We start from the raw sequence: 222,356 nt of genomic DNA, 5'->3' as shown, positions 1-222,356 counted from the left end.
CTCGGTGCCTTGTTCATCATTTCATAGTTCTCTCTGCCAATTCCTTTCTTTTTCTGCAGTTCTGCTTCACAGTTTCTTTTCTGACACTGAGTTTTGTATTTGTCAGTGCATAAATAGAACCAGGATTGTAAAAATATTCTGTTTGGCAGCCAGGCTTGGCAGTTCCAATCAATTAGGGCTGGAAGTCATGATGGGATGGAGAAGGAAGCCCAGGCCCAGCATGTATAAATGTTCTCATGGCTCAAAAATTCTCTTGGCAACCCCAGCCTCAAGCGATTCAGTCTGCTTAAATTACTGTGTTTTCCAGTGTGCCTGTGCTGGTCTACTTTGTTTGCCTCCTACTTATCAGGTTAGTGGTACCTCAAGGATTGTTTCTGTGGTGCTGACAAAGCATTTGCTCACCTTGAGGCCTGAGGGTGAGCAGCAGGGAGAAGAGAGGTGGTTGACAGATCTCTGTTGAGCAATCCCTGTGGATCTGTATGGGTGTCCTGAGGCAGAAGTTAGGAGAGGAGCTGCAGAAGTGCACAGCTTTCTGTGGTTATGGCCAGCCTTCACAAAAATTGAGAAGGTGGCACTTCTAGCTCGGCTCCAATTGCAATCTCTTCAGTTTCTACAGTGAAGCATGGTGCAGCCAGACAAGCCATGGAGAAAAGCCCCATAGGATTTACATTAAAAGAAAGAAACAATGGTGGTAGTGAGTGGTGGTGGTGCAGACAGCAACTCACTCTTTCCCTCTGACTATTCACTGAACAATTCCTAGCACGGATTTTAGCGACATGTAGTGCAAAACAGGGCACACTAATATTAGTCATTCCTCAGAACTGTGCTGGTATCTACTAAAGAAGTGTCTTACAATCAAGATAATTTAACTATATGTTTACTTACATGCCTCCTACAGGTTCAGCCACAGAGATAGACAGTGTTCCCAGCAGCTACCTGTCTGTCCACAGCTGGGTGCATGCATTGCAACACTGTTCTGTTAGTTCATCTCAGCCGTCAGGCAGAGCAACAGGGAGAAGCCAGGACCAAAACCAACTCCATTACCACTGGACCTGTGGATTCCTTTGTTTCACTTGGCAAGTATAGGTCCAATTTCTCCCATGGGGGCTGACTTACCTGATACCAGCTCTTGCTGGGTAAAGCAGAGCACAGTAGTGATTAAGTGATTAAGAACAGAAGAACTCAAATTCATCAATTGGCTCAACAAAGAGTTTAGTTTTGAATTTAACACGTTCTATGGCCAATAAGAAAAAGAAAGCATTCATTGTCAAAGCTCTGTCTGTCCTATAGTCAGTGGGTACCTATGTGCAGCACTGACTGTATGCTGTACAAACATAGAGGTGTGTGTTACATACTCATGGTAACAACTGCTTCTTTCTATCAGATCCCAAAATGTTAGTTCTGGAACACCATTCTGCTGGAAAAGGTGCTCTAGTTGCAGAAGCAATCTTGCTTTATTGAAATGGTGGTTCAGACACTGTTCTTGTGGGCAGATTAGTCTCAAATTATGGGAATGGCTGGACATGACTGCGTCCTGATCTTCAGCACCCTTTCTCAATCTGGTAATTTAGGCAGGCCTTCTTGTTCTCAGCACAGTTCCTAGAGTTTCCACCTCCAAACAAAATCAAGACCAAAATCAAAATCACAGGATCCGGGCAACAGATTCAGATAATCTCTCAGATTAACTTCAATGGGAGTTCATCCTCTTGGTTGCTGATTGCTGACTGCAGGTTACATTATGGCCATCTCCTGTTAAAATTCATAACAGACTTGATCAATGGAGTGAAGTATTTTTCCAGTTTAGTTTAGCTTCTTTCCCTCAGAAAACATGTTTGAAATAACTTCATTTTCTCTTTTTTTTTTTTTTTAACTCTGGCACTGTTTATGTTCAACACAGTGGATTTTAACACCGGCCTTTTTGGCCTACTCTTAACTTCTTCTCTCCTGTAAAGGAAGTCCACTTTGTGTCCTTGCACTATGAGCATTCAAGTTCTCTCTTAGGCATTCTTAAGCTTTGTTAAACCCTGTATTGCTTACTTGCCCAACAAATATACAGGCCTCATTTACTTTTTACAGTAACCAAAACTGAAATTATTGATTACCTGTTTCCTTCAGGACACGGTGTTAAACTGCTTCACTTCTAAACCAGAGAAATTGCACACAGCAGAAAATCCCCCAGAAAATGTAAAAAGGTCAGTGGTGCATTTGATGACATGAGTGCTTATGAAGCCACATAATTCATCATTTGTTACTACAGAACTTGTTCCTAGGGGGATTAACATTTGCCAATAAATATACCATATGCTGGATTCTGTATGGAGATTTTTTTAAGCTACTTTACTAAGTCATTAAGGATCTCCCATGACAACTATGACTAAAATGGGCCAAACCCATCAGGGTTCCCTAGACCAGTGAAGCATGTAGGTTAAAGGATGAAGTCATGTCTCATTCGTGTACCAATTCTTCAGTGAGACGTTTACAATTAAATAGTTTGGTTGTGACTTGTCTTTTGGGCAGAACTATTACTCCTCTGTTAGGATGTGGGCTTAACCCTTCCTTCTCCCCAGAACAAGAATGGAGAAAGAACAAAGACAGAAGTAAAGTACAATTTGAGCAGATATTAGTGTCTGGTGAGGTTTAGATTCCCACAAGAATCTTGGATATTGAAGAAAGGTTATTAGTACTTTCCTATTACAATTGAATTCTAACTTATTTTCGAAGTCAAAGAACCAAATAAAAAGAATAAAACTAATTTTTGAAAGTTAGTCTCTCACAGGAAGCTCTTATATGTTCCACTTTCATGCAGTCATGGTCCTTCCTTAGCAAAATTGCCTGAAACTGCAGAGAGAGAAAATGGTCTTTCCAGCAACTGCAGCAGGAAGCTCGATGAGACAGACACAGGCATGAGCTCACTCACGGTCTGTGGCTGCCTGTACCAACCAGCTGAGAAAAATCCTTTTGCAGATGGTGAAAAAGCATCAAATTGCTTCTTTGGATCTCAGCTATCTTCCTGACTCTTGTGCCAAAATAGTTAATATTTCCGTTGCCTCCCGTCAGCCTCTCCTGTGTTACGCTCTGCCAGTAAATGAAACAATCGCTCTTTAAAACACACAACCTGCTTTTGTGTGTGTGCAGACTCAAGCATTCACACAAAACGTGTTTACTTTTGATATAAAAACGCTATATATACACACACCCAACACTGCATGTGCTGAACTAAAACCTAAATCACATCACTGGATGCAAATTCTTTGAAGAATTAAGTATGACTGGGGGCAGGTCCACAGCATGTGAGAAACTCTGAAGATCTCTGGAGATGAAAGACATTACTTAATTTTAAACACTGGGAAAAATTCCCAGTATAGCTGGAAATTAATGACAATATTCCCAAGGAGCTTCATTAGAAGGAATATTTGGCTCATGTGACATAGTACAGATGGTTAAATTTTATCATGATGGATACTGTGTAAATGACTAAATAAAGGAGGAAAAGACATGATGAAATAAAAACAATAGTAGTATGTGTTTTCTAAAGCAATCTTAAAATGTGTGCTCAAAATAGATGTAATTCTAGGCTTTGGCTTTCTTGAAACAGCCTTTTCCTGTTTTAAATTTCTGTTTGCACTAACAGAGAGATTTCCTAAAGCAAACCATGCACTAGCAGAGTAAATTCCAGCTCAGGTAACACCCATGTGTGTTCATATCCTATCTGTAGAAATATATATGGCTTCTTTTCTCTGGCCAGTCTATAGGATTCACTCTGCTAGTGAGAACCAGCACAAACTTGACATATCTGAGAGGAAATAGAACAAGAGAACTGTATGTATCTGCTTATCTATTTAGCTTATTTTTAAATGTGAAAAACTTTCAGTAGAGCCAAACCCAAACAATTAACAACCAGCTAATCTTGTTGGCCTGTCTGATCAAGAAACAGCATTATTTCAGTGCTACAAAATAAATGGTTCATAGAACTGGCATGTGGGACACTTTTTCCACACTAAATTTAAAACTCCTGCAATAGCCAAACTTAGCCAAACCATATACGAAGGTGCTATTTTGAACAGAAAAAAATGAGCTATCTGATTTTAAAAAACACTTTTTGCCTTGCTGTGCTTTGGAAGCTTCAGTGTCTTTCCTTCTTCTCCCCTATACTTTAAATAACTTTTCATACCACTGTGTTTGAACAGATAAAAGCTGTTTTACCTGGTAACTCATTCCTCCTACAATCATGGGTGGTACACAGAAGAAATGACAGATTTTCTGTGTGTGTTTTGGAATACAGAATACTTGAGAGTCCACATTATCCTGACCATTACAGAATGGTTTTGCTCCAACACATGTCAGGGAAATGACACTGAATGGGCTTTCAGGGAAAAACTGTCTGACAGCCCAACTACTTGAAAATCATTAAGTTGCCAGTTTTTTCCTTTCCTATCAATAAAGTAAGATAGAAAGCAGAACGAAGTAATTTAGCTACATAGGCAGTTAGCAAATGCAAGTTCTTGAGAGCAGAGGATGTTGATTAGCTATGGGACCTGTGAGAAGCCATCTCATCCAGGTAATTATGAGGCCTCTGAGACCTACTGGTCTATTGCCTGGAGCAGTACCATGATTTTTGGCTGCTAGATTTTTTCCAACAGTCACTACAGCCACTCTAGACTTCTAAATCATTATTTTGGCTGATGAAACAGTAAAGGCTTGAGTTCGTCATCCACAGGATGATCTCACTGCTCTGCAGGTGTCAGGCAGAGATTATCTCTGCTGTCTTTTCAGCCTTCTTGTAACACAGGTTAATTACAAGAGCTGTGGCTGTAAAACAGAATGTACTTGTCAGTGTTCTCACCACCAAAATTTACATCATATTAAGAAGTTTTAAAATAATTAAATATGATTGTAATCAGGTCCTTTTGAACAACAAAAGGTTCCCTCTGGTATGAAGATGAGGTTTCAAACACCCCTTTCATTCTCTCTCAACAAGGCAGCACCCCAAAAAGCACATATGCTTCTGCACTGATTTTGTCAAACCATTTGTGTTTACATATGTATTTCATTTACTTAGAATAAAACAAAATGATTACTAGTAAGTCTGCCTATATTCAGAAATATTTTGTCCTGTGCTCGTATGAAGTCGCTCGTCTGTCTCCTGTCATATGCACGTCCACCCAAAAGACAACAGAGCAGAGCAATGAAATCTCATTAAATTTCGTATCTGTCACTGTTTTGGATACTCGCATATTCTTATGCTACCTTTACCTTGAGCGCTGCTCGCCACTTGCAGCTAAGTTAAGATGTTACACGCTCTGTCTCCCTCTGGTGATCAGCGAGGCCACAGGGCAGCAGCAGCATCCCCACTGTGGGCTCCTGCCACTTGTGGTGCACACTGTTCCACTGCTCATTTGCCACTCAAAATACAAACGACTGCACGCAAATAATATCTGCATTCTTACCCACATACCTTACTGATATTTTAACAGCTTAGTCCCTGCCTTTTGTCAACAGTTTGCTGAAAAATGTTCCTGTATTTAGTGCTTGAAAGCTAGAGAAAATGTTAGAAACTTACACTTTAAAACCTAGAGCATGCTGCACTCAGTGTTGCATAAAAAGGCACCTGGAATACAGAAAATAATACTCTGAGGATAATTATTAATCGGATAATCATATTACTGACATATGATTTTGCAGTTACTGAGTTTCAAATAGGATTCAAACAAACGGTTTGAACTTGTCTTCTGAAAAGTTTGTATGTAAAATCTTTCCAAGCTATGTTGAATCGAGTTCTAAATATACAATCAGGAGAATTGGGGCTCCTAAAGAGACTTCTATGTGAAATATTTCTTAAATAGCTCCCTGTTGCCTTGCACAACATACTTTCAGTGCTTTGAAGTTCCTGCTATTCTGAATAGGCAGGGTTTGACTGACATACGTTCTGCTCCACAAATCTAGATGAAGAACATAAAATGCCAGAGAAAACCTGTTAGTGTAACAGTAGCTGCCAAGTTATATTTTGTGTTATACATGCATGGCATCTTAAATTCTTCTGGTGTGTATCTATACATTTACATATAAGTATACATGTAAAAGAGTGTATATCTATCTACATCCATCCACATACTTAGAGAATAAGGGTAGAAATGAAAAATCAATCTCTGTAGAAGTGTATTTCTCCTGTTTCTGGATTTCTGTACTCTCTTTAGTTTCAGAACAAATTCATTCTCTTCCCCTACCTGACTTACTAGTCCAAGGAGGGTGGCTTCCAATGGCTTCAAAAGGTGCAGTAACAGGAGAAGCATGAGGGGGCCTCTTGACTGCCAAGCACTTATCTAAGAGACAGCAATGGAAATCTCCACGTGGCTTAGCTGCTTTGGTTTTAATCAACACCAAACTCTCTTTTCCTTAGTCTCTGCTGGATATGGTCCAGTCTTTGTTTTAAAGGCTGTTCAGAACAGATAGCAGACATGTTAAACACACAGACTCTGGTCTCAAAAATTTCATGTGGAAGTGCAAGTCTCTCCTGTCTTTCAGGAGAAACACTGAAATAGGCATTGAAACAGCTCCCTATAGATGCCTACTATTTGTTATGTGGCAAATTCCTTTGCCTGACAAAACCAGAAATTCCAAAGGAGCAAGTTCACTACTTTTCCAGTAGAGGACTTTCACAAACACAACGTCAAATTAAATTGAAACATACATATGCATCTTATGTCCAGATGAATGTTTTGTCTATTTAACACTGCCTATTTAATGTTTTCTTTAAAAGTACAATAAAACGCAAACTAGGAGAATGCCTGGAGTTTTTAATTGCTACAGCGTAGAAAGGATTTTCTCCCTGTTTCTTTTACTGTGTCCTGTTTCAGCATATGTTAGCCTGTTCATACGAAGACAGCAAAGGCTTTGAATGTGAATATCTACAATAGGATTTCTTTGTAGTAATCGTTGCTCTTAATTTCTTTTCATGTTTTGAAGTATGCTTTAAAGCACTTACCTTCAGTACCATAAGGTTTATGAAGCCATACTGCTATTCTACTAGAAACTGGCAAAAATTATCCTCAGTGCTGACACTGGATGTCACTGGATGTCAATTTTCTACCACAGAATTAGAGTTGATCATGAATATGTTCGACTGTTTTCTACTCCATGCAGTAGAGGGAAAACGGCTTCAGAAACTTAGGATATTATGCCCAGGAGCATATCAGGCAAACACCTTCAAGATACTGAGACTTCCAAGTGACTTTTAGGTGAGACCAGTCAGCACTTCGCCCACAGTGCTGTTGGTACTATTTTAAAAGCAATGCATGTAAAATTACTTCTTGCAAATGCATTTCCATGGATCCAGAAATTATAGTCTTTAGATTTTGAGGAAATGTCTTTCTTTTGTTAAGATTTTAGGAAATCCAAGGGCAATTGTGATCTATAACATCTGTAAGAGGCACACAAGGGATTTTCTCATTATCAAGTGTCTCAGAAAGTAGTTCACACAAATGCAGCTGCCTCAGACATGTTTTTGGGATGTAAATCTTCATGGTAAGAGGAAGTTTATTGTCTCCTCTAGGTGAACTGTCAGATGTCATGCTCCAGGAAATAAAAGAATTGGCTGATTTATTTACTTTTGTAGTTGGTAAATAAAGGACCTGGAATAACACAGATCTAATCAGCATCCTATTGTGTATTGTCAAGTGAGTTCTTCTTGAGCAACATCAGTGAATCATCCCCTGACACCAGCAGGAAACAGTGAGCACTGCAGCATGTGAGTGCACTGCAGAGTGAGGTACCCATGAGAGCTAGTAGTACCTGTGGCCAATTCACCCAGTGGCATATTACAAACAATTCCCCCTGAAAAACAGGAAAAAACTGCTAGTAGCCTGTTTTACACATGTGCTTTTACGATGCAGCTCTTTTCTGCACAGGCCTTGCTCTCATTCCTAGTAAAGCAGGCAGTTTGTAGGGCACCAGTCCTCCTGCCACTTTGCAGGTGTTAGGGCAGTGCAAATCATAGTGACTATTGCTCCTCACTGAGAGTACTTTGTGAAGCAGCTAATGCTGATGATGCAACTCTTCTGTACTCTTTTCCTCCCAGAAATGCCATTATCAGCAGCAACTCTGGTTGTTTTTTGTTTGGGTTTTTTCTGATATATCTAAGATGATTTTTTATACATATGTCCAGCAAGAGAATGACAGAATCCATGTTTGAACAACAGGGAAGGGAACCAAGAGTGCCAAGTACAGGACAGGATCAGTGTCAGAATCTCCATTCTCTCATTCCACACTTGCTCTACTAACTCACTTGGGCAGTGGCAACTTCCCTTCACCAAAATGTGTACCTTTAGTTGCTGCTCAAGATTCTCCCCTTTAACTAAAGCTGGACTGCTCAATTACCCTCACAGAATCAGACAATGTTTAGGTCTGGAAGGTATCACTAAAGGTCAGCTAGTCCAAGCTCCCTGCTCAAGCAGGGGTCTCTGAAGCACATTACTCAGGACTGTGCTCAGACACGTTTTTTAATATCTCCAGAGAGGAGACTCCACAACCTCTCTGAGCAGCCTGTTCCAGTGCTCAGTCATCCTCACAGTAAAGCTTTCCATTGTTCAGGTGGAACTTCCTCTGCTCCAGTTCCTGCCCAGTGTCCCTTATCCTATTGCTTGGCACCACTGAGAAGAGCCTGGTCCATCCTCTAGACATCCTCCCTCCAGATACTCATAGACACTGATAAGAACCCCTCTCTCTCAGAGTGTCTTCTCCTGGCTAAACAGCTCCCTCAGCCTTTCCTCGTATGAGAGGAGCTTCAGTTCCCTTCTGAAGCTCTCTGCTGGACCCACTCCAGAAGCTCCATGTCTCTCTTGTGCTGAGCCCAGAACTGGACACAGCACTCTAGCTGAGGCTTCACCAGGACCAAACAAAGGGGCAGGATTGCCTCCCTTGACCTGCTGGCAGTGCTCCTCTGATTCCACTGGCCTTCTTCTCTCCATTGGCTCTATTTTTTCCTGTGCCATTAATGCATACACAGTGAAACCTGAGAATCCTGTAAACAAACCTTTGCTTATAGCTCCTGGTACCCAGTGAAAACTGGGCATTGCACTGAAAAGACCAGAAGAATATTTTAGAAGCTGTCACATTTGGGTAGGCATTTTCAAGGAAACTGAAAGTTTAGTCACTTATTTGATTCCTTAGCAAACCTGTAGGTGAATCTTATCTGACCAGTGCTCTCAGAAAATAAATGCCATATCATGGACCACTGGCAGAATTGTTGGTTATCTTGACAGTGCTATGAAAGTCACAAGGTGTGAAGAAGTTGATTCTGTTACAGTAGAATCAGACCCATTAAAGCAAAACTGCTTGGAAGGGATCTCAGGAGGTCATCCAAGTCCAGCTGCCTGCCTCATGGCATTTCTGATGGCTGTTACTGGCATGTCATTTCTGACAGTTGCTTTTCCCACCTGTTCTTAAAATCCTCTAATTACGACTCTCTCCCATCTTCCCCTTGGCTATTGTTTCCAACGCTATCATTACTTGTAGAAAGTTTTGCTAACACATGACCTCCATATCCTTTGCTACAGTTCTATATTTACTGCTTCTCGTTCTGCCCCTAGTAGAAAAAGTGCAGACCAACAAGCAGGGGCATTATTTCCATCCTCTTTTTAGCTGTGTACTGGAAGACAGAGGTCTTAACATTTGCATGTATATGCAAACACATAGGTATATGGCCAGGCTACAGCTTTTTGAACTGCAAAGTCCCTGAATTTACCCCTAAGCTGCAGTTTTTCCATATCCTATCTAAACATAAGGTTATGTTCATGTCTGAGCAGGAAAGAGGGCAAACTCCTTCGGGGCCTTTTTCCTTCACTTCCAGACCCATATGATTTTCTTTTCTTGGAGCAGTACTGCCTTCTGAAAACAAAGATAAAAAGCTAGCTCTGTGTTCTAACAGCATCAGGATTTCTTATCAGTTTCCCAAATATACCCTGAATAATTATTTTCCTTCTTCCTGCACACTGCTTGCCAGTAAGCACACTGGCAAAACACCTAACTGTTAGAGTGGGAAAGGAAGTGACTCTGCAGCTGTCAAAGAAATGTTCTCCAGGAAACAGATGGCTAGAGCTATTATTTACAGCTGACCATGTATGTTAGACAAAAGCCATCCACACTACAAAATCTGGAGTATCTGGAAAAGTGGTGATGCATTACTAAATATGTGCAAAGAGGTGCTTGGTGCTGTGTACATAGCACCCTTCTTTACTTGGAAGAGGTTGGGTGGCATATTAAGAACGTACTGATTTCTCCTATTTAAAGTCTCTGATATTAAAGTTACATATTGAGTGGCCATCATAATGAAGAAAAGATGGGTACAAACAGTGAGTAGTACGTCTGTGTAGGCAAGAAGGTGATAGGGCAATGATATTCTACACAGGCAGAGGATGAACTGCAGGTAATCCCTTGCCTGGGCTTTTACTTGGGCATACAGCGCTCACCATAGTTCTGTGTCTGAAAGATATTTTGGTTGCAGGGCATGTGCTGTACTTCTCCTGCACAACTGTTTGCTTAGTTCCAACCTCAAAATGCACAGAAAAAAAGTTACACAAAGGCTAACTAAGTAACAGCCCATATTTGGGCACAGCTGACGTACAGTTGGAAAGACATTTCAGAACTTATGATAGGAAATGAAACATATTTTGAGAAATTATTCCTACTACGTCATTGAAAAAATATTTCATGTCAGACAATTAAGCCTTGCAGTTTGATGCTACAAATGCAGGGACTACATCTTAAACAAATCTTTCTGTTGCTTCTTCATCAAGTAAGTTTTTAAAAGTCTAAGAAATATTTCAAGTGTAGGAGGAAATGAATCTTAGTCTACATGCAATGTTGTCTCACCTTGAGATCCGCTCACTAGTCCATTAAATTCTACCTGGTATATGATGTGCTGAAAATTTTACTTTAGTTTTGACTGTGTTGCATGATCATATTCTGACATTTCTTGTGATGGTAGGTGAAGAAACATGGAACAAATCAGCTCTCAGAGAGCATATTTCTGAGACAGTTCCCCATTTTTATTATAAATAAGTGGATGTTGGAGTAATTTTTTTTACTGCTATGCTGTCAGTCATATTTTGTTATGCCATTGATCTTATGCCATCTTGATGTTACAAAAAGGTTTCTGAATGACAGAATGAAATTAATATTAAAGCTAAACTAACTAGTCTCTTCCATCCACTTCATACAGCTGTGCTGACTATAGTTATTTTATTTATTAATAACTTACTAAACCAATGTATTTGACCACTAACTTGGACACAGAAAGGCAAATAAATGGAATATTATGAAAATGCTGTCCTACTAATGCAGGACAAAGTCCACCACTCAGCTGATGAAATTAAAGCACTATCCTTGCAGCTTGATGCTGCATGTGTAGCATATACTGCTTGTCTCAAATACGAGAAACAAATGTATCAGTCAACCCTGAAAAAATCACAAGGCTCTTAGCAAATGATTTTCATTTTTCAAAAAAGGAATTAGAGATTTCCTAAAACTGGGAATTCATTACTGCTCTGTGGCACCCTGTTTATCACCTTTAGTACAGAACTACAGGATAAACACTGAGAGGCTTATTCTGGCATCTTCTGAGTGACAGATCATGAAAAGTTATTTTTTGTATCTGGTGTCCACAGGTAGTTTTACTAGGACACACATTGGTTCATTAGCAAATCACTGTCTTCTTTGATCAAAAATTTCTGAGTGGATGGAGTTGGATCTTTTATGCAAGAGCTGTAATCATAGGGCGTTTATGTTCCTGCTAAAAGCTTTGGGTAAATAGTATTTTCTGAAGATGTTTGGTAGAAATTCCTGATCTCTTCTGCCTCTGGGAAATGCTTACGCTTTGCTGACAGGTGCCTGACTTACAGTCATGCCAGAATGGATATGTTTGGAGGATTATAAACTAAACAAGAGGAGTAAAGGCACCTGGATTTCATAGCTACTAAGGATACAAATATGCAAAGCACACAGGCATCAGTCAGCTGAAGATCACAGAATCAGCATTTCTATAATAGGTGTATAAGATCACAGTGTACCATGTGCAGGGTTTGGGGCCCTGGGTAGGAAAGAGACTACAAATTAGGAACAATAAAATCAACAGTTTATACAACATGAGTTCACCTTAAGCCTTTCAGACACTGCTTTTCATACTTACATCAAGCTGGCCTCTCTTCTGCACCAGTTTGCCCCAAAATATCTTTCTGTTGCAATGTGCTCAAGAGCCATGGATATCTTTAAGCACAGACCCCAAACATCTGGTATCATATCATCTCATGTAGTAATCTGCACTGCCCTAGGATACTTGCTTAATTTGATTCTCCACATGCAGTATAAGAATATACTTTGGAAATTGCTATATTGCAGACAGCAGATAACTTTTAAATCCTCAGTCTCTAGAGTAGGCAGTTTCTTACTTCCAGAATTTGACAGTATTTACATCTTGGTCTGCTTCAAATCCTTTCACTGAAATTCAGTTCTGTCCCCTGCTTCAGCTAGATACTACAGACTATGGCAGACTTGACACATCTCCAGTCAGTCAGGACCACTCAGAAGGATTGCTGCTTCTGCCATTCACATGAACACACTCAACTCTCTTCATATTCTCAAAAATGCAAATTGCCAGTTTGTTTTAAGCTCCTCTACCAGACACAGAATCTCCCCTTTTAGCTCTCTTTCACTGCTCTGGGCATTGCAGCACGTCTCTTCTCATTTTGCTTTCAGATTTTTCATAAGCACACAGATGACAGGAGGCCCAGTTAGAGGTACTGCTGTTCCTGGCTCAGATATTTTTGGAGGTTTGGTTGTTTCTTTAAACAGGTCAGCTAGAGTGCTAGGTTTATCACTTTAGCTAAAAAATCAGAGTGCTGCCAAGTGGCAGATAAAAACTGTGGAAAGAATTTCTGAATATCATTTCTGCAAGTACAGGCTTTTAATGTTGTGTGGGCTTTGGGGTGGGTTTGTTGTGTGTATATATGTGTTGGTCTTTTGTGTGTTTGTTTTTGTTTGTGGTTGTTTGTGTGTTTATTTGTTTTTCTGACGTCTCAGTTGGCCCTGTATTATCCAGCAGCACAAACAGGGGGTCTGGGGCATTTAACCATCTTGGTCCATGCAAGCTGTGTGGCCAAATGTGACATCACTCTGAAGACTGACACAAAGAAAGACATTTATCACACCTAATTAGAGGCATTCAAATAGTAAGTCACTATTCCAATACCTTTACTATCTCAGCTCCTCTGTAGTAAGTAGGAAGGGACTAACTGCTTCTCTGGGCAAATAAGACATATCTAATAGGTAGAATGAATCATATTCAGGAAGTTTCTCTTTCCTCACTGACCATAAATGAAGCCCAACAGTCAATATAAACACCAAAAAAAAGGCAAGAGAAACTGCACAGAAAGCAACTCCATTGTACTTAATCAAAATCCCCATATGCCCACATTATTTTAGTTACTAGTTCTGCATTTGCTAGAATTTAATTATCAAAAGATCATAATTTTTATGTCCTTGCCCACTACTGGGTGGTTGGAACTCAATGAACTCTCCAACCCAAACCACTTCATGATTCTATGAATGTCTTTGTGACAAATAAAAAATTTCCTTGGCAAACTTTCTTTGACTTCCCTGTGTTCTATTAAAACAGTCAGCAAAATAAATCCTCATGAACTTGGATCTTTCTTAGCAAACTATAGCAGTTTTCAAATGGAAATAAATCAACATAATCAAAATAAAGCAAATATATACACACATATTTGCTATAAATAAATGTGACAAGATTGTCTAGTAGCCTGCTTTTGGAAGTTGTGCTGTAGGACACATCTGAAGAATGTGCTCATAGTTTACCAGAAACAAAGTGAATTTATTCATTTTCTCTGAAAAGTTAAAGAACATTCAATAAAGGGATCATGACAGCTTTGAGAGAATGTGGATTAGAGTTTTAGCAGATTATGCAGTAACTTCAACAAAGCTGAGCACACTGCCAGTGTTTGGCAAGTAGCAGTAATTGGTAACTTAAAACTGCATGTACACTTTTTATTTCTACATGTTTTAAAGCTGATAAAGGAGTACTAAACATTAAAGCAACCCTTGACACAACTAATTGACTGAAATCCGGAAACTGAAGATTTTTTTATATAAAAAGAAAAATAAAAAATCATAACGTCCAAAGAGGAAATGAATTATAGGAAATGTCGGCACTCAGTGTGTCCTATTAACATCGTCTTTATTTCCTTTTTACAAAAAATAGAAATAACAACAGACAAAACATACTAAAAAAAAAATCAACGCTTTTGCCTTGATCTCACTGAGGAGCTGCACAGGCAGAGTCCTGGATGAAACTTTGACAGTATATGCTGTTGACAAAGGAAATAAAGATATATGACAATATATCCATGCAAGACACAAAGTACAAAACGTGTTCTGTGGCCTAACAAACATTTTGGAGGTTGCAAGTGTCATAACAATTTTCAAATTGTTACTTCTGCTCACCCATGCCTTTACACAGCACAGCTTACAAACAAGTTACATATACACATATATCATAAAAAAGATTTGTATATGGTCTAACTGATACAAATTAAGGCATCCTAACAGCTGCTGTTTTGCTGGTGAGGGGTATGTCTCATATTAGTGTTTCAAAAGGCTATATTTCAGGTATTTCAAACTAAGTGAGACATCATGACATGGTTTAGAGGAAGAATTCCTGCAGCTCTGGGTCTTCAGTACTCTTTTGACTGTCAGATTTCTGGATTTTCCAGTTGATGTCATCATGCCTGGAGAAAAAAAGGAGAAAATTACTCAGTGGTAACACTAAAAATATAAAGGGGTTGGCAATGTGTTTATCTACCCTGTTTTGTTCCATTTGTATGTACTGAAATCTGAATCCATCTTTCTCTCTGGGCTTATTTTTCTAGGCATGTGCTACACAAAATACTTTTTAATACTGTGGATTTTTTCTGAATTATAACTTCCATTCTGAAATCAAACCTGAAAATCAATGGGATGATGAGGAGCTTTTTAAGTTACAGCATTAATTAGTGTGCTGTTGTCATGTTCTGGTAATAATGTAGAATATAAAAAATTCCTCATACTTTAGAGAAAAGTATCACAGTGACAGAAAGATCCACTACACATAACCTATTGATTTCTGACTCTGCCTGGAATAGAATTATTTTATCCCCATTAATAATCATCAGAGAGAAATGAACCTATCTACCTATTGTGCAGGAGATTTGAATGACAGCTTGCCAATTAGAGTGTAAAAATTAAGCAAAACGTATTTGTAGCACTCATTTTCTTCACTTCCTTTCACATGCTCTTGCTCTGAATTCCCAGTATGTTCCCCTTCTCTTCAATTGACCTTCCAACTGATTGCTGACTAAGCATCCAATCCACAGCAATTTTCAAACCCCCTCACTTTTAGTTATTACAACTGAAGAGTAAAACTCCTACAATACAATCATGACTAGCTGGTTTGCTGCTGCAAAGGACAGACACTAGAGAGAGAGCAAGAGTGTGTATGAAGAAGTTTGCCTTTAACTCACTGAGTATTGGTGAGTCGGACTCCTGTAAGCCAGAACAGCTTTATTTCAGTCTACAACCATCACAAGGAACCAAATATTCCCAACACATTTACACTTAGGATGGTTAGATAACCTGGTGATTTCTTCAGGGTTTAACAGAAGCTGACCTCATGGACCACAGTTTTGGGTTCTAGTAAGAAGTGCATGACTGATCACTCTATCTTAACCTTCCTTTTATTAATCGAAATTACAGTTTGTCACATACCCAAAGCAAGAGCAGAAGGCACAGAATTGAGCCAGTTGAGACAGAACTGAATCTGAGGAGGTAAAACAGGAGCTTAACTCTTTGCCATGCCTACATTTTACATGCACTGCTGTTATCACAGCATTAACCACAGCAGTAGCCAACTAAAGGATGCTTTCTAAGGCTAAGATATACCTGCTGCATTGGTTTAGGCTTGCAGTGTTGAAAAAACCTGTAGGTGAGTTCCCCATGTAGAAACTCACTAGGCACACCAAAGACCCCTTTGGCAGCTCTACAGTTGCAAATGTGACGTCAAAGAGGAAAACTTTAAGCTAATGCAGATTCTCTAGGTGATGATACTGAACAGACATGCCCTTTACAACTGTGCCTCCTGACCCGGAGAAAATGTATTACAAATATTGCTAATTAGTAACCAAATTTTTAATTAAATTTCTAACACTTTCTAGTGCCTGTATCACCACCAATACATCCTCTCATGCAACAAGCAGTGATGCATGATTGCAACAGTTCACAAGAGAACAAATGTAAATCTTCCGCAACAAAGGCACATTCACATTCATTTTATACTCCACTGGTAGGAATGGCTACTATTTTGTTAGACATACAGATAAGCATTCTTTTTCTGGAGGGTATATTTGAAGCTGTAATTTATCAGGTAAGATCCACTTGCTGTTTTTAAAGCATGCCCATTTTACTACCTTACAGACATCTGATGATGGATTCTGCTGAGTGCCCCCACGTAGGAAGCAATTTTTGCTGATGATAGCTGCACCTAATACAGTGTTTTATATGATGAGTTACTGCTTTTTTAACATAATGCAGATCTCAGATGATTTAAAGTGTGGAAAAGAACTGTTCACTGGCATACATCTGACATGCAAAAAATACTACAAGTATTTGCTTGGAGTTGTAATATGCAAAACCTGGCTAATTCTTCCAAAAGAGGAAAAAATATTCCAAACCATCTTGCACATCCAAAATTTCCTTCAAGACTTTAAGGAAAATAGTGTGTATCAATTTTAAAAAGGTCACAAAAAAAATTAGCACAGTCCTCTACTATTAAGCTGTGAGCAACTTGAAAAAGTAAGCTACAAAGCCTTAATGTACTTTGAGGTATTTTAAATGAAAACAAAAAAACAAATTAAAACAACAGAAGCTGAAGAAAAAGGTGCTGGAAACTAATTGTCAGGAATGTCATCTCACTGGAAGCAGATTTTGTATAATGACTTCAGACTTCAGAAAATGCTAAAGAAATCCCATGTTATAAGGGTGTAGTGTCAAAATGGGCTTGGGAGACTGTTCAGAAATATAACTGCCCAATATAAAAACTTGTAAAGGTTTTAACCACCGAAGACCATCCTGTTTTCCAAATTTTTTTTTTAAATGGTTCTGAAATGGTAATTATGCAGTCTCCTCAGACTATCCATGGAAAATTCAAACAGTGTCCAGGAGCTTGTAGTGCACACAATGGTGATGTTCTTTTAAGATTTAAATGTCACAACTACTGGGCATCGTAGTTGACAAATGACAGGCGCCCATTTGGCTATTCAAAAATCACAACATATGCTAAAGGTCATTACAAAGGCTAGCTTAGAAGCTCTGAGAACCTTCAGGTCTGTGTCCTGATTTCTGAAAAGCAATATACAGCTTCCATTCTTACGTGATATTTGGAAATCTTGTGCCACAGACTTTGGCACATAGTTTGCCCACTTCCTAATTTGTGGGTACTGTAACAGCTTCCTCCAGCTGTGCCCTTCATGCACTCTGCTCCTTGTTTCCTGCTCTCTGGCTCTCCATGTGTCCACGGTAATGGGGGCAGATTTAGGACATGGTGCCTGGACCAGCAGTGCCTGGAGGGATAGCAGGAGTTCATACCCAACCATCACCCTCACACAGTTGACTCCACAACCCTGCAGTGGCAGCCAGACTTTCCCTGTCTCTCACTTCTGGGAAAATGCCACATTGCCAGGGATTTCTCACACAAGAGCAGTTATACAAGGCAAGTGACAAATTACAACTGCCTACATCTGGGAGAGGGCTCCAACATAAGGATGAGATCAACCATTTTGTGTTACTCTATGATCTGGACAGGCAGCTGGATGGTTTGACTGGAAGCTGCCCACTGATGCTCCCTCAAACTGCTGCTATCCAGTTTTCTGCACAGAAGTTTCCTTTTTTGTTTTCAGGAGAGAATGAAAACCTCTTGGAAATCTTCCAGTTTCTGGTTTCACATACACTGTGCCAATAGCTTCTGAACAAGACTCACATTTCCATTACAGAAATTGAGTTTTTAAGTATGGGAAGGTCCTGACAATAAAAAACTAGTGAATGGACACCCCCTTCCTCCATATATGAGATACTTAGAAAACACTAACTTGAAAGTGACTTAGGGTCTTGAACTGCAGAATAAGTAATACCAAACTAACTTTATATCTCAGTGAACAGAAAAAGAAAAAAGGAATTTGTGAGTGTTAAGAGTTAAGCGAAAATGACAGGTCATTTTTAGAGAGCATTTGCTTATAAAATAAGTATTTTATCCAGTGTTGTTTTGTCAACATATCTTTATGGAATTGAAGGACTGGTCTCTATCTGCCTGAATAGTCCTGATGGAACAGGACTAAATTAAAGAGTTTGAATACAGTCAGAATTAATCAGACTTTTAAAAATGTATTTAACTTCAAAGTCTAAAGGAGACTAAGAAAAATGTGTGAAAATAGAAGACTGCTTAGACTTAATGTACAGCATTCTGCTTCATGTTCTCTGTATTCTGTATTTAGAGATGAACTGTGGTCTTTTTGCTCTTCTCATGAGAGGAAATTTAATTTCCACTCTCATCTGGTACTTGACTTTTATTCAGAGGCAGAATGCTCAGCCAAAGTCTGCTATACACCCTGGTGGATTTATGAGCATGAATACTTTCTGTACTTGCTTGGAACTAAAATCCTGTAGCCAGTTCAATGGTGACATCAGCAGAAATCCATCATAAATTTCTGCTTTTCTAGGAATTTATATGCTCATCTACTTCCCCTGCTGTGAACCGATTCCAGTGTTTTAGTTACAATGTTAAGAAACACTTACAATTTGAGAAAAGAAGGCAACAGAGATGCTAAACATTACCATGCACATACCAAGCATAGTTACACAGCTCTTCATTCAACGTGCTAGAAGAAAGACTGGTGTAGCTGAAGTAAGGATCCTAAGGAAGTACAACATCATATCAATTAAGAGCATGCACAGAGCTTCCCACATGCATAACACGGAAATCTACTAAAACATGCAGTCAGATAGCCACAATCACATTTTAACAGATTTCTTTTTGTGCCTGAATCTGTCACTTCTTTGAGATACGTGCTGTGGTCCTGGGTTGGTGTGAAAATTTATTCTTTCCACAGTTGTGATACTGGCAGTAATGACATGCAAGCATGGCCTTTTCATAGAACAAGAATTTTACATTGCAAGCATCAATACTGCTAGAATTACCTCATACAATCCTTCAAATTTCTTAGGTAATTACAAAAACTGCTCATGGCCTTGCAACCTATCAGAACATCTTTGAAGACAGACTGTCTTCTCCCCTATCACTATGAAATCTGAACCACCCATTAAAAAAAAAAAAGCCACTGTTTTATAAAAATACTTCTTGGTTAAACTGGCTGTTCAACTAGATGGTGCATGTCTTTAAAGACTCAAATCAGTAGTTGATATGGTGATTCTGAGTAATTTTTAAGAAATGCAGTCCCACTTCAATTTAGCCCTTTAAGTCTCCTTTGAATTTTTCATTTAATTTCATTTAATTTCATTTTAGTCTGCTATAGCATTACTGGTCTAACAACACCCACTAATATGGACTACTCACTATTTCCCCTTCTCTCTTTCCACTCTTTCTTTTGCCTCCTCTTTGCCTAAGATTTTCCTTTATTCTTCACCCATTACCTTGTCAAACTTTTTACAGTATATAACTCATTACTGCTGCTCCTCCTCCTACTGGCCTGCTTTATGTTTTCTTTTCTTTTTGAAATTATTCTTTCACCTCATGTCTTTCCATCTACTGCTTCCCTCTCTCCCTGTCTTCCACAGAGGATTAAATCAACTACCATTCCCTCTCATTCACCTCTATTATATCTCCAGATGCTCACACTTCACAAACATACTGCACCCGCAGTATTTCCTACATCTGTCTCTCTATTCAGTACAAAATCACAGAATCACAGAATTAACTAGGCCGGAAAAGACCTTTGAGATCAACAAGTCCAACCCATGACCTAAAACCTTGGAAGATGCATTTGTTCCAAGTATTTTCTCTTTTCTTTTAAACAAGAGGACCAGCCTTTTGACTCCACACATTCCTCTTTCCCTTGGGTTCCCAGAAAAGGCACTCTGTTCACTGTGGAGAGCAGATCTGAATTTAGTATATTTTGTGACAGGCCAACCATATGCTCTGATACAAGAAGATTCTGTGATATGAGGAAAAGGTGGCCAAAGACTTGCTGCTGACAGCTTCAATGCCTAGGGTTGGCTGTAACGCCCACAGAAGCAGGAAAGACTGTTTCTGCAATTTTTCCTTGTTATTTTTCTTATTCTGTTGGCCTCATCAGTCCTTCTAGGACAGGACAGGGCTAGACCTTCAGTTTTTTACTCCTCCAAAAACCCAGGGTTTCAAGACTGGCATTCTCATTGTATATTTTGTCACTCACTGCAACACCAAACATCATTTCCACATGAATCACATCTCTGTGGAAAGCTTTCAACAGAGAATATATGAGTCATGTGCCCTAAGAGCACAGACTCTATACATAAGCAATACCGCCCACTCCTTGGAAAATTCTTCCAAAACTGAAAAATGGATAGGCTTTCTCTAGGTCAAATACAATAAAATATTTGTGTGTATCATTTTGCAATAGAAAAGCAGAAGGAAGAAGCTGTCAAACTTATGCCTTACTTATTGAGACCAGAAAAAATAGGCCCCTCCTTCTTTCAGTGTACTCACTGGCTTGTTTCTTCCTTTTGAGACAACTGCTGGATTTCCCTTGCTTTCTGTTGTCTTCCTTCCTAGTGAGGTAAAAGGCAGCGTTGAGGAGGTTTTGATGAGGTTTGCTGTTTGACAGTTGTTGTTGTTATTTTGGTTGCCACTCAGTGTCTCCATAATGGACCGAAAGGCTCCGAAAGGCCTTTTCAGCTGATCCCCTGCATGCTCCCCAGAGCTGGCTGGAGCCCGTGCCAGTCCTCTGCTCCGGTCTTTATCCTTTTCCTCATTTAGTTCCGACTCTGCTAGTTCCACCTGCACCACAGGCTCCTCGAAGGTTACTCGAAGTTTCAAATTTTGAGAGGTTCTGCGCTTTGAAGACGGAGACTTGAGAGCGCTCTTAGGGCTGGTGGCAACCTTCTGTGCAGTGGCACTGTCCGTGCTGGATGGAGAGTTGTCTCCACAAAACTGGCTCTGAGGTACTGTACCAGACTGATACGGGGCTTCATTATCCGGATCACTGCTCTCCGAAGTCGGGGAAGGACTGTGGCCATCCACAGACTTGGAGACCCTGATACCAAAAGGGAAGCGCCGTCCTGCTGTGGAAGTGTGCTTCTTAAGCATCATGTTCAAACTCTCTGTGCTCTCAACACTCTCCACTATAGGCTGAGGTCTTGGTTTGTCAGTTCTTTTCACAGGGGTGTTCTTGTGGTCCTCAGAATTAGCTGAATCTGTATCAGACTCGCTGAGGGACCGCTGCATCAGTTGCCTCAGTCGGGCTAACTTCAACTCCCTTTTCTCTGGCAAAATCTTCTTCACGTTCTTGGAGGATGCATGAGCATCCTGAAATTCCAACGTCAGCTTTTCCTGCATGCACACATTTTCAGAGATTTCCTTCCCCAACAGCTGGCGCAAGATTTTATCTGAGTCCTCATCTTTTATCTTAGCTCGAGCACGACTAGATGTGCTCATTCCCAAGCTGCCAAGAATCTGAATCCCGTCTTGGGTGTTCAGTTTACTTTTTGGTGGAGACAATTCATCTGCTTCAGATGGTTTCCACTGAGGCTTGCCAGAAGTAGGAGATGATGGCAAGCTTAAAGAAAAAAAGAGGAAATGTCACAGCAAAATTAAGGCATATCTGAAATGTGAAACTGGCATTTCCAATGTATGTGTCTGTTTCACTTTATTGTTACTTATCCTTTTCATCACCACTCACATGGAATTCATTACTGTGATGCCACAGCAAAGATTACATAGAGAAGGATGTAATACTGTTCCCAATCCTATGTAGAGTTTGAATATCTTCACTTTTGCTTACAAAAAAAGCCCCTCATTAAAATAAAAACTTAGAATGGTTATTCAAACACTAAATATGACTTTATGAGGAAAACTCTAGAGAAACTACTCCTATTTGTTTGACATTTGTGACATGCAAAAAAACCCCACAAGGCCAAATGCCTACTATCCAACTCACATCATAATACAAAAGTAGCTTATTCTAAGTCCTGTGAATGTATCACCTCTCTGCATAGCAATGATTTCATAAATCTAAACTGCATCTGGTATTAATAGTAACAACCATATAAGACCTCATAAAAAGTCAGGGCAATTTGCACTCAAAACCTTTTCAGACATGAAATACTGAAAAGCAAGAGAAAGGTGACATGAATGCATTTCAATACTAATAGGATAATAAATTAAACTTAGAACCCCAACTGTTTTACAGAAGGAAACAGCAATTTCAACAATGCCTGATTTGTGAAGAATGTAGATTGCAGAGACCTTTTCTCTTCCTGTGACATATGCTAGAGCTCATAACACTTCACATTCTTACCTTAAACCACTTTTCCTCTAAGCAAGGACAAGGTGAAATATTTATGTTCTTGTGAGGCTGGCAAGCACCTTCTGCTCTGCTGAGTCCATGGTTCTCATAATGTAAAAAATTCAGATACCTATACTAAACACCTCATTTTCAATTAATTTTATGCCTTTTTTTTTCCTATGGCAAACCTAAACACTGAAGAACATGCATTCATCTACAGCGCACATTCCTAACAAAAGGGCTGTGTTCTCTTAGATCTGCTACTGCCTCCTTGGATGATGAAAATATCTACAAGTGAGTTCCAACTAGATGGAAAAATAGCAGCCAACTATGAAGTAAAATAAACAAGAGTGTGATTTTCAGACTTGCTCACTTAACTAAAATGATGTTGAAGCCTACCCTTTCACAGGAATAATGAATTATAGGGATCTGCTTTCACCTGATCTTATCTGATACTGAAAGTAAAACAGTCCTGGTCCACACCAGAACTTGAATGAGAGACCACTTGGAAAGATCAGGCAGTAAAAATCACAGAGACCAAATGAGCTGGAAAACAGCTTATGGTCCCATTGTCCCTGTTGAGCTGGCACACAGGGAAGACAAAGATTCCTTAAAAAAGGCAAAAACCCCTTGTTCCAGTGCGGTTTTCTACTTCAGCAAGAATTTGGAGTTTACAGCCCTCTCCTAGCCGAAGTCTCTTTACAAAAATGCATCTCCAATCCTAATGTCTTTGTTACCTACAACTGCAACTGTTTGCACTTGTCGCTTGTTTGCACAGCAACACCAGAAATTCAGGGGCATGGAGCACTTGTACAGAAAAATGCTCAGGATTCTGTGAGAATTGGAAAAAAGCAGTCACTGACCCTACAAGTTCATACTCGAAGACCCAAAGCTCTGATCGTCAATGGCTATAGAAACTTTTATGCTGGTTTTTACAGTTTCACATGTATTTAGCTCCCTAACAACTCTGGAACAAGAAGCATTGTATATGGCTTCCAGAGAGGAAAATAGATTAAAAATAAGGATAAAATGAGTTCTATTTGCATGTGAGTTACTTTATTTCTTCCAAAATCATCTTCAGATTGCTGTGAGAGTGAAGTCATGCTTACTTCATCTGCTTCCATGCAGATCTCTCACTGTCAGATAGATCCAGTCCTCTGTCTTCCACTTTAATGTCTGAAACTTGTGTTTCTTTCTGTGACTTCTGACAGGGTATGTAAACAATTCATAGTTTCCAGAGTTTTGACTTTTTATACAAGATACAGCAGGTAAAAGATTTAATGAATGTAAGGAGCCTTATTAATATGAAAGCAGATTTTTTGGTAACTTTTTATAACTTACTGCTAAAAGTAATGTATGATAGAACAACAAAATATCAAACTTTACATCCTTCCTAGGGTTTCTAGGATTTTATGATGTTCATCGAATTCAAAATATACCACATTCCCCTGTAAAATTGGCTTTTACTCTATTGGGAAGCAGGGATATTTATTTAATTTATTTATTATTATTTAATTTATTTAATATTCAGAAATTTCCAATATTTGTCAGCATTACTCACTTGAAGTTCAGCTTTGAGTCCACGAGGTATCCCCACATTATCTTTACAGAACACATCTGCTATTTAGCCAGATCCCGGCTTCTCCTGATAACTGATACATTATGAAAATGTGCAAATACAGGCTGCAGTACAGTTCCAGTCACCTTACCTTGGGGATGTGGGCAGTGACTTGCCCTCCGACCTCTGGGCTTCTAAAAGCTGCTGGAGCTGGTTCTGTAATGTCACACGTTCCACAGTCTGCCTGCAAGAAAATGTAAGACAGTTTACCTCAAATTGCAAAACTGACTGCATAAGTAAGTTACAGGAAAACTGATGCCACTCTTTCAACTTTGTATTAAAGAAAGAAGCCCTCTTCACCTGTGCTTTACGTACTGAATAGAGAACTTAAAAATAAGAACATAGAGAGTTTGTACTTCTGTCTGAATCTGTGCTGACATTTTCTGATCACTGTACAAGAACAACTGAGAAAAACTTACTTGTCAGATTATATATTATACTTCATATAAGGACAAGTATGTGATCATAAGAAACAGTGAATTGAAAATGAGTGACTCACAGACACAAAAACATGGTAAGCTTGGGGTCATTTGTTTCTTACTTGTTTATGGAAAAGAATGGAAAGCACACAGATTAAGCAGTCACTTCCTACGTTCAGTGGCTGGCCCTCATAATCTGAGCAACAGCTCAGGCAACTGGTTCCTCCCCTTCTCTTTGAAAATTAACTCAGAGAAAAGTTTCTGCCCACTGGAAAGGACTGGTCCAAACTACAGCTGCAGGATGGAGTAAGGTATTTGATGTCTGTACCACATCTGCTTCTGGCACAACCTTTACAAAGGTCCTACCCAGGCTCTGCATCCACCTTATCCCTGTGCTATATCCACCCAAGTTTATCACTTTCAGTGTGGTGTTGTGATCTAGACTGCTTTTCAAATAACTTTAGAGACCAGCACTTAAAATATTGCAACAGTACCTAAAATTTGTTAGTAAAATGAGAGTGATATCCACAGTATATACTCCATTTTCCATTTATCAACTCTAATCACATCTGTTGTCCTGCAACATATCTATTTGCCTAGGAAGGTTTCAGCTGAGCATTATAACCTGCAAATCCTCAAGCAGTTTTACAAAAATGGCAGATCAATTTGCCACAAAAAGGTCTTCTTTTCCCTGCTTCCACACAATTCAGATAATCCATTCTTATATAAAAATACTCGTTTTTGTTGACCACCACAAAAAACATCTGTTTAATGATCTGTAATTTCCAGATTTAAATTGCATCTAAACACTGCACAGACAGAATTATTAGAAAAATTAGAGATTTAGAGGTTTTTATTCCCTAGTCCTAACCAAATGACCATGGGAAAAATTACTTTTTAAATGCTTCCCCCAGGCTCTGCTTCTGTTAGTATCTAAGCAATACGTTTTCAGTACTTTTATTCTTGTTGGATATGCAGAACTAAGGCAGTTCTCCACCAGTGAGCTGGACACTTTCCTAGCTCACATGCCATCAGCAGAAGATTTAGCTGTGTTCCAAATGAAGTCCTTACAACTGGCAATGTCAAAGACAGAAAGAATCCAGATCACTCTTTAGACCAGAGGTTGTACTTGCAGGGCTGGCAGAAAACAAATCTTTTACTTTTAATATATCAAAGTGAGTTTGAAAAGTGCAATAGAAATAAAGGTATGATCTCAACATACTGCCTTGCATTTTACAACACAGCCATGCTTTATGTAGAGCCTTTCTTCCTTTTATTTTCCATCTTCCTTCCTCTGGCCTACACACTTCCTTAGAGTATTTTAAAATTACTCCCACCATCTGTCAACATTAGCTTATATTGCAGCTCCCCAGATACTCTCCTATAAAAGCCAGTGAAATTCTTTTTAGTTTGTGATGCAATTCATCTGTTTTCCTTTTATCCTTCCTTCAATTTCTTTTTCTAAATAATGTAGCTAACAGTTTTTTATGTTTTTTAACTTCAGTGGAAATCTCTGACATGTCTTCTCCTTGAGGTAATGTTCTCATTCCACTTAAAGAATTTATTGTGCTCAAAGAGTTGAAGTTTACTCCACTTTCACAGTTTAACTAGTTAGTGCATAAGTCACAGACACCCACACATCTTGCCTGCACTAAAGATAAATAACATGCACATATATATTCCAAGATAACATTGGAAACAGAGGATCACAACTTCTTGGAATAGCAATCCTGCAAAGTATTAAAGCTAGACGGATTTAGGAGACAAGATCACTGTAGCTTCAGGGATAAGAGGATATACTTTTTTTACTATAATTGATGGCCAAATCCTGGGGATCTTAGCTTAGCCAATGCTCCCAGTGAGTAATATGTAAGGACCCTTCAGTGTCTAATTAGAAATCTGGGGACCCCAAATACCTCCTTATGGAATCAGGTGGATCAGTAACTGAAGAGGGAATAGGGTGAGGCACTAGGCTCTGCAGGAGTACCTCTCATAGCATGTTTTCTTATTTCTCCTTTTTTTTTTTTCAAGTAACACGAGAATGACTACACTACAAAGTAGAACATAAAATGGCTTAACTAAGTAACAAAGAGATGAACATTGCAAAGTTTATATTGGGTTTCTTACTATATGTCTATATAACATGCTCTACCCCCAAAATAACTCCATCCAACCAGAAACCCCAGCAACTTGCACACAAACTTTACTATGCCACTACAGAGATTTTTTATCAGTTATTTTTACAGCTAATCCTAAGATGTTCCAGAAAAATCATGGATTTCTTTCACACAACACAGAAAATACCTACAACAGAAAATATTACATTATCTTCTCAACTTCATCTTTTGACTCATGGCTTGTTTTGATCTTTGCCTTGACAGAGATTTTGGCTTGATAGCATATCAAAGGAATCAGTAGGTGTCTCAGTTGTTAATTGATTTGCCATCCAGGTTCATAAATGTAGGACAGTACAATCTGGAAGTGCGGGTCCATTGTCAGGCAGCATTGGAAAAGAAATCAACGGAAGCACTCACTTTATGTCATTAATTCTGACATGGTTTCTTCAGACCAGGAAAGCCCAAATAATATAAGTTATACTGCATGTAGGAATTTTCTACACTGGCAACTACAGATTTTTTTTGGCAGGTGAAATTAGTGAGAGAAAAACTAAAACTGCTAAGACTCCTGAAGACCTCAGAAAGTAAAACGAAAGCAGGTTATTTTATATAGTTTCTATGGGAAAATTTTGTGACTGTCATAAGTATTTTGTTTAGCTCAGAAACTCATACGGCATTGAAAAAACTTCTGTAACTGGCAAGAGGTTTAAAGCAAAGCTTGCCTTTTGAAGCCAGTAACAGTAGGTCTTTGTAGGCCAATTTCTACCTATGGAAAGAATTCCTCGGTTTTTTTCCCTTTTGGGGGAAACCCTCAGTTAATCCTCTTGTGAAGATTTGATTTGTAATTTCCACTAATTTCCTTCTTCCAAATATAAAGGCTTTTGCCTCTGAATGGAGACTTAGCTCTGAACATTTTTCTATACTCCTCTGTATTTGTCAACTGAGCTGCTTTGGTTCAAAGAGCTGAAAGATGTGAAAACTGGAAAAATGTGACGTTATTGTTTTAATTTTGTGCCTTCTGTTAAGGAATGGCTCCAAACAGTATGATGGCTTGGAATAACTTCTCTCTAAAACTCCTCTGTGTTGCTTGATGACTGGAAGAACTCATAAAAAGAGAATGGAAGATGATACATCCTTCTTTGGGTTAAAAACTTTGACCATAAAGGTCTTGGTAAGTGCTTGTCTAAAAGAGCTTCTGCACTGCTTTTCTTCTTGCAGTCTTCCTGTGGCTGGGGAAATAGTGCTACCAGATGAGGCTCCTTTGTTTCATCAGTAAGGCACTCAAAATAAAGAGGATTGCATGATCAGCTCATGCTATGGAAGCTGAGGGAAGGCTGGGAAGCACATAAAAGCCCTCAGTGTTGATACTGACTGTTCACGTAATCCACCATGATACAATCATAGCCCTTCTGTCTCTAAAACAGTGTTCATTAACCCTGGGAGAAGTAGCTGGTCAAAATCCAAGAAAGCCAGCTCAACTGCCCAGGTTGCAGTTATTCCTGCATAACAGTTACATTACGAACATTTGAAAGAATTAGATAGCAAACTTGACTTCCATCTGTTGCCATTTAAAGTCTTCAGGATCTTCAGAACTGCTTTCAGGATTTTCAGAGGTATTGCAGCCAGCAACTTTTCCTACTGTGATAAAGGTCCCCTTGACAAGCTGCTGCACGGAGCTACTTTGTACCATCCTTGGATTTTTCAGAAGCATGAGGACTGCAAAACAGGGCAAGAGTCTTCCTCCATCATCCCTTCTGGCTCCTGAGCTTCTGAACATGGTCCATTGCATCTATCAAAATCACTCGTGGCCTGAGGCCTGCAGCCCAAATAGCCATGCAGAAGCTGCTCTTTCAAGCAGAAAATAGATTATTTCACTGCCTCAGTAAACTTCAATAGGGCTGCACAAGAGACATATCTTTGTAGAAGAGGGAGAAAAGGCTGCTGCTGTACTTTTACTGAAACTAATCTGGAGCCTGAAAAAAACACTGCTGAAGGGAAGCAGATTTAATTCTAGCTGAAACAAGTAAAGAAACTCATCAGGAGCCAGATAAGAATAATTTCAATTACTTCCTATGGATGCAGTCTGTGAGACAAGAAGGATACTTGGAAAAATGTTAATAATGCTTTTGTCATGAAAGTCACAACTAGACTATTTCTGCAGGAGTAACCAGCCTGTTGACTCACATAACAACTCATTTTTTTTCCATATGAGAGGTAAAATTTTTATCAAGTACTGAGTGAGAATAGAAATGAACTGAAACATGGGTATTTTGTGGCTGCCACCTCTACTTCCTGATGTGTGTGTGTGGTTTTTCTTTTGTTTTTTTTCTGCTGAGTTATGGGGAAAATATATTTCATTATATAATGATATGAGTCAGATGTTAATGCTGTCTTCTAGGGAAATGTTTACTTTTTTCCTTTGTGTCAGATGATTGTATTTTTCAGCAAATGGACCAAGTACAACCAGGTATGTTGACATAACCAGGGAACATTTTCAGGATGTAAAATTATGAAAATGGTAAATGTTATAATGATCCTCAGTTCAGTGTATGTATTTTTGACAGTATAAATGTAAAAGCATGAAGATATTGCAAAGAGAAAATGTAAAGGTAAACACAGAGAGATCACTTCCCAGTTACTGTCATGGACAAAAGAGATTCAACATGGAAAACTTAACGTAATTCATGGTAAATGAGCATAAGTTTCATTATTGGTTCGAGTATTGGGAAACAAAGAAGGAGAGACATTTAAAATATCTATCCTCCCTTTTTCCAAGCTCAGCTTCTCTCCCACATTCATCTGCATGCCTAGCTCCTCTTCACCTTTCTCAGGCTTCACTCCAGACACCTCTCTTGCCTTCTTGTCATTGCTGCAGGTTACCCCCAGGCTTTTCAGCAAGCCAACATGCAGCACAAGTCAGGGCTCATGTGTAGTAGTTTCTCTCTATTGCTCCTTTTTTCCCACCCTTTTCTGTTCCCTAGTGTGGGTCTTTGACAGGCTGCATTCCAATCAGGAAATTGCTGTCTCTGGGACTGCCCACGGGCTGCAGTCCTTTCGAGGGATGTACCTTGGTACATGTACCATGGATATTCCAGGGACCATTTGAGGGTGTGCCTTCTACTCCCTGGTGCCCCTCCAGATCCTCTGGCCTTGTTCTTCCCTCTAATTGCCACTCTTCTGCTTTCTTCACCTCTCTGGCATCTTCTGCTCTTTTTCAGGTATGTTTTCACAGAGGTGCTACAAGAATGACCGGTGGGGCTTAGCTGTGTCCTGCAGTGGGTCTATTGAAGAGAGTTCTATCTAGCAAAGGTAACCCCTCACTTGTTCTCACTGAGGCCACTCTGCAGCTACCCTGCCAGCAGAATATTGTAATTTATACCCAATACAATTAGCTACACCTTTATCACCATAAAATGATATTGGTCTCCTTGAAACATGGTGTTATCAGAAGTAATTTTCATGGACTGTGATAGCTAACATCTTGATTACACATCTATGCTGGAACAATGTCAGGTCAGTGCTGATGTTTTCTAAGAGTCTCATGAGGATAGTGATATGTCAAGCCACAGGAACTGCATTTACAGTTAAAGCAAGCAATTAGAATCATTTGTTTCAACATAATAGGCTCTTTACAGAATGTTTAATAAAAACCATACTAAAATATTAAAACCAGTTCACAAAATAGAAGATATTTCTGAGTAGCCGTTTTAAGTTTTGGTGACTTTACAAGACCAAAAAAAAATCCTTTCAACTACTATTTCTCCCAACATCAACACCCAGCACTGCAACCTGTATACAAATAAATTAATAGAAATTATGATCTGTAATGATGCGATTGCAAGATATGCAAAGGGAAAAGGGACTGGATTTCTTCATACACCCTTTTCAGCTGCCACTCCCTCCATGTAAATTCACAGGAAACTGCCACAAAAAGAACACCTGAAAAACTGAGCTGCTAAAGGTGAAGGGACAAATACTTGAAAGCAGGAAAGACTGGAGAAATAAGGTAGAAACATGATTTTAAAATGTCATATACAAGAAGAAGAAAATAGATATGGCTAATAAACTGAAGATGAATTAGAGTATTGTTTTAAGATCAAGCCCTCTTGCTAACAATGAAACACTTACTCCTTCAGCTGCTTAGTCAGTTTGACAACCTGAGAGGCCAGTGACATACATGTCTCCACAACTACCAAGTAGCGGGAACACATGGTGTGCCCATGTCGCTCAGCACTTTGTGAGGGTTTCTCTCCCACGTGGTTTTGCATGGTGACATTTGCTCCATATTCAACCAATGTCTGTAAAAACATAAAAGGAAACAGTGACATCGGTAAGTGCAGATCTCTGCTGTGACTTCTGATCAGAGTAAGCATGGGTGGACAAAAAAGCAGTCCTGAATAAAATGCTTGAAAAATGTTAGTCTAAGCCAGTCATCTTTAGAATCCAATCACTGACAAATCTGTTTGCATTTTGAGTTCAAAACACACACCGATAGCATCTACCACTCTCGTGCAACAGTAACATAGAAGAGGAGCTGCAGTTCAGAAGAGCTACAAAGAGACTATATTTTATATATTACTTCTTCCTCTCCCCTTGAATTCTACTAAATTCGTTTGTTTTCTGTTCATTCGTTTGTAAAGCATAGCATCACTTGTAGAATTCATACAGTGAGTGGGACTACCAAATGAAGACAGAGGACTTTTGTTTGGCCACCTATTGATTCTCCCCTGCACTACAGTAATAAACTTTTGCAGATGCACCTATCAATGCATTACAGAACATTGTGACAATTTTACACAAGCAGATTTAGCAAAGAAGACATGGGACACCTGTTCTAGATTACATCTGGGTCCAGAGCAGCATGAACACATTGCTAGCCAGTTTATAGCAGGTGGTGATGAGCTGTAATGGCATACCAGGTCTGCTCTTGGGATCTCCACACCGCAAGGTATTGCAACACACTCTTAGAATCTTGTTTTAGTAATGTCTTTGCTACAGTATTTCCTGACTCCTTTTGTTGTTTAGCTCTCAATTTTCTACCACACTGGAATCCCTGTGTTTAAAACACTCAATAGGGAAGTCTCAGTATCTGACTCCTTAACTAACTAAGGCTTCGATACGAAAGATATGGCAGATACTGTGGGTCAGATAGTCACATATTTCTTATTGCAGATAAAGAACTACAATGACTTTATCAATCTAGTTGGAATTTTGGGGGAGTTAGGTCCCCGTGGCTTCTTAATGCTGAGAGAAGACTCGTTGCTTTGCACTTGCTTGGTTAGTCACCATTTTCTTTTGAAGACGTACTGAAATATGTGTCAGCTTTTACTTTCAAGAAAAATAATATCTTATACTCTGAGGTATATTCCTCTGTTACTCATAGTACCATCAGAGAACCCTAGCTTGCTGCTGGGGAACCATTCAGGATGTAAGCATGACATTCTGAGACTAGAATAGTGTTCTGTGTGCAAAAGTTCTGTCCAGCTGACCTTACAACATCCCATAACTGAAGCAAGATTTGAGGCCAAGCCTTCCCTCCTTACGATCTGTTTGTGATAATCAGAGTTATGAGCTATTTGCATTACTGGAGTAGGTAAAATAGCACCTAAATATTCTGAGCAATGCTTTGATACACATCGATACCAGCCCCTAGGAAAACTTGTGATCTTGTACAGCCAGAAACTACAGTGTCATTAACTTCATGCATACACACACAGAAAAGGAGTTGCATGGTTGAGCTCTTGGTTGACTTATCCAAGCAGAGCTGGTAAACCACTAAGGGTTGGAGTGACTTGGCTGACCACAAACAGCAGAGATGGAGACCTCTGCATCTGCTGATAGAGAAGTGGAATGGGTGGTCTGTCTGATCTGCTAAAACCATACAGAAAGGAAAGTTATGAACTCTTGCACTGCATCTCATATCAATAGATTGGGTTTAATTTGTCAAGAATGAAAACAAAGGAGAGTTATGACCTTGCAGAAAGTAATCACACAGTTTGAAACATGACAGGAGCATCATATGCTCATAAACACAGTGAGTAAGCGGACCAGGGCATCACTGATAGCCTATGATTCTTCACTTTTTATGCTGCTGCCTATGGTTTGCCTGTTTCCTTCATCACTTCTTTCTTCTTACCAGATTATTCACTCTACAGTATTTTAAATTAGACTGTAAGCTTACTGAGTACAGGGCTTATTTTGTTTCACATCACAAAATATCAACTACACTTAAGACTGTGAGGTGTTAGTGAAGTGATATTACTGACATTGTGTATTTTTATCACCACTAGATATTTTCACGACTTATTTCTCATGGCCTCACTTCAACAAAAAACACTTGTTGAATTGCATATTCATCTAAAATAAAATAATGTTTGGAATTCTAAGCCATTTATTAAGGTTTGTTCTTCCCAGGGAAAGCAGGGCTAGTCTCTTCTTTATTTAGTTTTATCCATGAAAACAGCCTGCAGATGTCACCACTCTGTTCAAAATAATCTACACCCATTTCTCCTCCAAATGCATTGCACATCTTGATGAGGCACTGTTGAGATAGCAACCCTAAGCACACCCTCTACCACACAACAGTGCCCTCCACTAAGATAATCATAAACATTTCTTCTATCCATTTTTTTCCCACATATCAGAGCAATTGTCTACAATACAATAATAAACCCACTAGATTCAGCACGGATGTGAGGGTTTGTTTATTTCATTCTCGTATGAGTTTCTACAGGATTCGTTTCTCACATCTTTAAGAAAAAAGACATGTTCCCTCAGTAAGAAAATGCAGAAATGGTCATGTTCTCCAAATCTCTTTGACTTCAAGTCTATTCATTCAGCTCAACCTGTTTTTTTATTATGCAATACTCTCAAACTGGCTTTTACAGAGTTATGTCTTTTTGGTAACCGAATATATAAATAGGCAATAATAATAATAATAATAATAATAATAATAATAATAATAATAATAATAGTAATAATAATAGCTCTACAGATGTAGATCCAACATAACAGTGTGCACAGACACACTTAGCTCTCTGAAAGGTTAGCTAATGAAAATTCACTCTCTGCATTTCTTTTAGGGTTGGACTAATACAAATGTTCCGTATTTTCAGTGGCCTGAAGGGTGATGTGGATTGGTTCATGTGTGGTAACAGGAATAACATGTTTACTGATACATATCTGAGTCCTTTGAGAATTAATGCTCCTTCTTAGACATGTTTTCTTCCCTAACTTGACTTAATCACTTTAATTTTTATTTCTTGCCTTTCTGCCAAGAGGCTATTTTTTCTTTTATCTGTTCTCCAATGACTAGTTTGTTTATCAAATACCTCTCTGCAATTTCCTGGAATAATTTTATTATTTCTTCTCCAAACAGCTTTTGCTCAAAGTGCCGACAACATAAACACTGAAATGTACTCCTGTGACTAATGGTTCCAGCAAATTTGATGGACAGAGGGTACATCTGCAATTAACACAAAGTTTGCTTCACCGTCAGTAATTTACAAGAAGCACTGATCAACCAGGGAGGTACCAGTGACTGGAAGCTGCCAAACTTGGCATCCATGTGTAACAAGGATTTGAAGAAGGATCCAGGGAAGAACAGGCTTCCTAGTCTGATTGCAGTGCCAGGCAAGTTCACAGAGCAGATCATCTTAACTATCCTCTAAGTACAACAGCTATACTTGTACTTGCAGCAAGTACAGGACAACTGGGGGATCTCTGCAGCATGGGTTTATGAAAGGCAGGTTCGGCTTGACCAACCTGATCTCATTTTTGGACCTGCCAAGTGCATGAGGAAAAGGCTGTGGGTGTGTTTACCTAGATTTTAGTAAAGCCTTTGATACGGTTTCCCACAGTATTCTCCTGGAGAATCTGGCTGCCTATGGTGTGGATTTACTGTTCACAGAGTGAAAATCTGGCTGGATGGCAGAGCTCTGAGAGTGGTGGTGAGTGTATTTACATCTAGATTGTGGGTGGTCAGTAGTGGTGTTCCCCAGCGCTCAGGGCTGGGGCCAATTCTGTTTGATGTAATCAACAACATGGACAAGGGGATCAAGTTCATTGTCAGTAAATTCACAGATATGAGAAGTAGGGCAGGAGTGATGATCTGCTGGAGGGCAGGAAAGCTCTGCAGAGGGATCTGCACAGACTGGATCAGAGGGCTGAGGCCAACTAGATGAGATTCAGCTGCACTTGGACCACCCCAAGCACCACAACAGGCTTGGAGCAGAGTGGCTGGAAAGCTGCCTGGCAGAAAAGGACCTAGAGGTGCTGGTTGACAGCAGCTGAAAATGAGCCAGCTGTGCCCAATTGGCCAAGGGCATCCTGGCCTATGTCCACAATAGTGTGGCCAGCAGGACCAGGGCAGTGACCATCCCCCTCCCTGTACTGGGCACTGGGGAGGGCACACCTTGAGTCTTGTGTTCAGTTCTGGGCCCCTCACAACAAGAAAGACATTGAGGGGCTGGAGCACGTCCAGAGAAGGGCAGCAGAGCTGGGGAAGGGTCTGGAGCAAAAGCCTTGGGAGGTTGACGGAGCTGGGGCTGTTTAGCATGGAGAAAAGGGGGGATATTGCTCTCTACAATTGCCAGTAAGAGGTTGTAGCCTCTGGGATTGGCCTCTTCTCCCAGGTAACAAGTTAACAGGATGAGAGGAAGTGGCCTCAAGTTGTGCCAGGTGAGGTTTAGATCAGATATTAGATAAAAAAAATTCACAGAAAGGGTTGTTAAGCATTGGAACAGACTGACCATTGAAGTGGTAGAGTCATTTGTCCATTTGGCAGTGGACAGAAAGAAACAGTGTGGATGTGGCATCCGAAGACATGCTTTAATGGTGAACATGGTGGTGGTGCTAGTTTGGTCAGACGTGATGATCTTTGAGGTCTTTTCCAACCTTAATCGTTCTTTAGCTGTATGGCCAGCCATCCAGTTCAACTCCACGACTTTTTTGGTATGTCTGCATTGAATACAGGTACTAGACAGAGGTATCCAAACTGATTTATTCTGGCTCCCATAAGTACTGTAGATGTGTGAGCCTTCTCAGCTGGACAAATTATCATTTTGAGCACCTCTATAAACAGAACTATATTCTTTTCAGTGGCCAAGATGACTCACTGAAAATTAGAAATCGGCATCACTCCAAAAAGGATGTTTTACCGAAGGTGTAAATTATTCAACAAAGCTATCTTTTATGCTTCCCCTCACCTGGAGAGCTACAACTACTCAATGGAAAAAGAAACAGAAGGAAAATATCAGAGTAATAAGAAAAGTATGTATATCTGCACTGGCTGCCCTTTTGTAACACAAAAACATACATAGCTGCTTATATATAAACAATATAATAATGTTTTCATCTTGCAATACAAGCTAGTTCAGGCTCACAACCATACTTGAGAATAGAACCAACAACCCAGAGCTTTTCAGTATTTCAGTCTGACTCATACAGGTTTAAAGTTCTTCCTTCTAATATATTTTAATGTATCAATAATTATTCCCACTTAGATTTCCCATAATATTTTTTTTGTCATTAAGGCTTGAAGTTTAGAGGTTTCTGCTACAGCTATCACTCTACCTGTATGCATCCTAGATAGCCATGTTGAGCAGCTATGTGAACAGCAGTATTTCCATCCTGGTCCACTTCATCCAGTGAAATCCCTTGTTCTTGCATAAACTGAAGAAGCCACAGAAGGATTTTCTCCTAAGGGCAAAGAAATGTCACAAAAGATGAGAAATAATGAAAAGCTAAATATACTAGAGCAATACTGGTGCTCTCATTTATTACTAATTCTATCAAATAATTCCGTGGTTTCATTCTCTCTTAACTTTGTAGGCTCAGTGCATCAAGGTACTCTGGTTTGTCTTTTTGGTGGTTTTGGGTTTCTTTTTTACTCCCAAGGAAAAAAGCTGAAAGACTTAATTTTATTAGAAGACAAAATAGGAAAAATACGAGTACTGTAACACATTCTGAGAAATTGTACATAAAGACTGTGGGTGCCTCTGCGCTGGTGATGAAACCTGAAGAAGAATAACCCATAAATCAAACGAAAATCTGGACAGACTTCACAAGCCTATCTGGGAAACCAAAACAGGAAAATGCTCAGATCACAGAACTGAGCAGATTAGATTCTTCAAATCTACAATCATTCCCCATTTCTGTGTGTCTGTGCTAAAGAAGAGGCAACACAACTAAAACCAGAAAATAAAGTCACCCTAAGAACTCAATGTATTGACTCATGGACCGTTTGTATGTCTGGCATGTTGGGAGCAATGGGGAGACTTGGACTGCAAAAACTTGTCACTGAAAGTCTGGAAGCCAAAACTGAGGTAGAAACTTTTTTTTTTTTAACACCACCTTTTGTGTGTTTATGTAGATGAAATACACATTTATTTGGGTATTCTTTTCTAACAATGGAGAGTTATAAATGTGCACTAAGCTTTTTTGATTTCTTATTTTCTCCAGGAAGTTTATTTGGAAAAAAAGTTTTTCTCTCTAGGAACTTCCCATGCCACTCCAGATTAAATTCCCATAATGAATATGATACATATTGAAAATCTAGAATAAATCTGTAGATTACATAGAAAAGTGGGGTCCATTAAAGCTGACTATAGCTGCTTTCCCAGTTTTTCTACCTAAAAAGGTGAAAAGATTAAATTACTACCCAGCATTAAACTTTTTTATTTAAACATGTATTTTTAAATATCCTGCATTGATATCTATCATGTTATACTGGCTCAGAGCTCCAGTTCAGAGGGGCTTTATAGATTCTAGTGTTGCTGAGGCAAACGCTGATCCACAGACTTAATCTGCAGCACCTCAGTAGCTTCCGTGCCACATAAGTACATAATCATCCAAAATTATAAACGTGGAAAAACTAAAGGAGACCTAAATAAAAGAGTACTGAAAGCACATAAAGGACTCTGAGCAGTCATTAAGTAGAAAAGAGAAAGAATGAAAATGGAGAAAGAAAATTCTAAAATGGTTGGAAACCTGCATTTTTTGTGTAAAAGTACCACAGAAATTTTAATCTCAAAGAAAAGGAGAGGAATTGTCAGACCCTTGTAGAGCTACTCCATGATGATTCTGCCCATTCAAGCTTCTGGGTCTCTGCTTACTCCTTCAGAGGGCTACTCTGTCAGATACTTATCTTCTTCATATCTTCACTTCAGCAGCAATTTTGTTCTTATTACAGGGTGAAGGCATAGCTATTTTGACTTCTCCTTGGCTGAATGCCCAACACATCTGACAGCCAGAGATGTCTACAGATCACATATCCCTTTAAAAATACTTCTGAGCAATTTCTCAATACGCCAGTGGTGTTGGCCAGCAAGGAAGAAGGATTATACTACTCCTATGAATTGCCCTTATGTTTTAAAAATGAAAAGAAAAATACTTTAGCAAAACTTATCTGCAGAACTGGAAGACAACTATAGCTTTGAAATTATATACTTCTTTGGAACATTTTAAGGACCAGAATGTTAAGCCATTTTATGATCACAATTGGCATGGAGCAAATGATGCTTCCTAGTCATTTATCTTATCCACAAGGAAATCAAGTGGCTGGGTGGCTCTATTCAATCATCTAGGACTACCTGTGCACCAAGTGACCACAGGCACAAGGTCATAGTTCTACTGAAACAGTTTGTGTTCCAACAAACTTATCTTTGACCAAAAAAACCCTAAGAAAACAAATACGTTTTTCACTTAAAACTAGGGAAAACAAAACATCAAATATCAAAACATGCCACATTTCACTTTATTAACACTCATATTACGTATCTGAAGATGAAGACAATGAAAAATAATGAACTGATAAATACTGATAAATTATTCAGTATATCTGTTACTTTTAAGACCTACAATCCTTATGCTTTAGCAGTTATTAACACCCCTCTGGTATATTCTAGACCTACAATAATTCAAATCTCTCTACAAAAAGATTTCAGGAAAATTTGGGACAGGCTGCTGACTTTGGTTCAACCAGATGACTTTTAGAGAAGAAAGTACAACTAACATGGACCATTTATATCATTACATGGGCTACAAAAGGAAGGGTTAGAATGCTGAAGAGTACTGACTCTACAGCTAATCCTAGCCCCATCACTTGATATTAATTAAATCAACTGGTCTTCCCAGTATCCCCTCACAGCAGAGGAGTAGGAGTGAGTGAAAACAACACATTGCCTTTGTAAAAACGACAATAGACAGGAAGGCAAATATCCTGAGGTGTAAAACAAAGATGCTTTGTTAGGTATCTGCATATCTGAATGCCATATACTCCTTCCCACTGTGCTCTCCAGAACTCTACCACCGTCAAGGCATGCACAGCATCCCGTCTCAATCCTCAGCCATGCTTTAGGCTGGTTGCCCAAATTCTCCCTAGATTCTCTGGAGTTCACAAACCACAAACCCTCGGCATTCCCCACCCTCCACCACTTACCTGTGCAGTCCACACTACCACAACATCCCTGATGGAAAGACTTTCCAGCCCCATGAAGCTCTAAGTCAGGCCTAGGACGATGTGCACCTCAGACTGCACCATCACATTCCTGTGACACGGAAACTGAGCCAGGCACAGCTGGCATGCCCTGCACTCATGACTTATGCCCAGCATGAAAAGGCCTGCCAACCATCATGGTTTCTCTTGCATAATCCCAAGAAACCCTTGCTAGGAGCTATGATGACCAGCCAACAGGTTGACTTTGAGCTTAAATTTTTCTCTTCCATCAGATTAACTTATGCGGTCCCCTCTCCTGCTGGTAAAATTAAATGTTGCTGACACGTCCTTGGAGGCAGGGCATGACTGTAGTTTGAGGACCTTTAACATAGGAACTTTGCTATGAACTCCCTTCTGCTGCCCATTCTAAATTATAATTCTTGAAGAAAAATATGGCATGCATGTCTAATGCCTGGGGAAACAATGGATGGACTGACTCTCTTGGAAAATGATTCAATAACAGGTCTTCCTTGTAAAAATATTACTCTTGTAATTCTGCCAACACCAGTGTTTACATGGATTATCTCTCATGTAAGTAATGGTAAAATAAATTAAAGCTTCCAGGACAGTGCCAAGTAAGCATTTAAATTTTTCAAAGTTTTTTTTTTTCTTAACACAGTTGGGTAAGATAGTCTGGCATTCCTTCAGCCTCAATATTCCCTCATGTTTGAAGGTTGTTTATGGATTATTTTAAAGAAAGGTAATTGGTATTACACATGAACTTTCTTTGGTATTCAGATAACTAAGAAAATTTGGCAGCAATTTATATAACACCTTTTGAAATTTCATGGGTGGCTGATTGTAGCTGGTGTTTCTTAAGTGGTAGAGCTTCCGTTCTGCTTTGAAAAGAATCTAGATAAAGTGTGCCAGATCTATTTCTGGCAGTAGATAGCATAACTCACTGAAAAAAAAACCAACCTAAAACTTCATTGGCTTTAGTTTGTATAAATATCTTCAGAGATGAGGACAAAATTAGGTTAATCAAATGAAGATATGAATTCAAGTTCACATGCAACTTTCTCTTCCAAACTTTTTCTTCCCAGTAGCAAGCACTCTTTTCTCTAATCCAGTTCTGATCTGGCTCACATATTCTGCATCCTCAGTGCTGGGTTTACAGCAAACTTACTAACACCAGCAATCTGTATATCCAGCAGGGTCCTACCTTGCACCAGTAATGTCTGCATAAAAAAGGAAAGTGCAGAAAAAGGAGGTCTCTGCACAGCATGTAAACAAGGGTATCTGTGTGCCTATGGAAACAGCAAAAGAAAAGGCAGACCCCCAGCTCCACAGCCTTCTCAACCTGCCTCCTCTCCTTCCCTATCCCTACAGTAAATTCATGCTTGAACACAGGCTGTTAGCAGCAGAAATATGCAATATTTCATACAATAATTATATGGTACTAAAGGAGACAACCACACCAGCAAAGAATAATTTTCTTAGTGGTTATATTTTGTTTGTTCTCTCTTAAGAAGAGTAAAAAGTATTAGCACAAAATCAGTGAGGTCTAGTGTCCCTGCCAATGTCTCGGGGGTTGGAACTAGATGATCTTTAAGGTCCCTTCCAACTCAAACCAGTCTATGATTCTGTGATTCCATGATTTATCTTTAATGTCTGTCGAAGAAACTGTGGAATAAAATGGTCCATCTGCCAAAGAGATTAGAGAAGAATAACTGATGACTATTCCTTTCACAGTAGATCCTGGAGAAGATCCCTTGAAGAGGGATTATTGCAAGATCTACTTAGGAAAAAACAGATACTGTGGGAAGAGAATGTAGTATAATTAAGTGGAATATACGTTCCTCCAGATATTACCAAAGCACTAGAATGCAATACTTCAGTGGTGTCTCATTGTTATAGCAATAGACAAGTTAGGTGTGAAACAGGATTGATTTACAATTATCTTAGCTGGCTAGAGCATGGTACTAATAACACCAACGTTGTGGGAATCAAGCCCCATACAGGCCATTTATTTAAGAGTTGAACTATATGATTCTTGTGGGTCCTTTCCAAATCAGAATATTCTGTCAATCTACAGCTTATTTTTCCATGTAGTTTTCAATGAAAGTGGCTAAAGCTAGACAGATGATGCTCAAGTTCGACCACACTTTGCTGCCAATACAATGAATTCTTAAATTGCAAAATTCTGTTGCTCTTTTGATGTGTCCTGTGAGTCCTCTAGATGACAGCTGATCTCTATAGAGATTCTTGGGAATTACTGGTTGGCCTAATATGCCAATACGGCCAATATGGCCTAATCTTCTCCTTGCCATTATTCAAACCTTATAAAACAAAACCCAACCAACCAAAAAACAAACAAGTTTAGAGGGAAAATGCTGAAAAAATTATACAGATTAAGCTGGGAAAGATTTTGCTATACTTCAACTAATTCAGAACACCTGTAATTACAGCCACAAAATGACACACATACTTTAATCTAAATTCTTGTATAAGCTTCTAAGTAATCTATTTGAAAAAGTAAGAGAAAGTCATACCTGGCCATAGCAGCCTGCATAATGAATAAGGCTTGGGTGGTCTTTTGAGCAACTGAGTTCTGCAATGGCTTCTGTTTCACTCACCATCCACCGAACACATTCCAGCTGACCATTCTAAATAAGCAAAAAACAAGTCTAAATTCCAGCTGTTTCCATTCTAAACACACTTACTGGAGAGCAAAAAGCTTATCAGAGTCATTAAAAATTTCCAGCTTGATTAGGAATTTAAAGAATAAGCCAATAGCACCTTTTGTCTTTTTTCTTTTTCTGCAGAAAGGCTGACTTATTTAACAATTAGCTCCTTTACTTCCAATACTTGAGCATACTTTGTCATTCACAGAAGAGAGTGTAAATGTGCTGGAGTTCTTCCTGTAAGTGAGAGTGTCCCAGCACAAGTATTTTTAATGATGACTTACATGACTGGATTTGTCCTGGGTCATTGTAAAGTTCTGTGAAAGCCCTTAAGTGATCTGGCTTAACTAAATCTTGTGGCTCTTGAGCCTTACTTCCAGAGTGGTTTTCAACACTGATATAATGATATTTATTTTTCTTGTTCTTCTTTTCTATCACTGTAACTCCCACAATGTTGTACTATGAGGGATGTGCACCTATTTTCCACAAAACGGTACGTATCAGATTTTATTGGCTTACAAACCATTATATACCTACGTTGAATAAACAAGAAAGAAAAATTGCTAAAATTTTGCAAGAATTTAAACTAGCAGACTGTAACGATACAGTTTGACACGGCACAAGAATTCAGAGCATTTCATTAGTACAACTAGGTATTAGTTCAATTTTCTAATCATATGGCTTGGCCCAGAAAAATAGAAGAACCCAACCCTGCCACCTGCACTAGGGCCCCAGGTCATTGAAATGATGCCTCAAATACGGAAAACTGCTGGTTGGAATCTACCAGTCTTCTCAGTTTCTAAACTTTATCCAGGAAGCAAGTAACAATAAACCACCCCAAAAGAAACAGAAACTCTGGCATTATGTTTCACCCCTTTCCTTCTTTATCCTTAATGTATTTGGAAGATAAAAGGTGTGACTTTCAACCATTCACTCTCAGTAAAGAACCAGAACCACTATGATTAAATCATCAGCCTTCCTGCACTATCTTTTATTTTAGTGTAGCAACACCCTGAATTTCCATATTTTCCTACATAATAAGTTCTCCTGTAAACTTGGACATTTTTTCAGATTTTCACAGGTTGTTCTGCAACATGTAAATTTAAATTTTGATGCTACTGCTTAAGACAACTGGGAATTTTCACTTCGAGGTGCTTTTATGCTTTGTAAACTTGTTCTCACACTTGTCTTAAACATTATACCAGTATTTGTAAAAAAGAAAGAAACTGTTATGCTCCCTAAAGAAACAACTGAATCCAAGTTAAGCAAAAGCTGCTTGAAATATAACAAATACTCTTTCGATTCAGTAGACTGATTTAAAAATTATGCATATGCATTGACAACAATGTAAAAATTGTCATTGTTACACACTGGATATTACATCTTGTATAGTAATCCATTTTACTTTTTTATGGAGTACCAGTCAACAGGTTTTGCTTTTTTTTTCTCACTTATAAAGCTTGAAAAATAACATCCTGCTGGATGCATTTCTTACTGGCATCACAGGAGGAAACTAAATGACCTTTAATTCAGGTTACAGCAGAGAAAGGGCCCATTACCTTTATTGCTAATCCAGCTGGAGTAAGCTGCTCAATGTTTCGTTCATTCAAACAGTCTTCACCCATCAAAGAAGTGAGATGCTGCAGGCATTCTGCATGTCCCTTTGATGCTGCTACATGCAACAGATTGTTGTCACATTCATCGTGGATCTTATCCAGATTATCTGCTGCTAAATGTGGCTGTTAAAAAAAGCGTATGTTAGTTACAACTAAGGATAAGAAGATACATTTATCCTCACAGCCCCAGACACAAGCCAAACACAAGGAGGTTTCCCAACAGGCATGCTCTTTTACAAGTCAAAATCCAGAGCTTTTCACTTCACTGTATAGAATCTGGGTACTATTAGCATAAGGACAGAAGTGGGATGTTCACTGGCTTGATTCATTTTCAAGTTTCTCTCCTTATGCAATTGTCATGCAACAGTGCAATCTCTTAAGTGCCTTCAAGTCTTTGCACTAGTTTGATCAACAAGGTAGCTGGTAAAAATACCCACATTTTAATAATTTGTCTGTTTCAAGTTTTCTCTCTTTTTTTTTTTCTTTTGGCATTATATTGATGAATAATTGAAGAGAAAACATTCATGACTTATCAGAGACATCCCCGATTAATTTTGTGCATCAGAAAAGTAGCAGTTTATGCAAAGCATCATTTAAAATGACAGAAGACTTCCATGTGATAGTTGTTTACATGAAAAAACCTGTTGGGATATTTACTCGAAGTTCTACACTACCATGATGTAATACATTATTTCTGCCCAATTCTAATTTAAAGACAAAACAACTGGATTGAGAAACTCCAAAAGAAAAACAGAATAGCGAAGGCAGAGTCAAGGAGTAGCAATAACAAAGTTCCTAGAGTTATGCAGTCTTGCCAGAGTATTGTTCCATTAGTGTACTTCATTAAGAGGCTTCAACCAGTTTGGAAAAAATACCTATTTTCTTACCTATGATGTCCTCTTTTCCCCCCCTAATTTCTATTTCAGGATGAACTTGTTTTTATTACTTAATGAGTAATCTAATACTCTCTTCTGCTTCTGTCTAGTTTTGAATATCTTCCTTTGTTCTTGCTTCTATGTTAACGGCGTGCCTTTGTGCTTGAGCTAGGCTGCTAAACAGAGAAGCTAAACAAAAATCTAACAAAAACAGTTTTTATACATACACTGTGCCTTCACCAGCTGTTCTATGTGGAGATCACATGCTCTGCATCATTGTTCTGTTAACTTGCAGACAGTTACTTTGGAAACCATCACTGACAGTGCCTGATCACAGTGCTAGAATTTACTAAAAAAACCTTCATATGGGTCAGAGGCCAACGAGGCTTTACAGAAAGCTCCTGCCTGAGAATGCTGCTGCAACAAGACAGCATAAACACTCCTGAATAATAATCAGAATACAACAGAAGCCTCTCTGTTCCCATCATCAACCTCTACATAACAACAGTAGTAAACCAGCAATAATTGGGCAAAGTGACCTACAAATGTGAAAGGCAAAACTCAGTTAGGATTTAAATTCAATATTTAAGTGATCCTATTAGTTAAAATGTCTGCCTTTACAATTTCACTGTACTGCATAAAACAGCAATTTTGGCCGTGCATACATAAAACTAGTGTCTTGGTTTTGCCACATACTTTTTAAAATATTAATACTTTCCATTTCGAAGTCCATACGCCCAGTTTCTAAGGAGTCCACAAGATTAAAAGGGCAGTGGTTCAAAATATGAACTTCATCAGCTTACCTGGCTTAATAAACCAAATCATAGATCACTTTTATTCTATGTTCCTTCCAAAAAAGATGATACTTACCAATAAAGATATTTGGCCTTCCTTTACAATGTTTAAGATGCTCTTAATTTTTTTCACCTCTTCACTCCTCTCTTCCGGGCCCCCTGCACTGCTCCAGCTCATCCCCAGCTCCTCCAGCTGCTTGCTCTCTGCCACTGCCGTCTGCAGGTGGAAAGTCCTCCGGTGGCAGTTCGGCATAGTCTTCTCAGCTTTGTGAGCCTGGGGATCAGCAAGCGTCCTGCTGAGGAAGCCCTTGCCTTGGGCTTCAGATTCATGGGCTGAGCTACACTTAACTAAAGGCTGGGAGAGCTCTAATTCTTCTGCTGAATGCTTGTGCTGATCCAGGACAATGGGCTGCGTTTTTCTCAGCTGAGCGCCTTTCACAGGAGACAGCACACAGAACTGTGTCCCGCCAGCAGGCGAGCTCTCCGTGCTCCCTGCAGGACAGCTCTTGACACTTAGACCATTCACTGCTGAACACACATTTAGAAGTCTTTTCTCAGGAGCTACCTTTGTGAAAGGAACAGGTTGTTGACTTGATTTAATATAAGGCACATCCAAAATTTCATCCATATCCAGGTCATAGTGCTCCAGTTCCCCAAGCAGAACAGCAGGCTCGGAGCTTTTGCTTTTAAGGCTCTCTCCTTCTCCTGGACTCTGGTCATCATTTGGAGGTGCAGACTGAGAATCACTGTCTTTCTGGTATTCTCCCTTCTGGTTCTTTTGGTCATCACTTTCATTGTTCTCAGAGCTTTCTGGCTGGTGCTTTAATGGGGAAACCCTCTTCACTGGTCTGAATTTATTGCACACATCTGCAATTCCTGTTGGTTTCTGTGCATTTCCAAGAAGAGTTGAGACCCCACAGTTCCAGCTGCTACTGGAAACTAGAGAAATAGAGGAATTTGATTTAGCAGTGAGTGCTACCTGACGTGTGACATGATAGCATGCTTTAAAGATATACCCAGCCAAACACCGGAAATGAGAATTATATTATAACATGCTGGATTCAAACATCTAAACAGATTTAATGGCATCTCCATCAAGAGAAGAATTTTACATTCCTAAAAGAAACTTTCTTCAAGGACGTATAATGTAATAATTACAAATAATTAGTTCTCATCAAGTTCTAACCAAGCACACAAGTTGTCAATGAGCCAACACTGTGTGCCTGTGCCCAAGAAGGCCAGTGGTATTCTGGGGTGCCAGCAATGATCTAGAGATGATCCTCACCCTCTACCTGGTCCAGATGAGGTCACATCTGGAATGCTGTGTCCAGGTCTGGGCTCCTCAGTACAAGAGAGACATGGAGCTCCTGGAGTGAGCCCAGCAGAGGGCTGATACTATTAAGGGACAGGAGCATCTCTCTTACCAGGAAAGGCTGAGGGAGCTGGGCCTCCTCAGTCTTGAGAAGAGACAACTGAGGCAGGACCTCATCAATGTCTATGAGTATCTGAAGGGAGAGTGTCATGAGGACGGACCAGGCTCTGCTCAGCAGTGCCCAGCAACAGGAGGAGAGGCAACGGGCAGAAACTGATGCACAGGAAGATGCACAGGAAGTTCCACGGGAACACAAGGATCGAGTCCTTTCCTGTGCAGGTGACTGAGCACTGGTACACACTGCCCAAAGAGGCTGTGGAGTCTCCCTCACTGGAGATAATCAAGAACTACCTGGACACACAATCCTGTGCCAGGTGCTCTGGGACGGCCCTGCCTGAGCAGGGAGGTTGGACCACATAACCTGATGTGGTCCCTTCCAACCTGACCCATTCTGAGAATAATAGCCTAGTGGCATTTACAGGGGTCTTGTCCAATGATGTTAGTTTGTACTCTGCTCTGCACTGAGAGGCATTATAAGAGTATGATAATTTTCTGGGAGGGCAACAAAAGAGTTAGTCAAAACTTTTTCGTGAATTTGTTTGAGCACTGATAACAACAACTCAATTTTTAAGGCATGTTTCCTCTGGAAGACGTATTTTTCTTACAATAACTAGAAATTCATGAGTATCAACTGAGAGCTGGAACTGTTCAGCTTGGAGTAAGAAAGGGTCAGGAGGAACGTCACCATTAAGAAGAGGTGCAACAAGGTTCTTCTCTATGACAAGACGAGAGGCAACCAGTACAAAAAGATTATATCTGAACACAACAAAACACTTTTTAAATTGTGTGGCTGGTCAAACACTGGCATAGTTGCCCAGAGACTTTTTGAAATCTCCATTGTTAGAGATACTCAATTCAACTGGACACAGACCTAGCTTAACCTGCTCTAGCTGTCCCTGCTTAAGCACAGTCATTGGACTAGATGATCTTAAGCGGACACTCCCAACCTAAACAATTTTGTGATTCTCTGATCTAAAAATTGACCCTGCTTATTGAGGTGGGAAGTTCCTTCTGGACTTCTCTCTATGTTGGGCTTCTCTGTCAAACTTTCTATCCCTTTTATGTATACCCTGTGTACACCCACACCCACATACACACCTATAGCTCTGGACCTTCCAGACAAGTATTTCACTGCACAGCAGGATAGTTTGACCAGTGAATCTGACTTGAAAGAAGGGAGCTTAAGTCAATCGAACTCTTAATCCTACTGAACTTGAACTTAATCCCACTGAATTTGCACTCTTTCATAGTCCCAGCTGGTGATATTGATCATCTTCATAATAAGCGGAAATCTGGCAAAGAATTTTCTTTCTTTTGTTATTTTCAGTTGAGGGATAGCACTAAAACCACAAAAGCATTTAGGCAGTTACTATGTCCCTTTCAATGTACACTAAGAGTTAATGTACTCTAAAAGTCAAGAATACTGTTTAAACAAAGCAGATTTATAACATGTGCTAACTGCCTATCAGTGGGATCTAATTTGTGGTCAAAACACACAATTTGCCATGAACACCTTCCTAAGGAAACAGATATATACACTTTCAGTGCAACATTAATATCTGAAGCAAAAGATTAGTTTGGTTTAGTAGTTACGGATGTCTGAAAATTACATTAATACTTTTGGAAGTGCTTAAGAAAACATTTCTGAAGAAGAAATAAAAATAATAATAATCAAAAAGCATGTAATTTAGTGGGCCAATACAAAGAACGCACTGTACTGACTTATTTATGTATTGTATAAGATTCTAGGTTCAAAGGCCTACACTTTTATGTTGGTTTTATTTACATGTGAAATTTTTTCCAAGTGATACAGGGAAATGGATACCATATGTTTCCCAGCTGTTTTGTTCTGACAGGAACTATTAAGCACTCAGTATGGAAATGAATTCTGTCTGAGTTTTATGAAAACACTGCTTTCAACACAGGGGTCTAGGCAGAGGAAAAGGCATCAACATTTTGTTTGTCATCACTTTATTTAAGCTTACATTTATTTTGTTGCTTCACTTTCTCCACTTTTTAACTTTAATAACATGCATTTACATAAACCACTGGTGACCAAACTGTAAAATCAGGCACTGAGAAGAAGCAATGATGTTTGTTGAAAATCTGCCTCAGATAATTGTGAAGTCATGTATTTCTCCTTTCTTTCATTAAAGTTAAGAGTTGAGTAAGGTACTTCCATTTTTCATTTTTTCATTGTTTTTTCATTTTTCATTCATTTGTTTTCTTTGCAAACACTGTTTTTCCAAGGGAAAAAAAAACAAACTGGAACACCAAAACCAGTTAGCAATATTTTTTACTGACTTAAAAACACCCTCTTCACTTAACTGAGATGATGAATTTCCACTGCTTTTAATAAAGGATTGGAACATAGCATTTAACCATATAGCTGAAGGGACAAAAGCAAGTCAGACTAGTAGATACAGTATTTCTTTGTGCCATTTGCTCCTTGGGAGCTGCATCAGTCCTTAGGCAGTTACAGCAGGGTTTCCCTCTACACAACACTGAAACCATAGCCTGGAGTGGACCAGGACACGGCTAGAATCTCTGTCATTCTGCTTTCAGATGCTTGTTTCCCAAAGAAGCAAAAGCAAGTGTTGCCTACAGCCTCCAAAGCACCAGCACAGCAGGAGTTACATCGAGTAGTCTTAAACAGCTGCTCCAGAGGAAAAGCCTCTTGCTCATCTCTCCATACTTATGAACTCAGACAGGGGCCATTAAAAGTCTGGGTCAAATAAATACTGTTTGATTATTTTATAAACAACAGTAAAAGATGGCCTAAGTTTAAGGCAGAGGGCTAGAATGTGGAGCAGCTAGTCTGATTCCAGAATCTGACAAATAATTCTGGTATACTCTTAAAAGGTGACGAAAATTTTTTTCCCCCAACTATGTGTCACAATTATTTATTCACTTTTATTCCTTAATATAAGAGACTTGGATAATCCTACTACTGTATTACTGAGGCAAGAAGAGTGAGGAACACAAACACTGCAAACCTCATTCACATTGGTAAAGAAGTGTTAGCTGCCCAACAGACCTGAGGTGTCGAAGTATTTCTTTGGCACAAAAAACCCTTTATCTGACAAAATCCTGCAAGGGTCAAATTTGCAAATGCAGCTCTTCACCATATATTGTGCTCTATGTTTTTTTTTTGAGGAAGACAAAATGCAAATGAGTCCAGAGGCCTGCAGGCTTATTTACAGGTTTTCTTATCTATTTATTTACTTACAGATGTCCTAGAACTACTGGGGGCAAATAAGCAGAATAGGGGGCAACCAGGAAGCAACTTCTCTTTCAATTTAATCCCCATCTGATTCCATTTTCAGAAATGAAAATTGATTCCTATAACCTGTTTCCAGTTGGAAGTATCTTTTGACTTCCAAGTATTTTTCCACCATCTCTATCTCTAGAGCATGGTGAGAGGTGGAGTTTTACCAGGCATACAAGCATCTATAGAACTACAGGGGAACTGAGTTTTCTCCAGTCATCAAAACAACCTTATGCACAGACGAAATTTTACACTTGTGACAGGCAGTTTCTGTGATACTTCCAGTCTAATGCCAAACATCAAAATGCCTCTAAATTGTCCTGAGTACAATGAAAACACCATATTTTACTTTAAGAAAGCCTATGAATAGCATTGACGACTGCCCATATTTTTTTAAATGCAGTATTTCAACACATTGCTCATGTATTATTGGGAGGGGGCCTGCAGCAAGTTTACACAAAGTTTCATATTTGGCGTTCTACTGTCATCTGAAAGAAATACCTGGGCTTCTTCCTTGTGATATGCCTTCAGCAGAGACTTGAATCAATTAAGACACACATTAATTCCAGGTCCATTTAAGGCACTGTGATTCTCACTTTGTATACAGGTGCTGAGATGCTGACTACACCAGGGAAACTTTCCAAGAACTCATGGTTGATATCACCAATGTATTTCCAACACTTACAGAAGTATGTGGGCTCCATATGATAGAGGAAGGGGTGTCTCTTACAAACCAATGGATAATCAGAACCAGATCTGAATATCCATTTACTCCTTTATTAATATCACAAAATTCATATTTAACTGAATTCATTTTGACTGAAGGTGGCACTGTTTTACAGTTTTAACATATCAATAACTTGTACCAGGAATACATATTAGAATTCTTTAACATGCTCTTAACAAGCTCTATAGCATGAGAGCCTGAATTAAAGAACAACCCCGCACAGATAAGAATGGAGAGAGTTTGCTCCCATTTAAGTGGAATTTCAAGTCACTATAAAGAAGAAAGAACGAGTATACAGGGTAAATAATAATTAATGCTCTTAAACAGAAGTGCACCTTTTCCAGGTAATTCAAACATTATGTGTTTCAGTGAATGAATATGTTTTTCTTATCTTGACTTGAGGAAGAATAATACAAAAGCTGTCATTCTCAAGCAGAGAATATAGGAAAGGCAAAGAAAATTTTGAAATTAATAAATTTGGTTTACTCTTGTACAGACAGATCTATGGATGTAAAAGGAAGGTAGCAAGCAAAGTTCTAATGAGAAATCAGAAGAGGTCATTCTGGCACAAAATGTGTGAAAAAGGAAGACAGAGAATGCAAAAATTAGGTAGGAAAATGTAATATGAAAGTTGGTTTTTTACTAAGTAAACTCTTCAGTATTCTACCAAGGAATGATGCAATCAGTACTGTATTGTTCCACACATATTTACCTGTGAGATATTTGGAGAACAGGTCTGTGAAATTGATACCTTTTAGCACTGCTTCCAAATAAAATTTTACTTTATTTTCTCATACAACAAAAAACTACCAAGAGCTTGAGATGGAAATTTTCTGTAACTTTATGTTCATTGATTTATTTCTTTTTCTCAATTAGGAAAGTCATATTTTGAATAATTTTTCAAATGGCAGTTTCTTTAGGAATGAATAAAGCAAAGCAGAAGGATAACTGCTGGACATCAAAAGTGAATTTGTTTTTACCAATCTGTGAATAAAGACCTAGAGTAGTATATTGCCTTCATTTGAAACTTTCATTTAATGACAAGCGAAAGCTGTCACAGATGACAGAATACACTTCAATAATGACATGGTTCAGTGAAGCTTGCTGAACACAGTTGTCTTGAACCATTCGTTCAAGTGTCCTTAGAAAATCTGCCCAGAAAGGATGCAACAAATTTCATGCTTAATAATGAAAGCATAAAGGACTGATTTATGTTTCAGTTCATCAATCTATATTAAACAATGCTGGAAACCAGCAGAAACTCTGGCTAACACTTCATTTCAGGAAAAATGTGCTAGCTAGGTCCGTTTCTAAACTACACTCTTTAATTTTCTATTTTTGAAGATAAAAAAAAATTACAGAATCACGGAATATATTCTGAGTTGGAAGGGATCCACATGGATCATTGAGTCCAGCTCTTAAGTGAATGGCTTGTACAGGGCTTAAACCCACAGTTTTAGAGTTAATTAGCACCTTGCTCTAAAGAACTGAGATAATGTCCACCTTAGTGGTTATTGTGCTACCTAAAAGATCATTATCTTGATGCATGACTGTAGAAAAAACAATTTCCCTTAATCACGCTTTACTGTGGATAAACCACAATTTTCACTGCAATTTTTTGCCAATACCATGCATCTTTCCCCTGGTAATCTGGGGGTACTGGCACATACACTTTGGCTCCAAGGATCTCTTACAATTTTCCTGAGTCAGAATTCCCTAAATCTAACAAGGACTCAGAGAAGTCATAAGGGACTTGGATGCAGAACTTGAAGGAATATGAATAACACTGCAGATGATAGAAAATTAGGAGGAGCTGGTTACTCCACCTGAAGACAGAGGCCCTACAGAGAGACCTCAACAAATTAGAGGCTTGGGCAGTCACCAACTGTACGAAGCTTAAGGAGGGAAAGTGATGCATTCTGCTCCTCGGATGGGGCAACCCTGGATGTACTGGAGAGCAGAGCCACGGAGAGGGACCTGGGGGTCCTGGTTGATGGCAAGTTGAAAATGAGCCCACAGTGCCCTGGCAGCCAGGAGGGCCAAGAGTGTCCTGGGGGGCATCAGGCACAGCATCACAGCCGGGCAAGGGAGGGGATTGTCCTGCTCTGCTCTGCTCTGGGACAGCCTCAGCTCCAGTGCTGGGGGCAGGTCTGGGTGCCACAACACAGAAAAGACATTGAGCTGTTGGAGAGTGTCCAAAGGAGGGCCATGAGGATGGGGAAGGGTTTGGAGGGGAAGCCAAAGGTGTGAGGAGTGGCTGAGGGCACTTGGTCTGTTCAGCCTGGAGAAGGGGCACCTGAGGGGAGCCCTCACTGCAGTTACAGCTTCCTTGGGAGGGGAAGAGGAGGGGCAGGCACTGATCCCTGCTCTGTGCTGACAGTGACAGGACCTGGGGGAATGGCCTGAAATTCCATCAGGGGAGGTTTAGGTTTGGTATCAGGAAAATGTTTTTCACCCAGAACTGAACAGGCTCCCAGGGAAGTGGTCACAGCACCAGCCTGACAGAGCTCCAGAGGTGTTTGGACAATGCTCTTGGGCACATGGTGTGAGTTTGGGGGTTATCCTGTGTAGGGCCAGGAGCTGGACTGTGACGATCCTTGTAGGTACCTTCCAACTCAGCTCATTCTGTGATTCTTTGATTGACTGCCATGCACATCTTGCAAAAGAGTGAGGCAGGAACAGGACTCTCCCAACCATACACACCACCAGCCAGTGCTGTCCAAAAAACGAAGGCAATAGTGGCATTTCAAGGAGGAAGAACTGCACATTGGGCAAACGTTTGTCAGACTTTCTAATATCTCCCTTTCCAAAAGAACAAGTAATTTGTGCAAAACTTACATGCAGTCAGAAACAGTTAAAAACCCCATAAACTCTGCTGAAGGAATTATGTGAAATGCTGGAGAAGACTCACCGACTTCTAAACATCAGTATATGCCTAGGATTAAAAGTGCTTGGAGTAATTTGAAAACAATGTAACCAAATACCTTCATATGATACTAACTTATTATTCAATGTTTACATGAAAGGGGGAAAGAAAATCGGAATGACAGGGCTACTCACCAAATTTATCTGCAAACAATAAATAGTAACACTTCCACATTATTAGCCATATAGTTAAGAAATGTAATTCCCTAATGAGGAACTGGTTTGGTTTACATCTGTCCTAACAATCCTGTTGGTGAAAATAGTTGTGTATTTGTATATATGTATGTATATGATTAATTTTTCAAGTGTGAAGTTGAATCTTACTTTCTTCATAATTTTGTCTTAACCGTCTTAGTGAATTAAGAATTTTCCTGAGACAAAGATGACAGATAATTGCTTTTTAGACTATGACATGTCTTATCTACGGTCAACATTTGCTTAACTTTTAGTTCTAAAAAAATAATTCTTGGATAGTTCTACTTTCATAGTCCTCTCAGTTTTAAAGGAGAAATGCAACCTCTAACTAAGCAGGAGGCAGTATGAGGTAGAAAGTTGGATCAGTTCTTTGTAAAACCTCTGAGTTTTTAAATTTGTAACTACTTGAATTAACAGTGGAATGCAGATATAAAATAGTATGAATGCTTTATGCTATAGTAGGAAAGATTTAAAGTATAATCTCTTTTCATAAAAATAGCACACATCAATACTTTGGCAACATTATTTCAACGATCTAATTTTTTAAATAATCTGTGTGATAGGGAAGGCAAAAGATTTTGTCAAAAGCAACTATGAAAATTTATCAAATTGGGCCTTATGCCATGTTGACGAATCCAGCTCTGCTGATATTTCAAGACTGGAGATACTGAAGTCTGTACAGACATGTAAAGTGACACACTCCTGTTCAACTCTACATTATTACTCAGTGATTAAACAGAGTAATACTAAAAAGATTTCAGTACCATCTCCTATTCACCAAAATAAGTGGTAAGTAGCAAGAAAACTCAGCTTTTAGGACTGTTTCCACCTTGCCAATACTACTATCAGTGCAAAAGAGCTCCGTTTTACTCAGGACTTTTAACCAATCTGCAGTTAACTTCCACTGGCAGACTCCCCAGAGTTACTACTGTCTTCCAGCAATCCCTGCATTTGCTTCTGTCAACCCCTTTTCAAGAGAATAGATAAGTACTGATGTAATTAAAATCATAATCAAAAAATGTCCATCTGTAGAGGCAACCATGGAACAAAAGAGATACACAGCAATTTGTCAGCATCCTACAATACAAAGGAAGAGCTCATAACCAGTATTTCATCCTTACTATTTTAAATGGAGAAAGAAGAATGGGAGGAGGAATATGAGAGAGAACGGTGGAAGCATGTGGGGATCAATGAGGGATTAAATGCTACGGAGAATGGCAGGGAAGAAGGAGGAGCAGGAGGAGGAGGAAGTGGGTGAAAAAGAGGAAAGGAGGAGAGAAGGAGGCAGGAGGAATGAGAGAAGACTGGGAGAAGAATACTGTGGAATGGTGTGGCAATAGGAAAACAAAGAGAGAAGGGAGAGTGGGATTAAGAATGGGAAAGAAGGGAAGGAGACAGGAAGAAAGAGAGGAGGAAATGGAACAAAGGGGGTTAGATAGCAGGATGCAAGGGATGAGGAAGGAGGGAAGAACCAGCAAGAAGGGAGGAAGAAGAGAGAACCAAAGGGATAGGGATGGGACGGGAAGGATGGAAGGGTGCTATAGGGTAGGATGGGAAGAAAGAGGGGAATATGGAGGGGAGGATGGAGGGGAGGATGGGGGGACACTATGGTAGGAGATAGGGCAATTTGAGAGCAGTGGATCAGGAGTCTTCACCTTTTACACTTCTTCCCTGCTCTTGTTTGTAACAAGTAATACTGTGTGTGCAATCACTGCTGTGCCCTGTGTGGGCAGTAATCTGCAAGCATTACAAGGAGAGCTTTGCTTCTCTTTATTGCCAAGGACAGTGGCACGTGGTGACCTGGCCTTTAATAACTCTGTTGGAAGAAGCAGCAATCAGAAAGTTTCCACTTAAGTGAAAGACGACAGAAATTTTTAAAAGTCTGAAAGGAAATACAGAAATAAAAGTTGCTGAAGTATAGCATGGTTCTTGTCCTTGTATCATCCCATGAATTCCAGATCTCCTGTTTCTGTTATAAAATTACTTGATGAAACAACATTAACAAAAGTTCAATTAAAGGATCAAAAAGCACAATAAACTTTTCATAGCTCAACAAAAATGCTTCTCTTACCAATTCATTTCTTCTCCATCAGGAAGAGAAAAATAAAAGAGGATTAATCTGATTTACAGAGTGAAAAACAACACTGAATGCAGTTTTTGTCAGGGGGCAGGGGGAAGGTCTCCAGCTGGTTCTCATCTATATGCCATGATTCTTCATTTAGTTTACACTATTAAACTAAAAAACTCGGCTTTAATCTTAACTACTACAGTATGCCTTAGAGCAGATTCTATCATGTAGCATCCTTGATACAGTTTCAGACTCTGGCAAAACATCATCCCTCAGACTGGTCGTGGCCATATGGGTAGTAAATGTATCCAACATTTTTTCATTGGCGCCTACATTATTACGTCTTGTCACCAATGGTTTCTCGGGTTTTCAAGTAAATTGTTGCACATACTGTGGTTTGGAGCTGCTGAGATGAAGCCCTACATTTATCTGTATACAGCCAAATCCTTTTTTGGAACTTTCTTTCTTTCTAATGAACTAACATCTGTTGAAAAAAAAGAAACTCATGTTTCCAGAACACTGTACATAAATGAGAAAAAACAAAACAACAGGACACTGCCAAGAAGCTATTGTTGCCAAATTGTACATGATTTCAAAAAAAAAAGCAGAGACTATAATGGGTGGACAGAAATGGGCATCATACCTGATCTGTCTTCATTTTGTGAATCACACCTTCTACATAATTCTGGGATGGTCTTGAGAGAAGTTACAGAATACTGCAAAAAAGGAGAAAAAATATATAGAGGTAATATTTAAAAAAGATAAAAAGTAAGATTTTCAAGGGGTTCAAGTGTCATGGACACTATCAAAATCTACAAACCAAGGCTGCAAAGCAGACGGCACCTGCTTTTGTTTCCCACCTTGAGACATACGAAACAGGCTTTCAAAACTAGAGTAAAGCACCTCCTCACCTCAGATTTCTCCTTCCTGCAGGTCACTATTATTCAAGGCACAAATATAATGCAATACAATGAAAGATACATTGGAGGTCAGACCACATTCAAGCTTCATCATAAACTTCAAGGGTCTCACTTTGTCCACCTGTGCACCTATTATGGTGTTGCACTTCAACAATTATCATGCTTAAAAATTAGAATTCAAGCTGTCACAAACTAGTCTGTAAAAGGAATGCAGAGTATCTGTGCTGTAGAGGTCTAGTTTCAGAGAGGGGTGTATGTACCCACACATATCAGACGACTGGCTCATTTCTCCAATCGGCCTTCATTAAAGCAAATTTGTATTATAATTTTCATATGACAAAACACATCTGATATGAATCAGCACGTTGTTCACTGCATTAACCATTCAAAAATGGAAAAAAACCCCAAACCCAGAGGTGCCATAGGCATTTTAACAAACAGAATTTTTTAGTTTATATACTTGTGGAACATCTTTGGAAAGACAGTGTTATAAAACCATACATTCTGATATGCAGTTGCTTTATAGCAAGTCTTCCTTAATTAAATGTTTAAATGTTACAGGAATCTCCACTTAAACAAATGAAAATCATTATGTCTGTGAAAGAAATACCAATTACGAAAAAGACCCTATTAAAACCAGTATTTTGGAAATTTAAATAGAAAAAAAGCATTTAGGATTAGCACAACTGAAATTTTTCTAAGAATACATAAACACCATATGTTTTCAAAGAAAGAGATATTTTTAGTTGGTGTGCTGTTGACCAATGAAGCAAAACAACTACATATAAAACCGTATGAACTTTCCACACAAAAAAGAAATGGTGATACATTGTCTTGGGTTTTGCTGACAGTTTGTCATTCAGTGTTTGACATGTTTCTAAAGCACAGCTGGCAATCTCCTTCAAAATAATCTAAATTCAAGCTCATGTGCCCAATTGTAGAGTAACATATTTTTCTGGTGCAAGCTTAAGACTTCTACTCAAATGACAGTAGTTACTTCATTAAGCCTAGAAAACTCCCAGGTCTTACTTTTTCCCTCGCCAACCTAATTCAGGAATGTATTGAGAAACCTAAACCACAAGAAGAAACCCTCGTAAGTATTCCCAGGATCAACACTGAACTTATTAATTAAAATGTGTAGCAGCACTCCAGAACTACCAGTGATTCCAGCCCCCATTAAACAAGGGGTTGTCTATAAGGCTGTGACTGCTTCAGAATGTGACAGCCTAAAGCAAGAAAGAACAGAGCAGAGACAGGGACTAAAGACAAATTAATACAAGTTAAACACAGACATGGACAAACACCATGTGCTGGGCTTCACTTTAGTTATTGTTTAATAAAGCCTGAGCTGTTAAGCTATACATCTTGCTATTTCAGCACAAAGACTTAGAATGCAATGTTGGACTGGTCTAGTAAGAATCTTAAAAGAATCCAAGGAGCATGTCTCCAAGGAATATGGTAGCTTCATAAGACCAGCTGTTGCAGTTTAAACTATTACACAGTTTGTAATTCAATTAGAAAGAGGCCTTTTGTGTTCTATTGCTATGTGTTTTGTCAGACAACTTCAAAAACAGAAAGCCATCTTTCTTTTTGTCTTTTTCCTGTTCTTGGAAAAACAGACTTTTTTCTGTTTCAACATTGTTCTAAAATGTATTCAGTTAGTAGTCTCACCACCAAAAATCGACTCAATGTTTATAAATTTGTTACACATTTTAATAATGGTTTGATTTCATCAACAGATTTCCTCCCACTTACCTCTGTCCTCAAAATTTCTGCAAATTTACATTTCTGCCTTTTGTATTTCGGGGTTAAAATGTAAAGAACTGACTTTTGGTCCAAGAAGCAACTAAAATTACTTTTTCAAGTGGACCTTTCCCAACCATAAAAACAATCCATTCCCAGCTCTTCCCACTAGAACTGATTTCTCACATATCTAGCTCCAGTTCTAATCACCAGTAATGTTTTCTAGCTTTTCTTCAACTACAAATTTCAAGGTTACACAGGACGTCAAAAGAAGTTGAGATTGCAACCCTCCCTTGGAACAGAATTTAAAACTCGATGCTTATTCAACAGCACTTAAAATGAATTACTTCCAACTCTTCATTCAATAATTTCAAATATTTTTTTGCATACAAAATTAAACACCACTTCTCACATTTCACCACTGGAGTAACCACTCCAATGCCAGGGCTGAGGGCCATGCCCAAGGACATAACTGACAATGTAAGAGCTCAGCACATCATGTTACTTTGTTAGTCAATGCTTACTGTGATCCCTGGTATTTAATTAAAGTCTGTTGTGGTTGATGGTGACATTCAGTAACAAACGACATTCTGTAAGACAACACATGTAATGGAATTTTTGATTACTATTTGAGGTCTGGGTTCCTTTTCTGCATTTAAGGCCTGCCTACGTCCAACCTGAAATTGTGAATTCTAATAAACCCCTAAAGAAATTTGTAACATGGAAGAGCAGTCTCAACAGCAAATGAGAGAAGAGGCAATAGCAAGTATTCCACACAAATGCAAGATATTCCCAGCTTTTTCCAACAGACATTGCTAATTCAGGGAAAAATGGGACTTCCCTTATAATACAATACATTTGCTCATTATGTAACATTGTGCAACAGAATCTGAATTAATGCCAATGTTACCCTTTTAAATTTCACATGGTTTTCAAATTTTAATGCAATGAATTTTAACAAAGTACATTAGGAAAAATATCTTTAATAGATATTAAAGATATCTGTTCTGCTCTGTGCCACTTGTCCACCACTTGCCGATGCACTTGTGTTCTGGAAGTATCAGAAAGAAGAAGCAACTCATCATGAGTAGTAGCAGACAATATTATACAAAATAGTAAAAAAACCAAGTAAATTAAGAAACAAAAGTTACTTTTCCACATTCTGTTGTATCCTAAATGGAGTCAAAGTACAAAGCTGTATGCATAGTGAGAATCTCAGAGCATGTTATCATAACCATGAAACCCGTAAAAGCACGAAGGACCACGTCCAACTGTTTGCAGTATTAGAACTCAAATCATTTACCACCACCAATGATCTTGACTGGATAAAGACACCAATGACTCTGTCCTGATCCTAAATGCAGTTCTTTGTTTTCATTTTGATACTGAAAACAAGCACCTTTCTCCATTACAGCTAATTTTTTTCCAAGTGTTTCCAAGTAAACAGTCTCATTTCCGTTTATTTGTGATAGTGGAAAACAAAACACTTTATTGCTATTAAAAGCCTATTAAATTAACTTTACAATGCATTTTCTTAATAATTTATTAACTGTGCAATGCCATCATATTTCCGAGACATTTATTTGGGAATAGCAAGTTATACTGAGAAAAAATAAAGGAACAATACTTGGCCTGATGTTGCAGGAAGGTTTTTCCCAATAGTAGTGTTCAATTTAAGCAGCTTCAAAACAAAAAAACAGAGAAGGAAAGAGATTAGACTGGTATGGTGCATGTGGGAAATATCACCTCCCCAAACTAAATGTTCTTACAGCTGTGATGAGCATCTTTGGAGCACTGGTTAGGTTATTTGTGCTATGTGCTGTCCACCTCATACATTTGATATGTTATTCTTCCCTTTAGCTTCAAAGGGGACCTATATAGACACCACTAACATTGTTAGGGGTACAAAGTGTCTGTCTGTAATTAACACTTCCTATGAAAAACTTAGTGGACATCTGCATTTTGCTTCATTCTGAAATGGGAGACAGGAAGAAAAGAGAGAGATGTAAGAGAGATGGATGGTAAATAAATCAATCTGCTGCAGCTAACGATTGTGCCTGCACAGTGATGTAGGACCTGCATGCTGAGCCCAGCAGGACTGGTGGCTGGGTAGGCAAAGTCTGGCTGTGTGTGAGTCTGAGGGGTGACCCAGCTCTTCCTGTGGCCAAGGAAGGCTGCAGCAGCCTCAGGAGGGGCCCTGTGTTGAATAAAAGCAGCTTGGGCGTACTCCTGACCATGCATAGTCTACGTCTTCCCTGCCAGGCGAGCATTCACAAGACTTTTTAAAGTTGTTCCAAAATACCTAGACATTGAACAACTGTTTACTTAGACCTGAACTCAATTACTGCACTTGCATTGCACAAACCTTTAAATTAGGTGCAGTCTTACACTGGCACCACTGAGCCTGGCTTTCATTCATACAGAGCCAAGGGGATGATCTGCGAAATGATCTATACACTCAATCTCTAACAATTTACAAGTATTTTAGCATGAAGAACTCTGATTTTGATGAGATTATCTTGTATTATTTCTGTAGACCAAAAAATAAAATGGTTTCAATTTTCTCAAATTGCCAGTGCAATGAAAGGAAACCTTCAGGTAACCATACCAACAGCATAAAACTTCAGAGCAGGAATAAATTTAGAGTCAAAATCAGGAGAAACAGGAAAAAAGTGAATGCATAAAACATACCTTTGATAATGTAGCTATCATTTAATGCAACCTAAAGGGTTTTTCCCCCCCTTCCTTTCTGTGAGCAGTTATTAATGAAGAAATAAATTAAAATATTCAGCTGGGTTGCTTAATGTCACTGCAGACAGAATATTAATTTTGTTTAATGCAAACAAAAACCTATTCTGTTGTCTGAACTACAGTCAAATATAATATACCATTTAGATCAGGAATGGAACCATCTTAGTTTATAAAATAAGCACCATATTTGCATTCCAGAGCACTGATGGAGTTGGTAGACGTAGCTGCTAAGGCACTCTCAATAATATTTTAACAGTCATAGCAGTCAGTCTCCAGTGACCGGACAAAAGTGAGTATCACATTCTCTTTGATCACAGATGAAAAGAAGAGCTTCAGGAACTCCTAGCAGGTCAGCCATGCCTCAGTGCCCAGTAAGTGCATGGAAGAGATCCTCCTGGAAGTTATACCAATACATATGGATGGCAGAGAGGTGATCAGAGATAGCCAGCATGGCTTCACAAAGGGAAAATTGTGCTAAGATAGTGGCCTCCTACAACTGAGCAAGAGAGATACAGATGTCCTCTGCCTCAGCTTCTGTAATGCCTTTGGCACACTGTATCCAAGTACAACCTCCTTGCCTCTCATTTGGAGATTTGGGTTTGATGGATAGATGGACAAGGAACTGGCCATGTCCAATGAGTTACAATCAATAGCTCAATCTCCAAGTGAAACTCAATGAGTGGTGTCCCTCAAGGAGGCCTACTGCAACAAATAGTATTTAATACCTTTGTCAAGGCCACAGATGATGGGATTGGGGGCACCCTTAGCAAGTTTTCACACAAGACCAAGCTGAGTGATTGATTTGCTGAATGGATGGAATGCCACCCAGAAGGACCTTGAGACAGGTTGTGGTGTGGGCCCATGTGAACATCATTAAGTTCAAGAAGTCAAGATCCTGTGTCCATGTGTCCCAGGTGTCAGAGCAATGCCCAGTATCCATATACAGAGTCAGATTTTGAGAGAAACCCTGCAGACTTGGCATACTGGTGGATGAACAATTTGACAAAAACTCTCATTGCTCACTTGTCATATCCTGGGCTGCACAAAAAGTCTGGCCAACAGAGTAAGGGAGGTGATCCCCCTGCAGAATTTATTCTTGGGAGAATCCACCTGAGTACTGCCTACAGCTCAGGGGTTGCTGGGACAAAAAAGACATAGACTTGATCAGTAGATCCAGAAGAAGATCATGAAAATAGCCAGGGGGCTGGACCACCTCTTCTGTGAAGTGAGGCTGAGAGAGCTTGGATTCTTCATCCTGGAGAACAGGAGGCTGCAGGGAGACTTTCTTATATTGTTCCAATATATAAAGGCTTGTAAGGCTTTAAGAAAAATACAGAAAGACTGTTTTCCAGGGCCTGTAGTGACAGGACAATAGGCAAATGAAAGAACATCAATTTAGATTGAATACAAGCACATTTTTTACAATGAACATAATGAGACACTGTAACAGGTTGCCCAGAGAAGTTGTGGATGCCCAGCACACATGATTGTATTTGGTTTATGTAGAAAACTAAGAGTGGAGGCTGCCTCCATGTAGGACCAGCTGCTGGCAAAGGCTGAGCCCATCAGAGATGTTGGTAGTGCCTCTGAGATAACAGATTTAAGAAAGGGTAAAAACCACTGCTTAAGAGCAGCTGGGAGAGAGGAACAATGAAATGTGAGACACCAAGGTCAGTGAAGAAGTAGGGGAAGGCAGTGTCCCAGGTGCTGCATCCCCTGCAGTCACAGGAGAAAACCATGGTAGAGCAGGTATCCAGCCTTCAGCCCATAGAAGCGCTCACACTGGAGCATGTGGATGTGCCCTGAAGAAACCTGCAGCCTGTGGAAAGACAATGCTGGAGCAGGCTCCTAGCAGAAACTAATCCTTGTGGAGAGGAGACCACATAGGAGCAGGTTTCCTGGCAGGAACTGTGACCCTGTGTGAGAGCTATGCTGAAGCAGTCTGTTCCTGAAGGATTGTATCTCATGGAAAGCACGCATGTTGGTGAAGTCCATGAAGAACTGTGGTCCTTGGGAAGGACTCTGGAGAAGTCCACAGAGGGACTCCATGCTGGTGCAGGCATGAAGAGGATGAGGAGGGAACAGAAGAGACACTGTGATAACCTCTCTTAGGTTACAATGTAAGATGTACCCAAAAGTATGTATTCTATCACCATCTTCATAAGCTGTTAAAACCAGGTAGGGCAGTGTTTATTATCTCCTTCATGACTCATTCTTGATAACTCCAGGGGGTACCTTCTGTCAATGGGCCATTGAGTCCCACTGCATGACTGATAAAATTACATCATCCCATTGTGAGATGTTCCATCCAGGGGGAGGAGCCAAATATTCTCACCTGGATATAATCTGAGGTTTTGGAATACAACAGGTAGCCTTATCCACTGAATTTACAGAGGACAAGAGCTCCATAACCACCACTGGATCTTCAGAGGAAGATGAAGCCCTTCTACTGCTTCAACACAACCCGATCTGTCACTCCAGGAGGACTGCAGCCACCATTAAATTGGATTGCTACCAACACCTGTACAGACAGGGTGTCAGGTTGTATTCTGACTCTGTTGGTGTTTCTGTATTACTGCATTTATTTTAATTTTCCCATTAAATTGTATTTCTGACTTGGGATCTCCCACTGGTTTGCTTTCAAACTAGTACTTAACCTGAATGCAAACCCCATCCTCCCCCATCCCCCTGTGCTTATTGAGGCAGCGAGGCAAACTACTCAGGAGTGAAGCTGGGACTGCAAAGAAGGAGGGGTGGGGAAAAGGTGCTTCTAGATTCGTCCTTGTTTGTCATCATCCTCTGTTGTTTGATTGGCAATAAATTAATTTTGGCAAGAGGAGTCTTTTTTTTCCTATGATGCTAATTGCCGAGTGGTGTCCTTCTCCTTAAAGCACAAGCTTTTTGATGGAGTAGGAGTGACAGAGTGGCTTGGTGGGCACCTGGTCAATGTCAATGTCAACCCATCACAAGGAGCCTTGGAGCAACCTGATCTAGTGGAAAGTAGCCCTACCTATCACAGGGAGATTGGAATCAACTGATCTTTGAAGATCCCTTCCAACCAAAACCATTCTAGGATTCCATGATATTGGAGAAATGTAGTTTCCTTTTCTCGTGTACAAATGTAACATTGAAAAAAAAACAAACAACAAACCAAAAAAACCCCAAAAAAAGTAAAATAAAATACATATATATTTTCTTTTAAAAAGAAGTTCCTGCCTTTCTCTCTATATTTTTGATTATTACACTTTGATCAGTAAGGCTCTGGACTACAAATCGTGGCTTTCTAAATGAGGTACATTTTTAAGTGCATCATTTTAACAGCCTTCTTGCTGCCATTATTATTAGTCACTTTTCTGCACTGGATTAGAACCAGAAGGCTAACATGAATAATATAATTTACTAATACAGATGCTATGCAGCTGCTTTTACCAGAGCAGGCTAAGGAGAAAATATGAAGGTCAGGTATTTCTAAACTGTGCATGATGAGATGTGAGCAGAGAACTAGAGTAACCATGAATTCTCTCTAGGTTCTGGCAATAAATCCTTTGTCCTCTTACCTGCTAAAGTAGGGAGTAAAACTGCTACCTTAATCATTTGTGATGACTTTTTATTTAATGTTCAGCATCCTCTGAAAGAACAGCCTGTTAAAGCAGGCAGCCTGAGCTGTTCAGCAGAGAAGTGAGTAACCTAACCCACCAGTACGCAGCAACAGCCACAATGGGAGGGACATGGAAAGGTTACATCTATTATGTTTTACAGTTTTATTAAACTGAGTATAGAAACAGATACCAGGACATAATCTGGCATAAAACAGTAATATAAAGAAAGTTGCCCATAATAAGGTATTCACTCAAGATTGCCTCATTGTCTTGTAATATTTCGGGCATTTGCTATATTCTGCTTTAATAAAAATTCAACAATACAACAGGTAGAAAAAAAAAATCTCTTTAAAAGGAATTTGCCAGTGAAAAAAGCATCTGGAATGTTTTAAAATGAATCAAGAGTCCCAAATGCTAACGGGAAAACCAGGCCCTTTGTAAAAAAAACACCAGAAAAACACCTATAAAACTATGAAACATGTGGAAGGAGATGGTGGCATACTTTAATCTGAAAACTGAATTAATAAATTCACTTATAGGAGATTTAATTTACGTATTCAAGTCTATTTTTTATCAAACATTGAACATATCAACAACTCTATTGCACGAAAAGCAGGAACACTGGCAGTAGAAGTAGTATTATGAGTAATAGAGAAATACACAGTACCAGTGCCTCCTATAAAAACACTAAAAACGTAGAAAGTAACACAATAACACAGCATTTTTGCTTGCAATTAGGGCTGTTTTATTTGTGACACTAAGGATAACTGCTGCCTATGAATCCCTTGAAGTCTATCTCTTTCTGTACACTATCATATCACACCTATTGATAAAATTGAGGTGTACTAGGAAATGGCTACTGGTGAAAATGGCAAAGGTGAGAGAAATGTTTTTTACAACTGAAATGCATTAGATTAAAAAAAGTAAACTTAAAATTTTTGTGTCTAAGGCTAGCACTACAGCACAAATAGCTCATTCAGGACAGTACAGGAGAGAAGCAACCCAGAAATGAAACTAATTTATTTTGTCTACAAGTAATTTTTACTATCTGAAGGAATCAAATTTTCATTTCAAGCTTTTTAGAGAGATTTCCTTTACATAATATCCGATTTTTATTCTAGATTCAACCTATATAAACATTCACATATGAAGTAAAAAGAAGTGTGGCTTCTAACAACAGTGTTGCTTTTTACATCAGGACTGAGATATCTAAGGTTGTCTCAACTTGAACAATTTATTTAATAAATAAAATAAGAGTTGTACTTACCGATATATCATCGCTAAAATCTATTTCGTCCAAATCAAGGTATTCAGGGGCTTCCATTATTCTCTTATGAACATTCTGGGTGAGTCAGCACATTAATAAAGACCTAATTAAGAAAAGAGAAATGTGTTTAGAGACCCAAAATCACATAGAAGAGTTTTCATATAGTTGCTGCATTACTGAAACATTTAACTTGAAGAATAAAGTGTTTCATAACTTAATCTTAGAAGATAAATACAATTTGCCACCTCTACTCTGCATATTGTGAAGCAGACGTTTCAAATCTTTGGGAGAGCAGCTAAGTGCTCCTTGAAGTAGAGGTAGAAAATGGTTCAGCATCACTCAGATGCTCAGGAAGTTCAATACAGGTACAAAGACCTAAGCTGTTGAACACCCTCATGACCTTGCAAGGACCACTGTGTTGATGATGTGCCTTCTCATAAGGATGAGACATTTACTCACAGCAACTCCTGTCACCATTGTTTTCCTCTGCCCAAGATGGCAGGAAAGAACTGAGAATCCTGCTGTGCACAGACAATCACACCTTATCTCTGCATATTAGCAGACTAACACACAATGCAGCCCTTGCTTTACAGATTAATGGTTTACCATCCCTCAGGCTCTAAGTGCACATTCCCCAGAACAGCAACGAATTCAATACCAGAATTATATCACATGCACTAATTATCAGGAGCATTAACCATTTTCTTACAACAAGAGGAAAAGAAGAGCAAATTCTCTTGCAAAGCAAGAAATATGGCTGGAAAAGTCAATATTAGATCTCAATAAATTGAAGCTTCAACAATCAGAAGATCAAAGATAATAAACCCCTCCTTGTCAATCCTAACTACAATGAAGGTGTGCCATCACTACAGACAAGTGCAACAGAAATAAAAGGAAGAAGGGAAGGTATTTTAAAGGAAGCTGAAAAACAAAAACACAACGTATTTTTAAATAATGTGAGTCACTAGATAAGGATTAAGTGTTATTATAGAAGAAAATTAAATCCTCCAGTACTTGTACATAGCAAAGGAAACACCTTAAGGAAAAATGACACAAACTCAATTTATTCATATAACAACTACCAAGAAATATATTTATGAATAATGAAATCAGCTGTGTAAGCCTAAATAAAATCATCACTTGAAACCTTCACATGCATTTAAAAATGTCCTAGGATACGGGGTCTGAAAACAACGCTTTTCTGTAAGTGTCAGACGAAATAAATCCTCCGTCATTAATCTCCCTAATAATACACTATCCAAGCACAAAGGTGACCTTAATACACCTGTTCTTGCTATTAGAGAGAACTATTATTAGAGCTATAAAAGAGAATTAGTAGGCAAAACTCCAGTATTATGCTGAAATAGAATGGAAAAGCTAATTTTTGTTTCTCACCAAGTTACTGAAACACAAGCATCATTTTCTCATTAAATGAATGTTCCAGTTTTGGCTGGGGTGGAGTTAGTTTTCTTTACAGTAGATAGTATGGGGCTAGGATTGGGATTTGCGCTGGAACAGAGTTGATAATTCAGGGATGCTTTCATTACTGCTGAGCAGGGCTTACACAGAGACAAAGACTTTTCTGCTCCTTACCCCTCCCCATCTGTGAGCAGGTTAGGGGTGCAAAAGGAGTTGGGATGGCCAGGACAGATGATCCCAACTAACTCAGTGAGATATTCCACAGCAGATGACATAATGATCTGCACAGAAAGCTGGAGGAAAGGAAAGGGAGGATGTTTGAAGTGATGGGAGTTTGTGTCGTCCCAGGTCAGGGTTATGCATGATAGGGCCCTGCACTCCTGGAGATTGCCAAACACTTGCCTGCTCACGTGAAATGGTGAATTAATTCCTTGTTTTGCTTTGCTTGCATGCACAGCTTTTGCATTCCCTACTAAACTGTCCTGATCTCAACCCAAGGGATTTCTCACTTCTACTCTCCAAGCAATTGTGTGGTAACACCGTGGAAGACAGCAGCATGTAAGAACAACCTCAGCTACCTACAATTTTCTCTCATTGTTAGTGTTACACTTGACTGAAGCAGTGGGAAAAGAGAAGGCTACAGAAAGGTAAAAACAGAAGTTTATTGTGAATTCATCAGAAGATTTTAATTTTGCACATTCCCAAATGCTAAGTTTATTCTCAGCAGGACCACTAAAATCAGACAAGCCTGACAATGAAAGGAAATAGCTATTGTGGAAAGGCAAGACACATTCAAGTCTAGAAATTTCTGCATTGTAGATTTTCCTTAAGATAAACATAAAATGGCAGTCTATTTTCTAAAGATTTATGTATTCGGTAGGCATTACAGCTTAATTGTGGCGAAGTGCACTGGTAATGTATTGCAGTGATTGGCAAGGCAAGGTTTTGGTAGAGGGAGAGTTACAAGGTTGGCTTCTGAGAGAAGATGCTAGAAATTTCTGCTGTGTCTGATGGAGCCAGTTCCATAGAGAGCACTCTGATCAGAGCTGAGCCCCTCAGTGATGGTGGTGGCACACCTGGGATAACAAATTTAGGAAAGGGAAAATGTTACTGCGCAACAGCAGCCAGGACAGAGGAGTGAGAACACGAGAGCAACACTCGTGCAGACACCAAGGTCAGTGAAGAAGTGGGACAAGGTGGCCCAGGTGCCAGAGCTGGAACCCCCCTGCAGCCCATGGTGAAGGCCATGTTAGGGCAGCTGTGCCCCTGCAGCCTTTGGAGGAGCCTGTGGAGGAGCTCAAGTCAGCGCAGCTGGAAGCCCAGAGGAGGCTGTGATCCCATGGAAAGTCCATGCTGTCCAAAGAGCAGGGTCTTTGCAGGACTGTGAGCATGTGGAGAATGGAGACCATGCACAAACAGTTTTGCAGGCAGGACTTGTGACCTCCCTCCAGAGAAGCAGAGACTAGCTGTCAGTCAATCACTGTGACTACTGACACCAGCTCAAACCAAATTATTATCAGTTTCTGAAATAAGACAAAGGCTGAATGCCAAATGTATTTGACAAATTCTGACTGTATATGCCGGCTACCAGAGGGTGGTTGGGCACTAGAACAGGTTTCCCAGGGAAGTGGTCACAGCACCAAGCCTGAGAGAGATCAAGGTTTATTTGGACAATGTGCTCAGATACATGGTGTGACTCTTAAGAGCTTTCTGTGTAGAAAGCTGGATTCTATGATACCTGTGGTCCCCTTCCAACTCAATATTTTTGTATGATTGTATGATTCTGTATGTACTGTCCTACACAAATTAAAGGACTGTGTTACCACATAAGATGATAAATGGATGAAGTAGGAATGAGCATTAAAATATAAGTTTAAAGGTTAAAAACATATATGAAACATATAACATAGAAATAGCCTGACAACAAACCAAAGCTTCAATGAGTTTCAGTTTTTCACTGAAATTAAATGGATGAAAAGCTGCCCACGCACTATATTTAAAAGTCAGCAGAAGAGATAAATAAAACTACTTTAAACATGTCATATAAAGAAGAATCAAGAAGTGACCTAGAGATTTTATTTTCAACTAAAAACTGAATTTATTCAGTTAAAATTAAATTATATTTTTAAAATAAAACTTTGAAATAATTTTTAAAAGTAAAATTAAATTAGTCACTTAAGAAATAATTCCGTTCATACAAACTCCCGTAAAAAAACTCCACAACTTTAGTAAAATAACTGTAATTCCTGGTTACCACGTATCTCAAGATTTAGAACAGAAAGATCTCAACCACTCAAACTTATTTTTTCACTCCAAATTGGAAGAAGCCATTAAAGCAAAAGAAATTTGCTCTACCCATGCACAGCTGACAAAAGGACTTCATTCCACTTAGTGATGTACAAAATCCACCAAGTCAGTCCACAGTCCTGCATCATTACTTTCCCAAATGTTATCTTCTGTCTTTTCAAAACCTAAAGACTATGAAACACACAAAGGCTGAGGAGGAAGTCAATACCCAAAACAAAGACATTTTCTCTATGGAAAGCTTTCTGAAAATAGTGTTCAGTTATATAAAAAGAAAGGGCAAGAGATTAATGTATTCGCTTCACTACAAGATTTTAATTTCTTTTCTTAACAAAGTAAAATTGAACAATTCAATTATTATAACCAAATAAGATTTCCCATTACTATACTTGGAGTTTTACGCAAAAGGTGTACGTTTTGGATACAATTTAACACAGCAGAACTCCACCATGCATAATCCAAACCATATGGTAAGGATGGTACTCAGAGCTGTGACTATTTTGAGAGCTTTGTGATTTTTTTACTGAATCCAGTACACCACCAGAAGCAGAAACTATCTGAATAGGATTCACAGGAGGATCATAAGCACAACTGGTCAAATTCAAGGTAGAAATAATTGCAACCAAAATTGCAACTGCCAGCAGCGGCTGACATGAGATGAATAATGTGTTTCCAGAACCAACATCAAAGCAACATAGATGACTCTCTCTAGCTTGTCAGCAGAAATGCCTGACATTTAACCTATAAATGTTCCTAACAGTATTTTGGAAGCTAGTAATTTAATATTCCACAAAATTTTAACCCCAAAAAGAGCATTTCCTGGCTGGCAATTTGACTTGCAGAGTGACATATGCACACATATGTATGTTTTATACAGGTTAAAGAAATCTGGTCAGCTCTCAGAATTCACAACTAGAAGAAGAAAACTACATAAACATCACGCATAGGTATTCAGGGAAAAAAGTGGCTTTTTACAATTTTGTGAATCAGTTCACCAGGAGAAATCCAGCTAAAAATTACTACACAGAAATGGGGTAATACTAGGATTATTCGTATTAATAACATATTGCATATGTTGCATTGCAACAAATAGTAGTATTTGCAACCAAACTCATCCTTGTCCTCTTCAAATACACAGCCATTGTTTTTACAAAACAGATTTCCTCTGTTGTTTTCTTTCTCAGCTAAAACTAGACACCTGAGCTCAAATCCTGTTGCTAACATTCAATAGAATCAGATGAGTTAGGGAAAAAAGGGACAAAAAGAGCCATTTCCAGAATAATACTAATATTTCTAATAATAGTAGCAATGATGTATTAGATGCAGGGAGCAAATCCATCAACTTCTGCAAACACTAAAAACCCACTCTCTGGACTGATGGCACATATTACCAACAGATGTAAGGCTTACAATTGTTCACAGATTTAGTTTCTAAGGTAGATCAAGCTTTGGATTTTTCTCTCCATACAGTCTCAAACAAACAGGCACACCATCAGCAATCCCTAGGGGCCAGTGTGCCTTTTGAGGATGAAGTAGACTCGATGCAGGAATTGCAGAAATGCTTTAAAAGTCAGATCAGCTCTATCACATAACCCCTACTAGCGCCCATAGGCAAGAACAAGGCCCTACAGGTGAGCATGTCCTGTCAGGCAATTAACTGAGTGAATGAGGAGACTGATATAGGAGGCAGGATATGTGCAAACACCAGGTTCAGGTTCTTGTTCTGACTGCTCAATGCAAAAGTGTGGAACAAAACAGTGTAACAGATTTGTAGTGATGCCTTTGCCACAAGGCTGTAGTGAATTCAGTAGCTTCAAAAGCAAACTGATCCAGTATTTCAGACAAAAACAGTCTCAGTGTAGCATGTGAAAGGCTAAATCCAAGAGGGAGCACAGGGAAAATGTCCTTTATTGAGCCAAAATAAAACAAGTAATTGAAAATGCACAATTTTAATTATTTACGGATACATAAAACACAAGAACAAATAACAATAAAAGATCTGCTGTCAATTAAATCTTTATTTCAGTTGTAACTCAAAGAAATCCTGCTAAATGCCACATGGGATTTTATTTTCCACATGTCAGAACTACTTTAACAAAATATTTGGGGATTTACTTAAAGTTTCAATCAAATATAAAGTGAATCAGTAAAAAACTTCTAAGTTTTCTTTTGCACAGTTAATATTAAAGATTTAGGCTTTAAATGCCCGAATGCCATGACAGTTGCTTTTTAATTAGGGGATTAGGTTACGTTTTTCAATTATAGGTCTAAGATAACAAAATAAACATATGGTCCTTTCCTAAGCAACAGGAGCTATAGTAGCTCAAGATGAACAAGATCTGTGGGCAGAAATGAAAGACTTTACATCTTTAATTTAGGCACACAGTATGTGTTTCAACTAATGCTTGAAATCTGGTAAGCATCTTTTTTTCTTCTACTCCCTACCATTAAGAAATACCAAGATCATAACCCCAAATTTCTTCACTTTCAAACAAACAGAACAGTGTAACATTACATTATGTTAGATCTATTCAGCATGCAATGAAAAGCCCAGCAAGCAGTTAAAATCTGCTATTGAGGAAGGGATGTCAGAGTTGGAAATTCCTAAAACTGAATTCAGTTCCTCCATTCGTATATTCTACTGTAACACCTAAGTTCTACCAAAAAACAATTTGGCCTTCCACCTCTATTTAATGTGCAGAAAGCAGTAGAGTATGTCCACGAGCACTGCCGAAACTTGGGGATGTGAGAACTGGACTGCTGAATGAAGGCAAGAAATCTCAGCTGCTGGGTCCCAGCAGAGCTACTGTGGGCTAAGACTACCACCTCTCGAGCTATCCCATCACTTCTTATGCTCCCTGGTACCTGGCTGTGTGTTGTCTCCTATAAAAGACTACATGTTCTTTAAGACAGGGATTGTGTGGTCATCCACAGCTGTCTAACTTCTCCTACAGCTGTGTCCTTGTCTATTAACAGAGCTTCACGGTGCAAGAGTAATCCAATTAAATATAAACATAATGCAAACACACTAGAGTGGGCCCTGGAAGAGGACATACTGTCAGCTTTGTAGAAGATCCCAAAACAATATCTTTGTTTACTATATATAAGATGGTGCCTTTGCAGGTGATAAATGCAGAAGTCAAGGAGAAAGCATCAAAGACATAGACAGCATCAAAGACATGGGAAGCATACAGCTTCATTAGAATAGAAGAGAATAGCTGAGTTGGAAGGGATGGACCTACCATGATCATCTACGTATGAGTAACTGTTTAAATTTAACACCATACGTATATTCACTATTAGAAGACCCCAGCTTCTAACTCGTATTTCTATTATCTTCATCATCTCTAAAGGGGAGATTACTTGGATATAATCAATAAATTTTTAAGCAACATGATTTCAGGTACATAAAGAGTGACAATGAAGCTCAAATGGAGGTTGATTTCCTTTGCAAACATACTACTTTAACTTTGTGCACTTAAATAAGATGGCAACACAATACATGGACAGACTGTGTTGGTATTTTTAAGTCATATAAGCGTTTGTGATAATATAATGTACTCTGAGCTGCACTGTGCAACCAAATTTTGTTACCCTCTAGATCTCCCAAAGTATTTTTTCTAATTATGCAATGTAGCATTTTTTCTAAAATTTGTCATTGAAATTACCTATCAAGACAGTTCTTAAACATAAAAATATAAAGGGAAAGGCTCAATAGGAGTGGTAGGAGATATTAAAGAGTTAAGATGAATTTTACATAACAATTTATTGGAGGAAAAAAAAAGAATTTACAGTGAAGCTGAAAAACGATGTGATTTATTTTAGTGAAGGAATGTATTCTGCAACCAGGATTACCTAATCCCTTATCGCATTTATTCAGGAATACTCCTGAGTTTAAAAGTTCACAACAGCAATTCATAATAATATGATATTTCTAAGGCAAGTAAAAATAAAAGCACTGTTTTTAATCACTACTCAAGTACTATCAGTGCACAAGCTAAACTGATAGGACAGGAAGACAGAACTCAGCAAAGAGCAATTTTCCAAGACCAAAAGATGCTGTTTGTAAAATTTTACACCAGAAAAACTGCATTCCAGACATACGGAAATAAACCACCGACAGCCCTGAATAGTCCCAAATACTGAGCCCAGTTCTGTTCCTAATGAAGCCAATGTAGATAGAGGACTGGTTTAAGATAAGAACGAATGTCTTTATTCCTGGCTAAACCAATTCTCCTGGTTGTATACGCAGACCTTGAGAACACTGGTGCATAGAAAGGGAGGCACTGTCCCGCTCTGCTCTGCACTGGGGCGACCTCACCTTGAAACCAGTGTACAGTTTTGGACACCACAGTGTAAGAAGGATCGAAAGCTATCAGAAAGTGTCCAAAGGAGAGGTATGAAGATGGTGAAGGGCCTTGAGAGCAAGCCATAGGAGGTGTGGCTGAGGTTGCCTGGTCTGTTCACCCTGGAGAGGGGAGACCGAGGAAAGATCTCACTGCAGTTCTGCAGTGGAGGGGCAGGCACTGATCTCTCCTCTGCTGTAACGGTGACAGGATTCAGGAGAATGGCATGAAACTGTCAGGGAAGGTTCAGGTTAGATATCAGGAAAATGTTCTTCATCTAGAGAGTGTTTGGGCACCGGAATAGGCTCCCCAGGGAAGCTGTCACAGCACCAAGCCTGAGAAAGTTCAAGAGGTGTTTGGACAATGCTTTCAGATACGTGTTGTGATTCCTGGGGCTGTCCTGTGCAGGGCCTGGAGCTGGAGTTTGATGATTCTTGTGCTTATCTACTGACTTGGGATTTTCTACACTTCTATGATTCTATTATTCAGTCCCATGGAGTCTTAAGAGAGATGTGCAATGCACGCAATTTCTGCAGCCCAGAAAGCCAAACCAAAAGCAGCAGGACTACCAGGTCCAGAAAAAGTATTCTGCTCCTCTACTCTGGTCTCATGAGATTTCAGTTCAGCTAGTGTGATGAGTTCTGGGTCCTCAGCACAGGAAAGGACCTGCTGGAGTGGGTCTACAGGAGGGCCATGAAAATAACTAGAGGGAGGGAATAACTTTCTTACAAGGAGACCTTACTGCAGCTTTTCAGTACTTCAGAGGGGGCTTACAAGAAAGATGGGGATGGGAAAACTTTTAGTAGGGACTGTAGTGATAGAACAAATCATAATAGTTAGTTAGTTTAAACTAGACATTTAAAAAAAATAATTTTTTTTGTAATGTAGATGGTGAAATGTTGGCTGCTAGGTGGTCCATGGAGATCCGATGCTCCAGACCCGGGAAGCCACCAACCTTCCCAGAGAGAGTCCCTCAAGAGCTTGCCTTCTAGGGCTCTTCTGGCAGGTCCCCTGGCCACCAGATCAGCCTCAGCAAGCGGTGGCCGTGGCCACAGGTGATCAGCTCTCAGTGAGATCAGCTCAGTGATTTCAGCTCTGCTTGCGAGGCTGTCCCAGGCCGACTCAGGGACAGAGAGACAGGAGTGCCATGTGGAGATTCCACAGAGATTCCTTTATTATCCAGCAGCTCTGTGAAGGGAGCCAGGGACGACAGCTCCCCAAAGAACTGGGGGGAAACCTGGGGTTTTTAGGGCGGAAAGCAAGGGTGGTACCAAGGGGGAAAGACCAATGGGTTACAAAGGATTAATATGGGTACTAGGGCATGGTAGGATCACTTAACCCTTTGGGGATCGCTCACCATGATAAGAAAAGGTGTGCCAACCTAAGGAGCATCCTTCCAGGAGGGTTGAGCTAAGCTAATCACAGCCCATTCAAGGGACATCCCATTCAAGGGACATCCCTCCAGGGCAAGGCTGCAGGTGGAGCCATGGCAGGCCCATGGGCCTGCACAGTGAAACACTGGAACAAGTTGATAACTTGTCATTTGCCAACTATACCTGCCAACATTCAAGGTCAGGTTGGACTGGGCTCTCAGCAACCTGATCTAGTTGAAGATGTCCCTTCTCATTGCAAGGGATTTAGACAAGATGACCTTTTAAAATCCCTATGATTCTATGATTTTGAAAAAAGTCAAAAGTAGGAAGTAGGTAATAGTATATGGTTCACCTACTCTTTTACTTCCATGAAATGAATGGAAAATTCATCACAACCTCAGGCATTTTAATATCAAATATATTTAACTTCTACAAAGACTGACTGATGTCAGCATACACAGAGTTAAGATAAAGCATGCTTTAATAAGACACAGTTCCTCAGTTTGTTGGGCTTTTTAAAGCATGCTGAATAACACTTCAGATAACTTCCTGCAAGTGTTACCCTAAGAATGACAAATGAGCTGTAGTAACATACAAGCAAGCTTTGCCACTGCTATCTGTGTGACTAAGATGAGACCCACCTTAGTACAAGAAGTGTCTATTTGGCTGTTGGAAGCACTTCCTTCTTGCTTTTTAAAATTCTGGTCCATTTAGCTGTCTCATGAACAACCATTACATTTCATGTTAAAAGAGAGTGATTCTACTCCTTCATTTCCAAAACAACACAGCAACCTAACGAGAAGAAACTAATATTCAGGCTACTGGGCGATCTGACTCACTAAAGAGTTGTTTTTATTGTAGCACAACCGGAAAGGCATCTGCTTACTGCAAACCACCTCAGATTTCTTACAAAAAAAACCATTTTTTTCCACCCAATAGTTTTATATTCCTTCAATATTCAAGCATAAAGAAATGTGGACTCCAAGCATTCAGCCAGAAATATGCACTTGAGTATTTTGGACTGAGGCCTAGAAAAAGAAAGTTGTTTGTTTCAATTAGCCTTGAAAGAGAAACCTTAGGAGTTGGAAATTAAGAGCTGTTATTTCAAAACTGCCACAGTATACGATTCAAGTACTGTAAAAAAACTAATACACTGTATGCCTAACTTTGATGACAGGATCAAAACAAGTAAGAGGTCAACTGATCTGTTCAAGAATATTTAATTGGCTGTATTTGATTAATTCATGGTTTTATTCCCTTTGAAGTACTACATGGTTATTTGCTCTTAATACGAAATATCCCACAGTCATGCAAAATTAATATGCTTATCTCATTGCAATCTTGCTTATACAGCAACTGTTTCAGTTACTTCAGACCAGCTAACTCCTTCTATATGCTTTAGGACTTATCAACATGCAGATCAATATCAGATCAAACAACATCTCTTTGTAAATAATGTATGTAAATATATGTGTAAAAGCAGGGAAAGATTAGGCAAAAACCTCACTAGAAAACAGAGCAAGAATAAATACTACTCCATTATCAGAACTTGTTTCTACAATACCACTGTTGGTAGTGATCTGCTGACAAGAGAGGCCAGAGTGGGTTGGTGGCCACACTGGACACTGTGTTTGGAGTGAAACACACAGCTGCTGCCTCACATGTAGTCCCAGACAAACTGTAAGAAAAGCAGGTGGTGGGATTTACTTCAACTCCTAACGTTTTAAATTTTTGCACTAGAAGCGGAATCACGTCTGGCTTTGCCACCTATCAGTTATCAGCTGATGCCAGTAAGAAAAGCACTGCTTTATCCAGGTACCACACACTGGTACCTGGTACACTTCTGCTGAGAGCTCCTCTTCACTGTGACATGCTTTTAAATTTGCACACAGGGACCACAGAGTAACTTTAGCCATTAATGTCTGTAAGTTCGTTCTTTATTTAGTAATTTTCCATATTAAAAATAAAGGCTCTACCTGAGAGGGGAGACTAAATGAAACAACGCACTATTAATTCTTAGCCATTTTTTGTTAATGGCCATTAAACTAGGCAAGCATTGAAAATATCCTGTAGTTCTACTTATTTCTACTACTGCTGTCATGACACTTACCTAAGTTATGGAGTACTACTTCCTGCCAGCACTGACCCTACTTGAGCATGAGGGCTGCTCCCTTCACTTGTTTAAAATGGTCTTTAAATGGTAATGAACTTCTGCTTCTTCCTTTATACTGCTCTGTAAATATGTATTTATTGTCATGTTATCTTCAGTTACTATTTGTTCTCAGAATGGACGTTCAGTCTTCCCATTAAACATTTTTGTGACAGCATGACCCTAAAAAAGTGTTTCTGCTTAGTGCAAAGAATAATAATTCTCAAATCTCTATTACATGAGAAATAATAATGTCCATTTGAAATCACATGTGAAAACTTCAAAACCTGTCAACCAGAGGCATAAGAAATAATCGCAAATAATGCAGTCAACTTAAAGTGTGAAATTCTTGTCATTCATGTATGAAATGGCCACTTCCCACAAAAAAGACCAGCATCATCTCCATGAAATATAATTTATTTTCTCAAATGAAATGTTCCTATGGTTTCAAAAGGACATTTGAGGTAAACACTGCATTTATAAGAAGAAACTGAAACAGCAAAAACTCAGTTAAAAATTTATTTTCCATCAACAAAAATAAATGTTTAGAAAAAAGAAAATTCATTTTCTCAAATAAAAAAATGTAGAAGTGAGCAAAGACATTTTTAATTGGTTTATATATCCTCAAAAATAACTACCATATAGATCATCACCCAAAACAGAAGCATGAAGTGGGTGAAATTAAAGCACAAAATGTCGTAGGCTGAAAGGGTTTGCCTGAGTTCATTTAGTTCAACCCCTCTCCTCACACAAGGTCAGGTAGAGCAGTTTAAATCCAGGACTGCACCCAGCTGGTTTCTGATTATCTCTAAGAATGGAAACTCAGAAATGTCCCTAGGCAACCTGGGCCAGTGTTTGAGCAGTCTCACAGCAAAAAAAGTATTTCCTTGTGTTAGATGGAATTTTATGTGTTTCACTTTGTGCCAATGGCCTCTTGCTCTGTCAGCATGCACTGGAGAAATCTTCATGGAGAAGAGCCTCACTCTTCTTCACTCTATCTCAGCCTGGAACAGAAAGGGATTAGGGATTACCTTATTGTGGCCTTCTAGTTCCTGAAGGGAGCCTACAAGAATGATGGAGAGGAACTATTAATAAGTTAGTGACAGGAGAAGAGCAATGATTATAAACTGAAAGAGGGTAGGCTTACATTGGACATTAGGAAGAAATTCTTCAATGTGAGGCTGGGGAGGCACTAGAACAGGTTGTGAGAAGAGCTGGTGGATGCCCCATGCCTGGAATGTTCAAGGCCTAGTTGGATGGGAGGAACCTGAGGGAGTGAAAGTTGTCCCTCCCCATCACTGGGGACATAGAACCACCAAAGTGGCAAGAGACTTTTAATATCATTAAGTACAACCATCAACCCAACACTGCCACTGTAATTCCTAAACCACATGATCCAGTGCCTGATGCAAATCCCCCTTAAACACTTCCCAAGGTGGCGAGTCTACCACCTCCTTGGGCAACTTATCCCAATGCCTGACCATGCTAACAGGGAAACAAATTTCTAGTATCTAAGCTAGATCTCCTGTCAGTTTAAGGCCATTTCCTCTAATCCTCTCACTGCAGGCATGGCAGAAGGGACCAGCCCCACCTCACAACAACCTCCTACCAGAAGTGTTGAGACCCATGAGGTTCCCCTCTGTCCTCCTCTTCTTGAGAGTAAACAAACCCATATTCCTCAAGAATTGCTCATAAGACACGTTTTCTAGACCTTCTAAGATCCCTGTTGCCTGTCACTGGATGTGCTCTAGCACCTCCAAGCCCTTTTTAAAGTGAGGGGCCCAGAAGTGAGTTCCAGGTGTGGCCCCACCACTGCTGAGTACAGGGGACAAGCACACACTGGCTCATACTGAGCCACCTTTAACCAGCACACAAGGCCCCTTTCTGATGAGCAGCTTTCAAGCTCCTCTGCCCCAGACTGTGGTTCTGCAGGGGATTACTGCAATCCCAGGGTAGGATCTGACACTGGAGTTGCAGCTGAACATCCAGCAGTATCCTCAGCCCACTGACTAAGTCTGTTCAGTCTCTCTGCAAAGCCTCCAGCAGATCAACACGCACACACAACCTGGTGCCATCTGCAAATTCCCTGAGGCTACCCTCAATCCCCACGTCCGGATCATCAATAAAGATGTTGAACAGGACTGGTCCCAAAACAGAGCCCTGGGGAACAGTGCTAGGGACCAACTGACAGCTGGGTTTGCTCCATTCACCACCAGCTCTCTGGGCCCAGACATCCAGCCTGGTTTTTACCCATTGAAGAATAAACCCATCTAAGCCACGAGCAGCCAGTTTTTCTACAAGAATACTGTGGAAGATGGCTACAAACACTTTCATGAAGTTTAGATAGATGACCTCCATAGCTTTCCCTTCACCTACTAAGCTGGTCACTTTGTCATAGAAGGTGAATCAGGCTGGCCCAGCAGGAGCTTTGTTTCCCTGGTTGTCCTGTATGTGCCATGAAATGGCACTTAGGATGATCTATTCCATAACCTGTCCTAGGACCAAGGTTAGGATGTGGAGCAGGATGCTCTGCCCTGGAATGTGGTTCAGCCACTGGACGTATCCTATTTGCAAGGCTATCAGTAGTAGATTGAGAGGGGGAGTCATGTACTGCTTTTGGTGTTGAATTACGCTAAAACCCGAATTAACATCCTGATTACTGAGTCAACTGGAGACATGTGACTAGCAATCAATCACTTTATACTATAAAAGTCCAGTCTACTCTCATGTGGTTAGGTTCTTCTAACATATTCCTTCTTGTTGTGTGTATGAAGTTTCCTCCCCTAAAGTAGGAATGCCCCTTCAAGGATACTCCTTGACGCTGAGAGAAAGAGATCTGTCCACAAACATTGCTATGGTGATTTACATCAATCTCTACTTAATAACTGTTTCTTTTTGCTAGCTTTAATATAATTCCTTTGATGTAGTGCACTATCCTACCTTATACTATATGCTACTAGTATAGTTTTTATACTATGTATTAAGTGATTCTGATTAAGATATTTTGTCTGATCACTGGTCATCATAAATAATACACTTTATATATATATATATATATATATATATATATATATATATATATATATGCATCTATATGCCACCTTTAATTCTGTGAGACAAAGTTATTTAAACTGTTGACAAAAATCTGGGGCTGACCGGATTCAGCTGCACCCAGGCTCCTCTTATGAGGAGTTTAGAAAGCAAGGAGGTCCTTTCTGCATTTCATGACTTAATGGGACAGCTTCTCTAATAAACTTTGTCTGAAGCTCTCACTCCCACCCAACAGGCTGCCAGGCCTACAGTTCTCTGCATTATCCTTCCAACCCTTCTTGTAAATGGGCACTATATTTGCTAATTTCCAGTCAGCTGGAACTTCTCCACTAAAACAGGACTGCTGTTAAATGACTGAGAGTGGTTTGGCAAATTCTTTTGCCAGTTGCCTCATTATTCTGGGGTGTATCCCACCATGGCTCATGATCCTTAAGGTTCCTCCCAACCCAGACCTTTCTACAAGTCTATGATCAACAAGTGCATTCCAACTCTTCTTTCCAGGACTCTACCCACAGGATTCTTTCAAGCAGGTCACTGAAGTTATGTATGGACCAGTATTGGTGGCTTTTATACTAACAATGGCTTTTTCCTCTAAGCATTTATTTCCTATTATTTTGCTAGTTTGTAAATGTGTGTGAAACTCAGTAATAGGAAACTTATATTTCAAACACGGGATATCATAATGCTAGTAATATAAAATATCCAACACTGAGAACTGAATCCAAGGCAGAGATGAGGACTAATTTTACATTTTTCCAGGTTGGCAGGGTTTCAATGCTTTTTCATTCCAGTGTCCTTTTTATATATTGAAGTGTTTAGCAGAGATAAGAACAAAAAAGAGCTAATGCTGTTTAAAGGCTTTTTAGCATATACAGAAACAGAAATACCTATCAAAATAATTGTTTGCATAATCATGGCATAAATAAACTGCAATTAGACTGTACTTATCATTTCATTATGCTGCTCATTATGACCAAGATATCCTGTTTGTTCTGCCTGTTCAAACAGAAATAACCCAACCCTTCATGAAAGCAATTCTTTAATAGTGTTTCAGAAGGAAGCTGTAGCTGGTAAACACATGTTCTTATGGGAAATTGCCATAATCCTGACTATATCCCAGCAGGCTCTGAAAATATTTCTCACAAAGTCTCTTACATAAAATCTACAACATATGTACAGCAGACTGTGCTTCACATCCTTTTAAGGAACTTGCAAGATTAATGAAGAGGACATTACTCTTGCTTTTCCTTCCAAGTGTCTGCCTCTTGCAACAGGTATTCTGCAATACTTGTTTTCTCTCCTATTTGCATGGTTTCTGCACTACCATGAATCTGTAAAAGTTTACAACTAGACCCCCTATTGACAGCATCTTACTGCAGGCTTCTAATGCAGCCTATCCAACACACAGTCTATTGATAAATGAATTTCATTACGTTTGTACCACTAAGCTCCTACCATTCTTCCAGGGCAATTATCAGAGAAATCAATACAGTTGTAATTTTGTATGTGGTTGCTAAGAGGTTTTGAAAATCAATACAGTAGTTATTTTTTATATGGTTGCTAAGAGGTTTTGAAATTGATCTCACTTTTTTCTTTTTTCTTTTTTTTATTACTATTGACTGATATGTCAAAAACAACACAAACAGATCAACACAAGCTCCCTTACTAATTGTCATTCAGCTAAATATCTATAAGCCATTAGGGACATATAAATGTCACAAATTTCTGGATGGGGAACACTAACATTGATGAAAATTTTAAAAAACTTCACCATTTGAAAAATGTAGATCACTCTTCACAACCTAAACTGGACAGAATGGTTTCCTCAACTATTTTTTCTTCAGTACTTCTTAACAGAGTTTTTGCCCTCTTGCCCAAGGCAATTCAGTTAAAGAAAATGAGACCACATTATAGACATGGAAAAATTCTCAATGCAACCACACAAAAATTCAAGAAGTATCTTGAGCTTTTTTTTTTTTTAAATATAGTTTCTTTGATATTCCAAATCAGAAACCTAGCAATTAGTCTCTCTGAAAAGCTCTGTGATCCAGTATCACCTACTGTAATTATCTATTTTTATCAAAACCAGAATCAGTAGCAATGAGAAGTCTGCCAGGACTACTGTGCATGTTGTCTCACACCCCATCTTCTTTCTCAACTGTTGTTTTTTCCAGAATTGTTTACCAGACAGATGAACAGCCATGCCTCATTGTCTTCTACTTAATGGGACAAAACTGACCTTTACAATTTGCGCAACTTGAAATTGTGTTTAAAAGACAGCATAGGTAAGAAAGGGGGTCGTACACTTCTGACCTGTGTAATTCACTAAATTGGTAAAAAGTGGATTTCGAACTCCTCTATTCCTCTATGAGCATTATGCTCATACTTATGCTGCATTTGTGAAAATAGCTGCAGAAAATGCAGGAGGGAAAGAAAACGTCAGCCCTTTAATGAACATAAAGAAACTTATAACCAATGTCTTCCACGTTGAAATATCACAGATGGTAAGATTAATTTTTAAACAACTGTACTTTCCTTTACTACATGCAAAAATATTGCAATAGTATTTTTAACTTTCTGGATGTCAGTTGGCCACTATGACTTGCTACCATACTTAGAAACCAGACCACAAATGTTCTACCACTAAAGTTTAAATGTATCTCTTGGTTTTGATTCCACACTGTAAATTACTAAAATAAACAGGAAAACTTTTCATTTGCACTTCTGCTACTTTCCATCCAGGACTCTACTCTCCAGAAACTATTGAGACTTCCCTTCTCTGTGTTACATGCTACTCTTTTAAAGCCCAAAGTTTTAAGTGCTCTGCCTAAAGTACTCTACTTACTTCTGTGGGTGTCACTGTTAATCAAGGACACATGGAAAGGAAATGAAGGAGCCAAAAAGCAGCCTTGTTGTCTGGAAAAACCTCAGAATACATCGACATGGGTGACAACGGTAGGAAATATCAGAGCTGGATAACAGGAAATGTTTGCAGCTTACTGAAACAGTTTAATTAGAGCCTCCTTTTAAAGCATATGAAGCTACATGAACAAAATTCAGCCTCAAAATATTGGAAAATTGGGGCAATGACCTCAAAGATTCAAAGGTATGCCAAACTGCTCAAGATATTGTAAGGATGAGCCATTCACAACTGTTAAAACAAATTTTACTTTTGAAAATTAAAATATATTTTATTTTCTTTTATATGTCCTACTCAAACTTCATTAAACCTGTAGTAATTTGCACATCTACCAAACCACGTAGTCATCTCGACAGAGTGAATTAGGATGTTTAATAGCTGAAGATGATCAGATAGGCCCTGGAAGTAAACCAGTAGGGAGCAACAAAGACACACTTACTTATTGACTGATTAGAAATTAAGCTTTTTACTCTATGGTAGCCTCATTTTTGCTCCACATCAAATCCATTTCTGCTCACAGCAACAAAAAAAGCATGCCAAAAGCATGCCTTAAACAGATGATTTCCATCTCTGGTTACTATTAACCAGTACCTAACCAATACCCATTCTGGTTTCTAGCTGCCAGCCTTCACAAGAGAAACAATACATACATGTATCCTTAGGATGACCTCGGAGAACTGCAATTTAAAATACTTAACTGGTATGCCCAAACTGCTTATCATACAAAGAGAAGAACTGATCTTTCACTACTGAGCTATCATCTTCATTTCCAGACCCCCTCAACTCCTCCACCTCCTGATCAGGGATGTCCCGAACTACACTCACAAACTCTTCTTTTCTTGGGCCCACCAAGAACAGCTGTTACATTTAGCACGATTTATTGACAGGGATTTGAAAGAATATATGGCCGAATACCACACTCTCTTTGTTTTTTCACTCAAAAATTATGCCAACCTACATTTCTACTCCTAGTTCTAGGAGGATGCAAAAGAATAAAATTAAAAACTGGAAACAGAGGAAAAAAAAATACCCCAAACTGACAATATTTGGCAAACAGCAGCTTAGCATGACAAGTAAGCATTTAGTTGTCTGCAACTGAGAAGTAAGCAGAAACACTGGCTAGACTTGGTTCAAAAATCTACGCAAGCAACTTAAAATCTATGTTAGAATGTTTGGTTTTCCAGTAAACAATATTGTCATAGGAAAGCTTGAGCTTGTGGATAGTAGCACTATAATTTGTAGTTTTATTAACATAATTTTCAGCATCTATCAAACAAATCATCAGTCTTGGCATATGACTAAGGTACAAGTGTAGTTGCTTCACCATGAATAAATGCAGTTGGCTAGGCAATGTTGTAAGAGTGTTACTCCATTTTTTCCAACAAAGGAGTACTTCTTTTACAGTCTCTTTTTCACACACGTGCAACTGAAGCAAGCCACCAGCAGGATCTCTCCCAGTTTCAGGAAGGGAAGACAGCTTTAATACTACTTAGAGCAAATCAGCACCAGTTGCAACTGTTTAAAAGATTATTCCTTTTAAACAAGCTCCAATCTTTTCCATTCACTTGTTGCAAGGTAAAGGGGCATTATATCTGGTGAGAAAGAGGAACAGGGATTTCCTGCTTTGTGTATCCTACTACACAGAAGCGTTGCAAATCCCAGAAATTGAATTTTGGAATACTGACAAAGTTATGAACCTTATGTGGTCCAGGATGCTCATATGGTGTTTCAGTTACGCAGATGATTCACTGATATTTATCACAGTCACACAGTCTGAAAAGGAACTTTGGATTGCTATGCCAGTTAAGCAGTGAGCTGCTACTGATGAATATGAACTTAGGTTGCCTGTTATCTAGCAAATCTGTCTTTGAAAAACTATAGTCTTGCTATTCAAAAGTCAGTTGTTACTCTCACAAATACTCTTAGGAGATAAGAGCCAATGTCTTACAATTCCAGCAGAACTATGCTGGACAAAGAAAAGAGTGTAATGTCTGCAGCTGTCAGAGTCCAATCTGTCTGAAATCCTGGATCCAACTGTTTCCAGCCCTCAGAGACAAGTTCTCAAAATTCGGACCATTAATGAAGATTTTCACCCTCTTGGGCTGTTCAAACACTCAGATCCAGCACCATCACAAGTGCAGACCAGCAAAATTCGGGTTTTGTAGCAGTACTGTTCTTTCAGGATTTGAAGAAGCATGCAGGGCCATAAAGTGCTGGAGAGTCACACAAAGAAACTACTAAGCAGCTTATGAAAGAGCTTCCACAAGAGACGGGGCACATCTGTAGAACTGTAAGTGATAAAGACACCAAACCCTCTCTTAACTGATAGATCCAAAGAGCCCATCACCAAAATACTGACGAAGCTACATTCTTCCCTGCAAGATCACAGAAACTTTCCTTTTGCCTGTAAGTTAATGCTTGTACAAATTCTTTAAAGCCCTAGAAGGACCTTTTAAGCATGGAATGCATAATCCTTTAATGCTGAGGAGAGTGTCTCTTTCCTTAACGAAAGCCAGGTCTAAGTAACATCTTTCAGAATCAGCTGGCAGTCTCACTAGGACACAAAACACACTGTTGTATACTTGTCTACATAGAGAAACTAGGACTGAATATAATGAGCAATTCTACAAAATATCCTACTCCTACCTAATCTACCACCTAGAACCTAAAATTCGGATTTGCACTGAAGAAGGCAGGATTTGCTCTTAATGTAAAAGATTCACCCACCCACCTGAAATCCAGAGTTGCTCCATCAGCCAGTCTCCAAAAATGAATTCAAGTCAAGTTGTAGCACACATGTACTTTTAAACGCAGATATTTGAGAAGCTCCCTCTGAATCTAGAAAAGAGCAAGCTTTCCACTTTCCACCTTAACCAGTGAATGATGGAGAAGGTCTAGAAGCAGCTGTGCTGACTCCAAACCACCACCACTTCCATTACCCAGGACAGGGCACCTTAAAGTACACCCCAGGTTTGGAGTGAGGGACGCAAAACTATTATTACTATCTATCTCTTTTTAAATGTACACTGAATTCAGTTTACAAAGCAAGAAAGACAATGACTTCGTTCACTCTGCAGAACTACAGTGATATATACCAGCATTGGAGATTTTTTCACTTTTTCAATTTTATGGAAGCCATCTCCCTCAAAGTAGTTTATTTATTATGTTGCCATTCTGCAGGCCCATGTCTAGAAAAATTGTAATCTGTAAATATTTAAAAAATATTTTCCAAGTGCTGCAATTTTTCAAGCATCACAATTGGTTTAAACCACTCCATTTATGGGAAAAGCATATTTATTTCTCTTGGTCTTGGTGAAACTGGTATTTTCCATGTTGCAGTTGGAGATCTAAAATATATTTAGGGAACATTATATTACCCTATACCTGTAATTAAAATATGGGTTTTGCTTTCTTCCCCATCATCGCGGAGAGCCTTAACATGTTTTGAAATATTAATAAAGCAGAAAATAAATGCCTCCTTTATAAAAAAAATGGATTTCAAACTGTTTCAAGATGCAAAATTACAGCAATAAATTGACAGTGCAATATTTTCTTATGGAGGGTCTAGTAAGATTGAATTTATGACTTATCACACTGTACTACCCCATAATCACCACAACCTCTGAAACTGCAAGATCTCAGCAACATGTAAAAGGCAGTTCTGTCAAGGTCTATGAAAGGGCTTTTTTCTTTGCTTTTGAATGGTGAAAAAACATAAAGGATATCATATCAATGAGTGGACTAAACCAAAAGAAAAGCAACTGAACCGAAGGGAAAAAAATTACATATCCTATCAAGCCATGAATAACATTAAATTAGACCAAAAGCAGAATCTGAAACAACTAGTAATAAAACAGAACATGCACAACAGTGGGAAACCTGCCATTGATGTATCTTGTAGCACTGAATGCACAAAGGCTCAAGTTTAAATTGTGCAGCTAGTAACTAGTTCATTGTACTTCCTCAGAGCTTTAAAAATATTTTCTTAAGCAGAACTAGCCAAAGAGTCTTCAAATACATTTGTTTTTAGTACTGGTAATTCAATGCTAACACCAAACCCAGGTTAAAAAAATACATTCACATATAGATCTGGAGATTGTGTATGACATAATTTTCCGTGGAAAACTAGAATTGAGCAGAACATCAGAAATTTAACAAATCTGTTCTTCGGTCATTTTAGCAGTGTGAAATCTAACCAGAAAAGCTTTCTTTACAAACTAATCTTAAACGACACTCATCTTTTTTCACTATTTCCTGTGAAATTTCAGGAAAAAAAATTCCACTGTTATTCCAAAGTGTGACTCCCTAGAGAAAATGTACATACAATATTTGCAATTACTAGGAGAAGTCCACTGCAAATTTAATTTATTACTTTACTAGTGGAAATTCAGCAGCTGAACTAACAAAATCAGGTTGAGTGTTGATTCTTTTTAATAACTGCCTCTTATATCAGTAAATTCTATGGCAAAAATAAATTTTATTTCATGTTACCTAACTGTTCTACCAATGCCAATGCAGGAAGTTCATAAATGTGAATCCTCAGGAGGCTTACATGCATCACTGAGAACAGTAAAATGAATGGTTACACATCTGCAGCCTGAACTTTGAGATGAATACAAGCAAATTGTGAATGCGCATTTTTCAAATGATTGCACCCATTATTTTCCACTGACTCATGACTGTTGGCAGAAATGAATAATACATTTTAATATGTAGAGGTTCAACAATCACAAGTCCAGAGAGTATGAATGTGTATATATTCATGGTCTCTGCATACATAATACTAAAGCTATAGGTTTTCATCTGGTTTTTATACTTAAACATCAAATAATTCATAATGCAGAACTGTAAAATAAACATAGAACACTGCATCAATCACACAGAAGTACAAGTGCTGTTCAGCATTTCTGTAAATCCTCCATTAAACCAAGATTTCATACCAAACCAAACACTTACATGGATCAAGTCATGGTCACTTGGAACACTGAGAGACATAAAATGCTTTATTATTTCACATCAAGATTATTTGCAGCTCCCTTCATTATTTCGAAGAATATTAGTGACAAATACAGTGCATTCCACAATAAAGCCAGTGCTTATGCCCTTAAATTCAGGAAGCAACTGCTAAACAAGAACTGGGTAATCAGCTGACACGAGTCCTGAGGTATTTTACACAAGTACACTGCTAACATACATGCAGAAAATACAGATTTGTAACTAACTTTCAGTAAATCGTCAAATAAGAAGGAATTAACTATCTGAATACTGATAATGTCTTCCTTTGCATGTCTACATGTTTACATTCCACATCAGGCTTTTTAATATACCATAAGCCACTTCTCAAGACATCAACCATTATATATTCTGTATGGAAATACATAGAAAAAATGAAAATTCAACCACTATATCCTAAATGGTGTCTGAAAGTGTAAAGTCCATGTATCACCTAGAACCACTTCAAAGCAGCACAAAACTTTACTAAAGTAGAGAAACAGCACAGAAGAAAATGTATGTGTACACTGCCATCATATTTACTTGAGCAAGACTTTACAAATATGCATTTTAAGAGAATTAAGCAGAACTTTCAAGAAATTAATGGTTTGATATGGTTCCCAATAAACTTGAGAAGGAACTGATACATAAAAATATGCATGATATTTTGATTTACCAACTTTTTACTCCAGGTACAATTTGAAAAGTACTATGCTGTCAAAGCACTCACAAGTTCTAGTCTTTTGGCAAAAGTAATGAATAATGAACATCTGCAGGGCTGTTGTGAGTTCATGAACTACAAAAATAAAAAATATGCCTTCTTTTGGTAGCCTCATTCTTATGTAAAAATCCAAAAATAATACACCCTAGTAACCACATCCACAAGGAACCAGAGACTTGGCCCCAAAGTAAGACAGAGCAACACAGGGCTTATGGCAACTACCACTGCTAATGTAGACTCCAGCACTTATGTTAGGATGAAATCAAGCATAGCAGAGCTCAGCCTTTCCAAATCATGCACTGGTTTGGGGGGAGGTGGAGGATTCTGTGTCAATGTCTTTAATAAAGCAGATGTGACTCATTGCACTCTTGTTTCAAATCACAAACTGAGGTTTCTCTTCTTTCTCTGAATTAGTGGCAGCAGCACTGGGGTAGCAATGCTTCAAAAGCTTTTGCTCAGTACAATAACTTCAATTAAATTATATTATTTGATACTGCAGTTTTGTTACATAAATCCTGACTTTAGTTTCTCTCCTTAATCCCTTGCATCCTTACTTACCTTTATTATATATACATATATTTATTATATTTACCTTTATCCTTATTTATCTTCTGCAGGTACTGATTATAGAAAAATATGGAAGCAATTTAATCAGTATATCATCCCTATAAATCTTCCTAACCTGCATTTTCTTTTTACTGAACACATTTCATTTGTAAGTGTTGTTTCAATAAAAGCAAGTAATCTAAAATATCTTTGGTTAACGTAATTTTAATGTTGAAAGCATCTGTTAGGTTATGTTAGGGTTTGAGGTTTTTTTTAATTATTGTTATTTTTACATGGATGAGTAAAAGGAATTTTACAAACACTTCCCTGCATCTTTCCTTTTCCCATTTAAATTACTCAAATTCAATAACAGTCCAGTATAATTTCAGCACCTTGTAGCCCCATAGTGGCCTGCTCAATTATTTCTAGAAATATCCTGGAAAAGAATTAATGTCAAACAGTGCCCTTAAGTTTGCGACATTCTAATGTTGTATTTGAAGTCAGAAATTTAGAACTTGCCTTATTTACATTTTCCTGCCAAAATCCTGCATTCAGTCCCATGATGATTTTTTGCTTCCTGTGAGCTTTAATTACAAATTCAAGAGAAAACTCCAATGTAAGTAGATTCTCTGCTTCAAGGATCACAATATGCCAAGTGTATCCATCATTTGTGTGAAGTTATGCACTGTCCTGCTCTCTTGTGGGAGGCCTGCAATAAGGTTAAAACCACTTTCCTATTCTATCTTCCAACAACACCCTTTTTTATTCTCTCCTTTTAAATTTCTGGGCTGTCAATTCTTCTGCCCTATGCTTTGAGCCCTGAAACTAACTAGAATATCCAAGAGGTACACTCTAGCAAATTCTGATACTCCAAATTTCAAAGTCAAAATTGGCACAAGGTGAATTCCACTAACAATCAGGATCGGGGGAGGGAGAAGCAGTGGGTAACCAGAACTATCCTCAGTTTGGGATGTGAGCCAGCCTCACACAGAGCACATCACACAGAGCATGTATCTGTGCACATGGTACCCATGGACCAAAAGAACCAAACCTCAAACTCAAAAAATTTTTCATTTCTACAGCAAACATTAAATTTTCTCTGACTTGGCAATGACACTTGACCACTAACATCTATGCAAGTATTTTCATTTTGATAAAATTAAAAATAAGACAGCAGAGAAACTCTACAATTTTTCATACTTTATTCTGTAGACATAGACTATGATGTTGTTTGCAAAAAATTTTAAAAGTTAAACAGTGTAAACTACTGTAAATTTAACCACTGTCAAAAAAGAACCTTTTATTTCAGCTGCAGTTCGGTGGAAACTGGAATATTCAGTGAAAAACAGCTGAATTACTCCTGATAGACATCTATTCCCCTGAAATCAGAATGCTGTCTTCTGAAATTGTCATTATTTTCTCATCTGAGAAACAGACTGCAACTGCACCTCTGCTACTATCCTAAATAGAGCACTGCTATCCAACATTATTTGTTTAAAACATTATGGGCAGCAGATGCAACCAGCATTAGTGTTCAGTTGTGCAGCTATTAGTGCTGTAATAAAGCGTGGGATGAAGTGGAAGAAATGCCAATTACAGAAGTACTATTATTTTAAGCTGAAATTTTGTGCTGTCTTTAGAGATTCCTGAAACCCTTCACAAAAAAAAAAAATATGTTAAAGAAATGAACCTCACTACCTCACTACATCAAAAACAATGATGTTACAAAATTTACACAAACACATTTCTTTGAATGCACTGATTCTGATGCAGGGACTAACTGAAGGATGCCACTTCAGTGCCTTGCAAAAGGTGATGTGTCTTACAGACAGCACACCAAAACTACTCATTAATATCAAGTGTGCATTTTCATTTCTTGTGTTCCCCCATCCAGCATTTAACTAATCTACATTTATTTAAAATTTTAGACTGCCAAAGCCCTATAGCAAGTGGAAGACATCCTTCAAGCTTTTTTCATGGATGCTCATCAGTAATGTCCAAGTGTCTCACAAATATTCCTCAACTCATTCACAGCCTTACAGGATTACAGGATGAGAATGCATTATTATCCCCATCCAGAAGCTGGAAACAAAGGCGCTTACAGGAAGCCACAGAAAAACACAGCAGAAGGGCCAGAACAAGAAGCACTGGAGCTCACAGGTGTTTCTGTGTATCTGTCCACATCTCCAGACTGCACTGATCGCTGCCAGAAGTGGGAGGTGGCTCTCACTGCAGTTCAATTACCACATAAATCCGACACCAAGAGGCTCCATGAAGACAACCTAAACACGAGAGCACACATATTTCATGGCTACAGTCATGCTAGGTTTTGGGCTGTGCTTAGCAGCATGCAAGGCTACCATCACAGAGCCAGGGACACAGGCTATTCCCTGTAGCCTTGGGTGTATGAATTATAACAGTGTTTTTTCTTTTCAGTGTTCACAGAATCACAAAACAGCTGAGGTTCGAAATGAGCTCTGGAGATCATCAAGTCCAACTCTTCACCCACGCCTCAGCCAGAGCCTGTTGCCCAGGACTGTTGCATCCACCTGGCCTTTGAGTACCTCCAAGGATGGAAAGATGCTCCGCCACCTCTGAGAAACTTGTGCCAGTTCTTGGGCACCATGATAAACTGTTTCCTCAGCAAGGCTGCTGATGACATGAAGCTGATAGCGCAGCTGGCACTCCTGAAGGGTGGGATGCCATCCAAAGGGACCTGGACAGGCTCAAGATGAGGGCACGTGGATTCAAGATGAGATTCAACAAGGCCAAGTGCAAGGTGCTGCACCCGGCTTGGGACAGCCCCTGTTATCAGTCCAGGCTGGGCCATGAAGGCACTGAGAGCAGCCCTGCTGGAAGGACTCAGGGGTGCTGGTGGGTGAGAGGCTGGACATGACCCAGCCATGAGCACTCACAGCCCAGAAAGCCAAACGTGTCCTGGGCTGCATCCAAAGCAGTGTGGGCAGCAGGGCAGGGAGGGGATTCTGACCCTCTGCTCTGCTGAGAGCCCATCTGGAACCCTGCATCCAGCTCTGGGGTCCCAGCACAGGAAAGACAAGGACCTGCTGTATCAAGCCCAGAAGGGGGCCACAAAGATGCTAAAAGGGATAGAATTGTCTCCTAAGAGAATTGGGATTGTTCAGCTTGGAGAAAGCTCTGAGGAGACCTCATTGTGGCCTTTGGTACCTGAAGAAGGCCTACAATAAAATTGGAGAGGCATTTTATACCATGACTTGTGGAACCAAACCAGGGCAACAGTTTCTAACTAAAACCCAGCCAGTTTAGTTTGGGTATTAGGAACAAATCCTAATTTGTGGGACTGGTAAGGCACTGGAACAGGATGCCCACAGGAGTGGTGGATGTCCCACTCTCTGTCCCACACTCTCACAGTTTGAAGGTGCTGGAGCTGTTCAACATAAAGAATGAATCCTTTTTCTAACAAAAATATTAGGCACTGTTTGATTGCCACATTACAAAAAGATGTCGCTACTGTCAATTTGCAGTTCTCTACTATATTTTCTTCTCATTTTAAAAGTGAAAAGAATTAGATAATTTATTCAAGACCACATGTGGCTGAAACCAGGCTTAGCTTGCATTCTTGTGTAGCATCCAGTGAACTAAGGCTGTTCTTTTTCTTCAGAAAGGTGTCAAGGACAGACTAAGAAACACTTCTTTTAAAGAACTGTTTGATGAAAGATGAGAGAATGTTTTATTTATTTCAGTTTAACCATTTATCTAGAAACAAAATATTTTCTTGGCAGACAAGTAAGATATAGCATTCCATCAGGCTGAAAAGCTCAGCTTCACCTCTCTACAGCATATCTCATGTCACAGTAACACACGCTTTGTTACAGTCTATTTTGTATTCCTCTTTGTCTGGCAGTACTGCTTGTATGTGAAACATTTCTGTGGCATGAAAAAAAATTACACTAATTAATCCTTTTATGTTCTAACTTTTAAGCCATGTTTTCTCCCTTATCTTTGTTAAATAGCAGGGAAATTGCACAGTAAAAGAATTAGATATTTGACAGATGTTTTCAGACTATATCCTTAGATACAGATCAGTTTTAATGTTTTCTGCAGGTTTTTGGGGATTTTTTTTTTGCTTGGTTGGTTGGTTGATTGGTTTTAAATGAGGAAATAAAAATCAATTTCTGTGTTAAAAAAAATACTAAAATCTGATGTGCGAGTATACCTGGTGTCAAACTTCACTCATACAATATAGTACTTAATAAGAAGGTCCACTGACTTAATTTTGAAGAATATGGAGTAACTTAAAAACTAATCTGACAAACCAAAAATAACCCTTATTACATAAATTTAAAAAAAAAATCCCCAACCAACAAAAAAACTCCCACAAACCAAACTCAAACAAGAAACTCTTAGCAGTGCAAGGATCTTCCTTGAAATGTTAAAAAAATACACATTCCTTCTCTTAAAAACAATTTCAATTCCTTTTAACAGAGTTGGATTGTGTTTTATATATTATAGTGACCTTACTGCTATTGCTGATATTTCTTATCATTCATATAATTTCACCTTTCCCCCCCCCCATAATTGTACTCTAGATTCAATGTTTTGACACAGAACATTTTAAAATGCTCACTTTCTAACATTGTTCTTTTAACCTGGTCTCTCATCTGGATTTTAACACTTGCAAAAATGTACGGCCAGGATATGATGGTTCTTTAAGGCTGAACTTAACAATCAAATTTGGAACACGGACTATAAAAATTAATTTCTGGAGTGGAAATTTGCCTGAAGTCTCTCTGATAGTCCACTGCCCTTTCTAGAATTCCTTACAAAGGAGAATTAAATAGTGAACAGTCAGTTAAACTTCATGGAAAAGCAGACTATCTCAGTACAAAGAATAAGGGATGTGCACTCAAATGCAGAACATCCACCAACAATGCTGCAGGAGGCATGAAGTAGGCATGCAGTCGTGAATTTATGTCAGCACATGTAGGCGTATCCATGACAGTGCAAATCTAGAGAGGACAGATAAAAATAGCAGTAGAGACAGATGAAAGCAGACTTCAGCATGGTTTAATAATCTGTCCAGAAGGTTTGGAAAGCCCTCTCTTAAGTCTAGGCTGGCATGTCTTCACATCACATACAGATCAAAGCAATTACAGAGCTGTCTGCATGTCCTGCAATCACACTACTCGATTGCAGTGTAGACACATCCAGAAATAGTGCTACTGTAGATATGTTCATCTAAAAACTGCATTTGCAAAAAGCAAAGCCTGGAAGCATACTGTAAAGCATATGGGTCCTGATGAGAAACATATGCTGGAGAGAGTGTCCATTTTGCTCAATTCCATTAGCTGGAATTGTGCTAATTCTTCCCTCTACACAACCTGCTTCCTGTGTACTCCTGGAGGGTTCCCTTTATATTCCTGTACCATGTGTTGGTTGGCCTTCTTGTGGGGATTCACAGTCAGGCCAGATTAACCCGAACCTTCAAGGACAGCAATTTCATCCAGCTTTACTGTCTGATGATAAAGAGGCACTGTACACTCTACAGGCAGCTGGGGGCAATGACATGTGAAGAGCCCTCACTCCTCTCCATTCCAATGCAGCACCAACTCCGGGCTCTGAACCCCTGACCCAAGCAGGCATATTAGTTACCCACTGATTCAAGGCCAGTAATTTCAGGAGAACACCAAGACACCAATGCCTTTATCTGCTAGTGCTGCTAACAGGGGCAGAACTTACTGTGATGCAGAAACCCAGAGCTGACAAAATCCTTCAAATTCAGGACCTCCTCTCCTCCAACAGCAGTTCACTGCATGGCAGCAACACTGCAACTACTCTGCTGGCTCTGGGCTCTACTGACTACAAACCACGACACACACTGCATCCCCTCAAGGATGCCTTACTACCATTTGTCCAGCAAGTGACCAAAGGGACCCACGCATGATCTTAAACTGACTGCACAGTGAATGATTCGCTCTGAGGAGATTTTGTGTGCATTTTGCTAAATCGCTACCAGAAGACAAGTTAAGAAGGAATGCAGTTATTCACCGTACTTTGATGCCCTACCAGGAGAGTATACAGACACACAAGAACTAATGTTGACTCAGACAATTAAAGATCTGGTAGGAATTGGATCACAGCAGCAGGGGTTACATACAGACCAATTTACCATAGGAAGAAGCAAGCTAGTGAAAACATGAAGTTTTGGGTGCAGGGAGAAACATTCTGTCCTGATGCCTGTCTCTTTGTGGAAACCCTGCACACATGCACAGTTGTGCTCCAATCAGTTGTCTGGACCTGAGCATCTCAGTACTCAAACACAGCAAAATCACAGCAAATCACAGCACCATTCCAGCAAATTCCACTAAACTGGGAGGAGCTGCTGACTCCATTGAAGAGATGCCCTGCCTTGACAAATTGTAAGGCTGGGCAATTACCAACCATATGAAGCTTAACACGGGAAGAGCCATATTCTGCACCTGGGACAGGGCAATCCTGGCTGTAAGAACAGACTGAGAGGCTGGAGAAGGAATGAAAGGTCCCACGAAATAGGATGTGATGGTTCTGATCACGAGTAAGTTGACTATGGGACAACAGTATGCCTGGCAGTCAAAAGGCCCAACTGTATCCTGGGGTACATCCAGCACATGGAAGAATTCCTCTAACTTATGTCAATTTGGTACCTACACAAGCATACTCTCAGCTCTTGTCAACAAAAGAACAATACCCTACATCCTGGGGGGCATCAGGCACAGCATCACAGCCGGGCAAGGGAGGGGATTGTCCTGCTCTGCTCTGGGGCAGCCTCACCTCCAGTGCTGGGGGCAGGTCTGGGTGCCACAACACAGAAAAGACATTGAGCTGTTGGAGAGTGTCCAAAGGAGGGCCATGAGGATGGGGAAGGGTTTGGAGGGGAAGCCAAAGGTGTGAGGAGTGGCTGAGGGCACTTGGTCTGTTCAGCCTGGAGAAGGGGCACCTGAGGGGAGACCTCACTGCAGTTACAGCTTCCTTGGGAGGGGAAGAGGAGGGACAGGCACTGATCCCTGCTCTGTGCTGACAGTGACAGGACCTGGGGGAATGGCCTGAAATTGCATCAGGGGAAGTATAGACTGGATATGGAAAAGGCTCTTCACACAGAGAGGGAAGGTTCCTGCCCCAGGGAAGTGGTCACAGCACCAAGCTTGTCAGAGTTTCAGTGTTAACGAGAAGCAAATAATTAATGATGTAAGTATAACTCATTTTACTGATGACTCCATTTTGTAACTCAAGATAAGTTTTTGGCCATGTCCTAGTAACAAGCACAAATACTGTGCTTTATCCTGAGCTCAGCATATGAGTTTGCAAAATGGTAATATCCTAGACATTAACACAATTCGGACACATACCCTAAGACTTTGCATGCAACAAGAGAAGAAATGAGTACACTTACACTTAGCACAGGAGAATGGGTCAGGGAATATGACACAGCTTATTTACCTTACTAGCACTCTTCTGCTTCTGTGCATATTGTGTATATTATGTGTATATTTCCCAGATATGTTTTCATCCATTTTGTTTGGCGCCTTTTTTTGTTTTCTTTTAAAAGCATTGTGGAGACAGCTTTTACAAATATTCAAATAAGCGTCTCAACAGGCTGACAACTTCAATATTTAAAATATTGAGCCCATTCAAAAGCAGCTCATGGGATCTTCATAAATTTACTGTGACTCAACAGGAACTGACAGCACAGCATACAAAAAGCAGAATATTTACATCCAAATTTTAGTAAAAAAGAACTTGAGGTATGTACATACACAAAAAAGCAGTTAAAGATATTTCCTAATTCTAAAAAAAAAAAGGCCAGTCAGTATGGTGAGATCCTGCAAAAGAACTACATGGACTACCAACCCACAGAGAAATGTAGCTCCAAATCACAATCACATGGATGCCCCTGTCATGCACTTCACAGATTCACAGAATGGCTGGGGTTGGAAGGGACTTCTGGAGATCACTGAATCCAATCCCCCTGATAAAGCAGGCCCACCCAGAGCAGGCTACTATGCAGGATCATGTCCAGGCTGGTCCAGAAAGGAGACTTCACGACCTCTCTGGCACAGCCTGTTTCAAGAAGGCTATGCAGCATAGCCTGACTTTGTCACAGATGTAAACAAGTTGGTTAAAATGGGGGGGGTTGAAGGGAAGTGCTAAGTTCCTGATTAGAATTTTATTTTAAATGGAAAGCTCCAGATTGATTCAGTAACAATAAAACAGAATGGGGGAGAAGGGGGAGGATTTATATATAAGAAGCAGTCATGTAGTACACTGTATTGAGTTTAAAAGGTAAGTAAGACAATGCTTTTTCATCTGGTATAAACAAAAATAATGCCAGCAGTTTGACTGCAAACAAGAACTGAGGAGGAAATTGAACTGAAAAGGAAATGCTTACAGCAAATCTCACAAACCTAATGCTATGTTTTAACCAGAAAAAATATACTTTCAAGTGCTGCTTTGTAATTCTTTATGAAGTGCAAATCAACCATATTCATATTCAAAATAAGCTCTTGTAAACACTCCTTAACATACAAGAAAACATACCTAATGAAGGATTGCCCCAACTGCCAAACTGTGATGGCTGAATTGTGCTTTTCTTTGATAACTCTAAGACGTTCAGACCTCCAGACCTCTGAATCACTCGGAGCATTATTGTAGAAGATGAAATCACAGTTACACTTCTGACAGGTAAATAACAGACAATATTTCTACCACAAAAATTAATTAATTATTTTCCCTCCTCAGTTTAAAACTCTCTTAGGGACTTAAATCAATAAAGTATCTGATGCATATGTTCTATCTTCTTGTTTCCAATGGTTCCACTGTGCATATAAATCTACTGTAGAACCACATTTGCATTTAAAGAGAAATTCCCTTGTGTTTACTATGCACCTGCTCCATGTAAGCCTATCTTCTCTACCTCCTTCGAGAAACAACAGATCTGCCAGAAAAAGAGGGAGTGCAGACACAATGCTACTCCAAGTCCTCTTGCCAATTATCTAAGCACAATTTCCTTCAGTTTAGTTTAGTTATGGTCCTATTTGGAAAAGAGTTGAAAAGAATTACTATCAGCCCTTCCAAAATCCAATGTTTCTCAACTTTTTCTAACATATTTTTCATTTTGACAATGAACATATATACTTCAACTGTAAAGAAACCCACTTTATTTGCTAAGCAACACACAGTGAGGCACTGGCAAATAGATTACTTACAGATTTGCACATGAAAAATATAAACTTTTCCTTATTTTACTTGGCATTAGTTTTAATTATCACGGCTGAATAAGGAAGGATCAGAATATTCTCTTGACACCTACCTGAAAAGAAATGCAGGTTGATTCTAGTAAAATTGAAATTTTAAAAAAAATTGTTCCCTGCCTCCTTGGTTATGACTCATGGGTTGCCTCTGGAATTTCATGCACACCATCAGAGACAGACAAGGGTGCAGATAAAGCTCTGCTACACACCTCATCTAGTCAGCTGAAACGTTTAAACACCAGACTAGGGAGATAACTTGCTGCATCCCACAAAGGCTGCTGAACTACTGGCCTTTGTGCTCATGAGGTACAGCATCACATGACACAAAACGGTGTCACATCATCCCTGCACCACTGCCAACAGGACTTCTGAGCTGCTGTCTGTGACAGCCACGGGGCTGGCTCTGGCTGTCTGCTCCCCCTTCCGTGCTGGCATCTCCTCGCACATGGAGGCAGTGCTACTTGCATGTCTCTATTTCAGAGGACAGAAGCTATAGCAGCTGCAGCAGGGCTGTCATGCTTTCCCCTTCCGGCTTCTAATCAGACAAGAGTCCAAGGACAGCTGCTGTGGAAGTAGGTATAGGTCTGAGACATCCTGGAAAAGGACTGTGAGAAAGAGAGCTGTGCCAATGCAGGTGGTATTCCACTTCAGGTGTGTTTGGGATGAAGACTTCTTGCACCTATGGAGTCCACATGGGAACAGATTTCAGCTGCTAGGAAAACTGGACAAGAGAGACACTTCATAGTTTTTCAAGCTCTGCTGGTGCCCAGTCAAGAAGCAGTTACAAAATATTTATAATTATGTAATTAATGTAATATCTGGGATCACAGTTTTGAAATTACAAAAAAAATTACTTGTCTCTTATTCACAGTACTCTGTGAAGGGACTGAATCTTCAAGAGTACCTTCAGTCACCTTGTCCAAGCAGTTTAATTTCACACGCAGCTCTTTGTAAACTTGGAAGGTGGCTCCAAAGAACTCATTAGAGACTTACTTTGTTGCTGTCATTAGAGAAAAAAGTATTAAGACAAGCAGCTTCTACCTAATGTAAGCTACCATCTTCTACAGAACTTCCTTACCTGAAAGACTGCCCATCTCCTTATGCCAAAATGACACTTTGACACTTAAAAGCATTTTGAGTAGCCTGCACTGGACTGCTAGCTCAAAAAAATGAGGATTTTTTTTAACAGGCTGCTTGAATTTGGAGGTAACTTTACACTGGGCCAGTACTCTGATGTAGTTCCATTGTACTGACTTTTTCAACAAGCTACAAGTCACACACATGCTTTCTGCAGCACACTGAATCAATGACACAGACCAGAAATCACAAACACCTGAAAAATAAGTGAATTGCCAGTTTAAGACAAGGGTGAGTGACTGTATTAAGCAGAATGGTCAGTCTGCATAAGTCGGTCTTTGACACATAAAATATCTAGAAATTAAGCATACGACACCTTACAAGGGGAGCCTTTTCACCAGAGGCCTTTTCACACGTGGGCTAACTGTGCTAACTTGATGGCATACTTGAACAAAGAGTTAAAATTTTTGTATACTGCAGCTACAGCGATGAGGCAAGTGTCTCTTTGAAAACTGAACAGGTCAAACTCTAACTGTCTTATTCAAAGATGAAAAGTACTTCTCACTGTGTTTAAACTATCTCTGGAACGACTCCTCAATGCTGCTTTTGAAACCAGTTTTTCAGCTTACCTGCTAAATCTTCAAAATATGGCTCCAGTATTGCATGAGCCATATTTGCAGGCTTAGCAGTATGAAGATAGAAGTGGCTTACCAAGTTCACCGACCGTGAGCTCACACATGAGCTAGCTGCAGAGGATTTTAGGGTGAGGAAAGTCATGTTTATGGGTGGCAGTAAGGCAACAGGTCATGCTTTTTATGGCTTGCTGGAAGCATATAACTCCTAAATTCAGTGAGGGCAGGGCACCATTAAAAGTCTGCTACAGCATGCTGCACAAGGCTAAATGCATGCACATCATTCAACATAATTTTTGGCTGGAGGATCAGTGCTATTTGCACAAAACATAAAATTATTTTGATTTCCCAATGCTATGATTGTATGAATGTATGATTCTTTAGCCATTTAAACAACAGAAGAGGGTCTAACAGTCAAGTGATTTGCTTCAGAATAATTTTTTAAAAACTTTTTTCAGTTACCTTTTGCTATTGGAATGCTGAAGTATAAAATGAGGCTTAGATGCTAAGATTTTCCATGGAAAACACAGGCACTAGCAGTTTTTTGGTGGGTTTTGGGGTAAGGGGACTTTCTGAAAAACAGTTGTGATTGATTAATATCTCTGTAAGAGATGTGGCTTTAAGCCAGCCATTGAAAGTGCTCTGAGGTGATAACACTGACAATGAAGACTGAGACTGTTTAGGTGCTGGTTTGTATCCGGTACCATCAGAACCTGATCCTCGAGCTCTTCTTTATACAAATTGCATGTGCTCACATAAAACACTCATTGATGCGGGTATGAAGAAGGCTTAATCCCTGCTGCTGCAAAAACACGATTTTGGATTGACCCAAGTATAAGCCTTGGAGCATGTTTCTACCAGACAACTTAGCATTTGTTTCCCCACAGTTACAAGCATGCAACTCCTACTTGATTTTCTTCCAGATTTCGGCGTGCCCGGCGGACAGGAGGCTGCAGCCGGCTGGGTGTCCGCCCGGACGCCGGGCTCGGAGCAGAGCAGCGGCAGATCCGCGAGTGTCAGCGGCTCGCACAGCGCGACGAGGGCTTCGCGGCGGCACTCGGCGCGGCTGACATCACGGATGTGCTCAGCGCCAGCGAAACCCCCCGCGTTCAGCCCTGATTTCATGCGGAAAGCACTTCCCCGGGGCGGGCTGGGGGAGCCGGGGCTCGCCCCCCGCCGCTGCTCCCGCTCCCGCCGCTGCTCCCGCTCCCGCCGGCAGCCCCGCTCCTGGCGGAGGGGGAAGCGGCTCCAGCGCCACCCGCACCCCCCGCGCTCCGCAGGGCACCCCGGGCTCGGCGCCGCGTCCCCTCTCCCGCCGCCCCGAGGACAGAGCTGCTGGCGGCAACAAAGCCCCCGCTCCGCTCTCCTCACCTCACCCCTGCGCTCCGCTCGGCCGCGGCCGCTCCACGGCAGCCGCGAATGATGGAGAAGAGGAAAGGACCCAGGTGCCGCCTCTCGGCTGCCGCCCCCCGCCACTCCCCGCGGGTGCAGGCAGCGCTCCGACAGCGGCCCGGCTCCCGCCGCCCCGCCCTCCGCCCCTGCCCTGCCACCGGGCAGCGGCCGGCAGGAGCGGGAGGAGGAGGAGAGCGAAGGAGGGGAGGAGGAAAGAAGGGGAGGGGAGGGGGCGGCCCCGCCCGGCCCGGCTGCGTCACAATGCGGGGGGCGCTGCCACGTGACCGGCGGCGCGGGGCGGGGGCTGCGCGGGATCCGCGCTGGGGCGGGAAAGGGATGGGGACAGGGAGGGGGTCAGGGACCGGGACGGAGACCAGGACAGGGACGGGAACGGGGACAGGGACGGGAGCTGCCGCCACTCTATGGCCACCGCCGAAGCTCCGCGCCCCGCGGGTCCTGCGCGCGTGGAGGGATTGCCCGCGGATTGCTCTGGAAGCGCTGCTCCGGCGTGTCCAACGAGAAGCGCGTGGCACCCCGCTGCGCTAAGGATAATGGAAATGCAGGGCTCGAACCTGAAAATGCCGAGTTCAATCTGCTCACATCTGTTTAAAATAAAACTCGGTGGGTTTGGGGGTAGATTTTTTTTTTTTCTACTTTGGTCTGATATAAAACCTGGAAAGCCTCGTTGCTTCACTCTGGTTCGTAGGTTCACGGGGACCTATGGACGGTGGAATCCTTACACACCTTCCCATCGAGTTGGTCCAACCTGCCTTGGCAAGAAACCAGCGTTTTCTCCCACAGTGCTGCTGAAGGTATTTCTGCACCCCGCGGCTGCAGGCGCTGGATGAGCCGGGCAGAAACGCGCGGCTGTCCCTCCGACACTGCAGGGGTGCACAAAGAAAGGAGTCCTCCCAACAGGCTAGCCCGGGTAACGCCCTGCCACCCAGGCATCTGATGGTAGCAGGAGGAGAGCAGGAAAGTGAACCTTTGGCTGAGTTCTCCTCTTTGTGATTGAGCCTGTTTTGTCTCCTTACTTTTCATAGGCACATTTTCCATCCTGGGTCTTGAAGTGTATCCCTTTATATACCTTTCCACCTTCCACTGTTTCTGTGTGCTTTTACCTTTCAAACACTGAACATCTTAAATTTCATTTACTCTGATGAGTGAGAACTGCTAAAGCCTGAGAGATGAATATAGGAAATTTAAGTGAATGTATGCTAGTTTGGCATTTTGGAAAAGTACTGCCCACAGATCACACAGAGCACACTCAGCAGCACCACAGGCATGCCCACACCAGACAGCACGTAGCACTGCTCTGGACGAGTGTCTCTGGAAATAGGGAAAACACTTTTGTCTCCAGCTAAGTAGGTCTCTGTTCTTCCTGTAAGGATTTCTAGTGAAAGTGCCTAAACACCCATACTCCCCCCATTTTAATTCTGCTTAATCCTGAGACACAGTCATCAGACAGTAACAACCTTGAGAAGATTGTCATCTGAATCCAGCAACTTGGACGTGAAAGGAGCTATCTAGGAGCTGCAGCATCATGCATTTTCAATTTATTTAATATACTTACCCAGAAGTGGAAAGTTGTTGTATTTCTTCTTAAATTACATTTTTAAGATGTGTAGAAAACAAACTTGAATATGAATTATAGTGATGAATTGTAATGTTTATATGCAAGGCCAATTATGTGGTGCAATATTATCTTAACCACCTGTGTATACTGAATGTGGAGAAAGGAGTACTTTGGACAGGTATTCTGCTTTTATGTAATTTGCTTTTAAGAAAAGGATATTTGGATACTACACATTTCACACTGGTACATATTTGGAGATTAGTAACCATTTGGGGTATTTGTAATGCACTTGATTAGGTGGTTTTATCCAGGAATGTTGGTCAGCTGTGTGTGATTAAATGGTTTGAAAAGAATGCAGGTCAGCTCCAGAATACAGTGTCATACAGGAGTATGGTCTGACAAACAGTGTTGATGAAAAAAACCAAACAAACCCCCCCCAACAACAACAAAAACAACCAAAAAAACCGCAAACAAATATTTTAATTTAGAGTCTCTAAATACCATTCATATGCAAATACAGTTTGTAAGTGAAAAGCTTGCCAAGTGTCTTTATATGTGTTATATATAATAATATCTCAATTAGTACTGATAACCCTGTTTGTTTATGTACTTCTGAAATCATTGCTGAAAATATTGTTTAAATAAGAAGTGCTGATTAGGCTGTATGACTATGAAAAAAACCTTTATGATGCACAACTTCAGTTCTTATAAGAACTTCAGGATGGATTTTTACTGCCAGTCATATGACCCCATGCTATATTTTTGTCTAAAATAAAATCACAGAATATTCACTCTCTTCTTGCTTTGAGTGCAGATACAAACATTTGCTGGAATAGTAAAAAGCTTGTCATTGATAATCCTATTCCCAATAGAGTAAAGTGATTAGAAAATGTGTTGCCCATTGTTTTTCTAGTATGTCTGTCCAGGATCATTTAGTGGCTTGTTGAACCTCGGTATTCCTACATGGTGAAGCCAAGGCCAATATTTGTGTCAGCTGCAGAGTATGGCTGGTTGCACAGGAGAACAGACTGATCTGTGGCCACATCAAAGGCCCGTGGCAGTCAGCAGCAATCACAGCATCCGTCAGTGATCACATACATTGAATCTAACGAACACAAGACAAAACACTCCATTACTTTTGAAATTCTTCTAGGATCTGAGTTTGAGACCGATTTAAAAGTGTGGTGCTTGATGACACCACTCATAAAGACATGAGCACATTATTTTAAGGCACAAAGCCCATGGAGATACTTCCTGCAGGAAATTTTCTATTCCCGTGCAGGACCAAGGCTGGTGCCTCTGTATTTGTTCCTGGATATGTGCAGCTGTCTTACGAAACAAAAGGTAGACGGGAACAGAAAGGAGGCAGCAGAAGCCTGGAAGAGATGAGCCCAGCAACATACACTACCTTGCCATTTTTTTTCCAAAGCGTTAGGGCTGGGAATCAGTGTTGAACAGGTAACTGTAACAGCTGGTTACCTTAGGTGATGTGGCCCACCTGTGACACCCACTTGCCCCTCTGGCCCGCCCGGCTAGCGCCTGCAGGCAGGTACCGCCGCCAAGAGTGGGCTGTTCTCACAACACAGCTGTCCCGGAGATACAGCTAGGGCTGCGAGGCCCTTCTGGTAGCTTCCACGTCTGGGAGAGGCAAAGGACGAGAGGGAGTCCTTATGTGGGTCCAGAGAACGGATTTATTGCAGGGTCCAGGAGAGCAGGATACAACCAAGAGAAAAGATCCAATAAAAGGCAAAGATCACTGATGTGCAGCAACTTAAATACAGGGGAGGATCTAAGGGTGGGTGCAACACAGTAACCAATCAGAGCATTTCGGGGGAGGAACATAAGGCAGGGATGAATACATAATCAACCAAGGAGGGAAAACATGGGCGGGGAGCAACATGTAACAACAAATCATGTCTCAAAGGAAAGGTAACTGACATAGAAACTTCTAGAAGGTTGAGAGGAGTTGGGAGGATTGACAATACCATGGGAGGGGATTTGGGAGACTGATGGGGAACAATCTGGAAAATGGAATGGGAAAAGGGCAGATTGATAGGGAGAAGGCAGGAACTTGGACAACTGATATTACAACAACTGGGGGGTGCAACATTTGAACAAACCATTTAAAAGGGGAAAACAACAATAAAATAATACACCACAACACTTAGGGTCTTTATTTAATTAATACATACAGGCAGCCTGTGAACCCTCCAGATGGTAATCCACGGCTGCTGATGTATAATGTTTCCACGGAGGAACATTACCAACAGTATCACATTAAGCAAAACCTAGCAATTAAAATATAAGCGTATCTCCTGAAGTAACAAAGAACAACTTTTAGCTCGGTCAAATGATGAACCATGATGACTCACAGTCATTGAAGGCAGTTATTGGGGCATTTAGATGGTCTCTTAAATAAAAAAAAAAGAAAAGAAGAATTAAAAACACATTTAGCTTTGAGAACCACTAAGAGCAACTACCATTTTTAGAGCATGACAGAATTTACGCACTGATTTCAAATGAGTCCAAATCAGGTGAATCATTCTTATCTTCACCTTCACATTCTGAGTGGAAGCAAACAGGACACAGATCAAGTCAACCATGCATCTAACTTTCAAAAAGCATTATTCCTAATTTTTCCCACCTTCAGTCTACCCTGCAATAAATATATAAAATATTTTGCTCAATTTGGAAAAAACCATTTCAATTCTTAGAAGCACGTAAGACTATAGCAAATAATGGTGTAGGCACAATTCTGTTAGGTTGAGAAAATGACAATATTGCACAGACTGCTAGAAGTAATGACTTACTGTTTCACCTTGATTATGACAAATGGCACCTCACATATGCTGATGAGTAAGTCGACCCCCTTAGATTTATGGAACTGCTACATCTGAAGGAAAATTTAGACTACATAGCTAGGACTGCAATAAAACAACTGTTTTTCTGCTGTGTTTTTGCATTGCTTTCAGTGCTTGTAATGCCTGAACCTGATCTGTTAGCCCACAGTGGGCCAATCTGACATCAGCAGAATTCAGAAAGGAGGAGTTTGCCTTGGAAAGAATGCAGATCAGTTCCTCATCCATAAGAAAAGAGAGGCATACAAAACCACAGATAATTAGTTCAAAACCATCTTTTAGTGCATATAGCTCTGTTTCTGGGATTGGGCAAAAAGTATTTTCTGCAATGAGGCCATTTAGTTGGCAGCATCATGGGTGGAGAAGTGACTCAAGCCTGGGCTTTATTAAATGCTTATTTATTTGATCTATTCTGCTGGATAAATCACACAGAGAATTTCACAATGTGACATCCAAGGTTCTGCTCACACATTTGGCACAGCTGTGCAGAAGAACTGAACATAGTATGTATGATTGGAAAGCTAGTACATGGCATTACTGCATCAAAAGGTCAGGGACAATTATCATAATCAGCCACTCGGATTTCTGGCATAAAGCCCCACAATTCCTGGTTGAACTAGAGAATGTTCTTCAGAAAGTGATCTAATTTTGATTACTACACTCCTAACAACGTTGTTGTAATAGATCATTAGCTTCCCTGTTAAATTATGTATGCTTTGTCCATTTTCTCATTCAGCTTGTTTGAGTTCTGAGATTGTTACTTTGCCCAATGTAAACAGAAAGCTGTCCATTCTCATAGGTTTTCCTATCATCTTTGTATTTTCAAGCCCCTTTCCAAAAGTTTTTTGGATCGATGATAAAGGATTTCTTTAAACTTTCCTGATATTTTGACAGTAAAACAAGCCCACAACTTTGAACTTGTGAATCTTTGACATCAAAGATTTTTATTCTGAAAATGAATTTTGGCAAATTAGAAAGCTTCTAAGTGTGATCCTCACAGATTGTAATAAATCTTTCTCTTTTTTTAATTCTATCCATTACTCCTCTGCTTTATATACCAAGAGCATCTTTGAATACGGCCACATTAGCAAGCTGCCACAAGGCAAGACAGACTTTGGAGCAATGGATTTCATGTCTGCTCTGTAACTGTCCTGGTGTAGCTCCTTCTCTCTCCCATGCTGAAGCCAGATCACTTGCTAGGGGAATGCTCCTGTTTAAGGGACAAGGGAATTTGCACTCTTCAGAGGGTAAGAGCATACACAGAAGCACAAAGCAGCTGAACCTGACCGGTTTCTGCATTATCTTACAGCACTAGAACTTTGTGAGATTACTTGGCTACTGTTTTATACTGGGAATACATGTGGTTGGCTGTCCAGAGCTATACTCCACTTTTCTCCCATCCTGTATATATGATATGCATTCTCTGATGTGACCTCATTAGGTAAGAAAAACAAGGAAGAAGATTTGTTTTTTTTAATGTGATTTGAATATAAAGATGTTGCATGGTGCAAATTCAGAGATAAGATAAAAAGTCAAAAGCCTTGGAGTTTAGGTTCAATGTCAATTTACACATATCCTTTTCAATTCATTAGGGGTATGAATGAGTCATTAGAGGAAATCCTGACTGGGGAACACATTAACTTGGATTAAGACCAAATATTATGTTTCACTTGAGCCTGAAGCAAAATCTGTACTGCCATCAACTGATTGTAAGACCCAGAAGTGAATTCCGGTTAGAGCAACCCTGTGAATTAATAAAAACCTTTATAGCTTTAACCAGTACACCACTACTGATTTGACTGTTTTGAAGATGCCCCAATTAATAACACTGAGAAAGTTTAAATCCGTGCTTATTGTCAATCCCTTGGCAGCAGACTCTATTTCCTGAATTAGATCAAAGCAAGACATTTCAAAGAGTCTTTAAGTAATTGCTAAAATAATGATTTTAAAAACACTCTAGAGAAAACACTCTGTAAACCAGCTGACTCTAATAAAGGCCTAAAAGGAAGGCATATTCCCATTAAAAAGTTAGGGCAGAAAAGCTTCAGCTTTGGGAGTTGACCAGTGTATTGGGGCCTGTTACCTCTCTGCTGAATTGAAGAGTTCCACAATAACTCTCTGTGGAAGGAACTCGGGGGACACAGAGGAAAAAAAATGTGTTTCTAAGCAGATAGGTAGGTGGTTGCTTCCTATTTTCTTGTCTCACTGAATCTCAGGCAAGACAGACACATACATCTATCTCCATATCTACTATCTGAAAAGAACTTGACACAATGTCTACTAAAACTGGCCCTGAAATCATTCCTTGGAAAGTAAACATCAGCTCTTTATCCCTCTTAGTTCACTTAGAAGAGAGGGTTCATTTGCTCGGTTAGCCACACTACTCCCATTACAGATCACTCTCATTCTGATGCCCTCTTAAACAACCTCTCAGAAAAACTTCTGTCATGATCAAAGGCACTATTTTGGGTAAAAAAATCATAACAGAGTTTTAATATATGGAGTGAGATGACAGTAAATAAATGTGGCATTTACACAAAAGGTTGAGTACAGGCATTTTGTGTGTGAGCATCAATACAAGGCTACAGCTAACTTTAGTAAAGGTGCTTTGTCCTGGAAGAAAGCCAGTTCACCTGTAGCATCTGATCATTGCTGTGAAGAGGTAATGAAAGTTTCTACCTTCTCAGCTGACACTGCCTGCCTTTTCCCACTCACGCTTCGCCCGCCCAGCTGGCTCACAAGGCAGGGTCACGCCAAGAGTGGCCCACTTCCCAGATCTACGAGAACCCAGAAAGTGGGTAAGGCTCAAAGCCTTAGTGGCGGCTGCCAGCATCTGAAGAGGAATAAAGAGTCCAAGAGGGTTCTTTTGCAGTTCCAGATAAGGGTTTATTAGGAAGGCAGGAGGGGGCAACTGGGATCAGGAAGAGGGAACCACAAAAGGCGAGGAGAATGACTGTACATAACTTAAATAGGGGACCTCCCCCATGGGAGGGTACAAGACACAAACCAATCAGGGGAATTCAGGGGAGTGACATAGGGCGGGGAAACCAATACGTCAGGCCAATGGGGGGAAACATAGGCGGGTGTCTTGGTTTGAAAGACAGGTATTTGCTAAGGAAAGGTGAAAACCCCTTTCCTGAGATGCAGAGTGCAACCTCTTCCCTTTTAATTATTATAGGTTTATATCAGAGGCTTTCAGGCAGAAGATATGGGGATAGGAATAACAGTTTTTTACTGATATCTAACAAGGTAAAACAGCAGAAACAACAACAGCTATAAAAATTGACAACAAAACAGAACAGTATAACTCAGTTCCAGTCCCTTTTGGCCACAGGCCCTCTCTCCCTGTGCTCAGTTACCGGTGCTGTGGGCAGGGCAGGGCCCACACAGCTGAAGGGGGCTGGGTTGACGTGACAGCCTTGACCACCCAAACCCTGGCAAGCCCAGCTAGCTCCACTGACTGCCGGCGTCACAAATGGGCTACCTCCCAGGTTCCCAGAACCAGGAGTGTAGCTAGGGCTCCAAGCCCCCTTTGGCCACTTCCATCATCCGGGGAGAAGCAAAGGATCAAGAGGGAGACCTTTTCAAGTTCCAGGGTAGGGTTTATTGGGAAGGCGAGAGGAGAACTGGACACGAGGGAAGGGAACCCAAAAAGGCACAGGCGTGCAGCAACTTAAATAGGGGACCTCCCACAGGGGAGGGTACAATACAGCAACCAATCGCTACAGTTCAGGGGTGTAACGTAAGGCGGGACTGAGTATACATACAACCAATAGGGGCAAACATAGGCGGGGACTTATACATGGCATCAAATCATATACTTAAGATGGAATAACTGACACGGAAGGTGCTAGAACAATAGGAGGGGCCAAGAGGGATTGACAAGGGCTTGGGAGGGGATTAGGAAACTGGCAGGGAAAGCTCTAGAAGAATGGGTGGGGCTTAGGGTGATGGACGGGGTACTGGCGGGAAAGGGCAAAACCATTGTACATTGAACCTGGGGTAGCAGCCAAGGGAAAAACTATTACGAACAAGGGGTACAACAACTTATATAACACAAATTAAAACCTGAACCGCAACACTGGGTGATGGCGGCGGCAGCCCAGGTGTGAGAGGGTTGGAGGAGCAACTCCCCCTCACGGTGTTGGTCGTGGTGCTCAGCAGAGTGTCCAGAGGTAGTAGGATGAAGTAGGAGAGCAGTAGAGTGGTGTTCGACAGCAGGGAATGTGGCTCTCAGCGCTGGGATGGCAGGGAAGATGCTAGATCGGAGCACTGGCCATCCTCCTTCCACTCCACAAGCGAAGCGAGAGAGTGAGAGCGAGAGCCCAGACCCCTATACCCCCTTTCCTTTTCCAGTCTCCCCCTATCCCCCACCCTCCTGCGAGAGAAAACTATTGCTACTAAGGTGTAGCTACAAATACTTAGCATAACAATGGGAAAAATTCCACAGAAAGAAAAGAGAGCAATTCAACTCCCAACAGCGGGACATGTTACGAACTAGCGAACCAGATAACAAGAAAGGGGTAACTGACAAGGAACTTTCTGGAACAAAGGGAGTGGCCAGGGAAGACTGGCAACTTGGTGGGATGGAATTAGGGGGACAGACAGGGAAGGATCTGGAAGAGTGGGAGGGGCCTAGGGACAACTGACAGGACAATGGCGGGAATAAGGGTAACTCAGAATATACCGGGGCGGTACAACCTAGGGATAAACCATTATAATATAGGGGAAACAAAGGTACAACAAGAAGACATAGCACACCACAACATCTCCCCTTTTTTTATGAGGATGGTGAGGACATGCTGGATTCATATTTTGAAGGTAGGTCCTCGCTCACCCACCAGTCTGGATTGGGTGGCTCATTGACTTGATTGACCTGGGCAGAGGGGGAGATGCTTTGGGAAACCATTATTTTAAAAACAGAAGGGGCAACGGAGATACAACTAAGATAAGTAAAACCAACAGAACGGTCTTGATGATAGAGGCCAGCCATCCTCTGAGTCCCCAGTCCTTGAACAGGTTGTCCAGCCAGTCTTCAGATTCTTTTTTGATGTTGGTCACGAGCTGTTGTAACTGCTTTATTTTGGAGTGGATGCTGTCACTTCTAGATGATAAATTGAAGCAATAGAGTCTCTTGAACTCCTCGCACCCACAGCCGTGTGCCAGAAGAAGAAAGTCGATGGCAGCTCAATTTTGCAAGGTCGCCTTCCTGGTTATGTCCTCATCTTCGAGGAGGTCGCTAAAGGCGGTTGAAGTAAGATTGGCTTGTTTTGCCACCCAACACTCTAGGTGGCCCAATTCACCTAGAACTTTGGCTGCAGATACCCAGGGTAAAAAAACGGATACCGCAACCTGTTTTGTCTTGGCCCAATGGAAAATTTCAGAATCACAATTTTCATCCAGGTTTCTGAAATCTCTTTTTTGGACAACCAATGTGTTATTTTTCTTCTTCCAACTGGCAATTTGGGTTTTGTTGGGCAAAAACAGTGTCAGCCGCCCGATTGTGCACGGCTCTCCGAGAAGGCGAGAGGGGATACCCGCCGATGCCCAACTGCCACAAATTAAGAATGCACCCTTCTCCAATCTTAAGGGGCCTTTGGTGGGAGCTGCCTTTACCTGGGATGTCACTTTGCACCATTTGGCAGCTTGACAACCTATTGTATATTGGGTGACGCGGGACTATCTCTCAGGGTAATAAGGGGGTTCATAGGCAAACTGAACACAAAAAGGAGCAGGGGAAGAACTTAGGAGCTCGAATTCTTGGGGTTCTTCTCTTGCTTTAGGAAGAACCTTGGTTCATTCCTGCCACAAGAAGAGGGGGTTCACAACGGGGAAATTAATCAATTTGGGGTAGTTTCGGGCATTAATGTTGTTTTGTACTGCAAGCAGTTGTTCGGGGAACTCTTTGGGCTTAAACAGGATCCCCACCAGGAAGGTCGACGTGGGATTATCTGCCACTGCCATCGACAAGCACATGTGATCTTGTTTTACAGCTTGTGCGAGGGTCACTCAGATGTACTTCTGGGGTTGAGGGATGATCCATTCCACTGAAGATTGGCTGACAGTCAACAAGATAAGTAGCTGTGACATCATGTTGGGGATCCGGGACGCTAACCATCTAAAATAAATAGAACATAACACAAGCTGCTCAAAGATTTCAATTAACTGGGGGGAAAGGAATGGGTATGGATATGGGTCTAGGGTAAAGATGTCTGATCCACCAGGGTGATGCGGTCAGCCTTGACCACTCAAATCCAGGCAAGCCCAGCTAGCTCCACTGGCTGCTGATGTCATGAGTGGGCCACCTCCCAGGTTCCCAGAACCAGGAGTGTGGCTAGGGCTCCAAGCCCTCTTTGGCTGCTCACTACGTCTGAAGGAAGGTAAAGGATGAGAGGGAGACGTTTCTAGGTTCCAGGATAGGGTTTATTGGAAGGGCGGGGAGGAGAACTGGAAGCAAGGGAAGGGAACCCAAAAAGGCAAGGAGAATGGGTTTGCAGCAACTTAAATAAGGGCCCTCCCCTGAGGAAGGGTACAATACACCAACCAATTAGGAGCAACAGGGGGTGTAACACAAGGCATGGTTACATATTTACTCAAACAGTAAGGGGTAACATAGGTGGGGACTTCAACATAGTAACAAATTGTAAACCGAGAAGGGGATGAATGATACAGATTTCTCTAGAACAAAGAGAGGGGCCAGGAGGGATTGACAACTGTAGGGGCAGGGATTAAGGTGAAAGACATGGAAGGTTCTGGATAAAGGGGCGGGGTTTAGGGTGACAGACAAGGGTAGGCATGGGAAGATGAGAAACCATCTTGCAACAACATAGGGGTACAACCAGGAGAAACCACTTTAATAGGAAAATATCACAACCAAACAACCTTCAAACAAAACATAGACCACAACACCAGGGGACACCTGATGTTCATCTGGGGGGCACCGATGATGATGCAGTGCAGCATCGGTGATTTCCTTTGGGGTTGGTTCCAACTGAGGCATACATTTGACAAGGTATGGTTGAACCCACCTCTGAGGGACAACCCATCTCTGAGGGACCCACTTCAATCTGTGGGGTGTGGACACACAAGCGTAACCACATCCCCAGGTGACCAGCTCATGTGGACCCTCCGTACTGCCTGTCTCCGGATTCTTCACCATCACAGGAAGGTGTTTTCTCAACCGTAATGGTGAAGAGTTCACAAAGTGTCTCACAATGAGAGGACTTAGACACTCGAAGGAGCAGTTCAAGAAATTGATCGTAAAAAGGGCTTTGTATAATTTGGTGTGCAGGTTATCCAATTGAGTATCGCCCTGTTGCTGCTCCAGGACTCACTTGAGTGTTTGATGTGCACACTCAACCATGCCCTGACCTGTGGGGGAATAAGGGATGCCTGTCTTGTGCTTTATTCCCCATTTCTGCAGGAACCCCTTAAAGGCCGTGGAAGCATAGGCTGGACCCTTGTCCAACTTAATTTTCTTAGGGATCCCCAACATGGAGAAGGCCTGCACCAAGTGTTTTTGTGCATCTTTGGCCTTCTCCCCTGTGTCGGCAGAGGCGAAGACTGCCCCAGAAAAGGTATCTATGCTGACGTGAACATATTTCAACCTACTGAACTGCAATATATGCGTAACATCCACTTGCCAGAGCTCACAACTCTTCAGGCTTCTAGGGTGGACTCCTGAGCTCAAGGTCGGGACCCCAAGTTTCTGACACTGGGGACATGGGGCCACTACGCCACAGGCCTGGTCACGACTGAGTTGGAACTGCTGGACCTGACCGGGTGCATTTGGTGGAAACGCTGATGACTCAGCTTGGCTTGTTGGTAAATGTCAGGAAGCCGAGCCATTTTGGCTGGTGCAGCCAGGGCATCCGTTCTTTGATTTCCTTCAGCGAGGAAACGTGGCAGGTCTGTGTGAGACCTCACGTGCATGACATAGTATGGGTGCTCTCAGTGGGAGATGGCATAGATCAGCTTCGAGAGCAACCTTAAGACTGCATTCTCCGCTCCAGATACTACACCTACCACATATGCTGGATCTGTAACCAAATTAAACAGCTTGGAAAACCTTTCAAAGGCTCTGACAATGGCATCCAACTCAGCAATCTGATGGGAACCCTCAATGACTTTAACGTCTGCCTCCCACTGCTGAGTTTGGGGGTTCTTCCAAGTCATTACTGACTTGTGAGAAGCCCCGGACACGTCAGTAAAAACAGTCAGAGCCTTGAGTGGTGTCTGGCTCAATTTTTCTTTAGGGACCAAATTAAAGTTTGAGTTAAATAGCTTGTGGCTAGACTGGTGTAAAGAAATCTGTCCAGTGTAGCTATCTAGAGTGAATTGGAGGACCTCACTCTCATGGAGCAAATGATCCAGAACCTCATTGTTCAACTAACCTGATATCAGACTAAGGGGTACGTGGATGCATGTGAAGTCACAGCCCGCCAGTTCCCGCATACAGGCCCTGGCCTTCCTGATGAGCTGAGCCATCAGCTCCTGTGGCCTGGTGATACTTTTGGACTGCTGGTGACTGAGGAACACCCACTCTATAAGGGGGTCCCTCTGGTCCTGGTCCCACTGAAAGATGAGGCCATGGAGGTGTGGCAGCTTTCCTAGAATGATGTAATTAAATGGCAAGTTCGGCAGGTAACGATCAGCCTGTCTCGACCCTATCGCTCTCTCAACCTTTTCCAAAGCAGTTCTCACCTCTGCAGTCAGTGCCCTTGGAGAACAGAGCTCATCTCCCCCTTTCAATTAATTGAAAAGGGGGGCTAGGTCCTCAATTGTCAACCCTAGCCAGGGCCTGACCCAATTCAAAGACTCACACAGCAGTGGAGAACTGCTAAGGTCTTTGGGTTGTTGCTAATAGCCAGTTTCTGTGGAACAATGATCCTGTTGGTGATCTGGAGCCTGAGATACTTCCACGGGGGAATCTGTTGGACCTTGTCCTTTTGGAGTTCAAACCCTGAAGAAATCAGAATGCTGATAACTAGGTCAGGGACATGCTGCAAGATGTCATCTGTGGGGGCACAAATCAACACGTCATCTATGTAATGGAGGATGATGGCCTCACCTGCTTTCGCGTGCCCTGGGGACAGCAGTGAGGCCACATACCACTGACAGATACTGGGGCTGTTCTTCATGCCCTGAGGAAGTACCTGCCAATGGAAGTGCCTCATTGGGGCTTTTTGGTTGGTGGTGGGAACCGAGAAAGCAAACTGTGGGGCGTCTTCAGGGTCAATGGGAATTTGAAAAAAAATATATTTTATGTCAATGACAGCCAAATTTTGGGGGAGCATCAAGGGCCATGGCATGCCTGGTTGTAGGAACCCCATGTCTACAATCTTTTTGTTGATTTCACAGGGGTTGTGAAGGAGGCGCCACTGCCCTTCCCTGGCTTCTTGATGACAAATACTGGAGAATTCCAAAGCCTGGTGGTTGGTACAATGTTACCTTTGGCCAACTGCTCTTCCACGAGCTCACTGAGCACCTTTAATTTTTGTTTGTTAAGCGGCCACTGATATATCCAAACTGGTTCATCAGTAAGTCAATTCAGTTTCTGGACAGGGTGCTCCACAGTGGCCGCTAAGAAAAATTCTGCAGGGATTTCAGGATTTCAGTCTTAACACCCCACTGAGACATGGTATTCCTACCCCACAGGGGGGCATTGTAGTCGCTCACAAACGGGCACACATTTGCCACATGTCCATTGGACCCTTCAATCTTAATGATGCTCTTAGATTGTCGAGCCAGTTTGGCCCCTCCAACTCCCGCTATTTTGCCAGCCACAGGTTGCAACTCCCAATGTGACGGCCATCTGTTGGTGGGGATGATCATTACATCTGCCCCGTGATGAAGAGTCCATCGAGGTGAAGATAGTCCTCACCCCAATGGAGTCCACATCCAATTATAGGTTTATCTTCACCAATGACTTCCACCCAATAGACGCAGAGATCTGACGGTTTGGCCATGATGTTATTTGGCACTGGGACCGCCTGCTCTATCAGTTGCCCTTTTGGCAGGAAGTATGGCTGTCGGACGCAGCACGTGAGGAGAAAGAAACCATCTGGACACACAAGCTGGGTCTGTGGTACGATTTCGATCTCCGGGGGAATATGATTTGTGTCCCCAAGCACGACATATGTGCAGTTGAGTCTGGCGTACAAACCTGGAGACAAGGGACTCACTAACACACCCCGCCAATCCTGGGTGTCAAAAAGTACGTTTTTGGTCAAAGCCAAGTCGAAGAGTGGATGTGGTTCCCACCCTGGCACTGCCTGTCGTGTCTGGTAAAAGTTGTCTGAATCCAAGCTTTTATTGTTGTATTCATGATACCCCCCCTGAGTCCCCCTGGCGGCTTGCCTCATTTTTAGTTTCATGCGAGGCAGGACCGCGCTCTCCCCCTAGTTTTTTTTTGCTATGCTGGTGTTCTGGGCTCCCCCATGTGCTGTGTCTCTCCTGGGCCTGTCAGGGCAGACCTGCGCAATGTGCTCTATTTTGTTGCATATGAAACAACGCAGAGGCCCTGGATGTTGTTGCAGCTGAGAAGTGGTTGCTGCAATGCGGGGTGGTCTTCTCGCTGATGTTGCTGGTGGTGCTGGAACCACCGCTCACTGTGCACAAGTTTCTATTACAAGATTGAGGGTAGGCTTTGAGTAGAGAGGTAAAGAACAGATAACTCTTTTACAGGCCTCATTAGCATTCATTTGCACCATTTCCTTTATTATCTCCTGTTGCGACTGTTTACTTTCTACTTGTTTTTCCACCGCTGTCTTCAGGTGTTCCACAAAATCCTTGAATGGCTCCACTGGGCCCTGCTTGATGGTAGTATAATTAAACCTACGCTCTGTGCCGGGCATCATTGTGAATGCCCTCTCAGAAGCGGCTTGGACCTTTAAAATTACAGGCTTTTTTCTGCCTGTACTTCCACCTGTGACCAGTCGCCTTTGCTGCACAAATGCTCCATAGTTATTGTGTTATTATCTGTGTCAACGGCGCACTCAGAAATTTGCAAAAGCTCAGGAAGGAGGTCCCCGAGCAACGTTTTCCATGTTGCTTCCCACAACCCGTACTCAGTTGGGTGAAGCAAACAGGAAAAGAAATCTTTCAAGTCACTGGGGACCAGCACATTTGAGGAGAAAGTGGCATGCAAGAGGGCTTTGAAGTATTCACTCTTTCTCCCAAACTCTTTCTGTGCCTTGAAAATTTCCTTTTTGTGGGAGTATTCAAATGGATGCCAATTAGGAATACTCCTTTGTCTCGAATATATAACAGGTGCAGCTGTCAGGGTGGTCCCCTGTTCCCGGTTCTGGCCCCCTTGCTTGTCACATCCAGTTTCCAGATCGTGGGAACCGGAAGGAGGAGCATGGGAACCGGAAGTCAGGAGAGGGTAGTAGGTCCCATCTGCTGAGAGGGAGGGGTCGGTGGGATGGCCGCACCCACAATGGGCAGAGCCCGCAGTTGGTGATGTCACTACTTGAGGGTGTGGAGCAAAATAGGTGATGTCAGACAAGGGGGTAGAGTAAGGGGCAGGGCAAGGGGTAGAGGTAGGGAACAGGAAAGGGTTGGGACAAGGAACTAGGGGGGGAGCTGGGAGAGGAGGAAGCGGCGGGTCAACGTAAAAGGGATTGTGGGGAGAAGAAGCACAAGGGGACAGCCACACCATGTGGCCGACGCCATCTTGTGCTTCAGAGACAAGGGAGCCATCTTGGGGTTCAGGATCTGGAATTGTGGAAGAACAAGGGGATTGAAATCTCACTGATTTTGGGACAGCTTTGGGGGTAGAATCTGGGGTAGGAGCAGGGGAAGGTTTTAGGGTAGGCTTTCGGGATTTGAGGGTGGACTTGGGGGTCGCCACAGGGGTAGAAATTGGGGTATAAACTGGGGAAAGAGGTTTTAGGGTAGAGGGATTTGGGGAAGGGTCCCTGACAGCAGGTACCTTGCTGCCAGGGTTAGGGTACCCTGAGGACTGTGGGGGGCCAGGCAGACAATGGTTGCTTTCTGCGACCAGGCTAGCCTGCAGTCACCGTTGGGCTGCCCCGCACAGATCCCCTGGTGTAGGGGAAGGGAGACAGGAACGAGGGGAAGGAGAGGCAGGGGAAACTGGGGAGGTTTGCTGTGGCTTACTTCCACACTTTTTCCTTTAACACGGATCTTATTAACAGGAATAGCCCAAGAAACTTATCTACAGAGGTGTCACCCTAGGCTCTTAAACTCTTTAGCTTCTGGCCCACAGCATCCCAGAAAGAGACGGATGCAGGTTGCTGGGGCGACACTCTGGGGAAGTGAAAAGTAAGCCAGCAGACAAGCTGCTTCAAACTTCCTTTAGAGAACTTCCCCCCTCCCACCAAGGTACCCACAAGTTGGATGTAAACCTCTCCTTGCTGAGCAATCTTGCACCCATTTTCCTCAGCTGATCTTAAGGGTCTGCTCAGCACAACTCACACACCCCCCCCCCCCCCGCAGCAAAGGAGAACTAAAAGGAACTAAAGAAAAAAGGGCGTGGGGACCAGTGAAAAGGACAAGGGAGCTTTCTGCAGCTGACTAGACGCCTTTTGGGTTGGGGTTCCACCCTCCGGGACAATGCTCCCTGCCCTGCCCTGTGGTGAGCCCCCCCTCTCTCCCTTAGGGGAATACCCACCTAACCATCGGTCCACTTGGACTAGGTGCTGCAAAAAGGGTCTCCTCCTCTGAAGGCAATCCTCTGAGTGCTGAAGGTTGTTGTCTTCACCCCTGGGAGTGCTGCCAAAATGGCCTGCTGCTATCAGGGAAGTTGACGGCCAACACCTCCGAGTCCACAGATCCCCAGGAGGCATGTCACCGCCTTGGATGGCCCCACGTTGGGCGCCAGCTGACGCTGCCCTCCTTTTCCCACTCACGCTTCACCCGCCCAGCTAGCTCACAAGGCAGGGTCACGCCAAGAGTGGCCCACTTCCCAGATCTACGAGAACCCAGAAAGTGGGTAAGGCTCAAAGCCTTAGTGGCGGCTGCCAGCATCTGAAGAGGAATAAAGAGTCCAAGAGGGTTCTTTTGCAGTTCCAGATAAGGGTTTATTAGGAAGGCAGGAGGGGGCAACTGGGATCAGGAAGAGGGAACCACAAAAGATGAGGAGAACGATTGTATGTAACTTAAATAGGGGACCTCCCCCATGGGAGGGTACAAGACACAAACCAATCAGGGGAACTCAGGGGAGTGACATAGGGTGGGGAAACCAATACGTCAGGCCAATGGGGGGAAACATAGGCAGGACATGTTATGAACTAGCGAACCAGATAACAAGAAGGGGGTAACTGACAAGAAACCTTCTGGAACAAAGGTAGTGGCCAGGGAAGATTGGCAACTTGGTAGGATGGAATTAGGGGGACAGACAGGGAAGGATCTGGAGGAGTGGGAGGGGCCTAGGGACAACTGACAGGACAGTAGCGGGAATAAAGGTAACTTGGAATATACCAATGGGGGGGGTACAACACAGGGATAAGCCATTATAATATAGGGGAAACAAAGGTACAACAAGAAGATATAGCACATCACAACACTCAGCTGCTGACAAAATGCTTCTGAACATTAATGTTTACATAAGGAATAAAAATTCCCATTCACATGACTTCTTATTCAGCAAATCTATGTTTACCAGAGTTTACTAAAACCACCTGTCTGCCTGAGCTTCCATCTGTAAGACTGTTCACAGAAATAGTTCTGTGAACAAAGAAAAACATGGGAGAATTCTGCTTTCCTTTATCATAATTAACATTTAGAATTAAAGATTTTTACATATTACTATATATTCCTACTGGGAAAAGGGGAAATGCCTTGTGAATCTTCAAGCTGACTTAACCTTACTGCTTTAAAGTTAAGAAATCAGGTTTTGGGCTGATTTCTGTGCAATCCAGAATCACAGAATGGACTGGGTTTGAAGTGACCTCAGAGATTCTCTAGTTTCTGCCATGGGCAGGGACACGTCCCACTAGACCATGATGCTCAGGGCCATCCAGCCTGATCTTGAGCATTTCCAGGGACAGGGCATCCACAGCTGCTTTGAGCAACTTGAACCAATGCCTCACCACCCTCACAGCAAAGAGTTTCTTTCTAATACCTAAACTAAATCTGCAGTCTTTCAATCTGAAATAATTCCCCTTTCTCCTGTCAGTATGTACTGTTGTTAAACATTCCCTCCTTCAGGCCTCTCTTTAGGTAAGGGAAGGCTGCATTTAGGTCTGAACCCTTCTGTCCTTCAGGCTGAACAAACAGAATTCTCTCAGCTTTTCCATGTGGGAGAGGGGCTGCATCCCTTTGATCACCTGCAATCATCCCTCAAATGGCCTTGCTCTGGACTCACTCCAACAGGTCAAAGTGCTCAGGACTCCAGAGCAGAATGCAGCATGCCAGGGGGTCTCACCAGAGCAGAGTAAAGCAGAACCACAGGAAAACCTGCTTTTCTTACTTTCTACAGAGGCAGTTACAAACAGGCCGATTTCAGACAGCATTTTCCTGTAGCTCTCCTGTGTTCTATTCTGCTGTTGTCTTCCTCTGCTGTTGTAATTATTTACCTCTTTGCCATCTTTGATATCTAACAGATCCCTATTTAAAGTATCGGAAACTAAAGAAGAAGAAACAATTTATGTTGTTTTTTTCTGTATTGCTCTGCCATTGCTACTAAGTAGTATTTGTCTGCAACAAATAATTAATAAAAGAATCACAATTATGCACAAGCTGAACTTAAGTCTAAACTAAATCCCTCCGAACTCAGGATACCCTCTGAACCTGAAATACCAGTTCTCCCCACATGGTCAATGACACAGAATCAACTTTTCCCTCTCCCAACACTCACACGTGCAATTATGAACAATAACACAATTTGGTAATTATCATTTGAAGTCATCATTTAGTTGTTCTGATACCAAATACGGTTTCTGCCAAAGAAAACTTTGTTAGTTATTCAAATGGCATTGTATTAAGCATTCAAAAGACTTTGGAAACTCAAAACAGCAGTCATGTCCCATGGGATTCACAGTTCATACTGCCAATCCATCGTCTGTCCTGTGATCACTGCTGTGATTTACAAAAATAAGACCAGAAAAACGTTGAAAAACAATATGGGCCAAATAACAGCTGTTCTAAATTGTCATAACTTTTTCAATCAAAGAAGAATGATGTTGATTTAAGCCCGTGAAGATTCCAACTCTGATCTTTTATTTTCTTCCTTCCAGTATGTCATAATAGTAGCCAATGATAACACATCTTGCATGGTATTCCTATTCTCTTTGTATTTATTCTACTGGTATTGTGTACTACACCAGAGTTATTTTCTCTTTTCTCCAGCTGTTTCTGTTTCTCCTCCTCTTTCTTTTTTGTTTTTTCCCTTGATATATTATTGTTATTTGAAACGGCAAAGAAACAGGTTCCAATTTTTTTTTCTCCGAAAGAAGAGAGATTTATTTTAGTCTCTTTTGGCAGCATGTTTCTCACTCACAGGCCACCATGCAAGTACCAGCCTCTGCACTTTGTGGCAACTCCATTGTTCTAGATGCTGGTTGTTATTGTGGTGTGCCTGCATAATGAGAAAAAATCCAGAATACTTAGCCTCTTGAGAACTTGGAAAATGAAGATGTGAAATTACATCATCTCCTTCTTTTACACTCTTAGCAATAAGAGAGGATCACCAAGATCTGAAAGTTTCAGAACAGAATTTCCTAATTTCCAAGGAAGCCTAATATCAGCATCTAGGTGGTTCCTTACATACAATTTGTCTTCCCAGTCCAAGAACTGGAAGCTGGCATGACTGCACTGGGATATGCAAACCTGGCAGATGTTTCCTCCAGCTGGTATAGTTTAGAAACCCTTTTGGACACTTGAAATGGTTTGGGAGCTGGCCTTGGATCAACATGAGGACCAAGCTATTCAGCCTTCCTTCCCTCACACCCCTTTGTGAGACTGACAAGCCCAAACTGAACATCTCAGGCAATTTGCGCCAAAAATTAGAGTTTAAGCCAGAAAGCTGCTCAGTCAGACGCTCTATCTGCACTATCAACGTTTGTACAGCAATGGGCTATCACATCCCTCAGTCTTTGGGAGATTATCTTGGGCCAGGTATGGCACATTGCAGTTATGAAGCCTGAAGGCTCACAGGATCATGGGTCATCCTCCATTAGCCAAAACCGGCTGTCTCCTGGCCAGCAAAAAATCCCAAGGGTTTTGGTTTTTTTCCCAGCTATTGCTTTTTGAATGTCTGTTTTAGATAGTAAAGCATGAAAACATAAAGTTTAGAACCTGACCTAAGGATCTGAGTTAAGTTCTTCCACTTAAGGATGATATCAGCAAAAATAAAATGTAAGTGGAAGTTCCAGCACTGGAGATCATGGAGGTAGCTGTGACCTAGCTAAAAAGGATTTGTGAACTTCAAGGATAAAACAGACAAAACAAGAGTATTTGTGATCTGATATTGATGTGTCCCAAAATCCTGCATCTCCATTTGAAGCCACACAATTTAAGAAAAGCTGTGGAATTTGCAGTCTCAGAATCTGTCAAGATTACAGACTGACTTCACAAATTTTTTCCAAACACAGGTGAAAACAAGAAAGTGGAAGGATACCTGAAATCAGGAAAAGGAAGGCACAATTAGAAAAATACAAAACATTCAGAAAAGGATTTTGCTGGGTCCAGTGTGAGTGGGTGAGAATTTGATTATGGCATGTAAGAGGGTTGGGAACACAGTCAGCAGATTCAGAGAGAAAATAGGTCAGAGCAGAGCAACTGCAACAGAAATCCCTTCCAGGAGTTTCAAGCCAGGTGGAGTAATTATAAAATGTATCCACAGAATTATAGAATATCCTGAGTTGAAAGGAATCTATAAGGATCATCAAGTCCAGCTGCTAGGCCGGCACAGGATAATCCCAAACTCACACCATGTGCCCGAGAGCATTGTCCAGACACCTCTGGAGCTCTGTCAGGCTGGTGCTGTGACCACTTCCCTGGGAGCCTCTTCAGTGCCCAGCCACTCTCTGGGTGAAAAACATTTTCCTGATATCAAACGTAAACCTCCCCTGATAGAGTTTCATGCCATTCTCTTGAGTCCTGTCACTGTCAGCACAGAGCAGGGATCAGTGCCTGCCCCTCCTCTTCCCCTCCCAAGGAAGCTGTAACTGCAGTGAGGTCTCCCCTCAGGTGCCCCTTCTCCAGGCTGAACAGACCAAGTGCCCTCAGCCACTCCTCACACCTTTGGCTTCCCCTCCAAACCCTTCCCCATCCTCATGGCCCTCCTTTGGACACTCTCCAACAGCTCAATGACTTTTTTTGTGTTGTGGCACCCAGACCTGCCCCCAGCACTGGAGCTGAGGCTGCCCCAGAGCAGAGCAGATCAGGACAATCCCCTCCCTCTCCCGGCTGTCATGCTGTGCCTGATGCCCCCCAGGTCATGGAATATCCTTTTGCTGGCAATAACTGGGAGCAGTATCCATGAAGGCAACAAACTGACATTTATAAAGTAGAAGTCTTCCACATATTTCTTTGGTTATTTCTCTACATGAAAATCCAACTCTTGCCAGTGTCAGGTTGTTGTCAATCGTCTCCTGTGACATTGCATCAAAATAGCAGATGTCCCTGCATTGCTGGATGATTTTTCAATGCCTTGTGGACTTAAAGGAAATGGTAAAACATTTCATGCAGTTGAATATGAAGTAATCCTGACCCTGCAGTGAGATGCCTATTTCTGGTATTGTTCTTCTCCTTGCCAAATGTCAGCCAGCTGCTTGTCTCAGCCAGCTGCTGTTTTAGATTTAATATCATTGACTTGACATATCCCTTCTGTTTGCAATATTTGCTGCTGCCTTTTTTTTTCCCCTAGTTTACACCATTCTCCTATATGAAATAAATAATTAATTTTTAAAAAATCCTTAGTACAAATATTATCAAGAAAAAGCTAATGAGCAAAATAACCTTCTCTGACCTAACACAACTACACAGATAGTTGCTGTTGAAATGAAACAGAAATTTATTTGCCACACCTCATTTCCCTAATATACATGATCTATTTATCACTCATCTTGTATCTCCTTCTCCTACTTTAGCTCCTTTCATTTTGATGTATAATTTATGGACTCCTGCCTTGCCATATTTTCACTCCATATTTGTCCTGCATCTTCCCTCACGGTCAGAGTCACAACACTATGGCAAGAAATGAAAACTTAGATAAGCTACTGAGTTTCTGCATCATTCTGACTGCACAATAGCTTAGGCTAAATGTGGTTAAGGAAGCATAGAGTGTTTGGTGAGCAACCTGCAGAAAATTAATTTAATTTCTAACCTACTTCAATTTATCCATCATCTACTCCATCAGCAACAGACAAGACAAATTTATCATGTGCTTAGATATTCATGTTCATTTAGAAAGCACTACATATCAGAGTTAGAGTCACTCTAGATTTCCAACATAAGTAGTCAGAAGCACAGAAGGTATTATATATGTTGTAAACATTATGATACACAGACAAACTATCCCACTAGCTAAGTGGATGAAGGTTTATGGTCAAAGGTGTGGTTGGCTACAGAGACCCCACTATTTTTAAGATTTCAAGGAAAATGTTATACAGAAATAATAGGTTATCTTCTTTGAGTTTTCTTCATCTGCTATCTACCAGTTGGAGAATTTTAGTTGACCCTGTTGGAATATCTTTTGCTTTAAGATAATGGAATAATGGGTTTGTTGTTGTTTTTGTTGTTTTTTTTTAATGGGTGAAACATACCGTAACAGCTCCAACTGCTACACTGGATAGTACCAATTCAATGTCTCAAGAACTACCCACCAGTAATTTTATGTTGCTGATTCTTGTTTTGTTGGTCTGACTTTGCTCTTCAGAGTAAACTGCACACTGTCAGTAAATCCATGGTTAAGAGAAGTGGCTTAACTAAATTAAAGCAATCCTTTTCAGCATGCTTCTCACTCTCGTATAATATATTTTAAGATGATGTACAGGATTCTGAGTAGTTTGTTGAAGTGTTGAAAGATCCCACAGAGAATGTAATTCTGGCTCTGGTGAGAAGACAAAACCCAAAATTTCCACTGGCTTCACTGGGGTCAGGATTTTGAAAGATGCAGTATTTCCATATTGCAAAAATTAACTCATTTGGCCCTTAACCTGTGCTTACTTTTTTGCATATCCTGTGAAACAGACCCATAAAGTTCGGCTCTTTTTGAGGGATTCAGAGTGTGCAAAACCTGCAAAGATAAAAAAAAAAACAACCCAGTTTTATTTCATACAGTTCTATACTTCTGAAATTAAGCTGTTGTCACTCTTTAAAGTTGTTGCGGTGCGTAGTTTTCTGTTATTACAGTCTTGTAATCTCCTCTGTTAAAATGGTTCATTCCCATGTTGTACTCCCCTAGTTCTATGCATTATGGTTTGTCCCTTTCCCACCTCAACCCCTGTCCATTACCCTAAGCCCCTCCCATACTTCTGGAGCCTTCCCTGTCTGTAACCCTAGACCCGTCCTACCAAGTTGTCAATCCCCTTTTACTCCTCCCTTTGTTCCAGAGAGTTCTGTTCCTTGTAATATGATTTGCAGTTCTGTGTGTTTCCCCGCTATGTTTCCCCCTATTGGTTAACGATGTGAGAAGCTCTTCCTGATGTCACGCCCTCTGTTTAAGCTGATTGGTTAACTGGATGTACCCTCCTATGCGGGAGGCCCCCTATTTATGTTTGTGTCAGGCAGCTCTCCCTGTCTGTTGTGGGTCCTCTTCCCCGAGCTCAGGTGGACACTCTAACCCTTTCCAATGAACCTTTCCCTTGGACCCGTGAAAGGACTCTCCTGCTCTGTTTGTTCTCCTCCAGATGCATCACTGAAGCAGTGGCTGGGAGCTACACTTCTACTTTGGGTTCTCCCGGATCCTGAAGAGAAGCCACTCTTGGCGTGGGCTTGCCCAGAGCTAGCTGGGTGCCCTGTTGGATTGGGTGAGCGGCGAGCTGTGTCATAAAGTAAGATACATTCAGGTGTGTAGTAATGGGGTTAGATTTCAGGTTACTCCTGTAATATCAGGTGTCCCTGTTCTGCTATCCAGATAGTCTTTATAACAATTTTATTTCAGAGTGGAATAAACCTAGGCTCATTTATTTTCTCTGAGATTTATGGAGGAAATTATGTGGAAAGACATGTGAAAAAAAGCATGCAGTTGATAGGAATAGACACTTACTTACTCCACCAATGTGTCATTATTAAAAACCAAGGAAACACTACTGCTTTTTTGGTTTTTTTGTGATGGTTTTTTGGTTGGTTTGGTTTTGGTTTTATTTTTTTTTTATATTTTTGATATTATGGCATAATTTCAATCCACATAAAGCAGCATACAATCTCACACAACTAGACGTATAAATACCTATGGGTCCTGTTTAGTCAAAGCAAATTATTTAAAACACATATCCTTAGGAAATTTAAGAGGCATAAAAGAATAGGTGGGTGCTGCTCAACAGGATGAGTGTTGGAGAAATGCTGACCAATTTTTATCTACAGAAGTATTAGGGACCCATGCCATGATAATAGTATAAGCTGTACAAATAGAGGATTAAGCTGGATAAGCCTTTCTCCTTATGCATGAAAGAATATCTTTATAAGTCAGTGTTTTTCTCAGTTATAATCCTTGAAGTCTAATTCATGAAAAGTTTATCATGTAAGAGTGTCAGTCAAGGAGACTAACAGTCTAAAAAGTAGGGCAAGAGTTAGATCTATTAGCTCATGTTTGAACATGCAAGTACATTCATTTACTTTAAAAAGGAATTTTTGTGGCAAATAAAGGACAGTACATCAGAGCAATCTCTACAGCAATGATTTTTGCTTTTACATAAGAAAAGCAAATGAAAGCTCTTTTTCTCTGTACTCAATGATGAACTGAAATATTTGAAGGCCCTAGTGGTTGGGTGCATTGCATGTGTTGGTCTCGGAGGTGACTAGAAACAGCAAAAGGAACAAATTTACTCACTCCCCCAGCTTCCCTCCTGAAACATTGATAGGCCTCAGTGTATTAAGGGATTCCAAGCACAGAATTTTCATACTTTCTGGTCAGCTGCAACTATCACAGCAAACTGGTATGCCTCTGGAAAACAAAACCAGAATGAAAATACCATGGAAAGTTCACTTGTCCTTTGCGTTCAGCTTTTCTGAAAGTGTAAATATCCAGCAACATTATCCAAAAAGTCACTCATTGTATCTTTCACTGTATTCTTGGTGAAATTTGATTCAAAGTGAGAAATCCATGAAGGATGCAGTAACAACTAGGTTATTATTGATTAGGGAAGAAGGACTCTCTGTGCACAGGATGGTAAGAGAAGACTGAAGGGCTAACCAGTCAAAGTAAGCAGGACACAGGCAAAATGGGTAGCAAAAGGAAGGAAAAGATACCAAATTAGAAATGCCTTACAGAAGAACTCAAACCAAGGTTGGACAGTATGAAGAAAAAGATATCCACGCTGCTGTTTGTGTGCTGCCCTTTGGCATGGGGAATAAGACTTAACAGAGGCATGGAGATTTATTCTCTTTTTCTGTCACCTAGCTTTGCTTCATGAACAAGTAAAGCTCTTCCATATATGAGAACCAAAATATTTTGTCTTCTAGGAGTCTTTGACAGCAAGTTGTCTTTGCAAGTCCCTTCTGTTACTTCCCCATTTATAACTGCAAATTTATTGTACTTTTTTTTTTTTCCTGTAGAGATTGTCATGCTCCTTTATATCCTTGAAGAAAAGATGATGAAGTTTGTCTTCTGCTTGTTCTGGATACTCTCCATTATTCATTTATAACAAATAACCATCAAAATGAACTCTTCTTTTGTTGCTGTTAATTTGCCATTAAAAGCCATACATAGGAAAATCTGTCATGGAATTAGTTGCAATTTCTTAAATATATCAAAAGAATGGCAAAATTAGAACTCAGTTCCTGAGTTTGACTGTGAGAGCATGCCTGTGTGAGAGGCTGCTATGGGCTGGCTGAAGCTACAATGCCTTGGCATTGCAGCGGGCCTGATGTAGCACATTTGCCCTTCAGCAAAACTCTCAGCAGGCCCTACTCATTTCCCAGTTTCACTCTTTAAGCTGCATTTTAAGGGCTAATTCTCTGGTCTTAGGTGATGGGTACTTTTCAGTCTTATATGAGTGACAAGTATATCAAATTTATTGTAAAGACAAAGGTCTCAGTTTTCTGCTGATTGGCCTCTGCCAAAGTTTTTCACTTGGCACAGGGAAAGCAATGAGTACCACCACTTGCAAAGGTGGCAAGGCTTTCTACAGTAGGGTTTGTACAACAATGTGGTGTCTATAAGCTATTTCCAATCACTATAAAGTCTCCTTGTTGACCTGTTGCTTTATCTGCAGAGACCACTGTTACAAAGTGCATAACCCCTGTTACTAAGAGTACCATGTAAGAAACAACTGACCAGCTTCAGCTTGAGTTACACAGAGCCATGGATGCTTTGGTGCCATGGATTCTGAAGGAAAGAAAACATTCAGACCCAGACTACAGCCAGAAATAACATGCTTTGTTTGAGTTCCTCAGGGAAGGGGAGGTGGGGGGAAACCATGACCTCCTGCTTTGCCTGCTTTTGTACTACCTAAATTCAATCTATAAGAAGGAATGAAGCAGTCAGCATTTCAGAAGCTTACCAAATAAATTACTAGTGCCATGTCTATTTGTAATTATAGGTCAGTTCTTAATACTGCTGTAAACCACACATTCCAGGGCTTTGCAGGCACTTAAGAGCATATTTTAATCTCTTTGGATAAAAGAAGCTGCCATTGGCAACAATAAAAAAAATGCAGACTAAGTCCCTTGGTTCTTACTACAAAATTATGCTTTTCACTACTCTAAACAACTCCCCCAGCACACAAGCTGCATGCCCTCACATACCACCCATGCTAAGCTATTTCTTGTGACAGTTTTAGCTACATTATGGATAAACTCCATGTCATACTGTATCAGAGCACCACACTGACAGTGCTCTCATTATATAATATCTAGAGAGTATGATAAAAGTACCAGAGGCAATGCCTCATAAAAAGCACTAACTGCTAATGGCTCCACAGATGTGTCAGATCCAAATGTATCAGATCTAAAGAAGCTGCAGGCAAGTGTCAATGGCAGAGGCTTTGCTTCCTATGGATATAATTGATCCTTTTGGATTTTGGAAATTGTACAAGGAGAATAAGAGTTGTCTTTTTCTACTATATGTGCAGTGTTCAAAATTAAGGAAAAACTACATCAATTATCCTTTGTTTCAGGTGGTATGGGAAGCATGCAACAACAGCAACAAATTCCTGCTGGAACACGGAGACATTCCTTTGAGACATAACCTCCTAAAACCAGGTACAGGAGGCCAGAAGAAAGACTTGTTCTGGCTGCTCTGGCTCTGTCAGATGCAGCTGTTACTGGCAAGGGAGAGAAGGGTGGAAGGTGCTCCCTGGGCCCACCGGCTTAATGAAGGCTCAGGATCCTCAGAGCAGCTCTTTCTGATGCTCTGGGTCCTCCCTTGCCCAGAAGCTCTCTGCTGTGCTCTGTGTCTGTCACTAGGGCTTCCAGCTGTCCCACTAATTAATCATGGTTCGATTCAGCCTCCCAAATGGGCATGGCTAGTAGGCAAGGCTTAATCAAGACCCTAAATATTTTCCTTTGTGTTGAGAGAAAGAAGTGCTAAGCTGATGCTCTGACTCCTCTGTTAGCTCTATTGAAGCACTGGACTCAGGAAATGAGGGACAAGATGGACATTTTAGACATTCACTTTGTCTAGTCAGTGTATATTTAATAACAAGAATTTAAAAGGAAAACCATACATTTTCAACTATGTCTGAGTTAATGCAAAATCGGAAGGAAAAAAAAAGCAAAGTATTTTTCTACCTTTTGTTCACTCCTCATTCCTAAGGTTTGCTGTCCTGCTGATGAATATCCAGCATCCTACTGATTTTAATAACTAGTAGGCCAAATTTTGAAGATTTCATCAGTGGTTGCAGTGTCACAGTCTAAATGGTGTGTCATTAAGTGAGCAGTACCATCCTTTCCCATCAAATATGATAGAGCTCATCTTGAAATTATTGACAAGTTCAGCTTGACACTATTCAGGCTGCAAATAGATTTGAATTTTGGGTCACTTCAGAAAGGATTAGACAAACAAGAAAGCTCCTCTGCTTCTAAGAGAGATTATTCATGTTGTGTGAAATGCTATTTTCTGCAAAGAAGGATGCAGATCCTCTTTGCATTGATGAATGCCTTTGACATTCTCTCGAGAGTAAACCCTTGTGTCTTCCAGTAACTATTTTGTGCATTATACAAAGTGGAAGACTTTAAAATAAAACAGTTCACAAGCCCATTTCCAGATTTCCTAGGTACTGGATTGCATGGTGGCTGGAATACACTAAAAGGAACTATTTACATCCCCAAAGACAGACAATGTGACTGAATCTGGAACTGGCAAGTCTTGGTGTATTTTCTCATAACTGAATTGCCATGAGAAAGGGTTGCTGTCAGCCTGCCCAGCCTGTCATATCTTTTCCTGTTTTATTATTTTTTAAAAGTACTCCAAAATGAAAGTACATTGTTTCTGACAAATATGAGTGTTGGCATGCTTTGGTTTGGTTTTAAACATGAAACAGGCTCTGAAAAATTAAATGCGAAGTATGAAGGTGATTTTGTTTGTTTGTTATACTGCAGGGAAACTCAATATACATTTGCCCTCTTTTTAGTTGTATTTATTTTAGGTTCATACGGGCTGTGATGACATCGAATCTTGACTATTATTTTGACCTGCTAGAATTTGGGTTTCTGTCATAAGCTATAGCAGAGCTATATAGCTATAGCTATAGAGGTATTTTGTGTCAGTATTTTGATACACAGAAGCTGCAGGACAGGTTTTACTGTTGTATACAGTAAGCCTGATTCTGTTCACACAAGATGGCATTGCCACTCAAGGAGAAGCCAGTAGCTGGGGTAAAGGTAGCTGCTTATGTTTTGTAGCTTAAATGAGGGTCACAGCAGTAATCTCATTCAGTAAATTCTCATCTAGCAGTATTGAAACTGGTTTCAAAGTGCAGGTGAAAAAACAATTTATTTCTGTGAATTATTTTCTGTATCGTTACTGAAAGTTTTCAACATGCAGCTATTAGTTGCAATACAAAACCTTTTATTCATACACTGTAAATTGTTTCAAATGTGACAGATTAATGTAGGTGAACAATACTGCATACGGAGAAAAAGGATGTTACGACTTCTTCTGTGGTGATGTTTGCTGGTGGGTTGGTGCCTGAACACATGCAGAGCACTGCAGAACTGAGGTCTCAGTGGGCATACATTCAAATTAGAAGGAACATTTAATCAGGAGGACTGAACACTGAAATCAGGTACTTTCCACATAATTTTTTTATTTTTATTTTCGTTGAGGCCACTTCCTTGAAAATTATGTTATTTAGTTTGCCCACTTCACCGAGGGAAGAGCCCAGTGCCATTATCCTTTGGAAACAAGTATGCTTTGGAGAAACATTCCAAGACAGCGTAAACACTGTATAAGCATAAAAAGAAAACAAGACGGAACGTCTTTTCTGTCCCATGCCTTTAATGAAAGCAGTACTGGCAAATTAGGAATATAAAAAAGCCCAATAAAAAGGACGAAATCAGAGCTCCATTTTAAAGGCTGGCATGAGTTATGCAGGGCACTGGTGCATTAGGAGAATAATGAGATTATCTTTCGCCACCTCTTGTTTTGCTTTTTAAAAATGTTCTTTTTGAAGTGTCTTATTGTGCCACAAAACAATTTTTCTACAGATCAGTATTTTACATTTTTTTCACACAGCAGTGACTTTTGTGTTTTATTACAACACGCTTAAATGATTATAACTGTGAAACATCACCACTTGCTTTATTCCTCTGCCATGAAGGAGAGAAAACTAAGGTACATGAAATACGTTAGGCAACAAAGAGAAGAAATGAAGAATGATCAAAGGTACTGAAAAACCTCTTGCATAAAAGGCCAGAGAACAGTTAGTGGAACTCATAATTTTCTAATAAAGAAAAAAACATGAAATTTGATTTGAAAAGTATAGGTGAATTTATGCTGTTAAAATTTGAAACCATGGCTCAAAGGAATGAATTATTCACTTATTACTATCCACTTAAAATTTAAAAAATTACAGCAAGCCACCCATCAATCTAAATAAATGGTCTTTTAGAGAAAACTACAGCAGTTTTTAAAAGACAGGTTAAAAAGATACGAGAAATTTGAATCTACAGGAAAAAGCAGAATTTTCAAAAACACACAGATTATGAGTATTGTTTTGAAAATCTAGAGTTGCTTCACTAAAGCATTTATTGCTAACACATCATAACTTTTTTTTGGTGTGTGTAATGAACCAAGACTGTTTTGCAATTCCATGCCACAGAAGAAAAAAATGGCTACTTCCCTGATAAAAAGACTGAAAATTCTACCATTCAGAGCGTAATCAATTAATATAGTTCAACTCGTTTAAAGAACTATGTTAGATAAATATCCCAGAGTATTTTGCCTGCACCAAAATCAATGGCAATTTTTTTTTGCCTTCCAGGGCCAGGATTTTAGCTTTAGGGGCTTTTTGCTACAAAGACTTTACATGAATTTACACAAAGGCACAAAGAGAAAATTCAAGGCTCTAAAGAAAAGGTCATTTCAGTGGCACACGAAAGCAGTTAGTCTTTAGTTTGTTATGCTTTGTGACTAACAACAGCAGAACTGTAAACTTAACTTCTGCAATCCCCTCACTGAAGTGCATGCCTGTGACAGAAAAATAACATCACTGGGAAAGCTAAGTAGCAGTAACCCACTTAGAAACTGAAGCACTCCATGGCTGTGCATGGCACACTAGTGATAGAGTTGAGATCAGACCCTCTGGAGTCTGATCAACATCAGACATCAACAAATAGTCTTTTGCTTCTTGTCACAAGACTTTGTCCTTGTTTTTAAAGCAGTGTCTCCTTCCAGCAATAACATATAGCTTGTGTTCCAACAGAGCAAAATTAAAATGGAGCTGGTATTGTAAAAATGAAACCACAAGGGAATGATAATCTTTTGGCTACTGATACCTTTCAACTTGCCAGGTTTGCCCAGCCTGTTTTTTTTTATAAAATCCATCCCTGTGGTGTTTCCTGGTACTATATATCAATTTTCAAACAATGACACATTGTGTTGCAGCCAGTATTGTGAACACATTTCATACTTCTGAAAATGTAGTAAATGAACTATACAACAAACATCCTTGGAAATGCTGAAACAACAACAAAAATAAGCCTTCCATACGTATTTCATCTCCTTAGATCACTTCTGAAGTAGTCTTTGGTTCTTCCTGCTCTTTGCCTATTTTTTTCCCACAAACACACAGAGGCACACTACTGTTGTATACTGGCTTGTTTGCAGGGGTATAACTATAAAGTCTGGAAGTTGGATTATTTTCTTTTCAAATATTTACTGGCTTTTAGTAACTACTACAAACAAATATTTACAAAACTTTTGTGTAACTGCAAATTTAAGATATTTTTCAGGCATGCAATAGAGAACAGAAAATAATACTTTTGTGAATTTTTAAGTATTTAATGTAATTTTTTCCATGTATCTGGCAGGCATGAATTACATTAGTGATGCACAGTACCAAAACTTTTTTATTATTGTTCCCAGAACAATACTGGAACATTATTCCAATTTAGAATAATGAAAGATTGGAATTCAGAGCTTGTGATATGAACAAAGATAAAAAACAAGTGTTTGGCAAAAGCTAACCCATAATTATGTATTCTTAATATCCAGTCTCCCTCTCCGTTGATCCTTTGTAAAATATTTAACTAGTTACCACTTGTAGAACTCTGACATTACCCATTGTATTTGCAGCTATATTCTTCAGGAAATCTTCTGATAAGTCCAGTTAGAAGTATTCCTCTCCACATTAGAGGACAAGTCGTGTTCTCAAATGTGTTTTCTACTGATTAGATCATGTATAGTTAATTCTTGTGGAGGAAAAGGATGCATTTTTTGGAATCACTTTCAGATTTTATAGTCCTTTCTTCTGTCTCCACCTCACAACCTGACCTGCAGGCTCTGTTCCTGTGGGCCATCACAAGAACACATGGAGTGACAGCTGGAGACAGAGCCTGACTGATGTGGGTGATGAGGGAAGAAACCTGGCTGAAACGGTGGTTGATGCAGCAATCAAGAAGGGTGCTAGTTCTTCAGACACCTGGTGAGCAAGGGAAATATCATCCCCCTAAGAGAGACTCTGTAATGGAGACAGAGGCTGGCTGTTCTTGCTATTGAAAACTGGGATGGATCTCAGAAGTGGTGTTGGTTAACATGTCCACCTTCAAGAGCTGCAGCTGCTCCTCCCAGCATCATGAGGTACTGCAGAGGAAGGGAATACAGGAGGGTTGTTGGGAATCAACATACCATCTAGAAGTTATTTCTTCAGTGTAGATAATCATCCAGAAATCTAGCATGTTCTTCACAACCAGGTTCAGGGCTCTCTTGGTACACGCTCAACATTTCAATAAATCGGTGTCTATAATCTTGGAAGTGGCATCTGTGATGACCTTCACTGTGTTCTAATACATAGCAACCAGATCTTCCATTCCTCTCTTCACTAAGGAAATGGGGTGGAAATTAGAAAGGCTGTCTTTTACTTTTAAATGTAGCTCTTCACCACCCTTTAAAATAATACTCAGCTTGAGGTTTTGTGTAGGTAGTGAGGTGAGTTGTATTACCAGGATTAAAGTCTGTTCTCCTCTGTATAATGCAAGCCTCTTCTCTTTGTCATTACTGCACAAAATATGCTGTGTTTCCAATAGTAACTGAGATCTTGTAGAAGCAGATATCTGGTGCATGTAAGAAACAGCGGAAATTGGGTCATATTTCATTCCACCGAATTGCTATAAGAGGAGATGCTTCTTTAAATGCAATTTTGTACTGGCTTGCATCAAACTGCAGTATGTCACATCTGATATTTACAGTAGTTTATGTACTGAAAACGGATGAGGTGAATTCAGGGTCAGGAGGATTCTGTAAATGCTATTCCTGCTGTTCTCTGTAATCCTCCATGCATGTGTGGGGAATAGTCCGATTTCTTTTTACACATGTGTGTACTCACACCGGGCCCTACCTAAGTTGGTGCTGAGCACCTGCAGGCATAGGCAGATGCCAAACATCTTCCCCCAATCCATCTCTTCTCTATAATAAGTAGATGAGCTGAAATCTTATAACCTTCTGGCCCAGCTCTCAAAATGATCCAGTCTAGATTTGACTTCTGTGGCTCATTACTGATTTTGACCATTAATTTCTTCCTTGTTACAGAACACTTCATAAAGACTAGGAAGTCTGCAGATCTAGTAAGTTAGATACTTAGGGAGAATAAATACATGATATAACAATGCACCACCTGCACCGGAAAGACAGCCTGGTGGTTGTAATTAATCAATATCCCAAAGGTGATTGTGGTCTTCTGCCTTTGACAAAATACATGGATTCAGCCAAAGTCTGATCTCAATTACATGCACAGAAATAAAAAAAACATTTCTTCCTTAAGTTGCATCCACTCCTGAAACTGCCTTGTTTGGCATTCCCTGCCTCTTGTTCCAGTCCCTTCCCTGTCCATCACTGTCACCCCGCCCCTTGTTCCAGTCCCTTCCCTGTCAGTCCCTCCCCGAGCCAATCCCTTGCTGCTCCGCCCCTTTGGAAATCCCCTGATACTCAATGCCCCATTGGCCCATGTGACCCTTTCTCCTTCCCCTGCTTCCCTCATTAGTTCATACTTTGTAAGGCCCTACCCTTCACTCCTCCCCTGAGAATCCCTTTTTGTTGATTGTTTGTACCCACCCTCAGTAATGCCTCTGTGTTTAATCCTGGGCATAGCAGCACTCAGGGCTTTTTGCCCCTGAAGCCTCCAAGCCTAATAAACCCTGTTGGAACCTCGGCAGCTGAGAGCCTCTCTCTCCTCCTTTGCCTGACCTCGGGCACTGACCCCATTACTGAGCAAGCGGCTCAAGAGGTTCTGCCTGCTGTAAAACTACACTGAGGCAGTTCCCCACACCTGGTGTAGTGCCGGTATGTCCCCTATGCACAAGCCTCGGCTCCAGTGGCATGTCACATAGACAAAAAATGAAAATAGGAGGGAGGAAAAAAAAGAGATGAAAGAGAAGGGCCTGAATGAAATAAAACGCTAGAATGCAAAAGGCTCACTTTTTCATCTTCATGACTATTATGCCTTTTATTTTCAACTCTCAGGTTTTTAAACAAATGTAGCTTGGGCAGCAAGAGGTCTGAGCCTTCCTGATACTACATTGATGAGCATGATCTCATGAGAGTATTCCCTCTTCTTAGGAAAAGTAACCTAAGAACCATTATAATTAATTCCTCTCAATGTATTTCAAAACTTGGGAATCCAAATCTCTTAGAGATGTCCATCCAATTCTTTGTGACTGGTCACTGTGAATCTCCCATGTGTGCCAGGTCTGCAGCAGGCTGCGGACATCTGGCAGGCTGTCAGGGAGACCAGCACACAATGGAAATCACTTCTGTCACTATGTGCATTACTCAATAATGGGGGCAGCCAAGTGGTGACACAGTGGTGGCAATTCTGGGCATGGGATGCTGCCACTAAGCCAATAAGCTGCTCTGAGCAGCCTGTGGGTGGTACACAGCAGGGAGGAGTGATGTGGGAAAGGGCTGGAAGCTGCTGACAATTTCTGTGTTCCCAGGAAGTGCTCCTTCTCCTAAGTACCTTCCACATCTCTTTCCCCAGGTCAAAGCACGTTGACCAAGATGCATCCTCCCAGGCACAGAGCTTCTGCCTGCAAGCTGAGGGTCCATGTAATGCTGAAAAACTAGGGAGAGGGTGGTGCTGGTGCCCAGTGCTTAATGGGTGGCCTCGCCTCTGAGTTGTTTTCATCAAACCCAGATGGTGGTGGTGTGCCAGAGTCCTGGTGCTTTTCTTCCACATGGGTCTGTGCTGAAGGCTGGGCCCCGAGGCTAGGGAGTCACAGACCACGAGTAGCACTGTGTCACAGTGCTGAGACTTGCTCGTCAGACTGTGATCTCTTCTCATGAGAGTCTGTCAGACAGTCTGACTCAGAAAGGAAACAGTCTTCATCTCTCTCACTAAGAGCACCTCAGCTTTTGTCACAGCCAGCAGAAGCAACCTACTAAGGTTCCTGGTGTTGCCTGTGGGAACAAATCTTAACTTGAAAATCATGAGGCCTCTACAGGTACAGCCTGGTCAGAAGGCAGGCAGTGACCACTTCTGAAACCCATGTGGGACTAGGACTGGGACTGGGCCTAAGAGAGCACACTTTGTGGGGTTTGTATCTTTCTTTTTCCTTTTCAAATTTTTGTAAGCTATTTAATATTTTTTGAAAACAAAAGAGAAAAATAGAAAACAAAACCAAAACCATAATTACAGCCTAAAGAGCAAATACTATACCAGAAAGCTAAGTATCTAAATGTTAAGAAAATACTGTGCAGCATGTCAGATGAGCATGTTTATAGCATCCTCTGAATTGTTCTCATATAGCATATGGTTCCTGCCACATGGTGCTTTGAGAAATTATTAAAGGATTCCTTCTTGAGCAGGGGCCTTTGGGAATCAGGAGGAATGCTGGGAGTGTCTTCTCCTTCATACACTGCTGGTCTGTGGTGTGTGCATCTTTTCACTCCAGACATGTGACAGGAATGTGCATAGCAGGTATTAGATAAATATTACCGAGAAATAAAAAAACCTGGCATTTAGCAGGTTGCTCAACAGATTTCTCAAGCATCAGTACTACTATGAGTAGAAGCAACCAGTTCTGTTCTCCATAATCTCTGTTTGGGAATGCATTTGCAAAGACCTGTTTCTCATCAGCACTACAGAAAATGCCAAAGATTTTATATAGTCATTTTGGTCTATCTACATCTGACGTATTCTAGAACTAGTTTGCAACATTAAATATTAATGTTAACTTTAACATTATCTGTTATTGTTCAGAAGATCAGGTTTCTGGCAAACTTCAAGTTCCTAGCAAACCACAGAGTCAGGGTCCATTTCTGGGAGGTTAGAGTGGACAGAGGAAAACAGGACTGATCTGTAATGTTGCAGTACAGTAATCAGTTTCACCAGCATTAGAGCAATGGTAATGAGCCTTTCCTGACAAAGGCTGTAAGCCTGAACTAATGGCTGGTTTTAAAGTACTTAGAGAGCCCTGAAGAGAAGGTGCAGTGCCAGTGCAAAGTTATTACTCTTACTAGAGTCTGTCAGATGCCTCAGTAGTCTGTGTGGAGTTCCTAGTGGCTCTCCAGCACTTTTGGTTCTTAGTTTCAGCCTGGTGAATTCTCCAGTTACTTCAGGACCCAGAAGCCTGGAAGAAAACATGTTCATGTCTACTACAACTCACTTGCACTCCTGCTTGCAGGACAATGAAACATTTCATTTTAACAGAATAAAAATACCTAAATCTCCTAAAACATGTGACATCCAAACCTTGCCTAAGCTGCTCAATAAAATCTCCTAGGGAACCATATTAAGCAATGGTCCCTGTTGGGGGTATAACTCTTTAAGGACAACAGAGAACGCAACTACTCTCATTCAAAAGGAAAATTAGAATAAATAGGAATAAGTAGTTTCCCTTTTTCTCTTTCAAGTATTTCCCTTTCCTTTATCCTCTGTTTATCAGAGAAACATTTGCATGGAGCTAAAGGGTCCTTCTGAAGAAAAGTGATTTTAAATTTGATGGCAAGCCAATCTTCCCTGGAGTGCCAAGCATCAAGATGCATCCACACCCTTTCATACAGCATATGCTTAGCAATTTACCTGTTCTGATAGAGCTGGTGCACCTCTGCTTGTTCCTTGATGGGCCTTAGATGGATCACCACGTGCTGAGCCAGTTCCAGACCTTGGTAGCCTTGCACCTCTGCTACCTCCTTTGCAACACCTTTCATGTACTGGGAGACGGTCAGGAAAAAAGGTTCGGCCACAGCTTCTACATGGCACAAGCTGGGCATGAGCACGATAATAAACTGCTTCATTTTCATATGTGTTCATTGATTTGAAGAAGTAGAATCTTAGAAAACAGAACCCACAGCATTAACATAAAATTGGCAAAAAGAAATTGTTTTGGTAACTGTGATATTCCCAACTCAATAAATTATAACACTTTGTACTATTTTTTTTCCACTGTGTTTATATTACACTGTCTCACAATGAAAGTTTCTCAGACTTGCAAATAAAAAGGGATCAACAACATCTACAGGCTGTTGACTGTAGAAGAGGAATCTGGCTGAAGTATCTACACCTATGTTGCCTGAGGATATTTTATTTTAATGATTCTGTGTCATGTCTGCACGTTATTCTTGGTTGGTTTTGCTCGTTTTAAGACATGCCTGTCTACAGTGTCAAAGGAAGTAAAAAAATAGTGATGTAGCTGTGAAACAGGCTGCTAATCTATTTGTGTTTTGATTCAAGACACATTGGTACATACGGGGGCATGTCCTAGCAGGCGTGTTCCACAGATAATGGCTACTTTTGCTTCTATGGATGCTTTGAAGGAAAGCTTAAAACAAGGTCTTGTAAGTAAACTCACAAAGAGAATAAAGTACTTGCAAACTGTTTACCTATTGCTTTAAAATACCTTTTTTTTTAATTCTTCCAATTTTTTGCTCATCTCTCTTAATTTGATCTGTAGCTTACCTTGCACGGTTCTGACTTCAGGCTTTTTGGGTTCTGGCCTTCTCAGGTGCTTGGGGAGGTTGTCATTCTCCTGGTGCCATTTTTTTAGGCATTGTGGCTCATGTATACTAATAGATTTTGTTCCATACTTACGGCCACATATGTAGCAAATCACTGTTGGTGGCCGTCTTGCCACTTTTGCCTGTAATTAACAATGGTGAAGAAGAAAAAATATTGTTTGCAATATTAATTTTGAATCAAAATTACTTTATATGAAAACAATCATGTCGATAAGGAACTTGATATCTGTGAAATCTGTGTAACTGTTTCTTTGAATCTGGTTTTGTTTGGAATCAGTCCTGAGGCTTGTAGGAGATATTGCCTCACTAACTGGGTAGCTGGAACAGGTAGATTTCTTCTGCAGATGCTGGGCTGAAAATTCATGTGTGTGACTAATCAATACTTGGGTGTGTTAAGTTTCATCTCCTTTACTTTCATACCTTCAAGTTCTTCACATGCAGAAACAATACTTCTGCTTCATCAAGTTGAAATGCAGCATCCATCTTAAATGGTTGAAGCCATTTGTTTGGAATCTGTCCTGAGGCTTGTAAGAGATACTGCTTATTATCTACTTACTATCTACTTACTATCTGCTAACACACTAACTGAGCAGCTGGAATAGGCAGGTTTCTACTGCAGATGCTGGGCTGAAAATTCATGTGTGTGACTAATCAATACTATGAAAGACTAAATCATAATGCTATTGGATTACAAGAGTTCAACTATTTCAAATTACGAGAAGTGGCTTATATTGCCACCTACTGGACTTCGTGGCTTCACAAGCACAAAAGACAGCTCAGCAAGCTCACTGTTTTTCAAGTGCCTATTGCCGATATGGGGTTGCTAATAATTTAAAATTGAACAGAGAGAACCACAGAAAAAAAAGAAACGAAACTATCAGTGTTAATGTGCTTGTGGTTCCAACAGACTACTTTTCATTAATCCCCAAACCCCTCATAAGAGAACTAACTATACAAAACTGTTTTTTGTTAAAATGCAAATAAATACATTTTTTAAGGTCCATGTTTCATCACTCTTACAACATGTGAAAGTAAGTGCCTGTTTACAAGATAGGACAAAAATATATTTGACATACTGAATAGGGAGGCTGTTTTCCTACATTGCTGGATCTAATACTACAAAGAGAGGGTAACAATAAGTATGTGAACCCTTTTAAATAGAATAATTTACATCTCTTCTATGCTGAATGTTTCAGTCACTTCTGTTGTTGTACAAATACTGTAGAGTGCTGTGCCTGCTACTGTGAGACTGTATCAGTTTCCAGCTCTAATCAACTGTGTTAATGCAGCCGCAATTTAGTTCTGTTTTTTGCAACGTAATCTATAAGATGATGAAGCATAATTGGTGTACATTGAGCAATGGCGAACAAATTGGTGACATGTTTGAAGCATGCAAAGTACTTCCTGAACACTTCTTCTATCTTTAGATTCAGAAAAATCATGATAATGAAAACTAGTAGAAAACTGCTGCATATTGTAAAGGTTCTTACGCTAACCAGAGAGTCTTTTAAAGAGAAAAAGCAAAATATTCAAAGAAGTAATTTTCTGTATTTGGCTTCACATTTTAGCAGCAATTGCTGATTTTTACTCTGGAGACTTTTGGAGCACATGATATCATTACACAGTACAGTTTTGGTGACCATGTTGAAAGGTATGGGTGCATCTCTGTGTATTCATGTATACACACACACACACTTTATTTAGCTTAAAATAAATGTGTGTGTGTCTGCCTGTGTATGTGTGAGCAGACATGCATTTGTATGTATGTGTGTTACATCCACTTCATTTTGCATGTTTTGGTTTACAGGACCTCTGGACGATCAGTCTGTCTGGAAGAAAAGTACGCCCACAAATATCACATGGAACTAGCTGGGCTTGGGCGCTGGTCCAGGCAGCCTCATTTAAAGCATCAAGATCATAGAAACCTTTGGCTGGAAAATCAGAGAGAGAAAGTATCAGCTTTCATTCTGGAGACCCACATTCAACTCTTTATGGAAAATATTTTCAGGAAATACCTGTTGACTGAGCCTTTTAGTTTAACTGAACCATATTGCTTTTGCAAATGAAAAAGAAAGAAGCAAAAGAGTAAAAAAAATATTAAAAAGACTGGTTTTTTGTCCTGGGGTTGAATTAAATTAACTTCAAACGGAATAATTTTGTTCAGTTTTTTTCTATTTATTTGCTATCTTTGAATTCCTGAATACCTAACACAGAGATACCACTAGTTATTTATAATATTTTTCTTAGACCTCTGCAAACTGTTTTCTTTCCTGAAAAATATGTCAATTATTATAGTTCATTATAATCTGGAAGAATTTTAGAGTCCAGTGTTCTACAGGCTATTCTGTAATACAAGGTTGGCCTAAATTTATTTATATTAGACTTGCATCTATGCTTAATTTAATGTTTTAAATTTTGTTTGTAAAAATCCTGCCACGGACAATCTGCTGAAAATCTCAGTAAACTGTTTTAAAGTTCTGGGTTTCTTACTTCTGAGTTTCACTAGCAACAAATTCCTGCTTGGAAATTGTTCGGTTGTTTTCTTCTGGAAAGAAGTCTCTTTAATCTGGGTATGTACACGCTATCAGGGAAGCACGTAATGTTTTTTTGAGAAGCTGAACAATTTGGCCTCCTGGAGTTTTACTTGTCAGGTACATTTTCCTGCTCTGTTGTCAACTCTCTCTTCTCAACTCTATGAAGACTATGAAATCTTTTCTTCAACTGAAAACAACAGAAGTTTTTAAAAGATATATATGTTTAAGATATGTTTAAGAGGAGTATCTAGTATGCTCCAGAGTAAACAATACTCTGTGTAAATCAGTTGTGATATTGACCAAAGAATAAACAGTAACCGCATGCAAGAATTTAGACAGTCCCTCAGGCAACTTCTTGGAGGGCTTTCTAGGCTTGCAGGTTTTGTTTCTTCGTGGACTTCAGGCCCCTGTTGAATCCTACTTTTGCACAACCCTACTGTGTTGCTAGGGGTTGTCTGTCTCCAGATCCGGCACTCATTTGTACCCACCTAGGTTGACCCAGCTCAGAAATACAAAATTCAGAAGCCTTATCCCCACTTAAAGTGAAGCAAAACTAAGCACAGGACGCTGAAAAAAACCCCACTAATTAAGACAAAAGACTACCTAGAATTCTTTCTCCATGGACCAACTCTGTAAACTGGGTAATAAAACCAAAATTCTCAACTATGAAATTCTACTGTTAAGCAATCATAGGCTTTGAAAGTTTGTGTGCCATCATAAAAAACTGCACTAATTTGATTAAGACATATACAAGTGTCAGCATCTGATCATCCCGTACTCATTTATTACTGTATGATGTGGCTACTGGAGCCGAGGCTTGTGCATAGGGGACATACCGGCACTACACCAGGTGTGGGGAACTGCCTCAGTGTAGTTTTACAGCAGGCAGAACCTCTTGAGCCGCTTGCTCAGTAATGGGGTCAGTGCCCGAGGTCAGGCAAAGGAGGAGAGAGAGGCTCTCAGCTGCCGAGGTTCCAACAGGGTTTATTAGGCTTGGAGGCTTCAGGGGCAAAGAGCCCTGAGTGCTGCTATGCCCAGGATTAAACACAGAGGCATTACTGAGGGTGGGTACAAACAATCAACAAAAAGGGATTCTCAGGGGAGGAGTGAAGGGTAGGGCCTTACAAAGTATGAACTAATGAGGGAAGCAGGGGAAGGAGAAAGGGTCACATGGGCCAATGGGGCATTGAGTATCAGGGGATTTCCAAAGGGGCGGAGCAGCAAGGGATTGGCTCGGGGAGGGACTGACAGGGAAGGGACTGGAACAAGGGGCGGGGTGACAGTGATGGACAGGGAAGGGACTGGAACAAGGGGCAGGATTTACAATGATAGATCGGGGGTGGGGAATGCCAAACAAGGTAGTTTCAGGAATGGATACAACTTGGGTATAAACCAACTGAGGAAAAACATAGGAGTACGTAAGAACAAACCATTATAACAACCTTAACAATGAATTGAATAAAATAAACACGCGCTGCAACAACTGTAGGATTTGTTTCAGTGAATACAGAATCAAAAATCACGTTTACAAATCCTGGACTAAAGCTTAAGCATTCAAATTGTCAGTAGTCAATACTGAAAACATCATTTCTGCATGGTGCTGCTATGTGGTCTCTGTGGCCTGCAAAGGGAATTCACAGATCTATATAAGTGCTCACTATCTTTAATTAGAAACTGACACTGCATTTACAAATGTTTTTGTTCCTCGAGTTGCTGTCTGTTCATTCCTCATAGTCTTTAAGAAAAATGATCCATGAAACTTGTTCAGGCCTATTAGAGATTTTTAACTGCTGCCCTTAAAGATGAAGGACCTTTTGAAGTGTGTATGGTAACTGTGATAGTCCCAACTCAATAAATTATAACATTTTACATATAATACTTAAGTGCAGTTACGGATTCTTTAATTAATGCTCGATTTTTCAAGTCTGCAGTTAAACTCTTCTGGTTTGACTATGATCTTCTGATTTGCTTTTATAAAATGCCTCATTTTTTTATTTGAAATTGGTAGGTTCAAATGGCTGAATTAAAATTTAAGTAATGGCTTTTATTTATGATTGGAAAGTGCATGTTCATTTGTTTAATGTGATTGAACTTTGCTTGCCAATCCATGTCCTGACTTTCTGTATATTTTGTCTAGGAATAGTTTTAGCTGCTATCAGCACAACCGTGGGAAACTAGATGAAATGTCACTGGTTTTTAAGCACCAGAAGATATTTTTCAGCCTTTAAATGTGCTGCAGCAGAAGGAAACATGGGATTCAGCTGGAAATAACATTGAGACAACAGTGGATGAGATAAAGTTAAATGACAAATCACTGAAGTATAGAAACGAAGCAAAGTAGCTCAGTTTCTCATTTCCTCTTCCTCTTCTGCAAAAAAGTCAAAATGATACATGCCAAGCAATGAGAAATGCTCGTAAGATCTCATTTTAACTCTGTTGAGAGCAAACCATGAAGGCACTCTCAGTGCTTCTCCCAGTAAACAAAGCTTGCTTTGATATCATTATCATCATTGGCATGCACACCAGAGCTGCTGAGCTCAGCAGCAGAAAAACTTGTGATAGAGTAACTTTGGGATGTGAGTCTGAAACAGAACAATATACACTCCTATGTCAGTGATTTTTATATTTCTACATATTTTGGAAATCATTGTTCCCATGAAGTTGTGGAGGGAAGGGAATACTACAACCATCAAGATCTTTCTGAGGGCTGTTGGCTCTAGCTGAGCTTCTGCATGCTCTGGTATCACCATCAGCACTCACAGCCCAATGCTGACTTGACTTCATGAGTGGTAAGGTGCACCATTTCTCAAATCCCACGTTAAATTCAGAACTCAACAGCAATCACCTACTAGCAGAGACAGCTCTTAATTTGCCAGATCCTCACTGCCCTTTTTAAAAGATGATGTGGAAAACATATCTAGGCTTATGGCTTCAGGAGTTCCCCTCCGGTGATATTTCTGCGTAAGACACAATGTACACTTAATATTGGTACTTTTTATTGTTCAACATTCAGCTCATCGGACAGACTTTACTGCTTTTTGGGAAAAAATTCCAGAAACCAAAAAATATACAAGTGTAGTGAAACACAGAAAAAGTGTTCTAGGTGAAATCTCTAACAGATTTAAAATTATCAAGACACTAAGTACCACTTTCAGAACAACACAGGGACTCCAATATGTGAATCCCACCAAGAGGCAGAGCTGAATTTTTAATGCCAAATACTGCAGTGACTGAATTTCTTTAATATGGTTTTGCTCTTGAATTGGATATAGTGAATCTTGATGACCCACTGAGGCAGATGTAGCAAAAAAATGTTTATCATGTCCAAGAAAAGAGAGTATTCCAAGAAGAAGAGGGGACACACAGGTGAGATTGTACGACATCCATAATCCTCCAATTACCAAATCACTTGTCAGTGGGCCAGCACTTGGTGTGACTTAGAACAGCCTCAGGGGCTCACAGTATATGTTGCCAGCCAGCAGCTCCTAGGAGCCAGTCTACCCATCACAAACTAGTGCCCCTGTTCTCCTGTCCTCAGGCCACATGCTTTCTCCCAGTCAAAAGGAAGAGGGGTGGCACTGGGGGTTTAGTAGTAATTGCACCCAGTTTTTTAGAGGAGGAGCAGGGGATGATGCTTTTCAGCCTTTCCTTTCCTTCTTCTTTGAATCTGTTAAGTCATTTTTTAACAGTGTTCAGTTTTCCATGAATGTCAAAGATATCACCTTCCTGGTATTTAATTTGGTAAGCTTTCTCTATACAGTCTGCAGCCTCTCTAAAGTGAGGACTGAGATGGCCAGAGGAGCTGATGAGACCCCTGACCCAGGAGTAGGCCCAGGTGTGGAAAATTCTGAGTGGTGTGGGGAATGGGAGAGAATGGGCCAAACCACAAAGGAGTTTTCTGATCCCCCAGCTTGGGAATTTTCATGTGAACAAATTCAGAACCCAGGCGAGGTGGGGAAATATCTGGAAGAGAAATGCCATGATGATTCTAATGAGAAAAAGCTCATTGCAGTAAGCTGGGCCCTGGAATATGCTTATCGCACACTGCTAGGTACTATAGGGCAGCAAACAGAGGCCAGGGGGCAGGGAGATAAATCAGCCAACACCCCAGTTACTCAGGTTGTAGTTAAACTAGATGGTGAGCCTAAGCCAACAGCTAAACCAGAGAGTGAGTCTAAGCCACTGGCAGTCGCTGCATGAAAGAAGCACGCCAGAAAAACTGATTGGCCAGTGGACAATGATGATCCGGGGGAAGGATCCTCAAAGCGAGCTCCTGATACGAAATCAGAAGTCAGAGCAACTGACACAAGATCAGAAGCCAATATTGAGTTCTTATCCCTGAAAGACCTTTGTGGCCTAAGAAAAGATTACACCCGGCGACCTGATGAGTCTACAATTAGTTGGCTAGTCTGTCTTTGGGATGCTGCAGGCGAGGCTACAATTCTGGATGGTACTGAAGCCAGGCATTTGGGATCCCTGTCACATGATCCTGTTATTGATAAAAGAATGATGAGGAGGGCTAACCCTCATAGTCTCTGGGCATGGGTCCTGGGAAGTATGGCACAAAGATATCTGTGTGCAGACGATCTCTATATGCAGCTAACCCAATGGAAGACCATAGAACGAAAGATTCAACGCTTGAGAGAAATGGCAGTGGCAGAGATTGTCTTCTCAGATGACATAACAACTAAGAATCCAAACCTGGTACCATGTACAGTTGTGATGTTGTGAAAACTTGTACGACTTGGGCCACGAGAATACGCTTCTGCTTTAGCAATAATGAAGCGGGATGAGAGGGAGGAGATCGTGCTCGATATGGCAAAGAAGCTCTGAGCATATGCAGGTGCCGTGCATGGCCCAAAACATGCCAGGATAGCAGCAGTGGAAACACGTCTGCAGAAATTAGAAGACAAGATAGAGGAGAATCATGAAAAACTGAGGGAGGAGATCAAAGAGGATCTTCTCCAAATCTCGACAGTACAGATCAAAAATTCTGGCCCCCAACGTAAATATCCCCCACATGAGGAGAGAAGATACATCCTCCAAGATGAGCTGTGGTTTTTCCTACTTGATTGAAGGGAAAACATAAAGAGGTGGAATGGAAAATCTATTCGCTCTAGCAAAATGAGTGCTTAAATTGCAGAACAGCGAGATGCAGAGAGAAAGTTCCACCAAAAAGGAAGCAGTTCCAGTTGCCCATAGCCAAACTCCCAGGTATGATGATGATGACATGTCCAATCCCCTTGAAGGAACCTCCAAGACACATGCGCAGGGAAAGATGAATAACCAAGCTTAGAGGGGCCCTGCCTCTAGCCAAGCAGAGGCTGGGGAAAACTATGTTTTTTGGACTGTGTGGATTTGTTGGCCTGGCACATCTGAAGCAAAACAATATGAGGCCTTGGTTGATATTGGTTCACAGTGCACACTAATCCCATCAAGACATGTGGGGACAGAAGCTGTTTCTGTTACTGGCATGACAGGGGGATCACAGGACTTTACTTTAGCAAAAGCTGAGGTGAGCTTGACTAGAAATAAGTAGAAGAAACACCCTATTGTGACTGACCCAAAGGCCCCACATATTTTGGGCATGGACTTCCTCTGAAATAGGTATTTCAAAGACCCAAAGAGACTCACGTGAGCTTTTGGAAAAACTGCTGTAGAGGCAGATAACATTAAGCAGTTTAACACCTTGCCTGAACTATCAGAAAACCCATCTGCAGTGAGAGTCCTGAAGGTGAAAGAGCAACAAGTACCAATTGCCACCTCAACAGTGCACTGCTGGCAGTAATGGACGAATCGAGATGCCATGATCCCCATCCACAAGATGATCCATGAGCTGGAGAGCCAAGGGGTGGTCAGGAAAACCCACTCACCCTTCAACAGCCCCATCTGGCCTGTGTGTAAATCTGAAGGAAAATGGAGATTGACTGTGGACTATCGTGCATTGAATGAAGTGACTCCACCACTCAGCACTGCTGTGCCGGACATGCTGGAACTGCAGTACGAGCTGGAGTCCAAGGCAGCAAAGTGGCACGCCACCATTGACATCGCCAATGCATTTTTCTCCATTTCTCTGGCAGCAGAGTGCTGGCCTCAGTTCGCCTTTACATGGAGGGGTGTGCAGTACACCTGGAACCAAATGCCCCAGAGGTGGAAACACAGTCCCACCATCTGTCATGGACTGATCCAGGCTGCACTGGAAAAGGGTGAGGCTCCAGAACATTTGCAGTACATCGATTATGTCATTCTGTGGGGAAACACAGCAGCTGAAGTATTTGAGAAGGGAGAAAAAAATAATCCAAATTTTCCTGAAAGCTGGTTTTGCTATCAAGAAAAGCAAAGTCAAAGGACCTGCCTGAGAGATCCAGTTCCTGGGAATAAATTGGCAAAACAGATAGCGCCAGATCCCCACTGAGGCCATCAATATCACCACAATGTCTCCACCAACAAGGAAGAAGGCAACACCAGCTTTCCTAGGTGCATAGGTTTTTAGAGGATGCACATTCCTGAGTACAGCCAGATTGTGAGCCCCCTCTATCTGGTTACCCACAAGAAGAACGATTTTCACTGGGGCTCTGAACAGCAGCAAGCCTTCTCCCAGATCAAGCAGGAAATCACTCACGTAATGCCCTTGGCCCAGTCAGGACAAGATTAGATGTAACAAATGTGCTCTACCACTGGGAGCCATGGTCTGTCCTGGAGCCTTTGGCAGAAGGTACCTGGTGAGACTCACAAGTTGGCCACTGGGATTTTACAGTCAAAGTTACAGAGGATCTGAAGCCAACTATATTCCAAAAGAGAATGAAATCTTGGCCACCTATGAAGGAGTTTAAGCTGCCTCAAAGGTGCTTGGAATGGAAGCACAACTCCTCCTGACGCCCCGACTACTGGTGCTGGGGTAAATGGTCAAAGCAAAGGTTCCTTCTACCCACCATGCCACTGATGCCACATGGAGCAAATGGATTGCCCTCATCACACAGTGCACCCGTATTAGAAAACTGAATCTCCCTGAGATTTTAGAAATAATTACAAATTGGCCCAAAGGTGAAAACTTTAGTCTCACCGATGAAAAGGAACAAGAACAAGTAGCATGTGCTACGACCAACTGCCAGCAAATGAAACATGCTATGCACTTTTTACTGATGGCTCTTGCTGCATTGTAGGGATGAACCAGAAGGGGAAAGCAACTGTATGGAGCCCCACACGACAGGTTGCACAAGCTACCGAATGAAGGAGAAGGTGGATCAAGTCAACTTGCAGAACTTGAAGCTGTTCAGCTGGCCCTGGACATTGCTGAAAGAGAAAAGTGGTGTCCTGGCTTAGGACAAATTTGGGGGAAAACCTCCGGAAGGAGCCTCCAGAAAGCAAACCCCCATGACTCCTCCCCCCACCACTGGGTTCGGGAAGAATTTCCTCAGAGAGGAGTGGAAAAAAACCTGTTTATTTAACAAACGAAACCACTCCCCAGCACAAAAAAACAACACCAGATGACAAAAAACTCTTTCACCGCTCTGAATGGATGACAAACTCAGAAAGTCTCTCCTGCCAGTGGTTGCCCAGTTATCAGTCTCTGGCGCTGGGGATAACTGCTACAGATCACAAAATGCAGACTCCCAGTGTTTCTTGGTGTTTCCCAGGTCCCTGTCCGGAACAGGTTCAGATGGTATTCAGAAAAGGGAGAGAAAAAAAACCCCACAGTCCAGGGAAAAAAATTGGACTGCCTAGCTGAACTAACTAATAAGTAAAAGCAAGGGCAAAAGCAAAAAAAAGTGGGAACGAAAGCAAGGAAGCAAGCAAGCAAGCAAGCAAGCAAGCAAGCGAGCAAGCGAGCCTCTCCTAAACACACACCGTGGGGGAGGTGAGCCAGCTGATAACGAGACAAAACAAACCTTCACTTTCAGATTCAGTCCTGAAAGCACAGAACATAATACCAAGCACAAACAGAACACACAATTGGGGATACAAGCACCATAACATCACCCTAAGACAAGTGGTCAAAGCTCTACCTCTATACTGATTCATGGACAACCCAATGCTCTGTAGGGTTAACTAGAAAAGTGAAAAAAGGCTAACTGGCAGCACAGAGGAAAATCAATCCGGGCTGCTGATGAGTGGAAAGACATTGCCACTCAGGCAGAGAAGCTGCCTGTGAAAGTCCATCATGTAAATGCCCATGTTCCCAAGAGCCGGGCTAATAAGGAACACAGACACAATGAGCAGGTAGATCAGGCAGCACAGATAGAGGTGTCAAAGATAGATTTAGATTGGGAACACAAGGGAGAGTTGTTCCTGGCTCGATGGGCCCATGATGCCTCAGGTCACCAGGGCAGAGACGCCACCTATAAGTGGGCATGAGACCAAGGGGTGGGTCTAACCATGGACAGTATTTCTCAAGTTATCCATGACTGTGAGACATGTGCTCCCATATCAAGCAGGCCAAGAGGGTGAAGCCCCTCTGGTATGGGGGGCAATGGTCCAACTATAAGTATGGGGAGGCCTGGCAGATTGATTACATCACACTGCCTCAAACCCACCAAGGCAAGCACTACATGCTGACCACGGTGGAAACCACCACTGGATGGTTGAAGACCTACCCTGTGCCCCATGCCACTGCTCAGAACACCATCTATAATGCAGAAAGATAAAACAGCACAATGTGTACCTCAGGGAAATCTACTTGTTGAGAAAGAACTATATGTAAATACTACTGTTGAATATCACTGTCATTGCCTGTATATAGCTGTATACTGTGTATGTATATATATATATATGTATGTATGTATAAGGTATGCGTTTATAGAATTGGAATATATATATTAAATATGGTAGTAAGCTGACAATATGTGGATAAGGGGTAGAATGTCTTGGGGTGACTGTATGATGCCTATATCCCCAAATTGTCTGTTCTTTTGGTGTTGAATATTGAGTTCTGCAGCTTTAAGACTGGTTCCAGGAGTGAAGGGGGAGAGAAGAGGTGCAGAGCTTGTTATCAGAGACTACACTTGCTCCCCTGCATCCTTCACACAGACTGTGCTGTCTGCAGTGGACAGCAGGAGAGAGCTCTCCTTTGCTTTTGGTTAGTTTTGGCTACCTGAGGCACAGAAGTTGTCTGGACTGTGGGGTTTTTTTTCTTTTTCTTGGAATTGTTTGAACCTGCTCTGGACTGAAAACCCAGAGGAGCACTGGGAGCTCACACCTGTGGCCCACCAGGCCTGGCCTGGGCCATGGCGTCTCCCAGCACTGGAGGGACTGAGAACAGACTGAGTGAGCCAGGCTGCAACTCGCGGAAGGGACTCCTCTGAATTTGTCATCTCTTCGGAAGGGTGAGAGGTTTTGCTGTTTAGTATTGTTCATTTTTGTGCTGGGAAGTGCTTTGCCTGTTAAATAAACAGGCTTTTTTTCCCACTTCTCTCCAATAAATATTTCCCCAAACCAATCAGAAGAACTGCTTAAATTTGTTTCCTAAAGGGACCCCATTCAGAGGTTTTCTCCCAAATTTGACCTAAACTGCAACAGCTCCAAACAAAAAACCCCCCAAAAATGAACAAACTTAAAGGAACTATTAGGTTTCTCTGATGAGTCAAGTTCAGCTAAAGGTCCTTACACTAACCAGAGTCTTTCAAAGAGAAGAACTAAAATTTTCAAAGAATTAATTTTCTGTATTTGACTTCACATTTTAGCAGCAACTGATTTTTACTCTGGAGACTTTTGGAGCACATGATATCATTACACAGTACAGTTTTGGTGACCATGTCTCTCCAGATGAATTTTATTTCTCTCATGGTGTGTCTGAAAGGTATGGGTGCATCTGTGTGTATTCATGTACACACACACACACACACACACACACACACACTTTATTTAGCTTAAGATAAATGTGTATGTGTCTGCCTGTGTATGTGTGAGCAGACATGCATTTGTATGTATGTGCATTACATCCATTTCATTTTGCAGGTTTCGGTTTACAGGACCTCTGGTGGACGATCAGTCTGTCTGGAAGAAAAGTACGCCCACAAATATCACATGGAACTAGCTGGGCTTGGGCGCTGGTCCAGGCAGCCTCATTTAAAGCATCAAGATCATAGAAACCTTTGGCTGGAAAATTAGAGAGAGAAAGTATCAGCTTTCATTCTGGAGACCCACATTCAACTCTTTATGGAAAATATTTTCAGGAAATACCTGTTGACTGAGCCTTTTAGTTTAACTGAACCATATTGCTTTTGCAAATGAAAAAGAAAAGAAAGAAGCAAAAGAGTAAAATATTAAAAAGACTGTTTTGTTGTCCTGGGGTTGAATTAAATTAACTTCAAACTGAATGATTTTGTATTGTATGAGAGTACAGAGAAAACATTATGCTGTGTGTTATGATCTGCATTCTCAGCTAATTATTAACATCTTTGCATACTATTATCAGCAAATTCACTTTTTGGCTTTGCTTCAAGCTCTGTTTAACAAGCATGTGTTATCTGACCATGGCTATGGGTTGGACCATATTGTACTTGAGAATATGCTCTTTGTACTGCTCTGGACAAGGGGCCCAATTTTCTTCCTGTTGAAGTCTATGTGAGTTATACTAAAAAGTGGGGTAAATCTTAGATAAGCCTAAAGCCTTACAGAACAAAACCTACAGTACTTTTAAGCTACAGCTTCCTGTGGGGTCATTGATGCATCTATTGTAATCTAAACACTAATCCAGCCTTTCCCTCAGTTATTTTCCACTGTGGGAAGAATGACTGCTCTGAAAACTCAGGAGCATTCTTCAAACACTAAGATGTGTTTTCAGATTTAATTTGGGTTTAAAAAAATTGTTTACTTCTATCTTGAATTTGACTTTCCTTCTGAAATGGATTTTCACATAGTGTTGTTTCAAACTGATTTGCAAAAAGGACAGGCAGGTTGCTTAATACCTGGATTTAGATCTTAAGGATTTTCATTTGAAGTGCATGCAGAAAAAATCCACATGGCTCAAACTGAAGACATATTTGCTTCACCCTTCTTGCTTGGTATGACAATATAGAAAATATTTTAAAATCTGGTTTGGTTTTTTTTAACTGTTAGCAGTGGACAATTTTTAAAAGGATTTGTGCATTTAAGAATATTCCATGGTTTCTGTCATTGGCACATGATAGAGCTCTTCATTAAAGGCCCATACAATTTTAATATGATTCATATCCAATGGTTCACATAACCACAATAAGCCTTAGATCTCTTAATATGCCTGTTCCTAATGTTCTTTTTGTTAGAAGAGCAACCAAGTAGTGTTTCTTTTCTTGGCTGAGACACATATCCCCTTTGCTTGCAGGAAATGAATGTGTATTTTCTGTACTTTGGAAAGTATTAAAAAAAAAAAAAAAAAAAAGAAGAGGGAGAAAGAAAGATTACTTTCTCCTCCTTGCAGGCATGTGTTAGGCATTCCACAAACAAAACACTGTGTAATGAGGGCAGTGGTTGTCTTCCTGTGACACTTGAGTTTTCAGAAAAAGATTTATGTAAGTTATAAAAAGTTTTATGTAAGCAGTTAATATTTCTGAGCTTTTTTGGAACATTGTCTATTTCATTCAACAACAGGGGTAATCCCTCCCCCCTGAGCTGAGAAACTGTGAGACATGCATTACATGCATGTGGTCTGAAGGTCAGTTACAACATTTACCACATGATCAAGAATAAGTCTTATGGTAAAAGAACAACACCGAGATTATTTTCTCAAGGCCAGGAGTAGGAGGCAGCTGCAGGGGGAACAACAATTTTAGCTCAAGCTACAGAACTGATCAGGCTTGCATCAGCAGGCATTTAGGGACAGATGTTGGAAGCAGGTCAGTATCCCCAGAGGAACCATGGGCACACAACCCCTCACAGAAGATGCGAGGCGCCTGATATGACTCATTGAGTAAATGAGACAACTTTCTGATTCATATCTGGGAGCTTTCTGCTAGATTGTTTTCTCAAAGGGTGGTTGTCTTTCTTCTTCCACTCCTTCAAAATAAGAAGAGTGTATTTCAAAATAACCTGATTTGCCTTTTGCATCCTCCTCTCGCATGGAATTCTCATTTACTCCATCTGTTTTACCACACAATGTGTAATAATTAAAAAGTGCTTAACATCTAAAAAAGCAAATACAATGAAGATGTCTTTTGAACACATCTTTTACTGCAGATTCAACTATGCCACTTGGCATCTGTTAACCAAGTTCCGGTTTTATATTATTTGAACTTTGATTATTATTTTGAACATCTGGTTAGTGTTCTTAGTGATCCTGCTCTCTTCTGCATGTCTTCTGAGGACATATTTCTTTGTACTGCTGTAAACTGATCTAGTGTATGACTCTTTCACAAGTGAGTTGCAGGAGACTGTCTACTTTTCCAGACATTATGGGAAGCTGAGGGAAATTGTGGGGAATACAAAAAAAAAGTGTGTGTGAATTAAATGCCTGTGAGGAAGTGGTCCAAACTTGGCCCAGTGTAGCTCAGACCAGCTGGCAGGGCCAGGGAAAGCATCCAGCAGAAAAGGTGAAATAACTTTATGTGGGAATAGGGAAGTCCTGGGAACAGCTTCCAGGCAAAACATGGATAGGAATTTGTGAACATACGACCCTGGAATACATATGACAGCCCATCTCTGTGGGTGCTGGGGATCATCAGTATTCATTGATTTGAAGAAGTGGAATCTTAGAAAACAGAACCCACAGCATTAACATAAAATTGGCAAAAAGAAATTGTTTACTTTGTACTACATATATTTTTTTTTCCACTGTGTTTATATTACACTGTCTCACAATGAAAGTTTCTCAGACTTGCAAATAAAAAGGGATCAACAACATCTACAGGCTGTTGACTGTAGAAGAGGAATCTGGCTGAAGTATCTACACCTATGTTGCCTGAGGGTATTTTATTTTAATGATTCTGTGTCATGTCTGCACGTTATTCTTGGTTGGTTTTGCTCGTTTTAAGACATGCCTGTCTACAGTGTCAAAGGAAGTCAAAAAATAGTGATGTAGCTGTGAAACAGGCTGCTAATCTATTTGTGTTTTGATTCAAGACACATTGGCACATACAGGGGCATGTCCTAGCAGGCGTGTTCCACAGATAATGGCTACTTTTGCTTCTATGGATGCTTTGAAGGAAAGCTTAAAACAAGGTCTTATAAGTAAACTCACAAAGAGAATAAAGTACTTGCAAACTGTTCACCTATTGCTTTAAAATACCTTTTTTTCACTTCTTCCCATTTTTTGCTCATCTCTCTTAATTTGATCTGTAGCTTACCTTGCACGGTTCTGACTTCAGGCTTTTTGGGTTCTGGCCTTCTCAGGTGCTTGGGGAGGTTGTCATTCTCCTGGTGCCATTTTTTTAGGCATTGTGGCTCATGTATACTAATAGATTTTGTTCCATACTCACGGCCACATATGTAGCAAATCACTGTTGGTGGCCGTCTTGCCACTTTTGCCTGTAATTAACAATGGTGAAGAAGAAAAAATATTGTTTGCAATATTAATTTTGAATCAAAATTACTTTGTATGAAAACAATCATGTCGATAAGGAACTTGATATCTGTGAAATCTGTGTAACTGTTTCTTTGGTTTATTTGGAATCAGTCCTGAGGCTTGTAGGAGATATTGCCTCACTAACTGGGTAGCTGGAACAGGTAGATTTCTTCTGCAGATGCTGGGCTGAAAATTCATGTGTGTGACTAATCAATACTTGGGTGTGTTAAGGTTCATCTCCTTTACTTTCATACCTTCAAGTTCTTCACATGCAGAAACAATACTTCTGCTTCATCAAGTTCAAATGCAGCATCCATCTTAAATGGTTGAAGCCATTTTTTACTTACCAAGCAGAAGTAAATTGGAGAGCAGCAACAAAAGCTTCATCAGCTGAACTCTTGATGTCTAGTACAGTAAGCGAAAGACTCCATCTTCCACCAGAACACAGCTCAAAGCACTGTGGTAAGCCTTAGTATCGCGCTTAAGCTAAACAGGGAGGGCATCTCTCCCAAGAGGTAACTGTGGTTCTTTACCCCACTTTTGCCACAGATTAGTTACCTGGTGGAATTCTTGGCCTTCAAAGATTAAAACCAATCCAGGATATTTCAGGATGAGGGGCAGAATAGAAAGTGATGTTTGTTTATCCCAAAGGTCTTGGTGTGAACTTCGCCAGCGACTGCAGGAAGGGCAGAACTGGACTCTAAGCAAGTCATTGTTTCCACATTGAAGATCTGCTTTTGTTCTCAGAGAAAAACAGCTCAACAGCAGAAGAAAAAAATTCCTCTACCCCAAACCTCCCAAATACATAATCTAAGGCTGAAGAATGTATAATTACTGTGGTATTGCAGATTATGGACTCAGCTGTGTCCTTAGGCGCGTCTTGGGCTAGGCGTGGTGTCAGTACCAGCCGTGCTACAGGAAGTAGGATAAAAACATGCTGTAGAGAAGAACTTTGAGGCACACAGATGGGCCTCACAACTGCCAGCACGTCCTACATTTCTGACTGCAGAATACCAGTAAGAGATGAGCTATTCTCTGCCCTCCTCAGAGCCAGCCATGCCAGACCAAATACAGGAAACCTTTCTCACTCAAACAAGAATGGTGGGGGTTTCATTTTTTCCTCTGCTGCTCTGTAAGACAAAGCATAACCTGTTCCCGTATTTATGACTCTTTCTGTCAGCCCATCAATGTGTTCATGAAATTCTGGGCAGCTCTTCTTGTATTTATGTTACAGTCTGAAAATGTCATTAGTGAACAATCTGCATAAGATTGCCTTCCTGAATCACACATGTAATCTCACTTACATGAAAGTAATACTACTCTATAAAGTGTTTTTTTCTGGGAAATGTTGGACTTCATCTGGAAAGTTCTCACAGTGTCTTGAAATGTAACATCCAAAGATGGGCTCTCCAAGGACATTTTCATCCTCTTGACTTTCAAATGGAATTTCCTTGCTATCTTTGATAACACAGTACTTTATATAAGCATATTTTCTAATATATATAAAAATACAGCCTTCTATTTTTAGATGAATACAGCAACAGCTGTTTTAAAAACATCTTGTAACTTTCCATTATCAAATTTCATCTACTTCTTTACTTCCAGTTGTGAGCTACAACTTGTCTGACTTTGAAGTAAGACTTTGGGTTGAGATACAAAGTCTTCTGAAGACACTATACATTTATTTGTAGGCTCTGGAGAGCTTTAGATAAGGATACTACAATCTAAACTCCTGAAATCAGAGAACTCTTTTTAGTGTGCATGCCTGCTGTGGGTACAGTTATAATATTTTTAAAATGTTTTCTTAAAAAATGCTAGGTGTAAAATCACTGGGAACACACTTTCCCCAGGAGTTCTCATTAGCTGGGTTCCTGCCATTCATTTAAATGGTCACTCATTGGCTGTGAACTAGGAAAGAGCAATTTTATTTATATTCAATTTGTAGGGACTCTTCATATACTAAAAGAATAGGAAAAAGAAATCCTAGTACAAATGCAGAAATCTTTTCAAGTAGAAATGTCTGGTTTTTGCAATTTCCATAATTAAAAACGGTACAGAAACAATAGAAGAAAGCAGAATTAATTAAAAGGAATCAGGTCCTCTTAGGATAGAATTATTTTTATTCCAGAAAAATACTGAAATTGACCCATTACCACACATACAAATATACAAAATTCTTCCCTGCACACATGTTTAAAACCTGAAAGAGATTAGCCTAAAAATTGGTAGTAACAGATTTTTCTTTTTTTAACTGTGGAATCCAAGATATGATAAGCTTTACTTGGACTCTCTACAGCTGATGATATTTAGCCTTAATTTCTTTTTATTTTCAGTGTGCCTATCCCAAATGTCACATCTGGAGGCCTGCAGTTTGAAATTAAACTATTTTTGGAAACACCACAATTTTCCAACCCAAACTACTCACAGGCCAGTGGCTAGGCTGTCTGTTCACTGCTTTGTTTTTAACTTTCAAAAACAGTTGTAGGGAAGGTCTGTTCCTGAGGATATGTGTTATTATAAAAATACCTACAAATACCTAACAGTGTAGTTAGGCTTTCCTCTGGTGTCTCACTATTTTCTTTTTTACTCCAAGACTGCTAAGTATGTCTGCGTGACTATGAATGAAGTTATTTAGCTCCAAGGGCTATGCAACTATGTATTTTCAATAGACCTGACATTACTTAAGGTTAGCCCCAGGCTGGTGTTATGGTGTTACATGAGGTCAAATCCTTCCATACTGCACAAAGCTTTTTATTTCTTCTTAAGTACACACAATAAGACTGGATCCCAAACTCCTCTACATAAATATTTATCATCCACGACTGCACACACCTCTGCCCTTCTTATTTGTTTAATTATCCATGTATTTTAATGGGAGAAGGGGGGCATCCTGCTCTAGGATGGAGCTCTTGTCATAGACTTTAATTGCCCAAGGATTAAAGGCTCAGGAAAAGATTGGTACAAGCACTTAGCAGCAGTATTCTATTGTATGAAAGCAGCCCTTTCCTCACATTCCTCTCTGCCAAGTAAAAGGCATTTTGCATGTGGATCATGGACAAGGTATAGTATGGTTGTCATGACTGTCCAAAGCAGCACTTCACAGCCTACTGAATCTTTGAAACAGACACAAGAGCACTCATGTTAGGATCATATGCCTGTGTAGGAAAGTTCCTTGAACAGCAAGGTAATTCTGCAAGATGACGCACAGAATTAAAAATACTACTCCACTGGAAGCATGAAGTATCCCATTTTGCTCCTGATGTGCTTTCTTTTTAAAGTAAGTCAATATGATGAATATGGCATTCATGTACAAGCAAAGGAAGGAAGCTCAGTCATTCCCAATGATAATACTCAGTAAGTTTCATTCTAAGTATCCATTCACCATCCATTCTCATCTAAATTTCTATATTTGCAAATTTATTTGTCAGTGTTCTCCTAGGAAGGTGCTCAAAACCACTGCAGTAAGACAAAAAAAGCACATAATTGACTTTCCACCTTCATTAGAATTATACTGCACCTCAACAAGTCTTCCCTTTACCAAGATGCTACATGGCTTTATGCTAGAGCAAAATACAACATCAAAGTTCTTGCTACACAAGTTTTCAAGACTTACACTGTGTTCAAATGCATTACAATTCAGAAAAGGAAGATAAGTGAAATCTTTTTAGGTAGTTAACCAGATAAGAAGAAAACAGCAGATGGCAGCACCATCTAATAGGCTTTTAAGATCAGCATTATCTATTGTCAAAAACCCCATAACTCATATACAAACAGCAAGTTATTGATGCTCACTTACAAGTATCACATATTTTTGTCTATGAAATGAAAGAACACAGACTCTGTTTTTAGTGCAAGTCTGAGTTTCAGTAGCTGCAGACCACTTCCATTGTTTGGGGTATCACAGCAGAATCCAAAGCAGATTTTCTGATGTGACCCTTGAGAGTCCCTAAGCATAGGCTGTTGGTTTAAACAGCCACACATGATTAACTCAAACGTGTTCATTGATTCCGAGAGCAAGGACAGGTACTGAAAGAGATAGCTTACACAGGCTATTCAGTCTCTACCTCTAAAGATGTTTAATGCAGAACTGAGAATTTGTCAGTAATGACACTGGCCTAATTGATGCCACACTTGCTAAAGAGCATACAGGCAGAGGCATACAGGGAGAAGTGCTGCACTTTACACGGTGTACCACTAAACCAGTCAGAACTTTATTTTGAAAATGAGGAAAATCTAGCTTTTATATTTAGGACATCTTTCATTGCATAAATTTATTTGACAACAGCACTACATCTCTGAAATACACTTATATAAGGGCTGTGTGGTTTTGTTCAGTTATTGCTTTCCTCTGATGTTCTGCTGAACCAGGACTTAAGCAAGTACTTAAATAATTCACTGTCACAGTGAGTAAGTCTGTTAGATGAGACAGGGACTGCCTCAAATGCTTTCCAGCCAGGATCAAAACAGTAGCCATTTCACTCCAACACTAGTGAAGCGCTATCTTTTTTATAAGAATTAATAAGCAGCTGAGTAGCTGGTAAGGTGAGCAGAATTAAAACCATATGCTGGAAAAAGAGGAAGACTTCAGTGGAGACAGAGACCTTGTCCCTGTTCATAACTAATCTGAAGTTATTCCATAAGCTTATTGCTTTTCCACACCCTTCAATGTGTGGACCTCTCAAAATATTCAGCTGGAAATTAAGATCCTCTCACAGAGAATTTAAACCTACAGGAAAGTGGCTTCCTTTGACAACTTCTTATAAGTTGTCTGCGAGTCCTGAAGAACCCCTTGGATCACAGGATATTTCTTTCAATCTTCCCATCCCACCTCTGCCTTTAACATATTACTCTGCACCAAAGAACTTTAGTACTCTGTACTAAAGAATAGACCTCAGAGAAGTAAAATCCATCATCCCTTCCTGAAAGTCATTGTTAATGATAAAGTCCCTCAAAGCCAATTACAAACTGCAAGCTGTACAGCCTCATTAGTTCTGCTGCAACTGATGAACTGAAACTGCTTAGAAGTAAATGAGGAAACCTGTTGTTCACACAGAAGGAAGAACATATTTGAACAGATTTAACTTTGGCTCTCCAGAGCTCACAGAAGTAAGAAGTGGTAATAATGTTGTTGTTCAACAAGTCAGCAGATGTGAGTGAATCCACAAAGGGAACAGATCGATTGTGCAAGAGGGTAACATTTTTTTATAGAGTCACTGTCAGTGCCAAACCGCACTCTAAACTTTTTTCTTTCTTTCTTTCTTTCTTTCTTTTTTTTTTTTTTTTGATTATGGTATTATAACTATAGAAAATTGCTCTCACGCTCTCTTTTTTAATCTACAGAATTATGTGTGATAGACTAAACTTTCTGTTTCACACCCATACCTTTCCTTGAACAATCACCTTTAGAACAATGACAGTTCTTTAGGAAAGAGCACAATGTAGTGTAAACAGCACCACTTTTTCTACAGCTATAAATGCAGCTGTGCAGCACTTTGAACTGCTTGTGGATTATATAAAATTTGCCGACAAAAGACCTGAGGAGTGAACCTTAATTTGCCAAAATATACCAATTAGTGGCCTCCTAGAACATAATAAAAAAAGGGCTCATGAAGTCTTTAGTCTCATGTGAGCTAGGGTAATGCTATTATCTTAATTTTACTCAGCAGCTAGTAAACTAACATGTTACATACTTTGCCTTCTAAAGCACCTTAAGAAATGCTCTGCATAGCACTGCATTCCTTTGGTGACTGAGAGAGCTAAATCACATTTTCAAAGCTAATGTAGGCAATCAGGATTCCAACCTGCATATGAAAAAACAAGGGCCATTTAATTTGGACACTGGGCCTAAATTTAGACATCTATCTTACAAAACTCCTGGTCAAAAGACAGGAGTCTCTTGTGCAGAAACAAATGCAGAAAAAATATCACATTTTCCAAAACTCTGTGTAGCTTTTGGATAATGTGAATCAGCTTCTTTATTCTTGGATCCTGAATCAAATTCAGTGGAAAAAAATGTGCAGTCTTATTTATTTTGTTGTTGTTATACCCAGAACTGCTGCCTTTGAACATGCAGTCCTCAGTAAACTCAGGTTGCGTGCCAAGGTTAAGAGTAACAGTAAAATATGAAAAGTTTTGAAGTGCTGGATGCTTGCAGGACAATGCATTACAATGAAACATTGCATTTCACTTTAACTAAATAAAAATATCTAAATCTCCTAAAACATGTGACATCCAAACCTTGCCTAAGCTGCTCAATAAAATCTCCTAGGGAGATTAAGCAATGGTCCCTGTTGGGGGTATAACTCTTTAAGGACAACAGAGAACCCAACTACTCCCATTCAAAAGGAAAATCAGAATAAATAGGAGTAAGTAGTTTCCCTTATTCTCCTTCAAGTATTTCCCTTTCCTTTATCCTCTGTTTATCATTTGCATGGAGCTAGAGGGTCCTTCTGAAGAAAAGTGATTTTAAATTTGATGGCAAGCCAATCTTCCCTGGAGTGCCAAGCATCAAGATGCATCCACACCCTTTCATACAGCATATGCTTAGCAATTTACCTGTTCTGATAGAGCTGGTGCACCTCTGCTTGTTCCTTGATGGGCCTTAGATGGATCACCACGTGCTGAGCCAGTTCCAGACCTTGGTGGCCTTGCACCTCTGCTACCTCCTTTGCAACACCTTTCATGTACTGGGAGACGGTCAGGAAAAAAGGTTCGGCCACAGCTTCTACAGGGCACAAGCTGGGCTTGAGCACTATAATAAAATGCTTCATTTTCATCTGCAAATGTGTAGGAACCAGAACCCGTAAGGACCTCAGGTTTCTGGGGCTCTGGCCTTCTAAGGTGCATTGGTAGCTGATTGTTCTCAATATGCCACTTCTGCAGGCACTTAGGTTCATGTATAGCAATAGATTGTGACCCAAATTCTCTGCCACAGATATAGCATATCTTGAAGTGAGGTCTTCTTGAGAAGGGTGTTTGAGACATGTTTGAAGAATGTGACTGTTGTGATACTCTTGCAGTGTCTGGTCACCTTTTCTGGGATCCAGCTTCTAGATGTACTACTTTGGGAAAAATTCTGGGAAGATCTGGCACATTAGATGGTGAAACTTGCTCTAAAGGCAAGGTGCTAGAGATACTAATAGAGGCTTCTTCAGCACTTGACAGAATACTACATGCTTTGTTTGCATTCTTTTACTTGATATTTGTTTCCATGAAAGGTATCACATTTCAGGAAACTTCTCTCTCTCCTACACATAAAGAGCTTGGGAAAGTCTGTTATTCAGAATGATTCTACATGTTCTTAATCCTTTTTCACGAGCCAAAATATATTAGGGACTGTAGAGCTGGAACACTGAAGCTAATGGGAGTTTCAGTAGAGAAAGGAGGTTTCTGTGTGCTTTCCTTTTGTCTTTTGTTCTTACATGACCCTGAAACAAATGAAATTAGTACAAATTAATAAATGCGTTCTCTTTAGTTGAGGTTACCAACCACTGGTTTATCACAAGGCAAACCTGTCATATTTTCAAAGTGCAGATAAATAACATCAAATATATTCTTATCCACAGTGATCAGCTGAACAATGTAAACCTGAAATTCTGTTCCCAGAGGATGTAAAATCATGAAGGACACAAGAGAAGATGGGTTTGCACAAACTGAAGCTGATGACATGCAAGTGGTTTGGTGTATAACCAATATGCTTTATTTTCAGTTACTGATAGAACTGGTATTTCTGGCAGTCTTCAATTTATAAGCCTTTGAAGTTGATCTTTAAACATAATTTCCCTGTCTCCAGAGACATAAGAAAAAAATCCCTCAGTAGAGAGATGTCAATGTCCAATCTACAAAGGGAAAGTCAGAAAGGAAAGTGTTCCCAGACAGCCATTGTGGTGTCTCAAGCTCTCTGACCAGTCTTGATTCTCCCAGTACAAGACAATTATTAATGAAATGGAGCAGGTTTTTCAATAAGGCTTACTGAGGTACTTTGGGGGCTGGGGTATGTGCTGGATGAGAGAAAGGGCACTGCATTTGTTTAGTCTCCAGACACTACTAAATATGTTTCAGTTTTTCAATGTCCAGTCTACCACTGCAAACAGATAAATTTGTGCTTTATCCCTTAAGTGTTCACTTCTTACAATATTTTGTGCTGGTTCTCCAAGGATTAGAAAATATAATTCAGACCATACACATGTATAGTGGAGGCTACTGTTTTAATTGCATGGAAAAATAAAAAACCAAACTAGCACATTGCATACATAGGTAACTGCCAAGGACAGTCTACATTATCTGTAATAGAAGAAATATCTGGCTAAAGTCATCTTGCCTTTACTGAATACTCCAGACTTCATCTCAATCTTTCCAAACTTGTAGGGGATTCCTAACATACAAACATATCCACGCTGGCCATCTTGGTGTCTTGGTTCACTTTCTCTGCTGCAAGCATCCAACCTGGATCTTTTTACTGCTTTTTTGCCATGTCACCATTGAAGACTTTGCTCCCACTCAACAGCATTTTCACCTTTATCTGTCCTACCTCTGAACCCACGGGCTGACTTTTATTATACCCAAGTGCAATGACACAGTTTTGTCATTACCTTTAAGATGACAAACTTAAACTTTGTCTGTGTCACTGACAAGCAACTGAGCTCATTTTAATCTCTTACAAATATTCTAGGAGGTATCTTAAGTACAGGGGCAACAGTGAAAAAACAAGTTGTCACCAGGTTCATGTGAGTAGTCATCCTTTTGCCAGGCACACAAAAATGTTTAGATTACTGTATTGACACTGCTTGCTGAAATACTCACAAAGCTGCATATTTCTGGGACACTTGGGATACTTCCTTATTTTACAAAAAATTCCTGTGAAGCTCGTATTTATTTGTAGGCAAACTGGAAAATGTGAAGGCCATCAGACCCAGTCTGTGAGTTGTACTGGAAGAAATCTCTGTGAGCAAGTATTTTGTAGTTAGCTGTTAAAAATAAAATTCTTGAGGGCCATTGTATTTTGCACTGAATTAGATAACTGCAGTCTGCTGAAAAACAGGGTAATGTGGCTGTACTATCCTGATATATCTGAAGCTCTCAGGTGTATCAGGTGCATAAAATGTACATTGATGGTTACACAAAACTATAGCACTGGAATTTTTAGTTCAGATACCAAAATAACAGGTTCAGCAGTATGTGATATTAAAATGTGCAAACTAGTATTTAGGCTACTGTACTGCAAGGCTGTTTCAAAGACTGGGAGAGTTTCCAAGGAGGGTGGCCTGTCAGATGAATCCAAGCTGGGAAGTAGCCAAGCTCTTTAGGAGGATGAAGGGAATGGAGAGCCAGGGAAACATTAAAGGGTCATGAAGGCAGGGGAGATAAGGGTTATTGGCAGGTCACAGGAAGGGAGCATCAGAAAGTTCAGTAACATTGCAGGGAACTTCTGAACTTTGCAAGGTCCTACTTATGTCCTATTTATTGATTTATGTCAGAATGAAACTTTCTTGTACCTGAGAGGATTCTTAAAGCAACAGCAAACACTGAACTGCCTGCCATATGAAGAATGTTAGGTGACTAAATCTGTTGCCATTAGGAATGAATCAGCCAATAAAAGATGCTATAAACAATCTATTAACAATATAAGCTATTGTTGGATTTCCAAGCTTTCTATTGTAAATACTTCATAAGAGAATTATGCTTCCTTGTGGGGATTACACCATTTGGTCTACATTTATTCTTGCCAAGTTGACTGTTATTATTTGGAAACTTCCTATAAATTCAGCATGAAATGAAAAGGCATACGAGCAATTCAACTCTTCTCTCAAGCTCAGTTGTAAAGATGTGGAAGTAAATCAGGACTGGGATTTAACAGTTCAAACATAACACTTTCTTATTTTTATTTTTTTTAATGTTGCAACATGTTTTAATAAAGCGGGACGATGCAGTTGATCATTGCATATAGCTATGGGAAAACATTTCTCTCCTCTGCAATTCCACTGAGGACAGTACTTAAAAACAATTTCATGAATTGCAGTGACAGGTCACTTACAACTAGTGGAGAAATTCAGTGTAATTAAAAGCAAATTAAATACTATTGCTAGTTTAGAATCAAGATAAGAGCTTCAGTGTAACTAAAATAGAACAGAATGACAAGAGCACAAACAGCTCAATATATCTATCATTTTCTTGTCCCGAAGTGGGAATGGGAACTCTTGTGTGCAGTTTATAAACTCCATTTAATCATTGCAACAATAACATTATTGCAACAACAGCAACAATAGCATTATTAACCACTGCAACAACAGCATTATTAATAATGTTTCACTTATGCTGCCTTCTGTTAGCTGGCATGTGTGATTCAACCTATAGAAGCAGATACTTCTTCCCTGAAACAGCCTTCGTTATGTCTTGTTTCACGTCAGTATTGGAATTTGGAAGCAAAGTTGACACATGCGTTTCCTATTTCCTGAATGTAGCCCATTTCTGAAGAGCGACCCTCTCTGTTTTTCATCTCTCTTGATTCTTTCATGTAAACAATTCCTCAAAAACCATTATAAAGTCATTTTATAAGCCTGGATTCCTTGACTGAATTGAACAAAACATACTTGTGTTAGCTGGGGGATTAAACTGGCTGTTTCCAATGAATCCTCAACACTACTGCTTTTGACTTAGCTAGAATTCCACACGGAGACCTCCCAGCTATAAAAAAACCCCTGAGTTTATCTTATGGAAGAACATATTGCATGCAGCTTCTTACCACCAGGACATAACCACGCTTATTCAACAGACAAAATACAGGAACAGCTGTGAGAATTTGGGGAATCTGTTTTTATACAGTTTAAAGATGCTGACTGGTATCACAGCCTTTCCATGTGTAGCTGTATCAGACTGTAAATTCTGATTAATCTGCATGGCTGGTTTACTGTCACTGTTATAATCTGCTAGCACAGCAAGATAAATCCTTGCACCAAATGAACATAGAACTAAACCGAAAGTCACAGGGCTTTCAAGCTTACATGTCAAAAATACCCCAAAAACCTCTTAGACATGTTTGACTCCATCTAAAAGCTGAGACAATTTCAAAAAAATTCCCCTTGGCCATGCTTGGCTTCATCTAAGAGCAGAGACAATTTCCAGGAAGACCATAAACAAGCAAAGTAAGCAGTGGGAACCACTTACTTTGCTATTTTTTTATTTTGATAAAGCTGAGAAGGATTTATATGGAATACTTGCTTCAGGTGACAGTGCCTTAAATCCAGAAGGCTCTTTGGAGAGGTCATCTATAATTGCAGAGTGCTTACAAAAATCAGGATTCCCATAATAGAGTTATGAGAACGTCTGCATGAGTTGATCTGCTTGAAGGAGAGGATGAAAGGCTAGAGAGGCATATAAATGAAGAGGAAAACATATGGGTCCAAAATGGTGGCCAATACAAAAGCCTGGTAGAAGCTCAGCTACCAGGTTGTCAGTGCCAAAAAAAGAATGGACTAATTTTAGCTTGCAGAAAGGAAGTGGTTCATTCATTGTCTTGGATTCAAGAACTCTTGGTTGTGTGAGCCCTTGTTTATGTAAAACCCCACTTCACTCTGAGTTTTCCTTTTGTTTTCCCTTTATTCAATACTACACTCAATGGTGTATACTTATTCTGCCTGTCAGTCATGCAGTGCTTGGAACCATAAGCTTTCTGTTTGTGACACCAAGTTGTTATGTGGGTCACCTAATAAGCGTGATTTATGTACACTGTATTCAATTCACAAGTATCCTAAAAGAAAATATTTTACCTGCAATACCTAACTATACTGTTATATAAATTGGAAATGTCTCAAATACCTTTAAGTGAGAAGCAACAAGCAAAATCTTCTTATACTACAAGAACACCCAGAGATGCTTGTTTTTTAGTCTGGGATTGTGTAAACAAAGGAGAGAACTCGGTGTAAGAGGATATAAGATATAGAGATGAAATAAGTGAACTGCCAAGCATAACACAGCAAGTCTGAAAAAGAAGGAAATTAAATTTAGATTTTCTAGCACCCCAAAACTGAACCAGTTCAGTCACAGGATTTTCTAAGGCTGATCCCTAACTTTATAGTCAAGATAAAGGTAAGTCTTTTTTCTCTACTTTCCTGGGTTCACATTATATTTACATATAAAAGAGGTGTCAGAAAGTACCAAACTGACACCCTCTGCTGAGCGCCAGAAAAGCATTGCTTCAGGCTTTTTCCAAATAAAATGTTTTCTATGAGGCTTCTCATTATTCTTTAAGGGAAAGCAAATGAAATTAAACCAACATCTGAAGCTTTATTTTTTCTTGCGCTAAATGTTTTATATTGCTCAATTATAAATAATTTTAGAAATCTGTTAAGACAAAGTACTCAAACATAAGCTGGACAAAAATATTGGACAATTTGTAGTATCTTACTGTTGGATCTGTTTTCCACTGAAAGATGAAAGGAAAAAGCATTTTTTCTATTTCCAACAATATTTTTAGCAAATTAACCACATATTAAAAGCCTCACATTTTTCCAGCCCAGCACTACATTCTCTCCACAGTTTCTGGCTGAAAAAATCTCCTTTGGTTAGTCCTAGAGACTAATCATTTCCTTCAATCATGTGAAAAGAATAATCTATTATTTTATGGAACTTAAATAAATACCATTGAGATGCAGAAAATCCAAAGTTTACTACGTCAAGATGCTTCATCATGTCACAGCTGAGCATAATCCATGTTTTTATGCATCCTCCTCTCTCAAGAAACCACTTGCAAGCTCCAAACATACAAATATTGGCATATACCTCGCTTCTGTCAGCTTCAAGACTTCGTTAGTCTGTAACATCTCGTATCACAGTGGCCTGGCTTAAATGTCTCAGGAACAATGCACACTCAGAAACATCCAAGTATGGAGCTTGTTCCAGCAGAATATCAGGTGTACATAGACCTTTTCCCCTTTGCGATCTGCAGCCCAGAGGCTGGTGGTTATGCCTCTGTTTAAAGTGGATGCAGCCAGATGGGAAGACAGGACAAGTATACTCAAAATCAAACAGGCCAAGTTAAAAAGCCAGTGTTCTGATATTTGCAAACATGGTAGAACTGTCTGGGAATCTTCTAATGAACATTTTTCCCATTGTTTAAAGTGTTGGTTGGACAAAACTGGAAGTTTCCTCAACGATGTACACTGTATGACTTACACAAGAGAGAAAATGTGTCGCTGAGCCTGTGTCTGCATCTGTATGCAAAGGTCCATTACAATATAAGATAAAGAAAACACATAACCCAGAGATTTCAATATAATTCTTATACAGAAGTATTTAAAGTGTTCTTTGTAATGAGACAATCAACTTAGTTGATGCTTTTCTCAATTTTCCTCTGACCAATGAAATTACCAGGTCTTTCTTTGGATCTGATTATCTTCCTACCTAAAACTTTATGGATTAATCAAAAAGTCCCTGGTATCAAGAGCAGCCAGCGTATACTTGGCATTTAAGAAGATCCCATATACACTTATGCAGTAATTATATTTATTTTACTTAATTAGCTCTATTTAAGTTTACCAGAGAAAATCTATTTAAGTTACCAGAGAAAGCTGGAGACTGGTTCTAGAGACCCAGTAGTTCTTTAATGTTACTATGTCCTCTGCCCAGACATAAGAAATAATTCCTTTGATTTGACTGAAATCTCAACATTATATGAACAAATTATGACTGCTACTAGTTAGAATACATGGGGAAAAAAAATTAGTGGAAAAAAATGTAACTTTTCAGACTTTCAACATTCAAAAACTTTTAAAATTCAAAATTCAGCAACACCATTGTCTCCCATCTCAGATACCATTTATGCTCTACAAACAGTGTTCTTGGTTTTTGTATTTTACTTAGTGATGCATTATGAGGGTAAAGATTATCTTTTGTTTTACTCACAATTATTTAATACACTCATCTCATATTCTAAAGAAATATTACTGCCTCCACACTACATTTATTCTTGTGTAAAAATCAGCAGATATATTCCCAGCGTGGGTGACAATGGGCATACTTACATAGCACATTTTTAATCATCTTTAGTTACTAGCATGTATCTGTGATATTTACCCTGCAAATCCTATATGGCATATGAGATATGCATCAAATAATGGATAGATCAGGTATGTTAACCCTACCCACAGCATGGAGGTACGAGAGAAAGCAGACATTGAAGCAAGTATGCTTACACAGCTCAAAGTGAGCTACCTGTACTTTCTAGCTCAAATATCTTTGTTCAGCATTTCCATTTTTGGAACTCATATGTGCATCAGGCTTTTTTTTCCCAGGGATCTGGATGACAACTATGCAATTATTTCAACAAAGTAGGCTCATCCTTAGGGAGAGAAAAACAGGTGGATGGGTAAATGCATATTCAGTTATGAGTCTGAAACAAAAAGAATAGAAGCCAAGAATGTCAGCGTGTACAAACTGACACAAGTCAGTGGAAATCAGAAGAAGGATGACACTGTATATGTGCTGAGAGCCTGTCACTGGATTTGTAAAGTGATTCAGTGATGGAAAGACACTTTATCCAATAATCTGCAGGATAATACAGGACATAATAAGTATATAAGATAAAGTAATCTAAAAGGGTTATTTTCTTTTACAGTGTAAATCAATCTTAATAGATTGATTTCTCTGAATAGAAAAAAGCGTTTCTGCTGATATGATTCCATAACTGAAGTTTTTTGTACTTTTGTTATGAACAGGATACTCATATAATCTGATTACCATGGATATTACTAGACTCAGCAAGACAGACCAGCTACTAAAATATGAAAACTAGATAATGAGCAGAGAGCTACAACAGCAGAAGAGAAACTGAGGGAATCTAGAGCAGCAGATGAAATTATCTTAAGAGGAAAATGTCTAGAAAAGCCAAACTCTGAACATTGCAATTATTTTGTGAAATGTTGGAAAAACTAAGACATTATTAAATAATCATTGTTGTGTTTTGCATGAATAACGTGGCACATCCTAATACTTTGCAGAACACTCATGAAACAGTGACACAAAAAAGAAAGGGCTGCCTGCTAAGTATGTTACAGAAAACAGCATGCTAGGAGGGCTACCAAAACATTCATCATGTCCAGCAAGAACCTTTAAAGCACTATAGCACTCATTCTGAAAGCTCTTGTTTGTAAAAAATCTTAAAAGCATCATTCCTCTACTGTTTTTCTCCTCCAGATTAAATCAACAGTGATTTACTATTGGTATGAGAGGATATGATGGATAAAGGTGATCAAGTTTTACCTGCTACCCCTGGGTCCTGATGATATGTAACTTTCATATTTAATGATCATCTTCTCACTTTGTATTTGAAGCATTGATCCATATTGTCTGTCTTATAATTCTTTAGTGAACAGAAAATTCTGTTTTCTGTCTTATAATTCTTTAGTGAACAGAATTAAATTCCATGTGCCAACAAAAATACATATGGAATATAAGCCTGAAATATCCCCAGATAACGTGGCTTAAAAAGAGATATGTCTGAGCTCCCTGCTGTGTAGCCATAATTTCACCTGTTTATAAACCACTGCATTCTATTATAGATCAATGTCCTACGGAGTTAAGTAGATAGAAAAGCAAATTTTGGTAAAATACATAACTTTGTAGTGAAGGAAATGGTATTAGCTTGTACCTTGAATGGTCAGTTCAGTAACAGTACCTTAGGAATAAATTTTGTAGTAAGCTTTAAGATAAACCACTTGGACAGCAAAGTTTTCTGTTTCTGTTGTGCTTTCCAAACAAAACAAAGCAAAGCAAAGCAAAACAAAACGGCTTTTCAGCAAACCTTGTTGTTATTGTTATGTACCACATATTTTCCAGTAACACAACTAAAAGAGGTAATTTATTATATAGGATAATCAGCAATTATGTGCCAGGTAGGGCTGCCTTTTACAGAGAGCAACGTTTTTACCTTTCCATGTCCATATTGTTGGCCATGAGTACTGCAGTTTTATTTTTCTGCCCCTTAAAACACACACATAAAGAACTCGGTCCACTCCCCTAGGAGACTGGGGAACCAAGAAGTCAGAACACCTGACCTGGAAATGCTCACGCACCGTTTTTGCCAGGCCAGGCACACGTGTGAAGAAACAAATTCCAGAGAACAAATGCATTATCCTGACAGTAAGCACTAATCCATATGAATGTATTACCAGCTAGCTGGCTTAAGGGTAGAAAGTCACACAAATCTTTGTTGATTGACCTTTCTGCTTATTTACGACTGCGCCCCTGACCTTTGCAGGAATCTGGCCATCTGGTGCTCAGGGAAAGCCTTGTTTTAGTTGGATGAGGACAGGACACACTGCATTATTTAAACCTTGCTTGACTGAGGCTCAAGCCAGGCACGCTGTCAGAACCATCTTCACAGGAAAATCAGGTGAAAACTAGCAAAAGCGGGTTGTGAGCTCAGAGGATCCCATGCCTGTTGGCCAAGCAGAAGAGTGGCTTGGACTTCGGGAGAGAAGGAAAAGCATGGCTCCTCCTCACACAACCATTCTTCCACCGCACTGCCCGAAAAAGAGTTCACAGGCTTATTCCCATCCAAGGCTCCTGAGACCGTGGATGGCACCTAATTTTTCATGTCCTCCTGAACACCTATTACCTCTGCTTGGATCAAAACTCCCTCACGTCCCCTAAGGTGGCGTTTCTGTGCTGTTGCCCCGGCTCGGTGCGCCCGCTCCGGAGGGAGGAAAGGAGCGGAGGCGCTCACGTGCCCGCGGCCAGGCCGTTCTGCCCTCACCGTTCGGCCGTTACCGCGGCAACGCCGCGCCGCGTGCACAGCCCTGCCGCCGCTGCGGGCGCCGATTGGCCAGCGCTGCTGTCAGTCACCGGGACGGACGGCCCCGCCCCCGACTCGCCGGGCCTGAGGGGGCGGCGGAGGCCTCGGGTTTGGGGGTAGCCGGGCTTTGGTGGCCCCGGGTGCGGCTGGGGGGAGCGTCTGATCCGCTGGGCACCGGGCAGTGTTCTGTGGAGAGTGATGCCGCTCAGGCTCTGCGTCCTTGCGCAGGCACCCCTCTCTCGACCCTTTTCCCCTCTTGCCTAGGTGAGAAGGGACAGATGGCGTCATTGTGAAGTCCACGCAGCAGAGAAGGATAAGGACTTGAGGAGTCCTGAATCCGTCTCGCACGTAGGCACTTTTGTAATTCAAAAGTTCACACTTTTCGTTAGACCGTTTTCAACACTTTTCCAAATTTAACTTTTGCGAGCTTCATATTTTCCTTGGAAGTTAATTCTTACAGAAACAATGATAAATAATTACTACAAGGAAACACGACTTGTTCAAACATTCCCATGGCAAGTGTTCTCTGGTGGCAGTGCCAAGAGCAAGCCAGCAGGCCTGCTTTCATGCTGCCCCTTTCTGCATAACAAACTTCAGTTGTCGCTTAGTGAAAACTTAAAATGCACAACGGGCATTGTTTGCGTAGGGTCATGCCAAGAGCAAGTGTTCTGCTAAGCAACAGAAATCTACTGCAAACAAATTCTAGTACCTGTTTGAAATTTTCAGTGTGCCTGGTGTGCTGGTGAAGACAGCTGAAGCAAACTCGTCAAATGAGCTTTTACAGCATCATGTCCTTCAATCAGGTGAATTTCCTGGCCTGAGACCCAAAATTATATTTACAAAAAGCTTTCAGAGGTGTAAAACCAGGCTGTCTGGTAAGAACATGTTGCATTGCAAAACATCAGTGTGCAAAGAAGGAAAGTGATAGCACGTAAGGCCTTTTGACACTGCAGCACCAAGAAGCCCAACAGTTAATTCAGCTTCATGCTGTGCATGACAAAGGGTGTTCATCAAATGAGTAGTACCTGGATTAAAAGCAAATGTCATTTAACCTGCATTTTCCCTTAGGGGTTAAATGCAATTTGTATCACACAAAATTTATTGTCAGCATGACACAGAGCTCCCACCTTTTGACTTAAGATGCAGACCCTCTTTTTAGCAGTATTTGCAGAATACTTTGATGCCATGAAAAATAAAAGAAAAATTATTTCACCATCATCACTGATGCTATCACCCGAGACTGTTAGTTTCAAGTTATCTGAGGTTACAAAACTGTGATCATTATATGTGACAGGTAAACAAGTACTAAAGAATAATACTGCAGTTAGAGAGTCAAAATCTAGGAATTTCTAAGATTAAAGTTACCCTTTGCCTCACAGATCTAACAGAAAGTTTATAAATAGAAATAAAAGTATGTTTGCATGTTGTAAACATTGGTCAACCTACATTTAGCTATGTGTCTTCAGAAAATAGAAAGTATTTTTCTCCATTGTATGATTTTAGGTGGTAGACAGGTAAGACTGTTGTTTCCAATGAACTGTCTCAGATGTCAACTCAAAGGTTTGAAATTACAAGGAAGTAGTCACAGTACAAGATTTAGGAAAAAGACCCCAACATCTTGCTATTTTTTTTTTTTGTTTAAATTTAAAAAGTGTTTTCAGATCATTAGAAATGAGGAACAAACTAAACAATACTTCTACTTCAATTTCAAAGCCCACCCCAAATCCCTAACAAAGTTGTCATCAAGGTGATGGAATACATTTTCTGTTACAAGTACCATCAATAAAACAGATTGATTTTTAATAAATTACTATGTATATAAAACTTGGTAATTTTTTGTTAAAATCCATACCAATAACATATTAAAAATTGTTGAGAAAGTTCCAGCTGAATTTCTGATTGGCATATTATGTATGTATGTATGTATATATGTGTGTACATATGCTTGTATGTGTGTAGATGTTTAGGTATTTGAAAAAGCAAAAACAGATAACCCTGAAAAATGTTTGCTGTATTACATATGCCATACATGTGGTTTATTGCAGCTGACTGGTAGAGATCTCTGTGTTATTTTAAATTAAATGGTACAAAATTGCATTTAATCTCTTCTGGTTTTCCATACTCCATTATCAACTCTTGCTGACTGGATAGAATGCAAACAAAAAACACAGGAATCACTTTTACCAGAGAAAGAAGAACAGCAGAAATGAATTGCTTTCTACTGTATATCTTCAAGACAGACTCTTATCACATAGTGGACAAGATACTCTCTAGAACCAGCTTTATTATATGAAGTAATTTGCATTTCTTGTACATGTGCAATTAGGGCACCCTAGAACAACAGGAAGGGTCATAGAGAAGCCATGGGAAACTGATCATAGGATATCAATGTGTCTGATAATTTCCCAAAGGGCCTGGGACAAGCATCAATAACAATATTTGTATCCCAACAAGACAGAAACTTTGCACATATTTTTGTAACTGTCATTCCAACTAATAACTCTTTTGCTTCTGCTGCTTTATTTTGCTTCTTTCAAAACTCTGGGTGGGATCCTATCTGAAGGTCAACTTGGAAGCAGCAGAGGAACAATAAATAAACCAAGAGTATGAAAAATGCCTTAAAAAGTAGCTTGGATGGGGTAAAGGTGAGAGGTCATCAATTGCTAGGACTTCTTTATTTTTACTGTTTATTATAGCTCATTTGCTCATGGAGAGAAAACAAATGAGGGAAGTCCATTTCATTATACATTATTTTTTCTTTCAGGATTGCTTTTCTGAACATTTGGAAATGTTTGTTATATGTCTTTCTCATTACCAGTATTTCTTTTCTCTTGAGTGCAAAGTAGTAATATTAGCACCACTGAAGATTTTCCTATGACAACATGTTTTGGTAACTGAAGATTTAAGAACTTGACTATTCAGCCCATGAAATCAGTCTATGTTTAATATGAATTAGCTGTTGTGAAGACATTACTTAGGAGACCAATGTATTTATTTTTTGACATTGCCTTGTTAATTGCCACCCTTCTGCTTTACTTTACAGATTAGCATGCAGACCCTCCCTCAGAGCATATCTTGAAAGCATCTGAGAGAATGTCAGTAAATTAATTATCCTCTGTGTTCTGTAACTTTTCTTTCCTGAAGAAGAGAAAGGCAACACTGAGGCTGAAAGAAACGCATGCCTTGTTTTCATTACCGTTTCCAATGGACAACCAAAAGACATTTGAAAAGATTATGTTGCAGCTAAGAGCACAGTTCAAACATGTACAACCAGATTTCCCTTTGAAGCTGGAAGTTTTCCCAGGAAGATGGATATGGCTGCAGCTGAAGCAACAATCATTTTTCATGAAGTGAAATACTGCCACACATTCCAAGGCTGGACTACTCCAAGCAAATTACACAGTGTTAACGACATTTCCCCATGTGACCACCTGAAAATACCTAGTGCTTTTTTCACCAGAACTGTGTTTATCTCACAATTATACTCCTACAACACCTTTGATAATACTTGTCAGTAAAGATTGGTGGGAAAAATGTCAGATCCTTTGAATTAGTGTCTTTAACAAGAGAAATAGAAATTCTGAGACAGAATTTTGAAACTCCAAAATGCAGTAAGAGGGAGGAAGGACCCTTGTGTTTGGACAGAAAAAGAACAAGTATTTGGAAGAAGTAATGGAAGAATAAGTGGCAGCATGAAGATTCTAAAAGTATGAACCTCTCAAAAAAAAAACCAACAAACTTCCAGAAAGAAAAATTTTAATTAGTGCATTGAATTTCTCTCTCTTGGCAAGAAGGTTTGATTTAATAACCAAATCACTGGTTATTAAAGACATCTATATGTGAACTATTCCTGTCAATGGTTGTGCAGTGCTGTAGCCATTAGTCTTACATGTCTCAGTCCATCACAAAGGATGCATATTATATTGCTCTGTACACTGCTATTAGTTTATGCTCCCTCTTCAGGTCTGTTGTTGCAGGACATGGTAGCCACATTTATTGGCCTGCCTTCCCAGAAGGCAGCCCGAGAATCATCACTCTGCACACACCAGAGCTCTCTGCTGTGAGTTTCCTCCCCTGACTGCCAAGAATATCAGAGGAATTGGATTTGCAGAAACCTGAACTCCTCGCCTCCAGCTCAGGGCAGCCCAGGGCTCCTTTATACAGACTGTACATTTCTTCCAGCCCCCTTGGAGTGGCTGACTCATTGCAGCCTCACACAGTCTGCCATTTCGTGCTCTTTCCCTTCTTATTACATCCCACATAGGCAGCCACCACTGTCCAACACTGTCCAAGAGCTGGAATCACCTTGTCTCCAGTGCTGCCCCCTTTATCCTGCTGACACGGTTTCTAGCCATCATTGAGCTTGTGCCCCGAGTATCAATACCTAGATGCAAATTGAAACAGCAGTGCATCAGCTGCAGGGGAGCCCAGCTACATACAGACAGTATACTTCAGGATGAGACAATTTTCTTGCAACAGATGTTCCCCATTCCAATCACTCACATTACTGCTACCTGGATGCCCTTTTTTTCACATATCTTTTGTATCTAATGTACACTTTTCATTTCATAAGTGTCTTTCACATCAACAACATAATAGATAATGAGGTCTTCCAACAAAGCAGAAAAAGCTTAACAGCAACAACAACAAAGATAAAAGTAAAAAAAGAGGCTGAACTGTATAAAGTTGAATATAAGATCAACCTATTTTAAGCAAGAAGGAATAAACTACCAGAAGAGAAACTGTTAACATGCATTGAGTTCTTCAACCCTTCAAGTCTCCATATCAAGCCCACCTGACTTCAGGAAAGGCAAGCTTTAGGCTAGCTGCAAAATTAGTTGGATGAAATACTATGGATATGTTACACAGTAGGTCATACTAACAATCTGTTGATCCCTTCTGGCTCTAAAATCTATGAGTCAAGTAATTCTTCCTAAGTGGCCCCCACAGGGATTTGAGCCCCAACCATTTCTTTTTGCATTTACATGCTGATTTTTTTTTTTTTTTTAATTCTACCAGTCTTTTTCTTCCTATTTCATCACAGTAGCCCCACCAAAATGGATCTCCATACAGAAGAGCTGGAAGTGATTCCCTATTCTTTGTCTTTTTCCCTCCATTCACTGCATTGGAAATAAATAAACCAGAAATAATGTCAGCAAAAAGGACTGATTTCCAGTTCTTCCTTAAAAATCTCTCACAAGCAAGATCCAGAATTTAATTACATCCAAGAAAAGTCAAGAACCGCACTTAGATCAGTTTTTATCCCATACTTCGAAGCCAAGATGTCACTAAAACAACAGCTGCATATTATAAATGGGACACAGACTTCAAAATCTCTCTGCACTCAACCAAAGAGTGAAGAAGGTCAGAGATTCTCCGGCCTTCAGATGGGTCTGAAAATACTTGAAGACCTCCTACGTGCAGTCTGTCAATGCATCAGGTACCAAACATTTCAAACATCCACTGAGCCTCTCCTGTGAACCTGGATTAATGTTCTGAAAGAGACCAAGCAAAATCTCGGTGTGAGAGGCAGTGGCCACTTTGCAAGATCAGCAGACCCTTTATATTAATAATAAATGAAAGAATCTGTCACTGACACATTGCTCACTATCTCCCTTTCTCCTGTCTGCTTCCTCTTTCCTTTCCCATATTTCAATCTTTCTTTGTCTTTTACTTTTTTTGTTTTTCTCCTCTTTATCCTCCTAGCACTTGACCTTGCTAATGTTTTGTTCTGTGGCAAACCTGCCAGTGCCAACTTCCTTCTTCATCATCCTTCTCTTTTCCCCCAGTTTGCTTTCTCTCTCATTACACTTTTCAGCATGCTCACCCTTTGTCTTCATTGTTCAGCTGCACTGTTTGAGCATTTTCTCTCTCCTTTCAAAGCCACTTACCTATTTTAGTCATATGTTCATGTCCCCAAACAACTATATCTATCATCCATCTTTGTCTGTGATACTCTTTTAATTGTTTGTTTTATGCAGGCCATATACAGATTTACTATTCAATATGTGAGTAACTTGTAACTGCAAGCACTGTGTTGATCTCCTAATTTGCTCTTGTGAAAAACACCTCCAGTTCTCCTCCAGTATTTGTTCTACTTCCTCTGAATCATCTTCTAGATTTCCCTCAGCCTCTCTAGATACCACCACAGGCTTCAAGTTCTCTAGGCTTTCCCATCCTTCTCATTATTTTCTAGTCATTTTTTTCCACTGACGAGAAGCAGAGGAGTTGAAGACAAAGCATGAGAGCCATTCCCAGTTGCTATCACCTGCTAAAGTCATCCCTCCTGTTGGTGGGAAGCAGGAGCAGCAGCAGGCACACCCCTCTCTGCAGCCTGATCAGGAGAACAGGGCAATGTGACAATTTGGCTAAGCACGAAGAGGGGACCTGCAAGGAGATAGGGGGAGAGGTATAGGCTAGTTTTATGAAGAGGTAGGGGCCAAGATTACTACAGGAGAAACCAGAGAGTCTGTGGGGGAATAAAACCATCCACAAAATGCTTCATAAAATCCGAGAGCTGAGTGAAATGAAGGGGCATATATCCCTTTCCTCTAGGAGGTAGCACCCCATTAATCTTCTTGCTATTTATTGGATTTCAGATCATTATAATGGAAGACAACAGAGACAATCTTTCACCCATTTTCTCCTCTGACATTGATCCTCACATATTGACCCCTTTCTGTACCTTCTTGGGTATTTTCTCTTTCTGTATCTCTTCAACTGTCTGCATATCAAACTATGCAGCTCACCTCACATTCCCTAAGCTCAGAGAATTTCCTCAGCCCTTCCAAGTCCTGTATGATACAAACATGCCAGACAAACATTTAGCCCTCAAATGTACTTATGTAGTCTCTTGTTTTCCCCTTGTGTGGCTCTGAAGGGTTATGAAAATAAGAGGCCAAACAACTTCATGCCAGCAGTAATTCCAGCCCCACCCTGCAGAATGGGCAGACACCACATGGCCCAAGGAACAGCCAAATTTCATGATTACACTTAAATAAATGTTGACAGTTAAAAAGACTGCTCTGTTTCCCCTAGTTTTCACTCTCCTCATGTTCTTTCACTGCAGGGGGCTATCAGCACTTTGGCTTACTTGGCTGCAGCATGACATGAAGAGACTTCACTCTGCAGGAACAAAAAGTTCCTTTGAAAACTTGAAAATACCCACGTAACAAAGCAACACTGGTAAACAGGATTTCAGCAAGGACCACAATGCTTAATGATTTTGGGGTTAGGAAAAGGCACAGATGAGGTGGGAAGAACGAACTACTTTTCCAAATAGTTTAAGTTCAGTGTTTGCCAAGAGCTGCAGGAGGGAGAAACAAACTGAAATATTAATAACAAGAAAATAAAGGATTTAGAACAGTATTTCACTTAATTTTGTAGGCGGTTTGGGTATTTTGTTTGTTTGCTCTGCTTTTTTTCATACTTGGCTGAGGGTACCTGTGGCATTATCTAGACACACCAGACAAGAATTTATAGTTGCCTTTTATTGAATTGTTCACAAGCTGTATGGACAGCATATTTCTTGTAGTTCTTCTTATCCTTAGCTCTACAGCAGACTTCTATGCTCTGCTTCTGGCTGTTTGTTAAAAGACCTTTTTGGTATTACCAGAATTAGCAGGAGCTTTCATGAGCCTTTAGAAGACTGAAAATTTTGTTACCTGATTCAGAAAATAAGAGGAAGATATTGTAGGAAAAAAAACAAGATTATCCTCAATCCTTTTGTTTTCTGACAATTGAGGGTATGAATTGTTTGCTCAGCCATTTCACTTTAATTTCACTGTGCTCTGTGATCTGAATGCTGTCAATACAGATTAAAGAGGGCATATGAGGTTATTTTTAATGAACATTGCATGGTTAAATAATTTAGAAGTTTACTCTATAGTGATTGGAAATACAGCTGAAAATTTTGCAAATCCTGTCTCCATAGCTTGTTAATGGCAAATGTTGAATTTGCTTTCTTAAAAACTGTGTTACAGGAGAAACTTGAAGTGTAGCTCAGATCTCACTGAGGGCCTTCTTGAGGTTGCCTACGTTACAAAGAACAAAAATATTAACAACCACTTTGTAATAGGTAGTTTTCAACTGTAAAAATGCTATGACACATTTGCATTTCAACTTCAGTATTTTTTCAGAGGTTAGAATGGGGCTTATGCAGTTATTCATGTGGCATCAGTTATAACATCAGTACAATATCATGATTAAAATTTTTGAGTCTATTAATAAAATGTGAGGTCTTTGACTGCTAGTGTATAGCGTATAATGTAAAGCTACATTACTTGTATCATCCTTTCATAGTTGTTTTTCCCTTTTCACCTCCTCTAATTCTCTTTGCAGGTATTACCAGTAGAAGACTCTTGCAGATTTGCCTTCAAGATGCTTAAAGATGTTGTTATAGGTAATAAGAGATCAATAGCATTGTGTCAAGATTTCATGGACAACACAGTGGTGTTTGACTTTCATATCCTCCTTGCAGGTGGCAAGACAGCAAACATCAAGAAATCAAGTGTCACAAGCATAACATATTTCTCCATATCTTTTCCACCTGACTATTTGTCAGTGATGGATCTGTACCAATGATTGTGTCACAGAAGACAAGACAATGCTGGCTCTGCAAGAACCTATCCGAACCTATCCAGTCTCCTTGGGCTATTATCTTTGGGCAAAATACAGTTTATGCAGAGTGTAGTGTAGGCTTGGACTGGATTTGTCTCACTAGAGAGCCAGATTTGTTGTCTCTGTGCAATATACACCAAACCAGTACTGTAGAACCCTCTGAAACTTCATCCAAGTGGCTCTTCTTTCCCAGCACGACACCAGGAGATTTTATGCTCTTGTGTTCATGCCATATCAGGCATCATCTGGCTCCTACTGTGCTGCAGAGCACTCTGGATTCCTAGAAAGCTTGTTAGCTCTGTTGAAATGTGGTGCACTTAGAGATCAGTTAAGGTCAGGTGCACTGCATGAATGAGTACACTACTCCTCCAATTTGGACTGTCATGGGGGTAAAGTGAAAGGATACTCCTAGGTCTGGCTAGTCTTGTGAGAACTGGTTTCATGATTGCTCCTGGTACTTGCATCATCCATGTTTTTTTGCTATGTTTGTTTTTTTCCATCAAATAATGGAGAATTCATCATAATTGCTTTTGGCTGGAGTACTGCCATTAATAACTATTTCAAAGTGGTGTAATGCAAAATGGTCTCATGCCAGAGAATGGTTTCTCTGTTTTTGAGAAAATGGTGTTTCTGAAGGTTAGACTAAGAGGCCAGAAACCCCAGTAGAAATTAGTGTGATGCAGGAAAATGATTGAACCTACTTGTCACATCAGTGTCCTAGCACAAGGACTTAACCTGCTGTTCTCAAAATACAGTGACGGCTGCTAGGAGAGAAGGACTCTTCAGCCTGGAGGTGAACATGACCAGCTTCTGTAACAAAGCAGCATCAGGCCAGGAGGTTCGAGAGCCCAGCCACCTCAGTATTTCCTGGTTTGCTGAGCAGGTCACTCTTCTTTGCTTCAGAATGTTCATACCATAACTCCCATGACCAGAGGAAGGTATCAGATCTGCATCCTGCATATCACTGAATGCTCTAGATACTTCAATAATTATTAAAAGTACTGCTATTGGTATTCACTTTCTCAAAAACATGTGAACTACTTGCATGATTTGTTTCCTGGATGGGCAGTCTATATGCCTGTGGAAAAAGTGACAGAAAAAAGAAACAAAAGAAATTACTAAATGCAGTTGATCTGAAGAATGCTTACATTTTTGCTTTTTTTTGTGCTTAACTGAAGGTAAAAATACCTTTTTTTACACAATATAATTAATGTTTAATTGGTATGCTGTCCATCACCTTGTTTCTGACATGAATATCCCTGCCACTGTATTCTTAAGCCTAAATGCAATAACTTTTGCAACCACTGCTCACAGGCCTCTCTAATATGCCACAGAAAATGAAATTTGCTTTTGCACATTTTGTGAACAAAGACAAAACCCTATCCTTTTTAAAGTTCAGTCACTGGACTCTAGCAAGGTGCTTTGGAGGAGTTCTGTTTCAAAAGAATGTTACAAAAAATGTGAAAGCTTCTACACTGGCATAACATGAGAAGACCCTACAGAAATTGAAATGCCAGACTAGTGAGCTGGAATTTGCCTGCGTTGCTAGCTGGGAAGAGAGCAGGGGGAAGAACAGCACACATTCCTACTCCAGAAGGAAAAACCTGGTTGTGACTCAGACAGGGGAGAATTTTTTCCAAGAACAGTTCATCCTAGTGAAACTAAGACACTCAGGTCATGTTGCCAAGGTCATTGACATTTTTGTTTATCTGATCCTTAAAGGGAAATTACCAAGTTAAAAGTCGTGGGCTATATCCTCCATGAGGCAGACTGTTGCACTCCGCTGGAGGCATTTAATGAATGGCACTATGGGTTTCATACTGTTTCTTAGGAGTGCCTTTCTCATGTTATTTCAGTTTTGTATTACATCCATGTTTCATAATCTTTTCACAGTTGATTTCTGACTTTTCACAGTCTGGCTTCCCTATATGTAATCCTATAGCTGCATGGTCGGAAACAGAATAGTGGAATGAATACTTGCTCGAAATAAAAAACAGTGTAACGAACATGCCACATTAGTGTCTAAAGCAACACTGGACCATAACTCTCTGTTACTTGCTATCTCCTACCTCCCCCACTCCCAATCAGCTCTTGTTAAATGTCTGCCTTTTTCCTCCTTTCATGTACTCTCTGATAAAAAGCAGCTGTCTAAGCCTCACAATTAAGTATTGCATTTATTAAATGTTGAGCCCATGATCTCCCTATAGAATAAGCTGCACAAAAACCATCATCATTGCTTTTACAAAGGGCAACTCCTTGCTGGAGGCAAGAATTTGAAAATAATTTCTTGCTCTAGATAGTGCCATTTTTGTTATCTCAGTGTGATGAGTTCCATCCATGGTCTGAAATTGTGGGATTTAACTCTAGCACAATATCAGTGCTGACCTCTTCTTACTTGCCCTTTGGGTATACACTAAAGCTACATTACTTATATCATCTTTTCGTACTTATTTTATCCAAAGAGTGGACAAGCACTCTGCTGGCTGGTAAGGGAGGTATAAGAGTAGTCCCAGATTCACTGAATGTAAATTAGACCAAAGGCCAACATTTCTTTCTCCCTATTGCTTCAGTGTTTTGCAGTGAGCCAACAGGCCAAATTCAGCAGACTCCTGGGATCAGGAGTTACTTGACTTTTCATTAAAAGCAGTAATTCTTTAATGCTCAGATAGGTGGGGTTTTAAGACCACCATCTTTCTCTGACAAGACTTCTCCACTTGTACCTTTTGTCTTTAATCTCACACCCGAACTGTGAACTTGACAGGGCATGTCTTCTCTCTGGGTATGCAGGGACCTGTTTCTCACTTGAAACTTGTGGATGACAGTGATATGATGCCATTAGTAAAATATTAAATGGCTGTCAATAAGGAGTAACCAACCTCCTGTGCAACTTGTCTGCCCGACCAGATCTGTGAAATCAGATGTCCCTTTGATGAGGTTCTCTGGGAGTGTAATCCTCCCAGGCATCATAGGGGACACTGGCATATACAGTGACACCACAGAGAGTGTCAACAACACAAACATATTTCATGTTATAAACAGATCAAAGAGGTGATTATTCTTTGTGTCTTTGAGTCATTTATCCTACAGAGTGCAGCATGATAGTTCCTGGCAATACTCCCTCAAGGAAAAGTTTCATGTAGGTTATCACTTCATCTTCTCATCAAGAATAGGGTCCAGATTTCCTCAACCACATAAAGCCAGTCAGAAGCCAGTCATTTCATGTCTGACCTCAGCATTGCTTAACAAAACATTTTCCTGTTTTGGAAAACACTTGTCTATTCAAAGTACGAGCAGAGACCCTAGCAGTCCCATCAAGCAGCCTTACTGTGAAAAGAGCACTCAAGAGAAAACTACTAAAGGATCAATAACAAACATATTTAGAAAACAGTAACTACTAATCAGGTGGGAAACTGTGTATTTCAGCCCATTACTTTATGCAAGATTTTTTTGTTAAAGAAGAATTACTAAATCAAACTGTTGATTATTAAGAGAAAGATTTCTGTTATGATGAAACGTTCTCCTTAATAAAATTACATAAAAATCTACATGAAATACAATCTTTATCAGACTTCTTTGTCTGCAAACACTCTCTGCATATCTCTAAAAAATTCAATGAATTCTTGTCTGAATTTATTAGAAGGCCATGTCCATTAAGCAGTCAATTTTTGTTGTTCCCCTGAGAGACTGCTTGCGGCAAATTTTACTGTATTTCCTTTCCTCCTGGTATTGACTTATAATAAAAGAAAAACATTTTTCCCTGTTTAATGCATTTTCCAAAATTACATCAGTATCCATCCACTTCAAACAATTTCTAACAAAGGCCTGGTCCAGCTGGATAAACAAAACGATTTTACATATATTACACTGTGCATTTTAAAACCTTTTTATTGTGAAATATTAAGGCAAAACTTCTTGCCACTACTCAGACAAATAATGATTTACATGTTTAAGCTGAGGTGTAGGTGTTTTTACTATCACAATGAAAGTTAAGAAAAACATCCCAGTGTAATGAACTTGCAACCTCACATGAAAATAGGGCAATGGTACGCAGCAAGGATATCTCTGGAACAACAAATACTGACTGAAAAAAGAAAATAAATTTCTCATGCTGATACACCTGTTGTAAAGATGAGAAGCATAAGATATCTGAGCTTGTTTTCTTTTTCAGCAGATTAAACACAGATCATTACCAAAGTTGATGGACAGATTTCCTGAGTGCAAAACTATTCCCAAACAAGTAGCAGCACAGGCCGCCTACCCAGTGCCTCCTAAGATAAAACTGTTTTCAACCCCAGCTGTTGAGGGCACGCACTTTGAATATGCTTAGAACGAAGCTTTAAGCATAAACTTTTGCGTTTTGTTTTCTTTTAATTAAAAACGTTAAATCCAAGGAAACAAACCCAGTATGAGCCATTCGTCTTTCTTTTGTGCTTTAAGAAGACTCTCTTAAAGCTGCATTGAATTCCATTTTACGTTGAGGAAAGAAAAGCCTGTTCCTGAGGACAAGCTGAGTGGCAGGGTGGCCATGGGAAGAATGCCACTGTTTATGGATAGGTTTCAGCATCTCTGGACTTTTTTTTTCTTCTTTTGTTTTAAGGATGTAAAGATAGCTGAAGATTAGTTGATAATACAGAGGAGTTTTGAGTTACTACATAACCCTGAAATATTCTTCAATCCAGCCTTCGCTTCCATTATCATGATCTCAATGGAGCCAAATTTTCTTGGGGTGTTCTGCAATTGACTAGAGAAAATTTAAGAAAAGGGATTCTTCCTGTACTGATTTTTAAATTGATGAGTGCTCATGGCTGCCAGTCATGTTATCCTGTAATTCATGTTATCAGTTATCCTGACTACAGTGGCTCACCACAGAAAGTCCATGGAGTCCAGTTTTTTGAAAGCAGCATGTACATCAGTAATGGCTTATTATATGAGGTACCAATTAAGAGTGTGTATTTTCTTTATGTCAAGGTTTCATTTTCCCCCAGTGACATGTATTTTAGAGCATTAGAGAAACTGGTGACTGTGTAGCTGATTCACAAGCTGATGGCACGGGAATTCTGCGTCTTGCTCCAGGGTGGTCTTCCTGCATAATCTTTACAGTCAAGGGTCATTCCTTGTCTAATGACAACTGTGACCTCTGCCTGCCACCATAACACAGTAATGCATTGTGGTCAGCTAGCTCTGGCTAGCAGCCAAACTCCCACCTAGCTGTTCACTATCCCTCTCCAGCAGAATGGGAGAAAACATAGGTTGAGAAAGTTCATTGGTTGAGATAAAGATAGGACATTGCATACCAGTTTCTGTCATGGGGAAAACATATTTGGGGAAAATAAATTTATTTTCAATTAAAATAGATTCAGATGGTGACATACAAAGACAATCAGTGGAACAACTCTCCTGCCCTCCATTCCAAGGCCCACCCGACTCCTGCACTCCTGACTCCTCTGTCTCACCTTGAGTTGCACAGCAGGGTCTGCAGTAAATACAAAGCAAACTCCCACCCATCTGCTCGTTCCTCCTCACAGTGTTCCCATGCTCCTGTGAGGGTACTCTTCATGGACTCCAATTCTTCAGGATGAACCTGTTCCAACATAGGTTTTCCATGGTCTTTAGGGAATTTCTGCTCTGCTGTGGAGGATCTCCTTCTCCTTGTCTGACCTTGGTTTTTCCCTGTGCTGCTTCTCACTCTTTTTGTTCTCTCCTTCTTGTTTTATGGCTTTTTCTGCCCTTTTAAAAACAAGTGTTTCCAGACATGCCAGCATGGCTGAAGGGCTCAGCCATGTCCTGTGGTGGATCCACTGGAGCTGGCTTGAGCAGCTGTGGCCAGCATGGGGCAGCCCCTGATCTCCTCTTGCAGAGACTGTTCCCAAACCTTGCTTGGACACAGTTCCAATATTGTACAAAGAAATGGCTGCCATAATACTTGTTTTGTCATATCACTCTGTGCTGTGACGTTATGCAAGGCAAAGTGACAAAAATTTGTGACTGGAATTTGGCATAAGTGTTGACGATTTGCAAAGATGCTCTTTGTGTTCTTTTTTTTTCCCCAGCAAATTTCATTGCTCTGCGTCCCTCTCTCAGCTTCCAGAAAACATTATGAAAATGTATAGGTTCAACCAGGTGGGAAGATTAAACAGAAATGAAATACTGTACCTACAGCAATTTAATCATCCAAACAAATTTTGTCAGCCAGTTATCTGTCTATGTGCTTGTGTAAAAGAAGAGAGGGATGATAAAAGGAAAATAGAGAGTGAGAGCACGAAGAGAAGGAACTTGGCCATGAAGAAGGGGAATTTAAAAGCATGTACACTCCAGACATTATGAGGCATTTCAGACTGTCACAGATCTATGGCAAATTGCCCCCATCCCCCATACATAGGTGCATGGATAGAGCTAGGCTCAAAGAATATTCACCTGTCCATAACTTAGCCAGTAAATCTGTATCATACAAGATCCCTCCATTTTTCTGCTGGAGTACCAAAGCTGGGAGGAACATAGAGTTAAAATAAAAAGGATTAATGGAGTAAAAACAGAATTTTAGGTGTGGGAAGTGATTTGTGGCGTCAGATCTTGGCTGAGAAAAAGCAATCTGTTGAGGACAGTGGTAATTAAAGCATATTTGATCCAAGCTGCTGCAACACATTACAGAAAAATCGGCATCTGTTTAATATTACACCTATAACGAAAACTTTAAAGAAAGGAATTCTGAAGGTGACTATAGAAACTGCGTATTTTAAAACAAGCTCTGAACTCTTAGTGTCAGTAACCCTTCCTATATCAGCCCTGTAATACTAAACAGCCTGAGCTTACACAGATTATGAGCAGTAAAATGCAGTGTATCATATGGGCAAGAAAACAGAAAAATCTGCAATTGGGAAACTTCTGAAAGTTAAAAATTGCATATTCAATGTGAACACATTGTGGTTGCACTGGATCCTGAAGTATGATGAAGTAAACAAGGAAATGCTTTCACATTTAACTGCCTTTTTGAAGCACTTCAGTGTTTTTAGAGGAAGAGGTTTCCAGCTCTCATGCATTTGATTGTAGGAGATATTTATTTTTCCTAGTCTCCTTTTTTCTTGCCTTTCCAAAACTCAGTATTTCTCAAAACAGAAGAGTAAAAAATACCGACAGGAGGAGATGAGAAAAAGATACTTTTGAAAAAGGGGATATGTGTAGCCAATATGTTTCTAGAATGGTGCTGTCCTAAAGAAACTTGTCTGAGAGTTTCCTGCTGACCTATGATTTGTATGTGGTCACTTAATGTATATATAAAATAAAACCTCTCCCATTTTTAGTACTTAATGGCACACAAGGAGAGATGCAATGGATCAAGTGCAAACTATTTTAATTCAGTTTTATAGAGGGCCTGAAGGTCAGGACAGAGACAGATTGAGTAAGCATTGAGAGGATGCTGCTATGAATTCTTCTGGAGTAGGACAAGACAGTTTGTATGGCTGTGAATCTTTTAAATTTCACAGCAATAGAGTTGCTATTTGTCTGTTTTGCCAGAATGCTTGCAATCAAAAGAATTTCTTTATTAAAATACAATGATGATTCCACAGGTCAGGTTTTTTGTGCCGTCAACTCTGGGTGAAACATAGAAATAATATACATAGAAATAATTAAGTTGCTAAGTAGTAGTTTTACTTAGCAACTGAATTACTGTCTATTGTATAGAATGACCATATAAGATTGGAAGAGAAGCTCAAGGATCATCTGGCCCAACTTTCCTGGCAAAAGCACAGTGTAGACAAGATGACCCAGCACCATGTTCAGCCAAATTCCCCAATTGTGCTAGGGAATTCATGAATTTCCTGGGGAGATTAATCCAATGGCTTATTGTTCTCATCGTGAAAAACTTTAATGCCTAAACAGAATATCCCCAGAAGTAACGTGTGCTGATTGCCTCTCATCTTTCCCATGTGACTCCTTGTGGAAAGGGAGTCATTATTTTCTTTGTAGCTACCTTTTATATACTGGAACACACAGATTAAGTCTTCCCTAAGTCTTTTCCCATCTGGCAGGCTTCCTGGTTCGTGTCCCTTCTCTGGACTCTCTCCAGCCTATCCATGTCTTTTGTTTTGTGTGGAAGGGGCCAAAATTGAACACAGGTGTAGCTGACGAGTGCTGAGTGGAGTGAGACAATGACTCCTCTATCTCTGCTGGTGGTGTCCTTGTTGGATGCAGCCTGGCATCCCACTGGCTTTCTCTGCCACAGCAGGACTGTTCACTGAGCTTGTTGTCCAAGAATATCCATGTCCCTTTCCACAAAGCAGCTCCTTATCCGGGTAGATCTCAGCCCCTGCTGTAAGGTGCCAAACCTTATACTTGTGTCTGTTGAACTCTGTAAGATTCTTGTTACCCCATTCTTCCAGCCTGTACAGATCTGGAGTGCTGGGGGCAGTTTTGAGCACCACAACCCAGAAAAGTCATTGAGCTGTTGGAGAGTGTCCAAAGGAGGGCCATGAGGATGGGGAAGGGTTTGGAGGGGAAGCCAAAGGTGTGAGGAGTGGCTGAGGGCACTTGGTCTGTTCAGCCTGGAGAAGGGGCACCTGAGGGGAGACCTCACTGCAGTTACAGCTTCCTTGGGAGGGGAAGAGGAGAGGCAGGCACTGATCCCTGCTCTGTGGTGACAGTAACAGGACACAGGGAATGGCTGAAGTTGTGTTAGGGGAGGTTTAGATTCTTCTACCCAAAGGGTGTCTGGTTACTGGAACAGGCAACCCAGGGAAATGGTCATCAGCCTGACAGAGATCAAGAATCATGTGGACAATGCTCTCAGGCACATGGTGTGAATTCTTGGGGTGTCCTATGCGGGGCCAGGAGCTGGACTTCAATGATCCCGATGGGTCCCCTCCAACTCAGCATGTTCTATGATTCTATGGTTCCTGAGGGGAGGCTCTTTAAACCAAAGTGTCCCCATCCCTGCTCAGTTTAGAATCATCAGCAAACCTTTTCAGGTTACACCAGTTTCTCAGTGACTTACAGAGCTATTAAACAGAGCATTGGGGCCAGTATTGATCCTTGGGAAACACCACTAGTGCCAGCGATCGGGTATTAAAAGGAACTATTTGCCAGCACTCCCTTGGTGCATTCAGGCAGTCTCTCACCCACAACATGGACCTCTTGTCTCATAACCTATCAGTCCTCCTCTAGGAGTAGGCTAGGGAAACGCCAAGATTTATTCCCTTGCTTTAGATGTAAAATGACACCTACTTTAATAAAAACTGAGCATCTCATTTTTTCTGGTTTTCCTGTTTTTGTCTGGTTTACCTCTTTTTCCTTTATGCAAGGAAAGAAGTGAAACTTAGCCATACACATACAGCATCATGTCCTGACCTAAAATGAGGTTAAGAATGACAGCTATGTGCAAGACTGTGTGATCCAACATTTCTTGCTTCATATTGCTTGCTGGAGAATTTCCCCATCTCATCATTGTAGATCTAGTGACTCATCCTTTACATCTAGCTGAAACAGGTGTGTTTGGCTTCACAAATAATACCTCAGCTTTACTTTGACTCTAAATGGCAACGATATTTGGGAATAATGTTCTTTTCCTGTTAAAATAGGCAGGCCATTGAAGTAAATACTACTTTTGTTTGTATTTTGGAAGAGGTTCATACTGACTAAAAGTCTGGAATGGCAGAGCCGCCAGCTGTGGCACCCTTCATTGTCAAATTGTGGGATCACAGTAGTACAAAAAAATGGACAAATCATGTCCATTTATCTGGGACAATGTTGATAGAGGCTGATACAATGGCTTAATAGAGATGCACAAGTGGAGTGTGCAATTGCAAAGAGTAGTAATAAGTAGGAAAAAGAAGTGATGGAAAGGCATAAAATATGCAATACATTATGCCCCCAAAAAGATGTTCAAAAAGAACAGTTCAAAGCAAACTTGTATTTTGAGCCAGGAGCATAGAATCATTGAGCCAGGAGCATAGAATCGTCTTGATGAGAAATCACAGACCATCAGATTGACTGCAGTTCCAGAAAAATCTTAGTACCATTTACAGGTATAATTAAAGCTTCATATAGAGTTTTGTCTGGTTTCAACTGTATAAAAGTTCTTGAATTTAATTTGGACTGGGGACATTTCATGACGTAATTGAGAGTTAAATACTTAAATTGAGAGTTAAATGTTCTGCTAACTTATTCATTTGAATAGAATATTTTGGTTATAATTTAGGAATACTTGTTTGAATTGAGTAATTTAGGTGAAGACTAAGTGAAATATAAATACTACCATCACATCAGCTTTGTAAAATTCTACTTGTCTGCTTATACATGATAAGTAATTTATTGTTATATACATGTTATTTTGATGGGAAAATAAGCTATAAATAGTTTTTTTGCCTCAATGAGTATGATGCAAGTATAAAGGGGAATTTATGTGGGTGTAGTTACTCATTCACATTATCACTTGGCTTTTATGCCAAGGCTAACATCCTTTCTTTCTTGAACACTTCTCGATATATAATGGTTGCAAGTTATTTAAACCCTAAATCTCCCCTCAACTCACGTAACATGCTGTACCTTGAACAACACAGCACTTCCTACCTTTGTGCTGGACAACAGGGTTAGTTAAGTGACCCAAAAGAAGTCACCCACAGTGCAGTACTTTACAGCTGTATACTTCCATGGAGTCTGACAGAGTTGACCATATATTGTCTGCCTTCTTCTGGACTACATTTAAGATATCTCTTTTCAACTGTTCTCTAGTATTGTTTTAGCTAATCTTCATCTCTCTGTTTAAAATTGCTTTGCATTTATGGTTTCTTAAATATATTTAAAACACTTTTTAACAGAAAAGTATTTGACTCTTCAATCTCGAGTGGGCTTCCTAGTTAAACAAATCATAACACTTAGAAATGAGCCTAGTAAAAAATTCTGTCAAAAATGTATTTTAAAAGTATGTTGAAAATCTCTGCCTAAATATTAATTTGGTGCTACTATTTGAAAAATCAAATTAGTTGGCCTTATACACACATGTGGCCCTAGAGCTGTAAGGAGAGTAGCAAAAATCAATCCTGAAGGATGAAGGAGTCCGGAAATGCTGAGTGAAAGGAACTGTTAGATACTCAGGAGCAGGCTGTCCAAATGTGTAGAAAGACAATTTGTCAGGGGAAAAAGACCAGCCTGGTTAAACAGAGAAGTTAGGCTACCACTTAGGATAAAAAGAGAATTTACCATGTCTGTAAGGGGGTCAGGTAGTTCAGGAGAAGTATAAGGACATCCTGAGGTCATACAAGGAGAAAATTAGAAGGGCCAAAACTCGACTAGAATTTGATTTGGCAGCTACAGTTAAAGATAACAAAAAAGTTTCTATAAATACATTAGCAACAAAAGAAGGGCCAAGGAGAGTCTCCGTCATCTGTTGATAGCAGAGAGTACGGTAGTGACAGGGTATGAGGAAAAGGCAAAGGAGCTTAATGCCTTCTTTGCTTCAGTCTCTAATATCAAAACCAGTTGTCCTCAGGATGCCCATCTCCTGAGATGGAAATTGGTGATGGGAAGATGAGTGAAGCCTGCACAATCTGGGATGTGACCTGCTGTGCCTCCTGGAAGGAGGTTGTGGTGAGATGGGGATCAGTCTCTTGTACAGTGCCTGCAGTAAGAGGATAGGTAGAAATGGCCTTAAACTAGGGCGAGAGAGATTCAGATTACATATCAGAAAAAGTCTTTCCCTCTTAGGTGGTCAGTCATTGGAATAGATTGCCCAGGGAGGTGAGGGATTCACCATCCCCAGAGGTGTTTAAGAGGGCTCTGGATCTGGTGCTAGGTGTATTCCTGAAGATTTACTAAAGGAAAGACAAAGTAATGCATACCTTTCTGACCATTTTCATGCGTTAAATCTCCATAAGAGTCATGTAGTTTGTCATCATGTAGTTTGTCTTGGATTGGTCTGAAGCATGTAGTCACATAACAAATAATCTACACATAACCACTGCTGGAATAGCTCTCTATTTTCAATTTAAACCACAAGGCTCTCTCACTTTGAACCCAAAGACACTGGTGTGCCTTAAATAACCACTCCCTGTACATGGCACATGATATAACTTTTATACTCTGGCTACGGATCTACCTAGAACAACATAGGATATGATGCCTTGTGGCTAGTAAGACAAAAAAGTTCTAACCCCTGTTAGTGTTATGATGTTACATAAAAGCCAGATTCCAGGATGTGGACATTTCCACTCAAACCTACCAGAATGTCTGTTAAATCTGGCAGACAGAGTATTTTGGGAGTACTATGAAGTTATTTTAGACAAAATCTTTAGTCTAAACACTCAGTTTAAAGTCTCATCTCATCAGAAGTTAAAAGACTTTTCTTACTCCTGGGAGGTCCTGTAACCACCAACATACCTCCTAGACAATTTGGGATCTCAGTGGAATTATCTTCAAATGTAGATTAATACATAACATATCTAAAGGAAAGGTGAAATTTTAGGAATGTCCCAATATTTTGGCTTTCACAACAACACTCCATGTGCAAGTTTGTGAGTGTGTACAAGTCTGTGAGATCCAAAGCTTTGCTTATATAATTGCAGATGTTCATGCAAGTTTTCTAACAGAGCAAATGACTGGGGATTTGATAAATTAAAATTTCTGGTTTTGCATCATAAAACACAGGGTCTTGCTATTCAAAGGAGGAAAATGTGGGATGAATCACTATTATGTCTCAGTTACACCCCTAGGCTTACTGCTGATGTCACCCTTAGGATGCTGCCCTTGAAGACACTGATTTGCTCACTGTCACACTTCCATGTCTGGGAGAGCCTTCCCTCTGCTGTGGGTCTTCAAAGCCTCTTTTACTACTTCTGCATTCTCATTTCATAGGAACAGGACAGGAGGTCATAGAATAATTTTCTGAATGAGATGTACTGATTGTATTTACATTTTATACATGCACACATGCATGCATAACATGCACACACACACAAAAGAAATGTGTGTAGAAATAAGATAGCATTGTACTCTCTACATTACTCAGGAGTAAGTTCACAAGGTGAACTTGCTAGAGTAAAAAAAATAAATTTTAGTGTAAACTTGGCAGTGGTCATAATTTTTAGTACTAAAAAAATCTATCTCTCTATTGCCCTTCTCTGCACCTGTCATGACTTTTAATTTGTATTGCTCCTCTGAACACATCAGTTTTTTCCTCTATGAAATGAAAGGTCCTATTCTAAGGAACAACCTCATCAAATTAAAACACAGGAAAGTTAATAGTAAGACAAATTATCTATTGCAAGGGTTGTGAAACAATTGAACAGGCCCAAAAAGCAAGTGGGGTCTTCATCCCTGGAGATACTCAGAACCAGTCTGGGCACTGACCTGAGCAAGCTGCTGAGACTGGGCTTCATATGTTTCATGAAGAAACAGACACCTCCGCCTTCTGAAGAATCTCTACCTGAAATAAGCTATGATCGCACAACAGCTTCCTTTTGTTCAAGTATTTAAGGCTGGATGTTACCAAAAGCTCTTCTCAAAAAAAACCAACCAACCAACCAAACAAACAAACAAAAAAAAAAGATCAAGAATTACCTGCATGGCCTGAAGTAGGTGTTGCAGACAGGTGCTGCAGCACAGCACAGGGAGCAAAGAGCTTACAGTTGTGACTCCAGTGAAGCCTCTTAGCCTGGTATCTGCACCCTCATGAGAGGAGTTGTTTTTGCTACCTGAAAAATTGTGTTCAGGACTGATATCTTTAACTGGCAAAGACAAAAAAATCTGTCCAAGGAGTGTTTAATGTTCTTAGGAAACCCATTTTAGATATATTAAACCTGAAAACTTACCAGAGGAAACCAGGAGAGGGCAATGAGCACACAGAATATTGCTGATAGCTAGAAAGGCCCAAGTTACTGAATGGTATGCCATGTTTTCCTTTTTTATAAAGGGATAAATATGTATTTGCACGATCACTGGCCCTGAAGAAGCTGCAGTTCTGGGGTTAAGTATTACTGCACTGCACACAATAGGGTCTCTCAAAACAAACCAAAGGTTTCCTCATCCATCTTGCTAAAATAAAAAACAGTTCAGAGCTGTTCCTGAGAATTTCCTCTTGCGCTAAATGGAAGAATGTGTTTAACTGGAAAAATTCCCAGAATTAATGCCACAGAAATTTGCATTAGAAGACAACAAAAAATCCCACCCCAACAATCAGCATTCAGAAGTGGAAAACCCATTGAAAAAGATCTGTTCTAAGAAATAGCTTTCACAACAGTCTTCACATGAATGCACTCTTGAGTTGCTTCTTTCCCAGAATATATATTTTTTAAGAAACCTATTTAGTTCATTTTAGTCACTTTCAGGAAGTTTAACTTTTGGTGAACTCTGAAAAATCTCTGTGTTCACTAACAAAAGGAGGACAGCATTTGTTTGGTTTCCCCAGAAAAAAATGCTTGCTGCTCTATGTGTTGCTGCTAAGTCCACTGCAGACATAAACAACAATAAATTGTCCTGCTGGATTGAGGCATATAATTTTCTTAGTTTAAGAAGACAGAGTAACTGTTAACTTCAAAGATGCTGTAATAAAAAATTGAAAAAAAAATCCCAAAGTTGCTTCAGCAGAAACAAAAATAACCCTTTCCAAAAGCAAATGAATAAGGTACATCATTATTCTCAGGTATAAACAAGTGCAGGGGTTTAAACCGGAGGCTTTTTATAGCAGAAGTGGAAATGTTCTCCACCAGAAAAATATTCTTCTGAAGCTCAAGTCCTGATTTTTTATTTTTCAACCTTAGTAATTTAGGTGGCATGTGTTGGATTCTGTTTTTGTCCTAAAGGTATTGGTTTAATATTTTATAACATAATATTTAAAGTCCTGAGGAATTCAGAACACTTTTAGTATCCACGGGAGCAAACAAACACATATTGCCTGCATACCTAATAGTCTGGTGGTTTAGTGCAGTGAGAAACTGCCCACCACATTTTATAGTTTAACCTCAGTGCTTAGTTTTTTGTGGGTTCAAATGAGTTGAGTTCATGTTTCTCCAGGATATTGTTTTCTCACACTTAACCTACATCATTTGCTCACTGCTTGGACCATCCTTCTGACATAAAGCATTTTAAATACCTGTTTATAAAAACACGATTTCAAGGGATATGTAGAACAACATGACCTTTTTTGATCACAAAAAATGACCGAATTAAATCTTGTATTCTTCAAGAGGACAAACTCTATTGTTAACAAGAGCATGCATTACTTTTACAATTGAGGTGCTGCCACAGGGAGTAAAATAAAAATGAAGGCAAACTTTTCTCAGTGGTATTTTAAAATCTAGGATAAGAGATGCTCTCCAGATGCCATACAGCCACCAAAGATTCAAAAGAACAGGAAAGAATATACCAGTAATCTCTATTTTTATTTGCAGGCTTTTTTTTGAGAAGTACTCTTCAGTAAGGGTTTTGTCACATAGAGGTGGAGGTGCAACAGTCAGGTGCACAGGACTCTGTGGGACTGCACAGGCAGGACAGGACTGCCTGGGTCACACTAACCACAGTGGAAATCTGTACCTTGTTTATGGCCTCTGTTTGCCATTTTTTGGCCTCAGAGAAAGTAACCTGGTCAGTTTCTTCAGATATGTTTACCTGACATTTTTAAAGCCTGGGCAAAAGCTGCACATCATGATGTGCAGAATAAACATGAGGAGCTCTGTGGTCCCCAAGTAGCAGGCCTTTTTTGAGAAATCCCTCCCCCCAGTATGACTACAATGTGGATCCTAAATATAGTTTTATAAACTGCTTTTATAAGTGTGTCCTGAATATAAATTTTGAATGGTGACGGAATTTGAATTTTTTCAAGTGATGCAGTGCTTATTCTGATCTCGGTGTTCAGCAAGCAAAAGCCATGTAGTAAGAGAAGACCTGGCAATTTCTCCTAATTAATGTGTTTGATGACTCCTTGAGAAAAAGACGTCGGACTGTCTTCAGGTGCATGGACATGAAAACTTCCCAAAATGTTTCTGGGGAATAAGTGGATCTTTTCCTCCCAGCTGACAGTTACCAGTGGTTTTCTCAGCCCAGTAGCACTCCATCATTTGGCAGAAAAAATATAAAGTTAGATAAAAACATTTTCAGCACACCAGAGTCTGCATCCAAAACTTCCTTTACAGTAATGTGCCCATTTCTCAGTTAGGAACCCAGGGAAGGACAGTCACTCCAAAAAACAGATAGTAGCAGGGGTCATTTTAGAAGGTGTTTCAAAGCTGCTGCAGTTCTTCAGCTAAAACCTGATCCTCCTTCATGAAGCAGCAGCCAGGAGGGAAAAGTGAGGGACCTTATAAAAATGAGGGAACAAGAACAGTAAACAAAACTTAGCTTTCTTTTTCTTAATTCCCTAGTCAACATTTTTCATGCTTAAAACATTTTCATTCATGCTTGTGTTAACAGTTTTCTTAGTACAGGTGCAAGCCTGAATGACAACTTCAGTGGAGGTGTTCAAATTATAAAAAAGGCATAGTTTGTTTTGTTTTGTAGGGAAGGGAAAAAAGTATTGCATCAGCTTACTTTGGGCTGTGGTGTACTCTCTATCATTTGACCTCTTTAATCCAAGACTGTCTTTCTAAAAAAGATATCTTAGCTCAGATAATTATGATCTTTATGCAGAAATTACTGGGTGAAATCCATTGCCTGTGTTATGCAGAAGATCAGACTGTATAGATCCTTCTTGGCTTTAAAATTTTGTAAATCCAAATTCTAACACATATAATCTTACTTACAGATTTCCCCAGGGATTTCTATAACAGAATATTTCATTTTCTTTCTGTCCAACACTGCTCATTTGCATTACTTCAACAGAGTTAACATGCTTTTCCTCAGTGCAAAGATCAGCCATGGGAGAGATTTCTGTAACCTGCCTTTGAATTTTCATGACATGACGCAAAACAAAGTTTCTTCTTGCTGGTTTTCAGTCTTTGGCAAATACTAACCTGCAAGGAGAGTTCAGTAATGATGGAAAGGCAAGTAGTAGTTTGAGAAATATCATACCTTGTTGTTCTTAACTCAGGACTTTTATATTGTGCTCTGGTTTTACTTCCTATACATTTTAACTTAAATTAACTGAAGTTTTACACCAGAACTGTGCTATTAACCGTTATAGTTTTAATGAGAAGCAAAATCCAAAGCCACACCTACAAGAAATAGCTTTGAGCACCACAATATGGGAAAGACATTGAGCTGTTGGAGAGTGTCCAAAGGAGGGCCATGAGGATGGGGAAGGGTTTGGAGGGGAAGCCAAAGGTGTGAGGAGTGGCTGAGGGCACTTGGTCTGTTCAGCCTGGAGAAGGGGCACCTGAGGGGAGACCTCACTGCAGTTACAGCTTCCTTGGGAGGGGAAGAGGAGGGACAGGCACTGATCCCTGCTCTGTGCTGACAGTGACAGGACCTGGGGGAATGGCCTGAAATTGCATCAGGGGAGGTTTAGGTTTGATATCAGGAAAATGTTTTTCACCCAGAGAGTGGCTGGGCACTGAAGAGGCTCCCAGGGAAGTGGTCACAGCACCAGCCTGACAGAGCTCCAGAGGTGTTTGGACAATGCTCTAGGGCACATGGTGTGAGTTTGGGATTATCCTGTGTAGGACCAGGAGCTGGACTTGATGATCCTTGTGGGTACCTTCCAACTCAGCTCATTCTGTGATTTTATGATTCTGTGAAATAAATGGAAAATACAGTACCTGAAGCGATTTTCATTCTTTTAAAAGTCCATCACTGAACATATAAAAACATGTTAAATCCTCTACTCAGCTAATTTCCATGGGAGTTTTTCACTAGAACTCAGTATTATCCACAAAACTTTTAAAGGCAGTCCAGATATACCATATTCCTTTTCTGCCTGTGGGAGAAACATCTGCTTCTGGAACCAGACATTCATTCTCCTCAAGCAGCACCTTTTCTTCTTAAACCTGCCAATCCTTAATCAGGTTCTATCTTTCTACATGGTCTACATGTAGGATATGATTCCTACAGCAGCCCTATAGCAGTTTCTGTAGTTTCTGCTCTTCATTCCTCAAGAGGTCCACAACAGTGAGTAAAACAATGCCACCAAGTCAAGATTTTTGTATTGGTTATTGATTTCCTGTGACTCTTTGGAAAAACTCTTTCTGGCTTACCCAAGAGCAACTTCACTGGAGCAAGCACAGAAACGTCCACTTGAAAAAGCAGGAAAGCTGGGAGCAGGCACACATCCCTACAGTCCTTTCAGGCTGTTGTGCTGGAAGGTGTAGTCTGTCATACCGGGACTGCTAAGACACCCCAAGCTGCAGAACAGCTGCTGCCCTCCTGAGTTCCCCGCAAAAAAGGATGAAGGTGATCAGAAGTATAAAATTTCCTGAAGGTTAGGATTTTATGTGGGGTTTTTTTTGATGGCTTATGTAGATCCAAGAATTTGATTTTGTTCCAGCTATGCCAGGGAATTGGACTTGTCCCTAGATACACTGTAATATAGACAGACGCATAGAGAAAGTTGTGTTAAACAAGAGCAAGTACAGAAAGAAATTACCATGGTAAAACTAGACCAAAAGAAAAAGCACTGTAGGTTTAACTGCAGATTTACTGAGGAAGATAAGTAAAGGGTTTAATTGTTCCTGCTTTTCCCCATCTCATGTCGTCACATCATGCTTCCATGTCAGCACAGAGATAACGCATACAAACCCAGCCACTGTGTGAAACCACAGCTTTTCCCCATGCTTTCAGTGCCACAGAGGAGTCAGTGCTGCACCAGAGCCAAGGCTGTTGTCTGTGCACTGCCTCAGCCCATTGCCTGTCCTTTCCTGCTCATCAGTGACCTGATCAGCAGCCTCAGCCCCGTGCTGACCTGAGGCTGTCACACCACTCAGACACAGCACAGGGAGACACAAATCAGTGGAGAGAGAGAGAAGGGGCTTCACTTTCCCACCCCTGTCACCACAGTGTACAGCTGAATGCACACACTTTTGAATAAAGTACCTTTTTGCACAGAGTTTGATTACATGATATTGAATGTTGAGATCATCCTGAATGCTTTGAAATTACACCCGTAAGAGCGGTTTAAACCAATTACTGTGTGAGACTTAAACTCAGAATAAACCTAGTGAAATCAGCTCGGACTACCATACAGGTTCTGAGCTTGCCCTCAAAGTATGGTCTTCAATTAGGAGCTGCTTGAGTCTGTTCACTGTGAGGGAAAAAAGTATTTAATGTCAACTTTATTTCAGCGCATTAAAGTTAAACAAATTCTTTCTAAGTATACACTTTTCTTCTACACTTGGTAAAGCAAATATTACAGTCATTGCCCTGATATACCTTCAACATATTTTTATAAACATTCCTTTCAATCTAACTGCATGACTCAATGTTTTACTTCAAAAAAATTTCCCCAATCACTGAGAATATCTAAAGCAAAATCTGATAATTATGTGTGGATGAAAATAGGGATTAGATTAGGAATGTATTTCAAAAAGGATCTACTATAAAGCAGAATAGTAAAAGAGTTCATAATACTGCTATGTAAGACAAAATATTATGATGAAATTTAGACCAAAGGGAAAACCACCATGGGTGTTTTATTTGAGTCAGAGTTGCTGAGTGTCAACTCTGTTCAATAACACACACAGCTGCATGAGGGTTTTCACATGTTCTAAATGTTGCATTTGTTCAATGCAGCATTCTGTATTCAGGGCTGCTCTTCATATTGCAGCAGTGGCCAAAAGTAATAGTCAGACTCAGTGCTCTACTGTGAGCATCACTGAGCTGACACATAGGAAGCCATGGTCCCTGCCCTGGGGGAAAAGGGACATAACAATTGGAAAAAAACAAGAGTAGCGAGGAGGAAAGATAATAGAACCAAGATCTTGTACTTGATAGGATGAGAATCTGAACAACAAACAATTTCTCAATAAGTTTAGTGTTCTCTTCATCTTTTAAGGAAGGTAAATAAATAAAGTCAGTTTTTCCCAAGACTTATTCAATTAGAGACTACTTATTTCAATCTTCCTAAAATAGTTTAATTAGTTATGCCTAGAGAAAGGAATGCTCAGAAGCCAAGAAATGCTCACCAGTCCAGACCATCACTTTAGGCAAACTGGCATATCTCTGCTGTTGAATGTACAATGGTTTGTTTCAGGATTGGAAATACATCTATTTTCACAGACTCATATGATGGTTTGGATTGGTGGGGACCTTCAAAGATCGTCGAGTTCCAACTGCCCTGATATGGCCAGGGACACCTTCACTAGACCAGGTTGCTCCAAGCCCATGCAATCTGCCTTCAATGCTCAGCAATGGGGCATCCACAGCTTCCCTGGGCAGCCTCTTTCCATGCCCCACCACCAGCACTGTAAAAAAATTTCTTCCTTATATCTAACCTACATCTACCTGCTTTCAGTTTAAAAATTTTCCTCCTTGTTCTGTCGGTACAGGCTTCAGTAAAAAGCCTCCCTCCATCTTCATTACAAGCCATCTCTATCGACTAAAAGGCTGCTAGATATTCTCCCTGGAGCCTTCAGTTCTCTGGGCTGAACAACCCCAACTCTCTCAGCCTGTATTCAAAGCAAGTCCTCCAGCCATCTGATCATTTTTGTGTCCCTCCTCTGGACCTGCTCCAACACATCCATGTCTTTCTTGTGCTGAGGACCCCAGAGCTGGACACAGTACTCCAGATGGGATCTCAGGATAACAGAGCAGAGGAGCAGAATTGCCCGGGATTCAGTTGGTTTTCTGGGCTGGAGTGCATGTTGTACCCCTCCTCTCCAGAAAAGAAAACTACACCACTCAGAAAACTTTTTCAGGATGCCCTCAATCCCACTGTCTGTGTCATTAACAATACTGGTCTAAATATAGACCCTTCAGGGGCACCCTTTGTTACCGATTACCACTGAGCTGTTGATGGCAGCTCTTTGGATTTTGCCCTTGGTGAAGCCATGCTAGCTGCCTCTGATTAACTCCCTATCATCCACATGCCTTGACAGATCATCCAGGAAGATGCACCACATATGTTTATGTAATCCACACAGAAAACCGCTTTCAGGTTTACACATAAAACTTTCTGAACACAGCTGTCTGATAAGCAAAATAGAACCAATGGGTGTTAATAATATCAAACATATATTGTGCTTGAAAAAAGCTTGCCAATACCATGCTAGGAACCAAGACTGAGTTGCAAAAGTGAGGTATTTATTTTAGAAACATCCTGCCCGTGATCAGGTATTCCCATTTTGACATCAGGTACAGCAAAGCACTGCTGTAGATATTCAGGAGGGATAAATGCCTAAACAAGACTGTTTTTCTATAGGAGCTTGGCTAATACAAGTCAGAACCTGCCTCTCTCATCAGAAGACCTTTGTCACGTTCCTGTGTCCTGCTAGAAGCAGATCTCACTGTGGAGATGTTGGACCATTCAACTATTTCTATTCTACCCTCTTTTTGAATGCAAACTGCAAACTATTTCTAATGTCCTTGATGCCTCTAACATTCTCTCTAATGCAAAGGTGCAGGGGGGTTGCTTGGTTTTTTACTGTGTACATATTCCCCAGTGAAAATAAAGTAGCAGACAATTAATATCCTAGACATAGAGATACAGGAGTTCGTCTGCCAGTTCTTTATTTGCCATCATCTGTGTCCCACTTTTTATACATTCAGATTCCCATTATGAAGGGCAATACTGACCACTGTTTTAACTGAGCCTTGTCAGTATAACACCAAATTTTTTTCTAATGTCAGTTGCGAAAATTCACCTTGGGATTTGAAACAGGCATTTTCTCTGGCATTTTTCCATCAGGCATTTGAGTTCCACAAGTAAAGTCACCTGTCTCTGTGGTGGCCATGCAAGTTCAGGGATGGTTATGAAAACAAACATGCTATTAAAAAAAAATCTGATCTAGGTATTTAGTAGAGTTTTTGATGAGATGCATAGGAAAATCATGTTCCAAAATTTTTGCTGTCATGTTCTGTTCTTACATTATGTTGGGCAGTGTTCCTCTTTGTGAATGATTTACAGGGACTCATCTCCTGCTTAAGATGGAAGGAAAATGACTGATTTGGAAAGCCATCCATTTCTCTCCCTTTCTATATGATGTTCATAATCTCAGTCTCATGAGTATCTCAGTTCAAAATTAATTATTCTCTCAAGCCTTCCTCAGTTTGGATTTACTAGATGGATTTTCTTGCTTTTGTGCAAAATATGCAGAAGGGAAGACTTGTTTTGGAGCACTGCCACAACAAAGATGTGCCTGTGTATAGAACTATTCAGCCCAGTTTGTGTTTCCCACAGTAACCTCTCCTCAGTATTCATAAATTTCAATAAAATTAGTTCGTATCTGAGATGGTGGGCAGTCCTTTAGCACATTCTTAGCTTGTGGAGACAATACAGGACTGAACTCCCTATGCATTATGCACTGTTCAACCATGCACTGTACTAATCTAATCTGAATTTTATTGACCTTGTTAAATTAAGCTAAGTCTAGTACCTCTTACAGGTGTGTTAATGCACAGATAATGGGCTCTATGAGTGTCTTGGATTTCTGTTCCTTTGTATGTGTCATCAGACAACTGGCATACCATTGCAATGAATGCCACATAGACAATAAGTAGGGAAGCTTTCATTACAGATGCTGACTTATAAGAAAAGTAAAAGCTCTGGTGGATTTTCAAATCTCCAGTTTAATTTGCAGTAACTGCATATTTATCTATTTATCTCACATTTTTAGAAATCTCACTTTTATAGAAATCTTGGAAGACAGAAAACAAATAGGAAATATTAGAAAAAAATAGACAGAGAAAGAAGTGAAAGGTTTTTTGTTTAATATTCACCATGCTGTTTTAAAACCTACATTCAAGAAAGAAACCATATAACTGCATCCTGTGAAACCACACATGTTCAGCTTTAGCAACACATCGATAGGCTTAAAAAATATTGCTATTAAAACCTCATTGAAAACGTCTAATTTGACAAAAAAAATAAAAATGCACTGGTACCAGAAGACTTTGTCTTCAGCCCTCACCTTGCAAGAAAAGAGCAACAGCTGTCTCAGGTCCTGTAGCTGCTTTTTCTGATCAAGCTGTCAGATCCTGAAGAGTTAGAGAAATGTAATTAATTTACTTCATCTGGTGCAGGTATTTGTAATTCAGCAATTGTACACATGGTGTACAAAACAAAGCAACCACAAACTGGTATTGTAATGCAGGTAGATAAACCCAAAATATTAGATAAGGGATGGCGGGGATTTTGGCTCTTAATTTTGAATCAAGGATGTTACCTGCTAATAAAATTATAATAATTTTCTTTTTTCAACAAATTGACAAGTTCATTGAATCAACAAAAATCTACTTGTTCCTTTATAAGCTTAGAGGAGGAAAAAAAAAAGTCTGAAAGTTTAGTATACATTATACTGATGGTAGTGGAAAGTTGCCTGATTAGAGACTTCAAAATCAGACATACAAAGGGTAGCTAAATTTAACTAGAAGACTAACTTTTATAAAAATAATAACTGTCTGCACCAAAGACTACTTATGTCAGAACAAGTTTATAACCCTTGTCTCTAATTAAGTTGGTTTGTAAAAAAAAATCTCATTACAGACCTGAATCTGAAAGTGCTCAGTGTTCTTAGTTTCTAGTAAAGTTCCCATACTGTAAAGAATACCTTTACATCTTAATCCCAATTATTAAAGGGAATTAATTATAATTAGGAACCTTTTAATCCAATGGATTTACAAGTTACTTCCTAAATAAAGATACCTGGACCTTCTGTAAAATATGCTTCAGAAAAATCCGTAGTATTCTGCAACAAAGTTATACAATTTTTAATATTTGAATGGAAAAAATGGCAAGTTATAAAAAGTATTATAAGTAAGATCTACAAAATAAGATAAATTTGAATAATCTAGTTGTTACTCGGTGTTTATGCAAACAGAAGAATCAGAATAAGTTTGTATATTCAAGCATAAATCAGATTAGTACACTGAATATTTCCCAGGTAGAAAAATCTGAAACCAGCCACTACTTTTCAAGATTTTTTTTTGTAGTGACTCCTCAACAAACAACTCTTCAATCCCAAATGAAAAAATATCAGTTTATAAATATACTTAACACATATTAAGTTTGTCTAGTTTCCTGTTAGGATTTTATAACATTATTTATATTTCTTGTTTTATGTGTGTGACCCTAGTTAAGCATACCAGTTTATGACTAAACAAGAACATGAATTCTCCAACCCATAACTACAGAGCTGATATTTTAAAAATAATATTAAAAGTAACAAATAATGTGATCGATATAAACTGACATTTAAAATTGCTTCCCCTTTTGTACACTATTATACTTTTTTCATACACATATCAGATAGTAAGATTAAAGAACCTTAAAATGTGCATCTTAGGACATGTATTAAGGCATGCCAAATTCAAATAGCTTTGGTTCTGTTTGGGGTATTTTTGTGGTGAACAGGTTAATATTTTTCCATTTTCAAGATTCACAACTGAATTAGCAGTTTAGCAGTAGCGAACATATTGAGGTAACTCCAAATGCTACTAATGCCATTAGAGACATTTTTCCATTTGTAACATCTGAATGAGGACTGCTACAACCTTACAATTAAATGTAAATTTAAATATAAGTTACCACCTGATACCAGGTTTTGAGATATTACTGCAATTACTTACTGACATCTGCTTTAATTAGTGTCATTTTCTAGTGAAGGAAGATTTTATTTCAGTTGATATATTTCTCACTGTATTTATTTCTGTAGGTGACAAAAATCAAAATCCCCAGTACAACAAGTACCCGGGCATACCAGTCATTCCAGATGAAAAAAGAAAGGGGTAAGCAAATGCTTAAGTAACTAAATTAACTGTGATCAGTATCAGAACTGGACTTTAAAAAGCAGCTGTATCAACTTCATGAGAAAGTTTAATACCAGAGTGCTTAACAGTTTTTAGGGCAGTTTTAAAGCAGTCGCAGTACCTGACTTGCTTATGAGACTTTTTAAAGTATTGCAGAAATGCTCACCTCCACACCTTAGGTTGCAGAGGTTTTGATGGTCTTTTCAGACCATGATGTAAAAACCTGGTGTAATTAGGCAACCTATGGAGAGAGGAAAATAGTTAAATGGACATGACCCTCCAGGGATGCTAATAATGCTTTTCAGGCATTATGAACCCTAAATTAATTAACAAATGAAACTTGTGCTATGGAAAAAATGGCAAACCGTGTGAAATGGCTGATAGATGGGTGAGAATACCAGCCTCAAATATGCTTTCTCCAGTTTCATGAAAAATAGTAACTTAATCAGGCATAAGAAAAAAATGGCTGGAATCCCACTGTGTGGAAACATTGTCTAATATCACACATTGGGCAACAACCTGCTGTTTGTAACATTAGTAAGATTTAGAGGAAGATTAAAAAGACAGAATCCTCATTCCTTCAGTGTTGCATTTTCCCTATCTTCAACCTTTCCGCTTTACTCAGCCTTAGTCACTGATTGTTCCAGGCAAACGCTTAAATGGAGAATAATATTTTCAAAGCCACAATGAGAAAGATCACAGGGGACGAGCAGCCTGCAAATACGATGAATAAGAGAACCCAAACCAAACCACCTCTGCAGCACACTGCCCAAACTAGCACACACAACCCACTTGTGGAAAGACACCAGTTACTGTTCTGGTTGTGCGCCCAGTCCAGCAGATGCTCCCCTCCATCCTGGTGCTGGCTAGCAATGGTAACAAGCACCCACTTGGCTATTGGACATGTTCTCAAGTGAGAGAGCTTTGCTGTCTTTGGAGCACAAGTGCCCTGTGCTCCTCAGTGTTCTCCAGACTGACCATTTCTTACAATTAGAGCAGAGCCAGCAAGCCTGGCGTGGCGAGCAGCCGGTGCCAGCACTGGTCGGAGCCCATGACCCCCTGCCCACGGGAGGACCTTTGACACGCAGGGTTGGCACCGCTGATTTCAGGGGGTGAAAGTATTTTAAAGATGAGCCCTGCAGCTAATAATTCTATAGAAGTGTAAATCAGCATTCACCATCCATCACAGCCACAAAGTGGGACCACATTTTGCTGGTTTTCTATTATTAAGTGTGCACCATTTAAAGTAATGTGCAATTAAAATAAACTACAACACAGGAGACAGGAGAACTGTATCTAAAACATCAAAAACCGGTTGCATATCCACCTGGCTAGTAACAAGTGGACTGTTAACCTGACCTGGGGAAGCTGGCAGTGGTCCGAGGGTGCCTTGAATCTGTCTGAGTAAGGTGAAAATCTCCAGCCCAGGCTGATCATCATTGACAGGATTCACTTAAATATTCCCACCACCAAACGTTCGGTGAAGGAGAACTTCTGTGTATTCCCCTCAATTCCTTTGCAAGGATTCATAAGCAAACAGCCTTTGGAAAAATACACCCAAAAGAAATTTTGGCTGAAATCCATGGACCTTAATTCATTTGCCTTACTGGGTGATTGTCCTTATCAAAACACAGCCTTGATGAACTCTTGTAAAAGCAGGAAGGAAGGAAGAGGCTTTCGGGCCACAGCCTGCTCTTCTTCCCCAGCACGGTTTTGGGGAGACACTGCCCAAACTAGGTTTATTTGTTCTGGTGATGGGGCTAAGCCTCTCCCATGTGAAATTTCACTTTTCAATGAAAAGTTACTCCGGAGGAGCATCGCCAATACATTTCTCGTGTGACTCATATGCACAAAACCCAAAAGTCAATAGTCAAGAGTTTATTTGATGGAGGTTTTCTCCTAATTAAGAGGTCATTAAGGGGATCCGACTGTTACTCAGCGCTGAGATGGTCACCAGCAGCTGCTCCAGCCCGGGAGATGTGCCGGCCAGCACATTTTCCAGAAACATGTTTCCTCTCTCGCCAGTGGCCCCTTCCCCCTCCCCGCCACCCCGTTTCTAGTCTCTCCAGCGCTGATGAGCTAATAGCATTTTTCCTTTGCATACTTTGGCGCTGCCCCACGGCATACTCTGGCAGCCTACGTGTGTCTGAGCGCGCCCGCCCGCCGCAGGCTCGGCACGGCTCGGCGCGGCTCGGGGTGCGGGGGGAGGCAGGCAGGGAGGGAGGGATGGAGGATGGGGACCCCCGCCGCCGCGCCGGCCCGAGCCGCCCCGTTCCCCCCGAGCCGCCCCGTTCCCGATCCCCCCCGTTCCCGTTCCCCCGAGCCTCCTCGTTCCCGTTCCCTATCCTCCCGAGCCGCCCCCTTCCCGATCCCCCCCGTTCCCGTTCCCTCGAGCTGCCCCGTTCCCGTTCCCGAGCCCCCCTAGCCGCCCCGTTCCCGACCCCCCCCGTTCCCGATCCCCCCGAGCCGCCCCGTTCCCGATCCCCCCTAGCCGCCCCGTTCCCGTTCCCGATCCCCCCTAGCCGCCCCGTTCCCGACCCCCCCCGTTCCCGATCCCCCCGAGCCGCCCCGTTCCCGATCCCCCCTAGCCGCCCCGTTCCCGTTCCCGATCCCCCCGAGCCGCCCCGTTCCCGATCCCCCCCGTTCCCGATCCCCCCGAGCCGCCCCCGCGCGGGGCGGGCGGGGGGCGGCCGTGGGGGGAACTGTCAGGGCCGCACGTTTCCAGCCGCATTACGTGAACAAATGGCGGGGGTGCAGCCAGCCCAGCCAGCGGGGCTTGTGTAACTTTGCGAGCGTGCCAGCAAGTTTAAAGTCCCTGGTCTCTCCTCCTCCTCCTCCTTCCCTCGCTCCAGACACCAGCGCGGGCCGGAGGACGATGAGAGGCTGATTGTTTGCTCCGGCTCCTATTCGCATCCCCTCGCCTATAAATACCAGGGAGAAGAAAAGCCGCTCTCGCCGCCTCCCCCGGGCCGGGTTTCCTTTCCGACGGCCCGACCTGCCCGATGGCACCTCCCGGGTGCCGCAGAGCCTGAGACCCCGCTGCCCGCCCGACGCTTCCAGAGGCGCCGCTCGCAGCCCCCGGCCTCCCCGTACCGCCCCCCCGCTCCATCCCGAGCAGGAAAGGCGCCCCTCGCTCTCCTCTCACCCTCCCCCTCCCCTCCCGGTTTTGCCCGTATCTCTCTTCCCGCCGGCGCCCACGAAAGACGAGAAGATGCGTTTCGCGCCGCCGGGGCTCCTGCTCGCCCAGCTTCACGCGTGCATCTACTGGAGCTGCCTCTGCCCCGCCGGCTGCCAGCAGCAGCAGCCGCCGCGCCGGGATCCCCCGCCGCCCCCCGCCGCCTGGAGGCAGCGGATCCAGTGGGAGAACAACGGGCAGGTGTACAGCCTGCTGAGCCTGGGCTCCCAGTACCAGCCCCCGCGGCGCAGGCAGGCGGCGGAGGCGGCGGGCAGCCCCATCCTGCTGCTGCGGAACAACGGCACGGTGCAGCCGCGGAGAGCCGCCCGCCCCGCCGCCGCCGCCGCCGCCGCCGCGCAGCCCCCGCCGCAGCCCCAGTCCCAGCCTGCCGCCAGCAGCCGGGGCGGCTCCGGCGCTCGGCACTGGTTCCAGGCCGGCTATCAGCCTTCCTCCGGGGGTCGCGCCGCTGCCGCTCAGCGGAGCCCCGCGGCCGCCACCTCCGCGGCCCGGAGCGCCTCCTCGGGCGCGCCACGACCCAGCCCCGCCGGCGGCACCGGCACCGACGGCAACGGGAGCAGCACCGGGGCCGGCAGCTTGCCGCCCCTGAGCAGCTTCAGGCCCGGCCGGGAAGATGTCATGGTAGGAGACGACCCCTACAACCCCTACAAGTACACGGACGATAACCCCTACTACAACTACTACGACACCTACGAGAGGCCCCGCCAGGGCAGCAGGTACAGACCCGGCTATGGCACCGGCTACTTCCAGTACGGTAAGAGCGCTCCCTCCTTTCCGCCCGTCCCATACCGTCCGGCCCCTCCCCTGCCCCCGGCCCCGGCCCCGGCCCCGGCCCCGGCCCCGGCCCCGGCCCCGGCCCCGGCCCCGGCCCCGGCGCTCGCTCCGCGCACGCCGGTCCCGGCGGGAGGAGCTGCGGGGGCCGCCGGCCCTGCCTGGCCTCGCCCGGGGCAAAACGTGACCGGGCAGCCGCCCACCCGACTCTCGGGCTGCCGGCAGCCCAGTGCCCGCGTCCCGGATAGGGGCGAGCTGCCGATACCGCGGGGTGCGGGCGTCGTGACTGTCGCGGGGTGTTTGGGACAAGCCTGAGCAAAGGGGAATGCGAGCTTAACGGAGAGCAGGGGTCTGTAGCAAAACGCCGTCTCCTAACGGCTGGGATGGTAGCCAAGTATTTGCAAACGTGTCCTGGGTTGATCTTGCTGTTATGTGGTTGGTTTGATGAACTGCAGGTCTCCCTGACTTAGTCCCGGATCCCTATTACATCCAGGCGTCCACATATGTCCAGAGGATGTCCATGTATAACTTGAGATGTGCTGCCGAGGAGAACTGCTTGGCAAGGTAGGCATCGTCCCAAGATTTTGCCCATTTGCTGTGGGTTGCCGTGCTCGTGTTGCCACCTGTGACCACGGTGAAGAGTGAAGAAGAGTGAGGCCCTTTGTTAGCTCCTTCTAAGTTTGTGGTTGATGGTAGAGTATGCACATCAGAAAGCAGTCCTGGCATATTAGAGAGACAGGCTGCAGATCTCCTGAAGAACCTACATGCTGTGAAAAGTTGTATTACATGTTTCTATTGTCAGGCTCACTTGAACATTTCTGAATTTTGTGAAATGGAGGCACCTGGAAAACCACTGCAATCTGCTGATTTTCATCTCCCTCCTCTACTCCCACAAGATCATACGTTACTTCATTAAAAAAAAGAAATAAAAACCAAACAACAAAAATCCTATTCTTAACCAGCACAATTTATTATTAAGATTATAATAAGCTAATTGTTTCTGGGCCTATGCCTTTTAATGTCTTCTAAAACTAAAATCCCCCTGAAAAGTGTTTCATAGTCTCTTAAGGGGTTGAAATAACAGCTTTGTTAAGAAGTTAGGTCTTGTCCAGTTGGCAAAGAGGGATTTTTCCTGTTTTGTTTGGAAAGAAATCAACATGGCTGTTTTTAACCATTTTAACTTGTTTGATACCTTATCATACAAAACAGATTTATTTATTTACCAGCATAATTAATTTTTGTCAGTCTGTTTCAGCATCATGCTTGCTGTTCACTTGCAGAAAAAAGAAAACATGACATAAGAAGAAGTATTTTTTTTTTTGCTAGCTTCACAGCGAAGACTCATTGAAGTGTTCTTGATGGCTATTAGTTGATTAAAATATTCCAGTATTTAAAAGAATGTAGATAATAGCAAAAGGAAAACACAGCCTGATTCATATACATATTAGGTTTTTTTAAGAACAGAATCAAACATCTGTTAGGTGATCTTGTGTACACTGGGAGTTATTTTGGTTAACAGCAACTAATAAAATTATGTTTTTTGATACTAGAGTAATTTTACAGCTCAACAGTGATCTTCTTCATAGACAGAGTCAGGCAGTGGTCAAACTTCCGTTTATAAAATTAAAACCAGATCTGAATCTTACTTAGGTCTTGGTCTGACACCAGGCATTTCTACACCATATGGGAACTCCTGTGTGAATCTACAATGCAAGAGGCTTATGGGGCCTGAAAAGATCTCTGCTATTAGCTACTTCTGAGACAATATAGAGCATTTTTCAAAGTATTTCTTGCATATTTATGGCTTTTTCCTTTGTTTTCTTTGATTTGCATCATTGCAGTTCAGCTTATCGAGCAGATGTTAGAGACTATGACAATCGGGTGCTCCTGAGATTCCCCCAAAGAGTGAAAAATCAAGGCACATCGGATTTTCTGCCCAGCAGACCCCGTTATTCATGGGAGTGGCACAGCTGTCACCAGTGAGTGAAGTGCTCAGTATGCATTGTCTAATTATGCTTTTCACTGACATCATAAGGGGACATTTTCTAAAACTGAAGTGAAGCTGAGACAAACCATGGGGAAACTTTAGCCTTTTACTGTCTGATTAATTTTATGTTGTGGTAATTACTCTTTATACAGACACATGAAACAAAGATGGATACAGAGCTTATCCATATGTAGGAAACTCTTCCAATGTGTAGATTAAATATAATTACAAGTCTGAAATGAGATTTGACAGTAGCACTTTGTCATTTTATTTTTCATGTAGTCCACTTACATTTAAGAGTAATCAGTAAATAGAAGTCACAACCACGTTATAATAAATAGAAACCCTAAAATGTACATTTACTAGCCTATTCCCTATAATAATGTGTTATTAAAATGGGTCATTTTAAACAGTGACCCATACTTCTTGAGCTGAATTTAATGAACTAGTTCCTCACAAGGAATGAGCTGATCAATTTGGAAAAGGAAAGCTACTGGGTTGACTGGTCTCCGTATCAATAATATTCTACGTATATACATGATGATATTTTGACATAGCAGCATTGCTCTAGAAATCGTATATATGCTAGAAACGCAGCAAGGGAAACACAGCAAGAACATTTTCAACATTTTGGGAGCAGGTAACACTGCAAACTTGTACCTTTTCAGAAAACTCATATGCAGGAGTTTGCAGGTTTGTTCCAATTTTTACTACTTCTCAGCAGGAGCAGTTATAAAATACTAGAAGTAATTACTCAGAATACTTACTTCTACCTTACTTAAAATACAGCTCTGCTGATGCAGGCACATAAATGATAACTTAATCTCTTTTAAAAATGGCATGCAATGTGGGCTTGATCTGAGCCAATGGAATATTTCTCTCTAGACTCAGAGGTTTTAGGCGTTGCATGAAAAATCAGTATCATTAGAACAAACTCTTTCAAAAAAGACTCATCAGTTTATAAATCTTGCAACTATCAAAAAGCTAAAACTAAATCAAACCTAACAAAAAAGCCTCCACAAATGCTTTAGTTAACCTCTATCCCTGAAAAAAATCTTCACCAATAACAAAAATCTTCAACCCTCACGCTTACAAACTGCATGCTAGGATGCATATGAACAACTGCATAAATGGATGAAGTGGGTAGAGAGCAGTTGAAGTTTTGCATTAGTAGAAAAATAGTTTCTTACTGTGCCGCAATAGTCCAGCTATCACTGTCCAGAGGCAAAGTGTCTCTGATGTTGATTCAGTTCTTGGACAGAAAATACACTGCCTACAAAAAATGCATCTCTCGTGATCATTTCCATAACAGTGAAGCAAACTTATTTGGAAATGAACTCTAGCTGCCAATTACTTTGGCTAGCCATCAGACCTCAATGTTAGTCATCATCATCTGTGGACCTGTTCTAGTGCTCTGGATGTTCCTGCTCGTGAGGCTCCTGTGCTGCTTTGTTTTTCCAACACATTTGAATTTTGTTTAATTAGGCCTTTTTCATATACTTTGTGAGCTGAAAGCATTCAAAAGTAATGGCAGCCAAATGCTGCAATGACAGAGTGCAGGTAAAAAAAGATAAGTTTATTTTCCCACACATTCAGAAAAAGTGAAATTACAAGAATGTGAGGTGTTAAACCTCCACAGTAGGAGCTAGAAGTCACTTTGTGTGAAAGCAAGAAAAATACATCACTTTGCTCAAATCAAAAGCATACCCACTTCTGAAATAGAGCATTAATTATAGACTGTAAAAATAGTTGATATTGAATGAAATCTGCACTTTCTGTACACAGAAGCTGATTTCTTTATGCAGATTTTGTCTTCACCAATGTTACAAATGTGTTGCATTGTCTGAGGGCCATGGAAATGTGAAACCAAATTGCTGGGGTTTTGCTAGCAAGTAGCAAACTTCCATGGAATTTACAGTATGTAAGGTAAGCATTCCTAGCAAAACTCTGGTTAAAGTCACTTATAAGATGTTAAATTCAAATATGAACTACTCAATACTTGGTATTGTTATTGGAAAAGAGGTGAAACAGAAAATTTTGGAAAAACAGTGCTGCTATGGAATCTTTCCTGTACCAAATTAAAACCTGTTATTAATTTAGAGATGATGACATGTAGTACTTGAAAATTAGATTAATGAAAATAATTGAGTATCAGTAGTAGGAGTGTATATTAATACACAGGTTTTGGGTAGTAAGTAAAATTTGTCAAGATTTAACAGTATGTAGATCAAACAGGAATGTAAAAATGTTATTGATAAGGTCTGATCTATCTCTAATAATGTATCTATGGTTTAACAGACATTATCACAGCATGGATGAATTCAGCCACTATGACTTGTTGGATGCAAGCTCACATAGAAAAGTTGCTGAAGGACATAAAGCAAGTTTCTGCCTTGAAGATACTTCCTGTGATTATGGATATTACAGGCGGTATGCATGTACAGCACACACACAGGTAGGAGCTGCTTTGGAGACAGCCAAGTGTCTTTCCTCCCCCTAGTTTTGTATATTTGGATAACTGCCAATCACCTGATGCCCTAAATTAGCTTCTGGAATTCCCCATTATAGAGACCAGGATACTAACCTGGAGACTGATAATTCACCCATGTGCTGTTAACTGTGGTTTTCATTAAAGGGCAGTGACATCAGTAGCACCACTGGTAACTGAACTATATTAAAACACACCCTGAGTTCTCATGGCAGTAGGACTGGTCAGGCTTGCTAAGAGGCACCCAGGACAGCCTGTAAAGAAGCTGTTCCAATGCTCATATCCCCAAACTGACATCCTTGGCTGGTGCCAGAGTTCACAGCTGGTATTTCCTCCCTTGAGGAGTCTGGAGCTTTAAGATGCTGGATTCCATTAACACCTGCAGCTGCTGGCTGGCAGTCTGGCACAGGAATCTCAGAGTATTGTTCAGTGTCCGTATAGCAGGAGGCAGTTAAAGAGAATGGCAGCTGTGTGGATGTCATGATGGGCCATGTACAAACGTAAAGCCAGGTGCTAGGGCTTGCTAGGGGAACATGGGAAATGGAACATACCATTAGGATAGACAAATCCTTGAATGCAGTAGCATCACCACCTCTCAGAACTGCTGAAGAAAAACTTAAAAAATCCTAACCAGCCAACCCCAGCAGAACAAGATTAATCAGCAGTGTAGTTTGGCTAAGAGATTTCATTGACTGTTCCATTTGGAAAACCGGAAGTAAGACCAAAACTTGACTGGTTGTGGATTGAAAGGAAATTATTGATATTTGCCCACAATTATTGATGTTTCTGACAATATATGAACTTAAAACGTGTGAGGCAACAGCTTTAAAACAGAGAGGAGTGCTCTTTGGACACATGAATGAAGTATTAAATTCCTTGCCATTGGATGTTGCAGAGACCAAAAATCTCCATGGGCCCAAGAAGAATTTAGATAAAGAAAAGATGTTATTAAACACAAAAATCTGATGGCATACCATGCCTTAAATACAGTTAAATGCCTGGTGGAAGGAATTTGCCTGACATTACACTTCCCATTCCTTATGTTCTTTTCTCGTTAAGCATCTGCTGCTGACCACTGTCAGAGACGTGACACTGAGGCATGATGGATCTGTGGTTTAACTCACTGTGGCCATACGTACACATAAACTTGTATCCCTTATTCTGCAGCTTTTAATCTAGAAGGTAGTTATTCTGTCACAGAGAAATGACAGCTATGTTTCACTGGCCGACGTGTCCACGTTTGAATTTTAACTATAATGAATGATCTGCAATACATAGAGGCTTTGAAGAGGTTTTATAAATACCTTTGCTACTTCTGTAGACTATGACATCTAACTAAGGAACATACATATTTTACAGCTGGAGTATTTGTGTCACTAGAATCAACGGCTGTGTCAGCATTTCCACTGGAAGCCCATATTTCAGGGGTTTGTAATTGGACTGTAAAACTTTCCTCCAGCCTCAGACTTGGCACAAACATGCGAGAGTCTGAGCTGATCACCAGCTGGGTCAAGAGGGAATTCCTGCAGGACTTGGGTTTTCTGCACTCTGTGTGTTGCCAGAACAGATCAGCTCTGCCTGGAGCAATCTTTTGGCACAGCTAAAGACACTAGATTTGATCCACGGAAACACTCGTATGTAGGGATTCTTAATAAGGTTCCTAACAACAAAGAATTTTTCAGAAAGATGCATCTGGAATAAAGGCTACATTTTCAGTTCCCTCAGATTCTCCTGTCACTGTTTGCCTGAAGAGACACCATTTCCATGCAAAGCTCAATGTGAAAATGGCCCTTAACCCTTTTATTCAAAGATGGCACTAGGACAGACTACATCCTTAGCAAAAGGTTGCATCATTCCTAAGGGTAGAGGGAGATTCCAACATGATGATCAAGTCCGTCTGTACTCATGACCTCAAGAAGATATTCACTCGACATTTACAGATATTTGCCTCCAGTCTTTGGTCAATTTTTATTGTATTCTCATCTTATGTAAAGAACAGGAAATAACAACATCAACAGTTTTTACATAAAAGGAGAATTGTAACAAGTGATTATAGGAAAATACAGATACCTCACAGATGAACAACTGTCAATATTATGGGTATTTTTTATCCATTAGTAATAAAGGGCAGTCTATAAAAGTGGTACATTAGACTTAGGTGTTCTAGTTTAGACACACAAATAAAATGCCAACTAAAAATAAGACTAATTTTATAAGTGAACTGTGATAGTTAAGTGAACTTCAGTCCAAGTGTCCCTAATGTCTAGAATGTCACTGTTTCTAAAGATTAGTGTTTTTTTACATCCATCTTAACTTCATTCTTAAGGGTCTGAGCCCTGGCTGCTACGACACTTACAATGCTGACATAGATTGCCAGTGGATTGATATTACTGATGTAAAACCTGGAAATTACATTCTGAAGGTAAGTGTATTGGGAATGGGGAGGTTTGGGGTTTTCTTGGGAGTTATTTTTTTCTTCTATTTACATTTGCATACATCCTTTGGCTTGTAAGTTACCAACTGAGACGTGGCAGTAGACAGCAGTGTGCTTTCTCCCCTGCAGGTGAGTGTAAACCCCAGCTACCTGGTGCCTGAATCCGATTACTCCAACAACATAGTCCGCTGTGACATCCGCTACACGGGCCACCACGCCTATGCCTCTGGCTGCACAATTTCACCGTGAGTGCCTCCCCACTGCTGCTTCTTCTGTCACTGTGCCCTGCTCTTAGCACTTTGTTTTGTGGGTTTCGGGAATTTTAAAATTTGCGGGCATTCTGCCCTCGCAAAATGTGCCATTGGAATATGTAACATTTTCAAACCTGCTGCTCCTCTCTAGTCTGCTAGATAATGACCTCTGGCTCACACACCATCTTTGTACTTGCACTAGGACCTTTCTAGGATCATTCAATACCCTTTTACATCACCCACACACAACTGAGCTGCTACAGTGCTCTTTAAGACATTCTGCAAAATCCCACACGTGCATGTTACTTCGCTGCTCCTGCTGCTTACACAGCAGCCACCCACCCTGAAACAGTTGTTTCACACACCCTCCATTTACAGTTTTGCTCTTTAAAAGTGCAAACAGTGCCACAATTTTGCATTTCTTACATTTTTTCCTCCAAAAAGGCAAATTCATTTAATAAATGTCCTCATGGTAGATCTACTGTACCTTAGTATCTGTAAAACACACAGAGAAAAAGCAGTCTTCTGTAACACAGAGGTAAGCAGTTCTCAGAGCAGTGTTAGTTGTTTGTATGAAATATTTATCAAGAGTCCTCATTTGGATTGTATAAGGAGTGAGTATTAACACTGTATAGAGGCTCATATGAAACAAATTCCAGAGCAGTAAATGAAAAGTAAAACAGATGACCAGTGAAGTCTTCTATAACAGTATCAGTGAAACAAATAGACTGAATTAATGTGATGTGCTTAATTAGCCTGTAAAATATTCATTCCTCACTTTGCATTAGGAAATCACTAGTTAAATGAGGCAAACTTATGTTTCACGGTTTTAACATCTAGTCTCCCCATCTTACCTCTGAAAAAGTTACTGAGTACACAGAATAATAGAATAGTTAAGGTTGGAAAAGACCTTTTAGATCATGAAGTCCAGCCACCAACCTCGGATCATCACCATGCTCACCATTAAACCATGTTCCAAAGTGCCAAATTCATACAGCTTCTGAACACTTCCAGGCATGGCGACCCTACCACTTCCCTGGGCATTTTGTTCTAATGCTTTACAGCCCTTTATGTGACAAAGTTTCCCCTGATTTCGCATCTAAACCACCCCTTGAAGCTATTTTCTCTCGTCCTGTCTCACTGGTTACATGGGAGAAGAAACCAACCCATCCTTCACCACGGCCTCCTCTTGGGGAGTTGTAGAGTTACAAGATCCCCCCTCAGCCTCCTCTCCTCCAGGCACATATATATATATATATATATATGTAGATGCATATATGTATATATGTGTATATGTATACATGTACACCATACTTCATATCTCTCTCAGGTGCATCTTCATGCAGGGCTAGGACACAAAATGTGTTACTGGGGGCTGACCTGTGCTGTCAAGCTGACAAGTGGGTATTTAGCAGTTCCTCTTCTTGTGCCTACCTGCTCACCTGCATAAAATTATTTCTCCTCTTTCAACAGATACTGAGAAAGATGCAAGAAATGGATGAGATGGTGCCAAATGTTTTGAACTGAAGTATCATTATACAAACTTCACTAGGATGCAAACACTATAGAGAAAAAACTACAGAACATACACAGTTACACCCACACACCTTATGTGACTTCGAAGCACTTCTGCTGCTTCTCAACCAAAACTTAACTGGATTTTAAGAATCTAAATTGGCATTACTTGTATTGATATTGAAATGTGTGAAACTGGTGCTTTATATAGAGATATTTTAAATTTTGATAATATAACTCATTCATAAAAACACGGGACCATTTCTTAGCTCCTTTAAATTTGGAGTTTACATGATAATAGACTTGAGTGGGAATATTACTGGTGAATGAGTTGAACGTATTTTAAAAGGTAGGAAAAGATGTATGCAAAACGAATTAAATAAAACTCAAGAGAAAGTACTAATGTCAGTTATCTCAGAAAATACCATAATGAAAAACAGAGTAATGATACAGTACCATTAAAAATTCTTGCTAGGACACATTGATATGAAAGAGAGAAGTATGTTCAGTTTTCAAGGAATATTAACATATAGCAGAGAAATACATATATATTATATATATCAGTTATACCCCTGAAAGAAAAGTTATGTTTACATTTTTAATACATTAGAAGTTTTTCCATTTTCTTAAGTGAAAAACAGATGGGGTTTTGAAATACACCATTCATCTGTGAAAATTAATTAAAAAGCTTACTCACCTTTTTATGTTCATTAAATTTTTCAAGGTGGGACTTTTAAAAAACTTCTGCAAACTTGATGTGGATAAAAAATACCTGTCAAGAAATGGGCTCTTGGAGATGATGAAGAGTCCCTGATGTGGTCGTCTGTGAAAAAATATCCAACTTGAGCAGGTTAACTATCAAAATGATGTAGGCAATTAACTCAGGTGGCACCACAAACAGAAGTAGGTCAGAATATCTTACAAAGTATTTTTAGCGTGAAGAAAACCTACTACCTGCTTCCCCCTTAAGTACTGTAGTTGACTTTAAAATGTATATCTCAGTATTCAAAATAACAAAGTTGAAAATATACTACATAGAGAGGAAGAGCAAAAGTCAGTGTATTTAACATCCTACTTTAGGCTGTTCAGGAACCGAATGCAACATTGTTAAGGGGAAAAACTTCCAGTGCAAATTAATGTTTTTGCTGAACTGCTTAACTGGTGCTGGGTATACTACTCCTCCTCCCATCCCCAAATTATTTTGCTTTTGCAGTGCACCCTGCTGTAACCTACAGTAGCTGTGATTTTTGTTTTAAACTGTGAAATGACATATCACAAGGGGATCTGGCGGTTTTTTTTTCAGAAGATTTATGATCATGTAAAATGAAAAATCTACTTTTGGAACAATGAGACCTAGAAATATTGATTGGTATTCATTAAATTTGATCACCAGTTCAAAACACCTAATATTGGAAGCTCAATAAATTTAAAAAAAAAGGAAAAAATGTGCTATTCAATATAGTTAAAAATGAAAAATTTGAGGAGTATGGAGAGGTTTTATCACTATTGAGAATACTTCAGGCAGTATTTTGAAATATATTTTATGCATTAAAACCCTATGGATTTAATTTGGAAGTTTGCTGAATTACCATAATATCCTTCAAGGATCAGCTGTTCTTTAGAACATTTATTTATTTCCACCTTATTCATAACTTGGTTACAAATTTGCACAATTAGAACTTTAAAAAAACCCTGAGAACCAGCAACCTGGTGATTACTACCCACCAGTGGGAGAGGGTGCAGAATTATATAATTTATACCTGCAGGTCCCTTTCTGTTTGCTGAGAGATCCATTTTAGCAATCTGTAACCGGTATGGGCAATGAACAGAAGCAAAATTTGGAGACTCTATTTATGAGAAAACCCTTTGTTACATACATCTGCAAAAACGAGGGCCTGTTTAAAGTCTAGGCTTCTGAAATCTCAGCCCAAAGAGTTTTTAAGTTTAAGAGGTGTTAAGGGATGCAAGCGCATTCACCTTTCTATAGACTTAGGTCAAAACTGGGGTCACAGTCCTGAGAGCAGCTTGGGCAATGGGCACAAAAGCTACTGAATGGAAGCCAGGCTGTGGGCACGGGCTGCTTCCTGGGAAGAGGTGGTGTGCTCGTACCTCATTGTGCCTGATGCTGGATGTGGGATAGGAGAGCTCTAACCGGAGACGGAGCAGCTGCAGGAAGAGGGGAGCCCCTCGCTCATGACACTCTCACCTGCTCACACGTCTGTGCCCAAACTACTTGCAGAACTCCACTGAAGTCAGCAAGGAGCCAGAGGGCCTGGAGCATCTGTGTAGGTGCAACAAGTGGGAATGGCCTCGTTTGGAAAGGTGTTGAATGCTGTAACTTTGAATATTGGGGATATTGGAGCTACGAAAATGTAGCTTTTTTTTCCGTAGCAAAATATTGTATTTGTTTTGAAATGTGTGTTAAGCAACATGACATTGATGTACAATAGCACAGAAATTGCCTAAGACATGAACAGAAAAACAAGGGATTTTAGGATTAAAAAAAATGAAGGAATGTGACTTTAACCCTGTCTATCTATAGTAAATCACAACACAGTAGAGGTAGTAGAGTTTATTATATAGCATGTGTAGAAGTAGTTCCAAATAGGGGAGCGCCAACCAGTATTTTCAGTATCTTGGCTCTGCAGATTTGACACCTTACTTTTTTGCATACTGGAATATGTTTTTGGGATTATGTGCATTTTTGTTCAAAAGCATTTTTAAAAATTGTTTTGGTAAGAGCTTTTATTTTTACAGCAAATTATATTTGAATTCCATTTTACCAGACATCGGGCTTATTCTTTTATCTTTGAAAAGCATATTGACATTGGTCTCAGTGGGAGCAAAACCAGATTTAAATTTTGTGAGATTCCTACTATGAATTTGCTCAAATTTCTTCTGAAAACCAGAATGTACAAATGTGTGTGGAACAATAACCTCCCACATTTCAAATCTTTATTTAAGAATTGCACATAAGGAACATAATGCATATCAGGCTCATTAGAGGAAGGGTTTGTTATATATATTTTTTTTAATCCTGAAATACATTTGATATTTGCGTATTTC

General features: G+C 40.5%; 4 protein-coding genes, 1 long non-coding RNA gene and 1 pseudogene across 12 annotated transcripts; 1 reads left to right on the top strand and 5 right to left on the bottom strand.

Moving 5' to 3' along the window:
• Positions 1-14,228: 14,228 nt before the first annotated feature.
• SNCAIP (synuclein alpha interacting protein) lies at positions 14,229-102,364 on the bottom strand. Of its 3 annotated transcripts, none has more exons than XM_014874376.2 (12): positions 102,217-102,364; positions 66,050-66,152; positions 56,413-56,485; positions 45,231-46,093; positions 43,429-43,608; positions 41,738-41,851; positions 36,323-36,448; positions 30,878-31,047; positions 24,305-24,397; positions 20,798-21,866; positions 18,939-19,006; positions 14,229-14,795 (listed from the first exon to the last, which is right to left on the bottom strand). In XM_014874376.2, the coding sequence occupies exons 2-12, from the start codon at positions 66,104-66,106 to the stop codon at positions 14,711-14,713; spliced, it is 2,898 nt and encodes a 965-aa protein (XP_014729862.1). In that variant the 5' UTR covers positions 66,107-66,152; positions 102,217-102,364; the 3' UTR covers positions 14,229-14,710. The 3 variants fall into 3 exon arrangements, with proteins under 3 accessions (XP_014729862.1, XP_088012176.1, XP_014729863.1); XM_088156050.1 differs by lacking the exon at positions 102,217-102,364 and adding an exon at positions 98,424-99,446; XM_014874377.2 differs by lacking the exon at positions 18,939-19,006.
• A 581-nt stretch (positions 102,365-102,945) lies between these two features.
• LOC148219736 (uncharacterized) lies at positions 102,946-118,333 on the bottom strand (annotated as a pseudogene).
• Positions 118,334-119,730: 1,397 nt separating this feature from the next.
• Positions 119,731-139,770, bottom strand: LOC148219735 (uncharacterized). 3 transcript variants are annotated; one of them, XM_088156108.1, is made up of 4 exons: positions 139,482-139,770; positions 138,917-139,029; positions 125,809-125,878; positions 119,731-123,256 (listed from the first exon to the last, which is right to left on the bottom strand). In XM_088156108.1, exons 1-4 carry the CDS (start codon positions 139,700-139,702, stop codon positions 123,208-123,210), a joined length of 453 nt encoding a protein of 150 aa, XP_088012234.1. In that variant the 5' UTR covers positions 139,703-139,770; the 3' UTR covers positions 119,731-123,207. The 3 variants fall into 3 exon arrangements, 2 of the variants coding, with proteins under 2 accessions (XP_088012234.1, XP_088012235.1); XM_088156109.1 differs by lacking the exon at positions 119,731-123,256 and having other exon boundaries at positions 125,021-125,878; XR_015799281.1 differs by lacking the exons at positions 119,731-123,256; positions 138,917-139,029; positions 139,482-139,770 and adding an exon at positions 127,634-129,318 and having other exon boundaries at positions 125,021-125,878.
• A 13,123-nt stretch (positions 139,771-152,893) lies between these two features.
• ZNF475 (zinc finger protein 475) lies at positions 152,894-163,938 on the bottom strand. The gene is made up of 3 exons (XM_088156107.1): positions 162,983-163,938; positions 156,210-156,390; positions 152,894-153,045 (listed from the first exon to the last, which is right to left on the bottom strand). Exons 1-3 carry the CDS (start codon positions 163,409-163,411, stop codon positions 152,894-152,896), a joined length of 762 nt encoding a protein of 253 aa, XP_088012233.1. The 5' UTR covers positions 163,412-163,938.
• A 33,244-nt stretch (positions 163,939-197,182) lies between these two features.
• Positions 197,183-210,629, bottom strand: LOC148219733 (uncharacterized). Of its 4 annotated transcripts, none has more exons than XR_015799515.1 (6): positions 210,538-210,629; positions 209,386-209,572; positions 208,011-208,192; positions 206,818-206,892; positions 204,815-204,881; positions 197,183-200,272 (listed from the first exon to the last, which is right to left on the bottom strand). It is a non-coding gene; the product is annotated as an uncharacterized LOC148219733 (long non-coding RNA). The 4 variants fall into 4 exon arrangements; XR_015799514.1 differs by lacking the exon at positions 210,538-210,629 and having other exon boundaries at positions 197,183-198,769; positions 199,291-200,272; positions 209,386-209,705; XR_015799513.1 differs by lacking the exon at positions 210,538-210,629 and having other exon boundaries at positions 197,183-199,486; positions 199,949-200,272; positions 209,386-209,698.
• Positions 209,733-217,773, top strand: LOX (lysyl oxidase). The gene is made up of 6 exons (XM_088156614.1): positions 209,733-210,598; positions 211,071-211,179; positions 212,457-212,594; positions 214,901-215,057; positions 217,417-217,512; positions 217,654-217,773. Exons 1-6 carry the CDS (start codon positions 209,863-209,865, stop codon positions 217,771-217,773), a joined length of 1,356 nt encoding a protein of 451 aa, XP_088012740.1. The 5' UTR covers positions 209,733-209,862.
• The last annotated feature ends 4,583 nt before the right edge of the window (positions 217,774-222,356 follow it).

The sequence above is a fragment of the Sturnus vulgaris genome, chromosome Z, assembly GCF_052056855.1.
Source record: "Sturnus vulgaris isolate bStuVul1 chromosome Z, bStuVul1.hap1, whole genome shotgun sequence".
NCBI classification, from domain to species: Eukaryota; Metazoa; Chordata; class Aves; order Passeriformes; family Sturnidae; genus Sturnus; species Sturnus vulgaris.
Note: the sequence above shows the minus strand (reverse complement) of the source record. Positions and strands in the feature narration are given on the sequence as shown.

Bases quoted from the DNA above. Each gene is read 5' to 3' on its own strand.
- SNCAIP (XM_014874376.2), bottom strand. From the start codon at position 66,106: ATGGAAGCCCCTGAATACCTTGATTTGGACGAAATAGATTTTAGCGAT. The intron at 46,094-56,412 runs GTATGATGCCCA...CTATTTCTCTAG, and splicing joins ACAAAATGAAGACAGATCAG to TTTCCAGTAGCAGCTGGAAC. The intron at 41,852-43,428 runs GTAATGGGCCCT...TTGCTTATTTAG, and splicing joins CAGCTGGATTAGCAATAAAG to AATGGTCAGCTGGAATGTGT.
- LOX (XM_088156614.1), top strand. From the start codon at position 209,863: ATGCGTTTCGCGCCGCCGGGGCTCCTGCTCGCCCAGCTTCACGCGTGC. The intron at 211,180-212,456 runs GTAGGCATCGTC...GCATCATTGCAG, and splicing joins GAGGAGAACTGCTTGGCAAG to TTCAGCTTATCGAGCAGATG. The intron at 215,058-217,416 runs GTAGGAGCTGCT...TTCATTCTTAAG, and splicing joins CATGTACAGCACACACACAG to GGTCTGAGCCCTGGCTGCTA.
- LOC148219735 (XM_088156108.1), bottom strand. From the start codon at position 139,702: ATGAAAATGAAGCAGTTTATTATCGTGCTCATGCCCAGCTTGTGCCAT. The intron at 139,030-139,481 runs GTAAATTGCTAA...GTTTTCTTCCAG, and splicing joins CACCAGCTCTATCAGAACAG to GCTTCTGGGTCCTGAAGTAA. The intron at 123,257-125,808 runs GTAAGCACAGGT...TCCTGATTTCAG, and splicing joins TTCACAGGATATGCAAAAAA to GTATCCTTCCACTTTCTTGT.
- ZNF475 (XM_088156107.1), bottom strand. From the start codon at position 163,411: ATGTCTCAAACACCCTTCTCAAGAAGACCTCACTTCAAGATATGCTAT. The intron at 156,391-162,982 runs GTAAATTGCTAA...TGTTAATTACAG, and splicing joins CACCAGCTCTATCAGAACAG to GCAAAAGTGGCAAGACGGCC. The intron at 153,046-156,209 runs GTAAGCTACAGA...CTAATTTTCCAG, and splicing joins TGAAGTCAGAACCGTGCAAG to CCAAAGGTTTCTATGATCTT.